At 40.4% G+C, this 245,890-nt stretch overlaps 1 protein-coding gene across 1 annotated transcript; it reads left to right on the plus strand.

The window, feature by feature from the left end:
* The first annotated feature begins 10,996 nt into the window (after positions 1–10,996).
* WDR55 (WD repeat domain 55) lies at positions 10,997–146,117 on the plus strand. Its single transcript, XM_053718602.1, is given in 11 exon segments — positions 10,997–11,798; positions 17,792–17,836; positions 25,426–25,583; positions 32,919–33,019; positions 35,295–35,382; positions 39,824–40,003; positions 72,262–72,361; positions 74,838–74,839; positions 112,696–112,744; positions 112,746–112,864; positions 144,573–146,117. Coding segments are annotated over 11 exon segments (1,260 nt in total). The 5' UTR covers positions 10,997–11,720; the 3' UTR covers positions 144,913–146,117.
* The last annotated feature ends 99,773 nt before the right edge of the window (positions 146,118–245,890 follow it).

Genomic DNA, 245,890 nt, shown 5'->3' on the forward strand with positions numbered 1-245,890 from the left:
ATCCAGCAGAGTAGTCAGGCAACATAGAGCAGGCTTTAGTATAAGGGTACTAAATACATACAGAGAGAAGAGCACTCACAGGAATGAACAACCAGCTCAATACCATTGTTAGCCTGTTCTATGGTGATTTGCCACCTGGGTGCAGCTTCTTTTTATCCCAGTAATGCATTTTACAGAGTAGAACTTTACTGTAGTATATCAGTCTGTTCCAGCCTATTACGGTCAGTCCAGAGCCAAAATACCAAGCAATTCCTCTCTGAATAAGGAACACAGCAACCCTAGACAATCCTAAAGGCCTTCATTGGGCCTCGTCAGTGAGGTGTAGTATAGGGGTATCCAGAAGAGTAGCCAGGCAGGTTACAGCGGGCTTTAGTATAGGGGTATCCAGCAGAGTAGTCAGGCAACTTACAGCATGCTTTAGTATTGGGTTATCCAGCAGAGTAGTCGGGCAACTTACAACAGGCTTTAGTATAGGGGTATCCAGCAGAGTAGTCAGGCAACTTACAGCAGGCCTTAGTATAGGGGTATCCATCAGAGTAGTCAGGCAGGTTACAGCAGGCTTTAGTATAGGGGTATCCAGCAGAGTAGTCAGGCAACTTACAGCAGGCCTTAGTATTGGGGTAAATGTAACATAAAAAAATGGACAAACCGGGGAGTTTTCTTTCAATAAAAATAGCCTTTATTTCGTCACGTTAAAATTGTGAGTATACTTCCTCCACTGAGTACCCGGATGTGTCGGCAGCGTCACAGGTCAGCTGACGCGGTTCGGCCAATGGCCTTAGTCCTAGCTGTGTGACCTGCCTATCCGGACTAAAACCTTTTACTGTGTTTCCTCCAATGTGATAGGTTAAAATAAATGACCCTGCCGACCCAGCCCCCTTATAGTATGCCATATTAATTAACTCAATCGGTGCTTAAACAAAAAGCTACATTATTTTAAACAAATTCATGATATTCAAGCACTTAAATTTCATTCAAAAAAAGAGCCAGTCTTCCAAGTTAATTCTAACATAGTAAGTAATTCATATAAAATACAAATTGTTGGTTGTTTTTTTTATGTGACATTTCTTTCTATATACACATCACAGACAGCAGAATAATAAAGTCAAAAAATGGGGCTGCAAAACAATAGATGAGAACAAGAAGCTCATTGAACCTTTATCCTTTTCAAATATAATTTTAAATATAATAGCCCCTAAGTTTGTTAGGATGTCCCTAGACTGCTAATGTTAACTTAAATGTACCTTGCACAGGTTTTAAACAACTTTTAATCTTATTGTAATAATGGTATCAAAATGTAAACGGTATCTGAACTAGTCTATTAAGCATAATCAGCTTCTCTATATTTTTCATCATAACATCAAGCAATAAAATGAGGCTTATTTCCATACTCAAACCTAATAATTGCTATAGGAGGCAAAATTTTGTACCTTACTTAATAATACAGGTAGGTCCCCAGATCAAAAAACATCCATTTACTTCAATCAGGTGACTAATGTCACTAGTCTAACCCTGTAATAAAATATAGAAACGGTGAAGAATCATTAGAAACATATTGGAAAATGATGGTGGTGAAATGATGATGGTGAACAGGTAATGGGACATAAAATACAATGACCTGAATGGCCAAAAATAAACTTTCGTAAAGAAATAGAATCGACCAAAAACCTCTTTTCATAATATATATATATATATATATATATACGCTGGTCTGTTCTCCAAACAGTAAATTTCTAAACTATGTCTAACAATAGGCCACTATCCATTGTTAAATATAGACAAAGAGTTGGTTTGACTCTTTCATAGGTGGGAGGGAGAGTGAGACAATGTAGATCTCTGTAAAACAATACAGGGAGTGCAGAATTATTAGGCAAGTTGTATTTTTGAGGATTAATTTTATTATTGAACAACAACCATGTTCTCAATGAACCCAAAAAACTCATTAATATCAAAGCTGAATAGTTTTGGAAGTAGTTTTTAGTTTGTTTTTAGTTATAGCTATTTTAGGGGGATATCTGTGTGTGCAGGTGACTTTTACTGTGCATAATTATTAGGCAACTTAACAAAAAACAAATATATACCCATTTCAATTATTTATTTTTACCAGTGAAACCAATATAACATCTAAACATTCACAAATATACATTTCTGACATTCAAAAACAAAACAAAAACAAACCAGTGACCAATATAGCCACCTTTTTTGCAAGGACACTCAAAAGCCTGCCATCCATGGATTCTGTCAGTGTTTTGATCTGTTCACCATCAACATTGCGTGCAGCAGCAACCACAGCCTCCCAGACACTGTTCAGAGAGGTGTACTGTTTTCCCTCCTTGTAAATCTCACATTTGATGATGGACCACAGGTTCTCAATGGGGTTCAGATCAGGTGAACAAGGAGGCCATGTCATTAGATTTTCTTCTTTTATACCCTTTCTTGCCAGCCACGCTGTGGAGTACTTGGACGCGTGTGATGGAGCATTGTCCTGCATGAAAATCATGTTTTTCTTGAAGGATGCAGACTTCTTCCTGTACCACTGCTTGAAGAAGGTGTCTTCCAGAAACTGGCAGTAGGACTGGGAGTTGAGCTTGACTCCATCCTCAACCCGAAAAGGCCCCACAAGCTCATCTTTGATGATACCAGCCCAAACCAGTACTCCACCTCCACCTTGCTGGCATCTGAGTCGGACTGGAGCTCTCTGCCCTTTACCAATCCAGCCACGGGCCCATCCATCTGGCCCATCAAGACTCACTCTCATTTCATCAGTCCATAAAACCTTAGAAAAATCAGTCTTGAGATATTTCTTGGCCCAGTCTTGACGTTTCAGCTTGTGTGTCTTGTTCAGTGGTGGTCGTCTTTCAGCCTTTCTTACCTTGGCCATGTCTCTGAGTATTGCACACCTTGTGCTTTTGGGCACTCCAGTGATGTTGCAGCTCTGAAATATGGCCAAACTGGTGGCAAGTGGCATCTTGGCAGCTGCACGCTTGACTTTTCTCAGTTCATGGGCAGTTATTTTGCACCTTGGTTTTTCCACACGCTTCTTGCGACCCTGTTGACTATTTTGAATGAAACGCTTGATTGTTCGATGATCACGCTTCAGAAGCTTTGCAATTTTAAGAGTGCTGCATCCCTCTGCAAGATATCTCACTATTTTTGACTTTTCTGAGCCTGTCAAGTCCTTCTTTTGACCCATTTTGCCAAAGGAAAGGAAGTTGCCTAATAATTATGCACACCGGATATAGGGTGTTGATGTCATTAGACCACACCCCTTCTCATTACAGAGATGCACATCACCTAATATGCTTAATTGGTAGTAGGCTTTCAAGCCTATACAGCTTGGAGTAAGACAACATGCATAAAGAGGATGACGTGGTCAAAATACTCATTTGCCTAATAATTCTGCACTCCCTGTATTTAATTCAATACCAGAAATTCACTATATCAAACTCAGAGTTTAACCCTTGTGGTTTTCTTGTGCCCAATTTAAAGATCCAGAAAACCTCTCTTTTCGAAAGGGCATATTCTCTTGGATCTTACTTTTTCAATTATTGTCCAGCTTAGTGTATCTGAAGAACCTGGATGCCTGTGCTTGAAATGTTGAATGAGCGGTGTGGTCAATTTACCTGCCTTAATGTTTCCTAAATGTTCTCAAATTCTTTCCCTGACTTCACGTGTTGTTAAACCTGTGTATTGAACATGACATTGTGTACAAGTCAGTAGATATATCACATTATAAGATCTACAGTTGAAGACCTCTTTATGTTCAAAAGTTCTACCTGTCGCCTCACTTTTGAAGTTTCTCCCTGGTGAGAGGAGCTCACACGCTTTACAAGTACGGTTGCTGCATTTAAATACACCCTTGTGTGTTAACTAGGACTCCACCTGTGTAGGTCTAATCGGGAGTTCAGTAGGTGATATTATATTGCCTATAGTTTTAGCTCTCCTGTTGGAAAATCTACAACCTTTAGTTATTACTTCTGCCAAGTCATCATCTGCCACCAATAAGGGGAGATGTTTTTTCACAATCTTGCAGATGGATTCAAACTGTTGGCTATAATTAGTTACGAATGAAATACCCTTAAATTCTTTCTTTTCTTTCTTACTTGTCATATCCTGTGTGGAATGAAAACTATCATAAAGCAGATCCCGTCTATCCACTCTTCTAATTTGTTCTCTTAAAGTGTGTACCATCTGTGTGTCATATCCTCTAGAAGTCAAACGGTCCGCTAAATTTTTAGAATGTGTCTCATATTTATCTGGGCCGGAGCAGTTTCTCCTGACCCTGATGATTTGACCCTTGACTACCGCACCAAACACTTTGCGGGAGTGGCAACTTTTCGCATGCAGTAAAGAATTCCCAGATATGGGTTTTCTATAAACTTCTGTTGTGATCTTACTAGTCCTTTGTCCAGTCAATCTTAAAAATAGTCAATTCTATCAGTAGAGATCTCATATGTAAGTTTTATTCCCAATTCATTGGTATTTAGAATGTCAACAAAATCTTTAGCCAATGCTTTGTCCCCCTTCCAGATAATTAACAAATCATCAATATATCGCCTAAAAAAGGGCTACATTGTTCTTATAGGTATTTCTATCTCCATAGATGTGGGACAGCTCCCACCAACCCATGAACAGGTTGGCGTACGAGGGGGCAAACTTAGCCCCCATTGCTGTCCCACATCTCTGGAGATAGAAATTGCCCTGGAAGGTAAAATAATTTTGGGATAAAAGAAAACGAGTCACTCTCCCTATAAAGTCACAGCATTGTCTATTCCAATTAGTGACTTTGGTCAAAAAATATTTTATTGCCTCCAGACCAAATTCATATCTAATTGAGGAATAAAGGGCTTATACATCTATGGTTAACCAAAAGAAATCATTCTCCCATTTGATCCCTTCAACAAGGATCAAAAGTTCTTTGGTGTCTCTCAGAGATGAGTACAAATTTTCCACCATTGGTCTCAAAATCTCATCTAGCCATTGGGAGAGTGGTTCTGTGAGTGAACCTATGCAACTTACAATTGGTCTTCCAGTTACATTTGTTAAACTTTTATGTACTTTTGGCAAATGGTTAAATATTGGCACTACTGGGTAATCAACCAACAGAAACTCAGCTGTTTTATGGTCAAACATGCCTAATTCTCTCCCTTCATCAATTAAATGACTCATTAATTTCTTGAAACCATTGGTTGGATCACTCGCTAGTGCCAGATATTGTGTATTATCCTCAAGTTGTCTCCTGGCTTCATTTATGAACCAAATCCGGTCCATAACCACAACTGAACCGCCTTTGTCCGCTGTTCTAATAGTTATGTCTTGATTAAGTTTTAGTCTGTCCAAAGCCTGTCTCTCTTTCCATGTTAAATTATTACTGAGACCCTCTTTGTTCTGATTGGAAAGTTCTGTCAAGTATTTTTCTACTCTTTTTTGAAATGTCATGAGTATGTTCCCCCTATCCTGTATGGGGTAAAATCTGGAAGGTTTTTTACGTTTAGGTAAAACTTGTGTGTGCATCCCATCCTCTATGAAGGAGGATCCTTCCATATGTAATTCCTCTAAATTGGCTAGATCACAAAATTCATCAAATTCTAAAGGAAAATTAACCTCACTTTCTTTGGTATGCCTTTCCTCTAATTCCTCCGACATGGGATTCCCTGCTCTTAATCTTGAAAAATGTTTTTTTAAAGTCAAAATTCCTAATTAAACCATTGATATCCAGCAATGTTTGAAATAGATCAAAAGAGGCAAAATTTAAACCTAAAGATAGTACCCTTTCTTCCACTTCTGAAAGTGTTGATAGATTTATAGCACTCATGGATAGTATTTTATCTGTCCTGAGCTCCTGCCTCTGCGTAGTCGATACATGTCCTGTGGGGGAATATATCTGTACCCCTCCCTCCCCTGCCTCTTCTCTGTGAGCCTCCCCCTCTTCTTCCTCCTCCCCTGAAACTCCTCTGTACCAAGGGAAAAACCTGTTCTAGGTCACCCTCATCTCTAATCCTTGGTGGGAGAGGTGGGATTTCCTTATTGTGATCCTCACTATATTCATCCTGATACCCCCTATCCATATACTTAATAATAGGGGTAATGTGTGTACTACCTTGTTTAGGTCTCACAGATTCCCAGGCTGAGGTGCGTGAGGGTCCCTCCCCACTAGTTGTTTCTGTGTATTCATCTTCCCCACCAGATACCATTTCCACACCTGGGGATTCAGCCTCACTCTCAGAGAAGGTTACTACTCTGTCCCTTTGATATTTATTTTTATTATTATTATTTATGGATTTTTTGTTAGATCTTCTATGGCCCCTAGCACCATCCCTCCAGTTCACCTGTTTGTTGGGATAGGACACTTTCTTATTCCAAATATAGACCATACCATTGTCATAATCAGTTTTCTCTCTAAGATATTTTCTATGTTTCATCTGCATTAACAAAGTTTTTGCCTCAGCTAAGGATTTCGATAAAATAGCATCAAACCTAGAATAATCCTGATGTTCCCTCCTTCTGTTTAATTCTTGTTGTATTAAATCAATCTGTACATTAATATTAGCTAAAACCACAGTTTTATAAGCAGTAATTAACTTAATCAATTTAAGTCAACAGTCTGTCAAAGTATCATTCCAGTCCTTGATGAATTCCTTATCCTCTGTAACAAATGTAGGGAATTTATTTACTCTTAATACCCTAGGAATCATTCCCATAGAGTGATACCATTACAAAAATCCAAATGTCTCAGTTATATTTCTTTTCTTTGATCATCAGAGTTTCCATCTCACTGAATAATTGCCCCAAAGATAGCTGTGATTTATCAAGTGAGAAAATACTTTCTAGGTCCTTAATGTTAGTGTCCTTTTCATCAAATGACTTTAATGAGTAATACACACATTCTACAGTACACCCATTGTCATTCTTTTTCTGTTTCTCCATGCTTAATTTAGCCTCGTCAGTGAGGTGTAGTATAGGGGTATCCAGAAGAGTATTCAGAAGAGTAGTCAGGCAACTTACAGCAGGCCTTAGTATCAGGGTATCCAGCAGAGTAGTGAGGCAACTTACAGCAGCCTTTAGTATAGAGGTATCCAACAGAGTAGTCAGGCAACTTACAGCAGGCTTTAGTATTGGGATATCCAGCAGAGTAGTGAGGCAACTTACAGCAGGCTTTAGTATAGAGGTATCCAGCAGAGTAGTCAGGCAACTTACAGCAGGCTTTAGTATAGGGGTATCCATCAGAGTAGTCAGGCAACTTACAGCAGGCTTTAGTATAGAGGTATCCAGCAGAGTAGTCAGGCAGGTTACAGCAGGCTTTAGTATAGAGGTATCCAGCAGAGTAGTCAGGCAGGTTACAGCAGGCTTTAATATAGAGGTATCCAGCACCAGCAGAGTAGTCAGGCAACTTACAGCAGGCTTTAGTATAGGGGTAGCCAGCAGAGTATTCAGGCAGGTTACAGCAGGCTTTAGTATAGGAGTATCCAGCAGAGTAGTCAGGCAACTTACAGCAGGCTTTAGTATAGCGGTTTCCAGCAGAGTAGTCAGGCAGGTTACATCAGGCTTTAGAATAGGGGTTCCAAGCAGAGTAGTCAGGCAACTTAGAGCAGGCTTTAGTATAGGGGTATCCAGCAGAGTAGTCAGGCAACTTACAGCGGGCTTTAGTATAGGGGTATCCAGCAGAGTAGTCAGGCAACTTATAGCGGGCTTTAGTATAGGGGTATCCAGCAGAGTAGTCAGGCAACTTATAGCGGGCTTTAGTATAGGGGTATCCAGCAGAGTAGTCAGGCAGGTTACAGCAGGCTTAAGTATAGTGGTATCCAGCAGAGTAGTCAGGCAGGTTACAGCAGGCTTTAGTATAGGGGTATCCAGCAGAGTAGTCCGGCAGGTTACAGCAGGCTTTAGTATAGGGGTATCCAGCAGAGTAGTCAGGCAACTTACAGCAGGCCTTAGTATAGGGGTATCCAGCAGAGTAGTCAGGCAACTTACAGGAGACTTTAGTATAGGGGTATCCAGCAGAGTAGTCAGGCAACTTACAGCAGGCTTTAGTATAGGGATATCCAGCAGAGTAGTCAGGCAACTTACAGCAGGCTTTAGTATAGGGGTATTCAGCAGAGTAGTCAGGCAACATAGAGCAGGCTTTTATTTACTCTTAATACCCTAGGAATCATTCCCATAGAGTGATACCGTTCCAAAATCCAAATGTCTCAGTTATATTTCTTTTCTTTGATCATCAGAGTTTCCATCTCACTGAATAATTGCCCCAAAGATAGCTGTGATTTATCAAGTGAGAAAATACTTTCTAGGTCCTTAATGTTAGTGTCCCGTTCATCAAATGACTTTAATGAGTAATACACACATTCTACAGTACACCCATTGTCATTCTTTTTCTGTTTCTCCATGCTTCATTTAGCCTCGTCAGTGAGGTGTAGTATAGGGGTATCCAGAAGAGTATTCAGAAGAGTAGTCAGGCAACTTACAGCAGGCCTTAGTATCAGGGTATCCAGCAGAGTAGTGAGGCAACTTACAGCAGCCTTTAGTATAGAGGTATCCAACAGAGTAGTCAGGCAACTTACAGCAGGCTTTAGTATTAGGGTATCCAGCAGAGTAGTGAGGCAACTTACAGCAGGCTTTAGTATAGAGGTATCCAGCAGAGTAGTCAGGCAACTTACAGCAGGCTTTAGTATAGGGGTATCCATCAGAGTAGTCAGGCAACTTACAGCAGGCTTTAGTATAGAGGTATCCAGCAGAGTAGTCAGGCAGGTTACAGCAGGCTTTAGTATAGGGGTATCCAGCATGGTAGTCAGGCAGGTTACAGCAGGCTTTAGTATAGGGGTATCTAGCAGAGTAGTCAGGCAGGTTACAGCAGGCTTTAGTATAGAGGTATCCAGCAGAGTAGTCAGGCAGGTTACAGCAGGCTTTAGTATAGAGGTATCCAGCAGAGTAGTTAGGCAGGTTACAGCAGGCTTTAGTATAGAGGTATCCAGCAGAGTAGTCAGGCAGGTTACAGCAGGCTTTAATATAGAGGTATCCAGCACCAGCAGAGTAGTCAGGCAACTTACAGCAGGCTTTAGTATAGGGGTAGCCAGCAGAGTATTCAGGCAGGTTACAGCAGGCTTTAGTATAGGAGTATCCAGCAGAGTAGTCAGGCAACTTACAGCAGGCTTTAGTATAGGGGTTTCCAGCAGAGTAGTCAGGCAGGTTACAGCAGGGCTTTAGAATAGGGGTTTTCAGCAGAATAGTCAGGCAGGTTACAGCAGGCTTTAGAATAGGGGTTTCCAGCAGAGTAGTCAGGCAACTTACAGCAGGCTTTAGTATAGGGGTATCCAGCAGAGTAGTCAGGCAACTTACAGCGGGCTTTAGTATAGGGGAATCCAGCAGAGTAGTCAGGCAACTTACAGCGGGCTTTAGTATAGGGGAATCCAGCAGAGTAGTCAGGCAACTTACAGCGGGCTTTAGTATAGGGGTATCCAGCAGAGTAGTCAGGCAACTTACAGCGGGCTTTAGTATAGGGGTATCCAGCAGAGTAGTTAGGCAACTTAAAGCAGGCTTAAGTATAGAGGTATCCAGCAGAGTAGTCAGGCAGGTTACAGCAGGCTTTAGAATAGGGGTTTCCAGCAGAGTAGTCAGGCAACTTACAGCAGGCTTTAGTATAGGGGTATCCAGCAGAGTAGTCAGGAAACTTACAGCGGGCTTTAGTATAGGGGTATCCAGCAGAGTAGTCAGGCAGGTTACAGCAGGCTTAAGTATAGTGGTATCTAGCAGAGTAGTCAGGCAGGTTACAGCAGGCTTTAGAATAGGGGTATCCAGCAGGGTAGTCAGGCAGGTTACAGCAGGCTTTAGAATAGGGGTATCCAGCAGGGTAGTCAGGCAGGTTACAGCAGGCTTTAGTATAGGGGTATCCAGCAGAGTAGTCCGGCAACTTCCAGCAGGCTTTTTTTAATAGAGGTATCCAGCAGAGTAGTCAGGCAACTTACAGCAGGCTTTAGTATAGGGGTATTCAGCAGAGTAGTCAGGCAACATAGAGCAGGCTTTAGTATAGGGGTACTAAATACAAACAGAGAGAAGAGCACTCACAGGAACAAACAACCACAGAAGCCCGTCTGACATCATCACCTGCACTGAAGAAACCGCGTCACGTTGCTACGCAACGCTAAAAGATAGTTGCAGAAACAGATCTGGGAGTCTCATCTGCATGGTGATGATCGGTTCTTTGACAATAAGACAGTTTCTTTACCACTTGACATTAAAGGGATATAAAACAGTATGAACTAACATAAGATTCTAAATATATAATGCAGCCAAAGATTACCTGCAAACCGTTTGTTTTAAATCCCATTAAACCCTTGAATTCAGGCATAGTTGTGTTTGCAGCAAGCATCCCCCTGAGCATTTGCATATATGGAAGGTGCTATCCAGGCAATTGCTTCTGCAGCATGAACGTGCACGGTAGGGGGCAGGGTCACATGATATCTGACTAATGCAGTGCAGAGTATAATGCTGAAGCTTTCACAAAGCATGTGACATTATCCCCATGGAAACGAGCAAGCATCTTGGCAGCAAACAATAACAGTACCTGTTGTCCCTCCTCACCCCCCCCCCCCTTACTTGCATAATTATCCTCAAGTGCACACTTTGTTATGATACCTCAGGGTTTGGAGTAGGACACTGATAAGGGGGGGGGGGGGTTAGGCTACACTTGGCAACACTAAAGTGTAAGCAATTTTGCAGATTTTTGGAAATTTTATTAAAATATATTTTTTCCCCACACACTGTTTTACCTCAGTTCACCCTTTTATAATATGCACATAACTCAAAATGTTTTATGGCAGTTTAACTGAAGCAGTTTTCGGATCTTTTCCAGATAAGCCCCGCCACTAATGCACTTTATGAAAGGATCAGCCAGAGCCAGTATCGGGTTTCACAGTGCAGCGTGTGAGAAGAGTTACATTTTTAGCTCCGTGTCTTTATGAGCTAATTTATTACCGTGCCCGTGGTAACCAACAGTGCAGGGGGAAGTGTTCCCGGAGAACAGAGGCAGGCAGGGCTGTGTGCTAAAAAGCTATGGTTTAGCTCTGCTTTAAAATTGTATGTAGCATTATACTCAGGTGGCGGGGCTTAACTTTTTGGCGGGGCTTATCTGGAAAAGATCCAAATTTTGAATATGGGGGCTAACCCGGGTGAGGTGAAAAACATGCCCAATGATGAAACTTCTAAGCGATGTAAATTTAATATGAACTATAATTTTAACAGCTAAAAAATAATCAACGTATTATTATTTATGATAATATATGCTATAGGTGCCAACAGTTTTTCCCCCACAAAAAGATGCAACTTTACGTTTGTAACAATTACGCAAACAACTCAGTACATACTACGATACTCGTTTCACGTTTAGAAAATATTTGTTTCCATTAACAGTTCTCCTACAACACCATAAATTTAAAAATGACTATGTAATGCCTTATTAAAACTTTAGAACCCAGCAGAGTGAACATCTGCATCACAATATCTTTCCTAACAGTACGGTTACGGTAGTCCATATTTATTGCAAAAATCCACTATTATAGCCTTACTATATAAGGTCCTAGCAGCTACAAAAATACTCCCATCTCCCTAATTATAATAATCAATGCAAATCACAACTACATAGTTCAGAATTGAATTACATTACGGAATAGCTCTTTGTTTACCTGTATATATTGTAAAAACTAGAAAGGTCAGTTTTCGGCAGCTGTATGAGAATTGCTTTACCCACCAACCAGGACCTACAAATACAACAACAAGCTGTTTTCAAGATGGCGGCGCCCATGGAGGTAATCACGAGTGTTTGAAGCACTGCTTATTTGGTGCAATATAACTATAACTAGGCCGCTTTTATTATCACCACGATGTTACTATTTTGGTCGGTATTTCATCGCACTGTTGTGCAAATCTGATTGTCTGAGTTGCCTTCTCTTCATATAGAGTGTCTGATGCCTGTGCAGTTATCAGTGGCGATGCAGTGCATCATCTCTACCTATAATATTCACAATTAAAAACCAAAACAGTCCAATACATCGTTGTCACTAGACGTGAAGTTTGCTTTGAAAAAATGTATTTTAAAAAGAAGCATTGTAAGTTAAAATATATTAGTTTGGGCATTATGATAAATTTCTAAATAATATATGTAGGCATTCTCTTTTCTTTCTCTCCCAGCTCATGTAATATGGACTATAATGTTGTTGTTTTAGATAGCTTGTTTGACAAATAACAATAAATTGTACCAAATCTGTACAGTATACTAATAAATATATTAAGTATGTAAGTGAGGGATACTTATTGTGCTTCTAAACAGCACCATTCACCTGTCCAGGAAAACATGGTAGAGGTGCCAAGCCAAATTGTGTGCCATTAATAACTGTTCCTTTATAAATGTGCTGCATTTTGTATTTTGTATTTCAGGGATAGCCAATTGGAGGCTCAATGGCCTGCTTTAGTTTTTGTGGCCAAGGAAAAATGAGAATAAAGAATAGTCCATAGCTTTTGTGGCCCATTGAAAAAGCAGAACTAAAAATATGTGCATTGGGATTTATGTTAGGTGTGCAAACAAGATCGCCCCTTGGAGGGCAGAACAGCGGGTAGAGAGTTTTCTGTCCTGTGCCACTTGACATTTTTAGTAAATTTATTATTTGTATGTTTAACAGCCATAATTGTGCAAGTGGCTCCCATGTGTTATGATCATGGTGTTAATTTTACTCCTGTAAGGTTATGTTAAACCCCTTTACACCATTAGGACGTTCCATGCCGTCCTAACAGCTTTGGGCTTTAATGCTTGTAGCACTGCATGGAAGTTACGTACTACCATATAAGGCGTCCTGCAGCTTCCCCCATTGACGAAGTTAAGGATCGGTCTGGGGGCGTGTCTAGCAGTGTAGGCAGTCCCCCATGATCCGATCCCGGCCTTGAAATCACGCAATCACATCATCTATCACGTGATTTCCGTCACAAAGGGGTTATTCATCTCTAATTTCTCACTACTAGCCCTCATGTCTATTGCGATCCTCATGCTGTGACAAATTAGTATGTATATGTATTCTGGTAGAGAAACATGCATTTTATTTAGGGAGTATGAGGTTTATCACAATACTTTAAAGTGAAGGTCCATTTTGATGAATTAATGCCCGGGTTTTAATAATCCTATTAAAAACAAGGGCACTTTAATTCATCAAAGTTGATATTTCACTCGTTTTCTTCAAAAACTTACCTTTTAATCCTGGCAGCCGCTCCAGCACTTCCTCCGCCCGTCGCAAGCTGTCTTCGTGGGTTCAAAATGACGAATCCAGCTTCCTCTAATCACGGCGTTGCATCAGGCCAAGATTCCCCCGGATGGGAAAGCCATGATTGGAGGAAGCAGGATTCGTCATTTCTGACGTGTTTTTTTTTTTTTTTCTTTTTTAAATAAAGATAGCAAGAGAACGAAGAAAAAATGATAATAGGAGTAAATTAGAAAGTTGCTTAAAATTTCAAGGTTTATCTGAATCACAAAAGAAAAAAATTGGGTTCAGTATCCCTTTAAGTAAGCTCATCAAATGATGTATCTACAAAAAACAAACTATAGACTTGAATGGTGTTGTAGAAACATACCGTATTTGCTAGATTATAAGATTTTCAGAAAAGAAACTCTGAAAAACCGACATCGTCTTATAATCAAGGTCGTCTTACTTTCGAGCCTGAAACTGGACAAAATCGTAATTAATGTACACCAGCCCCTGTCTTTACTACAGTATAACAGGCAGTGAGACCGAGTTCAGTAGCAGCTAGATTTACCTTTGAGTGGCCCCTGTCATAGTTGCCAACAGTCCCTGATTTCCAGGGACAGTCCCTGGATTTTGTTGTATGTCCCAGGATTTTTTTTGTCCCTGGAAATGTCCCTGACAATCTCTTTTGCACAACATTTGTTGTTTGCATATATATATATATATATATACACACACACACACACACATATATACAGATAGATAGATGATAAATAGATATAGTGTATTATTTAAATATATTTCATTCCTAATGGAATATTATTATTATTATTGAATGGGTTCACATATTATTTGTCTTTCTAATTTTGATGCTGTGTTGTAAAAATAACCATATGCCCAGAATGTGTTCCAGAGACTGGGTAGGTGTAAGAGCTTGGTGCTGTAATCTGTATAATAAACTATGGATGAGTCTAAATTATACTATTACTATCAAATGGGTGTGTTTTGATTGCAGAACTGAGTGGGCAGAGCAGTTGAACAGTAGGCCGTCAATACTCCAGTAACCCGCTTGCTTGCTCTGCTACAAAGTGTCCCTGGAATTTTTTTTTAAATGTTGGCAACTATGCCCTGTCTCTTCCCTACAATAAAATTGAAACCAGGCAGACTGGGTAGTAGCAGCAGCAGCTAGGTTCCATGCAGCTAAAGGACCGACAAACTCAGTCACATCACAGGCAGAAGCCATGTGACTGCAGTGAGTGACATGATTGGTCCTTTAGCAAACTGGATCATTCTAGCTGCAGATTAGCTACTAGGTAATACTAGTAAATGAGAGGTGACAGCTTACTGGGATTTATGAAGAGGGGGAGCAGCTCAACTATGGGTGCAGCATAGAGAGGGGTTCAGAATTTAGAGGGTGAAGGTGAAGAGATGGGGCTATTTGTGAGGCAAAGTGGACTGAGAATTTTCATAGGTGCAAGAGGAGAAATGCAGCATAGTGCTTAGTTAAGCCTTCATGTCTCATTTTAAAGGGACATTGTACTACTACTAATAAAATGCTCTGATGTTGCACTGATAAAACAATGTTTTATGGCAAAAACTGTGTGTTCTTTTTTTTTGGCTGTCGGGTCGTCTTATAATTCAGAGCTTTACCCCCCCCCCCTAAAAAAAATATCAACATTTGGGGGGGTCGTCTTATAATCAGGGTTGTCTTATAATCGAGCAAATACGGGTAATTAGATAAACTTTTGTGATTGACCCTTTACAACAATGGCAGTATTCTATTTTGCTCATTAAATTAGGGTGGATAGTTATTATTTTAATTATACACACCAAATACCTTTTATTCAGAATTCAAGATTCAGTGCACGTTTAAAATTACTTCTAAAAAGTTTTGCTAAAAGAAAAAAAAAGAATTTAAACCTGTTTAAAAGTACCCTTTATTACGTTTGCCTTGTGTTATATAAAATAAGGGTAACATATTATATATAAATATATATATCCGTGGTTCCCAAACTGTGCGCCGCAGCACCCTTGTGCGCCGTAACTGGCCTACAGGGGTGCCGCAAAATATTCATCTTTTGCAACCGTAAAATTGCTCATAAATGATGTGCCACTGACAAGACCACTGATGAGACCGTAAGGTTTCGAGAATAAACCCGAATGTACTCACCCATATGCGGCATTCGTAGATGCGTACGATGCACAATGTTATCACATGAATATATGACTTGATCCGCGAGTACATAGTTATTATACGCTTAAAAATGGACAAGTTTTCCCCAGCTCGGGAGAACCCTGATATGGGCGCCGGGGGGGGTCCTGGGACCCCTTGCGGCCCCATACACGCTATCTGAAGCAGCATTCTATAACCTTGTCCACCAACATAGACTTAAAAGCCAAAGTGACCTTGCTGAGCTGAGACCCGACATATACACTTCTTGGTTCAGAGTAGCGCAGCTTTCGCATTTCTTTAACACGCATAAAGACAAATCAGACCTAACGAGAGACAGGACCCCATTTGAGGTACTATGCTCAATGAATCAAACTCCCAAACACCTAATTTCACAGCTTTACAGACTCCTCTTGACTGGCGGATCTGCTTCCCTACCAACCTTCGTGGAAGCTTGGCAAACTGAATTGGGCTTAGAAATTGACTTGAAGGATTGGACAAAAATTTTTGACAAAGCCAAGAGAGTGTCAGTTTCCATGCGCATCCAGGAAATGCACTACAAGTTCCTGAGCAGGTGGTACATGACGCCTCAACGACTTCATAAAATATATCCAAACGCAAATGGGGGGTGCTGGAGGGGTTGTGGCGAGGAAGGAACATATCTCCATATTTGGTGGACCTGTCCTCTTATCCGCCCGTTTTGGGAGGAGGTATTTGGGGAGATGGGTAGACTCCTCAAGATCATAATTCCGCCCAGACCATCTTATTTGATATATCACGATTTGCCCAAGATAATAGGTGAGGACAAGTACCTTTTGTTTCTGCTAATGCTAAATGGGGCAAAAGGTCTCATACCTGCATATTGGAAAAAACAAAGCACCCCTAGCCTCCAGGATTGGAGACACAGAGTAGGTGACCTGATTCAACTAGAAAGATACCATTACCTCAAAATTGGCACTCACGAAATGATGGCACTGACATGGGAGGGCAAAGAGATTTAAATTCCCCTAACATGCTTAGAAAACTAATACCGGGTTTCCTGCCCCCTCCCCACTCGCTAATTCCTTCTCGGGCCCCTCCACCCCCCACCCTTTTTTTTTTTTTTTTTTTTTTTCTTTTCTTCTCTCCTTCCTCTCTCCTCACCCCCTCCTACCCACCTCACTTATTAACCGTCCCCAAACATTCTCCTCTCCTCTTCCCTCTAGTCACCTCTTTAGTGACTGCTTCAGGGTTTGTAACCCCCACAACTGTGTGAGTAAAGTAAGTTGTGGAAATGTTATGCCTCTATCAGCAAACCTGAAGAAAACTACAAAAGCTTCTAAAATATAATAATGGACATACACTAGCTGCGGACTTTTGAATCCGCAACTGAGACCAACATCGTTAAAAGGAAAATAAAGAAAAAAGTGCACCTGTTTAACTTATGCAAGACAAGCGGTCATTGACAAAGAATGCAATGTATATATGTAACTGTAAACTACAAAATCAAAATGTTGCACTTACTTTTTGTTATATTGTATTGTATGACATTTTAATGCACTTGTCAAAATAAAGCTTTAAAAAAAAAAAATTATTTAATTTAATAAGCACACTAGGACAGAAAATGAAGAGGATGCACCACAAACTAGTGGCGAGTGTGTGAAGAAGCGGAAATATCGTAAATATGATGACAATTATTTGGATTTTGGCTTTACATCAACAAATTTCAATGGTAAAGAAAGACCGTAGTGTGTTTGAAGATTTTGGCCTCTATTTAACAAAGCTCAGAGCAGGCGGACAGGTTATGGAGCAGCGGTCTTTAGACCGCTGCTTCATAACTGGTGTTTCTGGCGAGCCTGCAGGCTCACCAGAAACACAGGGCCTCAAGCTCTATCCAGAGCTTGATAGATAGGCCCCTTTGGCTCCAGAATACGTGATTCCAAGTAAGCTAAAACACCATTTAGAAACCAATCATTCAAACATGGTTGGCAAATCTTGTGACTTCTTTACCAGAAAGGTAAAAATTAAAACAACAACCAGGTACTTTTTCTCAGCATTTGTCAATACCAAACAATGCTCTGCTAGCCTAATATAAGGTAATTTGTGTTTAATACTAATCGCACCAAGCCACCAACTGCGCACTGCAACTGTCAGGTATGTAAAATAGTTTCTAAAACTATGGTACCTTGAAAAAATCTTGAACCCTGTGAACCGATAAAGTTTGGGAACCACTGATATATATCATAACTGGTTGCCAAATTACCAAATATTATGTTCAAATAAATGCATAGCCTTGTAAACATTTCATAATGTAATGTGCCATCAAAGGAATATCAATTATAACAAAATAAACTTTATTTTTTTTGGTGCTGAGCAGTTGGTTTAATGGACAAATATCTTAGACTATGCTTTTCTGTTTCAGGCCGCACCTGTCAACAAAGAAGACACAGATGAAGACCAGCAGCAGGTTAGATGTTAAATATAAACATATTTTTTTCTCCTGACAGGAATATCAGTTTTGCAAAAAACTGTAAAAACTCTCACAGAATAATATTACTTTACATGAAAGGGACATTAAACTTATTTTTTCTTTCATGATTCAGACAGAGCAAACCATTTTAAGCAGCTTTCAAATTTACTTCTATTTTCAATTTTGCTTCATTCTCTTGGTATCCTTTACTGAAGAAGCATCAATGCACTACTTGGAACTTCGGTATGCCTATGAGAGGTATATATGTGCTGCCACCAATCAGCAGCTAGATCCCAGCTCCTGAGCCTACTTACATATGCTTTACTATGAAGGATGTCAAAAGTACTAAGCAAATTACATAACAGAAGTAACTAAATCATGAAATACATGTTTGTGGGTTTCATGTCCCTTTAAAGCACAAAAAAAGAAAATGCTATATTGTGTTAGAGCATTCTATTATACACTGTTGCTTGCTTATAACTTTGTGTTTAACCCCTGCAAAGTCTACTGGGGGCTAGCTGAACATATTTGGTGAGCCAATGACAAAAGGGATATATGTGTAGCTACCAATCGCCAGCTAAATCCCAGGAGTGCATTGCTGTTCCAGAGCCAAAAGAATAAAGTAAATTTAATCATGGAAGTAATTGAGAAGACTAAAAATGGCACACTCTTTCTGAACCATGAAAGTTCAAAGGAATAGTCCAGTCAAAATTAAACTTTCATGATTCAAATAGAGCAGCATTTTTAACTTTCTAATTTACTCCTATTATCACATTTTCTTCATTCTCTTGGTATCTTTATTTGAATGTAAGCTTAGTAGCCGGACCATTTTTGGTTCAGTACCTGAGTAGCGCTTGCTGATTGGTGGCTACATTGGCCGGCTCCTATGCTTACTTTCTTGCTTTTTCAAATAAAGATACAAAGAGAACGAAGCAAAATTGATGGTAATAGCAGTAAATTAGAAAGTTGATTAAAATTGCTTGCTCTATCCGAATCATGAACGTTTAATTTTGAGTAGACTATCCCTTTAATGTTGACTTTCATGTCCTTTTAAGGAACTTTAGGGTAACAACATATAGATTTTAAAGAGTAGTCATGCCTAACTGGTGTAATGTTGAAGCCGTGCCGCAATGTTTCCAGGGCTGTAGTGGTAATTTAGAATAAGCGTTTATGATGGATACGAATAGGGTAGTCTTGCTATAATGTACTTTCTAAATATAGATATGCAGCTGCATTTAAATTAAATGGGACATTGAACTCTATGCTTTTCTATTTGTCATCGAGAAGAGGTTGTTTCAAAATGCATAGCTTTTATTTTTTGCTTTTCAATACTGAATTTTCTGAAGTAAAACAAATACTTTTCATTTTGAAGCTTGCAGGACGTCACCAGATAGATTTGCGATTGTTTCAATATTTCAGTTCAGACAGCTTTAATTAAAAGGGGTTACACAACAGTCCAATGTGGAACAGCACTAAAGGATAGGAGTGCTCGTGCAGACAGGTGAACTGCCACTTCACCACATAAATGTAGAACAATGAAAGTGTCCACAGCTCTCCAATGCTTAAAAGTATCTTTATTAGGACAAATTAGCTATTACACAACAGTCCAATGTGGAACAGCACTAAAGGATAGGAGTTATTACACAACAGTCCAATGTGGAACAGCACTAAAGGATAGGAGTTATTACACAACAGTCCAATGTGGAACAGCACTAAAGGATAGGAGTTATTACACAACAGTCCAATGTGGAACAGCACTAAAGGATAGGAGTTATTACACAACAGTCCAATGTGGAACAGCACTAAAGGATAGGAGTTATTACACAACAGTCCAATGTGGAACAGCACTAAAGGATAGGAGTTATTACACAACAGTCCAATGTGGAACAGCACTAAAGGATAGGAGTTAATTACACAACAGTCCAATGTGAAACAGCACTAAAGGATAGGAGTTATTACACAACAGTCCAATGTGGAACTGCACTAAAGGATAGGAGTTATTACACAACAGTCCAATGTGGAACAGCACTAAAGGATAGGAGTTATTACACAACAGTCCAATGTGGAACAGCACTAAAGGATAGGAGTTATTACACAACAGTCCAATGTGGAACAGCACTAAAGGATAGGAGTTATTACACAACAGTCCAATGTGGAACTGCACTAAAGGATAGGAGTATATTACACAACAGTCCAATGTGGAACAGCACTAAAGGATAGGAGTTATTACACAACAGTCCAATGTGGAACTGCACTAAAGGATAGGAGTATATTACACAACAGTCCAATGTGGAACTGCACTAAAGGATAGGAGTATATTACACAACAGTCCAATGTGGAACTGCACTAAAGGATAGGAGTATATTACACAACAGTCCAATGTGGAACAGCACTAAAGGATAGGAGTTATTACACAACAGTCCAATGTGGAACTGCACTAAAGGATAGGAGTATATTACACAACAGTCCAATGTGGAACTGCACTAAAGGATAGGAGTATATTACACAACAGTCCATTGTGGAACTGCACTAAAGGATAGGAGTTATTACACAACAGTCCAATGTGGAACAGCACTAAAGGATAGGAGTTATTACACAACAGTCCAATGTGGAACAGCACTAAAGGATAGGAGTTATTACACAACAGTCCAATGTGGAACAGCACTAAAGGATAGGAGTATATTACACAACAGTCCAATGTGGAACAGCACTAAAGGATAGGAGTATATTACACAACAGTCCAATGTGGAACTGCACTAAAGGATAGGAGTATATTACACAACAGTCCAATGTGGAACAGCACTAAAGGATAGGAGTATATTACACAACAGTCCAATGTGGAACAGCACTAAAGGATAGGAGTTATTACACAACAGTCCAATGTGGAACAGCACTAAAGGATAGGAGTATATTACACAACAGTCCAATGTGGAACAGCACTAAAGGATAGGAGTTATTACACAACAGTCCAATGTGGAACAGCACTAAAGGATAGGAGTTATTACACAACAGTCCAATGTGGAACAGCACTAAAGGATAGGAGTTATTACACAACAGTCCAATGTGGAACAGCACTAAAGGATAGGAGTTATTACACAACAGTCCAATGTGGAACAGCACTAAAGGATAGGAGTTATTACACAACAGTCCAATGTGGAACAGCACTAAAGGATAGGAGTTATTACACAACAGTCCAATGTGGAACAGCACTAAAGGATAGGAGTTATTACACAACAGTCCAATGTGGAACAGCACTAAAGGATAGGAGTTATTACACAACAGTCCAATGTGGAACAGCACTAAAGGATAGGAGTTATTACACAACAGTCCAATGTGGAACAGCACTAAAGGATAGGAGTTATTACACAACAGTCCAATGTGGAACAGCACTAAAGGATAGGAGTTATTACACAACAGTCCAATGTGGAACAGCACTAAAGGATAGGAGTTATTACACAACAGTCCAATGTGGAACAGCACTAAAGGATAGGAGTTATTACACAACAGTCCAATGTGGAACAGCACTAAAGGATAGGAGTTATTACACAACAGTCCAATGTGGAACAGCACTAAAGGATAGGAGTTATTACACAACAGTCCAATGTGGAACAGCACTAAAGGATAGGAGTTATTACACAACAGTCCAATGTGGAACAGCACTAAAGGATAGGAGTTATTACACAACAGTCCAATGTGGAACAGCACTAAAGGATAGGAGTTATTACACAACAGTCCAATGTGGAACAGCACTAAAGGATAGGAGTTATTACACAACAGTCCAATGTGGAACAGCACTAAAGGATAGGAGTTATTACACAACAGTCCAATGTGGAACAGCACTAAAGGATAGGAGTTATTACACAACAGTCCAATGTGGAACAGCACTAAAAGATAGGAGTATATTACACAACAGTCCAATGTGGAACAGCACTAAAGGATAGGAGTTAATTAACCCCTTAATGACCACAGCACTTTTCCATTTTCTGTCCGTTTGGGACCAAGGCTATTTTTACATTTCTGCGGTGTTTGTGTTTAGCTGTAATTTTCCTCTTACTCATTTACTGTACCCACACATATTATATACCGTTTTTCTCGCCATTAAATGGACTTTCTAAAGATACCATTATTTTCATCATATCTTATCATTTACTATAAAAAAAAATATAAAATATGAGGAAAAAATCGAAAAAAACACATTTTTTCTAACTTTGACCCCCAAAATCTGTTACCCATCTACAACCACCAAAAAACACCCATGCTAAATAGTTTCAAAATTTTATCCTGAGTTTAGAAATACCAAATGTTTACATGTTCTTTGCTTTTTTTGTAACTTATAGGGCCATAAATACAAGTAGCACTTTGCTATTTCCAAACCATTTTTTTTCAAAATTAGTGCTAGTTACATTAGAACACTAATATCTTTCAGGAATCTCTGAATATCCATTGACATGTATATATTTTTTTTTAGTAGACAACCCAAAGTATTGATCTAGGCCCATTTTGGTATATTTCATGCCACCATTTTACCGCCAAATGCGATCAAATACAAAAAATCGTTCACTTTTTTACAAATTTTTTACAAACTTTTGGTTTCTCACTGAAATTATTTGCAAACCGCTTGTGCAATTATGGCATAAATGGTTGTAAATTCTTCTCTGGGATCCCCTTTGTTCAGAAATAGCAGACATATATGGCTTTAGCATTGCTTTTTGGTAATTAGAAGGCCGCTAAATGCCACTGCGCACCACACGTGTATTATGCCCAGCAATGAAGGGGTTAATTAGGGAGCACGTAGGGAGCATTTTGGGGTAATTTTAGCTTTAGTGTAGTGTAGTAGACAACCCCAACTATTGATCTAGGCCCATTTTGGTATATTTCATGCCACCATTTCACCGCCAAATGCAATCAAATAAAAAAAAAACGTTAACTTTTTCACAATTTTAGGTTTCTCACTGAAATCATTTACAAACAGCTTATGCAATTATGGCACAAATGGTTGTAAATGTTTCTCTGGGATCCCCTTTGTTCAGAAATAGCAGACATATATGGCTTTGGCGATGCTTTTTGGTAATTAGAAGGCCGCTAAATGCTGCTGCGCATCACGCGTGTATTATGTCTAGCAGTGAAGGGGTTAATTATGTAGCTTGTAGGGAACTTGCAGGGTTAATTTTAGCTTTAGTGTAGAGCTCAGCCTCCCACCTGAAACATCAGACCCCCTGATGCCTCCCAAATAGCTCTCTTCCCTCCCCCACCCCACAATTGTCCCCGCCATCTTAAGTACTGGCAGAAACTCTGCCAGTACTAAAATAAAAGGTATATTTGGGCTTTTTTGAGTTTTTTTTTTTAGCATATTTACATATGCTGCTGTGTAGGATCCCCCCTTAGCCCCCAACCTCACAGATCCCCCACCAAACAGCTCTCTAACCCTCCCCCTCTGCCTTAATGGGCGCCATCTTGGGTACTGGCAGCTGTCTGCCAGTACCCAGTTTAGAACAAAAATGTGCTTTTTTTTTAAGAAAAATCCCTTTTTCTGTAGTGTAGCTCCCCCCACACCCAAGAACAACCCCCCACCCCTCCAAGATCCATTTTACTAAAGTTTATTTGTTTTTTAATTTGTCCCTTTTCCCCCACAGTTACAATCTAATTTTCTGTAGTATAGCGGTTCCCACCCGCTCCCGCCCCGTGCACGCGCCCGCCCGCCACCCTCTGTGCACGCGCGCGCGCCCGTGCGCGCCCCCGTCAGCTCCGGCCCCGATCCCGCCCCCCTCCACCTTATACGGCCCATCGATGGCCGCCCACCCGCCTCCCAAGTCAGCTCCCACCCACCAACGTTACCGGCCACCGATGTCCGGTGCAGAGAGGGCCACAGAGTGGCTCTCTCTGCATCGGATGGCCATGCAGGGTTATTGCAGGATGCCTCCATATCGAGGCATCACTGCAATAACCGGAAAGCAGCTGGAAGCGAGCAGGATCGCTTCCAGCTGCTTTCCACACTGAGGACGTGCAGGGTACGTTCTCAGGCATTAACTGCCTTTTTTCTGAGGACGTACCCTGCACGTCCTCAGTCGTTAAGGGGTTAAAAGGGGCATAAAAGTGCAAAAAGAAAATGCAAATGTATTCAACTCAGCTCTATAGCAGCAATGCACTACTAGGAGTTAGCTGAACACATCTGGTGAGTCAATGACAAGATACTTTTTTTTGTGTAGCCACCAATCATCAGCTAGATCCCAGTACTGCATTGCTGCTGAGAATATTAACATATGCTTTACAATAAAGGATGCCATTTTTAGTGAACAACCTGGGTTGGGCTGATTGGTGGATACATTCACCCACCAATAAACAAGTGTTTTCCAGCATTTGAACCAAAAATAGCTTAGATGCCTTCTTTTTCAAATAAAGATAGCAAGAGAAGTAAGAAAAATTGATAATAGGGGTAAATTAGAAAGTTGCTTAAAATTGCATGCTCTATCTGAATCAAGAAAGAAAAAAATTGAGTTCAGTGTCCATTTAAATAGAAATAAATGTCCCTATTTTGTTGCACAAAAAAGCAAATCTATTTTACCCTTAAAGGGACAGTCTAGACAAAAATAAACTTTCTTGATTCAGATAGGGCATGTAATTTTAAACAACTTTCCAATGTACTTTTATCATCAAATTTTATTTGTTCCCTTGGTGGTATTTTTGAAAAGCTAAACCTAGGTAGACTCAAACTGATTTCTAAAACCGTTGAAAACCGCCTCTTAGCTCAGAGCATTTTGAAAGTTTTTCACAGTTAGACAGTACTAGTTCATGTGTGTCATATAGATAACATTGTGCTCACTCCCATGGAGTTATTTAGGAGTCTGCGATGATTGGCTAAACTGCATGTCTGTCAAAAGCACTGAGGTAAGGGGGCAGTCTGCAGAGGCTTAGATACAATGTAATCACAGAGGTAATATGTGTATAAATAGAACAGTGTTGGTTATGCAAAACTGGGGAATGGGTGATAAAGGGATTATCTATCTTTTTAAAGGATAACATTTCTGGAGTAGACTGTCCCTTTAAACACGGCAGTATTCCATTCCCTTAACCTCCTCAGGCAAGGTGGATTTGAGAATTGTATATCCAATATAAAGGTTGTTATATCTGATGTTGAGGATTCGGACATTGCAGCTAACGAGCAGAACACAGCCAGTGAGCCAATCGGGAGCGTCAGTTGCATGCAGTCACCAATTACCAGTGGCCTGTTTCAGAACTGCAAAGCTTTTGTGGGTCTTTACCTATGTGTTTTATCCTTTTTGTGGTTAAACACACAGCATTCTAGGATCAGTAATGCAGCAAATTACATTCTCTAACCATTTAGAGCAAGCACTTGTTTTTATTATAACATACCTTTAATTTCTGAACATACAGCATCTCATCTAATAAAGTGCACATGTTGGTAAAACGTGGTTTCCTTTTTTACTGTGCACGGTCACAAATTGTTGAAACCTAAAATATGTTACTAAGAACATTAAATAAAGCAACATTATGTAGTCAGGATAATTTTTATTGTTTTGAATGGGATTTTCTAACTGATGCATTTTTTTAATTTTTTTTTAATTAAGGCTGAATCTGATGAACTTGATGATACTCCAGGACCATCAGAGCCCAAACTGAGGGATACACCCGAGGATATCTGTTTTGAGGCTGCTGCAAACACCATTGCTTTCCATCCCAGTAAAGATATTATTGCTGTGGGGGATATAGATGGCGACGTGTTTGTGTAAGTTTCTATAAAAAAAAATTCTGTTAATAACAGTAAAAATAAATTTTAGATTTGTGAATTGAGAAATTTTTTAACCTTTAGATTCTGGTAGGACTTTCCATGCCGCTCTAACAGCACTGGGTTTTAACACCATTAGAATGGCATGGAAAGTCCTAACTTTTGTTTGGCGTCCTGCACCCTCCTCCTCTTAGTCAATGGGAAATCTGACTGGGGGGTGTGCCTAGCATCGTAGGCAGTCCCCCATGATCCGATCTCAGCCTTAAAATTGAAATGACTTTGTTTTGAAAGTAAACACTTGCCCCCGGCATGAAGGGGTTAATAAACTAGTGACTGATTTTACAAAGGATACACTTAAGCTAGAAACCTTAAAGAGACATAAAACAAGTTGGGATAGAGACAAAATAAAATAATATAATATGTACGTTAATTACTTTACCTGAAAATGTATACTGCAGTGCCTCACCATTAACTCTTTCTATTTAGTTTCTGAATTGTAAAGCTCTACCTCCCCCCACACAATTCCTTTTATGGCTGTATCTATGTTTATTGTTCTGTTGGTAAAATGCAAAAGTGGATTATCTTCTGGAGCATGCTTAGAAGCTGTGAACTGCTTCAGCCCTTTTAGGATATGCACAGATCTCAACCTGTTTTATGTCATTTTAAGAGGACATTTTTGTATTTATGCATTAAAAATGAATATATGTATTGTAAAAATATCTGCATGCATGTTCATTGTTTAGCAGTCACAGGACCATCTCTTGTAAAGCCTGTTGATAGTATTTACTTCCTTTCCTTTGGCCAATTAGGGTCAGATAAAAATAGCACCTGCACATATCAGCCAATCATTAATCAACAAGTTGCAGTGTCTGGGTTTTGCATTCCATTGAGTGAACTCCAGCAGGCAAAATAAATAATGAAAGTGCTTTGAAATCTTTTTTTAATTATGCATAATTAAACATTTCATGGGGAAGGAAACTTTGAATTAAATCAGATAATACAGTCTAATTCTGCACAAAAGTTTTAATTTTATATATGTTTAAGAAGATGACTTTTCTTCATTTCATTACTCTGTGCATCTGTGAGGACTGATATGCATGTTTTGGGCATCAGTTTCAAATAATAGATTTGATGGGATATAAAAAATAATAATAATAGGCCAACCTAGTACGTTTTTTATCTATGTAAAATCTTGAGTTCTAATAATCTCAATGTTAATTTTATGAGTGAGGCACATGTCTAATAGATAATAAATAAATATATATTTTATTTCTTCTGTTAAGTGTGATCAGTCCACGGGTCATCATTACTTGTGGGATATTAACTGCTCCCCTACAGGAAGTGCAAGAGGATTCACCCAGCAGAGTTGCTATATAGCTCCTCCCCTCTACGTCACCTCCAGTCATTCTCTTGCACCCAATGACTAGATAGGATGTGTGAGAGGACTATGGTGATATATTTAGTTTTTATATCTTCAATCAAAAGTTTGTTATTTTATAATAGCACCGGAGTGTGTTATTCCTTCTCTGGTAGAATTTGAAGAAGAATCTACCTGAGTTTTTCTATGATTTTAGCCGGAGTAGTTAAGATCATATTGCTGTTTCTCGGCCATCTGAGGAGTGAGGTAAACTTCAGATCAGGGGACAGCAGGCAGATTAATCTGCAAAGAGGTATGTAGCAGTTTATTATTTTCTGACATGGAATTGATGAGAAAATCCTGCCATACCGTTATAATGTAAACTCAGCCTTGAATGCAGTAGATGTAGCTGATATCAGGCTGTCATGTATGTATATTTTACACTTCAGTTTTCTGGGAAATGGTACTTCTCTGGCTTTTAAACTGTATACATAGACTTAACCTATTTTGCAGGGACTTGCAATAGGTTTTAAATGACAATTAATTATTGAGGTAAAATGTTTTTTTGCTGGCATGTAAAAACGTTTTTTTCTCTGAGGTACTGGGTGAAAAAATGTTTTGGGCACTTTTTTTCCACTTGGCAATAGTTTTGATTTAAATTAGAGCAGTTCACTGATCCCTCTCACTGTTATGTGTGTGGGGGAGGGGCCATTTTGGTGCTTTCACTATGCATCAGAAAAACTCAGTCAGAGGTTCATTTTCTTCCTGCATGATCCGGTTCATCTCTACAGAGTTCAGGGATCTCAAGAGTCTTTTTTGAGGGAAGTAATCATACAGCAGAGCTGTGCTGATTGTATTGACTGTGATATAAAAAACGTTTATTTGTGTATTTTTTTTCTGCTGCCTGGGTTAGTTATCATTTGCTGAGGGGAACAATCCTTTGCTAAAACTGTATATTCTGACAAAGATTGATGCTATAACTTAATTATTTTATCTGTTATAATATTTTTCTGTGCTTCTTAAAGGCACAGTTCGTTTTCATATTATTTGTAAATTACTTTGAAAAGTATTTCCAAGTTGCTGTTTATTTGCTAGTGTGTTAAACATGTCTGATTCAGAGGAAGATATCTGTGCTATATGTGTTAATGCCAAAGTGGAGCCCAATAGAAATTTATGTACTAAATGTATTGATGCTACTTTAAAAAATAGTCAATCTGTACAAATTGAACATATTTCACCAAACAACGAGGGGAGAGTTATGCCGACTAACTCGCCTCACGTGTCAGTACCTGCATCTCCCGCTCAGGAGGTGCGTGATATTGTAGCGCCGAGTGCATCTGGGCGGCCATTACAAATCACATTACAAGATATGGCTACTGTTATGACTGAAGTTTTGGCTAAACTACCAGAACTAAGAGGTAAACGTGATCACTCTGGGATGAGAACAGAGTGCGCTGATAATGCAAGGGCCATGTCTGATACTGCGTCACAGTTTGCAGAACATGAAGACGGAGAGCTTCATTCTGTGGGTGACGGTTCTGATCCAAATAAACTGGACTCAGACATTTCAAATTTTAAATTTAAGCTTGAGAACCTCCGTGTGTTACTAGGGGAGGTATTAGCGGCTCTGAATGATTGTAACACAGTTGCAATCCCAGAAAAAATGTGTAGGTTGGATAAATATTTTGCGGTACCGACGAGTACTGACGTTTTTCCTATACCTAAGAGACTTACTGACATTGTTACTAAGGAGTGGGATAGACCCGGTGTGCCTTTCTCACCCCCTCCTATATTCAGAAAAATGTTTCCAATAGATGCCGCCACACGGGACTTATGGCAAATGGTCCCTAAGGTGGAGGGAGCAGTTTCTACTTTAGCTAAGCGTACCACTATCCCAGTGGAGGATAGCTGTGCTTTTTCAGATCCAATGGATAAAAAATTAGAGGGTTACCTTAAGAAAATGTTTGTTCAACAAGGGTTTATATTGCAACCTCTTGCATGTATTGCGCCTGTCACGGCTGCAGCAGCATTTTGGTTTGAGTCTCTGGAAGAGACACTTCAATCATCCACACTAGATGACATCACACACAAACTTAAATTCCTTAAGTTAGCTAATTCATTTATTTCAGATGCCGTAGTACATTTAACTAAACTTGCGGCTAAAAATTCAGGATTCGCCATTCAGGCACGCAGAGCTCTGTGGCTAAAATCCTGGTCAGCTGATGTTACGTCTAAATCTAAATTGCTTAATATTCCTTTCAAAGGGCAGACCTTATTCGGGCCCGGCTTGAAAGAGATTATTGATGACATTACAGGAGGTAAAGGTCATGCCCTGCCTCAGGACAAGGCCAAAGCCAAGGCTAGACAGTCCAATTTTCGTTCCTTTCGTAATTTCAAAGAAGGACAAGCATCAACTTCCTCTGCACCAAAACAGGAAGGAGCTGTTGCTCGCTACAGACAAGGCTGGAAACCTAACCAGTCCTGGAACAGGGGCAAACAGGCCAGAAAACCTGCTGCTGCCCCTAAGACAGCATGAATTGAGGGCCCCCGATCCGGGACCGGATCTAGTGGGGGGCAGACTTTCCCTCTTCGCCCAGGCTTGGGCAAGAGATGTTCAGGATCCCTGGGCGTTAGAGATCATATCTCAGGGATACCTTCTGGACTTCAAATCCTCTCCCCCAAGAGGGAGATTTCATCTGTCAAGGTTGTCAACAAACCTAACAAAGAAGGAAGCGTTTCTACGCTGCGTACAAGATCTTTTATTAATGGGAGTGATCCATCCAGTTCCGCGGTTGGAACAAGGACAAGGGTTTTACTCAAATCTGTTTGTAGTTCCCAAAAAAGAGGGAACCTTCAGGCCAATCTTGGATTTAAAGATCCTAAACAAATTCCTAAGAGTTCCATCGTTCAAGATGGAAACTATTCGAACAATTTTGCCCATGATCCAAGAGGGTCAGTACTTGACCACAGTGGATTTAAAGGATGCTTACCTTCACATACCGATTCACAGAAGTCATTACCGGTATCTAAGGTTTGCCTTTTTAGACAGGCATTACCAGTTTGTAGCTCTTCCATTCGGACTGGCTACGGCTCCAAGAATCTTCACAAAGGTTCTGGGCACTCTTCTGGCGGTACTAAGACCGCGAGGAATTTCAGTAGCTCCGTACTTAGACGACATACTGATACAAGCTTCAAGCTTTCAAACTGCCAAATCTCATACAGAGATAGTATTGGCATTTCTAAGGTCGCATGGATGGAAAGTGAACGAAGAGAAAAGTTCTCTCTTTCCACTCACAAGAGTTCCCTTCCTGGGGACTCTGATAGATTCTGTAGAAATGAAGATTTACCTGACAGAGGACAGGTTAACAAAACTTCAAAGTGCATGCCGTGTCCTTCATTCCATTCAAGAGACCAGAAATTCTATTCTATGGTGGCTTTATCGGCCACATCTGTCCAGGGGAATGCCATTCAGCAGGCCAGACTGGTCAATTGTAACAACAGACGCCAGCCTACTAGGTTGGGGCGCTGTCTGGAATTCTCTGAAGGCTCAGGGACTATGGAATCAGGAGGAGAGTCTTCTTCCAATAAACATTCTGGAATTGAGAGCAGTCCTCAATGCTCTTCTGGCTTGGCCCCAGTTAGCAACTCGGGGGTTCATCAGGTTCCAGTCGGACAACATCACGACTGTAGCTTATATCAACCATCAGGGAGGGACAAGAAGCTCCCTAGCAATGATGGAAGTATCGAAGATAATTCGCTGGGCAGAGTCTCACTCTTGCCACCTGTCTGCAATCCACATCCCGGGAGTGGAGAACTGGGAGGCGGATTTCTTAAGTCGTCAGACTTTTCATCCGGGGGAGTGGGAACTTCATCCAGAGGTCTTTGCCCAAATACTTCGACGTTGGGGCAAACCAGAGATAGATCTCATGGCGTCTCGACAGAACGCCAAGCTTCCGTGCTACGGGTCCAGATCCAGGGATCCGGGAGCGGTCCTGATAGATGCCTTGACAGCACCATGGACCTTCAGGATGGCTCATGTGTTTCCACCTTTCCCGATGCTTCCTCGATTGATTGCCAGAATCAAACAGGAGAAAGCATCAGTGATTCTAATAGCGCCTGCATGGCCACGCAGGACTTGGTATACAGATCTGGTGGACATGTCATTCTGTCCACCTTGGTCGTTACCTCTGAAACAGGACCTTCTGATTCAGGGTCCTTTCAAACATCAAAATCTAACTTCTCTGAAGCTGACTGCTTGGAAATTGAACGCTTGATCTTATCAAAGCGTGGTTTTTCTGAGTCAGTTATTGATACCTTAATACAGGCTAGGAAGCCTGTTACCAGAAAGATTTACCATAAAATATGGCGTAAATACCTATATTGGTGCGAATCCAAAGGTTACTCTTGGAGTAAGGTTAGGATTCCTAGGATATTGTCTTTTCTACAAGAAGGTTTAGAAAAGGGGTTATCCGCTAGTTCCTTAAAGGGACAGATCTCAGCTCTGTCCATTCTGTTACACAAGCGTCTGTCAGAAGTTAAAGACGTTCAGGCTTTTTGTCAGGCTTTGGCCAGGATTAAACCTGTGTTTAAAGCTGTGGCTCCACCATGGAGTTTAAACCTTGTTCTTAACGTTTTACAGGGTGTTCCGTTTGAACCCCTTCATTCCATTGATATAAAGTTGTTATCTTGGAAAGTTCTATTTTTAATGGCTATTTCCTCGGCTCGAAGAGTCTCTGAGTTATCAGCCTTACATTGTGATTCTCCTTATTTGATTTTTCACTCGGATAAGGTAGTTCTGCGTACTAAGCCTGGGTTCTTACCTAAGGTAGTCACTAACAGGAATATCAATCAGGAGATTGTTGTTCCATCCTTGTGCCCAAATCCTTCTTCGAGGAAGGAACGTCTTTTGCACAATCTGGATGTAGTTCGTGCCCTTAAATTTTATTTACAGGCAACTAAAGATTTTCGACAAACGTCTTCCCTGTTTGTCGTTTACTCTGGTCAGAGGAGAGGTCAAAAAGCTTCTGCTACCTCTCTCTCTTTTTGGCTTCGTAGCATAATTCGTTTAGCTTATGAGACTGCTGGACAGCAGCCTCCTGAAAGAATTACAGCTCATTCCACTAGAGCTGTGGCTTCCACTTGGGCCTTTAAGAATGAGGCCTCTGTTGAACAGATTTGCAAGGCTGCAACTTGGTCTTCGCTTCATACTTTTTCCAAATTTTACAAATTTGACACTTTTGCTTCCTCGGAGGCTATTTTTGGGAGACAGGTTCTTCAGGCAGTGGTTCCTTCTGTATAAAGAGCCTGCCTATCCCTCCCGTCATCCGTGTACTTTTGCTTTGGTATTGGTATCCCACAAGTAATGATGACCCGTGGACTGATCACACTTAACAGAAGAAAACATAATTTATGCTTACCTGATAAATTCCTTTCTTCTGTAGTGTGATCAGTCCACGGCCCGCCCTGTTTTTTAAGGCAGGTAAATATTTTTTAAATTATACTCCAGTCACCACTACACCCTTGGCTTCTCCTTTCTCGTTGGTCCTTGGTCGAATGACTGGAGGTGACGTAGAGGGGAGGAGCTATATAGCAACTCTGCTGGGTGAATCCTCTTGCACTTCCTGTAGGGGAGCAGTTAATATCCCACAAGTAATGATGACCCGTGGACTGATCACACTACAGAAGAAAGGAATTTATCAGGTAAGCATAAATTATGTTTTTTTTTGCACTTTTATATCCCTTTAATGTTTGAAGAGCTAAAACGTAGTGTTTTAAAATGTGTAAATATAGATAGAGAATTACATAATCCTGTACAATTTTGAAGCCCAACCTGTGTTTACATTTAATTAAGATGAGATTTTGGAATACTGAGCCCCAAGTAATGGCGTTTTTACCGTTGCTTCCAGTGGTACAATGGTGAGATAATATAATGGTTTTCCTTCATTGGAAGAGCTAAACATAGATCTGCTTTGTTTCAGGTATTCTTACTCTTGTATGGAGGGAGAAAACAAAGAGCTTTGGTCCTCAGGTCACCATCTAAAATCTTGCAGAGACTCGGCTTTTTCCATTGATGGTCAACGTAAGATTATCTGTATTTCTTTATGCGTTAATAGAATAATTGTTCGATATTCACTCTGGTTATCCATTTGTTTGGCAATAGAGAATTCTTCTTTAGTAGCAGATTGCTGCAAGGTTTTTTTTAACATCTACTTGTAGAAGCTATAAAAGTAGTTTAATAATATTTTTTTTGGCCTTACAATATGTGTAATAAACACTGTTTACATTTCATGGGTAGACACAAGTAACACAGCTCTATTGGTAGAGAGGGACACACCTCTTTAAAGGGACATTATACACCAAAATTAATATAGGCGGTTTAAATAAAGCATTAAGTGAAGATAAACTGTGCAATTGATACGCATGACCTGCAGCTAACTCTCATAATAATGGGGAAAACCATGCATGGTGTTTCACTGACTATGTATACCTAATTACTATACTCTAATCACTGAGCTGTTGTTTTCCCCTCACTCCCTAACTAACTGCCTACAACCAGGAAGTCACTAACTGACATGCCTGGCTCAATGCAGCTGCACTAAGTTATATTAGTTCTGCTGAGAAACTGTTGTTAGGGAGTGAGTTGAAAACAATAGCTCAGTGATTAGAGTATAGTACGTGGGTATACATATTCATTGAAACACCCTGCATGGTTTTTCCAATTTTTAGGAGAGTTAGCTGCAAATTTTATCTATACTTAATGCTTTATTTAAATAGCCTATATCAATTTTGGTGTATGTCTCTTTGAGCCTAACAAGAAAATGTTTATTCGGGACAGGAACATACTACATATTGAAATGCCTTCTTAGTTAACGGGCCAAATGCCTTACCTTTCAAAATCTCATGATCTCAGGTACTAAAGTCCAAGCGTGTCCAACTCAGCCTTTCACCCTTATGAAATTGATAAACTGAGTGTCAATTAAGGGGCAGGGTTATAACATTTTATACTTTCAAGAGTTAGACAGAGCTTTCCGTTTAAAGTAAAATATTCTGTTATAAAATCTACCTCTTTCTCTTGGTATTCTTTTTTGAAACTTTGATTTTCAAGAGAACATACCAAGGTATTCTCAGGAGAATGCACTTATATGAGTACTATAGAAAGCATTCTCTCCAGGACTTTCTAATGGGCACACCACCCGGCTAATATAAACTTTAAGCTAAAATTAGCTAATATTAAAAATATGTTCAATTATTATTGCACAAATCATCATTAAATAAATGGGTTAAATTATGCCATTAATTTGTGCTTTGGAAAGCAGAACATTTTTCTAATATTAAAAAGTATTACATTGCCCCCACCTGGCTGGCAACATTTTCTGTGGAGAACACGGAGTATGGTAGCAGTGTTTGCAACATTCTATAACATTGATACAAGCGTTGTTGTAAACTCTCTGTCCTATAGTGCTCAAGGCACATGCACGCTCCTGAGCTACCTCCAGTATGTTCTCTTGGAAAGAGACTTCTATGTTCCTTTGAGCTGAGATAGCTGTTATTAATCAGCTGCCAATTATCGGTTAAGTCTGACATCTCTTTGCGTTCTTTTGGGAAGACAAATGTTAAATAAATACAGTTATTAATTCTGAGCATTATATAAACTAAAAGCGATAATTCAGAATATGCATTTTATTGTACGTCATATTTATTGAAAGTCTCAGTAACATCAGCGCAGCACTAGTCCTGGCATGATGTTTCACTAATTATTTATGATTTCTCTTTTTTTAATTTAAGAATAGAAACTCATGTATTCATTTGTGTATTCTTATGCTAGGTGTATGCCTAGATGTTTGTCATTTTGTATGCATGTGTTTGGTTAGTGTAAGGGGATAATAAATATGTATCTCTTTTTGGTATTTAATGTAACAATATTTCTAGCAAATTTGCCAGTCATTAAAATTATCAGTGACCCATAGTTTTAAAATCCTCCATAGCTCTCAGTTTTTAATTTCTTGACTCAAGGATTGGATGGCTGTAAGGCGGAGTCCCTGCAGCCAAGGTGTGGAGTTGGATGGTCCAGGGGTGAAGCTGGGTCAGTCAGGGGTATGGCTGGGCATTTCTGGGCAGGGTATAGATTGTCTTTGTGAAAAAGGAACACATAGAGAAAGCTAAAGAGAGCTCCCTCACTGACACCATCCTGCAAATGTAAAACAGCTGGGAGCTCTGTTATGTGTCCTCTATAAGTCTGTCTCTCCCAAACAAACAGCATCCTTGTTATACTTGTAGTTAGCTTTATGTTACATAGGTATTGATGCTTACAACACTGTCCTGGAGTTACTTTATCCATTTCTCCTCATTTCTAGAGCTATTCACTGTATCCAAAGACAAATCCGTTCACATCCTCAATGTGGAAGAAGGTAAACTGGTGAAGCGCATCTCCAAAGCTCACGAGTAAGGATGTCAAAGCCGAACTATAAACAAACCATGTTGTCAGACTTGCACTAATGACACCCAGTAACATGTTCATTGCATTCTATCAAAGATGAAGGAAAGAGCCAGTTGTAGAGAAGACTTTCTTTCAGCTATACCCATGTATAAGAGAGCCATGAGTAGGCATTGAGTGTAATTGTGTGTATTGTAAATGGTGAGAGGTAAAGTATTCCATAACCACCAGCTGCTTCATTATGATGTTACATAGCAATGTGCTTCATATAATCAGCCCAAAGAGCCACCCAGGCCCAAGTAAAACACCAATAAATGTCTTCTCCATTTAAATAGTTTTTTTTAATAGTACATTATGAAAGTGAGGTCAGATAAACAAACAGTGGAGGTCTCTATTGGGCCTGGGGTTAAGCAACCTTATTATACTGTAATGTGTCAACAGGATGTCCACTGCTTTGTATCAATTGTATCTGCAGCTTTTTTACATAAAAGTAAAAAAAAAACACATGACTTTGTTGTTGATAATGTATGATTCACAACATCATCCGTGATCTCACTCATAGCATCAAGTTCATTATAGGAACTTTGCATATAAAAGTATTAAAAATTAGTCTGCAGTTTTCCAATGGGTTAACATATCAGCAGAGTTTGAATGTTATTAGAATAGATTAAAGGGACAGTGTACAGTAAAATTGGTTTTCACTTAATGTGTTTCCAATTACAGGGAAATGAGCTCTTTTTATTTTATCACTTTATATACACACACATACTTCTTTATCTCAAAGCCCAATACTTAAAATGTTAATTTTCAATTTTTTTTTTTTATTACTTACACTTCCAGTGTGTGTGTGTGTGTGGGGGGGGGGGATTTCTTTGGCTGGTTATGTTTACATAGCTGGGGATACTACAGGCAAAAACAGCTATTTCAAAATAAAGCTAAAGGAACTTACACAATCTAGATAAATTAAATAATTGGAACAAATTAACGGGAAGAACATTTTACAGTACATTGTTCCTTTTAATACTTTTTGCTGCAACTGATTTTCAGTGGGCACACTGCACCAATTACTTTCCTTATTCGGAGGAGCCAGTCTGGAATTGAGTCTGTAGTTTGCCACTCTCATTGGGCCCAATTACCCTTGAGCGCAAATACTGCTGAAAAGTAAACTTGTGCGGGAAAAAAGTTAGCATGCAAGAGAAATTGTAGGACTTTTGAAATTGCGACATCACTAACCTCTCTTTCCTATAGACTTAAATGGAGAGCGCAACTTATCGATTGCAACACTTATTGATTGCACGCTAATCTGACATACACATATTTAGACACATATTTGTTTATATATATTATAGCCCTTTCCATTTAAACACGTTTTCATAGCTTTTAACTCTTAAAGCTTTTTTTAAATTAATATTTCTATGAATAATTTTTATTAGGTAGTTTATATGAGTGTAACACTTTATTTTAATGTATTTATTTTTTTAAAATATTTTTTTTTAATGATTCCAGCAAAAAGTGAGAAGCAAAATAAACATATGTCAGAATACATTTCAAAATAATAGCCCCAGCAGGCCTACATACATGGATTAGTACATTTGAGAAAGCAAAGTAAATGGTTCACAGTACAGTAGTTCAAACAAAATAATTACTAGTGTCTGACATTCATAACATCACTGGAGTTTTTTATTTTTTTTATTTTTTTAAATACTAACCAAACAATCAAACACAAAAAAAAAAAAAAAAAAAAAGAAAGACAGAAGGAAAGGAAAGAAAGAAAGGGGAAAAAAAAAAAAATGAAGATATATCTTTCTTTTCTTATCCCTCCTCCTCCGCCACCCAACATCACCATACGTAACCATCGACCTTAATATTTAATGTCTTGTCACTAACTACCTACCCATTCCCCTTCTCTCCCCTTCCCTTTCTCTCCAGAATAATCCAAATCCTATCTCATATAGTAATCTCCCTGTAACCGGATACCCATAGTGGTGGAAACAATCCTAATATAACCAATTCTAAGAAAGCTATCGTATTTAAGAAAGGCTGTAAAATACGCCTTTGAACCTGGAGCGGATAAGATATAATTAGCGGAAGCCAATCCATAAGGAAAACTCTGATTCTACTGTCCGTCAAGGATTTAGTGTGAAAGGATTCAAATAAAATTTGAAACTGAATTTCTTTAAGAAACTCTGAAACCCTGGGGGCTATATGGTATTTTAATGTATTTAGGTTGTGTTTGGTGAAACTTTTGATTTAGCCCTAACCCTTTACATAAGGTCTTCAGTCGCGCTCGTTCGATCCCAATTACTTTCAACTTGTAATATAATTGCAGGTTAGAGCGGGTGCAATATTGCGCCTGCGCTAACGATAGTGCACCACTTGTAATCTAGCCCATTGTGTTTACGATATCTCTATTGATTGGCCTCTGCAGAAAAGATAAGATTACAAAGGCAAATTATGGATATATAGGTAGCAAGGTCAGAATGGTAAATCCGGTCTTATGCTGTTTTTTTTTTGTTTGTTTGTATTCAGGACTGCAGATTTCAGATTTAAATTACGGGAAATGTAGGCAAAATAACTAATGAAAGTATAGTGCAAAATTGTTTTACTATGCACAACAAAGCATTTTATATTACAATCTCAAAGTGTTTACTGTCCCTATAAGTATTTGTATAATTCTTTTTCACAAAAAAGAGGACAGAACATGCATTGTATTCCAAGTAAGGAAGCTAAAATATATATAATGTTTGCATTAGTGGCCCTAGCTGACTACTCTCTACAAAGAAGTTAAACATATAGGTATTGTCCAATTTGGGATCCACAAGGATTGTAGCTTCTGAACAGAACACATTAGGGATGTTTTTGTTGTGCAACCTGTCTCCTGATTGGCACCCTTGTTTTGCTCTGCAGCTGTAATGATTGAGGCACCTGAACAGAACTTTACTTTTCAAGAATTCTACCACCTTTAGTTATGCCAAAACTTTAGCTTTCAAATAAAGTCATTTGTTAAATGGTTTTCAAGTCACTTTAAATTGGTATTATACCATACAAAATATACATTATAACAAAATGTATGCGTATCTCTACAATACATAACAAATGTATAGCTTGACAAATACCAGAAACTTTTATATCATTACTAGTTCTGGTTTCTAACAGAAATGTGTGTGTGGCTCCTAGGTGTCGGCCCTTGCAATACTGATATGAATTTGTGATCTCAGTCTTACACTAAGTGATTCACTCCATTGTTGTGTGGGGACAAAACAAACATTAAAGTAAATCTATATAAAATAATTCCCACAGGTATCTGCACCCTCACTGCTAAGTATTCAACGACCAGGGTGCTTAGTCAGAATTAAATTTTAAATAGTAAGCATATAGACTGCACTATGATATAATAAAATGTATTATTTTATCACAAACCCAGTGAGTGCAGTCTATATGCTTAATATATATATATATATATATATATATATATATATATATATATATATATATATATATATATACATATACACTGGTGTACTAATGGTTATCTAAAGTAAAGCAGCTCACTATTGCTTAAAGGGACAGTATACACCAATTTTCATATAACTGCATGTAATAGACACTACTATAAAGAATAATATGCACAGATACTAATATTTAAATCCAGTATAAAACCGTTTAAAAACTTCCTTAAAAGCTTCCAGTTTAGCTCTGTTTAAAAGGTTACTGGAACACCCACTGCAAGTGGGAAATATCAGACACTCCCCTCTTCCTCTGCATATGAATAGACTCGTTACACAAACAGAAGCAGGCTGTAGTAGGTATACATCAGTATTCTCCTAAAACTAGGAATTGGTTAGGAGTCTGAAAATCAGAGCAATGTTATCTAAAAATAAGCAAAACTATACATTTAAAAAAAAAAAAAAAAAACACAACTTCATGGGCTATATAAATGGATCATCTACAAAACATTTATGCAAAGAAAAAACGAGTGTATAATGTCCCTTTAAGCACTAGTGACTGGTTTGAAAATTTTCAGTGATTAAACACACCTGTTTAAATAGTAGATCTGCTCTCCCATCAGAAGCTGGCTAGAAAAAATAATTGTCCTGAACCAAGCTGCAGGGTTATCCATAACAAAATAATATTAGCATGATATTTAATATCAGCATAAATAGCAGGGCTGTTAATCCTTTGCATGATACAATCATTGAATGCTCGTTTCTACAGAGCTTTACCCCAGATTAAATTGAGTAATGCAAATGTTATCAGAGCCATCATAAACACATTCTTTTTATGGGTTCAGCTGCATTGCCATCCAAAACAAAGAAAGCAAGTTTACAATAATGTAGAAGCAGTGAGCCTATATCTTCCTATGGTTATACAAACCATTTGTATGCTGTGTGTTTTCATAATATTCTTGAGAATAATTTGTATTTAATAATTTGTCTTCTGTTTGTGCAGTTCTGCGATAAACAGCTTATTGCTGATAGATGAGAACATCTTTGCCACTGGAGATGATAGTGGCATGCTGAAGGTTTGGGATCTTCGGAGAGATGTGGCTTTTATGGAGATGAAGAACCATGAGGAATACATCAGTGATATGGCTATTGATCAGAACAAGAAGATGCTCCTAACGACCAGGTAATTCTCTAACAGTGTTATTCATTTTCAGCTAATTAGTATCCAGCTCTCTACTCTAGCAGTAAGAACATTTCAGTGATAATGTTACTATCTTTTTCATTATGACTGAATGTTTGCTATAGCTATCATTTTAAGCAAGCCCCTTTGCCTTTGTTGCAAATAGAAGAGCAGCTTTAAAATGTGCTGTTTTCTCTTGTAAGGTGTATCCAGTCCACGGATCATCCATTACTTGTGGGATATTCTCATTCCCAACAGGAAGTTGCAAGAGGACACCCACAGCAGAGCTGTTTATATAGCTACTCCCCTAACTGCCATATCCAGTCATTCTCTTGCAACTCTCAACAAACATGGAGGTAGTAAGAGAGAAGTGGTGAAATTTAGCTGTTATTTTACTTCAATCAAAAGTTTATTATTTTTAAATGGTACCGGAGTTGTACTATTTTGTTCCAGGCAGAAAAATAGAAGAATCTGCCTGTGATTTCTATGATCTTAGCAGGTTGTAACTAAGATCTATTGCTGTTCTCACACATGACTGAAGAGAGAGATAACTTCAGCGGGGAAATGGCGTGCAGGTTATCCTGCTATGAGGTATGTGCAGTTAAGATTTTTCTAGAAGATGTGAATGCTAGAAAATGCTGCTGATGACAAATTTATGTAAGGTAAGCCTGAATACAGTGATTTAATAGCGACTGGTATCATGCTTACTTTCTGAGGTAATACTCTTTTATATTTACAATATAAAACGTTTGCTGGCATGTTTAAACGTTTTTATATATACTTTGGTGATAAAACTTTATTGGGGCCTAGTTTTTTCCACATGGCTGTCTTAAATTTGCCTAGAAACAGTTTCCTGAGGCTTTCCACTGTGTTACTATGAGCGGGAGGGGCCTAATTTAGCGCTTTTTTGCGCAGTAACTTTTACAGACTGAGACATCCAGCTTCCTCCAGGAGTCCCCTGAATGCTATAGGACATCTCTAAAGGGCTCTTAGGCTTTCCAAAATCGTTTGTTGGGGAAGGTAGGCCCACAGCAAGGCTGTGGCAGTTTGGTGTGACTGTTAAAAAACGTCTCTATCGTTTTTTTGATCCGTTTTTTTGAACTAAGGGGTTAATCATCCATTTGCAAGTGGGTGCAATGCTCTGTTAGCTTATTATACACACTGTAAAAATTTCGTTTGATTTACTGCCTTTTTTCACTGTTTTTCAAATTCTGACAAAATTTGTTTTACTTAAAGGCACAGTACCGTTTCTTATAATTGCTTGTTAACTTGATTTAAATTGTTTTCCAAGCTTGCTAGTCTGTACAAACATATCTGACATAGAGGAAACTCCTTGTTCATTATGTTTAAAAGCCATTGTGGAACCCCCTCTTAGAATGTGTACCAAATGCACTTATTTCACTTTAAGCAATAAAGATCATATTCTGTCTTTAAAAAATTTATCACCAGAGGAATCTGACGAGGGGGAAGTTATGCCGACTAACTCGCCCCACGTGTCAGACCCTTTGACTCCCGCTCAAGGGACTCGCGCTCAAATGGCGCCAAATACATCTAGGGCGCCCATAGCGTTTACTTTACAAGACATGGCGGCAGTCATGGATAATACACTGTCAGCGGTATTAGCCAGACTACCTGAATTTAGAGGAAAGCAAGATAGCTCTGGAGTTAGACGAAATACAGAGCATACTGACGCTTTAAGAGCTATGTCTGATACTGCCTCACAATATGCAGCTGAAGAAGGAGAGCTTCTTTCTGTGGGTGATGTTTCTGACTCAGGGAAGATGATGCAACCTGATTCTGATATCTCTACATTTAAATTTAAGCTTGAACACCTCCGCGTGTTACTCAGGGAGGTTTTAGCTGCTCTGAATGACTGTGATACAATTGCAGTGCCAAAGAAATTGTGTAGACTGGATAAATACTATGCAGTGCCGGTGTGCACTGATGTTTTTCCAATACCTAAAAGGTTTACAGAAATTATTACTAAGGAATGGGATAGACCAGGTGTGCCGTTCTCTCCCCCTCCTATTTTTAGAAAAATGTTTCCAATAGACGCCACCACACGGGACTTATGGCAGACAGTCCCTAAGGTGGAGGGAGCAGTTTCTACTCTAGCAAAGCGTACTACTATCCCTGTCGAGGACAGTTGTACTTTCTTAGATCCAATGGATAAAAAGTTAGAGGGTTACCTTAAGAAAATGTTTATTCAACAAGGTTTTATCCTACAGCCCCTTGCATGCATTGCTCCTGTCACTGCTACCGCAGCGTTCTGGTTTGAGTCTCTGGAAGAGGCTTTACAGGTAACGACTCCATTGGATGACATACTTGACAAGCTTAGAGCACTTAAGCTAGCCAATTCTTTTGTTTCTGATGCCATTGATCATTTGACTAAACTAACGGCTAAGAATTCTGGTTTTGCTATCCAGGCGCGTAGAGCGCTATGGCTTAAATCATGGTCAGCTGACGTTACTTCAAAGTCTAAGCTGCTTAACATTCCCTTCAAGGGGCAAACCCTATTCGGGTCTGGTTTGAAGGAGATTATTGCTGATATCACTGGAGGAAAAGGTCATGCCCTTCCTCAGGATAGGTCCAAATCAAGGGCCAAACAGTCTAATTTTCGAAACTTCAAGGCAAGTGCGGCATCAACTTCCTCTAATGCAAAACAAGAGGGAACTTTTGCTCAGTCCAAGACGGTCTGGAGACCTAACCAGACCTGGAACAAGGGTAAGCAGGCCAAAAAGCCTGCTTTTGCCTCTAAGACAGCATGAAGGAATGGCCCCCTATCCGGTCCAGATATCTTCTGGACTTCAAGGCTTCCCCCCCAAAAGGGAGATTTCACCTTTCACAATTATCTGCAAACCAGATAAAGAGAGAGGCATTCTTACACTGTGTACAAGACCTCCTAATTATGGGAGTGATCCATCCAGTTCCAAAGGAGGAACAGGGACAGGGATTTTACTCAAATCTGTTTGTGGTTCCCAAAAAAGAGGGAACCTTCAGACCAATTTTGGATCTAAAGATCTTAAACAAATTCCTCAGAGTTCCATCATTCAAGATGGAGACTATTCGTACCATCCTACCTATGATCCAGGAGGGTCAATACATGACTACAGTGGATTTAAAGGATGCTTATCTTCACATTCCGATACACAAAGATCATCATCGGTTTCTCAGGTTTGCCTTCCTAGACAGGCATTACCAGTTTGTAGCTCTTCCCTTTGGGTTAGCTACAGCCCCAAGAATTTTTACGAAGTTTCTGGGGTCGCTTCTGGCAGTCCTAAGGCCGCTGGGCATAGCAGTGGCCCCTTATTTAGATGACATCCTGATTCAGGCGTCAAACTTCCAAATTGCCAAGTCTCATACGGACATAGTGTTGGCATTTCTGAGGTCGCATGGGTGGAAGGTGAACGAGGAAAAGAGTTCTCTATCCCCCCTCACAAGAGTTTCCTTCCTAGGGACTCTGATAGATTCTGTAGAAATTAAAATTTACCTGACGGAGTCCAGGTTATCAAAACTTCTAAATTCCTGCCGTGTTTTTTATTCCATTCCTCGCCCTTCGGTGGCTCAGTGCATGGAAGTAATCGGCTTAATGGTAGCGGCAATGGACATAGTGCCATTTGCAAGCCTACATCTCAGACCGCTGCAACTCTGCATGCTCAGTCAGTGGAATGGGGATTACACAGATTTGTCCCCTCTACTAATTCTGGATCAAGAGACCAGGGATTCTCTTCTCTGGTGGCTATCTCGGGTCCATCTGTCCAAAGGTATGACCTTTCGCAGGCCAGATTGGACAATTGTAACAACAGATGCCAGCCTTCTAGGTTGGGGTGCAGTCTGGAACTCCCTGAAGGCTCAGGGATCGTGGACTCAGGAGGAGTCACTCCTTCCAATAAACATTCTGGAACTAAGAGCGATATTCAATGCTCTTCAGTCTTGGCCTCAGATAGCGACAATGAGGTTCATCAGATTTCAGTCGGACAACATCACGACTGTGGCTTACATCAACCATCAAGGGGGAATAAGGAGTTCCCTAGCGATGTTAGAAGTCTCAAAGATAATTCGCTGGGCAGAGATTCACTCTTGCCACCTATCAGCTATCCATATCCCAGGTGTAGAGAACTGGGAGGCGGATTTTCTAAGTAGACAGACTTTTCATCCGGGTGAGTGGGAACTCCATCCGGAGGTGTTTGCACAATTGGTTCATCGTTGGGGCAAACCAGAACTGGATCTCATGGCGTCTCGCCAGAACGCCAAGCTTCCTTGTTACGGATCCAGGTCCAGGGACCCCAAGGCAATGCTGATAGATGCTCTAGCAGCGCCTTGGTCCTTCAACCTGGCTTATGTGTTTCCACCGTTTCCTCTGCTCCCTCGTCTGATTGCCAAGATCAAGCAGGAGAGAGCATCGGTGATCTTGATAGCGCCTGCATGGCCACGCAGGACTTGGTATGCAGATCTAGTGGACATGTCATCTTTTCCACCATGGACTCTGCCGCTGAGACAGGACCTTCTACTTCAAGGTCCTTTCAACCATCCAAATCTAATTTCTCTGAGGCTGACTGCCTGGAGATTGAACGCTTGATTTTATCAAAGCGTGGTTTCTCCGAGTCAGTCATTGATACCTTAATTCAGGCACGAAAGCCTGTCACCAGGAAAATCTATCATAAGATATAGCGTAAATATCTTTATTGGTGTGAATCCAAGGGCTACTCATGGAGTAAGGTCAGGATTCCCAGGATATTATCTTTTCTCCAAGAAGGATTGGAGAAAGGATTGTCAGCTAGTTCCTTAAAGGGACAGATTTCTGCGCTATCTATTCTTTTGCACAAGCGTCTGGCGGATGTCCCAGACGTTCAGGCATTTTGTCAGGCTTTAGTTGGAATCAAGCCTGTGTTTAAACCTGTTGCTCCACCTTGGAGCTTAAATTTGGTTCTTAAAGTTCTTCAGGAGGTTCCGTTTGAACCTCTTCATTCCATAGATATCAAACTTTTATCTTGGAAAGTTCTTTTATTGGTAGCTATTTCCTCGGCTCATAGAGTTTCCGAGTTATCTGCCTTACAATGTGATTCTTCCATGCAGACAAGGTAGTTCTGCGTACCAAACCTGGGTTTTTACCTAAGGTGGTATCTAATAAGAATATCAATCAAGAGATTGTTGTTCCGTCTTTGTGTCCTAATCCTTCTTCAAAGAAGGAACGTCTATTACACAATCTGGACGTGGTTCGTGTTTTAAAGTTTTACTTACAAGCTACTAAAGATTTTCGTCAAACATCTGCTTTGTTTGTTGTCTACTCTGGACAGAGGAGAGGTCAAAAGGCTTCAGCAACCTCTTTCTTTTTGGCTAAGAAGCATAATCCGCTTAGCCTATGAGACTGCTGGCCAGCAGCCTCCAGAAAGGATTACAGCTCATTCTACTAGAGCTGTGGCTTCCACATGGGCCTTTAAAAATGAGGCTTCTGTTGAACAGATTTGCAAGGCGGCGACTTGGTCTTCGCTTCATACTTTTTCAAAATTCTACAAATTTTGATACTTTTGCTTCTTCGGAGGCTATTTTTGGGAGAAAGGTTTTACAGGCAGTGGTACCTTCCATTTAAGTACCTGCCTTGTCCCTCCCTTCATCCGTGTACTTTAGCTTTGGTATTGGTATCCCACAAGTAATGGATGATCCGTGGACTGGATACACCTTACAAGAGAAAACATAATTTATGCTTACCTGATAAATTTATTTCTCTTGTGGTGTATCCAGTCCACGGCCCGCCCTGTCATTTTAAGGCAGGTATTTTTTAATTTTTAAACTACAGTCACCACTGCACCCTATGGTTTCTCCTTTCTCTGTTTGTTTTCGGTCGAATGACTGGATATGGCAGTTAGGGGAGCAGCTATATAAACAGCTCTGCTGTGGGTGTCCTCTTGCAACTTCCTGTTGGGAATGAGAATATCCCACAAGTAATGGATGATCCGTGGACTGGATACACCACAAGAGAAATACATTTATCAGGTAAGCATAAATTATGTTTTTTTGTTTTTACACTTGTTAGAGGCATGTGCTTGCAAAAGTGAATCCAAAATTGATGTAGAAAATCTACCCTTCCTCGATTGGCTGTCCTCACCCACCAAGCTGTCTGATGGAGGGCTTGTTTGATGTAAATGGAAGAGAGAGCCGTACACCAATAAGTCTAGATATAGAGAAGGCCAAGGACCATCTTCTGCGTTGTCCTAATGAATATTCTAAAGGGTACAGGGGATAAGAGGGAACAGAAAATACATAAGCCATCTGAAAGTAGTGTAAAAGATAATGGGCTAATAACCTTCTGATTGAGATCTGAAGCTAGTAGTTGCATTGCTAAACACAGTGTTAGTAGATTAAAAATGATTATGTTGAGGCCCTATTTTCTAAAATGGTTTCATTGCATGCTTGCAGGATGTGAAGTGCTGAGATGTAGGAGCTGCTTTTCTTCCCGTTGCAAAAGCCGTATGGCTTAATGCGTCAATTGCATAGTTACTTCCCTTGAGCTTCATTTAGGACACTGCTGTCATATTGCCCAAGGAGACATTCTCTGCTGTATGTATTGGTAACATAGATTAGTCTGGGGCAAAGACCTGAATGCTGAATAAGCAAATCAATTGTGGTATTCACAAAGTAGACTTCAGTAGGGCTTATTTTCCAATTGTGCCTATTTTACCTGTGATTGAGGACAGTTTTTCAGTGAGACTGACAGATTTTTATAGATCTGATGTATTAAATAAGATGCATAATAGATGTCGGCTTTTTTTCTAAAAGTACCACCATGTCCACATTATTCAGAAATTCTGTGCCTGGCCAGGAAGGACATTATGCATAAGTAATATGTCTCTCTAGGTCACCTGACCAACACAGTGAGGCCTTCATAATATAAGACATTGCCAGTAGGAGGTGAAATATTTTTTACTGCGCTCCTAAGAAGTCGCCAAGACTTCATATTCTCATTGGTTTTGGTCACATTTTGTCTTGACAGAGTGAATAATCTATTATTTCTGATCACCATATGCTCTGTTCTTTAGATCAGGGGTCAGCAACCTTGGGTCCCCAGATGTTTTGGAACCACATTTCCCTAAAGAGTGTCTCAGCATCATGGGAAATGTAGTTCCAAAACATCTGGGGGCCCAAGGTTGCTGACCCCTGCTGCAGATTATGACTTTGAGGGTAACTTGTCATGACACATTGCTTTATTAGTTAAAGGGGATCCAGTGGTTGTTTTTCACATCGCTAAATTGTATAGTTTTAATGCTTTTGTGTCTGCTTAGGCAGCTATAGAATTATTATTTTTTACAGCCTGTTTCTCTTTAATTTCGTTATCTGTTTTCTTTTAGCGGTTATGCTGTACCATATGGTGATTCTTATTAGTTTGTTGCACACTCTGTTGTATAGAGTAATTTCCAGCCCCATGTGCTGTCACAGTGCACATGACATAAGATGGGATTTTGGGGCCTACCTATAATTATGTGACATCCCTTTTTGGTTTAGTTCCTAGGGTTGCAAAGTGTCCAGTATTCCAGCAGGCTGTACAGTAAATTATATACAAAAAGTATATGAATGCCAGCATTGAACATGTACAACATTGAACATGTACTTCATGATGTGATATTTGGGGGAAAAAATAATCTGTTATGTGTAGCCACACTAGGGTACTAGGGAGGTATAAAACCACTGCTTGGTGTGTGCTACTGGCAGTCAAAACGGTTCAAACGTTGCTGTGTTTATTACTTGCTGCCAAAAAGGTTCAAATAATTGATTTGTGAGCAATTGGCAGACAATGGGATAAAATTACTAGTCGGCAGTGAAAAATATAAATCTGGTAGGTTCAAGGGTGGGGCCCAGGTTGCAGCTTTGTAGAGGAATTATTTTGTGAACCCCACTTATTAACTGCACCCGGTTAACTACCAGTTTGTAAAGTATTTTATTGGACCACAGGTGGCAACCCTATTAGTTCCTCCTTTTTGTCTCTCTCTTCTGCCTTCTTTCTTAATTTATTCAGATTGTGAAACTGGCGAAAGGGAAAAGTGAGCTGAAAAGGAGGTGCTTCTTATGCAAAGGTTTCTACCTATTTCCAAGTGGATTGCTAACCCAGGTGTTCAGCATCATCTGCTTAACATTGAATGTGAATAAGTCCTATTTTTTGTACACGTTACAACTCCTTTAAAGGGCTATATAGCAGACATGTCAAAAAGTGTGTGTGGTCCAGCATAGATTGAAAAGCAATAAAAATCAATAAAATGAACAGAAATATTTTTAGCATAAAAGATAGATGGTGTATACAATATAAGTGTTTGTATTAAACTTTACATTTAACTGTACGTTATAAAATAAACTGTGTATGTAAATGTTTGATTATTTTGTTTCCTTTATAAATTGTCCTGACTATCTCGCCACTTTTTTGCCGGTTTTCAGAGAATACAGCAATACTATCATTGCTATGGGGCTGCCTTTAGCAAATTACATGAAAGGCTAGGGGAATAAAAGAAGGAAAAGAGAATGGAGAGTATTCTATTTAAGCTTTTTGTCGGACTTTCCATACATGGCCTGTCATTGACTGGGAAATTGCAAATACTGTATATTGTAAAGTTGCTGAAAACTGCAGCGATAAATGTGCAGCTTATAAAAAGGGAATTGTTAAATAGTTAGTTATTTTTAGGCAAAGTAAGAGGCACAAATCATCCTGACACAATACAAAAAATGTTATTAATAAAAGTAAACATTTAGGGCTAGATTACAAGTGGTGCGCCGTTTCATGCAAACAATATCGGCTTTTCTTTTTAAAGACACGATGAATCCACGGATTTCATCCTTACTTGTGGGATTACGCCTCCTGGTCAGCAGGAGGAGGCAAAGAGCACAACAGCAGAGCTGTATATATAGCTCCTCCCTTCCCTCCCACTCCAGTAATTCTCTTTGCCTACGTGATAGGAAGAGGTAAAGTGAGGTGTTAGATTAGATTCTTCAATCAAGAGTTTATTATTTTGAAAGTAGTACCAGAGAGTGCTGCTTTGTTCTAGGGTGTAGCCGTAGTCCATATCAGTCTCTACAGGAGAGCATTTGTTGGCTTTAAAGCAATGGGAACTTGTGGGACATAATTCTCACTGCGCCTCCCATATACTGTTGCTGCCCTATCCTGGAAAAAATCTGAGGGATATTACTCAGTGTTTTTCTTGTAATCCTCAGGTCCATGTGAGCAGTAGGACTTCACACACCTGGGAGCTGCCTTTGCTGTCGGCAGATTGTGAGGCAAGTGCCATTTTTTATTTTTGGGCTTGGAAGAAAAAGAAAGAAGAACTCAGAAGGAATTGGCCTCTCATGTTGTAAATGGGCAGCCCTTAGTGTAAGATATGGGCTCTTTATTCAGGTATGCATTCTCATTTAAGTTTGGGAGAATATACTAGACAGCATATGTACTTCACTTGTCACAGCACTCTCGGCGGTGGTATAATTCAAACATGCCGACCGGGAGTTTGCAATATTGACATTGTTCCTGTTGCAGCATACAGCAGCTGTTACAGAACAACGTGATGGTCACTCACATATGGGATAAACCTGTACACAATTCATTGGTTCAAATCTCAGCAGGAGACCACTGAGTATTTATGGGCTCTTTATTATAAACAAATGAGGCCTTATCTCCCGGCGGTTATATAAACAATCAAGCTGACCGGGAAATTTCTATTCTGACAGCGTTCCCTGTACTCACATCGCTCTCTTCCAGCGTAATTGGGCACTTGGTATTTTCCTCCGGTCTAGCGGTTGCAACTATAATGCTGACCAGGAGACATTTATTATTATTATTATTATTATTATTATTATGCTCAATTATTTAGTCAGTTTTCCCGGCATACATGGTTAACGCCCACGATGGGCGGTCCATAGGAAGACGGCCCTATTCATAGCGCGCCCTTTTTTCCCCTGCTCTTCCGGGGAGTTGTGAATTTTCACTGCGCATGAGAAAAAGCGCACAAAATAAAGCAGTTTTTCCGTTTATTAGGAAATCAGCAGTGCTATTTCTCTTTGAAGAATGTGTGAAATATGTTTTGTAAGACACTGTATACAAACACTCCTGTCCTGTCTGGGAATTAGGTCATGTTGCTAGAAACATGACATTCTAAGTATAAATTTAAATATGGAGTACTGATGGACCACCTCAGCAAAGTTTTTCTGAGAAGTCCGTAGTTACTCTGATACTTGTGTGCTGATCTATCTCTTTTTTGCACACGAAAATAAAAACTTAGTTTAAATTTTAAAGAAACAGTACCATTTTTATTTGTTTATTTTGTCCAAAGTTTTTCAGATATTTATTTGTTTATTCATCCATTATGACTTTGAATGGAACGAAAGCGCACAAAAAAACCAAAAACGTTCTTTTTGAAGTTTTAAAGAGACAGTACCGTTTTTTTGTGGGGTTCCTTTTAATTGATGCATCTCAGCTGGTTACTGTATAATTCAGCTTTGTACTTCAAATGGAACAAGTGCACACTTTAAATAAAGATTTTTTTCTGGCCCACAAGCGGTGCTCTGCGGTTCCTTGCAATTTTCATATCGAATTGTGAACACAAGACATGGTTGCTTTAATGTACATAGCAATGTCTATTTCCAGCAAGGTTAACATGTTAATTGGATATTTTCTGACAGAAATAAGAGAATTTAAAGTGACAGTAACGTTTTTATTGTGTGAATTTTTATTAAAACATTACACTTTTTTTTTTTTCTGAACCTTCTCCTTTTCTGGCGTTTGCTGTTTGGGAGTATGTTGACAATTATCACTTTATACCACAAACCTATAGTGTTCACAAAATGTTTGGGTACACATGCAGTGCCCTGCGCTTCCTCTTATACTCCGTCCGGAGTCTTTCTTTGCATATCATGCATTCTATGTTTTTCCCATGTGGAAACTAACTAGAGGAGTTAGTTACCTTTTAAACTCTTGCCTGTGGTCCCGACTCGCCCTATTTTTTATTTTTTGATTGCTGATTTATGCAGACTTGCAGAGGTCTGCGGGCGGTTAGCGGGAAGCTCTGTGAGTATTTGCTGTGTTGTAGGAGCGGATCGCCTAACTCACACCTGGTTGTGATTGGAAAGGAGGAGTTCAGTCACAGAGGACAGACCGTGACCGGGAGCTTGTGCAACGCTGGCATTAACCGGAGGATTGAGGTACTGTACCTATTTTGAACTGTGTTGTTTGGAATCCGGAATTATCTACAAGACTTTGTATCAGTCTAAGCATTGGTTTGAGCGCTATATCGGGACTTTTTCTTTGTTATATTGAGTTATTTTCACCTTGGCACTCTCCAGGTGTAATCTATCCTAGTGCGTCCTGTGAGTTATGCGGAATGGAAAAGTCTGCATTCCCTATACTTAAAGTGATGTTTCCCATAACCGACTTAGCTTCAGAGCAGACATTACCTAGGGTGAATGGAGTAGTTTCCAACTTAGTTAAGAACTGCTATTTTTCTTTAGAGAATAGCTAGATTCTAAAGGGTTATCTGGACAAAAATTGGGAAAGGGAAGTACACCAGGGCTTACAATGGCATCCAACGGTGTACTTTACTACCGTCTTTAGTGCGGCGGTATTTTGGTTTGATGCTTTTAAGTCAGAAACTCTCCTGAATAAAATCCAGGATAGGATAAAGCCTGTCAATTGGCTAGTTCCTTTATTTTAAATTTTTACCTTGAAGTTCTTAAAATGGGAGCGTAGGTTTCAGGTTTCTCTGTCCCAGCTCTCTGAGCCTTATGGTTAGAAAATTGTTGTACAGATTTATGCTCTAAGTCTAAATTTTTTAATGATTCATTACATAAAGCCTTGTCGGAACCTGACTTGATGGAGATGATCTCGTTTGAGATCCATTGTGGTTCTCTGCTTCTATAAATCACAGTCTTGGCTAAGAATCCGCAAAATGCCCCATTCCGTGAGGAAACACCTTAAGTCAAACCCTAAACCCAAGAAAACAGTATTTGATCATTTTGCGCACACCACCAAGGAGACCCCCCCTCTCCCGAGTGCTGAAATGAGGGAACCTGATTCACAGGATGAGGAGTCTCACTCCAGCTCGCACTCCATAGCTCCTTCGCAACATTTCATCACTGAGTCCTCTCTTAAGAAACTATTGGCTACTCAGACTAGGTCTATCACACAGGAGATCCAAAGAAGCTCAGCAGAACTAAAGGAGATTTCTGAAATTGGAGACAGAGTTGACGCGCTAGAGCGTAAGCAGGATGACCTATCTGTAGACCAATCTAACTTCTTGGTTTACTCTGAAAATCTTGCTGAACAGGTTTTACAATTGTAATCTAAATTAGCAGACGTGGAGGACAGATCGAGGCGCAATAATATAAGATTTCGAGGGGTCCCAGAATCTGTTGCTCCGCCAGACATACAAGGATATCTTCAGGCTCTCTTTCAAGAACTGATAGGCTCCCCAGATGGCCTAACCAGCACTATGGAAAGAGCCCATAGAGCCCTCCGCCCTAGGGCGGTGAGTTCGGATAAACCGAGAGACATTATAGCATGTTTTCACAGTTTTCTATGTAAAGATCGCCTGATGCAAGCCGCTTTAAAAAAAAAACAAGCCTAAGTGATAGGTTTGATGGGGTCCAGCTTCTACCCGATTTGTCCGCCCACACTCTCCAACAGCGACGTAATTATCAGCCTGTCACTTCTGCCCTACGCAAAGCCAGTATTAGGTACAGATGGGGGTTCCCCACCAGGCTTCTGGTAACCAAGGACAACCAGACACTGGTGATAACTACGCCCTCCCAGGGTCTGACACTCCTCACATCTTGGGACCTGCTTTTGGAACCTCCAAGCACACAGGCTCAATCTCAACCTAGCCTAAGAGCCTCAGCCCCGGAGTGGTCAGCCAAAGACCAGAGACCAAAACGCCCCAAGACACAACAATCAAGGGAACCTCATGGACACTCTGAGACCACCACATAAATACTGTTATGGGTCCTTTGGCCCTATAGGCATAAGTATTTGATACAGTAACTCAAATGAGCAGAAAAATACCACAATTCATGTTTGTTTCATAAGATGTATGTTATAATCTCTAGCTATGTTACCCACTGTTTATCTGATTTTCAAGGTTTAGCACCTAGAGTTAAGTTATTATTAATATTTGAGCGGGGCTGGCGTTGTAACTCCATTGCGCTAGCTCCTGAGCCTTAGGCTCCCCCTCACATTGAAGCCCACGACAGGGCTCTTTTGAGGTGGACTATTTCCACCACACTCGAGACACTATATAGTGCCTCTTATTACCTTCCCTCCCCTACTCCCACCCTACCTCCCATTTTGTACTCCAGACTGAGATACTTTGACTTTGTACATTTGACATCTAGACAATCCAACCCATGACCCGATCCACCTTAAGATTTCTCACTCACAATGTCAGAGGTCTTAACACCCCTTTCAAATGAAGCCTTTTACTGCGCTCACTGAAGCACCATTACCCCGATGTTGCGTTCCTCCAGGAGACGCACTGGATGGCGGATGAGCCACTCAGGCTATCTTCTAAGACGTATACACACATAGAATTTGCCCCCTTCACTAAAAAAGCCAGGGGCACTGCCATTCTCCTGCACAAGAGACTTGCTTTTACGATACCCTATGGGGTGCCGCAAAAGCGACCATTAGAGGGGTCATGATATCTAAGCAGGCATGTCTTCGAAAACAAGCTAGACTAACCCTATCACAGGCTCACATTAAGCTGAGAATACTAGAATCCCAAAACAGAGTTAAACCCTTACCCTCCCTAGCAGCACAGATATCTGACATCAAGAATCACATTTCCCAAATCGAACTCAAGAGATCCCAAAATAACCTAACCAAGTTAAAACAATTGTTCTATTACAAGAGCAATAAGGAAGACACCCTTCTGGCCAACAAAATCAGAACTAGAACATCACATATCCATAGCATCTCCACTTCAGACTCTCTCCTCAAAATCCCATCGCAGATTGGGGAGGCATTTGCTGAATACTACTCCAATCTATATAATATAGGTAATTCTGAAAGTCCCCAATCGTCCTCCCTAGTGAAAGTAGGTGAGTATTTAAAGTCCTTGAACCTCCCATCCCTATCACTTGACCAACGGGAGTCTCTGACTTCTCCGTTCTCCATCAGGGAAGTACAACAAGTAATTAAAAATTTGAAGTCCTTCGGGGGGGCGGAGCCGACCAGCAAGCCTAATGGTCGCACATCGTTTGAGCTCCGGCTAATGTTCTCTATAATGGGCATCCTGTAACTAATAGCTGACTATCAATGGGTCATTAATCACTGCCATAAGTCGTAAGAAGCTGGACGTCAACTTTAATACTGGCAAAAGGTGACACGTAGCTCCGAAGCAGCGAACGCAACGTAAGACCTAATAACGGCCCCCCGGAGAGAGAAAGGGTATGAGAAAAGACACAGCTCTGTGAGGCCTGAGACGACCGGACTACAACTGGATGTGAAGAGACCGGAACCCTCACCGCCTATAAACACACAGACTGATCGCTGCAAAACTGTTCTTAGTGCGGTGTGGGCTCACGGAAGAGGCGCGCATCGGGCCTACTGACCGGAGTGACGCAGGTACATAACCGGACCCGTCTAATAATCTGAGGAGGTGAGCCAAAATCATAACACGGCCATACAACTGAGATAGACTTTGAAACCGGACTATTCAACTGATCATAGGCTCCAGTTATCTTCTGGCCCGGTCCCATATAAACACATTACTTGTGATTCAGGACTCACCTCCATTTGCCCTCACAATCACATAGAAGGTCACTAGGCCTCCCAGGCTTATTAGTAGTTGGCGGAGCAGAGTCAATCAATGTTTTGTGTAACCCCTTAGAAAATACTGCACTACCATAACCTTTGATATAAACTTTCTAAGAACAAAACGAAAAAGGGGAAAATCTGGACATTAATTAGCAAACGGTAAAAGTACAAGAAAGACTCGCAGAATGACCTCTAAAAGTAAAAATAAGACAGACAAGACACTGAAGGGGAATATATCTGCAGGAGGCAAATTAAACTCTCTTTTTAAAAGCCAAGACGCACTCGCCACGAGTGAAATGAGGTTACAGGCCCCTGATTCACCAGATTCCATTCCTCAGACTGATACCGCAGCAATAGAGGATACAACACCAATTACACGTGCTGACCTTCAGACTCTGTCAACCAAAGCAGATCTTTCTGCTATTGTTCAGCAAGTTAGCAAAGCCATAAAAGATGGCCTAGCAGAAGTGAGGAGAGACATCAATGAACTGGGAGACAGGGTGCTGGAACTGGAGGAACAAGTAGAAGAAGTTAATAAAGCCGCAGACAATACCACACAAACCTTCCAGTATCAGCATGATGCTATAGAGCATTTACAGGTCCAAATGGAAGACCTTGATAACAGAGGAAGGAGACAGAACCTCAGGATCCGAGGCATTCCCGAGAAGATACTCCCGCAACAGCTTTCCTCCTACCTTCAGAACCTTTTCAAATCCCTACTTGACCCAGAGAAAGAACCCATCTCTCTAGACAGAGCCCACAGGGCCCTGAGGCCAAAACCTTCCGACAATTTACCTCCTAGGGACGTCATCCTATGCTGCCATAGATTTGCTGATAAAGAAAAGCTCCTGCAAGCGGCCAGAAGGAAGTCTCCAATTTACTTCGGAGAAGATGCCTTACAAATCTATCCTGACCTTAGCCCGATCACCCTGGCCAAGCGCAAGGAAGCTAGATATTTAACTCTTCACCTACAGGACTTAGGGATTGCCTACAGATGGGGATTCCCTTTTGCTATTAAGGTGCTGAAGGATGAGAAAACCTCTATCTACCGGGGCCCAGAGGATCTAGAGCTATTTTATAAACAGCTGAACATTACACTTCCTTCTCTACCAAGATCTCAGAAGCTACAAAAAGCGAAACCCAAGGAAGACCATCGTCACCTAAACCACAAAGAAGGAACTGGTCTACCAGGCCAACCAAGAGAAGAAACACCACAATGCTGGACCCCCTCATCCACTCTAAAGATCCACCGTGAGAAGATGTTTGATAGTAAAGGTTTTCTTCTCCACTTTTCCTCTTTTTTTTTCTCAACTCCTTTATCCTTAGATATTAATATAGTTTGGATACGGGACTTATCATTAAGACTGTAAAGCTTTATTCATACAGACCCAGTTGATTGAGACAGACATCATTTGATAATCTGATTATGCAAGTTTATCGCTGCCCATTAGTGAGTCGAAAGGCTAAACCACCAGCCTTAGTTTCCCCCCGCTCACCCATTATCTATTTATCTAGTTAAATGAGTAGTGATGGAAATGTTTCTATTGTGTTCTATTTGTTTGATTTTTGTGTTTATTTTTGTTTGTTTGTTATGCTGACTAATCGTACTGCCATGTTTGTCCTTATTAGATCTCCACTTCTAGGATTGTGTAGCTATGCCAATTCTGGCCATCCTTACTTCTATACAGCCATACTGTGCTGTGTTTTGAATATAGGGGGTCCCTCTCTACTCCACGCACCTCTCTTTACCAGGTAAGACAGACCCAACGAATGCTCATTACCCCTAAAACCCATGACGGCTCCTAAAATACAGATTATATCCCAAAACACAAAAGGCCTTAATTCACCTAGTAAACGCTCAGTCGCCCTTAAACATCTTGCTAAAACCTCCCATTCCATCATATTTCTACAGGAAACCCACTTCATAGCTGGTTCTGAACCTTCCCTGACATCTAGAGACTTCCCCATTAGTTACCATAACGCATACCACACTAAGAAACAGGGAGTTAGCATACTACTTCACAAACACTTGCAATTTCAGTTACATAATAAAGTGGTGGACACAGAAAGAAGGATTATCATTTTGGTAGGGCTCCTGTTTAACAACCCAATTACTTTGGTTAATATCTATGCCCCCTTTAGCCGCAGGAGAAGTTTTTTTCAAAAAGTGCTCTCCCTGGTTCTGGAACATAGAAGAGGCCCAATAGTAATGGGCGGAGATTTTAATACCACATTAGATCCAATCATGGATTCCTCCACAAAACACGGACAGACTAGAACCAGGGCGCCGAACACACTTCTTACCTGTATGGAAGAATTAGGTCTTATAGACGCGTGGAGGATACAACACCCGACACAACACAATTACACCTTTTACTCCCACCCGTGGGCAACCTACACCCGCATAGATTATCTGTTCATCGACCAGAATCACCTGACCCTATTAAAAGACTCCGACATTCAACCCACGGCCTGGTCTGACCACTCAGCCATAAGCCTAGTTCTGGAGTGGCCTGACACACCAACAACATCCTTTACTTGGAAAATAGATGACTCTCTCCTTCACTACCCCCCAATCCAAGAAAAGCTGCAAACAGCAATCTCTGAATACTTCCAATATAATAATACCGGTGACTCACACCCTAGCTTTGTTTGGGAGGCACACAAGGCCTTTATCCGAGGGGAATGTATAAAACAAAAAATTAAAATGAAAAAACGTCATCAGTCCTCCATAACATCCCTAACTACACAATTACACGACTTAGAATTACAACACAAACATGACCCGTCCAACACAACGCTTTTATCACAGGTCACGAAAACCAGACAAAATATTAATAGTATACTATCCAAAGAAGCACAGAGAAAAGCACTAGCGCTGAAGAAAATATATTTCTTCGAAAACAATAGAGCAGGACCTAGACTAGCTAGGTTATTGAACCAACAACATACGAAATCTCACATTAATAAATTGGTGACCCCGCTTGGTCGACAATTGATAGATAGTGGAGAAATAGCAGATCAGTTTAAAAGTTACTACTCAGAATTATATAATTTACGTACAGACAGTTCCTCGAACAGATTGACCACTCTACAGACCTATATCACAGAGGCTAACCTCCCAAAAATACAAACACAGCTGCGAGATGACTTTGAAACACCCATTTCCCTCCAAGAAATCCTCTCGGTGATTGCGAAATTGCCTTCCAGAAAGAGCCCAGGCCCGGATGGGTTTACTGGTACCTATTATAAAATATACAGATCTTCCCTCGCCCCACATCTTCTAAATCTATTTCACACAATAGATGAAGGACATGCGCTCCCTACAGAAATGCAACAAGCCCACATCTCAGTTATCTTAAAATCTGGCAAAACACCCACAGACCCTAAGAGTTATAGGCCCATCTCATTGTTAAATGTGGATCACAAGATTTTGGGCAAGATCCTAGCCAAGAGATTGAACAAGCTACTAGAAAATATCATTCACACCGACCAGGTCGGATTTATCCCCCACAGAGAGGCAAGGGATAATACCATAAGGGCTCTGACCCTTATGTCCTATTCCAAACATCATAACATACCGACGGTCTTCTTGGCAACAGATGCCGAGAAGGCCTTTGATAGGCTCAATTGGCAATTCCTTGGAGAAACCCTATTGGCTATCGGGTTGGGTCCCCATATGCTTCAGAGAATTTTTAGTTTATATGCATACCCCACTGCGAGAGTTAGGGCGAATGGTGTCCTCTCTCTCCCGTTCCAAATTAGGAATGGGACGAGACAGGGATGTCCACTGTCTCCCCTCTTGTTCGTACTAACTATGGAAGTGATGGCAGCGCATGTCCGTAATAATCACTCTATAAAGGGAGTGGAAATTGGCCCTCATAGTTTCAAAGTCGCCCTGTACGCGGATGACGTCCTCTTTACTATTACAGACCCAGCACAGTCCCTAACAGCCATAATGCATGAACTACACAGATTTGGAAACTTCTCGAATTTTGCCGTAAACATGACTAAATCAGAGTTACTTAATGTCTCCCTTAGGCGAGAAGATTTTATGAAACTAGCAGAAACCTGCCCACTAGCGCTTAGAACAGATTCCATAAAATATTTAGGCATCCACCTATCGCCAAACCCTACTACCCTTTTTAAAAAAAACTTTGAAGATCTCTTATCATCAACACAAAAAGACTTGAATTCCTGGGCGACGAAACCCCTGTCCTGGTGGGGGAAAATACAGTGCATAAAAATGACAACACTACCTAGAATATTATACATATTTCAAGCCCTTCCTATAGCATTACCTGGTTGGTTCCCATTGAGGCTCCAAAATTACATAAATAGGTTTGTCTGGGGCTCTAGCAAACCCCGAGTCAACAAAGCCACAATGTATAGACCTACTCTAGCAGGAGGACTGGGGCTACCAAATATTCGAGTATACCTAGATGCTATTGTACTTCAGAGGATATATGACTGGCACACTTCTTCAGAGCATAAGGCATGGATAGCACTAGATTCTCAGATTTTAAAGGTTCCCTCGTGGGTGCTCTTTGTTGGGTCCCTAAATCCTTGAGACCTCCAAGTTGCACGACACTCCCTATACACAAATACTTTTTTGAAACATGGGACACAATTAAGCATAAAAGACGAGATATCTCAGGGCTTAGATCCCCTCTCTTTCCTATCCCATTGAATGTGGAACTCATAGGAGGCCTAGACAAGAACTTTCAGAGGGGAGCGGAATGGGGATATACCACTCCACTAGTAGAGTTTGTAAGAGAAGGTAAACTTAGAAACAGAGAGGAGCTAAAAGAGGTGGCACAGGGTGCATATCACCCGTGGCTAAAATATATGCAACTCACACACTTTCTCCATACCACACCATTTAAGACAGACTTTTTGAGACCAATGACCACATTTGAGAAGCTTTGTTCAGCCAATATTCCAACACCCCATACACTCTCCAAAATACGTAGCATACTACAGATGTATATGAGGGACGAGCTTCCCTCATACACCACTAAATGGCACAGGGAACTGGGCGACACTCTAAATACTGAGGATTGGGGATTAATATTTCGTCACACTAAAAAATCATCAACCTCCCCAAAAATTCTAGAATTAAACTTTAAAGTACTAACACGCTGGTATTTAACCCCGACTAGACTACACTCTACCCAAGCTCCAGTGACTTATGTTGGAGAGGCTGTGGGAAAAAAGGCGGTTACCTCCACATGTGGTGGGAGTGTGATTTGGTAAAACCACTCTGGCAGTACGTTGAGGAACATTTCAGAAATAGCTTAATCACAGATCTCCGCCTCACACCCCAAGCAGCACTACTAAATAGACTGCCCCAAGTTCCATGCCAGCTTAGGAGACAATTACTTCAGGTTGGAATTAATAGCGCCAAGGTCCTGATAGCTTTTAGATGGAAATCACCTATTCCCCTGACTGGACAAATGTGGTTAGCCAAAATTGAAGAGTTGTTAAACCTAGAGGAATTCGGATACCTTAAAAGACTTAGACTAGAATATAATATAATACAATATGAGATTCCTATGGGAAGAATCACTGACAACGACTAGACCTCAGCCCAGCCGGACTTCAACATGTCATGACCCCGACTTAACATGATGCGTGGAGATGGGGACCCCCCCCCCTCTTTAGGAAGAGGACAACATATGAATATTAGATGCTATAGCTAACATTTTATCTGAAAGGAACTTAAACCCCTAGTCTATTCCGCGATTGGGAGTGCAGGAAAGAGGTGGAATGGTATACTCCCAAGTTTAATCTCACATGGTATATTCTACTCTCCCAAGTAATTGGGATCATAACACCGGTCAGCAATGTTCTGTTTTTTTTTTTTTCTGTTTTTTTTTTTTTTTAGTTTGTCGTTGTTTATTGTTCTTTTTATTTTTCTTCTCTTTACTCATATCTGTAATGTGTTATATTTAGTTATAAAAATCACCATCCTGGAACACCCTGTTATTGAAAGTACGTCTAACACATTGTATCTCTCTTACGGTAAGTGTACCGTTGTTTGTAACCTTTTTCTTATTTCGTACTTGCAATCAATAAAGATGGTAATTTAAAAAAAAAAAAAAAAAATTTGAAGTCCTTCAAATCCCCAGGCCCTGATGGTTTCCCTGTCCACTTCTATAAGATTTACTCCCAGGAACTCTCCCCTTTACTCCTCAGACTTTATAACCTAGCCTGGAAGGAGGGTGCGTTCAAGAAAGAATTTCTAGAAGCCACCATCATAACGATCCTAAAGCCTAATAAAGATCCTACCCTTTGCACCAGCTACAGACCGATTTCGTTAATAAATACTGATATAAAATTTTACTCAAAGCTCTTGGCTAATCGTGTTGCCAATATACTTCCTCACTTGATCAACCCTGATCAAGTGGGGTTTATCCCAAAAAGAGAGGGACCTGATAATACCAGAAGGCTGTTAAATATACTAAGCCTCTTGCCTAACAGATTAGAGCTGATCCCCGTATGGCGCACCCTTGAACGCACCCAGAAAGCTATACATTGCACTACCTAATTCGAGACCTATTATAAACTGCTAGCTCACTGGTGTCCCCACTAGGTTGACTAAAATATTCCCTAGCGCGTCCCCCCTTTGCTGGAGAGGTTATGGCCAGAGGGGTGACTCCTTACACATTTGGTGGGAATGCCCCAAACTTCGCCCCCTATGGAAAGGTGCTTCCGGGTTCTCCCCAAACTAGGCATATCTCTTAGCAGTTCTCCATTAATTGCCCTCCTACATATCGGTGTACATACTCTCCCTAAACATCACGCATTCATTAGCGTATATCTCTTTATGTCAATAAAACATTTAATAGCATGCGACTGGAAGAAAGAATCCCTGTCCAGTTGGGCCAGGGTTTGTTCTTACATGGCTTATCTGTACACCATGGAGAAAGATATTTTCTACAAATTGGGTAACTCTGACTTGTTTGAATTAACTTGGACTGACTGGAAAGGAATCTATGATACAATTTGGAAACCTAATGTAATATCCTCAGACTGACTAGACTCTTGAGACTTAAGGTTGAGACCTGAGTTCAACATACTTGGTACATTGTACAACCTAAACACCCCTCCCCTAATGATAACCCTCCTTCCCCCTTCCCTTCTAACCTATTCCTACACTTTTCCTTACTAGAACCTTCTGGGACCTTATAGTCCCTTTACTATTAGATGTTTGGTACTGCAGCTACTACTTGGTATCTATCATTCCCTTGGTTCATGGTACCTTTTAACTGTAGCTCTGCGTAGCTTATATTTTCTTTATGTTGAAGATGTAATGGGGGCAGATTGCCCCCCCCCCCCCTGTTAATAACTTATTCTTATGTAATTCAGTTATAACTTTAATAAAGCTTTTTGAAAAAAAGAAAAAAAAGAGATCCAATTAGCCTGCTGTTGAATCAAGGACAGCATGAAGAACATGTCCCCGATCTGGGAATCAGATTTTGTAGGGGGCAGACTTTCAGTTTTCATTCAGGCTTCGATTCGAGACGTTCAGAATCCCTGGATTATGGAAAATAGTGTTTCAGGGATTCACTGTGGACTGGTTTCTGCTTTCAAGATTCTCTGTAGTCTAGTTAAAGAGAGGTGTTCTTACATTGTGTAAGAGACCTCTCTTCCATGGGAGTACTTGGCCGGTTCCGATACAGGAACAGGGGCAGGATTTTTATTCAAATCTGTTTGTAGTTCCCAAAAAGGAGAGAACCTTCAGACCTATCTTAGACTTCTTGACTCTAAACTAGTTTCTCAGAGTTTTATCTTTCGGGATGGAAACTATTCGTTCTATCCTTCCATTGATCCAGGAGGGTCAATTTATGGTGTCAGTGGATCTAAAGGATCATATCCTCATGTTCTTATCCACAGAGATCTTCACAAGTTCCTGTGGTTTGCCTTTCTGGACAAACACTTTCAGTTCGTGGCTCTTCCTTTTGGTCTGGTCACAGCTCCCAGAATTTCCACAAAGGTTCTTGGGTCTCTGCTGACGGTTCTAAGACCGCAGGGCATTGTGGTGGCGTTTTGTCTGGACGACATTCTAATCCAGGCGTCATATTGTCGGCAAACAAGGTCCCGTACCGACATTTTGCTATCCTTCCTGAAAACTCTCGGGTGGAAGGTAGATTTGGAAAAGAGTTCTTTTCTTTCATGTAATTAACAAGAGTCCATGAGCTAGTGACGTATGGGATATACATTCCTACCAGGAGGGGCAAAGTTTCCCAAACCTTAAAATGCCTATAAATACACCCCTCACCACACCCACAAATCAGTTTTACAAACTTTGCCTCCAAGGGAGGTGGTGAAGTAAGTTTGTGCTAGATTCTACGTTGATATGCGCTCCGCAGCAAGTTGGAGCCCGGTTTTCCTCTCAGCGTGCAGTGAATGTCAGAGGGATGTGAGGAGAGTATTGCCTATTGAATGCAGTGATCTCCTTCTACGGGGTCTATTTTATAAGGTTCTCTGTTATCGGTCGTAGAGATTCATCTCTTACCTCCCTTTTCAGATCGACGATATACTCTTATATTTACCATTTCCTCTACTGATTCTCGTTTCAGTACTGGTTTGGCTTTCTACAAACATGTAGATGAGTGTCCTGGGGTAAGTAAGTCTTATTTTCTGTGACACTCTAAAGCTATGGTTGGGCACTTTATTTATAAAGTTCTAAATATATGTATTCAAACATTTATTTGCCTTGACTCAGAATGTTCAACTTTCCTTATTTCCAGACAGTCAGTTTCATATTTGGGATTATGCTTTAAATTATCATATTTTTTCTTACCTCAAAAATTTGACTTTTTTCCCTGTGGGCTGTTAGGCTCGCGGGGGCTGAAAATGCTTCATTTTATTGCGTCATTCTTGGCGCGGACTTTCTTGGCACAAAAATTCTTTTCCGTTTCCGGCGTCATACGTGTCGCCGGAAGTTGCGTCATTTTTGACGTTATTTTGCGCCAAAAATGTCGGCGTTCCGGATGTAGGCGTCATTTTTGGCGCCAAAAGCATTTAGGCGCCAAATAATGTGGGCGTCTTATTTGGCGCCAAAAAATATGGGCGTCGCTTTTGTCTCCACATTATTTCAGTCTCATTTTTCATTTGCTTCTGGTTGCTAGAAGCTTGATGTTTGGCATTTTTTTCCCATTCCTGAAACTGTCTTATAAGGAATTTGATCTATTTTGCTTTATATGTTGTTTTTTCTCTTACATATTGCAAGATGTCTCACGTTGCATCTGAGCCAGAAGATACTACAGGAAAACCACTGCCTGCTGGATCTACCAAAGCTAAGTGTATCTGCTGTAAACTTTTGGTAGCTATTCCTCCAGCTGTTGTTTGTAATAATTGTCATGACAAACTTGTTAATGCAGATAATATTTCCTTTAGTGATGTACCATTGCCTGTTGCAGTTCCCTCAACATCTAAGGTGCAGAATGTTCCTGATAACATAAGAGATTTTGTTTCTGAATCCATAAAGAAGGCTTTGTCTGTTATTTCTCCTTCTAGTAAACGTAAAAAGTCTTTTAAATCTTCTCTCTCTACAGATGAATTTTTAAATGAACACCATCATTCTGATTCTTTGGACTCTTCTGGTTCAGAGGATTCTGTCTCAGAGATTGATGCTGATAAATCTTCATATTTATTTAAGATGGAATTTATTCGCTCTTTACTTAAAGAAGTACTAATTGCTTTAGAAATAGAGGATTCTAGTCCTCTTGATACTAATTCTATACGTTTGGATAAGGTTTTTAAAGCTCCTGCGGTTATTCCAGAAGTCTTTCCTGTTCCTAATGCTATTTCTGCAGTAATTGCTAAGGAATGGGATAAATTGGGTAATTCATTTACTCCTTCTAAACGTTTTAAGCAATTATATCCTGTTCCACCTGACAGGTTAGAATTTTGGGACAAGATCCCTAAAGTTGATGGGGCTATTTCTACCCTTGCTAAACGTACTACCATTCCTACGTCAGATGGTACCTCGTTTAAGGATCCTTTAGATAGAAAAATTGAATCTTTTCTAAGAAAAGCTTATCTATGTTCAGGTAATCTTCTTAGACCTGCTATATCATTGGCTGATGTTGCTGCAGCTTCAACTTTTTGGTTGGAAACTCTAGCGCAACAAGTAACAAATCGTGATTCTCATGATATTATTATTCTTCTCCAGCATGCTAATAATTTCATCTGTGATGCCATTTTTGATATTATTAGAGTTGATGTTAGATTTATGTCTCTGGCTATCTTAGCCAGAAGAGCTTTATGGCTTAAGACTTGGAATGCTGATATGGCTTCTAAATCAACTCTACTTTCCATTTCTTTCCAGGGAAACAAATTATTTGGTTCTCAGTTGGATTCTATTATTTCAACTGTTACTGGTGGGAAAGGAACTTTTTTTACCACAGGATAAAAAGTCTAAAGGTAAAAACAGGGCTAACAATCGTTTTCGTTCCTTTCGTTTCAACAAAGAACAAAAGCCTGATCCTTCGTCCTCAGGAGCAGTTTCAGTTTGGAAACCATCTCCAGTCTGGAATAAATCCAAGCCTGCTAGAAAGGCAAAGCCTGCTTCTAAGTTCACATGAAGGTACGGCCCTCATTCCAGTTCAGCTGGTAGGGGGCAGGTTACGTTTTTTTCAAAGAAATTTGGATCAATTCTGTTCACAATCTTTGGATTCAGAACATTGTTTCAGAAGGGTACAGAATTGGTTTCAAGATGAGACCTCCTGCAAAGAGATTTTTTCTTTCCCATGTCCCAGTAAATCCAGTGAAAGCTCAAGCATTTCTGAATTGTGTTTCAGATCTAGAGTTGGCTGGAGTAATTATGCCAGTTCCAGTTCCGGAACAGGGGATGGGGTTTTATTCAAATCTCTTCATTGTACCAAAGAAGGAGAATTCCTTCAGACCAGTTCTGGATCTAAAATTATTGAATCGTTATGTAAGGATACCGACGTTCAAGATGGTAACTGTAAGGACTATATTGCCTTTTGTTCAGCAAGGGAATTATATGTCCACAATAGATTTACAGGATGCATATCTGCATATTCAGATTCATCCAGATCATTATCAGTTCCTGAGATTCTCTTTTCTAGACAAGCATTACCAATTTGTGGCTCTACCGTTTGGCCTTGCTACAGCTCCAAGAATTTTCACAAAGATTCTCGGTGCCCTTCTGTCTGTAATCAGAGAACAGGGTATTGTGGTATTTCCTTATTTGGACGATATCTTGGTACTTGCTCCGTCTTTACATTTAGCAGAGTCTCATACGAATCGACTTGTGTTGTTTCTTCAAGATCATGGTTGGAGGATCAATTTACCAAAAAGTTCTTTGATTCCTCAAACAAGGGTAACCTTTCTGGGTTTCCAGATAGATTCAGTGTCCATGACTTTGTCTTTAACAGACAAGAGACGTCTAAAATTGATTACAGCCTGTCGAAACCTTCAGTCTCAATCATTCCCTTCGGTAGCCTTATGCATGGAAATTCTAGGTCTTATGACTGCTGCATCGGACGCGATCCCCTTTGCTCGTTTTTACATGCGACCTCTTCAGCTCTGTATGCTGAACCAATGGTGCAGGGATTACACGAAGATATATCAATTAATATCTTTAAAACCGATTGTTCGGCACTCTCTAACGTGGTGGACAGATCACCATCGTTTAATTCAGGGGGCTTCTTTTGTTCTTCCGACCTGGACTGTAATTTCAACAGATGCAAGTCTCACAGGTTGGGGAGCTGTGTGGGGATCTCTGACGGCACAAGGAGTTTGGGAATCTCAGGAGGTGAGATTACCGATCAATATCTTGGAACTCCGTGCAGTTTTCAGAGCTCTTCAGTTTTGGCCTCTTCTGAAGAGAGAATCGTTCATTTGTTTTCAGACAGACAATGTCACAACTGTGGCATACATCAATCATCAAGGAGGGACTCACAGTCCTCTGGCTATGAAAGAAGTATCTCGAATTTTGGTTTGGGCGGAATCCAGCTCCTGTCTAATCTCTGCGGTTCATATCCCAGGTGTAGACAATTGGGAAGCGGATTATCTCAGTCGCCAAACGTTGCATCCGGGCGAATGGTCTCTTCACCCAGAGGTATTTCTTCAGATTGTTCAATTGTGGGGGCTCCCAGAGATAGATCTGATGGCCTCTCATCTAAACAAGAAACTTCCCAGGTATCTGTCCAGATCCCGGGATCCTCAGGCGGAGGCAGTGGATGCATTATCACTTCCTTGGAAGTATCATCCTGCCTATATCTTTCCGCCTCTAGTTCTTCTTCCAAGAGTAATCTCCAAGATTCTGAGGGAATGCTCGTTTGTTCTGCTAATAGCTCCGGCATGGCCTCACAGGTTTTGGTATGCGGATCTTGTCCGGATGGCATCTTGCCAGCCATGGACTCTTCCGTTAAGACCAGACCTTCTGTCACAAGGTCCTTTTTTCCATCCGGATCTGAAATCCTTAAATTTAAAGGTATGGAGATTGAACGCTTGATTCTTGGTCATAGAGGTTTCTCTGACTCCGTGATTAATACTATGTTACAGGCTCGTAAATCTGTATCTCGAGAGATATATTATAGAGTCTGGAAGACTTATATTTCTTGGTGTCTTTCTCATCATTTTTCTTGGCATTCTTTTAGAATACCGAGAATTTTACAGTTTCTTCAGGATGGTTTAGATAAGGGTTTGTCCGCAAGTTCTTTGAAAGGACAAATCTCCGCTCTTTCTGTTCTTTTTCACAGAAAGATTGCTATTCTTCCTGATATTCATTGTTTTGTACAAGCTTTGGTTCGTATAAAACCTGTCATTAAGTCAATTTCTCCTCCTTGGAGTTTGAATTTGGTTCTGGGAGCTCTTCAAGCTCCTCCGTTTGAACCTATGCATTCATTGGACATTAAATTACTTTCTTGGAAAGTTTTGTTCCTTTTGGCCATCTCTTCTGCTAGAAGAGTTTCTGAATTATCTGCTCTTTCGTGTGAGTCTCCTTTTCTGATTTTTCATCAGGATAAGGCGGTGTTGCGAACTTCTTTTGAATTTTTACCTAAAGTTGTGAATTCCAACAACATTAGTAGAGAAATTGTGGTTCCTTCATTATGTCCTAATCCTAAGAATTCTAAGGAGAAATCATTGCATTCTTTGGATGTTGTTAGAGCTTTGAAATATTATGTTGAAGCTACGAAATCTTTCCGTAAGACTTCTAGTCTATTTGTTATCTTTTCCGGTTCTAGGAAAGGCCAGAAGGCTTCTGCCATTTCTTTGGCATCTTGGTTGAAATCTTTAATTCATCTTGCCTATGTTGAGTCGGGTAAAATTCCGCCTCAAAGAATTACAGCTCATTCTACTAGGTCAGTATCTACTTCCTGGGCGTTTAGGAATGAAGCTTCGGTTGACCAGATCTGCAAAGCAGCAACTTGGTCCTCTTTGCATACTTTTACTAAATTCTACCATTTTGATGTATTTTCTTCTTCTGAAGCAGTTTTTGGTAGAAAAGTTCTTCAGGCAGCGGTTTCAGTTTGAATCTTCTGCTTATGTTTTTTGTTAAACTTTATTTTGGGTGTGGATTATTTTCAGCAGGAATTGGCTGTCTTTATTTTATCCCTCCCTCTCTAGTGACTCTTGTGTGGAAAGATCCACATCTTGGGTAGTCATTATCCCATACGTCACTAGCTCATGGACTCTTGTTAATTACATGAAAGAAAACATAATTTATGTAAGAACTTACCTGATAAATTCATTTCTTTCATATTAACAAGAGTCCATGAGGCCCACCCTTTTTTGTGGTGGTTATGATTTTTTTGTATAAAGCACAATTATTCCAATTCCTTATTTTATATGCTTCGCACTTTTTTTCTTATCACCCCACTTCTTGGCTATTCGTTAAACTGATTTGTGGGTGTGGTGAGGGGTGTATTTATAGGCATTTTAAGGTTTGGGAAACTTTGCCCCTCCTGGTAGGAATGTATATCCCATACGTCACTAGCTCATGGACTCTTGTTAATATGAAAGAAATGAATTTATCAGGTAAGTTCTTACATAAATTATGTTATTTCTGAAGATAAGGGTACCCTTCTTGGGAGGTCTAATCGACTCTATATCCATGAGAATTTTTCTGACAGAGGTCAGAAAGTCAAAGATTCTGAATACATATTGAGCACTTCAGTCCTCTCCTCAGCCGTCAGTGGTTCAGTGCCTGGAGGTAATCGGATTGATAGTGGCGGCAATTATCATCATACCATTGACTCGGTTTTAAGTCAGGCCTGTGCAGCTGAATATGCTCAGGCAGTGGAATGGAGATTATACTGATTTGTCTCCTCAAATAACCCTAGAACAAGAGACGTGGGACTCTCTTTAATGGTGGTTGTCTTTGGATCATCTATCCCAGGGGACATGCTTTTGCAGTCCTTCATGGGTAATTGTGACATTGGACGCCAGACTTTTAGGATGGGGAGCAGTCTGGGGCTCTTTAAAGGCTCTGGGAGTATGGACTCAGGCAGAGTCTCTCTCCTTCCCATCAACATTCTAGAGCTGACAGCGTTCTTCAAAGCGCTTCGGGCTTGGGAGATGTGGCCTAGTGGTTAGCTCCACCGCATCTGAAGCAGGAGGTTGTGGGTTTGAACCCAGGTAAAGCTTTCTCTGGTGTTTCGGCCCAATTCATCAGTTTCTAGTCTGACAACGTAACAATGGTGGCTTACATCAATCATCGGGGGGAACACAGGGTTCCTTAGCATTGACTGAGGTAGCCATGATAATCCGGAGAGCGGAGGCCCATTCTTGCCATCTGTCGGCGATCCACATACCAGAGGTTGACACCTGGGAGGCGGATTTTTTGAGCAAGCAAACCTTTCATCCAGGAGAGTGGGATCTCCATCCGGAAGTATTCTTCTACCTGATTTTCAAATGGGGTTGGACGGAGTTGGATCTCATGGCATCTCACCAGAATGCCGGGCTTCTGAGATATACGGGTCCAGGGCCGCAAAAGTCTGAGCTGATAGATACCTTGGCAGTTCCTTGGTCCTTCAGCCTCGAATATCTATTTCCCCCGTTTGCGTTTTCTTTCCCGGGTGATTGCTCGAATCACATAGGAGAAGGAATCGGTGATCCTCATCGCTTCTGCATGGCCTTGCAGGATTTGGTTGGCCGACCTGGTGGACATTTCATTCCTGCCACCTTGGAAGATTCCATTGAGGAAGGACCTTCTCATTCAGGGATCATTCCTTCACCCGAATCTAGTTTTCTCTGCAACTGACTGCTTGAAGATTGAACGCTTAATTTTATCCAAGCGGGGTTCTCTGATTTGGTCATGGATTCCTTGATTCAGGCATGTAAGCCTGTAACTTGGAAGACTTACCATATGGTGTGGCGCATATGTCTATTGGTGTGAATCCAAGGGCTACTCATGGAGTAGAGTTAGGATTCTCAGGATTTTGTCTCTTTTCCAAGAAGGATTGGAAGAGGGTTTATCAGCGAGTTCCCTTAGGGGTCAGATCTCTGCCTTATCTATTTTATTGCACAAGCGTCTGGCTGATGTACCAGATATTCAATCTTTTTGTCAGGCTTTGATTAGAATCGGGCTTGTGTTTTAACCATTTGTTCCTCCATGGAGTTTGACTTTAGTTTTCAAAGTTCTTCAAGGAGTTCTATTTTAACCTCTGCATTCCATAGATATTCATTTGTTATCTTAGAAGTTTTATTTCTTGTTGCCTTTTCTTCTGCTCGATGAGTGTCTGAGCTTTCAGCATTACCATATCATTCACCTTTCCTTATTTTTCATTCGGATAAGGTGGTTTTACGTCCTAATCTGGTTTTCTTCATAAGGTTTTTTTCAGACAAGAACATGAATCTAGGTTTGTTGTTCCTTCCTTGTGTCTTACTCCTTCTTATTAAGAAGGAACGTCTTCTGTAGATTCCTCATGGGCATTCAAAACTGATGCTTCTGTTGAACGGATTTGCAAGAGCAACTTGATCCTCTCTTCACATTTATTCTATATTTTTACAAATTTGATAACTTTGCTTCGGCTGAGGCTGTTTTGGGGAGAAAGGTTCTTCGAGCAGTGGTGCCTTCTGTTTAGGTTCCCTGTGTACTCTAGCTTTGGTATTGTATCCCACAAGTAAGGATGAAATCCGTGGACTCATCGTGTCTTTAAAAAGAAAAGAAAATGTATGCTTACCTGATAAATTTGTTTCTGTTTAGACACGATGAGACACCTCTGCACCTTGGCTTTTCCTTTCTCTTCCTAACTTCGGTCGAATGATTGAAGTGGGAGGGAAGGGAGGAGCTATATATACAGCTCTGCTGTGGTGCTCTTTGCCTCCTCCTGCTGACCAGGAGGCGTAATCCCACAAGTAAGGATGAAATCCGTGGACTCATCGTGTCTAAAATGAATCAAATTTATCAGGTAAGCATAAATTTTCTTTTTGCACACAACGGAAATAATGCTCATATTACAAGTTGAAAATAAACACAATCGTAAGAGTACAATGACATTTTACGCTCATTGGGCTACAACATAAATGCATTGACAATTACACTTACACTCCTATAAATATCTGATAAAAATTAGTCACATAAATATAAAAAAAAAGTTATATGGTAGGTATTTTTCTTCTGCGCTTTCCGTTGGAGTATATGGGGAGAATAAGTTAACGCAGTTGCAATATTTAAAGTCTTTTTGCTAGCGTTTGTCTGGCTTCACTTGTGCGCAAACTTTTTATTTTCAACTTGTAATACGCACGCTACCCTCTATGCGCAAAAAATGTACTTCTAGTGGGATCGCTAAATACTGCTCCATTTGTATTGTTTTAAAAGATAGATAATCCCTTTATTACCCATTGCCCAGTTTTGCATAACCAACACAGTTATAATAATATACTTTTAACCTCTGTGATTATCTCTGCAAACTGCCCCTTTTTTCAGTTCTTTTGACAGACTTGCAGTCTAGCCAATCAGTGCCTGCTCCCAGATAACTTCACGTGCACGAGCACAGTGTTATCTATATGAAATACGTGAACTAACACCCTCTAGTGGTGAAAAACTGTTAAAATGCAATCTGAAAAGAGGTGGGCTTCAAGGTCTAAGAAATTAGTATATGAACCTCCTAGGTTAAGCTTTCAACTAAGAATACCAAGAGAACAAAGCAAAATTGGTGATAAAAGTAAATTGGAAAAAATGTTTAAAATTACATGTTCTATCTGAATCATGAAAGTTTATTTTGGCCTAGACTGTCCCTTTAATGAGAAAAATAATTCTAAATATGTTCACTTAAGATCACTTAATAAGATCTGTTTTGTTTGAAAAATGTAAAAACGAAGTCAGAGATTATATTGAAACAAACCTTTTTTTTTTCTTCTGGTTATTCAAGTCTGTGTAGACTTTTCTTACTACCATATAATGGTGCTTACAACTACCATAGATCTAGTCCTGACGTTTTATTTACTGTGTTTTCATGATTTGTATGAATAAATTATTTTACTTTGCTTTATTTAGTGGTGACGGCACAATGGGGGTTTTCAATATAAAGAGACGGAGGTTTGAGCTGCTTTCAGAATTTCAAAATGGAGATTTGACTTCTGTAGCTATAATGAAGGTAAGTCACTTTAGACTATATTATAGACAGAAGGTTATGTGGTGTTAATCCCAAACTGCAAAACTGATGAGTTTTTGCTTGGGTACTGTGTGTGTATGTATATGTATATATATATATATATATATATATATATATATATATATATATATATATATATATATATATATATATATGCTCATAAATTTGCATACCCTGGCAGAATTTGATTTCTTGGACATTTTTCAGAGAATATGAATAACACAAAATCTTTTCTTTCACTCATGGTTAGTGTTTGGCTGAAGCCATTTATTATCAATCAACTGTGTTTACTCTTTTTAAATCATAATGACAACTACCCAAATGACCCTGATCAAAAGTTTACATACCCTGGTGATTTTGGCCTGATAACATGCACACAAGTTGACACAAAGGGGTTTGAATGGCTATTAAAGGTAACCATCCTCACCTGTGATCTGTTTGCTTGTAAGTAGTGTGCGTGTATAAAAGGTCAATGAGTTTCTGGACTCCTGACAGACCCTTGCATCTTTCATCCAGTGCTGCACTGACGATTCTGGATTCTGAGTCATGGGGAAAGCAAAAGAATTTTCAAAGGATCTGCGGGAAAAGGTAGTTGAAATGCATAAAACAGGAAAGGGATATAAAAAGATATCCAAGGAATTAAGAATGCAAATCAGCAGTGTTCAAACTCTAATAAAGCCAGGGGTTGATTTTGTGGTGCATAGGAGTTAGTTTAATTTCTCATAGAGCATGCAATTTTTGTCCGGTTTTCACCTCTTTCGGCCGAAATGGGATAGGCCCATTTTCGGCCAATCATTTTGGCGGCCGAAATGTCGGTGCATCCCTAATTAATTTAAAAAAAATAAATATATATATATATATATATATATATAGCGGGTAAAGTCAGATATTTGGTAATCCCCTGGTAAAACAGACGTTGTATTGTGCCGACCGAGCGGCGACTTAGTAAAAGGTGCTGTGATGTGCCGACCAAGTGGCGGGCGTGCAAAACAGGGAAAGCCGACTGGGCGATGTCTGTGGTGTGTCCGTGCACACTTCTGGATTGCGTAGGATGGTGACTGTAGGTCAGGGATTGAGTTATACCGACAAGCCCTCTGTGTCAGTCTTATGATTGATCCGTATGTTAACGGACTAAGGAGATCCAACTGGTGTATTAGAGATGGTCCGTATATGAACGGACTTATACGATCTGTTTGTTGAAAATGCCCTGTTATACAGGGAAAATGGGAGTGGTAATTCAAAACCAAATCCTTAGCCAATCCTCAGCAATCTTTTCCAATCTTTTAAGCCACAAATTGGGGGTTCTTGTGAGGTTGCTTTTGTGATGAGGTATATGTAGATAACAGCAGAACAGTGAACAGCAGTCTGAGTATATTCACATTCTTTCCCTGTTAGTGTTCTTTTTTCTATGTTTTTTTATGAAGTATCTTTTTAGAGTTAACTTGCAAACTTACTGGTTGATGTTAATTAGTGTTTCAAATTTCAGTTCAGTTTGCAGGATGAAGCGAACGATAGACCCTTATTGAGAACTTGTTCTTGTATCTAATTTATTGGGTATTGACTTAGATTAAAAATGCCTGTATTCGTTATTTCTGCCTTTTTGGAATTTGGTTTTGGGGGTCCTCCACCTCTAGCCTTCTTTTATTCCATAGGTTTCTTTGTGGTTTTTCTATTCCGTGATACATTAGGTTTTTTGATATGCCCTCTCTTAGGGGTGAGTTCCCTAAAAAAAACTTGTGTGGGGGTGTTATGGGAGACACTATTATGGGTGGGATCCTCATATTGTTCAAATTGGAGAGATTGAAATCTATTTCTAGTGGGTACCCTCCAATTTTGTTTGTATTTTCTTGTACTGTATGTGATTGTTGTTTGTCATAACTTCTATTATTGTATTCAGCTTGTAAAAAACATTGATTTCTAAAATGTCAGTTGTGATTAAATGTGTACTCTTCATTATTTTGTTGTCTCTGTCATTGGTAGAATTCTCTTCTAGGATGGGAATAATTTCTGGGCTTCCAGTTTTCATTATGTGTATACTTCTCATTTTTATGTAGTCTCCATTGTGATTTAACTGGACTAGCATGTGTATTTCAACTCTAAAATTCATATTAGTGTGAAAGGGTGAAACACTAAATAATTCATCCTTTCATATGAATCGAAATTCAAATGTCTATTTTCTGTCCTTTTTATGTGATAAGAACTATTATAGGGTCTGAATTGAGGTTTAAATTTAGTGGTTCTGTAGTTTTGATAGCTGCCTTTGCTAAAGATGGAAAGCAATACGCTCTCCTTATTCAGCATTGCACCAGCAGCTGCTGGTGCAACGTCACCTCCTGCAGACTCGTGGCCAATAGGCCGCCATCAGGGGGTGTCAATCAACCCGATCGTACTTGATCGGGTTGAATTCTGGCGATTCCTGTCCGCCTGCTCAGAGCAGGCAGACAGGGTTATGGAGCAGCGGTCTTTGTGACCGCTGCAGCATGACTTGTGTGAAACACGGGCCGTCAAGATCCATTCGGATTGATAGATAGGCCCCATGGGCTTTGTCTCTCCTATTGGGTGGAATATTAGTATCATCAGCTATAGTATGTTCTGTTTCTAAATCTTTACAGTCTTCTTCTTTAGAATAATCTCCTAAATCACGGTTATATTTAGAATTTTTACTTACCATTCTATTCTCTTTAAATTCACAGATTCTTATCATTATATCTTTTTGTTTATTTTTATATTCATCGTTATTTTCACATACTTTTAAATTGTTTTTATAAATTTCAATTTCTGCTTTAATTTAAAGGGACAGTCAAGTCCAAAAAAAACTTTCATTTTTCAAATAGTGCAGGTAATTTTAAACAACTTTCCAATTTACTTTCCAATTTTGCTTTGCTCTCTTGGTATTCTAGTTGAAAGCAAACCTAGGGAGGCACATATGATAATTTCTAAGCCCTTGAAGACTGCCTCTATTTTATTTACTTTTCACAGCAGGGTAGTGCAAGCTCATGTAGGCCATATAGATAGCATTGTGATCACGCCCATGGCTAGTGGCAGACACTGCACTAATTGGCTAAAATGCAAGTCAATAGATAATGACTAAAAGTCATGTGATTAGGGGCGGTCAGAAGATGCTTAGATACAAGTTAGTCACAGAAGTAAAAAGTGTATTAATATAACAGTGTTGGTTATGCAAAACTGGTGAATGGGTAATAAAGGGATTATCTATCTTTTTAAACAACAAAAATTCTGGTGTTGACTGTCCCTTTAAGTTAGGGAGAGGTTTCCTGATTTAACTATAATTTTCACATGACTTATAGAAGCTGTTTCTAGGACTTCAAACCATTCGTTTGATAATTCATGAAGTGGGAAAGTACAGTTTTTCTTCAGTCTAAGTCAGTTCGGGACCATATTATGAGCTATATATTTTTGTGTAAATTTTACCTCAATAGTGTGTTTTAGTTCCTTTAAAAGGTGATTTTCTAGTTCTCCACATAAATCTTGGAGATTTTTAGTTGAATTAAAGGGACACTGAACCCAATTTTTTCTTTCATGATTCATATAGAGCATAACATTTTAAACAACTTTCTAATTTTCTCCTATTATCAATTTTTCTTCGTTCTCTTGCTATCTTTATTTTAAAAGCAGGAATGTAAATCTTAGCAGCCAGCCCATTCTAGGTTCAGCACCATGGATAGCGCTTGCTTATTGGAGGATTACATTTACCCACCAATAAGCAAGCATAACCCAGGTTCTCAACCAAAAATGGGCCGGCTCCTATGCATCACATTCCTTCTTTTTAAATTAAGATAGCAAGAGAATAAAGAAAAGTTGATAATAGAAGTAAATTAGAAAGTTGCTTAAAATTGCATGCTCTATATGAATCATGAAAGAAAAAATTTGGATTTAGTGTCCCTTTAATGGTAGTAGTGGAATCAGTTCTATCATTTTGTGTAATATTTTGCAACATTAGATCCATCTGGGCAAATATATCCATAAGTTGATGGAGGATGGATTTATTATTAAAAATAGAAGTATATACAGTTGTATGCAAAAGTTTAGGCACCCCTGACAATCTCCATGATTTTCAATTATAAATAATTGGGTGTTTGGATCAGCAATTTCATTTATTCTACAAGATACGACGAGTCCACGGATTTCATCCTTGTGGGATTTATCCTCCTGCTAACAGGAAGTGGCAAAGAGCACCACAGCAGTGCTGTATATATAGCTCCTCCCTTCCCTCCACCTCCAGTCATTCTCTTTGCTTGTGTTAGTAATAGGAAGAGGTAAAGTGAGGTGTTAGTTTTAGATTCTTCAATCAAGAAGTTTTTTATTTTAAAATGTTACCGGTGAGTACTATTTTCCTCAGGGAGAAATGGAGAAGAAGAAATTTTTCTGCCCTGAGGTTGATGATCTTAGCAGACGTTACTAAGATCCATTCTGGTTCCCACAAGCTTCTGAAGGTAATGCAAGAGAAATCTTCAGTGTGGAGAACGGTGTCATGCTACAAGCAGCATTCAGGTATGTTCAGTCTTTTATTTCTGAGGAGACTTGTTATATCAGAACTGGCTGACGTTTTTCCCTGTAAGGGAAGGGGTAAGCAGTAGACCTATATGACTGAGGGTGTTGCTGAAATTCCTGTGTTTTATGTATATTGCTACTACGTTTTTGTATAGCTATATTGGGGCTTGACACTGGGAGAGGCAGCTTGACTCTTATATATTTAATATGGAAGGGGTCAGTAGGGCTGCAGTGATATGTAATATGCTTGTTAGGGGTACAGAATCCATATGGCTTATTTCTCTTGCAAGGTGTATCCAGTCCACGGATTCATCCTTTACTTGTGGGATATTCTCATTCCCTACAGGAAGTGGCAAAGAGAGCACACAGCAAAGCTGTCCATATAGCTCCCCCTCTAGCTCCACCCCCCAGTCATTCTCTTTGCCGGCTCTAAGCACTAGGGTCTCTCTACGGGAGGGTAAAGTGAATGTGGTGTTAGAAATGCAATCTTATTTAGGCTTTAGGTACATACTGTGAAAATTTCAGGAGAATTGCTGCATTTTTCACTGTTTTGTAAAATTGTGTGCTCTTTTTACTTCTTAAAGGCACAGTAACGTTTTTTTCAAATTGTGTTTTTTATTTGATTAAAGTGATTTCCAAGTCTGCTTGTATATATTACTATTAAACATGTCTGACACTAAGGAAAATCCTTGTTCAATGTGTTTAGAAGCCATGGTGGAACCCCCTCTCAGAATGTGTCCCACTTGTACTGATATGTCTATACACTTTAAAGATCATATTGTTGCACTTAAAAATGTGGCCCAAGATGATTCTCAGACTGAAGGTAACGAGGGTAGCCCGTCCGCCTCTCCCCAAGTGCCACAACCAGTTACGCCCGCGCAAGCGACGTCTAGTACCTCTAGTGCGTCTAACACTTTTACATTACAAGACTTAGCGGCAGTCATGGATAATTCTCTTACAGCCTTCTTATCTAAACTGCCCGTGTTACCCGCAAAGCGTGATAGCTCCGTTTTAGGAACAGATTATGAGCATTCTGACGCTTTGGTAGCCGTATCCGATATACCCTCACAACGCTCTGAAGTGGGAGCGAGGGATTTGATGTCTGAGGGAGAAGTCTCTAATTCAGGAAGGGTCCCTCCTCAGACAGATTCAGATACATTGGCTTTTAAATGTAAACTAGAATACCTCCGCGTTTTGCTTAGGGAGGTATTGGCTACTCTGGATGACTGCGACTCTTTTGTGATCCCAGAGAAATTGTGTAAAATGGACAAGTACCTAGAGGTCCCGGTTTACACGGATACGTTTCCGGTCCCTAAGAGGATTGCGGATATCGTTACTAGGGAGTGGGATAGACCAGGTGTTTTCTTTGCTCCCCCTCCTGTTTTTAAGAAAATGTTCCCCATACCTGACCCTGTGTGGGACTCGTGGCAGATGGTCCCTAAGGTGGAGGGGGCTATTTCTACACTTGCTAAACGCACAACCATACCAATTGAAGACAGTTGTGCTTTTAAAGACCCTATGGATAAGAAGTTAGAGGGTTTACTTAAGAAGATTTTTGTTCAACAAGGTTTTCTTCTCCAACCTATTGACTGCATTATTCCTGTAACTACTGCAGCTGCTTTCTGGTTTGAGGCGCTGGAAGACTTGCTCCAGACGGAGACCTCATATGAGGAAATTATGGATAGAATTAAGGCTCTAAAGCTAGCTAATTCTTTTATCACTGACGCCACTTTCCAAATAGCTAAGTTAGCGGCGAAAAATTCAGGTTTCGCCATTTTGGCATGCAGGGCGCTATGGCTAAAGTCCTGGTCGGCCGATGTGTTGTCTAAATCCAAGCTTTTGAACATCCCTTTCAAAGGAAAGACCCTCTTCGGGCCTGAATTGAAAGAGATTATTTCAGATATCACCGGGGGAAAAGGCCATGCTCTCCCTCAGGACAAGCCCTTTAAGACAAAGAACAAGGCTAATTTTCATTCCTTTCGCAATTTCAGGAACGGCCCGCTTCATCCTCTCCGGCTGCAAAGCAAGAGGGTAACGCTTCACAGCCCAAGGCAACCTGGAAACCTTACCAGGGCTGGAATAAGGGTAAACAGGCCAAAAAGCCTGCAGCTGCCACCAAGACAGCATGAAGGGGTAGCCCCTGATCCGGGACCGGATCTAGTAGGGGGCAGACTCTCTCTCTTCGCTCAGGCCTGGGCAAGAGATGTACACGATCCTTGGGCATTAGTGATTGTAGCCCAGGGATATCTTCTAGAATTCAAGGACTCTCCTCCAAGGGGAAGGTTCCACATTTCTCGTCTGTCTTCAGATCAGACAAAGAAAGAGGCGTTTTTACGCTGTGTAGAAGATCTACTTACAATGGGAGTGATCCACCCAGTTCCAATTGCAGAACAAGAACTGGGGTTTTACTCAAACCTGTTTGTGGTTCCCAAAAAAGAAGGAACTTTCAGACCAATCCTGGATCTCAAAATTCTAAACAAATTCCTCAGAGTCCTATCATTCAAGATGGAGACCATTCGGACAATCTTACCAATGATCCAGGAGGGTCAATATATGACTACCGTGGATCTAAGGGATGCGTATCTGCATATTCCTATCCACAAAGATAGTTTCTCAGGTTTGCCTTTCTGGACAAGCATTATCAGTTTGTGGCTCTTCCTTTTCGGGTTGGCCACTGCTCCCAGAATTTTCACAAAGGTGCTAGGGTCCCTCCTGGCGGTTCTAAGACCGCGGGGCATAGCAGTGGCGCCTTACTTAGACGACATCTTAATTCAGGCGTCGACTTTCCAAAGAACCAAATCTCACACGGAGATCGTATTGGCCTTTCTGAGGTCTCACGGGTGGTAGGTGAACGTAAAAAAGAGTTCTCTCTCCCCCTTCACAAGAGTTCCATTCCTAGGAACTCTGATAGACTCGGTAGAAATGAAAATATTTCTGACGGAGGTCAGAAAGTTAAAACTGTTAACTACTTGCCGAGCTCTTCATTCCATTCCTCGGCCATCTGTAGCTCAGTGCATGGAGACAATCGGACTAATGGTAGCGGCAATGGACATAGTGCCTTTTGCTCGGATACACCTCAGACCACTGCAACTATGCATGCTCAAACAGTGGAATGGGGATTATGCAGATTTGTCTCCTCAAATTCAGTTGGACCAGGAGACCAGAGATTCTCTTCTCTGGTGGTTGTCTCTGGATCCTAGATTCAATGTTTTCTTACAGCGCTTAAAGTGTGGACCTATAGCTCCTGTCTATAGTGGGTCCCCAGGTGCCCACTTTTAGAAAATATGTGTCAAAACGTGGTTTAGAAAGGAGCGCCAAATCTTGGCGAGGTCTGGTGCGGTATAGGTGTGAAAATATGGTATTCTGTCTGAGAAATTGTATAGCGCTATAGTTCAGCTACAATTATGGTAGTTGTGCTGTATAGATGTGTAGGTTTTGATATCTAGATATAAGATCTAAGAGTGGCACAGTTGATACATAAAAGCATTTAATACATATTAAACATATAAACAAGGGTGTCGTTTAAAATATATTTTAACAGAACGGCAAGAAATAATGTGTAAAAACACATAAACACATAAATATCTATAAAAACACGCGTGTTTTGCTTTTTAGCTGTATGTATAATGTCTCATAAAATTCGTCTCATATATAGTTGTGTTGGCATAAATCTGAAAATAATAAACAATAAAAAATAATAAAAAACAATGAAAAGTAAATAATGTCCAATAATCCCTTCTCAAAGTTAAGAGATATATAAAAAAAAGGTTAAGTAGTGTCCAAAAATCCCTTCTCAAAGTTAAGAGATATAAATAGATTTTCACATGTGTATCCAAAAAATAAACTGTCCAAATTTAAATGTTGTCCAAAAACGTGGTATAAATGAATAGTGCAAATCCAGCAGATTCAAAAGTTCTATTAAAAAAGCTTTGCAAAAAACATTTCAAAGAGACATTTAAAAAACATCAAAATGAAGGTAGAAAAAAAGGTCTATCAAAATATGGTGACAAAGAATAATCCGTGAAGTCAATCCAAAATAGTGATAAAAATAAGTCCAAAAAAGATGTAAAATATCCAAAAGATAAAAAAACAAAAAATAAATGATTAGTATGTGCACAAACTAGTGAGAGTGATCCCAAAAAGGGGGCTTATGTGGAGGGGTTATGTTTCCATGTAGAAAAATTATTTGCTGTATAAAAATAAAAAATAAAAAATAAAAATAAGCAAAAATACAAAAATATAAATAAAAATAATCCTAGGGAATCTTCAAACCCTGAAAATAAAAGATAATAACAATAGTGTAATACTGTATTATAATTCAACAATCAAGGAATAAATAGCTCACCATAGCTCTGTCAACGCGTTTCGGCCCTCAAGAGAGGCCTTTATCAAGACTATAGTATGGTGTGGGTGAGCTGAGGACTTTATACCTTTCTCTAACCAATCAAATTGCATTGAAATTGCGCCAAATTTTTGCGCCAAAATTTCGCGCCAAAATTTCGCGCCAAAAATGTGGTACCGGAAGTGTTGAGCCGGAAGTGCTCATCTGTATAAAAAAAAAAAAAAAAAAATAAATAAAAAAAAAAAAATAAAATAAAAAAAAAAGTTCACATTTGTCTCTGTATCATTTAGATAAGGCTTTTATTTAGAGTTTGTCTATGTCTATGTTTATTAAACATTGTCTATGTTGTTCCTAATGTGTTTATTCGTGTTATGTGCCTTAGTAGTTAGCTGTGGGGTCAAATGTTATGGTTTGCCGGTGTTTTTTTTAACCGGAAATGGCCGCTGAGATGTAAACATCCGGTTAAGCTATATCGGATGTTATGGGTGAGGCGGAAGTGGTATTTACTCTGTACCAATCAGATCCGGAGGGGCAGAAAGCAGTTATCCCACATGTAGAGCCAGTTTTACAACTTGGCATGAAATATATGACAAAATACCGGTACGTTTCTGAACCGGAAGTAGCCGGAAAAAGTAAGATACTTTAACATCCGGTAAGATTGAGCCGGATGTTGCACCTTACCGGTCATGGTTAAACCGGAAGTGGTGTGTATCCTAGCCTATTCAAATTCAAAGGGACAAAAAGTGTTAACCTTGGTATTTGTCTAGTGAACAAAATCAATGTAGGGATCACGGTACAGAGAGTGTATATTGTAAAATACACAGTTTATATATATTGGAAAATATATATATATATCGAAAAATACATAATCTAATAAATAGAGATCTAAAAACCTTAAAGGAACTTTTGGAAACTTTCTAAAAAACTTTTTAGGATAAAAATATAAAAGATATGTAGTATAAAGAAAAACTTTTTTACAATGCATCTATGATTGGTTAGAAAATCTATAGAAGGAGTACATTTGTATCAACCTGTATTCTCTTTTTGTCATGTGCAATATTGGGTATTGGAAGTCTTATTTTCTATCTAAATGTGCCTGGTATAAAAATTAGTTAACCATGTGCGCACTATGATAGGAGTTTTTTGAAATCTGATGTGGATATGAAGGAAACTTGTCTCATACAAGTATATGAATGTATTTATGTAGATTGTGAGATCAATCGGTACTTTTATCGATCTAATAGATTAGTTGTCTTTTGGGGAATTGTGAATTTAAATTTGTTATGAGGTGTAATCATGTTGTTGGTATTGGGATTATGTTACCTCTATACACATTTTAAATTGTGTTTATATTCTTATGAAGAGTCAGGCTTCGGTTACTTTCTAACTTATTCTGTTAGATATTTCCCAGATGGAGAGGTTGCTAAGTCAAGTGTCTCTTATGCTGTTGACATATTATGGGATCATATCTTGTTAATATTATTGGCATCTCATATGCTGTTGACATATTAGGGGATCATATCTTGTTAATGTTATTGGCATCTATATAGTCTCTCTGTATGTGTAATAAGGTTTGTTGGAACTCATCTTATGGCTATTTGAGTAGAGCAATAAAAATAAAGATGATTAGATTGGCTTTAGAGATCCTAATATAGATCTTTGTGTGGATCTATGCAGGACATCTTCATTAGATATATTTTGTTCTTGTCGTGTCATATATTGACCTCGTTATGTTTTCTTTATTGTTTTCCTTCTGTATGAGGGCAGCAGTGTTTTCCGAATAGATATTCAGAAGTCAAATTTATGTGTGTTTCAAGCTTAAAAGATGTGAGAGGTCTTCCTTGTTGTTCAGACCCTTCGGGTAGAGACAATCCAGCTCAAATATCCATCTGGATTCCGCGATTAGGAGCTTCTTTTCATAGTTGCCTCCCCTCCAATTAGGCTTTACTATCTGGATACCATAGAAGTTTAGATCCTTGATGTTTCCTTTGTGTTTAATAGAAAAGTGTCTATACAGTGCGGTGTCTGTGCTGCCATGTTCAATCTGTAGCACATGTTCCCGTATTCTGTCTTTTAGGCATCTCGAGGTTTGTCCGACGTATTGTAGTCCACATTTGCATAACTACTAAGGCACATAACACGAATAAACACATTAGGAACAACATAGACAATGTTTAATAAACATAGACATAGACAAACTCTAAATAAAAGCCTTATCTAAATGATACAGAGACAAATGTGAACTTTTTTTTTTTTTTTTTTTTTTTTTTTTTTTTTTTATACAGATGAGCACTTCCGGCTCAACACTTCCGGTACCACATTTTTGGCGCGAAATTTTGGCGCGAAATTTTGGCGCAAAAATTTGGCGCAATTTCAATGCAATTTGATTGGTTAGAGAAAGGTATAAAGTCCTCAGCTCACCCACACCATACTATAGTCTTGATAAAGGCCTCTCTTGAGGGCCGAAACGCGTTGACAGAGCTATGGTGAGCTATTTATTCCTTGATTGTTGAATTATAATACAGTATTACACTATTGTTATTATCTTTTATTTTCAGGGTTTGAAGATTCCCTAGGATTATTTTTATTTATATTTTTGTATTTTTGCTTATTTTTATTTTTTATTTTTATACAGCAAATAATTTTTCTACATGGAAACATAACCCCTCCACATAAGCCCCCTTTTTGGGATCACTCTCACTAGTTTGTGCACATACTAATCATTTATTTTTTGTTTTTTATCTTTTGGATATTTTACATCTTTTTTGGACTTATTTTTATCACTATTTTGGATTGACTTCACGGATTATTCTTTGTCACCATATTTTGATAGACCTTTTTTTCTACCTTCATTTTGATGTTTTTTAAATGTCTCTTTGAAATGTTTTTTGCAAAGCTTTTTTAATAGAACTTTTGAATCTGCTGGATTTGCACTATTCATTTATACCACGTTTTTGGACAACACTTAAATTTGGACAGTTTATTTTTTGGATACACATGTGAAAATCTATTTATATCTCTTAACTTTGAGAAGGGATTTTTGGACACTACTTAACCTTTTTTTTATATATCTCTTAACTTTGAGAAGGGATTATTGGACATTATTTACTTTTCATTGTTTTTTATTATTTTTTATTGTTTATTATTTTCAGATTTATGCCAACACAACTATATATGAGACGAATTTTATGAGACATTATACATACAGCTAAAAAGCAAAACACGCATGTTTTTATAGATATTTATGTGTTTTTACACATTATTTCTTGCCGTTCTGTTAAAATATATTTTAAACGACACCCTTGTTTATATGTTTAATATGTATTAAATGCTTTTATGTATCAACTGTGCCACTCTTAGATCTTATATCTAGATATCAAAACCTACACATCTATACTGCACAACTACCATAATTGTAGCTGAGCTATAGCGCTATACAATTTCTCAGACAGAATACCATATTTTCACACCTATACCGCACCAGACCTCGCCAAGATTTGGCGCTCCTTTCTAAACCACGTTTTGACACAGGTTGTCTCTGGATCACCTGTCTCAGGGAATATGTTTCCGCAGACCAGAGTGGATCATTGTAACGACCGACGCCAGTCTGTTAGGCTGGGGTGCGGTCTGGACTCCCTGAAAGCTCAGGGCTTATGGTCTCGGGAAGAAACTCTTCTCCCGATAAACATTCTGGAACTGAGGGCGATATTCAATGCTCTTCAGGCATGGCCTCAACTAGCTGCGGCCAAATTCATCAGATTTCAGTCGGACAACATCACGACTGTAGCTTACGTCAATCATCAGGGGGGAACAAAGAGTTCCCTAGCAATGACGGAAGTAACCAAAATAATCAGGTGGGCAGAGGATCACTCCTGCCATCTCTCAGCAATTCACATCCCAGGAGTAGACAACTGGGAGGCGGATTTTCTAAGTCTTCAGACTTTTCACCCGGGGGAGTGGGAACTCCACCCGGAGGCATTTGCCCAGCTGACTCAGCTTTGGGACACTCCAGAGTTGGATCTGATGGCGTCCCATCAGAACACCAAACTTCCTCTCTACGGGTCCAGGTCCCGGGATTCCAAGGCGGTATTGATAGATGCTCTAGGAGCGCCTTGGTCCTTCAATCTGGCTTATGTTTTTCCACCGTTTCCTCTCCTCCCGCGTCTGGTTGCCAGAATCAAGCAGGAGAAGGCTTCGGTGATTCTGATAGCGCCTGCGTGGCCACGCAGGACTTGGTATGCAGACCTAGTGGACATGTCATCTGTCCCACCATGGACATTGCCAATGAGGCAGGATCTTCTGATACAGGGTCTGTTCAAGCATCCAAATTTAGTTTCTCTACGTCTGACTGCTTGGAGATTGAATGCTTAATTCTATCAAAGCGTGGTTTCTCTGAGTCAGTTATAGATACTCTGATTCAGGCTAGAAAGCCTGTCACCAGGAAAATCTACCATAAGATATGGCGGAAATATCTTTGTTGGTGTGAATCCAAGGGTTACTCATGGAGTAAGATTAGGATTCCCAGGATATTGTCTTTTCTCCAAAAAGGATTGGAGAAAGGATTGTCAGCTAGTTCCTTAAAAGGACAAATATCTGCTTTGTCTATCCTGTTACACAAGCGTCTGGCAGAGGTACCAAACGTTCAAGCGTTTGTTCAGGCTTTAGTCAGAAACAATAAATAAAAAAAATAAAAAGAGAGAAGCGCTCAACCTGGAAACGAACAATAGCATAATAGCTTGTTCTATGGCTAGTTACCACCCAAGAAGCAACCTCTTTTTGCTCAACATGTGTCTTTGACAGAGAAAAACATTCCTGAAGCATATCAGTCTGATCCTGACTTCACAGTACAGTCCAGCCCCGAAATACCAGGCAATTCTTCTCTGAACGAGAGAAACAGCAAAACCCCAGACGTACGTTTCGGCCTATTGTGGGCCTTGTCAGTGAGGTGCAGCCATATCCCTCTAGGCACACTGAGCTACGGGTCCACGTCTGGATTCCCGCATCACACTTAGGGAGACTTCCCAAAATGTCATAATTTGCATAAATAAAAAGAGAGAAGCGCTCAACCTGGAAACGAACAATAGCATAATAGCTTGTTCTATGGCTAGTTACCACCCAAGAAGCAGCCTCTTTTTGCTCAATATGTGCCTTTCACAGAGAAAAACTTTCCTGAAGCATATCAGTCTGATCCTGACTTCACAGTACAGTCCAGCCCCGAAATACCAGGCAATTCTTCTCTGAACGAGAGAAACAGCAAAACCCCAGACGTACGTTTCGGCCTATTGTGGGCCTCATCAGTGAGGTGCAGCCATATCCCTCTAGGCACACTGAGCAACGGGTCCACGTCTGGATTCCCGCATCACACTTAGGGAGACTTCCCAAAATGTCATAATTTGCATAAATAAAAAGAGAGAAGCGCTCAACCTGGAAACGAACAATAGCATAATAGCTTGTTCTATGGCTAGTTACCACCCAAGAAGCAGCCTCTTTTTGCTCAACATGTGCCTTTCACAGAGAAAAACTTTCCTGAAGCATATCAGTCTGATCCTGACTTCACAGTACAGTCCAGCCCCGAAAATACCAGGCAATTCTTCTCTGAACGAGAGAAACAGCAAAACCCCAGACGTACGTTTCGGCCTATTGTGGGCCTCGTCAGTGAGGTGCAGCCATATCCCTCTAGGCACACTGAGCAACGGGTCCACGTCTGGATTCCCGCATCACACTTAGGGAGACTTCCCAAAATGTCATAATTTGCATAAATAAAAAGAGAGAAGCGCTCAACCTGGAAACGAACAATAGCATAATAGCTTGTTCTATGGCTAGTTACCACCCAAGAAGCAGCCTCTTTTTGCTCAATATGTGCCTTTCACAGAGAAAAACTTTCCTGAAGCATATCAGTCTGATCCTGACTTCACAGTACAGTCCAGCCCCGAAATACCAGGCAATTCTTCTCTGAACGAGAGAAACAGCAAAACCCCAGACGTACGTTTCGGCCTATTGTGGGCCTCATCAGTGAGGTGCAGCCATATCCCTCTAGGCACACTGAGCAACGGGTCCACGTCTGGATTCCCGCATCACACTTAGGGAGACTTCCCAAAATGTCATAATTTGCATAAATAAAAAGAGAGAAGCGCTCAACCTGGAAACGAACAATAGCATAATAGCTTGTTCTATGGCTAGTTACCACCCAAGAAGCAGCCTCTTTTTGCTCAACATGTGCCTTTCACAGAGAAAAACTTTCCTGAAGCATATCAGTCTGATCCTGACTTCACAGTACAGTCCAGCCCCGAAAATACCAGGCAATTCTTCTCTGAACGAGAGAAACAGCAAAACCCCAGACGTACGTTTCGGCCTATTGTGGGCCTCGTCAGTGAGGTGCAGCCATATCCCTCTAGGCACACTGAGCAACGGGTCCACGTCTGGATTCCCGCATCACACTTAGGGAGACTTCCCAAAATGTCATAATTTTGCATAAATAAAAAGAGAGAAGCGATCAACCTGGAAACGAACAATAGCATAATAGCTTGTTCTATGGCTAGTTACCACCCAAGAAGCAGCCTCTTTTTGCTCAATGGGGAAGTCTCCCTATGGGTGATGGGGGAAACCAGACGTGGACTCCTTGCCCAGTGTGCTTAGAGGAATGTGGCTGCACCTCACTGACGAGGCCCATAGGAGGCCGAAACAATCGTCTGGGGTTGTCATGTTCCTTGTTCAGAGGAGAATTGCCTGGTATTTTGGGGCTGGACTGACCTTGCTTGGCGGGATCAGACTGATATACTTCAGGAAAGTTTTCTTCTGTGAAAAGCACACTGGTCTAAAAGAGGCTGCTTCCGGGTGGTAAATCGCCATAGAACAAGCCACTGAGCTGTTGTTCGTTCCTGGTAGAGCGCTTCTCTCTTTGTATGCAAACTATTATGACCCTGGGGAAGTCTCCCTATGGGTGATGGGGGAAACCAGACGCGGACTCCTTGCCCAGTGTGCTTAGAGGAATGTGGCTGCACCTCACTGACGAGGCCCATAGGAGGCCGAAACGATCGTCTGGGGTTGTCCTGTTCCTTGTTCAGAGGAGAATTGCCTGGTATTTCGGGGCTGGACTGACCTTACTTGGCGGGATCAGACTGATATACTTCAGGAAAGTTTTCTTCTGTGAAAAGCACACTGATCTAAAAGAGGCTGCTTCCGGGTGGTAAATCGCCATAGAACAAGCCACTGAGCTGTTGTTCGTTCCTGGTATAGCGCTTCTCTCTTTGTATTTAGTCAGAATCAAGCCTGTCTATAAACCTGTGGCTCCGCCATGGAGTTTGAATCTAGTTCTTTCAGTTCTTCAAGGGGTTCCGTTTGAAGCTTTACATTCCATAGACATTAAGTTGTTATTTTGGAAAGTTTTGTTTTTGATAGCTATCTCTTCTGCTAGAAGAGTTTCAGAATTATCTGCCTTACAGTGTGATTCACCTTACCTGGTGTTCCACGCAGATAAGGTAGTTTTGCGTACCAAGCCTGGTTTTCTTCCTAAAGTTGTTTCTAACAAGAATATTAACCAGGAAATAGTTGTTCCTTCTCTGTGTCCTAATCCATCTTCGAAGAAGGAACATCTATTACACAATCTTGATGTAGTTTGTGCTTTAAAGTTCTATTTACAAGCAACTATGGATTTCAGACAAACATCTTTGTTTGTTATCTATTCTGGTAAGAGGAGAGGTCAGAAAGCGACTGCTACCTCTCTTTCCTTTTGGCTGAAAAGCATCATCCGTTTGGCCTATGAGACTGCTGGCCAGCAGCCTCCTGAAAGAATTACTGCTCATTCTACCAGAGCAGTGGCTTCCACATGGGCTTTCAAAAATGAGGCTTCTGTTGAACAGATTTGTAAGGCAGCAACTTGGTCTTCACTGCATACTTTTGCCAAATTTTGCAAATTCAATACTTTTGCTTCTTCGGAGGCTATTTTTGGGAGAAAGGTTTTGCAAGCAGTGGTGCCTTCCGTTTAAGGTACCTGTCTTGTTCCCTCCCTTCTTCCGTGTCCTAAAGCTTTGGTATTGGTATCCCACAAGTAAAGGATGAATCCGTGGACTGGATACACCTTGCAAGAGAAAACAGAATTCATGCTTACCTGATAAATTACTTTCTCTTGCGGTGTATCCAGTCCACGGCCCGCCCTGGCATTTAAGTCAGGTAAAAAATTTTTTGTTTAAACTACAGTCACCACTGCACCCTATGGTTTCTCCTTTTTCTTCCTAACCTTTGGTCGAATGACTGGGGGGTGGAGCTAGAGGGGGAACTATATGGACAGCTTTGCTGTGTGCTCTCTTTGCCACTTCCTGTAGGGAATGAGAATATCCCGCAAGTAAAGGATGAATCTGTGGACTGGATACACCGCAATAGAAAGTAATTTATCAGGTAAGCATAAATTCTGTTTTTCAAACCACTTCCCATGCGGTTAGGCAGACTGTTGATGCGACGTCCATGATGGACGGGGCCTATTTCGCGTGCTTAGACGCGCAGTTTCTTCCTTCTAGAATGCAGCAGGCACTTGCTCCGGTGGGACCTAAGGTTCAATATCAGTCACCGGATCGTTATTGAGTCAATCTTGTGTTCCCAGGGGGCAGGTAGGCGCCACAGCAGAGCTGTGGTGAGGTGCAGGGGCTGTTATCGTTATTTAAAGTTATTTTCAAGAATAAAAAGACTCCTTAAAAAATGATTTAGCTTCTTATCAGGTGCTGCAATAATTTTTGGCAAATTTGAACTACTCTGTGTATTTTTTTTTAGTGCTAAAAAAACTCGTTTTGGTGCAGTTCAGTAAAATTGTTGCTCTTTTATTATTTAAAGGTGCAGTACATTTTTTCAAAAAATTCTTTGACTCTATAAATAGGGTTAAAAATGACTATTGTGGCTATTGCTAGTCTGTTTAACATGTCTGACACTGAGGAAACTTATTGTTCTATGTGTTTAGAGGCCATTGTGGAACCCCTCCTTATTTTGTGTACCTCTTGTACTGAAAGGGCCTTACAATGTAAAAAGCATATTTTATGTAAAGAAAGTGTGCCTAAGGATGATTCTCAGTCTGAAGAGAATCAGGTAATGCCGCCTAATTCTCCCCTAGTGTCACAACCTTTAACGCCCACCCAAGCGACGCCGAGTTCCTCAACAGCGTCTACTTCTTTTACTCTGCAGGATATGGCTGCAGTTATGTCAACTACCCTTACAGAGGTATTATCTAAGTTGCCAGTGTTACAGGGTAAACGCAGTAGGACAGGAATCAATGTAAATACTGAGTCCTCTGATGCTTTGTTGGCTATTTCCGATGTACCCTCAAAGGGATTGAGCTGGGGGTCAGGGAACTTTTGTCTGAGGGAAAACTTATGGAATGGGGAAGTGTGTTACCTCAGACAGATTTGGACGTCATGTCCTTTAAATTTAAGCTGGAACACCTCCGCCTGTTACTTAGGGAGGTTTTAGCGACTCTGGATGACTGTGACCCTATTATGGTACCACCAGAGAAATTGTTTAAAATGGACAAATATCTGGAAGTTCCTGCTTACACTGATGTTTTTCCGGTTCCCAAGAGGATCTCGGAGATTATAAAGAAGGAGTGGGACAGACCGGGTATACCGTTCTCTCCGCCTCCTAATTTTATGAAAATGTATCCCATATCAGACACCATTCGGGACTCTTGGCAATCTGTCCCTAAGGTGGAGGGAGCTATATCTACCCTGGCTAAGCGTACAACTATTCCTATTGAGGACAGTTGTGCTTTCAAAGACCCTATGGATAAGAAATTAGAGGGTCTTCTAAAGAAATTATTTTTCTCTTGCAAGGTGTATCCAGTCCACGGATTCATCCTTTACTTGTGGATATTCTCCTTCTTTACAGGAAGTGGCAAAGAGAGCACACAGCAGAGCTGTCCATATAGCTCCCCCTCTAGCTCCACTCCCCAGTCATTCTCTTTGCCGGCTCTAAGCACTAGGGTCTCTCTCGGGAGGGTAAAGTGAATTTGGTGTTAGAATTGTAGTTTTTATTATCTTCAATCAAAAGTTTATTTTAAATGGTACCGGTTTGTTGTAACTAAAATCCACTGCTGTTCCCACACAGGACTGAGGAGTACCAGAAAACTTCAGTTGGGGGGGAACAGTTTGCAGGGTGAACTGCAATAAGGTATGTTCAGTCATTTATTTCTAGACAAGACTGAGATAATGCTAGAAGAGACTGACAATATCCCCATGAGGGGAGGGTAAGCTATGTTCACAGACTTAGTAAGGAATTGAATGCTTACATAACAGGGCTAATTATGCTGGTTGACACTTATTCAGGGCAATCGATTGTTTAGCTAAGGAAAATATCGTTTGCAAGAGACTTTGAAAGCCCTTTTGGGTTCTTTCTGGGGTTATTACCCACATGGCTAATTTTTATTCACTTAGGAGTGATTTCTTAGGCCTCACAGCTCCGGTATAGAGTGGGAGGAGCCTAATTTCGCACCTCAGATGCGCAGTTAGAATTGCAGAGAAGTTCATGCTGCTTCACATGGAGGGTCCTGCTGCTGTTTGAGGGCCTTAAAGAAGCTATATTCCCCCAAATCTGATCCCTAAGGGCAGGTAGGGCCACAGCAAGGCTGTGGCAAGGTGCTGTAGTAATTTTAACCGGGTGTTGGCTTTAGGCTGCTCCGGCTTGGGCATTAAGGGGTTAATCGTTTTGCAACATACGGTGAAAATTTCAAAAGGATTGCTGCATTTTTCACTGTTTTGTAAAATTGTGTGCTCTTTTTATCTCTTAAAGGCACAGTAACGTTTTTTCAAATTGTGTTTTTTATTTGATTAAAGTGATTTCCAAGCCTGCTTGTGTATACTACTAGTCTGTTAAACATGTCTGACACTAAGGAAAATCCTTGTTCAATGTGTTTAGAAGCCATGGTGGAACCCCCTCTCAGAATGTGCCCCACTTGTACTGATATGTCTATACACTTTAAAGATCATATTGTTGCACTTAAGAATGTGGCCCAAGATGATTCTCAGACTGAAGGTAACGAGGGTAGCCCGTCTGCCTCTCCCCAAGTGTCACAACCAGTTACACCCGCGCAAGCGACACCTAGTACCTCTAGTGCGTCTAACCCTTTTACATTACAAGACTTAGCGTCAGTCATGGATAATTCTCTTACAGCCTTCTTATCTAAACTGCCTGTGTTACCTGCAAAGCGTGATAGCTCCGTTTTAAGAACAGATTATGAGCATTCTGACGCTTTGGTAGCCGTATCCGATATACCCTCACAACGCTCTGAAGTGGGAGCGAGGGATTTGATGTCTGAGGGAGAAGTCTCTGATTCAGGAAGGGTTCCTCCTCAGACAGATTCAGATACATTGGCTTTTAAATTTAAACTAGAACACCTCCGCGTTTTGCTTAGGGAGGTATTAGCTACTCTGGATAACTGCGACCCTTTGGTGATCCCAGAGAAATTGTGTAAAATGGACAAGTACCTAGAGGTCCCTGTTTACACGGATGCGTTTCCGGTCCCTAAGAGGACTGCGGATATCGTTACTATGAGTGGGATAGACCAGGTGCTCCCTTTGTTTCCCCTCCTGTTTTTAAGAAAATGTTCCCCATATCTGACCCTGTGCCGGACTCGTGGCAGACGGTCCCTAAGGTGGAGGGGGCTGTTTCTTCACTTGCTAAACGCACAACCATACCAATTGAAGACAGTTGGGCTTTTAAAGACCCTATGGATAAGAAGTTAGAGGGTTTACTAAAGAAAATGTTTGTTCAACAAGGTTTTCTTCTCCAGCATATTGCCTGCATTATTCCTGTAACTACTGCAGCCGCTTTCTGGTTTGAGGCGCTGGAAGACTCGCTCCAGACGGAGACCTCATATGAGGAAATTATGGATAGAATTAAGGCTCTAAAGCTAGCTAATTCTTTTATCACTGACGCCCGCTTTCCAAATAGCTAAGTTAGCGGAAAAAAATTCAGGTTGCGCCATTTTGGCGCGCAGGGCGCTATGGCTAAAGTCCTGGTCGGCCGATGTGTGATCTAAATCCAAGCTTTTGAACATCCCTTTCAAAGGAAAGACCCTCTTCGGGCCTGAATTGAAAGAGATTATTTCAGAAATCACCGGGGGAAAAGGCCATGCTCTCCCTCAGGACAAGCCCTTTAAGACAAAGAACAAAGCTAATTTTCGTTCCTTTCGTAATTTCAGGAACGGCCCCGCTTCATCCTCTCCGGCTGCAAAGCAAGAGGGTAACGCTTCACAGCCCAATTAGAAACTAATCAGTTATTAAGAATTGATTTAATCAAATATTTATTTTTGTTGGGTATGTTCAATACCCGGCACTAATTTTGCAACATTATGATATATTATTTTTGAGCAATTCATATTTATAAATAAAAATTAGGAGTGTAGTGTATATAACACATCTTGAGTTCTTGGATAAGAAGGAGTTAATTTTTCTATTTCTTTTGTGTTCACATTTTTACTACATATCCCCCATATGCACGCCCATAATAGTGTTAAATAGATTTAATTGGTAGAATAAGGAAGGGTGTGTTTTTCTAACTCCTTTAAATTAACAGGCATTATGGGAAATCAGGTATGGTCACTGATGAAGTTGATATTACCTATATGAAACGCGTTTGACTGACCCACAAGTTGTTGCCTGTCTGTTACCTGTACTAATGCCAAATCTTTGATTGAAATATACGAGCACAAACAAAGTAAGCCTGAGTCTTGTCCTTTTTTCAACGTTTGCTGAAATACAGCTGCCGGGTGCTTGGGACGTTGCTTTTCTATTTGTTTCAAAGCGGTGGTAGATCACTTTACTCTTAGCACCGGCAAAGCTGTTTACTTCGAGGCACGTCATTGTGACGTCAAAGAGGGGGTGTGTCGCCTACGTGAAGCACGCAACACAGTAATCGTCCACACACAGTGAGAGTCTGAGCGCTCCCTTGATGCTACATTCAACCTGGAAACCTTACCAGGGCTGGAATAAGGGTAAACAGGCCAAAAAGCCTGCAGCTGCCACCAAGACAGCATGAAGGGGTAGCCCCCGATCCGGGACCGGATCTAGTAGGGGGGCAGACTCTCTCTCTTCGCTCAGGCCTGGGCAAGAGATGTACACGATCCTTGGGCGTTAGATATTGTATCCCAGGGATATCTTCTAGAATTCAAGGGTTCTCCTCCAAGGGGTAGGTTCCACATTTCTCGTCTGTCTACAGATCAGACAAAGAAAGAGGTGTTTTTACGCTGTGTAGAAGATCTACATACATTGGGAGTGATCCACCCAGTTCCAATGGCGGAACAAGGGTTGGGTTTTTACTCAAACCTGTTTGTGGTTCCCAAAAAAGAGGGAACTTTCAGACCCATCCTGGATCTAAAAATTCTAAACAGATTCCTCAGAGTCCCATCATTCAAAATGGAGACCATTCGGACAATCTTACCAATGATCCAGGAAGGTCAATATATAACTACCGTGGATCTAAAGGATGCATACCTACACATTCCTATCCACAAAGATCAACACCAGTTTCTCAGGTTCGCTTTTCTGGACAAGCATTACCAGTTTGTGGCTCTTCCTTTCGGCTTAGCCACTGCTCCCAGAATTTTCACAAAGGTGCTAGGGTCCCTCCTGGCGGTTCTAAGACCGCGGGGCATAGCAGTGGCGCCTTACCTAGACGACATCTTAATTCAGGCGCCGTCTTTCCAAAGAGCCAAGTCTCACACGGAGATTGTATTGGCCTTTCTGAGGTCTCACGGGTGGAAGGTGAACATCAAAAAGAGTTCTCTTTCCCCTCTCACAAGGGTTCCCTTCCTAGGGACTCTAATAGGTAGAAATGAAAATATTTCAGAAAATTAAAACTCTTAACTACTTGCCGAGTTCTTCATTCCATTCCCCGGCCATCTGTGGCTCAGTGCATGGAGACAATCGGATTAATGGTAGCGGCAATGGACATACACCTCAGACCACTGCAACTATGCATGCTCAAACAGTGGAATGGGGATTATGCAGATTTGTCTCCTCAAATTCAGTTGGACCAGGAGACCAGAGATTCTCTTCTCTGGTGGTTGTCTCAGGATCACCTGTCTCAGGGAATATGTTTCCGCAGACCAGAGTGGATCAATGTAATGACCGACGCCAGTCTGTTAGGCTGGGGTGCGGTCTGGGACTCCCTGAAAGCTCACAGCTTATGGTCTCGGGGAAGAAAAGCTTCTCCCGATAAACATTCTGGAACTGAGGGCGATATTCAACGCTCTTCAGGCATGGCCTCAACTAGCTGCGGCCAAATTCATCAGATTTCAGTCGGACAACATCACGACTGTAGCTTACGTCAATCATCAGGGGGGAACAAAGAGTTCCCTAGCGATGACGGAAGTAACCAAAATAATAAGGTGGGCGGAGGATCACTCCTGCCAGCTCTCAGCAATTCACATACCAGGAGTAGACAACTGGGAGGCGGATTTCCTAAGTCGTCAGACTTTTCACCCGGGGAGTGGGAACTCCACCCGGAGGGCATTTTCCCAGCTGACTCAGCTTTGGGACAATCCAGAGTTGGATCTGATGGCGTCCCGTCAGAACACCAAACTTCCTCTCTACGGGTCCAGGTCCCGGGACCCCAAGGTGGTATTGATAGATGCTCTAGCAGCGCCTTGGTCCTTCAGTCTGGCTTCTGTTTTTCCACCGTTTCCTCTTCTCCCTCGTCTGGTCGCCAGAATCAAGCAGGAGAAGGCTTCGATGATTCTGATAGCGCCTGCGTGGCCATGCAGGGACTTGGTATGCAGACCTAGTGGACATGTCATCTATCCCACCATGGACACTGCCAATGAGGCAGGATCTTCTAATACAGGGTCCGTTCAAGCATCCAAATCTAGTTTCTCTACGTCTGACTGCTTGGAGATTGAACGCTTAATCTATCAAAGCGTGTGTTTCTCTGAGTCAGTTATAGATACTCTGATTCAGGCTAGAAAGCCTGTCACCAGGAAAATCTACCATAAGATATGGCGGAAATATCTGGGTTGGTGTGAATTCAAGGGTTACTCATGGAGTAAGATTAGGATTCCCAGGATATTGTCTTTCCTCCAAGAAGGATTGGAGAAAGGATTGTCAGCTAGTTCTTTAAAGGGACAGATATCTGCTCTGTCTATCCTTTTACACAAGCGTCTGGCAGAGGTACCAGGCGTTCAAAGCGTTTGCTCAGGCTTTAGTCAGAATCAAGCCTGTCTATAAACCAGTGGCTCCGCCATGGAGTCTAAATCTAGTTCTTTCAGTTCTTCAAGGGGTTCCGTTTGAACCTTTACATTCCATAGATATTAAGTTGTTATCTTGGAAAGTTTTTTTGTTTTTGGTAGCTATCTCTTCTGCTCGAAGAGTTTCAGAATTATCTGCCTTACAGTGTGATTCACCTTACCTGGTGTTCCACGCAGATAAGGTAGTTTTGCCTACCAAGCCTGGTTTTCTTCCTAAAGTTGTTTCTAACAAGAATATATACACAAGGAAATAGTTGTTCCTTCTCTGTGTCCTAATCCTTCTTCGAAGAAGGAACGTCTGTTACACAATCTTGATGTAGTTCATGCTTTAAAGTTCTATTTATAAGCAACTAAGGATTTCAGACAAACATCCTCCTTGTTTGTTATCTATTCTGGTAAGAGGAGAGGTCAGAAAGCGACTGATACCTCTGTTTCCTTTTGTCTGAAAAGCATCATCCGTTTGGCCTATGAGACTGCTGGCCAGCAGCCTCCTGAAACAATTACTGCTCATTCTACTAGAGCAGTGGCTTCCACATGGGCTTTCAAAAATGAGGCTTCTGTTTAACAGATTTATAAGGCAGCGACATGGTCTTCACTGCATACTTTTTCCAAATTTTACAAATTCGATACTTTTGCTTCTTCAGAGGCTATTTTTGGGAGAAAGGTTTGCAAGCAGTGGTGCCTTCCTTTTAAGGTACCTGTCTTGTTCCCTCCCTTCATCCGTGTCCTAAAGCTTTGGTATTGGTATCCCACAAGTAAAGGATGAATCCGTGGACTGGATACACCTTGCAAGAGAAAACAGAATTTATGCTTACCTGATAAATTACTTTCTCTTGCGGTGTATCCAGTCCACGGCCCGCCCTGGCATTTAAGTCAGGTAAAAAAATTTTGTTTAAACTACAGTCACCACTGCACCCTATGGTTTCTCCTTTTTCTTCCTAACCTTTGGTTGAATGACTGGGGGGTGGAGCTAGAGGGGGAGCTATATGGACAGCTCTGCTGTGTGCTCTCTTTGCCAATTCCTGTAGGGAAGGAGAATATCCCACAAGTAAAGGATGAATCCGTGGACTGGATACACCGCAAGAGAAAGTAATTCATCAGGTAAGCATAAATTCTGTTATTCATCAGGGTTTCCTTTTACAACCGACAGCCTGCATTGTTCCAGTTACTACTGCAACGGCTTTCTGGTTTGATGCCTTAGAAGAGTCTCTTAAAATTGAGACTCCTTTAGAGGATATTTTAGATAGAATTAGGGCGCTCAAGCTAGCTAATTCTTTTATCACAGATGCCGCCTTTCAAATTGCTAAGTTGTGGCTAAAAATGCAGGATTTGCCATTTTTAGCGCGTAGAGCGTTGTGGTTAAAATCGTGGTCTGCTGATGTGTCATCTAAGTCAAAGCTTTTGGCTATTCCTTTCAAGGGTAAGACCCTTTTCGGGCCTGATTTGAAGGAAATAATTTTTGACATTACTGGAGGTAAAGGTCATGCTCTACCTCAGGATAAGTCTGTTAAGATGAGGGGTAAACAAAATAATTTTCGATCCTTTCGGAACTTTAAAGGAGTACCCTCTTCTTCCTCCACAAAGCAGGAAGGGAATTTTGCTCAGGCAAAGTCCGTCTGGAGACCCAACCAGGCTTGGAACAAGGGTAAACAACCCAAGAAGCCTGCTGCTGCTACAAAGACAGCATGAAGGGCGGCCCCCGATCCTGGACCGGATCTAGTAGGGGCAGACTTTCTTTCTTTGCTCAGGCTTGGACAAGAGATGTTCAGGACCCCTGGGCACTGGAAATCGTGACCCACGGGTATCAAATAGAATTTAAAAAAATTCTCCCAAGAGGGAGATTTCTTCTTTCACGATTATCTGTAGACCAGATAAAAAGAGAGGCGTTCTTACGTTGTGTAAAAGATCTCTCTACTATGGGAGTAATTTGTCCCATTCCAAGACTAGAACAAGGACAGGGGTTTTACTTAAATCTTTTTGTGGTTCCCAAAAAAGAGGGGAACGTTCAGACCTATTTTAGATCTCAAGAGTCTAAACAAGTTTCTCAGAGTCCCATCTTTTAAGATGGAGACCATCCGATCAATTTTACCTCTGATCCAGGAGGGTGAATATATGACTACCGTGGACTTGAAGGACGCATACCTTCATATTCCTATCTACAAGGATAATCATCTGTTCCTAAGGTTTGCCTTCCTGGACAAACATTTTCAATTCATGGCTCTTCCCTTCGGGTTGGCCACAGCACCCAGGATCTTCACGAAGGTTCTAGGATCCCTTCTGGTGGTTCTCAGGCCGCTGGGCATAGCAGTGGCGCCTTATCTGGACGATATTTTGATTCAGGCTTCAACTTATCATCTAACAAAGTCTCATACAGGACACAGTGGTGTCCTTTCTGAGAACTCACGGGTGGAAGGTGAATCTAGAAAAGAGTTCACTAATTCCACAGACAAGGGTTCCCTTATTGGGAACTCTGATAGATTCTATAGACATGAAGATATTTCTGACGGAGGTCAGAAAGTCAAAGATTCTAAGTTCATGCTGAGCCCTTCAGTCCAACCCTCTCTCTGCCTCCATGGAAACTTCCAGTGAGACAGGACTTTCTCATTCAAGGTCCTTTCCAACATCCAAATCTAATTTCTCTACAGCTGACTGCTTGGAGATTGAACGTTTGATTTTTGTCTAAGCGGGTATTCTCTGATTCGGTCATCGATACTTTGATTCAGGCACGTAAGCCTGTCACTAGAAAGATCTATCATAATATATGGCGTAAATATCTTTTTTGGTGTGAATCCAAGGGCTACTCATGGAGTAAAGTTAGGATTCCCAGGATTCTGTCTTTTCTCCAAGAAGGATTGGAGAAAGGGTTATCAGCGAGTTCCTTAAAGGGACAAATTTTCTGCTTTGTCAATTTTGCTACACAAACGTTTGGCAGATGTTCAGTCTTTTTGTCAGGCTCTAACCAGAATTAAGCCTGTGTTTAGACCAATTGCTCCACCCCTGGAGTTTGAATTTAGTTCTTAATGTTCTTCAAGGGGTTCCGTTTGAACCTATGCATTCCATAGATATTAAGTTGTTATCTTGGAAAGTTTTGTTTTTGGTTGCTATTTCTTCTGCTCGAAGAGTTTCAGAGCTTTCAGCATTACAATGTGATTCGCCTTATATTCCATTCTGATAAGGTTGTTTTACTGTACCAAACCTGGTTTCCTTCCTAAGGTGGTTTCTGATAGGAATATTAATCAGGAAGATTCGTTGTTCCTTCATTATGTCCTAACCCTTCTTCTAAGAAGGAGCGTATGTTGCATAACCTGGACGTGGTCCGTGCCCCTGAAGTTTTACTTGCAGGCGACTAAGGATTTCCGTCAATCATCTTCATTATTCATTGTTTTTTCTGGAAAGCGTAGGGGTCAGAAAGCTACGGCTACCTCTCTTTCTTTATGCTGAAGAGTATCATCCATCTAGTGTATGAGACTGCTAGACAGCAGCCTCCTGAAAGAATTACGGCTCATTCTACTAGGGCTGTGGCTTCTTCATGGGCATTTAAAAAACGATGCTTCTGTTGAACATAATTTGCAAGGCTGCGACTAGTTGTCTCTTCAACAACTTTTTCCAAATTTGATAGTTTTGCTTCTTCTGGAGGCTGGTTTTGGGAGAAAAGTTCTTCAAGCAGTGGTGCCTTCTGTTTATGTCTCTGTCTTGTCCCTCCCGTTTCATCTGTGTCCTGTAGCTTTGGTATTGTATCCCACAAGTAAGGATGAAATCCGTGGACTTGTCGTATCTTGTAGAAGGAAAAGTAAATTTATGCTTACCCTGATAAATTGATTTCTTCTACGATACGACAAGTCCACGGCCCACCCTGTCATTTTTAAGACAGATTTACATTATATTTTTTATAAACTTCAGTCACCTCTGCACCTTTGGCTTTTCAAAGCTCTTCCTAACTTCGGTCGAATGACTGGAGGTGGAGGGAAGGGAGGAGCTATATATACAGCTCTGCTGTGGTGCTCTTTGCCACTTCCTGTTAGCAGGAGGATAAATACCACAAGTAAGGATGAAATCCGTGAACTCGTCATATCGTAGAAGAAATCAATTTATCAGGTAAGCATAAATTTACTTTTTGATCTATCAAATAACTGAAGGACACAGTAATATTTCAGTAGTGAAATTAGGTTTATGGATTAACAGAAAATGTGCTATTTGCATCCAAATGAAATTAGACAGGTGCATACATTTGGGCACCCTTGTCATTTTGTTGAATTGAATACCTGTAACTACCTAGCACTGATTAATTGAAGCACACACTTGGTTTGGTGAGGCCCATTAAAGCCTTGAACTTCATAGACAGGGTGCATCCAATCATGAGAAAAGGTATTTAAGGTGGCCCAATTTCAAGTTGTTGTTCTCTTTGACTCTCCTCCAAAGAATGGCAACATGAGAGCCTCAAAACAACTGTCAAATGACCTGAAAACAATGATTGTTCAACATTATGGTTTAGGGGAAGGCTACAAAAATCTATCGCAGAGATTTAAGCTGTCAGTGTCCACTGTGAGGAACATAGTGAGGAAATGGAAGACCACAGGCACAGTTCTTGTTAAGGCCAGACGTGGCAGGCCAAGTAAAATATCGGAGAGGGCAAAGGATGGTGAGAAGGGTCAAAAACAGTCCACAGACCACCTCCAAAGACCTACAACATCAATCTTGCTGCAGATGGTGTCACTGTGCATCGTTCAACAATTCATCGCACTTTGCACAAGGAGAAGCTGTATGGGAGAATGATGCAGAAGAAGCCTTTTCTGCACACACGCCACAATTGAGTCGCTTGAGGTATGCAAACGCACATTTGGACAAGCCAGCTTCATTTTGGAAGAAGGTGCTTTGGACTGATGAACAAAGATTGAGTTATTTGGTCATAACAAAGGACGTTATGCATGGCAGCAAAAGAAAACAGCGTTCCAAGACAAACACTTTCTACCCACAGTAAAATTTGGTAGATATTCCATCATGCTGTGGGGCCAGTGCTGGTACTGGGAATCTTGTTATAGTTGAGGGGTCGCATCGATTCCACTCAATATCAGCAGACAACGACCCAAAACACTGCTCAAAATCTACTCTGGCATTTATGCAGAGGAACAAGTACAATGTTCTGGAATGGCCATCCCAGTCCCCAGACCTGAATATCATTGAAAATCTGTGGGGTATTTGAAGCGGGCTGTCCATGCTCGACAACCATCAAACCTAACAACTGGAGATGTTTTGCAAGGAGGAATGGTCCAAAATACCTTCATCCAGAATCCAGACACTCATTACAGGCTATAGGAAGATTTCTGCTAAAGGAGGCTCTACTAAATATTGATGCGATATTTCTGTTGGGGTGCCCAAATTTATGCACCTGTCTAATTTTGTTTTGGATGCATATTGCACATTTCTGTTAATCCAATAAATCTCACTTCACTACTGAAATATTACTGTGTCCTTCAGTTATTTGTTAGATCGAAATGAAATTGCTGATCCAAACACCCAATTATTTATAAATGAAAATCATGGAAATTGTCAGGGATGCTTAAACTTTTGGCATTGCGATTGTGTATGTATATCTATCTATCTATCTATATCTATATATATATATATATATATATATATATTATATATATATATATATACAGGGTAGTGCAGAATTATTAGGCAAGTTGTATTTTTGAGGATTAATTTTATTATTGAACAACCATGTTCTCAATGAACCCAAAAAACTAATTAATATCAAAGCTGAATATTTTTGGAAGTAGTTTTTAGTTTGTTTTTAGTTTTAGCTATTTTAGGGGGGATATCTGTGTGTGCAGGTGACTATTACTGTGCATAATTATTAGTCAACTTAACAAAAAAACAAATATATACCCATTTCAATTATTTATTTTTTACCAGTTAAACCAATATAAACAACACAACATTCACAAATATACATTTCTGACATTCAAAACAAAACAAAAACAAATCAGTGACCAATATAGCCACCTTTCTTTGCAAGGACACTCAAAAGCCTGCCATCCATGGATTCTGTCAGTGTTTTGATCTGTTCACCATCAACATTGCGTGCAGCAGCAACCACAGCCTCCCAGACACTGTTCAGAGAGGTGTTACTGTTTTCCCTCCTTGTAAATCTCACATTTTATGATGGACCAACAGGTTCTCAATGGGGTTCAGATCAGGTGAACAAGGAGGCCATGTCATTAGATTTTCTCCTTTTTATACCCTTTCTTGCCAGCCACGCTGTGGAGTACTTGGACGCGTGTGATGGAGCATTGTCCTGCATGAAAATCATGTTTTTCTTGAAGGATGCAGACTTCTTCCTGTACCCCTGCTTGAAGAAGGTGTCTTCCAGAAACTGGCAGTAGGACTGGGAGTTGAGCTTGACTCCATCCTCAACCCGAAAAGGCCCCACAAGCTCATCTTTGATGATACCAGCCCAAACCAGTACTCCACCTCCACCTTGCTGGCGTCTGAGTCGGACTGGAGCGCTCTGCCCTTTACCAATCCAGCCATGGGCCCATCCATCTGGCCCATCAAGACTCACTCTCATTTCATCAGTCCATAAAACCTTCGAAAAATCAGTCTTGAGATATTTCTTGGCCCAGTCTTGACATTTCAGCTTGTGTGTCTTGTTCAGTGGTGGTCGTCTTTCAGCCTTTCTTACCTTGGCCATGTCTCTGAGTATTGCACACCTTGTGCTTTTGGGCACTCCAGTGATGTTGCAGCTCTGAAATATGGCCAAACTGGTGGCAAGTGGCATCTTGGCAGCTGCACGCTTGACTTTTCTCAGTTCATAGGGCAGTTATTTTGCGCCTTGGTTTTTCCACACGCTTCTTGCGACCCTGTTGACTATTTTGAATGAAACGCTTGATTGTTCGATGATCACGCTTCAGAAGCTTTGCAATTTTAAGAGTGCTGCATCCCTCTGCAAGATATCTCACTATTTTTGACTTTTCTGAGCCTGTCAAGTCCTTCTTTTGACCCATTTTGCCAAAGGAAAGGAAGTTGCCTAATAATTATGCACACCTGATATAGGGTGTTGATGTCATTAGACCACACCCCTTCTCATTACAGAGATGCACATCACCTAATATGCTTAATTGGTAGTAGGCTTCGAGCCTATACAGCTGTGGAGTAAGACAACATGCATAAAGAGGATGATGTGGTCAAAATACTCATTTGCCTAATAATTCTGCACTCCCTGTATATATCTGTATTAAATATCTGTGTATACGTGAATATATTCATTTGTACGTGAAAAAAGGAGTATATAATACTCTAAAGAGGAGTGATTAAAAAGTGATACAAAACAGGTAAGAGAAATACACTCCTAGATGTTCTCAATCTGGCTGCTCCCTAAAAATAACAATTGCTCCTCAACAAATGTTAAAGAGACTAAAAAACAACAAAGGGAGAGCGCTAAATCAATAGCTGATTTTCCTATAATTCTTGCATCATCAGTGTCATGTTTCTAGATAGCTGTGGAAGGGAAAGTGTAGCTAAGTGAGAATCACTCACTTCATACTGGACTGGACTGCAGGCAATACTGAAATAGAGGTATCAAACAATGCAGTAGTTCTTGCGGGATCTAGGCAAAGTATCATAAATACTGAATATCAAATATTCATCTTAATACATGGCGGAATGTAATTATTCCAATGCTCAACTGCCAGTATTGCGACCTATCATGGCCGCCGCCCTGACACGCCCCAGAGGATATTTGTTTAACCTAACTTTTTAGTAGTTCATCTATAAATATGGCTACAGGTTGGTTTAATGAGTCCGTGCCTGGTGGAGCTTGTAAGGATATATGGGTTTGGACAACATATAAACACAGGTGTTTTTGAGACATTTGGTACACATTGCATTACTTTGTCCCTCTGTTATCCAATTATTTTGTAATCCCAGTGACAAAATATTATCTAAGTCTTTCTCATAGGTGTGATTCCTATCAAATAATATATAATTATATAGAACATACAATTTAAAACAATGTGCATATTCTTTTTCAACAAAGGATATCAAAAGAACAAAGCACATTTGAAACTAGAAGTGAATTTAAGTGTCTTAAAATTACATGCTCTATCTGAATCCTGCAAATTTAATTTTGACTTTCCTATGGGATTGGAATTAATCTGTTGAGTATCAGCATGTTCTTTTTGACATTTCAATCAGCTAAACATTTATCTTTCAAACAACGGACTATGGTTTGGTTTAGACTTTAGTGGAACGAGAAGCTGGAGGCAGTTAATTTTTGGACCCAGGCAGCACAATGTTTTCATCTAGCACTGGTTGATATTAAATCAGATGAAATACAAAAATTCAGTATAATGTCCTTTTACTTCTTAATATAAGGAGAGTCCACTGCATCATTCCTTACTGTTGGGGAAATACTGAACCTGGCCACCAGGACAAGGCAAAGACACCCCAACCAAAGGCATAAATACTCCTCACCACTTTCTCACACTCCAGTCATTCTTTGCCTTTCGTCACAGGAGGCTGGCAGAGAAGTGTCAGAAGATTTCAGAGTAGTTCCTTAGGAAGGGCATCTGCCCTTCGTTATGGGACTGGAGTTTGTTTGTTGTTGTTTTTCTTTTTAATTTCAAAAAAGCTTTATTGAAATCAGATGAGGATACATATCATAATACTAGGATATACATGGTATATAACAAGATTGTTGCATTAGGGTATATCACAAAGGTGAGCAAATAATAGTTAGAAGACATGTTTCATAAATTATATTAAAGGCAATATTCACTAGTTTAATGTACCTCAATCTTTTCCCCATCAATAACTAATAAGACCTCTTGGATCTTTAGATAGGTCAAATATGGACTGTATTAGAGTTATGTGGAAGAAAAATACAATTAATAAGAGAGATAGACAAAATAAGGAAAATAAAGCTTATCATTTCTAAGTGATGTGAATCTTTAAAGCTTATAACCAAAATTGAAACCGATTATATTTCTGAATTACTTTTTATAGCACTTTATACCTGTGGCAATCTATTTACCAATTGTCAAAAGAGAGGATTGTACAAATAGTTACAAGGGGGGTGAGCTGTATTTTGCAGTTGTGTAATGGTGATACCCTGTTTACACATCCAATTGGCTCTTAGTTAAAACATTGCTAAATGGGATGACGATATTGCCATCTATTGAACAAGGGTTAGAACATCTTTAATCTGGGATTTGGATGTTGAGCTGTTTAGGGATTTTAAATAAACAACTATTTAGTTTATTGTTTATAGCTAGGACTATCCCTATATATTTTTTCGTCTGGGTTGGTGTAACTGACTAATTACGCGCCACATAAGCATCAGCTCTTTCTTCAGATATGGACTGACTGTATACCGTCAAACTCCAGACCTCTATGAGCTACTCATATCATTAAATAAACTTATATTTAAGGTTGTGATATTTTTATTTTGACACCCTCATGGAACCCTGCTGTAGTCCAAAGAGGAGAGGCACTTATTATATCGGTTCTGCATTCCCCAATAATGGAAAGGAAACCATGATAGCTTCCTATACTTAAACATTGTAAAGATTTATCCCACCAAGTGCCCCCACATACCCCCGGATTAAGTGGGTATACAAAAGATGTACATAATGATATATTTAGGTAGCATAGGGTATATTGCATTCTTCCTTCACAAAGTATAGTAGGTTAATAGCTATAACATCTGTATCATAAACAGTGGGTGAAAGTTACCCCACCCCCCCTCAAACCCTCAGGAGAAGTACTAAAACAAAGGTGTTCACAGATTTTCATCATGTGTAACATGGTATTGAAAGTTATTCCAGATATATAATATAACTAGTGAAAAGATAAAAAAGCAAATGCTACTATACTGTATCTTAATTGTGTGCGGTGAAAAACATTTAACACTTAAGTTAGCTAGCTATTACAGCATTAGGTTCTAGTTTCTTGATAAACATGTATTTTGATCTGGCGTAATCAGTACACACAAAACCTCTGTCTAATAAAGCTTTGGATCTAGTTGCTGGTGAACTTATAAATTTTATCCAGGTGTAACTAGTGGTTGGACAATTGTTCCTATTTTTTCACCTGAAGTACGTTGAACTCCCCAGATTATATTTTAAAGATTAACTCCCAGTGCTCTAATATCGTTACTAACCCTTTAAGCTAGGAGAGGTATATATTTGTAGAAGCGTAATACTAATGCAATAGAGCCGCAGTATAATTGCTCTTTCCATAGATATTAACATGTGTGCAATAAAACATAGCACCATTAAAGGGACACTCAATAAATAAATAAATACTTCCATTAACAAAATGTGCATCAGTCTTTTTATATTTTAACTTTTTGAGTCACCAGCTCCTACTGAGCATGTGCAAGAATAAGTGTGTATGCATTTGTGAATGGCTGATGGCTGTCACATGGTACAGGGGGAGTGGAAAAAGGCATAAGTTTTAAAATAGTCTTAAAAGAAAAGTCTACTACTCATTTGAAGTTCAGACTAATTGCTATTACATTGTCTTGTTATCTTACATTTGCTGATTATGCAAATCTACAGTGTTGACTGGTCCTTTAAAGATAACTTGCTAAACATATAAGTAAGAAAACAGCTTTATAGTATGCAAAACAGATTGAGGTGCAAACATTGGATTTACCATGATCCACCGAGCATGGTTGCGATATTAATGAGAGTCTTTTTAATTAACCCCCCGTTTTTGTTTTTGTTTCCTCCGGATTTTCCAGTCTTTATGAGCTTTGAAAAGTCCTCTTGTAAGGTGCAAGGAAAGCTTGTTGCAAGATCTGGCAGGGCTTACTTGAATTCCTGTTTGTGGGCCAAATGGTGCCGCGTTTGTCAAGAGGGCCCTTATCCAAGGCACTGATGTCATTTTCCATATTAGACTTTGGCAAGGGGCTTGTCAGTCTAGCGGTTGTGGTCCCTTGGGAACCCCCCTAAGTTCCCTCGGAGTGCACTTAGCGCCAGATACTGGTCCTGCTTGCAATGCTCGGCTCTATGTTGTGAGAGGCTGCAATTTTAGCGGGGTATGTCCCTCTTCAATGCGCCCCAATATCCATGTGTACTAAATTTGAGCCGGCATCATTGGCTAGTATGTGTTAGGCTTGGTCTTGTATTGGTGGTGGTCTGATGCAATTCAGAGTTATTGAAGGTGCTTTGCGCCTGCTTCGGCTCCCCTTGTTCGTCGGTGTCTACTGGCTTAGTGCAGCCGGCGCCATCTTGGATGAGAATAAGCTGATGACTTTTCTGAAGTTAGATCTATAAGACCATTAGCATATATTTTATTAATCGAAAGTCATATGGTGCTTTATCGAGTAGTGCCATTAAGGGTTCTCTCAATGCTTCTTGAAGTGCATATCAAATAGTTGTTGCTGCACCTATGTTTCACTTCACCTATGTGGGCCATTTTCATTTTACTCCTCTCTCCTGAAATCCCGCTTCTTTTTGTACAGGTTATGCTTTAATATGTAAAAGTGAGGTGCCAGGGGTGGGTAGCGCCGGCCTACGTGTCAGCCGCCGCTGTAGGCCTTCTTATTCGATTCCGAGCCCCAGTGTCAGGAAACACAGATTATTCTTTAAGGGCTGTAGCGCAGCAATACTGTGCTACACTGAAGTTTTTAAGTAGTCTTGTCAGCCTCTCAGCGAGAGGCATTGACAAAAGTTAGAGTCTAGAGATGCAGAGAGAGTCTTTCTGTGAACCTATCCAGACTGCTTACTAACCGCTCCTATGCAATCAGTGTTGACGCAGATTTCACTGCCTGCTTGTTCTCACTCAAGGTCCATGTCAGGAGCGATGCTACAAGACTGTCACACTTGAGAGGCTGTGTTTCTGTTCCTCAGCATGGATTCCGGTAAGATTGTTTCAATTTTTATATATATGAAAACGCTAGAAGACAGGGGTCACAGCTGTGGCTCTTTTATCGTAATGGAATCATGGGTTAATATCTCCTGAGGGGGATTATTGAACAGTGGGGTTTAATCATTTGTTATACTTTTATGCTGCTTTATGTGTGAGATGTATTGGGCTCATAGGCTGATGTTGGAGCGTATAGGTTTTCACTTTCACTTTGAGCGTTGCGCAGCTTATAGCTTGACGCACCTTTTTTCTTGTAGCAGCAAGAAGCCCGCTGAGACTAATATTGGCATAAAGGGTCGGCCCCTGATCCGGTTCTGGATCGCGTAGGGGGCAGACTGTCGCTCTTTGCATGTTCTTGCCCTCCCGGATCGGCCTTGAGGCACTCTGTGGTCCAGCATGGACATCATTCCCTTGCCAAGTTTCATCTCGGGCCGTTACAACTGGTGCATGCTGAGGCATTGGAACGGTGATCATTCAGATCTGTCTCAACAGATTTCTCTGGACAGACCGGTCAAGAAGAATCGCTCTCCTGGTGGCTCTGTCCAGATCATCTGTCGCGAGGGGACATCCGTCTTTAAGACCATCCTGGAGATTGTGACTACAGGCGCAAGTCTCAGGATGGGGAGCTGTTTGGGGTGCAGAAGGCACAAGGTCTGTGGAATCAGGAGGAACACTCCTTCCCCGGATCAACATTCTAGAACTTCGCGCAATCTTCAGTGCTCTGAAGGCTTGGCCCCTTCTGGTTCGTCCCAGTTTATCAGATTCCAATCAGACCAATATAACCTCGGCGGCTTACAGTCAACCATCAGTGATGAACGAGAAGCTCCCTAGCAATGAGAGGAAGTATCTCTGATTCTGGAGTGGGGCGGGAGGGCCCACAGCTGTTCGCTTGTCATCGATCCACGTTCCGAGTGTGGACAACTGGGAGGCGGATTTCCTCAGCACCAGATCATTTCATCCGGGGGAATGGTCTCTCCATCCCGAGGTGTTTGCGGAGATTTGCAACAGGTGGGGGGACGCCAGAGATAGATCTCATGGCGTCCCGTCTCAATACCAAGCTACCCAGATATGGGTCGAGGTCCAGGATCCTCAGGCGGAGCTAATAGATGCATTAGCAGTGCTTGGAGGTTCAGTCTAATTTTACCTTTTCCCGCCATTACCACTCCTTCCTCATGTAGTGGCCCGCATCAAGCAGGGAGCAGGCGTCAGTAATACTGATTGCTTCATCAGTATGTGGTTCGCGGATCTGGTGGGGATGTCATCTTCTCCGTGGAAGTTACCTTGTTGCAGGTTCTGCTGAAACAAGGTCCTTTAGTTCATCAAAATCTAGATTCTTCTGAGGCTGACTGCTGTGGAAATTAAACGCTTAGTCTTAGCCAAGAGAGGTTTTTTGAGAGAGTTATTGATACTCTCATTCAACCTTGTAAACCTGTTACTCGTCGCATCTATCATGGTGCGGAGAACCTACTTATTCTGGTGTGAAGAGCGTGGTTTACCCTGGCATAAAGTTAAGGCTGCCAGGATCCTTTGGTTTCTCCAGGATAGTCTGGAGAAGGGCCTTTCGGCCAGTTTCCTGAGGGGACTGATTTCGTCCCTGTCTGTTTTAATGCACAAGAGGCTCGCAGAGCTTTCAGATGTACAGTCTTTTGTTAAGGCTCTGATTAGGATCAGACCTGTGTTTAGATCTAATGCTCCTCCTTGGAGTTTAAATCTTGTTCTTAAAGTTTTGCAACAGGCTCTGTTTGAGCCTATGCATGCAGTTAATATTAAATTGTTGTCCTGGAAGGTTCTTTTTCTACTGGCTATTGCCTCTGCGTGCAGAGTATTTGAGATTGCTACCTTGCAATGTGAGCCTCCTTATCTGGTGTTCCATTCTGATAAGGCTGTCCTACGTACCAGCTAAGGTTTTCTTCCTAAGGTGTGTCTGGACCGCAACATCAATCAGGAGATTGTGGGTCCTTCCTTGTGTCCCAATCCTTCTTCAAAGGAACATTTGCTTCATAATTTGGGACGTGGTTCGAGCCTTGAAGTTCTATCTTCAGGCTACTAGGATTTTAGACAGACTGGTTTGTTATCTATTCTGGGAAGTGTAAGGGCCAGAAGGGCTTCTTCGACTTCCTTATCTTTTTGGTTAAGGAGTGTTATCCGCTTAGCTTATGAGACAGCGGGACATAGACCACCTCAGAGGATTACGGCTTATTCCACTAGAGCAATGGCTTCCTCTAGGGCCTTTAAGAACGAGGGCCTCTATGGATCAGATTTGTAAGGCGCCTACCTGGTCCTCCTTACATACTTTTTCTAAATTTTACAAGTTTGATGTTTTTGCTTCGGCTGAAGCAGGTTTCGGGAGAAAGGTGTTGGGGCATGGCTGTGGTGGGGCTCTCAGATTATGGTCCGCCTCTCTTTTTTGTCCCTCCTGTTATCATTCAGTGTCCTCTAGAGCTTGGTTATAGTTTTCCCTACAGTAAGGAATGATGCTGTGGACTCTCCTTATATTAAGAAGAAAACATAAGTTATGCTTACCAAGATAATTTTCCTTTCCTTCCTGTATAAGGAGAGTCCACGGCCCCCACCCGTGTGCTCGATGGGTGGCCCTAAATTATGGTTTCTCTTCTGGCAACCATTTATACCTGCTGATATTTCTCCTTCTGTTCCTTGTTCCCTTGGCAGAATGACTGGGGTGTGAGGGAAGTGGGAGGAATATTTATGCCCTTGGCTGGGGTGTCTTTTGCCACCCTCCTGGTGGCCAGGTTCAGTATTTCCCAACAGTAAGGAATGATGCAGTGGACACTCCTCCTTATACACGAAGGAAAGGAAATAATCTGGTAAGCATAATTTATGGGGGGGGGTTAAAAAAAGTAAAACAATATTTTAAACATGTTGAGCTGTTGTTTTTAATATGCGCAATTGATTTTTTTTCCTATGTCCATTTAACCTCTTGTGCCTAGTAGATATAGGTATTACGTCACAGAGTACTTCGCTCAGGCCATACCCTGTTAACGTAGTATCTACGTTCAACCCTTCTTCCTCATGCTGCGGTCCCAGCGTCAGCTCGGACAGCTAAGGACTGTAGCCAGAGGCAGAAGGCATCTGCCTTCATATGGTAGGGAGCGCTGATCAGCTCCCATTACCATATAAAGCAGATCGCCGATCTTCATGTCACTGTTCGCGTCAGCTAGTGGTGCTGCCATGGGTGGTGTGGGAGAGAAGGAGGGAGGCGTGTGTATCACAGGAATGGGGAGAAAGTGGGGGGGTGGATTCCTTAGGCTACAGAGAAGAAAATGTTTAGTGGGGGAGGAATGGTTTCCCTACACCATGGAAAGGGGTAAGGGAGGGGATAAAGGTGGTCCTACATACAATCTGTTTAGTGGAGGGGCTACACTAAAGAAATAGCTGGGTACTGGCAGATAGCTGCCAATAGCTAAGATGGCAGCACTTGGTGAGAGAGGGGAGGGTTAGAGAGTTGTTTAGGGGGTATTAGTGATGTGGATGGGTGAGAAAGGTTCCCTACACTACAGAAATGGGTAAAAAAAGGATATTGCAGGATGCCTCATATCAAGGCATCACTGCAATACCCTGAAAGGGCTTCCAGCCCTTGAAAACATTGAGGACGTGCAGGGTACTTCCTTGGTCATTAAAGAGACAGTCTAGTCCAAAATAAACTTTCATGATTCAGATAGAGAATGTCATTTTAAACCATTTCCAAATGTACTTTATCACCAATTTTTGCTTTGTTTTCTTGGTATTCTTAGTTGGAAGCTAAACCTAGGTTGTTTATATGCTAATTTCTAAAGCCCTTAAAGGCCGCCTCTTCTCTCTGGGCATTTTGGACCGTTTTTCACCACTAGAGGGTGTTAGTTCATGTATGTCAGGGGTGTCCAAACCTTTGCTCTCCAGAGGTTTTGGAACTACATTTCCGATGATGCTCAGCCAGCATTTATCTAGCTGAGCATCATGGAAATGTAGTTCCAAAACCTCTGGAGAGCAAAGTTTGGACACCCCTGATGTATGTCATATAGATAACACCATGCCTTACGCATGTGGAGTTCAGGTGAGCCAGCCCTGATTAGCTAAAATGGATGTCTGTCAAAAGAACTGAATAAGGGGACAGTTTTGCAGAGGATTAGATACAAGGTAATCACAGAGGTAAAAAGTGTATATAACTGTGTTGGTTGTGCAAAACTAGGTAATGAGTAATAAAGGGATTATCGATATTTTAAAACAATTAAAAGTCTGGTGTAGACTGTTCCTTTATCGTCCGTTTTTTTGTATGACGTACCCTGCACGTCCTTGGTCGTTAAGGGGTTAAGGTAGTAACTGCATTATACAGGATGATTTATTGCACTTCTTTGCTTTTTTTTTCAGAAGAGGAAAAAAAGTAGTATGTGGCTCTAGTGAAGGGTCTGTCTACCTGTTTAAACTGGAATGGCTTTGGTGCAACGAGTGATCGATTTGCAGTAAAAGCGGAGTCTATTGATTGCATGATTCCCATTACTGACAATATTGTATGCACAGGATCCACAGATGGCATCATCAGGTCAGTGTCATAGAGATTGTGTGAAACTGCATATGACAAACGTCACTACCTGGTCTTTAGATTTGTCAAATGGTGGAGCCCACAGGAGACTGGCACCCGGGGGGGACTGCAGAGGGGCTTAGATTAAATGTTGAAGTTCTTATGTTGTTGTTTTAACGTGCTTTGATTATTTCTTTCATATTAAATGTAAAGCTAGAAGACAACCTGGTCTAGTTTATATCTTTCCTTTAACATTAACTAAGGACCCATTACACAAGAAGTTGAACAGATTATATCTAAAAAAAAAAATCACTCTCATTGTGCTCTGCACTTTCACAGTACAACAGAGGATCAAATAACACTAGAAATAGATGAAAACTGAATAAAACATCTACAGTCACCCCGCCACTTTATTAGGTACACCTCCTCAATTGCTTGGTAACACAAATTTCTAATCAGCCAATCACATGGCAGCAATTCAGTGCATTTAGGCATCTAAATATGGTGAAGACGACTTGCTGAAGTTCAAACCGAGCATCAGAATGAGTACTACAAACAGTCCAATATCCAGCACTATAAACCCATAGGCGTGTGCACGCTGTCAAAGGATTACTGCAAGAATCCCACAAAGTAATGTAGCACAAAAATGCAGCAGCACCTCTTGTAATCTTCAAAGAAATCTTTATTCCCACATGGTGGGAGCAGGGTAACAGGAACAACGTTTCGGGTTATGCACCCTTAGTCGTGTTCATACAATGTGTGTACACCTATGCCTCTTTAATTAACACTTTAACACTTTAATTACATTCATTTTCTTATCCATACTGACCTCTAGTGGGTCTATACCTACAAAAAATACAAAGCTATAAAATTTAAAACACAGCAACACAGATGTTGTCAGCAAAGATCTAACTTCCAGAATAACAAAGATAATGTCTAAGGAAAGACCTTAAATCACAACCCTCAAATTAATATTTAATATTAATTTTTACTATTTACATAATATACTTAAATATCCAGTTCCTTATTCATTCCTTTAGGAATTAAGGCATCTAATTTATGAATCCAAAAAGGCTCAGTTTTTTGAGGAGCAATTCTCTATTCCCACCAAGCCTAAGTACTGGTATAAATCTGTCATTGGTTCTATATTTAATTTTTGAGAATAATTCTGTCCCTGACCCTCTGGGTCGGCTCGCCAATATAAATTATACCACACGGACACTTAATGAGATAAATTACAAGTTGGCATTGCAATTATAATATCCCTTAATCCTGAATTTCTGTCCTGTGAGGGAATGGATAAATAAATCTCCTTTAATCATGTTGTTACAATTAGTACTCTGAATAAACACCATCCTGTCACGGTCATTTTTCTCTGCAAACTCTCATTATTAACCCTTCTCTTTGGTGATTTCATACTTTCTCAATCACTTCTTGAATCATTGCACGGGGATAACCTCGCTCCACAAATCAAGTCCCCATCTCTTTAATCTCCTAATAGCCAGAGTATCATCTTTTACAATTCGTCCACTTCTAAGCATCTGGTTTAATGGTAATGATTAATGGGGGGGGGGGGGCACTTTGTTTTATTAAATAACAGAAAAATGAAGCAGTTATTTTTTCGTTTTAAAAATTTAAAGACACAGTAACAATTTTTTTTTTGGGGGGGGGGGGCTATTTTCTAAATAAAATATCAGTTTGTTTTCCTGTTTGTCTGTTTATTGGTGAATTAAGATGGACCAAGAACCCTGCAAGATGTTACATGTTTTCTATGTTTGATGCTAATGTAGAACCACCAATCCCTTTCTGTTCCTCATGTATTGAGAGAACTTACATTACAGCGATAGATTTTTTTCCTGAGCCAACATTGTCTAAGGCGGATACTGTTCAGGGAGTCTCTGACAATGTTAAAGGATATGCTGCTGCTTCTCTCAAGCGTCCCAAAATTTAGCGTCCATACAGCCAGTGCCCTGCGCGTCCTCTATTACTCCACTGGAGTTACCTAGCAAGACATTGCTTCCCTAATGTCATCAGCGGTATCTGATGCGTTGTCTGCTTTTTCCATGCTGCAGGAAAGTGCAAGAGGAAATGTAATCAATCAGTGAATAAGGTTGCTGACACAGTAGTGGCTATTCCGAATGTTCCTTCCCAGAAACCTGAAGAGGAAGATACGTTCGTAGCATCTGAGGGTGAAATCTCAAGACTCAGACAGTGTAATACCTTTAGCTGATACTGAAGTTGTTTTTTTCAGGTTTAAGCTTGAAACACCTCCGTTGTTACTTAAGGAGTTGTTTAGCTACCCTGACGACTCTGACACTACCCGTCGTAGTCAATTTTAAGAAGTCTAAGTAAAATAAACAAGTATTTTGACGTGCCTTTCATGGTGGAGGTATTTCCTGTACAGATAGGGCTACAGAGATTATTGCTAAGGAATGGGAGAGACTGGGTATTTCTTTTTCTCCATCCCCTATATTTAAAAAGATGTTCCTATAGCAGACTATATCAAGGAGTCTTGGCAGACGTACCCAAGGTGGAAGGGGGGCAATTTCCACGCTAGCCAAGAGAACAACTATTCCCATAGAGGATAGTTGTTCCTTTAAGGATCCTATGATAAGAAGTTAGAGGGGTTACTCAAAAAAATGTAGTGTACACCAGGGTTTACAATTGCAACCTGCAGTTTGTATTGCTCCAGTCATCTAGTGCGGCAGCATACTGGTTTGATGCGTGTCTGATTCTATTCGGACAGACACTCCCCTGTAAGAAATCCAGGATAGGATCAAGGCTCTTAAGTTGCCAACTCCTTTATCACTGGATGCTTCCCTACAGGTTATTAAACTGGGAGCAAAGATTTCCGGTTTTGCCGTTCTGGCGCGCAGAAGCTTTATGGTTAAAATCATTGGGATGTGTCATCTAAGTCTAAACTTTTGGGCGATTCCTTACAAGGGGAAAGACCTTTTTTGGGCCGGGTTTGACTAAAATTTCTGATATTATGGGAGGAAAGGGCATTTCCTCCCTCAGGATAAGAGAAATAAGCAGAAGGGAACGCAGAAGTAATTTTTGTTCCTTTCGAAATTTCAAGGGAAAGCCTTCCTCTCCTCTCTTCCAAGCAGGATCAGTCCAAGCCTTCCTAGAGGCCCAACCAGTCTTGGAACAAGGGAAAACAAGACAAAAAGCCTGCTATTGAATCAAAAACAGCATGAAGGGAACCTTCAGACCAATTTTTTATCTCAAAAGTCTAAGCAAATTCCTCAAGAGTACCGTCCTTCAAGATGGGAAACTATTCGTTCCATTCTTCCCTTGTTCAAGAGGGTCAATTTAATACAATGGTAGATTTAAAGGACGCTTACCTGCATGGTTTCCATCCACAGGGATGATCACAAGTTTCTGAGGTTCATGTTTCTAGACAAACACTTCCAGTTTGTGCTCTTCCATTTGGCCTACTAGCCACAGCTCTCAAAATTTTATCAAAGATTCTTGGATCCCTGTTGGCGGTGCTCAGATTGCGGGGCAGTTGCAGTGGCGCCTATCTGGACGACATTCTGGTTCAGGTGCCATCCTTTCAACAAGCAAAATCGCACATGGAAATGTTGTTATCCTTCCTCCGATCTCACGGATGGAAGGTGAATTTGGAAAAGAGTTCCTTCATTCCAACTACAAGGGTAGTTTTCCTTGGGACCATAATAGATTCATTATCAATTAAGTCATTTTTGATTCTTGCCTAGCGCTTCAGTCCTCTCCTCGCCATCGATGGCTCAGGTGCTTGGAGGTAATCGGTCCTGATGGTACCGGGCAATGGACATCATCCCATTTGCCCGTTTACCCGTCAGACCTCAGCGTTAACCATGCTCAGACAGTGGATCGGAGATTATGCAGATCTGTCTCTGCGATTACAGCTGGAACAGGAGACAAGGGATTCTCTTCTTTGGTGGTTGTCTCGGGATCACCTCTCCCAGGGAACCTGCTTCCGTAGACACTCTTAGGTGATTGTGACAACAGACGCCAGCCTACTGGGTTGGGGAGCAGTCTGGGGCTCTCTAAGGGCTCAGGGAACATGGACTTGGTCGGAGTCTGTTCTACCCATAAACATTCTGGAGCTGAGAGCAATCTTCAATGCTCTTCTAGCCTGGCCTCCGTTAGCTTCGGCTCGGTTTATCAGGTTCCAATAGGACAACATAACTTCAGTGGCTTATATCAACCATCAGGGGGGAACTCGGAGTTCCTTAGCCATGACAGAGGTAGCCAAGATAATTCAGTGGGCGGAGACCCACAACTGCTGCCTGTCGGCGATCCACATCCCAGGAGTGGACAACTGGGAGGCAGATTTTCTGAGCAGACAGACCTTTCACCCGGGGAGTGGGAACTCCATCCGGAAGTGTTTTCCAGCCTGATTCTCAAATGGGGACACTGCCGAACTGACCTCATGGCATCTCGGCATAATGCCAAACTCCCGAGGTACGGTCGAGGGGCAAGAGACCCTCAGGTGTTCTGATAGACGCTGTGGTGGTACCCTGGAATTTCAGTCTTGCATACCTATTTCCCTCGTTCGCCTCTTCTACCTCGGGTTATTGCTCGAAACAAACAAGAGAGGGCGTTGTAGTGTGTTTATATATCCAGGTGATTTAGAAATATATCTTACACAGGAGACCATTTATACAGCAACTATCTCTACACACATTATTACCTGGTTCCTCACTCTAACAACACTGTCCACTGCTTCTTTGCAACAATTATATACATTTACAAGTCAAAGCACAAACTAGGAAGAAAGCATTATATATTATAATAGTCACAGACAGACACCATATCTCTCCCTTACTTTAGATTAGAAATATTACAATTAAACATAAATATAACTATATCTATACTATGCATAATATCTAGAAGTAAGACCAACTATATTTCACATAAAGAGTTGCATGATGACATTATAATACATTACATGAAAACACATTTTCTCCAACATTGGTGTGTCCGGTCCACGGTGTCATCCATTACTTGTGGGGATATTCTCCTCCCCCACAGGGAAAGGCAAGGAGAGCACACAGCAAGAGCTGTCCATATAGTCCTCCCAGGCTCCGCCCCCCTCAGTCATTCTCCTTGCCGCTCTGAACGAATCCAGTTTCAAAGAAGAACGCTTGTTACACAATTTAGATGTAGTCCGTGCTTTAAAGTTCTATTTAGAAAGCAACAAAGGATTTCAGACAAAACGTCTTCTCTGTTTGTAGTTTATTCTGGCAAGAGGGAGAGGTCAAAAAAGCTGCTGCTACCTCTCTTTCCTTTTTGCTGAAAAGCATCATACGATTGGCTTACGAGACTGCCGGGACGGCAGCCTCCTGAACAGATCACAGCTCACTCTACTAGGGCTGTGGCATCCCACATGGGCCTTCAAGAACGAGGCTTCTGTTTGATCAGATATGTAAGGGCAGCGACCTGGTCTTCTCTGCACACTTTGTCCAAATTCTACAAATTTTGATACTTTGCTTCTCGGGAGGCTATTTTTGGGAGAAAGGTTTTGCAAGCCGTGGTGCCTCTGTTTAGGTAACCTGATTTGCTCCCTCCCTTCATCCGTGTCCTAAAGCTTTGGTATTGGTTTCCCACAAGTAATGGATGACACCGTGGACCGGACACACCAATGTTGGAGAAAACAGAATTTATGCTTACCTGATAATTACTTTTCTCCAACGGTGTGTCCGGTCCACGGCCCGCCCTGGTTTTTTAATCAGGTTTGAAGAATTTCTTTCTCTATACACTACAGTCACCACGGCACACGATAGTTTCTCCTTTTTTTCTCCTAACCGTCGGTCGAATGACTGGGGGGGCGGAGCCTGGGAGGGACTATATGGACAGCTCTTGCTGTGTGGCTCTCCTTGCCTTTCCCTGTGGGGAGGAGAATATCCCACAAGTAATGGATGACACAACCGTGGACCGACACACCGATGGAGAAAGTAATTTATCAGGTAAGCATAAATTCTGTTTTTTTCATAGTCCTTTAAGGTATTCAGGGAGGGTCTTCTGTTTTCTCTGAGAGGGTATTTTTGATAGTATCTAAGGACTGATCATGTGCTATGTTTTCTTCCCCTCACTGCTCTCTTGTGTTATCCATATTATTCATCATGTTCTTGAAATAATTTGGGTATATCAGAATCATAAATGTCATATACTTTTCTATAGCTTAAATGAAGCAGTAAAGCCTTTTTCTGTTTGCATCAGTAACATCTAAAGCAATAAGGTAATTTTCAAATCTCTGAATCCATTTTAGCCATCTTGGGCCTACAGAGCTAAGTTCTGCATCAGAGTCAAACACAGGGAAGTTGTATTCATTACATGCAAGCCATTCTTGTGGGTATTGCAGCAGGTTACTCACTGTTTGATAAGACAAAGCAATAGGGTTCAAACATAATCCTCGTCGGCCAAAAATGTAGTGTTTGTAAATCCAGGTGATTTAGAAATATATCTGACACAGAGTCCATTATTACAGCAAACTAACTATACAGGCGTCGGTGATCCTCATTGCACCGGCTGTGGCCTCGCCAGGATTTGGTATGCAGACCTGGTGGAAATGTCATCTCTTCCACCTGGAGACTTCCGTGAGAAAGGACCTTCTACTTCAAGGGCCCTTCATTCATTCAAATCTATTTCTGTGAAGCTGACTGCTTGGAAATTGAACGCTTAATTTATCTAAGCGTGGATTTTCAAAATCGGTTTATGAGACCATGATTCAGGCTCGTAGCCTGTGACTAGGATTTAGTCATAAGATATGGCGTAAATATCTGTATTGGTGTGAATCCAAAGGCTCTTTTGGAGTGGAGCTCGGATTCCTAGAATTTGTCTTTTCTCCAAGAGGGTTTGGAGAAGGGTTTATCGACAACGCCCTAAAGGGTCAAATATCTGCCTTGTCTTTTTTGTTACATAAACTCTGGTGGTATGTCCCAGATGTGCAATCGTTTTGTCAGACCTTGGTCAGGATCAGGCCTGTGTTTAAGGCCGGTTACTCCTCCCTGGAGTCTTAACCTAGTTCTTAAAATCTTCAACAGGCTCCATGTGAGCCGATGCATTCCTTAGGATATAAGTTGTTTATCTTGGAAACTTTGTTTCTTGTTGCTATTTCATCTGCTCGAAGAGTTTCAGAGCTCTCGCATTACAGTATGAGTTGACTTACCTTATTTTTCATGTGGATAAGGTAGTTTGCATACTAAGGTTAGGGTTTCTCTCCCTAAAGTGGTTTCAGATCGGGGAAAATTAATCAGGAGTTTGTTATTCCTTCCTTGTGGTCCTAAACCTTCTTCTCAGAAAGAATTCGTCTGCTACACAATCTAGACGTAGTGCGGCATTGAAATTCTATTTACAGGCAACTAAGGATTTTCGTCAGTCTTCTGCTCTCTTTGTGGTTTCTCGGGGAAACTAGTAAGGGGCAGAAAGCTATGGCTACTTCTCTTTCTTTGTGGCTGAAGAGTATCATTTTCTTTGCCTATGAACTGCTGGACAGCAGTCTCCTGAGAGAGTTATAGGCTCATTCTACGAGGGCTGTTTTCTCTTCCTGGGCATCTCAAAAATGAAGCTTCCATGGAACAGATTTGCAAGGCTTCTTTTGGGAGAAAGGTTCTTCAAGGCAGTGGTGCCTTCCGTTTAGGTTCCCTGTCTTGTCCATCCCCTTATCATCTGTGTACTCTAGCTTGGGTATTGATTCCCAATAGTAATTAGATGATGCGTGGACTCACCGTGTCATTAGATAAAAAAACAAAATTTATGCTTAGCTGATAAATTTATTTCTTGACACAGTCCGCCTGTTTGCTAAAGGGACAGTCTAGGCCAAAATAAACTTTCATGATTCAGATAGGGCATGTCATTTTAAACAATTTTCCAATTTACTTTTATCACCAATTTTGCTTTGTTCTCTTGGTATTCTTAGTTGAAAGCATAACCTAGGAGGTTCATATGCTAATTCTTAGACCTTGAAGGCCACCTCTTTTCAGAATGCATTTAACAGTTTTTCACCACTAGAGGTGTTTTATTTCATATAGATAACACTGTTCTCGTGCACGTGGAGTTATCTGGGAGCAGGCACTGATTGCTAAACTCCAAGTCTGTCAAAATAACTGAAATAAAGGGGCAGTTTACAGAGGCTGTAGATACAAGATAATCACAGAGGTAAAAAGTATATAAAATAGAACTTGTGTTGGTTATGCAAAACTGGGGAATGGGGTAATAAAGGGATTATCTATCTTTTTAAAACAATAAAAAATTCTGGTGTAGACTGTCCCTTTAAGACAGGTTTTGTGGTTATGTTATAAACTTCAGACACCTCTGGCACCTTGTTGCTTCCTTTCTCTCCTTATGCTTCGGGTCGAATGACTGGGGTTTGGGAGGGAAGGGAGGTGATATTTAACAGCTTGCTGTGGTGCTCTTTGCCGCCTCCTGCTGGGGTAGGAGTGATATTCCCAATAGTAATTCGATGATCCGTGGACTCACCGTATCAAGAAAGAAAGTACATTTATCAGGTAAGCATACATTTTGTTATTTTAGAGTACAATGCCTGTAGTCCAAAAGTACAAAAGTTAGTAAAGAAGCATTGGCATATCCTAAGGGAATGCAATCCAGAGGTGCGTAGCATTTCATCAGCCCCCATGCCAGCCTATACTAGACTCCCTAGTTTAAGGGATAGGATTATTAAAGCAGATGTGGGCATTAGAAAGAATGTAAACAAGGGTTTATTACCTCAGAGAATAATGGTTGTTTCCCTTGGCCTTAATTGTTCTATTTGTAACAACATGATTAAAGGAGATTTATTTATCTATCCCCTCACAGGACATATATTCAGGATTAATGGATAATATAATTGCAATGCAACTTTGTAATTTATCTCATTAAGTGTCCGTGTGGTATAATTTATATTGGGCGAGACGACCCAGAGTGTCAGGGACAGAATTATTCATCATAAATCAAATATTAGAACCAATTACTTAAATGCCCCGGTAGCCTTTCACATTTTGAATATGGGCCACACCATCTCTCAATTGAGATTTCAGGTAATAGATTATATACCAGTACCTAGGCTTGGTGGGAATAGAGAATTGCTCCTCAAAAAAATGTGAGGCTTTTGGATTAATAAATTAGATGCATTAATTCCTAAAGGAATTAATAGGGAACTGGATTTAAATATATTTAGTAAATAGTAAAAATTAATATTAAATATTAATTTGAGGGTTGTGATTTAAGGTCTTTCCTTAGACATTATCTTTGTTATTCTAGAGGTTAGATCTTTGCTGACAACATCTGTGTTGCTGTGTTTTAAATTTTATAGCTTTGTATTTTTGTAGGTATAGACCACTAGAGGTCAGTATGGATAAGAAATTGAATGTAATTAAAGTGTTAATTAAAGAGGCATAGGTGTACACACATTGTATGAACACGACTAAGGGTGCATAACCCGAAACGTTGTTCCTGTTACCTGCTCCCACCATGTGGAAATAAAGATTTCTTTGAAGATTATAAGTGGTGCTGCTGCATTTTTGTGCTACATCAGAATGAGTACGCTATTGCTATGAGTACTGTAATCGCTGAAATGCGTAAGCAGGAACGCTACCCTTGAACTTTATGATTTGATGTTGCAAATGGATTTTAGCATTGTTGTGATACAAGCTGCTGTTAGCTTAAAATAAATGCTAAGTTTTATTTATCTACTACGAGTGCCTGGTGCTCCTTATCTGTATGTGCATTTTATCAGAAGTGGGGGAAGAAAGGGGATTTAAGTGACTTAGAACGTGGCATGTTGTTGGTGCCAGACGGGGCTGGTCTGAGTATTTCAAAACTACTGATCTACTTAGATTTCATGCAGAACCATCTCTAGGGTTTACAGAGAATTGTCTGAAAAATAGAAAATATCCAGTGAGTGGCAGGTTGTGTGGACAAAAATGCCTTGTTGATGTCGGAGGAGAATGGGCAGACTGGTTTGAGATGATAGAAGGCAACAGTAACTCAAATAACCACTCGTTACAACCAAGGTATGCAGAATACCATCTCTGAATGCACAACACGTCGAACCTTGAAGTAGATGGGCTACAGCAGTAGAAGACCACACTGGGTGCCACTCTTGTCAGCTAAGAACAGGAAACTGAGACTACAATTCAAACAAGCTCACCAAAATTGGACAATAGAAGATTGGAAAAACGTGGCCTGGTCTGATGAGTCTCGATTTCAGCTGAGACATTCAGATGGTAGGGTCAGAATTTGGTGTAAACAACATGAAAGCATGGATCCATCCTGCATTGTATCAACGGTTCAGGCTGGTGGTGGTGGTGTAATGATGTGGGGGGATATTTTCTTGGCACACTTTGGGCCCCTTAGTACAAATTGAGCATCTTTTAAACGCCAATGGCCTACCGGAGTATTTGTTGCTGATCATGTCCATCCCTTTATGACTACAGTGTACCAATCTTCTGAAGGCTACTTCCAGCAGGATAATGTACCATGTCACAAAGCTCAAGTGATCTCAAACTGGTTCTTGAACATGACAATGAGTTTGCTGTACTCCATTGGCCTCCACAGTCACCAGATCTAAATCCAATAGAGCACCTTTGAGATGTGGGTTGAACGGGAGATTCGCATCATGGATGTGCAGGCCGACAAATTCAGATGGTAGGGTCAGAATTTGGCGTAAACAACATGAAAGCATGGATCCATCCTGCCTTGTATCAACGGTTCAGGCTGGTGGTGGTGGTGTAATGATGTGGGGGATATTTCTTGGCACACTTTGGGGCTCCTTAGTACAAAATGAGCATCTTTTAAACGCCATGGCCTTACCGGAGTATTGTTGCTGATCATGTCCATCCCCTTTATGACTACAGTGTACCAATCTTCTGATGGCTACTTCCAGCATTATAATGCACCATGTCACATAAGCTCAGATGATCTCAAACTGGTTTCTTGAACATGACAATGAGTTTGCTGTACCCTTTTATTTTTAAGGGTTTTTTTAATTCTAATTTTCTTTCATGATGATGAGAGTCCATAGGGATCCTTAACATGTGGGATGTGGGAACCCACACAAGAGCTTTAATCCCTCCTACCTCTCCTCAGTTTGGTTTTGGCCTCCCAGGAGTTATGTTGAAGATAAAGGTGTTCTAGCTACTTGCTTATGGATTGTTTTATGGAGCTCAGACCAATGTGAGACCCATTATCTTTGAGAGGTATAATTTAAAGAGTATTCAAGCAAAGGACTGCAAGCACTCTGAATAATACAGGGACATAGTGGGCACATAACATAGTGTTCCTATCTCCCTATGGGATATCAGCCATAACTACCCTCAGGTGTCGCAGGGACGTGTCTCTTAGCCTCCTCCTGGTGGATTGAAGGTATTTCCTCTTAAGATCATCTGCTGTACTGGTACATCACTGGATGAGTTCTCTAATGGATTCAGCTACAGACATCTGGCTGGTAAACTCAATAGACAGATACTTCATTCAGGTAAGTAATTCCACAGTACTCACATAGCCCACAGGGCTATTAGTAGGTACTTGTTTGACCTGTTATAGCATAGCCAGGGGACTTAGCCTGTCTGTTAACATAGAGAAAGAGAAGAGAAGAGAAGCATCCCCAAAGCACTCAAAAAAATAACCATCAATGTCTCATACCCAACATATTCCATAGGAGAATAATCATTAAAGATATAGATGGAGGCAAAACTTATTAATCTCTCACGGCCTAGGGTCTAAATAAACTAAAGATTTGCTCAAATATCTTCTGTTTGCTTTTCCTACTGTTTTCCTGCAATCTTTGCTCAAAAGGTAGTTGGATTTCCAAACCCACTGGGAGGCTAATTTGCATTAGGCCATCATGGTGGGCATCCTGGGTTCGGCAGTCTATGTAATCCATTTAAAACTCCCACTCTGGCGTTCTGAATTTCTAATTATTTTGCTTAAGTTGTAATACGATTTGGAGATATTTCCTGGCATTACAATGTTAGCAGCCACACCACTGCAGTGTCTTCTGAGCAGGACCGGAACTGCAGCATCAGCAACATTGCAGAAGAGGGAGAGAGGCATCTTATCTACGGTATCACCTCTAGATAAACGAGCATTAAATATTTCATATTAATTATTAGGTTAAATAAAAATCACAAGTACAAGTTTGTGAGACACTTGAAACAGCTGCACATCCATTGGGGGTGCTCACCAGATTGATTTAAATATGTAAATATGAAGACACTCTTGGACAGTGGGCTGTCTTTTGCAACGTCATCATGGAAAATAAAAAATAAAATGTAAACACCTTAGAGGTAGAGGCTTCGCTTTGAACAAAGAGTAAGTGGGAACTGTCTGTATTATATATAGCTGCATAACAGGTGTGTTTAAAAAAACTAATTTTAAAACTGTGTTTTAAAATCCTTTAAAATATAACTTTTATTGGAAACAATGTAAAATGCTAAAAGGGGAACTACATTTTATAAATTTAGAAATATATAAATTGGTGAGTCCATAGCCTGTTATCAGACATCAAATAAATCAAGTCCTATACAATTTTGTAAGAAAGAGAAAAGCACAATATGATAATTATCCCAAATGCAGTGGGTGACATAAGTAAAAAGATCCCTAATTAATGGCTATAACATAGTAACATAGTAAATCAGGTTAAAAAAAGACAGAAGTCCCATCGTGTTCAACCTATACAAATCTTAATATACTTACAAAAAGGTTCCAGTTTAGTTTAAATTAATCCATTAAAAAGGCGAGCCATGTCATATCACAGAATTCTGTTTCTAGCTAGAAATGTATCTAAACCATTTTTAAATGTATCTAAGGTATTGTCATTACTACCTTTTCAGGCAATGAGTTCCACAATTTGATTGCTTTTACAGTGAAAAAAACATTTACGTTGCTGAGATTAAATTTCCTTTCCTCCAGTGTTAAAATGTGACCTTGTTATCAAACAATTTTCTAGAAATAAACAGAGCTTCTGCAATCTCTGTATTTAAGCCTTGATATATTTTTTATAAAGTAATCATCTCACCTCTCGAGCTCCTTTTTACTAGAGAAAACAGACCCATTTGGCTATAATCTCTCCTCATAGCTTAAATTCTCCATTCCCCTTATTAGCTCTGTGACCCTTCTATGAACTTTTTCTAAGTCTGCAATGTCTTTTTTTTTTTTTAACAAAAAACAATGTATTAGTGCAAAAAGGATATGTCCAAAAATGTCAATTGGAGACTAAATCCCAACTCCAAATGTGCCTAAGTGATCCCAGGGATTACTTCTCAGTGGAAATGAATGCTGCAGTCAAACTCCAAGGGTTAACCTCAAATAAAACAGATCAATGCTGCCAATGGTGAAGTCCTGTGAGACTACAGAGTTCATTCACATGTAAGTTGTATTCTCACATATTCCAGAGCTTCACATCAAGCTCTAGATATAAAAGCAATGGGAGACTCAGCAGGAGCAGATAGAAGTGAACTTATATGAATGTTTAATTTTTTTTCTAAAACGTGTTAAAATGACAGGGGTTTTACAGAGAACAACCACAGCTAGAACATCTGTATATTACACAGACTGTATATTGTAAACATGTCTATGATTATGGTTTGCAGTTCAGAAGGTTGGTCTCCGCACAAATCCAACGATCGTTTCACCAAATAGTCGCTTGGCTTTTTCAAGGGTCCTTGAAAAGACACGCGACTATTTGGTGAAACGATCGTTGGATTTGAGCGTAATGTGAATTAACCCTGTAGTCTCACAGGACCTCACCATTGGCAGCATTGATCTGTTTTATTTGAGGTTAACTCTTGGAGTTCGACTGAAGCATTCATTTCCACTAAGAAGTAATCCCTGGGATCATTTATGCACATTTGGAGTTGGAATTTAGTCTCCAATTGACTTTTTTGGACATATCCTTTTTGCACTAACACATTGTTTTTTGTTTGATTTATTATTGTTTGTGTTTAAACAGGTTAATAATATTCTTTTTGTGTATTAATGTCTTTTTTTTTTAAAAATCGGTCCCCAGAACTGCACTCCATACTCAAGGTGAGGTCTTACCAAGGATTTATGTAGTACAGATGCCTCTTTTAATACATGCTAGTATCTTATTAGCCTTAGAAGCTGCTGCCCTGCATTGTGTGCCCATCTTTAGCTTGTTATCTATTACTAGTCCGATTTAAATAATAGATTCCCTGCTTATTTTTACTTGCATTTTCCAGTATTAAATCTCATTTCTCCAACATAGGTGTGTCCGGTCCACGGCGTCATCCTTACTTGTGGGATATTCTCCTCCCCAACAGGAAATGGCAAAGAGCCCAGCAAAGCTGGTCACATGATCCCTCCTAGGCTCCGCCTTCCCCAGTCATTCTCTTTGCCGTTGTACAGGCAACATCTCCACGGAGATGGCTTAGAGTTTTTTGGTGTTTAACTGTAGTTTTTATTATTCAATCAAGAGTTTGTTATTTTAAAATAGTGCTGGTATGTACTATTTACTCTGAAACAGAAAAGAGATGAAGAATTCTGTTTGTAAGAGGAAAATGATTTTAGCAACCGTTACTAAAATCGACGGCTGTTTCCACACAGGACTGTTGAGAGGAATTAACTTCAGTTGGGGGAAACAGTGTGCAGACTTTTGCTGCTTGAGGTATGACACATTTCTAACAAGACGATGTAATGCTGGAAGCTGTCATTTTCCCTATGGATCCGGTAAGCCATTTTTATTACATAAAGAAAAAAAAGGGCTTCACAAGGGCTTTTAAGACTGTAGACATTTTCTGGGCTAAAACGATTTATATATAAGCATATTTTATACTTCATAGCCTTGAGGAATTATTTTAATCTTGGGAATTATGTAAAATAACCGGCAGGCACTGTATTGGACACCTTATTCTCTAGGGGCTTTCCCTAATCATAGGCAGAGTCTCATTTTCGCGCCTCTATTGCGCACTTGTTTTTTGGGAAGCATGACATGCAGATGCATGTGTGAGGAGCTCTGATACATAGAAAAGACTTTCTGAAGGCGTCATTTGGTATCGTATTCCCCTTTGGGCTTGGTTGGGTCTCAGCAAAGCAGATACCAGGGACTGTAAAGGGGTTAAATATAATAACGGCTCCGGTTCCGTTATTTTAAGGGTTAAAGCTTTCAAATTTGGTGTGCAATACTTTTAAGGCTTTAAGACAATTTTGGTGAATTTTGAACAATTCCTTCATACTTTTTCACATTTGCAGTAATAAAGTGTGTTCAGTTTAAAATTTAAAGTGACAGTAACGGTTTTATTTTAAAACGTTTTTTGTACTTTGTTATCAAGTTTTATGCCTGTTTAACATGTCTGAACTACCAGATAGACTGTGTTCTGTATGTGGGGAAGCCAAGGTTCCTTCTCATTTAAATAGATGTGATTTATGTGACACAAAATTTAGAGAAAATGATGCCCAAGATGATTCCTCAAGTGAGGGGAGTAAGCATGGTACTGCATCATCCCCTCCTTCGTCTACACCAGTCTTGCCCACTCAGGAGGCCCCTAGTACATCTAGTGCGCCAATACTCCTTACTATGCAACAATTAACGGCTGTAATGGATAATTCTATCAAAAACATTTTAGCCAAAATGCCCACTTATCAGCGAAAGCGCGACTGCTCTGTTTTAGAAAATACTGAAGAGCATGAGGACGCTGATGATATTGGTTCTGAAGTGCCCCTACACCAGTCTGAGGGGGCCAGGGAGGTTTTGTCTGAGGGAGAAATTTCAGATTCAGGAAAAATTTCTCAACAAGCTGAACCTGATGTGATTACATTTAAATTTAAATTGGAACATCTCCGCGCTCTGCTTAAGGAGGTGTTATCTACTCTGGATGATTGTGAGAATTTGGTCATTCCAGAGAAATTATGTAAAATGGACAAGTTCCTAGAGGTCCCGGGGCCCCACGAAGCTTTTCCTATACCCAAGCGGGTGGCGGACATTGTAAATAAAGAATGGGAAAGGCCCGGTATACCTTTCGTCCCTCCCCCTATATTTAAGAAATTGTTTCCTATGGTCGACCCCAGAAAGGACTTATGGCAGACAGACCCCAAGGTCGAGGGGGGCGGTTTCTACTCTAAACAAACGCACCACTATACCCATAGAAGATAGTTGTGCTTTCAAAGATCCTATGGATAAAAAATTAGAGGGTTTGCTTAAAAAGATGTTTGTTCAGCAAGGTTACCTTCTACAACCAATTTCATGCATTGTTCCTGTCACTACAGCAGCGTGTTTTCTGGTTCGATGAACTAGAAAAGGCGCTCAATAAAGATTCTTCTTATGAGGAGATTATGGACAGAATTCATGCTCTCAAATTGGCTAACTCTTTCACCCTAGACGTCACTTTGCAATTGGCTAGGTTAGCGGCGAAAAATTCTGGTTTTGCTATTGTGGCGCGCAGAGCGCTTTGGCTAAAATCTTGGTCAGCGGATGCGTCTTCCAAGAACAAATTGCTTAACATTCCTTTCAAGGGGAAAACGCTGTTTGGCCCTGACTTGAAAGAGATTATTTCCGATATCACTGGGGGCAAGGGCCACGCCCTTCCTCAGGATAGGTCTTTCAAGGCCAAAAATAAACCTAATTTTCGTCCCTTTCGCAGAAACGGACCAGCCCCAAGTGCTACATCCTCTAAGCAAGAGGGTAATACTTCTCAAGCCAAGCCAGCCTGGAGGCCAATGCATGGCTGGAACAAAGGTAAGCAGCCAAGAAACCTGCCACTGCTACCAAGACAGCATGAGATGTTGGCCCCCGATCCGGGACCGGATCTGGTGGGGGGCAGACTCTCTCTCTTCGCTCAGGCTTGGGCAAGAGATGTTCTGGATCCTTGGGCGCTAGAAATAGTCTCCCAAGGTTATCTTCTGGAATTCAAGGGGCTTCCCCCAAGGGGGAGGTTCCACAGGTCTCAATTGTCTTCAGACCACATAAAAAGACAGGCATTCTTACATTGTGTAGAAGACCTGTTAAAAATGGGAGTGATTCATCCTGTTCCATTAGGAGAACTAGGGATGGGGTTCTACTCCAATCTGTTCGTAGTTCCCAAAAAAGAGGGAACATTCAGACCAATCTTAGATCTCAAGATCCTAAACAAGTTTCTCAAGGTTCCATTGTTCAAAATGGAAACCATTCGAACAATTCTTCCTTCCATCCAGGAAGGCCAATTCATGACCACGGTGGATTTAAAGGATGCGTATCTACATATTCCTATCCACAAGGAACATCATCGGTTCCTAAGGTTCGCATTTCTGGACAAGCATTACCAGTTTGTGGCACTCCCGTTCGGATTAGCCACTGCTCCAAGAATTTTCACAAAGGTACTAGGGTCCCTTCTAGCGGTGCTAAGACCAAGGGGGCATTGCAGTAGTACCTTACTTGGACGACATACTGATTCAAGCGTCGTCCCTTCCACAAGCAAAGGCTCACACGGACATTGTCCTGGCCTTTCTCAGATCTCACGGGTGGAAAGTGAACGTAGAAAAAAGTTCTCTATCTCCGTCAACAAGGGTTCCCTTCTTGGGAACAATAATAGACTCCTTAGAAATGAGGATTTTTCTGACAGAGGCCAGAAAATCAAAACTTCTAAACTCTTGTCAAATACTTCATTCTGTTCCTCTTCCTTCCATAGCGCAGTGCATGGAAGTAATAGGTTTGATGGTAGCGGCAATGGACATAGTTCCTTTTGCGCGAATTCATCTAAGACCATTACAACTGTGCATGCTCAGTCAGTGGAATGGGGACTATACAGACTTGTCTCCGACGATACAAGTAGATCAGAGGACCAGAGATTCACTCAGTTGGTGGCTGTCCCTGGACAACCTGTCACAGGGGATGAGCTTCCGCAGACCAGAGTGGGTCATTGTCACGACCGACGCCAGTCTGGTGGGCTGGGGCGCGGTCTGGGGACCCCTGAAAGCGCAGGGTCTTTGGTCTCGGGAAGAATCTTTTCTCCCGATAAATATTCTGGAACTGAGAGCGATATTCAATGCTCTCAAGGCTTGGCCTCAGCTAGCAAAGACCAAGTTCATACGGTTTCAATCAGACAACATGACGACTGTTGCGTACATCAACCATCAGGGGGGAACAAGGAGTTCCCTGGCGATGGAAGAAGTGACCAAAATCATTCAATGGGCGGAGACTCACTCCTGCCACTTGTCTGCAATCCACATTCCAGGAGTGGAAAATTGGGAAGCGGATTTTCTGAGTCGTCAGACATTTCATCCGGGGGAGTGGGAACTCCATCCGGAAATCTTTGCCCAAATCACTCAATTGTGGGGCATTCCAGACATGGATCTGATGGCCTCTCGTCAGAACTTCAAGGTTCCTTGCTACGGGTCCAGATCCAGGGATCCCAAGGCGACTCTAGTAGATGCACTAGTAGCACCTTGGACCTTCAAACTAGCTTATGTATTCCCGCCGTTTCCTCTCATCCCCAGGCTGGTAGCCAGGATCAATCAGGAGAGGGCATCGGTGATCTTGATAGCTCCTGCGTGGCCACGCAGGACTTGGTATGCAGACCTGGTGAATATGTCATCGGCTCCACCATGGAAGCTACCTTTGAGACGAGACCTTCTTGTTCAAGGTCCGTTCGAACATCCGAATCTGGTCTCACTCCAACTGACTGCTTGGAGATTGAACGCTTGATCTTATCAAAGCGAGGGTTCTCAGATTCTGTCATTGATACTCTTGTTCAGGCCAGAAAGCCTGTAACTAGAAAAATCTACCACAAAATATGGAAAAAATATATCTGTTGGTGTGAATCTAAAGGATTCCCTTGGGACAAGATAAAAATTCCTAAGATTCTATCCTTTCTTCAAGAAGGTTTGGAGAAAGGATTATCGGCAAGTTCTTTGAAAGGACAGATTTCTGCCTTGTCTGTGTTACTTCACAAAAAGCTGGCAGCTGTGCCAGATGTTCAAGCCTTTGTTCAGGCTCTGGTTAGAATCAAGCCTGTTTACAAACCTTTGACTCCTCCTTGGAGTCTCAATTTAGTTCTTTCAGTTCTTCAGGGGGTTCCGTTTGAACCCTTACATTCCGTTGATATTAAGTTATTATCTTGGAAAGTTTTGTTTTTGGTTGCAATTTCTTCTGCTAGAAGAGTTTCAGAATTATCTGCTCTGCAGTGTTCTCCTCCTTATCTGGTGTTCCATGCAGATAAGGTGGTTCTGCGTACTAAACCTGGTTTTTCTTCCGAAAGTTGTTTCTAACAAAAACATTAACCAGGAGATAGTCGTGCCTTCTTTGTGTCCGAATCCAGTTTCAAAGAAGGAACGTTTGTTGCACAATTTGGATGTAGTTCGTGCTCTAAAATTCTATTTAGATGCTACAAAGGATTTTAGACAAACATCTTCCTTGTTTGTTGTTTATTCTGGTAAAAGGAGAGGTCAAAAAGCAACTTCTACCTCTCTCTCTTTTTGGATTAAAAGCATCATCAGATTGGCTTACGAGACTGCCGGACGGCAGCCTCCTGAAAGAATCACAGCTCATTCCACTAGGGCTGTGGCTTCCACATGGGCCTTCAAGAACGAGGCTTCTGTTGATCAGATATGTAAAGGCAGCGACTTGGTCTTCACTGCACACTTTTACTAAATTTTACAAATTTGATACTTTTGCTTCTTCTGAGGCTATTTTGGGAGAAAGGTTTTGCAAGCCGTGGTGCCTTCCATCTAGGTGACCTGATTTGCTCCCTCCCTTCATCCGTGTCCTAAAGCTTTGGTATTGGTTCCCACAAGTAAGGATGACGCCGTGGACCGGACACACCTATGTTGGAGAAAACAGAATTTATGTTTACCTGATAAATTACTTTCTCCAACGGTGTGTCCGGTCCACGGCCCGCCCTGGTTTTTTAATCAGGTCTGATAATTTATTTTCTTTAACTACAGTCACCACGGTATCATATGATTTCTCCTATGCAAATATTCCTCCTTTACGTCGGTCGAATGACTGGGGAAGGCGGAGCCTAGGAGGGATCATGTGACCAGCTTTGCTGGGCTCTTTGCCATTTCCTGTTGGGGAGGAGAATATCCCACAAGTAAGGATGACGCCGTGGACCGGACACACCGTTGGAGAAAGTAATTTATCAGGTAAACATAAATTCTGTTTTTCCATTTACCTGCCCATACTTCTAATTTTTGTAGGTCCCCTTGTAAAGCAGGTTCATTTTGCCCTGACCTAATGACCATCTGCAAAAATAGAGATATCGCTTTTTAATCATTTTTTTAAGTCATTAATAAAAATATTAAAAAGAACATGGCCCAGTACTGACCTTTGTCCAATCTGAGTATGATCCATTTACTACTACTCCTTGCTCCATGTCTTTTATCCAGTTATTTATCCAAGAGCTAACATTTTGGATAAATAACTATCTGTGGCTAGTAAATCTCCACAATTGAGCAAAAAGAATTGCCTACTCATGTCACCCCACTGTAATTATTTTAAAATAGCTGTGTATTCCCGTGGTATTCACAGAATGCAATATGATCAAATAAACACATATGCATTTACATCCATAAATAGCCCTGACAGGCAAAGGACTCACCAGAAAGGCCTGACACGCGTTTCGCAGCACGGCCAAGTGAAAGACAAAGTACAAGTGTCCTAGAATCCTTCAGTTTCTTTAGGATGGTCTGTCTTGACAAAGGATTGTCTGCTAGTACATTGAAGGGTCAAATTTCTGCCTAATCAGTTCTCTTTCACAAAACGTTAGCTAAGCTTCTGGATGTTCAGAAGTTTGTCCAAGCGTTGGTGAGAATTAGGCCAGTTGTGAAACCTATCTCTCCTCCTTTGATTCTCAATTTAGTTCTTTCAGTTCACCAAGGCCCTCCTTTTAAACCTATGTGCAGCATAGATATTAAGCTGTTATCCTGGAAGGTTCTTTTTCTTGTAGCCACTTTCTATGCTAGAAGAGTCTCTGAATTATCGATTTTATCTTGTGAGTCTCCTTTTTTTTCTTCATAAAGATAAGGCAGTTCTTCGTACTAAGTACAATTTTTACCTAAGGTTGACTCCTCAGAAAATATTAACCAGGAGGTTGTTGTTCCTTCGTTGTGTCTGGATCCTTCTATTTCTAAGGAATGGCTTCTTCATAATCTTGATGTTGATCGTCAAGCTAGTAAAGATTTCAGACAAAGTTCTAGTTTATTTGTTCACTATTTTGGTTCTCGTAAGGGTCAGAAGGCTACTGCTGTAGCCTTAGCTTCTTGGATCAAACAGGTAATTCACAAAGCTTACTTGGTAGCATGAAAATCTAAACTTATCACAGCTTAGTAACCTACGGGTTGCCTTATATTTTCTTTTATCCGGTTAGGATATCATTTATTTTTTGATTATATGTTTCCTTTGGGAACTTTCTCTGGGATCGATCCTCACTGTTTACTTCTGCGGAAGTTTGTTACTGGACATGTTAGTTCTATGTTTGTCTGTTATTCTCTTCCCCTCTGGGGGAGGATTTAGGCAGCTTGACAGTTATGACCCTGTCTGCAGGCTGGTCCTGCTTTGGTTCAGTTCTTCTGTCTCGTGGCTTGTTCAGACACGTAGTGCCTGTTCTGCCTGGATGGGCCGGTTGAGGTGCCGAGGGCTCACTTTATTATTTGTGTTTCAGCTAAACATTATAAAGAGGACTTGTGAGTCCGTGAGGCAGAAGAATGTTTCAGTCCTTATTTCGCCTTCAAGCTGGTTGACAGGGTCAGTGGAGTTCCGCTACGTCACTCTCTCTTACTTCCGATACTCTCTGGACCTAGAGTGTTCTTCCTCATGTAGGAGGATTGGGGTCTTAGCGCCCCCTTACTGCTGTTTGGGCGGCTTGGCCTTTCTGAGGTTTGGGGAAATTGTCCTTTTGGACTTGTTCCTTCCATGGTCCTTTTTGGAGACCCGGTTTTCCTTTCAGGAGATGATTGTTCATTTTTGAGGACATTGGGGTCTCCTTTTGAGCTCTGCTTAGGGTTCTTCCCCGGAGCTGGGGATGATCCGCATCCTTTTGTTCATGTGATCCTCTGACTTGTATTGGAGGTAATGTGGAGCTAGTCTTGCTCAAGTGACTTTGTCCTCGAGGTATCCCCTTGCTTTGGATGTCTTGTGGCGGTTCGTACGCTTATGGGCTCTGCTGTCTTGGTTCGAGATGCCTTAGCTCCTTTGGAGTGTTGGACTTCAGCAGGGGGGTGGTCTCTTCCTTGGGTTGGGATGTGTGAGGTGTTCTCATTATCCGGGTTATTCTGGATATTGCATTGATATCTCCCTATGGGTCAGTTTGTTATATCAGACGGAGTGTTTAAGTTTCTGGGATATTGTTTGTTCTTAAACAATTGGGGGGTCGGACCTGTCATCTCCCTGGTTCTTCCAGTTGCTGAGGCTTTCGGTCAGCGTTTTTCCTTTGTGGTTCCCATTGCGGGTTGTTACCGGCCTTTTCAGACTTTAGGGCGGCTTTGGGTTCTCCATTCCCAGGGAACTTGGGCTATGACCTTGGTCTGGCAAGTTGACCTGGTCTCGGTTGGCTAGGTTTTCTGAGTGCCGATGCTCATTGGGCTTGCCTTACGCCTATTGAACGGTTCCCTTGGACAGTTTGCTGAAGTAACCTGATGGCTTTGCGGTTCTGCAGGCGTAGGGTTTGCAGGGTATCCACTGGAGCTAATGCACGTTGTCTGTGTACTAACAGGCTAATTTCTAAGGGCTTTGCTTCCAAGTTCATCTGCGTTGGAGATTGATTTCTTATTCAGCCTGTGGCCTTGTGTCTTGTGGGCAGGTGCTCTGTATTAATGGCCCTTTTTTCCTAGGGGGACTTGTTCTCCTCCTTACGGAGGTGTGGTCCTTGTCTTAGGGCTTCTCCTGTATTCAGGAGGTGGAACAGAGGATTTAACCTATGTTGAAGAGAGGCACGCTCTCTGGGTTGTTCTGTTCTATCTGGAGTCTTGCTGGCTCTGCGTTGAGACTATGTCAGCCTTGTCGATTGTCTCTCAGGAGTTTTCGGGTGGGCACCCGAGGTCTGTTGGAATGGTTAAGGCCATTCTTCCGCTCTTTTGTGAGCTGGTGTTGGGGTTCTCTTGTTCCCCTGTTTTCAGACCTGCCAACGCTTGTGCTAGCACGGCTGGGAGTAGGTTTTGAGGTTGTTTGTTCCTTTTCGGGGGTGCAGTGGGCCTTGTTGAGGTTCTGTGCTTCTACCTTTTTGAGACCTAGTTGTCGGTCTGGCGGCTTTGATTGCCTGGAGCATGCTCTTTGTCTTGAAGTTTTTGCAATCTGATATCTTGTTTGGCTGCTTTTTTCCTTTTTTAGCAAGTATTTTCTTTCTGTGTCATCCTGATGATGACTGCGTGTTCTTGACTCAGGTGTTTACCTTGTCTGGGTCTGCTACACGTATTATGTGTTGTCTACTTCTGTATTCTAAGACGGAAATTTTCTCTGTTCTGATGCCCGGTCCTAAACCTTGTGGTTTTTGTCTGGTCTGGACGTTGCCTCCCCTTGTTTGCCAGGACCCATTTGGGTCTTTGTGAGCTGAGCTTGTTCTGGGAGTTCTTCCGTTTTTGGAATTTGTGGTGACCTTTCGGTTTCCCTTTAGTTCTTCCTTACCCTATCCCTTTGGGAGTTTTTGTGCTGGTGTTCCCTTCGCTAGTGGGGGTGATGGTTGGGGACCAACTGCTGGGTGACGGTGTCTCCTGGAGGACTGTTGGCTCAGTTGAGTATGATTTTGCGGTCTCTAGCTTGACTTCCGGGCTACCTGCTGGTCAGTGTCCTTGGGGCCTTCTTTTTTTCAATGTTTCTCATCTTCAGTCGAAGCAGGGTTTTGTTGGGTAGTGGTTTCAGGCCTGTTGCCTTCAGAATGGGCCGCCTTTTGTACCTTCCCATCTTGGCATTAAGTAATTAAGTCTTTGGCTGGGGTGTCTTTGCCTCCTCCTGGTAGCCAGGTTCTTAATTCCTAAAAGTAATGAATGCAGCTGTGGACTCTTTGCATCTGAAGAAAATAAAATCAGGTAAGTGGAGGGCCGAATTGTAACCGGTTCGTGGGCCGGAAATGGCCTGCGGGCCGGTACTTTGAGACCCCTGCTGTAGATGATAAGTTAATAATATTTACCTCCTCTGGTTGTTCCTGGACCACGTCCCCACGCCTCCTTCGCCTACCACCCCACCGGGTTTTGATCCTCCGTCTCCTGCGTCCATCTGACCTTTCGCTAAAAAAGTTGAGGTTGAGGGTGTTGCGAGTATGGCGCGACATCCCTCATCTAGGCGCCAAGTTGGTTTGCCTTCTACGTGGGCGGTTCCAACGATTCATGTTGCCACTGACCTAGTAATGCTCGTCACGCCTGAATTTTTATCTAGTTACGCTCTATCTCTCCCTTGAGCATGCATTGGAACTTATCCTCTCCCACTAACTCGCAGAGTCTTTGCTTCTGCTCTTCAATAGCTGTGGAGAGACTTCGTAGTTCCCTGTTGGCAAATTCGATGTTGAGAATAATCACATCCATCAAGCTTTTATTTAGAATCTGCTGATACTTGTAAAAAAAACTCGGCATTATCCGAAAAGCAGGTGGGTTGGAGAGGGGACCGCATCCCTCTAGGTATACGTTTAACATGGAAGAGTGGAGTGGAGGTTAATTTGTCGTTTGAGCAGTCTTTATAATTCTCTTTTTTGTAAGTCCTTGTCAGGGGCTGTTAAAAAATTCCTTGATCCCACAGTCAAAGTGGCTATGCGGGCTGCTTCCTCCTCTGAGTACGAGAATACGCCTGTTTTACTGGCCATGATTAAACAACAATAAAGGTTAATCCCTGTCTTACTGTGTCCAATAAATCATACGTAGAGTACTGTAATCCAAAGAGGGCAGTCAAATGTATACAAAGTAAAGGACCAACACCTCTCAAAGTCCACACAGGAGCAAAAGGCAAGAAGGTAGGTGTGCTATGCCTCAGGGATGCCCCTCAAAGAACCCCAAACGTCAGAATGCAAAAATTAGAAGTGAGGCAGCACACTCCATATAGGGAAACCTTTCATAAAGAGAGCAACGTTTCAGGGCTCCTGCACCTTTCTCAAGCTAACACAGAATGAAAACACACACACATATACACACAATAGCAGGAAGAGGTCCAATCAATGGGCAGGGGGCAATAACCTTTCAAATACATACATCACATCTGTTACATAATTAAATAGAAATTAACTCTATACATGCCTACCCTTTCCCTACATGAAAAAAATAAAAACAGAGAAGCAGACAAATAGACCAATTTGTGATATGACAATGAGATGGCCATAATCTATATAGATACATTCCTTATGGAGCAACTCCCTCATTCTATTTCCACCCCTAGGCTTTTTCTGAACACTATCTATGACCATAAATTTCAACTGACTAGCTTGGTGGCCTTTTTCCAGAAAGTGAGCTGGTACTGGGAGGTGGGCAGTATTTTCATTCCTAATGGTGAACATGTTGACATATACAGTCTTTAATTTTTTGGGTCGTTATGCATAATCAGTGTTTCTTCTGTTAAGTGTGATCAGTCCACGGGTCATCATTACTTCTGGGATATTACTCCTCCCCAACAGGAAGTGCAAGAGGATTCACCCAGCAGAGCTGCATATAGCTCCTCCCCTCTACGTCACTCCCAGTCATTCTCTTGCACCCAACGACTAGATAGGATGTGTGAGAGGACTATGGTGATTATACTTAGTTTTATATCTTCAATCAAAAGTTTGTTATTTTAAAATAGCACCGGAGTGTGTTATTACCTCTCTGGCAGAGTTTGAAGAAGAATCTACCAGAGTTTTTGCTATGATTTTAACCGGAGTAGTTAAGATCATATTGCTGTTTCTCGGGCATCTGAGGAGAGGTAAACTTCAGATCAGGGGACAGCGGGCAGATGAATCTGCATAGAGGTATGTAGCAGCTTTTATTTTCTGACAATGGAATTGATGAGAAAATCCTGCCATACCGATATAATGTCATGTATGTATACTTTACAATTCAGTATTCTGGGGAATGGTACTTCACTAGAATTACACTGTAAGAAGTACATAAAGCTGTTTAATAACTAGAAATTATGTTTAACGTTTTTGCTGGAATGTAAAATCGTTTTCATTTGCTGAGGTACTGAGTGAATAAATGTTTGGGCACTATTTTTCCACTTGGCAGTTGCTTAATCTTTTTTCTGACAGTTTCTGTTCTCTCTCACTGCTCTGTGTGAGGGGGAGGGGCCGTTTTTTGGCGCTTTTGCTACGCATCAGATATTTCAGTCAGCAGCTCATTGTATTTCCTGCATGATCCGGTTCATCTCTACAGAGCTCAGGGGTCTTCAAAACTTATTTTGAGGGAGGTAATTTCTCTCAGCAGAGCTGTGAGAATCATAGTTGACTGAGATAAAAAACGTTTATTCTGTAATTTGTTTCCTGCTTTCAGAATTTGTTATCTTTGCTAATGGGATTAAACCTTTGCTAAAGTTGTGTTGTTTATAAGGATTGAGGCTATAACTGTTTCAATTTATTAATTTTCAACTGTCATAGATCTTCTGTGCTTCTTAAAGGCACAGTACGTTTTTAATATTATTCTAATTGAATTGTATTCCAAGTTGCAAGTTTATTTGCTAGTGTGTTAAACATGTCTGATTCAGAGGAAGATACCTGTGTCATTTGTTGCAATGCCAAAGTGGAGCCCAATAGAAATTTATGTACTAACTGTATTGATGCTACTTTAAATAAAAGTCAATCTGTACAAATTGAACAAATTTCACCAAACAACGAGGGGAGAGTTATGCCGACTAACTCGCCTCACGTGTCAGTACCTGCATCTCCCGCTCGGGAGGTGCGTGATATTGTAGCGCCGAGTACATCTGGGCGGCCATTACAAATCACATTACAGGATATGGCTACTGTTATGACTGAAGTTTTGGCTAAATTACCAGAACTAAGAGGTAAGCGTGATCACTCTGGGGTGAGAACAGAGTGCGCTGATAATATTAGGGCCATGTCAGACACTGCGTCACAGGTGGCAGAACATGAGGACGGAGAACTTCATTCTGTGGGTGACGGTTCTGATCCAAACAGACTGGATTCAGATATTTCAAATTTTAAATTTAAACTGGAAAACCTCCGTGTATTACTAGGGGAGGTGTTAGCGGCTCTGAATGATTGTAACACAGTTGCAATACCAGAGAAAATGTGTAGGTTGGATAAATATTTTGCTGTACCGGCGAGTACTGAGGTTTTTCCTATACCTAAGAGACTTACTGAAATTGTTACTAAGGAGTGGGATAGACCCGGTGTGCTGTTCTCACCCCCTCCGATATTTAGAAAAATGTTTCCAATAGACGCCACCACACGGGACTTATGGCAAACGGTCCCTAAGGTGGAGGGAGCAGTTTCTACTTTAGCTAAGCGTACCACTATCCCGGTGGAGGATAGCTGTGCTTTTTCAGATCCAATGGATAAAAAATTAGAGGGTTACCTTAAGAAAATGTTTGTTCAACAAGGTTTTATATTGCAACCCCTTGCATGCATTGCGCCGATCACGGCTGCAGCGGCATTCTGGATTGAGTCTCTGGAAGAGAACATTAGTTCAGCTACTCTGGACGACATTACGGACAGGCTTAGAGTCCTTAAACTAGCTAATTCATTCATTTCGGAGGCCGTAGTACATCTTACTAAACTTACGGCGAAAAATTCAGGATTCGCCATTCAGGCACGCAGGGCGCTGTGGCTAAAATCCTGGTCAGCTGATGTTACTTCTAAGTCTAAATTGCTTAATATACCTTTCAAAGGGCAGACCTTATTCGGGCCCGGGTTGAAAGAGATTATCGCTGACATTACAGGAGGTAAAGGCCATGCCCTGCCTCAGGACAAAGCCAAAGCTAAGGCTAGACAGTCTAATTTTCGTTCCTTTCGTAATTTCAAAGCAGGAGCAGCATCAACTTCCTCTGCACCAAAACAGGAAGGAACTGTTGCTCGCTACAGACAAGGCTGGAAACCTAACCAGTCCTGGAACAAGGGCAAGCAGACCAGGAAACCTGCTGCTGCCCCTAAAACAGCATGAATTGAGGGCCCCCGATCCGGGATCGGATCTAGTGGGGGGCAGACTTTCTCTCTTCGCCCAGGCTTGGGCAAGAGATGTCCAGGATCCCTGGGCGCTAGAGATAATATCTCAGGGATACCTTCTGGACTTCAAATACTCTCCTCCAAGAGAGAGATTTCATCTGTCAAGGTTGTCAACAATCCAGACAAAGAAAGAGGCGTTTCTACGCTGCGTACAAGAGCTCTTGTTAATGGGAGTAATCCATCCAGTTCCACGATCGGAACAGGGACAGGGGTTTTACTCAAATCTGTTTGTGGTTCCCAAAAAAGAGGGAACTTTCAGACCAATCCTGGACTTAAAGATCCTAAACAAATTCCTAAGAGTTCCATCGTTCAAGATGGAGACTATTCGGACAATTTTACCTATGATCCAAGAGGGTCAGTACATGACCACTGTAGATTTAAAAGATGCTTACCTTCACATACCGATTCACAAAGATCATTACCGGTACCTAAGGTTTGCCTTCCTAGACAGGCATTACCAGTTTGTGGCTCTTCCATTCGGATTGGCTACAGCTCCAAGAATCTTCACAAAGGTTCTGGGCGCTCTTCTGGCGGTACTAAGACCGCGGGGAATCTCGGTAGCTCCATACCTAGACGACATTCTGATACAAGCTTCAAGCTTTCAAACTGCCAAGTCTCATACAGAGTTAGTACTGGCATTTCTAAGGTCACATGGATGGAAGGTGAACGAAAAGAAAAGTTCACTCGTTCCACTCACAAGAGTTCCCTTCCTGGGGACTCTTATAGATTCTGTAGAAATGAAGATTTACCTGACAGAGGACAGGCTAACAAGACTTCAAAGTGCTTGCCGCACCCTTCATTCCATTCAACACCCGTCAGTGGCTCAATGCATGGAGGTAATCGGCTTAATGGTAGCGGCAATGGACATAGTACCCTTTGCACGCTTACACCTCAGACCACTGCAACTGTGCATGCTAAGTCAGTGGAATGGGGATTACTCAGACTTATCCCCTTCTCTGAATCTGGATCAAGAGACCAGAAATTCTCTTCTATGGTGGCTTTCTCGGCCACATCTGTCCAGGGGGATGCCATTCAGCAGACCAGACTGGACAATTGTAACAACAGACGCCAGCCTTCTAGGTTGGGGTGCCGTCTGGAATTCTCTGAAGGCTCAGGGACAATGGAGTCAGGAGGAGAGTCTCCTGCCAATAAACATTCTGGAATTGAGAGCAGTTCTCAATGCCCTCCTGGCTTGGCCCCAGTTGACAACTCGGGGGTTCATCAGGTTTCAGTCGGACAACATCATGACTGTAGCTTACATCAACCATCAGGGAGGGACAAGAAGCTCCCTAGCTATGATGGAAGTATCAAAGATAATTCGCTGGGCAGAGTCTCACTCTTGCCACCTGTCAGCAATCCACATCCCGGGAGTGGAGAACTGGGAGGCGGATTTCTTAAGTCGTCAGACTTTTCATCCGGGGGAGTGGGAACTCCATCCGGAGGTCTTTGCCCAAATACTTCGACGTTGGGGCAAACCAGAGATAGATCTCATGGCGTCTCGACAGAACGCCAAGCTTCCTCGTTACGGGTCCAGATCCAGGGATCCAGGAGCAGTCCTGATAGATGCCCTGACAGCACCTTGGGACTTCAGGATGGCTTACGTGTTTCCACCCTTCCCGATGCTTCCTCGATTGATTACCAGAATCAAACAAGAGAGAGCATCAGTGATTCTAATAGCACCTGCGTGGCCACGCAGGACTTGGTATGCAGACCTGGTGGACATGTCATCCTGTCCACCTTGGTCTCTACCTCTGAAACAGGACCTTCTGATACAGGGTCCCTTCAAACATCCAAAATCTAACTTCTCTGAAGCTGACTGCTTGGAAATTGAACGCTTGATTTTATCAAGACGTGGGTTTTCTGAGTCAGTTATTGATACCTTAATACAGGCTAGGAAACCTGTTACCAGAAAGATTTACCATAAGATATGGCGTAAATACCTATATTGGTGTGAATCCAAAGGTTACTCTTGGAGTAAGGTTAGGATTCCTAGGATATTGTCTTTTCTACAAGAAGGTTTAGAAAAGGGGTTTATCTGCTAGTTCTTTAAAGGGACAGATCTCAGCTCTGTCCATTCTGTTACACAAACGTCTGTCAGAAGTTCCTGACGTCCAGGCTTTTTGTCAGGCTTTGGCCAGGATTAAGCCTGTGTTTAAAACTGTTGCTCCACCATGGAGTTTAAACCTTGTTCTTAATGTTTTACAGGGCGTTCCGTTTGAACCCCTTCATTCCATTGATATAAAGTTGTTATCTTGGAAAGTTCTATTTTTAATGGCTATTTCCTCGGCTCGAAGAGTCTCTGAATTATCAGCTTTACATTGTGATTCTCCTTATTTGATTTTTCATTCGGATAAGGTAGTTCTGCATACTAAACCTGGGTTCTTACCTAAGGTAGTTACTAACAGGAATATCAATCAAGAGATTGTTGTTCCTTCTTTGTGCCCAAATCCTTCTTCGAAGAAGGAACGTCTACTGCACAACCTGGATGTAGTCCGTGCTCTAAAATTTTACTTACAGGCAACTAAGGAATTTCGACAAACGTCTTCTCTGTTTGTCGTTTACTCTGGGCAGAAGAGAGGTCAAAAAGCTTCTGCTACCTCTCTTTCTTTTTGGCTTCGTAGCATAATTCGTTTAGCTTATGAGACTGCTGGACAGCAGCCTCCTGAAAGAATTACAGCTCATTCTACTAGAGCTGTGGCTTCCACTTGGGTCTTCAAGAATGAGGCCTCTGTTGAGCAGATTTGCAAGGCTGCAACTTGGTCTTCGCTTCATACTTTTTCCAAATTTTACAAATTTGACACTTTTGCTTCATCGGAGGCTATTTTTGGGAGAAAGGTTCTTCAGGCAGTGGTTCCTTCTGTATAAAGAGCCTGCCTATCCCTCCCGTCATCCGTGTACTTTTGCTTTGGTATTGGTATCCCAGAAGTAATGATGACCCGTGGACTGATCACACTTAACAGAAGAAAACATAATTTATGCTTACCTGATAAATTCCTTTCTTCTGTAGTGTGATCAGTCCACGGCCCGCCCTGTTTTTAAGGCAGGTAAATATTTTTTAATTTATACTCCAGTCACCACTTCACCCTTGGCTTTTCCTTTCTCGTTGGTCCTTGGTCGAATGACTGGGAGTGACGTAGAGGGGAGGAGCTATATGCAGCTCTGCTGGGTGAATCCTCTTGCACTTCCTGTTGGGGAGGAGTAATATCCCAGAAGTAATGATGACCCGTGGACTGATCACACTACAGAAGAAAGGAATTTATCAGGTAAGCATAAATTATGTTTTTCCACAGAAAATGTTGCCAGCCGGGTAGCATTATGAAGTAGCCGGGTGGGGTCAGTGTAATATTTTCCAATATTATATAATTTTCTTTTATGCTAAGCACAAATTAATTGCATAATTTAACAAATGTATTTAATGATGATTTGTGTAATAAAAATTTTAAATTTTTAGAATGAGCTAATTTTAGCTTAATATTGGCTAAATGTTTTGCCAGGTGGTCATTAAAATCAGCCATGTGGCGCACCCACTAAAAAGGTACTGAGCAGAACACTGATTATAAATATGCACTGCCTTTGCTTTTCATTTCATACTTTTTAATTATTACAAATACTTTTATTTTGATAGAGTTTTAGAATTGTAGATAAAAAGGATTTATAGTTTTATGTATTTATTTTCATAGGGCTATTAACATCTTACCCAATCGAGTGGTAGGAAGCGTGGGGCAGCATCCAGGAGAGCCTATAGAGCAGTTGGCAAAGTCCCGAGATGGCCGACTCTTGGCCAGCTGTGCACATGATCAGAAGGTGAAATTTTGGGACACATCCTCTCTCAGCTCCATCATAGTGGATGAGTACAAGAAAAGGAAAAAGAACAAGCAGCTACCTGCTTTAAGCCGTAAAGCTTTTGGCTGTGGAGAAGACTTTTTTGCAGATTTAAGAGAAGAAACATCTGAAAAGATAGAAAAGGGAGCCGAACAGGAAGGTGAAGATGAAGACAGTGACGACAGTGATAGTGACTGAACCGACATATATTTTATCAAAGAATAATTATAACAACTCGGCATACCATATGTAAGGGCACACATTTTGCAAACTAGGGGTTCTCATTGTAAATGTAATGTAAAAAATGCCATCTCTTGAAAAATGAATTGCATTTTTGACTGGAGAAACAATATCTAATAATTTTAATGATTCATAGAATATATACAACAGTATAGCCATTATTAAAAGGCCAGTAAATTCCTAACATTTAGATGCTGTATATGACAAAAAATAATACATATATAAAAAAATGGTTTACTGAATAAAAGAGTTTAAAGTTATATGAAACCCCCAAGAAATATTTTGTGATTCATTAACTACATACCATTTTTAAAAAGTTTCAAATTAATAATCAAATTTGCTTTGTTGAACTGATGTTCTATGTTGAAGAGATACCTAGGTAGGCATCAGGGGCACTATATGGCAGGAAATAGTGCTGCCTGCCATATAGTGCTCCTGCAAATGGATAACATTCTTGCAAAACTGCTGCCATATAAAGCTCCAGAAATTGTCCGGTTCCTACGCGTACATCCCTGCTTTTCAACAAACGATGCAAATAGAACAAAGAAAAATTGATAATAGAAGTAAATTAGAAAGTGGTTTAAAACCACATGCTCTATCATGAAAGAAAACATTTTGGGTTTCATATCCCTTTAACCTGAATTATTGTTGTTCCCAAGAAAATCACTGCAGTTGCACAATCCCACCAATCACAAGCTGTGTTCAGATTGGGAGCTCCAATGCTTGGGAATGGGACTTTTTCTTTTATTATTATCAGTTATTTGTAGAGCGCCAACAGATTCCACAGCGCTATATATTTAACCCCTTTCCAGGACTGTTCACAGACTGATCTGGACACACACATAATTCTATTGATTGACAGGCATTGGTATACAAACAAAAAGTTGTGCAGTCCCATCAATTGTCAAAAAGATAAAGAACATTTTAATTTTACTTTAACCGTTTATGTAACTGTTGTTTCATGTCCTCATTACAATGCTTTGGAAGCTGAAGCAATACCTTTGCTAATCCTGTTTAGTGTATTTTGTAAATGAAAATGTGTTCAATGTTTATTGTTGTGTTAAGAAACATGCAGATGAAATCTTTTAAAAATCAAATATGTATTTTGGATATGCTTCATAAAAGTTTTGTTTGTTTTTTAAATAAAAGTTTTTGCCCTTAAATATTTGTTTATTTAAGTCAATTAAACTGAGCAACTTTAAAGGGACATGAAACCCACAATTTTTCAACAAACACCACGCAGGGTGTTAAAATAAATCATATACCATCATACAGAGACATGTTTATCATGCTCATGAAAACACAGCAAAGCAGTACTCTTCTTAAATACATGGCTTTATATATCTAATGTGAAACTCAATGTTGAAGTTTTTCTATTATGAAAAATTAAAAGAAGGAAAAAAAAAATACAACGCTCCCATCTCCCTCTCCCAACTTAGATAATTTATCATTATTATTTTTAAGTCACCTCATTAATTAAACCTCTAAGACGCATATTTTGAACAGTAACGGAGAGCGCAAAAGGTCTAATATATTGTGAGACTGCTAATATAGCTACCCCATTTTAAGAAATAACCTTGGGGGCGGAGCTTGCAGCCGATCATGGAAGACGCACTTCAGCTCAGCTCCACACTCGTGGAGTCGTGACTCGTGGAAGGAGAGCAAACGGAGGAAACAGGTATGCCAGCCTGAAATCCCAAGGGACCGCCAGAGCATCTTTCAGAGCAGCCTGTGGATCCCTTGACATTGAACAGTACCTTGGAAGCTTGGCATTTTGCCGAAACGCAATCAGATCCAACTCTGCCATTTCCCATTTGAGGGTTAAGCTGGAGAACACCTCCGGATGGAGTTCCTACTCCCCGGGATGAAAAGTCTTCTCAGGAAATCCGCTTCCCAGTTGTCCACTCCTGTAATGTGAATGTGAGCTTCCGCCCACTGAACAATCCGAGTTACCTCCTTCATAGCTAAGGAACTCTGAGTTCCTCCCTGGTGGTTGATGTAAGCCACTGAGGTTATGTTGTCTGACTGAAACCTGATAAACTGTGCTAAGGACAGCTGATGCCAAGCCATCAGAGCATTGAAAATCGCTCTCAACTCCAAGATGTTTATGGGGAGAGCAGACTCCTCCCTCATCCAAAGTCCCTGCGCCTTTAACGAGTCCCAGACTGCTCCCCAGCCTAGCAGGCTGGCATCCATTGTCACAATCACCCAGGAAGGTCTCCGAAAGCATGTTCCCTGAGACAGATGTTCCTGAGAAAGCCACCAAGGGAGAGAGTCTCTTGTCGATTGATCTAGATCTATCCTCTGAGACAGATCCGCATGGTCCCTGTTCCATTGACTGAGCATGCATAACTGCAGAGCTCTCAAATGGAATCGAGCAAAGGGAATGATGTCCATGGAAGCAACCATCAGACCAATTACCTCTATACATTGAGCCACTGGTGGTCGAACAGTAGACTGTAGAGAGAGGCAAGAATTTTGGCTTTTCTGACCTCCGTCAAAAATATTTTCATCGAAAGGGAATCTATTATGGTCCCTAAGAAAACTACCCTTGTAGCTGGAAAAAGGGAACTCTCTTCCAGATTCACTTTCCATCTGTGAGAACGTAGAAAAGACAACAAGATTTCTGTGTGAGATTTTGCTTTTTGAAAAGTTGGTGCCTGAACCAGAATGTTGTCCAGATAGGGTGCCACTGCAATTCACTGAGACCGAATCACTGCCAAAAGAGCCCCCAGAACCTTTGAGAAAATTCTGGGAGCTGTGGCAAGGCAAAAACTGTGTGTGTCCAGAAAGGCAAATCTCAGAAATTTGTGATGATCAATGTGAATGGGAACATGAAGGTTCGCATCCTTCTTGTCTATGGTCGTCATGAACTGATCCTCTTGTACTAAAGGAAGAATGGAACGTATAGTCTCCATGTTGAAGGACGGTACTCTGAGAAACTTGTTTAGACACTTTAGATATAGAATAGGTCGGAAAGTTCCCTCTTTTTTTTGGGAACCACAAACAGATTGGAATAGAAACCTAGACCCTGTTCCTTTACTGGAACTGGAACTATCACTCCCAGGGAGGAAAGATCCTGTACACATTTCAAGAATGCCTCTCTTTTTATCTGGTCTGCAGATAATCTTGAGAGATGGAACCTGCCCCTGGGAGGAAAAGTCTTGCATTTCATTTTGTAACCCTGAGATACTATGTCCACAGCCCAGGGATCTGGGACGTCTCTTATCCATGCTTGATAAAATTGAGAAAGTCTGCCCCCCCCCCACTTGATCCGATCGGGGGTAAACTCTTCAAGCTGCTTTAGACTCAGCTGCGGGTTTCCTTAATTGATTCCCCTTGTTCCAAGACTGACTGGGTTTCCAAGAAGACTTGGACTGTTCCTGCTTGGAAGATGAAGGGGAAGACTTTCCTCTAAAGTTACGAAAGGAACAAAAATTACTCTGACATCCCTTAGGTCTATTCTTCTTGTCTTGTGGAAGAAAAGACCCTTTTCCACCCGTAATATCAGAATTTTTTTTGCCAGACCGGGTCCAAACAAGGACTTACCCTTGTAAGGAATCGCCAGAAGCTTGGACTTAGAGGAAACATCGGCTGACCAAGATTTTAGCCACAATGCTCTGCGCGCTAACACAGCAAAGCCAGATATTTTGGCTCACAATTTAATAACCTGCATGGAAGCATCGGTAATAAAGGAATTGGCTATCTTAAGAGCCTTAATCCTGTCTTGGATCTCCTCTAAGGGAGTCTCCACTTGAAGAGACTCAGACAAGGCGTCGAACCAATAGGCTGCCGCACTTGTCACAGTGGCAATACACACTGCAGGTTGCCATTGGAGACCTTGATGAACATACATCTTCAAATAAGCCTCCAGCTTTTTGTCCATTGGTTCCTTAAAGTAGCAACAAGTAGCAACTATCCTCAATAGGAATAGTAGTTCTCTTAGCCAGAGTAGAAATGGCCCCTTCTACCTTAGACAATGTTTGCCATGACTCTTTAATGGAGTCAGCGACGGGAAACATCTTTTTAAAGACAGGAGACGGGGAAAAAGGAATCCCTGGCTTCTCCCATTCCTGTGCTATAATCTCCGTAGCATGGTCTGGCACAGGAAACACCTCCACAGAGGAAGGAACATCAAAGTATTCATTAAGTTTACTAGATTTTTTGGGTTGACAGCGACAGGATTATCGGAGTCGTCCAATATAGCTAAAACCTCCTTCAACGGTACACAGATGGTGTTCAAGCTTAAATCTGAAGGATACAACTTCAGCATCAGAAGAAGGAATTATACTGTCCGAATCTGAGACTTCACCCTACCGAAGTATCCTCATCAGAATCATAAGGAAGGGCAACTTGGGTATCAGAAGCTAGATCAGAAACCTTATTTTTTTAATCTTTAATTTTCCTCTTGCATTTCCCCTGTAGCATGGGAAGGGCAGCTAGTGCCGCAGATACTACAGAGGATACCTGGGCAGCAATTTCTGCTTACAAATAAACTCCTCCAGGAGATTGAGAGGAACTGCAGGAAACTGCATGTGACACCATTAAGGCTTGGGACGGTTGAGGAGAAAACTGTGGCAAAGTCTGAACAGCATCGTCTTGGGAGTCATTTGGCTCTGAAAGAAAAAGTTTATCTTTATGTCTTAAAGTTCTTTCTATACATTTTGGCTTTCTAAACACAGCAGGCACCTGTCCGTATGAGCAGGATCCTGTTTGCCAAAAAAAGAACCAAGAAATAAATAATTTTTTATTTAGGTACTGTCCCTTTTAAAAATAAAAAATGCAGGATAGGCATAACTTAAGAGACTAAATTGCATCTACACCAAAATACAGGGTTAATGCACAGTCACTGCAAAGAAGACTTGTCTCCTAAACACACCTCAGTTTGTGACTGAGGTGCCTACCTGCCCCCTGGTAGCGATCGAGTGACAAGTTAGGTTGGATATCAGAAAAAAGTTGCAACCGCTCAGAACGCGTGCCACGCAAGAGCTATCAGAATTACTGATGCTCTCTCCTGTTTGACACGAGCAATAACCATAACATCTATCAGAATGGTCTGCGGATCACTAGATCTTGAACTGTATCTTGGAAGCTTGGCATTCTAGCGAAACGCCCTCATAAGCCCATTCCGGGAACCCCCATGTAAGCAAAATCTGTCTGTTCGGAAATCCGATTCCCAGTTGTCCACCCCTGGAAAGTGGATGATAAACAACAATCGTGAGCTCCCGCTCACAGACAATCCAAGTCACCTCCTATGACTAAGGAACTCTGAGTCCCTCTGTATTAAATAATATCCAAGCTCTGCATAGTTAACTGGATTCTGGAGTAGAGGGATCCGAGCCCACGCCTCCAAGGAGACTGTAGGTTTAATGCAGTGCTTTAGACAGTACGGCCACTGACGTAAGCCACTGAGGAGACCTAGTCCGACTGGAACGAAGTTAAAGACAACGGAGGCCAAGCCCTCAGAACAATGAGAATCTCTTTCAACTCCAAGATGTTAAAGAGGAATGCCTTAAATGACTGCTTCCCAGCCCAGTAGGCTGGCGTCCATGATCACATCACCCAGGAATGTCTCCAGAAGCACGCGCCCTGAGACATATACTCCTGAAAAACCACCACAAAAAAAATCTCTTGATGATTGATCTAGATCTATCTCCTGAGACAGATCCAAAAGATCTCCATTGTATGGAAAATAGCAAAAAGGGAGTGATGTCCATGGAAACCATCAGACCAATTCCCTCCATACATAGAGTCACTGAAAAGTGAAGGGAAAATCAACTGCAGCTAGATTCAAAATCTCAACCCTCTGATTGCAAGATGGTTAAGCTATCAACCGGATCATTAGAGCTTGCTGTTGACCGGACCAAAGACAGCAGAGGGAGGAAAAAGGAATAAATCCTTGATTAGCTGACCTCTGATAGAATCTTCTCCAAGAGAGAAACTATTAAGGTCCTCCAAAAAAAATCACCCTTGTGAATGGAACAAGGGAACTCTTTTCCAGATTCTTTTTTAAAATATATACAGGGAGTGCAGAATTATTAGGCAAGTTGTATTTTTGAGGATTAATTTTATTATTGAACAACAACCATGTTCTCAATGAACCCAAAAAACTCATTAATATCAAAGCTGAATAGTTTTGGAAGTAGTTTTTAGTTTGTTTTTAGTTATAGCTATTTTAGGGGGATATCTGTGTGTGCAGGTGACTATTACTGTGCATAATTATTAGGCAACTTAACAAAAAACAAATATATACCCATTTCAATTATTTATTTTTACCAGTGAAACCAATATAACATCTCAACATTCACAAATATACATTTCTGACATTCAAAAACAAAACAAAAACAAATCAGTGACCAATATAGCCACCTTTCTTTGCAAGGACACTCAAAAGCCTGCCATACATGGATTCTGTCAGTGTTTTGATCTCTTCACCATCAACATTGCGTGCAGCAGCAACCACAGCCTCCCAGACACTGTTCAGAGAGGTGTACTGTTTTCCCTCCTTGTAAATCTCACATTTGATGATGGACCACAGGTTCTCAATGGGGTTCAGATCAGGTGAACAAGGAGGCCATGTCATTAGATTTTCTTCTTTTATACCCTTTCTTGCCAGCCACGCTGTGGAGTACTTGGACGCGTGTGATGGAGCATTGTCCTGCATGAAAATCATGTTTTTCTTGAAGGATGCAGACTTCTTCCTGTACCACTGCTTGAAGAAGGTGTCTTCCAGAAACTGGCAGTAGGACTGGGAGTTGAGCTTGACTCCATCCTCAACCCGAAAAGGCCCCACAAGCTCATCTTTGATGATACCAGCCCAAACCAGTACTCCACCTCCACCTTGCTGGCGTCTGAGTCGGACTGGAGCTCTCTGCCCTTTACCAATCCAGCCACCGGCCCATCCATCTGGCCCATCAAGACTCACTCTCTTTTCATCAGTCCATAAAACCTTAGAAAATCAGTCTTGAGATATTTCTTGGCCCAGTCTTGACGTTTCAGCTTGTGTGTCTTGTTCAGTGGTGGTCGTCTTTCAGCCTTTCTTACCTTGGCCATGTCTCTGAGTATTGCACACCTTGTGCTTTTGGGCACTCCAGTGATGTTGCAGCTCTGAAATATGGCCAAACTGGTGGCAAGTGGCATCTTGGCAGCTGCACGCTTGACTTTTCTCAGTTCATGGGCAGTTATTTTGTGCCTTGGTTTTTCCACACGCTTCTTGCGACCCTGTTGACTATTTTGAATGAAACGCTTGATTGTTCGATGATCACGCTTCAGAAGCTTTGCAATTTTAAGAGTGCTGCATCCCTCTGCAAGATATCTCACTATTTTTTACTTTTCTGAGCCTGTCAAGTTCTTCTTTTGACCCATTTTGCCAAAGGAAAGGAAGTTGGAATTATGCACACCTGATATAGGGTGTTGATGTCATTAGACCACACCCCTTCTCATTACAGAGATGCACATCACCTAATATGCTTAATTGGTAGTAGGCTTTCGAGCCTATACAGCTTGGAGTAAGACAACATGCATAAAGAGGATGATGTGGTCAAAATACTCATTTGCCTAATAATTCTGCACTCCCTGTAGACAGTCACGTATGCAAAGCAAACATGCCGAGCCCGGTTCAAACTCACAACCTTCCATTCCAGAAGCTAACCACTAGGCCACACCAGTGTGCCCCATCTATGGAAAAAAGATTGGGCAAGATCTCTTGAAAGAGAGAATGCTTGAAGGAAGGAGAACATCTGAACCATATATTGTCCAGAGAAGCACCATTGCCATACCCCAAGACTCAAAGGTCTTTCTAGGATGATGACTCATAAACTTGGGAGCAATAAATACACATCCTTCAGTTCTATGTATGTTATGAACAGGCCCTCGATTCAAAGGATAAGGATACTGCTTTGAAGGTCAGACCCTGAAAAAATGAGGTAAAAACTTGGATCCCTTTCCCAGACTGGGACTGGAACTGGAACTAAGGAAAAATCTTAGATTGGATCAAGATTGGTTATCTTCCAAAAAACATGACTGACCTTGTAGAAAGAGGAAAAAGGAAAACTCTCATTTAGTCTTACTCTCTTGACGTGTGGGAGAAAAATATTCCCGAAAATTAAGAGGATAATTCAGTCAGACCAAATCCAAACAAGGTCTCATCCTTGAAAGGAAACATAAAATGAACTATAAAGCCTAGGCTTTACCACTAAGCCACAGGTAGGCTTCTCAGCTGACCAAGCTATCAGCCACAATGACCGGCGGGCTAGCATAGCAAGTCTAATAAGGCATTGCTCAGACAGAACAATTTATCATACCCATGGACCCGTAAAGGTCTAGGCAAGTAAAAACACTTCCTCATAGGAAGGAACATAGAAATGATAAAAATCACAAAGCTTTCAAAGGTTGATAACGACAGGGGTATCGATGTCCAAGTAACCAAAACCTCCTTTAACAGTACACAAGGTATTCTAGCATACATCTGAAGGAGATCACTTCAGCATCAAATAAAGGAATTATACTGTCCAAATCTGAGATTTCACCCTCAGAAACTACCAGCGAATCCTCCTCACCAAAACTTGGGAGAGAGAGTAACCTGGGTAGCAGAAAGTGGAGCAGAAACCTTACTATCTGAAACTTTAATGTCCTCTTGCATTTTCCCTGAAGGTAAGGAAAAACAGACAAAGCCGCAGGTATCACAGATGATACCTAACCTCCAAAATTTGTAAGCAAGCACACTCCTCCCTGAGATTGAGAAGTACTGCAGGGCACTGCATGTGACCCCATAGAGGCTTGGGACATTTAAGGAGAAGCTGTGGAATTGCCTGAACAGCATCATCCTGGGGGACATAAGGCAAAGATTTATCTGTACTCAATAGCTCTTGCTAAATAAGCGGCACAGACAAAAACAGACATTTTAATTTGTCTAAACCTATCCTTAGAGGCGAAAAATATCTTTATTTAAAAAGATATATTCAAATATGAGGGAAAGATGCTGAGTAAAAACTATTTGTTCCTCAAGCCAAAAAACATTTTATTCATAGGAGCAGACCACTGTTCCAACCCTGAACAATAAATGTTTTAATTAGTGAATACTGTCACCTTAAAAACAATTATATATACATAAAAAAACAGACCTCTGTTTCAAAAACTAGAACATAAGTCCCCAATCACTCATCTTAAGGAGGACGAAACACATCCTAGTCTGGATTAAATTCCAACCCCTTTAGGACAATTACCACTATACTGCGGTTGAGTGTTTTATTATTTTTAACACAATATAGCATATAGTAGAAAAAAACGGCTTAATTTATTAACCCTTTAATAAATATATATTAACATATAGGAGAATAACCAGAATGTCTAAATTCTCTTATATCCTCCTGTCCCAATTATAGGTTATCAAGTGAACTTTCGCAAGCTCTCTTAAAGACCAAACTGCTAAGCTGCAGTTCCGAACTCAGTCCGAGACACTGAAGAGGCGGGGTCACATGACCGGACCCAACGAGAGCCGCAAAATGGCGCGGCACTCCTTCACAAATCAAGAAAGGAGGCGGAGACACGGCATCGGCTGCAAATAAAGCGCAAAATTGCTAATATCACGCTTCATTCCAGTTGCCCAGAAAAGAGTTCTGATTACTCGAGTGAGTAATGGATATACATTAAGCAGATGGATTCTGCAGCCACGGAAACACTTACAGGGCAAGCTCAATAGAATTGCTCCGCAATATCTCTAATTCCCTCTGAGATAAGCGCGCTCCACAAAACAAGCCAAACATAATTTTGAAAGCTTATATACTGTATGCTGATAAAAGGTATTACGCTCTTCAAAACCCAAATGTATTACCCCTTTTAAAGTTCATTCCAAGGAGTTAAAAAACAATAAGCAATAATATATCAGAGATATTATTAACCCCTAAAGTGCCTCTAAACACATAAGCCAAATCTTCAGGGTATATTATCATACAGTATTAACCCCTAGTCTCCTGTCACAAAAGTGCCTGCATCCTGCCTACAATGTCCTTCTAAAGGATAAATATGTGTCCCAAATAATGTGCAGTGAAAGACTCATAAGTGCAAGTCCCCAATACTTAGAAGACAAAAGCACTTACCAGCATCTGGCCGTCTGGCAGGAGGACGGCTTACTAAGTTTGAGAGGATGCCGCTCCTCACAGATACCTGTAGAAAAAGAAAGAGTAAACCTACTCAGGCTTTCTGTAGCAGGGCAGCAACATGTTAGGAAAACGCAGCAAGGCCCACCTTACAAGTTCATAACTGCTTTAACGCCACCACTGCCATACTGAAGAGACTAACGTGGAGTACGGCTAGACCCCATCTTGAGAGGTAAGATCAGAACAAACCTACTCTGGCTTTCAAAATAATAAAATCTTGATTGAAGTGAAATAAATCCTTCTTCAGACACCAATAACCTCACCTCCTCCTTGCACCGAAGGCAAAGAGAATGACTGGGGGTTGTGGGAAGGGAAGTGATACTTAACAGCTTTGCTGTGGTGCTCTTTGCCTCCTCCTGCTGGCCAGGAGTGATATTCCCAGCAGTAATTGATGATTCCATGAACTCACCGTGTCTTAAGAAAGAAAATCCCTTTATTACCCATTTCCAGGTTTTGCATAACCAACACAGTTATATTAATGCACATTTTACCTCTGTGATTACCTTGTATCTAAGCCTCTGCAGACTGCCCCCTTATTTCAGTTCTTTTGACAGACTTGTATTTTAGCCAATTAGTGCCCTCTCATTAGGGTTGCACGATTAATTGCATGGTGCGATTAATCGCGATTTTAAATTGCAGGAGTATGCAATATTTTTGATTAAAAAAAAATTCTCCCATGTTGCTGACTGTACTGCATTGAGGATTTTTTTTGTAATAAAAAAAATTGCATACGGCCGCAATTTAAAATTTGCAATTAGGCTCATCATATGATTAATCGTGCAGCCATAGTACATACCCTAAGTTTCAGACTGCAGACGTCCCTAGGGGGAAGTGACTTTCCCTCCTCTTCACTCTCCTGCATGGGCTCTGCTTTTAGACATAGATTGATCAGCTGCTACTGAGATCACAAACAGAACACGTTTTTATATAAAAAAAAATTGCATACTCCCGCAATTTAATGCAATTAATCGTGCAGCCCTACCTCTCATAAGTAACTATGGCACAAATGAACTAATATCCTCTAGCAATGAAAAACTCAAATGCATTCAGGTAACAGGTGACCTTCAAGGGCTTAGGAATTAGCATATGGGACTACCTAGGTTTAGCTTTCAACTAAGAATAGCAAGAGAATATAGCAAATTTGATTAATAAGTCCATCTTGTAATGATTCACAGATCTTTATGTTGGGAGGTATGCAACAGACCCATAAATGTGATCAGTAGTGACACAGCATTGGGCTCTATTTTGCATGCCAAACTTTTACAGAAGCATGTTGAAAACAAAAGAGATTGGGGAATCCTTGTAAATATATATATATATATATATATATATATCAGGGACGTGCACTCATAGGAGGCAGGGGAGGCAGTGCCTACCCTCCCATATGTGACCAAAGCTTAATTAAATTTAAATTAAAACACACAAAAAAAAAAGTAAAAAAAAAATATTTTCCCCATGTAATGCTATATGGAGAGGCAGGTACAGGAACGCTTCTCTCCATTGCTGTACATGGGTCAAAGAAAAAGCTGTGCTGCAGCGCCACCTGTGTTCTGTCAATATATTAGCAGCAACAATTGGGACCAATAGGAGGCACCCCTCTTGATGCCTCCTAGCAAGTGAAGGATATATAGATTAATCAGAAGGAGGATGCAGTGAGCAGGGTCATGTAACACAACTGGAAGCTGAGGTAACCTAAGAACAGATGACACCAAGCAGAAGAGTAAAGTAGTTTTCTACATCTCTTGTGGTTCACAAATTGTGTTCAGATACAGCTCATTAACAGGTGGGACAGTAAGTGAGCATAACCAAGCAGAAGAGTAAAGTAGTTTTCTACATCTCTTGTGGTTCACAAATTGTGTTCAGATACAGCTCATTAACAGGGGGGGACAGTAAGTGAGCATAACCCAAGCAGAAGAGTAAAGTAGTATTCTACATCTCTTGTGATTCACAAATTGTGTTCAGATACAGCTCATTAACAGGGGGGGACAGTAAGTGAGCATAACCCAAGCAGAAGAGTAAAGTAGTATTCTACATCTCTTGTGATTCACAAATTGTGTTCAGATACAGCTCATTAACAGGGGGGACAGTAAGTGAGCATAACCCAAGCAGAAGAGTAAAGTAGTATTCTACATCTCTTGTGATTCACAAATTGTGTTCAGATACAGCTCAATAACAGGGGGACAGTAAGTGAGCATAACCCAAGCAGAAGAGTAAAGTAGTATTCTACATCTCTTGTGATTCACAAATTGTGTTCAGATACAGCTCATTAACAGGGGGGGGACAGTAAGTGAGCATAACCCAAGCAGAAGAGTAAAGTAGTATTCTACATCTCTTGTGATTCACACATTGTGTTCAGATACAGCTCATTAACAGGGGGGACAGTAAGTGAGCTTAACCCAAGCAGAAGAGTAAAGTAGTATTCTACATCTCTTGTGATTCACAAATTGTGTTCAGATACAGCTCATTAACAGGGGGACAGTAAGTGAGCATAACCCAAGCAGAAGAGTAAAGTAGTATTCTACATCTCTTGTGAGTCACACATTGTGTTCAGATACAGCTCATTAACAGGGGGACAGTAAGTGAGCATAACCCAAGCAGAAGAGTAAAGGAGTATTCTACATCTCTTGTGAGTCACACATTGTGTTCATATACAGCTCATTAACAGGGGGGGGGGCAGTAAGTGTGCATAACCCAAGCAGAAGAGTAAAGTAGTATTCTACATCTCTTGTGATTCACAAATTGTGTTCAGATACAGCTCATTAACAGGGGGGACAGTAAGTGAGCATAACCCAAGCAGAAGAGTAAAGTAGTTTTCTACATCTCTTGTGATTCATAAATTGTGTTCATATACAGCTCATTAACAGGGGGATAGTAAGTGAGCATAACCCAAGCAGAAGAGTAAAGTAGTATTCTACATCTCTTGTGATTCACAAATTGTGTTCAGATACAGCTCATTAACAGGGGGACAGTAAGTGAGCATAACCCAAGCAGAAGAGTAAAGTAGTATTCTACATCTCTTGTGATTCACAAATTGTGTTTAGATACAGTTCATTAACAGGGGGGGACAGTAAGTGAGCATAACCCAAGCAGAAGAGTAAAGTAGTATTCTACATCTCTTGTGATTCACAAATTGTGTTCAGATACAGTTCATTAACAGGGGGGGACAGTAAGTGAGCATAACCCAAGCAGAAGAGTAAAGTAGTATTCTACATCTCTTGTGATTCCCAAATTGTGTTCAGATACAGCTCATTAACAGGGGGGGGGGGGGGGGGGGGGCAGTAAGTGTGCATAACCCAAGCAGAAGAGTAAAGTAGTATTCTACATCTCTTGTGATTCACAAATTGTGTTCAGATACAGTTCATTAACAGGGGGGGACAGTAAGTGAGCATAACCCAAGCAGAAGAGTAAAGTAGTATTCTACATCTCTTGTGATTCACAAATTGTGTTCAGATACAGTCCATTAACAGGGGGGGGCAGTAACTGAGCATAACCCAATACTGACAGGAAGTCAAAGGGTCAATTCAAATTTAAATCCATAATTTAAAACCCAGAGTTTGAAGTTAAGTGTGCAGTGTCCACATTATTTAAATTAAAGTTTTTGACATTGAATATTGCTAAGCCTCCATTTTTCATGGTTATTTGATTTAATTAGGTACAAACTCCATATATGTTATGTCTGTTCAGTCAGAGGATGCAGTATCTATTTTTATTTTTCTCTGTGTCTCCATTTATTTAAAGACTTCTGTTAACTTGTAATTCACAAATCAATTGAAAGCTGTTGCATTGTGTTTTTAATATGTGCTGCTTTTATACAAGTTTATATTAATAAAAAGGAGATGAGTCATTTAAAAAATCTAGTTTTTGAAAGGAACATGATAGTCATAATTCCATTTCCATCATTCAGAAAGAAATTGCACAAAAAATAAATAAACTTTCTATTTTACTTGTATTATTATGTACTTCATTCTTTTGCTATCCATTGGTGACCTTTGTTGAAGAGCATACCTAAGTGGGATGTGCACGTGCGTGTCATGAATTACCGTTCATCGCCGTGTCGCCGCGGCTCCCGGATCTCTTCTGGGGTTCTACGTCACGTTGCTAGGCAACGTGACGCATTCTCTGACAACCCCTATGACGTGGCGGCCTCTCTCTGCCTTTAAAATCTCGGCGGGAGATTTTCTCGGTGCCCGTTTGTTTTATCTCTCTCTCTTCTGCCGGTTCCTGTCTGAGTGAGTACAATTTTGAAACCTGACCCTATCCTCCTCAACTTTGTTTTACCAATGCCTCTTGCTTCCAAATCTTTATTGCCTGCTAACCTGCCTAAAAGGACATTATCATTTGTTTGCTGACACCTGCTTAAAGGGACATTATCTTTGTTTGCTTTAATCTTGCCAATAAGGACATTATCATTTCTTTGCTGACAATCCTGCTTAAAAGGACATTATCATTTGTTTGCTGACACCTGCTTAAAGGGACATTATCTTTGTTTGCTTTAATCCTGCCAATAAGGACATTATCATTTCTTTGCTGACAATCCTGCTTAAAAGGACATTAACATTTGTTTGCGGACACCTGCTTAAAGGGACTTTATTTTTTGTTTGCTTTATTTCTGCTAAAAGGACATTATTATTTTTGTTTGCTATAAACCTGCTTAAAGGGACATTCTTAGTTTGTTGCAAACCTGCAAGAAAGAAGCTTATTCATTTATCCACTATCAACCTGCTTAAAGGGACATAAGCTTTGTTTGTTTCTATTTTCCTGAGAAAGGAACGCTATCTCCTGTAAAATAATTCTATCCTCAAGAAGATATTTTGAATTAATATTCTTTTGGGAAGTTCTGATACCCTGCTTATTTTGTTTCCTGAGTGGGTCACGTCCTGGATATTTCTCAGTGTGCTAGCGTGTGTTTTAATATCCACGCTAGCAGTTGGGTTAAATCCTGAACTGACCAAATACGGCTGACAGTGCGTTTCTTGAACACCATATTGCAGAAGCTGTGTTGGCAGTATTGATAACTTGTCCTTTGTGTAAAACTTGTATGGTAAATTATTTCTATTTTTACAATACAGTAGTGAGTAGAGAAGAGATTGTGTGTCATTCTAATTGCTTAGTAACTGGCACTGTGCCACAGAATTATATGAGTGTGTGTATGTGAGCAGAGTGTGTGTGGGTGTCAGTGAGCAGAGTATGTGTGCTTTATTCTCCAGGTAATCAATACATTTCCGATGAGCTGGTGCTTTAGTGCAGTGTTTCTCAACAATGGTCCTCAAGTACACCTAACAGGCCAGGTTTTCATTATAGCTGAATCAGTGCACAGGTGAAGTAATCAGCTGATCAGTAACTCAGTGGTTACTAACTTGCTCTCACCCATCACCTGATTATGTCACCTGTGCACTGGTTCAGCTATCATTTAAACCTGCCCTGTTGGGGATACTTGCGTCCCTCTGTACATGTGTTTCTCCGGCGTAACATATCTAGTGCCTCACCAGCCTCTGACCTCACTGCACGTCACTGATATATATATATATATATATATATATATATATATATATATATATATATATATATACAGTTGCAAGAAAAAGTATGTGAACCCTTTGGAATTATATGGATTTCTGCACAAATTGGTCATAAAATGTGATCTGATCATCATCTAAGTCACAACAATAGACAATCACAGTCTGCTTAAACTAATAACACACAAAGAATGAAATGTTGCCATGTTTTTATTGAACACACCATGTAAACATTCACAGTGCAGGTGGAAAAAGTAGTAGACTAATGACATCTCCAAGAGCTAATTGGAGTGAGATGTCAGCCAACTGGAGTCCAATCAATGAGATGAGATTGGAGGTGTTGGTTACAGCTGCCCTGCCCTATAAAAAATACACACCAGTTCTGGGTTTACTTTTCACAAGAAGCATTGCCTGATGTGAATGATGCCTCGCACAAAAGAGCTCTCAGAAGACCTACGATTAAGAATTGTTGACTTGCAAAAAGCTGGAAAGGGTTGTTCATCAGTCCACGGTAAGACAAATTGTCTATAAATGGAGAAAGTTCAGCACTGCTTCTACTCTCCCTAGAAGTGGCCGTCCTGTAAAGATGACTGCAAGAGCACAGCGCAGACTGCTCAATGAGGTGAAGAAGAATCCTAGAGTGTCAGCTAAAGTCACTGGCAAATGCTAACATCCTTGTTAGCGAATCTACAATACGTAAAACAGTAAACAGGAATGGATTTCATGGGAGGATACCACAGAGGAAGCCACTGCTGTCCAAACAAAACATTGCTGCACATTTACAGTTTGCACAAGAGCACCTGGATGTTCCACAGCAGTACTGGCAAAATATTCTGTGGACAGATGAAACCAAAGTTGAGTTGTTTGGAAGAAACACACAACACTATGTGTGGAGAAAAAGAGGCACAGCACACCAACATCAAAACCTCATCCCAACTGTGAAGTATGGTGGTGGGGGCATCATGGTTTGGGGCTGCTTTGCTGCGTCAGGGCCTGGACGGATTGCTATCATCGAAGGAAAAATGAATTCCCAAGTTTTTCAAGACATTTTGCAGGAGAACTTAAGGCCATCTGTCTACCAGCTGAAGCTCAACAGATGATGGGTGTTGCAACAGGACAATGACCCAAAGCATAGAAGTAAATCAACAACAGAATGGCTTAAACAGAAGAAAATACGCCTTCTGAAGTGGCCCAGTCAGAGTCCTGACCTCAACCCGATTTAGATGCTGTGGCATGACCTCAAGAAAGCGATTCACACCAGACATCCCAAGAATATTGCTGAACTGAAACAGTTCTGTAAAGAGGAATGGTCAAGAATTACTCCTGACCATTGTGCACGTCTGATCTGCAACTACAGGAAACGTTTGGTTGAAGTTATTGCTGCCAAAGGAGGTTCAACCAGTTATTAAATCCAAGGGTTCACATACTTTTTCCACCTGCACTGTGAATGTTTACATGGTGTGTTCAATAAAAACATGGCAACATTTCATTCTTTGTGTGTTATTAGTTTAAGCAGACTGTGATTGTCTATTGTTGTGACTTAGATGATGATCAGATCACATTTCTCTTACATGGTGTATCCAGTCCACGGATTCATCCTTACTTGTGGGATATTCTCATTCCCTACAGGAAGTGCAAAGAGAGCACACAGCAGAGCTGTCCATATAGCTCCCCCTCAGGCTCCGCCCCCCAGTCATTCTTTTTGCCGCTCTAACAAGTAGCATCTCCACGGGAGTGTAAAGGGAATGTGGTGTTAGCGTTTAAATTTAAGCTAGAACACCTCCGCGTACTGCTTAAGGAGGTTTTAGCTACGCTAGATGATTGTGACCCCATGGTGGTCCCAGAAAAATTGTGTAAAATGGACAAGTTTCTAGAAGTCACTGTATACACTGATGCGTTTACGATCCTGAAGAGGGTGGCGGATATTGTGACTAGGGAGTGGGAGAGACCAGGTGTACCTTTTGTTCCCCCCCCCTATCTTTAAGAAAATGTTCCCCATAACCGACCCCAGACGGGACGCGTGGCAGACGGTCCCTAAGGTAGAGGGAGCAGTTTCAACACTAGCTAAGCGCACAACCATACCAATAGAAGACAGTTGTGCTTTCAAAGATCCTATGGATAAAAAATTAGAAGGTTTACTAAAGAAAATATTTGTTCAACAAGGTTTCCTTCTTCAACCGATTGCCTGCATTATTCCTGTAACTACTGCAGCGGCTTTTTGGTTTGAGGCGCTGGAGGAGTCGCTCCAGAGGGAGACTTCATATGACGAAGTCATGGATAGAATTCATGCTTTAAAGCTGGCTAATTCGTTCATCACAGATGCCGCTTTACAACTAGCTAAGTCAGCGGCGAAAAATTCTGGTTTTGCCATTATGGCGCGAAGAGCGCTTTGGCTCAAATCATGGTCGGCTGACGTGTCGTCCAAGACAAAATTACTAAACATTCCTTTCAAGGGAAAGACCCTATTCGGCCCCGAGTTGAAAGAAATTATTTCGGATATCACGGGGGGAAAGGGCCATGCCCTTCCGCAAGATAGACCGTTTAAGGCAAAAAACAAGGCTAATTTTCGCTCCTTTCGCAACTTCAGGAGCGGAACTGCTTCAACCTCTGCAGCCGCAAAGCAAGAGGATAGCGCTTCCCAGCCCAAAGCAACATGGAAGCCTTTGCAGGGCTGGAAAAAGGGTAAACAGGCCAAGAAGCCTGCTGCTGCTACCAAGACAGCATGAAGGGATAGCCCCTGATCCGGGACCGGATCTAGTAGGGGGCAGACTTTCTCTCTTTGCTCAGGCTTGGGCAAGAGATGTTCCAGATCCTTGGGCATTAGAAATTGTTGCTCAGGGGTATCTTCTAGAATGCAAGGACTCTCCTCCAAGGGGAAGGTTCCACATTTCTCGTTTGTCTTCAGACCAGACAAAGAAACAGGTCGTTCTTACGCTGTGTAGAAGATCTTCTAAAGATGGGAGTGATACACCCAGTTGTAATTGCAGATCAAGGACTGGGTTTTTACTCAAACCTGTTTGTAGTTCCCAAAAAGGAAGGAACTTTCAGGCCAATCCTGGATTTAAAAATTCTAAACAAATTCCTCAGAGTTCCATCATTCAAAATGGAAACCATTTGGACAATCTTACCGATGATCCAGGAAGGTCAATATATGACTACCGTGGATTTAAAGGATGCGTACCTTCATATTCCTATCCACAAAGATCACCATCAGTTCCTAAGGTTCGCCTTTCTGGACAAGCATTACCAGTTCGTGGCCCTTCCTTTCGGGTTGGCCACTGCTCCAAGAATTTTCACAAAGGTGCTAGGGTCCCTTTTGGCGGTACTAAGACCAAGGGGCATTGCAGTAGAACCTTATCTGGACGACATATTGATTCAGGCGTCGTCTTTTCAAAGAGCCAAGGCTCATACAGAAATAGTTCTGGCCTTTCTAAGGTCTCACGGGTGGAAGGTGAACGTCGAAAAAAGTTCTCTGTCCCCGCTCACAAGGGTTCCCTTCCTGGGAACACTAATAGACTCGGTAGAAATGAAAATATTTCTGACGGAGGTCAGAAAGTTAAAGCTTTTAACTACTTGCCGAGTCCTTCATTCCATTCCTCGGCCTTCTGTAGCTCAGTGTATGGAGGTAATCGGATTAATGGTTGCGGCAATGGACGTTGTCCCTTTTGCCCGAATTCATCTCAGACCACTGCAACTGTGCATGCTCAAACAGTGGAATGGGGACTATGCAGATTTGTCTCCTCAAATACTACTAGACCAGAAAACCAGAGATTCTCTTCTGTGGTGGTTGTCTCAGGATCACCTGTCTCAGGGAATGTGCTTCCGCAGACCGGAGTGGATCATTGTCACGACCGATGCCAGTCTGTTAGGCTGGGGTGCGGTCTGGGACTCCCTGAAAGCTCAGGGCCTATGGTCTCGGGAAGAGTCTCTTCTCCCGATAAACATTTTGGAACTGAGAGCGATATTCAACACGCTCCAGGCATGGCCTCAGCTAGCGGCGGCCAAATTCATCAGATTTCAGTCGGACAACATCACGACTGTAGCATACATCAATCATCAGGGGGGAACAAAGAGTTCCCTAGCGATGAAGGAAGTATCCAAGATCATCAAATGGGCGGAGGATCACTCCTGCCATCTATCTGCAATTCACATCCCAGGAGTAGACAACTGGGAGGCGGATTTTCTGAGTCGTCAGACCTTTCACCCGGGGGAGTGGGAGCTCCACCCGGAGGTTTTTGCTCAGCTGACCCAGCAATGGGGCATTCCAGAGTTGGATCTGATGGCGTCCCGTCAGAACACCAAGCTTCCTCTTTACGGATCCAGGTCCAGGGACCCCAAGGCGGCATTGATAGATGCTCTAGTAGCGCCTTGGTCCTTCAATCTGGCTTATGTCTTTCCACCGTTTCCCCTTCTCCCTCGTCTGGTAGCCAGAATCAAACAGGAGAAGGCTTCGGTAATTTTGATAGCGCCTGCGTGGCCACGCAGGACTTGGTATGCAGACCTAGTGGACATGTCATCTGTTCCACCATGGACATTGCCATTGAGGCAGGACCTTCTAATACAGGGTCCATTCAAACATCCAAATCTAGTTTCTCTGCAACTGACTGCTTGGAGATTGAACGCTTAATTTTATCTAAGCGTGGGTTCTCTGAATCAGTTATAGATACTTTGATCCAGGCTAGAAAGCCTGTCACCAGGAAAATTTACCATAAGATATGATGGAAATATCTTTGTTGGTGTGAATCCAAGGGTTACTCGTGGAGTAAGATCAGGATTCCCAGGATATTGTCTTTTCTCCAAGAAGGATTGGAGAAAGGATTGTCAGCTAGTTCCTTAAAGGGACAGATATCTGCTTTGTCTATCCTGTTACACAAGCGTCTGGCAGAAGTACCACACGTTCAAGCGTTTGCACAGGCTTTAGTCAGAATCAAGCCTGTCTATAAACCTGTGGCTCCTCCATGGAGTCTAAATTTAGTTCTTTCAGTTCTTCAAGGGGTTCCGTTTGAACCTTTACGTTCCATAGATATTAAGTTATTATCTTGGAAAGTTTTGTTTTTGGTAGCTATTTCTTCTGCTCGAAGAGTTTCAGAATTGTCTGCTTTGCAGTGTAATTCACCCTATCTGTTGTTCCATGCAGATAAGGTTGTTTTGCGTACCAAACCTGGTTTCCTTCCAAAAGTGGCTTCTAATAAGAATATTAACCAGGAAATCATTGTTCCTTCTCTGTGTCCTAATCCAGTTTCTAAGAAGGAATGTCTATTACACAATCTTGATGTGGTTCGTGCTTTAAAATTTTATTTAAAAGCAACTAAAGATTTCAGACAAACATCATCCTTGTTTGTTGTCTATTCTGGCAAGAGGAGAGGTCAAAAAGCGACTGCTACCTCTCTTTCCATCTGGCTGAAAAGCATCATCCGATTGGCATATGAGACTGCTGGACAGCAGCCTCCTGAACGAATTACAGCTCATTCCACCAGAGCTGTTGCTTCCACATGGGCTTTCAAGAATGAGGCTTCTGTAGAACAGATTTGTAAGGCAGCGACTTGGTCTTCACTGCATACTTTTGCCAAATTTTACAAATTCGATACTTTTGCTTCTTCGGAGGCTATTTTTGGGAGAAAGGTTTTGCAAGCAGTGGTGCCTTCCGTTTAGGTTACCTGACTTGTTCCCTCCCTTCATCCGTGTCCTAAAGCTTTGGTATTGGTATCCCACAAGTAAGGATGAATCCGTGGACTGGATACACCATGTAAGAGAAAACAGAATTTATGCTTACCTGATAAATTACTTTCTCTTACGGTGTATCCAGTCCAGTCCATCTTGACAAAGGCTTTGAAGCCAAAACGCGTAGATACCAGAGCACCAATACACGGATTTGAGAGACACGAGAGGAGCGCTTCTAACTACTTATCAAAAAAACTGTATTTTCAGCTAAATCCATCTGAAACTACAAGTATCAATTTGGCGGCGTATATTTAACCGCACTAAACATCAAACGGTTACAGTGGTAACTTCTTCAACACCTTTATAGCTGCACACTTTGAAACTACAGCAGCCAGATCGGTCACTGACCGACAAAGAAGAAACAAAGACAAAGAACAGCCTACCGAACATCAAACGGTTACAGTGGTAACTTCTTCAACACCTTTATAGCTGCACACTTTGAAACTACAGCAGCCAGATCGGTCACTGACCGACAAAGAAGAAACAAAGACACAGAACAGCCTACCGAAGCGGCATAGGATTCCTCATCTGACGGTTGAAATATAACCGCACTAAAGATAACATCAGGAGCCTTCAACCCTTAAGGAGTTCGGTCGGTCACTGACCGACAAAAGAAAAAGAAACAGAGCGGTCACGGGAACCGCACAAGCATTTACTTCAAGGTCAAGCCCAAAACCAAGAAGAAAATACCAACCTATATTCTTTTCAGAAGGCAAACCATCAATCACAGAAAGGATCATCCAGCGGCTAATATTAAACCGCCTGTGCGATCCAACACTGGAGGGAAAAAAATTCCATAGCGACTAAAAAAGAGTGAAGTCATTGAAGGAATCCCAACAGCGGCATTTATTTAACCGCACTATCCTTCAACTAATAAAGTGTTATCAATCAGATACACTTTAAGGTACTATTTTCGCACACATTCATTTAGTGTGACAAATATTGCATATACCTTGCCCAATTGTATGGTAAATTAAGCCTAAGCAAGAAACCAGAAATTACAAATCTGAACTATATACAAAGTATCGTTTATACAAATGCATCAGAGATAATGTTAAAAACATAACCTGTGATAATTAAGATTTTAATGTATTTTATCTATTTTTTATAAGTATTTTAATAATTATCAATAGACACCGGTGTCAATTTAATATTATGCCAATATATATATATATATATATTTTTATGATCTAATAAAATTGTATTAATTATATCCAGTATTTGGTCGTTTTTAAATAAGGAGTATTCCATTACATATAGCGATACAAAAGAGCATTTACAAAAACATAATTTCTAAAATTAAGATATAGCGATACGCTTAACTTAATATATTTGAACTAACACAACACATTACACATTGAAGAATAACATCCATTTGCGCCATATAGCATCCACAGTGATACTCGCTAAACTTACCAAATTTAATTTATAAAACTGAATCACCAGTAACAACAAAACAGAACCAACACAAAACATTATACATAGGGAAATAGCATTCATTTGCGCCACCTATTCTCACAATATCAAATTACTTTCTCTTACGGTGTATCCAGTCCACGGCCCGCCCTGGCAATTAAGTCAGGTTCAAATTTATTTTTGTAAAACTACAGTCACCACTGCACCCTATAGTTTCTCCTTTTCTCCAACACTGGTGTGTCCGGTCCATGGCGTCATCCATTACTTGTGGGAAATGTTCTCCCCCACAGGGAAAGGCAAGGAGAGCACACAGCAAGAGCTGTCCATATAGCTCCCGCTCTGGCTCCGCCCCCCAGTCATTCTCCTTGTCGCTCTGAACAAGTAGCATCTACCACGGGGATGGCGAGGAGTTTGTGGTGTTAGTTGTAGTTTTTTATTCTTCTATCAAGAGTTTGTTATTTTAAAATAGTGCTGGCTTGTACTATTTACTCTATAACAGAAAAGTGATGAAGATTTCTGTTTAAGAGGGCTATGATTTTAGCACAAGTAACTAAAATCCATTACTGTTACCACGCAGGACTGTTGAAACAAGAGAACTTCAGTTGGGGGTAACAGTTTACAGACTCATCTGCTTCAGGTATGACTAGTCTCCTTCTAACAACACAGGCTAATGCTAGATGACAGTCATTTTTCCCCTCAGGGGAAACGGTAAGCCATTTTTCTTTCACCTCAGCAAAAAAGATAACAGGCTTCCCCTTTTTGTTTTTTATGCTGGTAGACACTGTTAGGGACTAAATCGATTGGTTTTTATTACAATATTATACCATTTGAAATATTTTATAAGCTCACATACACTTGGGAACGTTTTTTATTGATCTGGCTTGTTTTAGACACCTAAATCTAGTCAGGAAGGCCCCTTCACTCTAGTGTGCTGAGGGAGGAAGCCTCATTTTGGTACTTCAGCTGTGCAGTTGAATTTCAAGGCAGTGCATGCAGATTCATGTGAGAGGGTCCTGTGGTTCAGAAAGTGACTCCAAAAGGCTTTTTTCTGTGAATGGTGACCCCTAAGGAAGGTAAAAAGCTGCAGCAAGGCTGTAGCTGGGATTGTGGTGTGTAAAAACGGTTAAATCCAACAATTAGCTCCGGTTTGCTTGTTTTAAGAGCTAGAGTCTCCATATTTGCTGTGCAATACTTTCTAAGCATTAAGACACTGGGGTCCAAATTTCAGAAAAATCGGATATTGCCTTCATAGTTTTTTGAACATTCAGAAATAAATGTGTCATTTTATTATTTAAAGAGACAGTAACGTTTTTGTTTAAAATCGTTTTTATTGCATTGTTTGCCTGCCTAAATCTGTTTTACATGTCTGTTCCATCAGATAACCTATGTTCTGTGTGTATAGAGACAAATGTGGTTCCCCCTTCGAGTGTTTGTGATAATTGCGCCATAGTGTTCAAACAAAATCAGGACAGCTCTGTTATTTTTCATAATGTTGCCCAAGATGATTTATCTAATGAAGGTAGTGGGGATAGCTCTACATCCTCTCCTTCTGTGTCTACACCAGCTTTGCCCGCGCAGGCGACACCTAGCGCGCCAGTGCTTATTTCTATGCAACAATTATCAGCAGTAGTGGATAATTCTATAGCAAATCTTTTATCCAAACTGCCAGTTTTTCAGAGAAAGCGTGATTGTTCAGTTTTAAATACAGATAAAAAGGATGAACAATCAGACGCTGACGATGCCTTATCTATTTTACCCTCACATCAATCGGAATTGGCTGTGAGGGAAGGGCTGTCTGAGGGTGAAATTTCAGACTCAGGAAAAATTTCTCAACAGGCAGAACCTGATCTAGTGGCATTTAAGTTTAAGCTAGAACATCTCCGCGCTTTGCTTAAGGAGGTATTAGCTACTCTGGATGACTGTGATTCCATGGTAGTACCAGAGAAGTTGTGCAAATTGGACAAATTTTTAGAGGTCCCAGTGCACGACGACGCTTTTCCAATACCTAAGAGGGTAGCGAACATAGTGGAAAAGGAGTGGGAGAAGCCAGGTGTACCCTTTGCCCCACCTCCTATATTTAAGAAAATGTTTCCCATAGTAGACCCTAGAAGGGACGCATGGCAAACGGTCCCGAAGGTTGAGGGAGCTGTTTCAACACTAGCGAAGCGCACAACTATTCCTATAGAGGACAGCTGCACTTTCAAAGATCCTATGGATAAAAAATTGGAAGGATTGCTTAAAAAGATTTTTGTTCAGCAAGGGTTCATCCTTCAACCAGCTACGTGTGTTATTACTGTCACTTCAGCGGCGTCCTTTTGGTTCGAAGAACTAGAAAGGTCGCTCCAGAAAGAGACTTCCTATGAAGAAGTCATGGACAGAATTCACGCATTAAAGTTAGCTAATTCCTTTATATTGGATGCCGCCTTTCAAATAACGAAATTGGCGGCGAAAAACTCAGGTTTTGCTATAGTAGCGCGGAGGGCGCTTTGGCTAAAATCCTGGTCGGCAGACGTGTCGTCCAAGACTAAGTTACTGAATATTCCTTTCAAGGGGTAAGGAAATTATTTCAGACATCACTGGGGGTAAGGGCCATGCCCTCCCACAGGATAGGCCTTTTAAGGCTAAGAACAAGTCTAATTTTCGTTCCTTTTGCAATTTCAGGAACGGACCGGCTAATAACTCCACTGCCGCTAGACAAGAAGGTAACGCGGCCCAGCCCAAACCCGCTTGGAAGCCCATGCAAGGCTGGAACAAGGATAAACAAACCAAGAAACCTGCTGCTGCTACCAAGACAGCATGAAGGAGTAGCCTCCGATCCGGGACCGGATCTGGTAGGGGGCAGACTATCTCTCTTCGCTCAGGCTTGGGCAAGAGATGTTCTGGATCCCTGGGCACTAGAGATAGTTTCCAAGGGATACCTGTTAGAATTCAAGGGACTTCCTCCAAAGGGAAGGTTCCACCTGTCTCGCTTATCTTCAGACCAGATAAAGAAACAGGCATTCTTACATTGTGTAAGAGGCCTATCAAAGATGGGAGTGATAAACCCAGTCCCCTCCGGGGAACAAGGTCTAGGGTTTTACTCAAACCTGTTTGTGGTTCCCAAAAAAGAGGGAACTTTCAGGCCAATTCTGGATTTAAAGATATTAAACAAGTTCCTCAGAGTTCCATCCTTCAAGATGGAAACCATTCGGACAATCTTACCAACAATCCAGCAGGGTCAATTTTTGACTACCGTGGATCTGAAGGATGCGTATCTGCATATCCCAATCCACAAATCTCATCATCAGTTCCTGAGGTTCGCCTTTCTGGACAAACATTACCAGTTTGTGGCTCTTCCATTCGGTTTAGCCACCGCTCCCAGAATTTTCACAAAGGTGCTAGGGTCCCTTCTAGCGGTTCTAAGACCGAGGGGCATCGCTGTAGCACCTTATCTAGACGACATCCTAATCCAAGCGTCGTCTCTTTCCAAAGCGAGGGCTCATAAGACATTGTGTTGGCTTTTCTCAGATCTCACGGGTGGAAAGTGAACATAGAAAAAAGTTCACTGTCACCGTCCACAAGGGTTCCTTTTCTGGGAACAATAATAGATTCTGTGGAAATGAAGATCTTTCTCACAGACGTCAGAAAGACAAAGCTTCTAAAAGCTTGTCGAGTTCTTCACTCTATTCCTCAACCCTCCATAGCTCAATGCATGGAAGTAATAGGACTAATGGTCGCAGCAATGGATGTGGTTCCTTTTGCTCTAATTCATCTAAGACCATTAGAGCTGTGCATGCTCAATCAGTGGAATGGGGACTATACAGACTTGTCTCCCCAAATTCAAGTAGACCAGGTAACCAGGGACTCACTTCTCTGGTGGTTGACCCAGGATCACCTGTCTCAGGGAATGAGTTTCCGCAGACCGGAGTGGGTCATCGTCACGACCGACGCCAGCCTCTTGGGGTGGGGCGCGGTCTGGGACTCTCTGAAAGCTCAGGGCCTATGGTCGCGGGAAGAGTCGCTTCTCCCGATAAACATTTTGGAAGCGGAAGCCAGGTTCATAAGATTTCAGTCGGACAACATAACGACTGTTGCGTACATCAATCATCAGGGGGGAACAAAGAGTTCCCTAGCGATGAAGGAAGTAACCAAGATAATCCAATGGGCAGAGAATCACTCCTGCCATCTATCTGCTATTCACATCCCAGGAGTAGACAACTGGGAGGCGGACTATTTGAGTCATCAGACTTTCCATCCGGGGGAGTGGGAACTCCATCCGGAGGTCTTTGCTCAGTTAACCCAATTATGGGGCATTCCAGACATGGATCTAATGGCGTCCCGTCAGAACTTCAAGATTCCTTGCTACGGGTCCAGATCCAGGGATCCCAAGGCGACTCTAGTGGATGCATTAGTGGTGCCTTGGTCGTTCAACCTAGCATATATGTTTCCACCGTTTCCTCTCCTCCCCAGGCTCATAGCCAGGATCAAACAGGAGAAGGCCTCTGTGATTCTGATAGCTCCTGCGTGGCCACGCAGGACTTGGTATGCAGACCTGGTGAATATGTCATCGGCTCCACCATGGAAGCTACCTTTGAGACAGGACCTTCTAGTACAAGGTCCATTCGAACATCCCAATCTAGTTTCTCTGCAGCTGACTGCTTGGAAATTGAACGCTTGATTTTATCCAAGCGTGGGTTTTCAAATTCTGTGATTGATACACTGGTCCAAGCCAGAAAACCTGTGACTAGAAGGATTTACCATAAAATATGGAAAAAATATATCTGTTGGTGTGAATCCAAAGGATTCTCCTGGAGTAAGATTAAAATTCCAAAGATTCTCTCCTTTCTCCAAGAAGGTTTGGATAAAGGATTGTCAGCTAGTTCTCTAAAAGGACAGATTTCTGCATTATCCGTCTTGTTGCACAAACGACTGGCAGCTTTGCCAGATGTACAAGCTTTTGTTCAGGATTTGGTTAGAATCAAGCCTGTTTACAGACCCATGACTCCTCCTTGGAGTCTAAATTTAGGTGTTCCTTCTTTGTGTCCGAATCCAGTTTCAAAGAAGGAACATTTATTACACAATTTAGATGTTGTTCGTGCTTTAAAGTTCTATTTAGAAGCAACAAAAGATTTTAGACAAACCTCATCCTTGTTTGTCGTTTACTCTGGTAAGAGGAGAGGTCAAAAAGCTACTGCTACCTCTCTCTCTTTCTGGCTGAAAAGCATTATCCGCTTGGCTTATGAGACTGCCGGACGGCAGCCTCCTGACCGTATCACAGCTCACTCTACTAGGGCTGTGGCTTCCACATGGGCCTATAAGAACGAGGCTTCTGTTGACCAGATATGTAAGGCAGCGACTTGGTCTTCTCTGCACACTTTTGCCAAATTCTACAAATTTGATATTTTTGCTTCTTCGGAGGCTGTTTTTGGGAGAAAGGTTTTGCAAGCCGTGGTGCCTTCTGTTTAGGTAACCTGATTTGCTCCCTCCCTTCATCCGTGTCCTAAAGCTTTGGTATTGGTTCCCACAAGTAATGGATGACGCCGTGGACCGGACACACCAATGTTGGAGAAAACAGAATTTATGCTTACCTGATAAATTACTTTCTCCAACGGTGTGTCCGGTCCACGGCCCGTCCTGGTTTTTTTAATCAGGTTGAAAAAAATTTTCTTTATACACTACAGTCACCACGGCACCCTATAGTTTCTCCTTTTTCTCCTAACCGTCGGTCGAATGACTGGGGGGGCGGAGCCAGAGGGGGAGCTATATGGACAGCTCTTGCTGTGTGCTCTCCTTGCCTTTCCCTGTGGGGGAGAACATTTCCCACAAGTAATGGATGACGCCGTGGACCGGACACACCGTTGGAGAAAGTAATTTATCAGGTAAGCATAAATTCTGTTTTTCTCCTAACCGTCGGTCGAATGACTGGGGGGGCAGAGCCTGAGGGGGAGCTATATGGACAGCTCTGCTGTGTGCTCTCTTTGCACTTCCTGTAGAGAATGAGAATATCCCACAAGTAAGGATGAATCCGTGGACTGGATACACTGTAAGAGAAAGTAATTTATCAGGTAAGCATAAATTCTGTTTTTATGACCAATTTGTGCAGAAATCCATATCATTCCAAAGGGTTCACATACTTTTTCTTGCAACTGTATATATGGATAAAATGAAGAACATATACAGCGCTAAGTGGAATAAATTAGTCCAAATCTCTATGGATCTTTATTAAGGCTGTCACGTGATGCTGCCCAAAAAAACTGACAAATAACCAATAGGGTCCCCACCACTAAAGGGAATATGTCAAGGGAAAGGAATTGATTAGAAGAATGGTTTATAGGAGCAGGACTAGACTAGCCCTAATTCTCTAGTATTAAATTGATTAGTGTGTGCAGATAACGATTATCCAAAAATTCATAAACAGTATTCGACTCTTATTTGTTGTCATCAAAAATCAAAAGAAAAAAGGTAAAATGGTTATAGTTCTCTAATTAAAAAGAACCCAAAGAAATCAAATATTTCTAATTTGTAATAACAAACATGTATATATTGCAATCTTATCGATATAATAAGTCCACAAATTGGTTAGATTTCTTGTAGAGAAGATAAAGAAAGTCCCAACAGGTGAATTATAATAAAGCAGTATAGATAATTCGATTCCAAATTAAAGGTTAGTTGGTGTGCCCGACGATCGTTTCAGCCTTCTGTGGGCCTCGTGACGGAGGTGCACTCTGGTCTTTTTCAAAATTAATCTTTTACTGTAAAAAGTAGTGACGTTTCGGGTACTTAGGGTGGGGATACTTTGTCTCCGAAACATCACTACTTTTCACAGTAAAAGATTAATTTTGAAAAAGACTAGAGAGTGCAAGTATATATATATATATATATATATATATATATACTAGTTTTTTGCTATACTCATTCTGCACTAGCACCCTGGCAGTTGTTGTGTAAAGTGAGAGTGCTCTCCATTGATACTCATTCATATATATATATATATACAGTATATATATATATATATATATATATATATATATATATATATAAATATATAGATATATATATAGATATATAAATATATAGATATTTATATAGATATATATATATAGAGATATATATATAGATATAGATATATATATATATATATATATATATATATAGATATAGATATATATATATAGATATATACATACATACACACACAAACACACACATAGAGGCTGAAGCTCCTTTCATCAGTAGTCAGAACAGAATAAAAAAAAAATCTTAAGTGGCAGAAATTATTATTTCACCCACATGAAAAGCTATGATTTTACTCTTTGGCTTTTTTTTTATATTGCATTTACTTAAAGGTTCAGTCTTCATGTTAGCCAGGAAAATGGTTGGCCAGTGAAAGACAAGATAATGTAATCAATGAGTCATTGATTTCATTATCCTGACTAACATGAAGACTGGACCTTTAAGTAAGTGCAAGTCAGATAAAAAAAGTCAAAGAGTAAAATTATTATTTTTTTATTCTGACCTGACTCATGAAAGGATATAAAGCCTCCATATATATATTTTTTTATTTACAACTATTCCCCAATTTCTTTTGCTTTGGCAGGTATACATCTCTAAAAAATATTTTATTTTTAATTAAGTAGTAAAGGTGAACAGCCAACAACTTTACTACAGCCTAAGCCTTAAAACAATGCTTACCTTCTTCCTTCATATAAGCTCCTACACTCTTCCACTTTGCAGTGCTTGTACGCTGTCCTGCTGAGCTCAATGCTTCTACAGCACCACAGCATGACATGGGGCATGCAAAGTCCCACCAACCTGCAGCTCGCTAAAAATGGCCCATCACGTGTGTAATGACCTGTAATGATATATTCATATGCTCGCTAATGATTTAGTAAGTTCCGTGAACTCATCTCCCTGTCTGGCAGCAGATTTGTGTCTGATCTCACAATGTGCCGGCCCGGACACAGGTGACAGTGTTGCTCTGAGCTCTCCACCCTTTCCAGCAGCATGTGTCTGATCAGGACGTGGCCAAACAGCTTGGCGTATACAGCAGTAGTGGGATGCGTGATGGTATCCCTGCAGCTGCATCACTGCTTCCCAGGAGATGTTCTGACCGCAGCCTTGGTTGGACTCTGTCCTCCTGATTTAGGCAAGTGGCAACCAACATCCCTCATCTTGAAACCTGTCAGTGCTACAACACTTCCGCAACTTCTATCACTTCACCTCAGTCCCTCAGGCTCACCTGGGCTGGCCCTCTGCTATGAATGTCTGCATGCTCCGGAGTCCTCACTTATTGTTGGGTCACTCACTGTAGTCACAGTCTCAGATGCTTTCCCTCACTGAGCCGCTCCAAGTACTCTCCAATAAGATATGACAACCTCACATGGAAACAGCATCAGTGTCGTGCAGCCGTGTGCCGGGGGGGTGTCTCAACTACTCAGTGAGTTCAACCTTAGATTAATTATCATTTGGCTAATAGGCTAGGCTTGCAGTGAAACATAATAATAAACCTTTATTAATTATAATTACACATAGTATACATATAAAAAAAAAATCTCAGTCAGTTCTCATTTTTTTTATAAATGCAGAACCTGGAAATGGCCCTTAGTTGCCAAATTGAAAGCACTCAGTATGTGCTTTAATAGTGGGCGGGGCAAGGTAACCGGCGCCTGCTCAGTTGCATATTGTACAATCTTTATGCATTTACTGCTCTTTGCCGTGATATAAAAGTGAATATATTGCTCATTTGTAAGATATACCAGGTTGATGCATTTACTGCACATTTGCATGAACCACTATAGCTTAATGGAGGGCATTAAAATGCACCTTCACCTGTGTACACAAAAATCCTTGCACCGGCCCTGAAAGTATCCTCATACTAGGGATACTCTACTTTCCACTTCCACTAGTGCAGATATATTCAAAACTACATAGTACTTTACTTTATTTTTATTGATTTACAAAGATCATGTCTGAGGCTAGAAAACCTGAGCACTCACAGTGCTGATTAGATCACTTTTAAAACTTTGATACAGAATTGACCTTTGCAATTACTAACTTCTAACATGGGTTGAGTGCATTGCTCAAGATAAGCCGTTATTTATTCAGGAGTATTTGTCATTGTTGTCTCTCCCTAGTCATGTATGATTAGACATTGAACTACAGAGTTGTATATTTTAATATAACATTCTTTATAATTTAGCAAATTTCCGCTCTATGTCAATTGTTTTTATGCAGTAGAGATTATTGGTGATGAGTTCCTCTTGAATGCATTGACTGACTAATATGGTTAATTTACACACTGGTGACAGATTGTGTCAGAATATTTATAAGGAAATAAAGCAAAATTTATCAACCTCCTTCCTTAGGAAGGTGCCTCTATTGCAGCGGTCGCCAACCAGTGGTCCATGAGAAGATGTTGGTGGTCCATGACACCATCAAGCAGGGATTAATCTCCTCTGATGGTGTCACCTCCGTTGCGCCACAACTCCCTACAGTGACTGGCTGGACATCAGTGAAAACCGATGGAGGAGGAGTTAAATTACAAACTTGCGTAGCTAGATCGTATTTTTAGCTCCTCCCGCCCAGCGTGCTGCTCAGAGAAATATGCTTCCATTCTAAAGCCAGCGGAGGTTGGTATAGTCTTGGCTTGAAATAGTGGAATTAAAGTATATAAAAAAAGAAAAATCTTTTTAAAAAAATTCTCTTATATTTCATTTATTTTCTTCCCTTTACCTGTCTCTTTGTAGTAGTTTTCCTAATTCCTTCAGATGAAACTTATATCACTGTTTGTCTTCCTCCCTTCTATTATTTTTTTTTTAAATTAAATATGAATTATTTTTCATTCTAATAATTTTCCAGCGCACAAAGCCATTCCAGTAATTGCCATCCAGCAGATCAGCCATATCCCACCAGTATTATAGTAATTGCCAGTAACATCAGACGTGGTTAGCTCACATCCATATTGAGAGCTTTCTGATATAAACATTGTCAGGGTATAAGAATATCATAAAATAATATACACATGTATACTTATAATAATATGTCTGTGTACACCAAATAATTCATTTTGTTTATGGGAACCAAAAGGGAAAATGTATGTAAACCAGCCCCCTCTCTCACTCATCAAATAAATTACCATTGAGTCATTTCAAAGAAGGACAAATTGTCTCAAAAGATAATATTAGCTATATGCTCAGTATATGACATCAGATAGGAGACACTTTTTCCTGATTAACATAGCTTTTGAAGCTTACAGCCCTGTAGGGGGTAACAACCAAATTAGCAAACAAGGACCGATGGTCAAACACATCCTGGAATGTATGGAGACGATATTCTGAGCATAAACTAGATAAGCAGGTCAAATTTTGACTACATAGTGATTAACATAGACTTGTTAATTAGTCCCTCCCTGTGTATTGAGGCAGTAAAAATTTGACCAGCCAAAAACACGTTCTAAATTATACTCTTAAACCCACTGTTAAAAGACAGCATAGAAATGAATACATGTATATATATATATATATATATGTACATGTACATATATTCAGACAAAATATTTAATATATATACCTTAGACTGTATTACATGTCTATAATGCAATTCAGATTGAAGTGAATTAGATGAATAGCTGCATTAGTAGATATAAAATGTTTAAGTTATTCCAAAATAAATACAATTTATCTGTGTTCCAGGAAGCCAATGGAAAATGACAGGAAGAATATGAATATGGATATCTGTGGACCTAAAAAGCAATGATTAATAACACTATTATTTTTATTTCAGATCTACATAGACAAGATTCAAGATTTATTAGAATTATGAAATATATTATTCATGTTGGGATACAGTGCAGTACTGAATATAATACATGCTGTATTTTTATGAATATATATATCAGGATTTTAAATGCTATTAATTTTGGAATAGTTAGCAATATAAATTACTTTAATATAATATGATATCAAAAAGAATTTGATGTTTCATATTAAAATAATCAAGAAATTGACATGATGCTACCCTGTCTGGAATTTAGGTTGTAAGTGATTGATATAAAAAGTTATGGTCTGATAAACGATCACTTTATAAAAATGTATTAAATTATTAAAATTTTTAGAAATGGTTAAATTAATCAGTTTGTTTGTCTGCTGCCCCCCCCCCCCCCCGATGGCCAAAATCTGGTATTACAGCCAAAAAACTTGACTATTAAAAGATACTTCCCAGATGAACCAATCCATGTTCAGTTTCAAAGGGCCAATCCGAGACAAGCTTCCGTTGGGCGTTTCCAATCTCACCAATGATGGTACTGATCAAAAAAGGGGAGGGGTGAGATCAGATAATTTAACCCCAAGCATAGAGAGAGAAAGGAGGCTGCTGGCTAACTCTTGCTAACTTTGGCTGGTAAACTGTTTTTACTGAAAACCTGGAGGAATAACTGCTGCAGTTATTATAAGCAAACAGCTACTTTTATTCTCCATATGCGACAATACTCCAATTTTTGGTATTCTGAGGTGAGATTGAACCTGTTGAGAAATATTGGATATCGATTTGTTTTATCTGGGTAAAGTATACAAAGGTTATTGGTAAGATCATAGTCAAATTGTAAGTAATAGATTAAAGAGAGCAGTTTGTATTTTATCTTATATTCATAGCCTGTGTATTTTAAACTAATCCTAAATTTTAAGTTGTTTATCTTTGCAATATATATATATATATATATATATATATATATATATATATATATATATATATATCTTAGAATTGGTTTTAATTATAAGTAAATAAGAATTTATTTCAGCTAGATTAGGACATTTAAAGTGACTGTTTACATTAAGAATATATGTACTTTTAGTGTCCTAATTAGAATTGTATTAGAACAAATTGTATCTAAATAGCTAATTGTATTTCTTGAATGTTAGCAGCTAAATATCTTGGAATCTCATGGTGTTAATTGAATGAAATTCAATTGTGAATAAGGCTAGTTTTAAGGGTAAACTTTTATGAACTTTGCATAGCATATTTTAATAGTTTTAAATGTGTATAATATTGACTCATACTCTGGTCCCTACAAATATATTTCAATGTGTTTATAGATATCAACTAATAAAAAAGAATTTAGGAATTTATATTAATTTTATTGTCTTAGTATATGCATATTTGATTGTGGGTTTATTTTAAAGAATAATTATTAAATATATTGTGTTATAACCCTGCCATATACATAATAACGTAATTTATGACTACAATGTCTGTCCATGATCATAAGTAGTTTTGAATAATTCCTAACTGGGGAGGTAACTTGGAAGTCTTGTGGTGTTTTTAAACATAATTCTTTTTTCCCCACTTTCTGCCCCTCTGTTTCAAGCTCAAACATTAGGACTCACCCTTCATTAGTCGTTTGGAAGTATTCTCAAAGTTCTGTCATTCAGTTAGTTAATTCCAAAAATAATTCTTAATAATGTATAAAATATATGCATAATGTAAACTTTGCTATGGTTATACTAGTTATATACAGTATGTTTGTGTGTGTGTGTGTGTATATATATATATATATATATATACACACACACATTATAGAGGTTTGTACCTCTTAAAAAAAAATCATGTTAGTGGTCCACGGTATTCAAAATTGTGAGTTTAGTGGTCCCTGAGGTCCGAAAGGTTGGCGAACCCCTGCTCTATTGCACCTGTTTGGTAACAAACACAGTTTTCCATAATGGAAGGATAATCATGTTCCCCTGGGGCTCATCAAGAGTCTCTCATAGGGTGCCAAAGATTTAGCTTGTAGTTCAAATTTGCCTTGTCTCTGTCCATTAAAAACTGTTGCATCAATTTTTGGAAAGGAATATAATTTATATATATATTGTTCCCAGATCAAAAGTATATAGGGGTCATCAACAATTTTCTAATAGATTTCTTGACACAAACTAGATTATGAAACTATCTATTAACCCCAAAAAATTCACACATCAGTGTCTGTGTGCAGGGTAATTCACACAGCAAACTTGCAGACATTCTATCTCACACTAATGGCAGTTTGCAGGAAAATTCACATAGCAGAACCAGTGGCGTATTTAGGTTTTGTGCTGCCCTAGGAACACAAAATTCTGCTGCCCCCCCTCCCCAAAGATTTTAGGTCTTTTTTCCCCTTAATATTCTTTTGGGTCAGTGTGTAAAAAAATGTTTTTCTTAACAATTCAAAAGAAATTGGGCTAGCAAAACACTTGCATACAGGTGGGTTGTGAACTGCAAGGAAAGAAAGAATGGCGGGAGAGAGAGAGATAAGAGAAAAGGGGAGGGAGCAAGGGAGGGAGTTGAGAGAAAGAATGGAGGGAAAGAAAGAAAGGAGGGAGTTTGCGAGAAGGAACAACATACAGTAATTAGCATAATTCAAGTAATAAAACTTTTTAAGTGTCCGTTTTACTATTTACTCTGCAGGTTCTTGAATGCAGAGAAAGCTAGCTATTAGTAGCTAACATACATTAGCACTGAGAGTTTATGATTAGACATCACAAGCTGATCTAAGCAGTGCACAGACGCATCCAGTCTGTTAGTTACTAAGACCTGCAATAAGCACTGCGCTCGCAGACCCACCACAGTTGACAAAGGGAGGCAGCATATCGGCACAAGGTCTTCTCCTCCAGCCTCACCTTGTAAGCCTATCCCTGGGCAAGTTTCTCACCAAAAACTCAAATGCAAAAATGCCGGAGGCTCTAAATGAAGCAATGGTTTAAAGGAGCACTGCCTGTGAAGGGTGACCTTAATCATTGCATATGCCTTGTCTTCTCTGTAGCCTGCACTTTATCACTCAGTGTACTGTGGGCTGGCTTTTAAAGAGAGGATAGGGCAGATGTGCTGCCCCTCCAAAATCTGCCGCCCTAGGCACCATCCTTGTTAGCCTAGGCCATAATACTCCCCTGAGCAGAACTGTTACTTCTGGTTGGAATTTATTTACTTGCTGGTCCTAGATCTTACAAGAAGCTGGAAAGCCTCCTTATGATATTAGCTAGAATCTGTATAAGGATAATAGACTTGAAATCCATTAGGAATAGTGTAATCCTCTGGAAAAAGGAGAGCCTGTTCAGGTTTAACTAGCATAAGCTTTGATTTCAATACTCAAGCAGTGCTGAACTTTTCAGGTGTTTGTTAAATAGCATAGCTAGAGGTAAGTACACTTCCACTGATCTCTTAAAGGTACAGTACATCATGACAATAGTTTAAAAATATAGATAATCCATTTATTACTCATTCCCCAGTTTTGCATAACTATCATGGTTATACTAATATACATTTTACCTCTGTGATTACCTTGTATCTAAGCCTCTGCAGACTGCCCCCTTTTTTCAGTTCTTTTGACAAATTTGCGTTTTAGCCAATCAGTGCCCTCTCATAAGTAACTCCATGGGTGTGAGTACAATGTTATCTATATGGAACAAATGAACTAACCCCCTCTAGCTGTGAAAAACTGTCAAATGCATTAAAATAAGAGGCGGCCTTCAAGGGCTTAGAAATTAGCATATGAGCCTACTTAGGTTGAGCTGTCAACTAAGAATACCAAGAGAACAAAGCACATTTGCTGATAAAAGTAAATGGGAAAGTTGTTTAAAATGATATGCCCTATAGGTTTCATGACATTTTAATTTTGACTAGACTGTCCCTTTAATGAATCAATTAGTGGGTTGATTTTTGTGGGAGGTTTTTAAAGATTGTAAGAGAGAGGTCAATTATGTCAATTCAATATTATAGGATTTCCACAAAAATGCTCTTTGTTTTATGCACTCTACACGCATCACAGTTTTATGAGCTTCCCATATAATCATTGAGGATGTGTTGGGATTAACATTATGTGAAAAGCACTCGTTTAATGTTTGTCAGTTTAGCTAATATTTCTGATTTATGTAGAAGTGAATTGTCAAGTTTATATAAAAACGGGTTGTAAAGAACTTCTGGCCAAACTAAATCAAGAGTTGTCGGGACTTGATATGACCATGATCTATATAATCTATATCTGTGTTAGACATCATATGTAAGCTATTCTGGTCTACAAAAAAAAAATCTATGCGTGAATATAAGGTCCAGGGGATAGAGAAGAATCTTGAACTCCGAAGTCTTCAAAACCTCTTAAGAGAAAACACAAATGCTCTATCTTGAATTGAAGTAATTTCCTCTGGTTCTCTCTCTGAATCAGAGGCAAAATCCTCAGCAGACACCAACCTTTGACACAGAAGTTAACCCCTATAATCAGAACCCAGGGACTTAACAGACTAAGTGCCAGGGGGCATGGTACTTTTGGTTACTGTAACAAGTTTTATTTTTCACTTGTGCACTTCAAACAAAATTAAATGCCTTATATATTAAATAATCACAACCCTCATATTCTTGTAAGTATATCCATTACTACCAATGTGTATGTACTGTCCATTAAGGTCATTATGAAGATGTACAGTTGCAAGAAAAAGTATGTGAACCCTTTGGAATGATATGGATTTCTGCACAAATTGGTCATAAAATGTGTTGTGATCATCATCTAAGTCACAACAATAGACAATCACAGTCTGCTTAAACTAATAACACACAAAGAATGAAATGTTGCCATGTTTTTATTGAACACACCATGTAAACATTCACAGTGCAGGTGGAAAAAGTATGTGGACCCCTAGACTAATGACATCTCTAAGAGCTAATTTGAGTGAGATGTCAGCCAACTGGAGTCCAATCAATGAGATGAGATTGGAGGTGTTGGTTACAGCTGCCCTGCCCTATAAAAAACACACACCAGTTCTGGGTTTGCTTTTCACAAGAAGCATTGCCTGATGTGAATGATGCCTTGCACAAAAGAGCTCTCAGAAGACCTACGATTAAGAATTGTTGACTTGCATAAAGCTGGAAAGGGTTATAAAAGTATCTCCAAAAGCCTTGCTGTTCATCAGTCCATGGTAAGACAAATTGTCTATAAATGGAGAAAGTTCAGCACTGCTGCTACTCTCCCTAGACGTGGCCGTCCTGTAAAGATGACTGCAAGAGCACAGCGCAGACTGCTCAATGAGGTGAAGAAGAATCCTAGAGTGTCAGCTAAAGACTTACAAAAGTCACTGGCAAATGCTAACATCCCTGTTAGCGTATCTACAATACATAAAACACTAAACAAGAATGGATTTCATGGGAGGATACCACAGAGGAAGCCACTGCTGTCCAAACAAAACATTGCTGCACGTTTACAATTTGCACAAGAGCACCTGGATGTTCCACAGCAGTACTGGCAAAATATTCTGTGGACAGATGAAACCAAAGTTGAGTTGTTTGGAAGAAACACACAACACTATGTGTGGCAAAAAAGAGGCACAGCACACCAGCATCAAAACCTCATCCCAACTGTGAAGTATGGTGGTGGGGGCATCATGGTTTGGGGCTGCTTTGCTGCGTCAGGGCCTGGACGGATTGCTATCATCGAAGGAAAAATGAATTCCCAAGTTTTTCAAGACATTTTGCAGGAGAACTTAAGGCCATCTGTCTACCAGCTGAAGCTCAACAGAAGATGGGTGTTGCAACAGGACAATGACCCAAAGCATAGAAGTAAATCAACAACAGAATGGCTTAAACAGAAGAAAATATGCCTTCTGAAGTGGCCCAGTCAGAGTCCTGACCTCAACCCGATTGAGATGCTGTGGCATGACCTCAAGAAAGTGATTCACACCAGACATCCCAAGAATATTGCTGAACTGAAACAGTTCTGTAAAGAGGAATGGTCAAGAATTACTCCCGACCATTGTGCACGTCTGATCTGCAACTACAGGAAACGTTTGGTTGAAGTTATTGCTGCCAAAGGAGGTTTCACCAGTTATTAAATCCAAGGGTTCACATACTTTTTCCACCTGCACTGTGAATGTTTACATGGTGTGTTCAATAAAAACATGGCAACATTTCATTCTTTGTGTGTTATTAGTTTAAGCAGACTGTGATTGTCTATTGTTGTGACTTAGATGATGATCAGATCACATTTTATGACCAATTTGTGCAGAAATCCATATCATTCCAAAAGGTTCACATACTTTTTCTTGCAACTGTATATGTAAAAATCATGGAATTCACAATTCATATTTCATCCTCATAAAACAAGGGCAAATGTTCAATGTAGACAGATTACCATTAGAGACCATAAATACATGTAATAAATAAACAGATTACAGTATAAATATCATGGTTGATAACCGTAATAGATACATATGATAAATGAACCAGGGGTCAGTCCCCTGTCACATATTGTATTCACTTTACTTTCTCATAATGATTACATAAACTATTAATTAATTTTCTTCCCTATAGCTTCTAACTTAGAATAGGTCATCACCTAATTAAGTGATGAACGCCTGACTGTCAAGGTCTATGTTTAACCCTTTGGGACACAAACTTTCAAGTTCTTTGATCCAGAAAGTCTCCCTTTGTCTCAGTCATAGTAATCTGTTTGTGCCCAAATATTGTGTGCTATCCATTCTACTATTTTAATTTCCAAACCTTCGGGGCGCTATGATGTGCTACCCTGAAATGATCTGATACACTTTACCTACTAAAAGATTCCCATATATTTTTTTAGATCCTTTTATATTCTGTACTTAATATTTTTTTTTCTTTCAATATAAAATTAAATCACATTTGCACTTGATTTGATAAACTACATATTTATTATAACATGTAGATCTGTCTTTAAAAGTATACTGTTTAGTATCATCAAAATTGGTAAAATTGACGTTTTTAATTAAATTAATGTAAGAACATAAAAAATCTTTTTCCCTACATTTAAAAACATAATTTATGTAAGAACTTACCTGATAAATTAATTTCTTTCATATTGGCAAGAGTCCATGAGCTAGTGACGTATGGGATATACAATCCTACCAGGAGGGGCAAAGTTTCCCAAACCTCAAAATGTCTATAAATACACCCCTCATCACTCCCACAATTCAGTTTAATGAATAGCTAAGTAGTGGGGTGATAAAGAAAGGAGTAAAAAGCATCAACAAAGGAATTTGGAAATAACTGTGCTTTATACAAAAAATCATAACCACCATAAAAAGGGTGGGCCTCATGGACTCTTGCCAATATGAAAGAAATTCATTTATCAGGTAAGTTCTTACATAAATTATGTTTTCTTTCATGTAATTGGTAAGAGTCTATGAGCTAGTGACGTATGGGATAGCAATACCCAAGTTGTGGAACTCCACGCAAGAGTTACTAGAGAGGGAGGGATAAAATAAAAACAGCCATTTTTCGCTGAAAAAAAATTAATCCACAACCCAAGATATAAGTTTATTCTCATAAATGAAAAGAAAAACTTAAAACATAAGCAGAAGAATCAAACTGAAACAGCTGCCTGAAGAACTTTTCTACCAAAAACTGCTTCCGAAGAAGCAAATACATCAAAACGGTAGAATTTAGTAAATATGTGCAAAGAAGACTAAGTTGCTGCTTTGCAAAGCTGATCAACTGAAGCTTCATTCTTAAAAGCCCACAAAGTGGAGACTGATCTAGTAGAATGAGCTGTAATTCTCTGAGGCAGGGCTTGACCTGACTCCAAATAAGCTTGATCAATCAAAAGCTTTAAACACGATGCCAAAGAAACGACAGACGCCTTCTGACCTTTCCTAGAACCAGAAAAGATAACAAATAGACTAGAAGTCTTCCTGAAATCTTTAGTAGCTTCAACATAATATTTCAAAGCTCTTACCACATCCAAAGAATGTAAGGATCTCTCCAAAGAATTCATTGGATTAGGACACAAGGAAGGGACAACAATTTCTCTATTAATGTTATTAGAATTCACACCCTTAGGTAAGAATTTAAATGAAGTCCGCAAAACCGCCTTACCCTGATGAAAAATCAGAAAAGGAGATTCACATGAAAGAGCAGATAATTCAGAAAATCTTCTAGCAGAAGAAATGGCCAAAAGGAACAACACTTTCCAAGAAAGTAGTTTAATGTCCAAAGAATGCATAGGCTCAATAGGAGGAGCCTGTAAAGCCTTCAAAACCAAATTAAGACTCCAAGGAGGAGAGATTGATTTAATGACAGGCTTGATATGAACCAAAGTCTTTACAAAACAGTGAATATCATGAAGCTTAGCAATCTTTCTGTGAAATAAAACAGAAAGAGCAGAGATTTGTCCCTTCAAGGAACTTGTAGACAAACCCTTATCCAAACCATCCTGAAGAAACATAAATTCTCTTGGCATTCTTTCAGAATTCCTAGAATTTTACAGAGAAGAACACCATGATATATAAGTCTTCAAAACTCGATAATAAATATTTCTAGAAACAGATTTATGAGCCTGTAACATAGTATTAATCACTGAGTCAGAGAAACCTCTATGACTAAGCACTAGGCGTTACATTTCATACCTTCAAATTAAATTATTTGAGATCCTAATGGAAAATCAGACCTTAAGACAGAAGGTTCGGCCTTAATGGAAGTGGCCAAGGTTGGCAACTGGACATCCGAACAAGATCCGCATACCAAAACCTGTGAGGCCATGCTGGAGCCACCAGCAACACAAACGATTGCTCCATGATGATTTTGGAGATCACTCTTGGAAGAAGAACTAGAGGCGGGAAAATATAAGCAGGTTGATAACACCAAGGAAGTGTCAACGCATCCACTGCTTCCGCCTGAGGATCCCTGGACAGGTACCTGGGAAGTTTCTTGTTTAGATGAGAAGCCATCAGATCTATTTCTGGAAGACCCCACATCTGAACAACCTGAGAAAACACATCTGGATGGAGGGACCACTCCCCCGGATGTAAAGTCTGACGACTGAGATAATCCGCTTCCCAATTGTCTATACCTGGGATATGAACCACAGAAATTAGACAGGAGCTGGATTCCGCCCAAGCAAGTATCCGAGATACTTCTTTCATAGCTTGGGGACTGTGAGTCTCACCCTGAGGATTTACATATGCCACAGTTGTGATATTGTCTGTCTGAAAATAGTAACAGCTGAGGCCTTCTGCCCAATGTGCTTCCCAGTATACAGGATGAATAAGGAAGATACTCCTTAGTAGCGTGAAGGTAGAACTTCAGCACTCTGACCACATCCAAATTGTTCAACAATCTCTACTTAGAGAATGACAGATTAGGACAAAGTGAAGGAACCACCTTAGGTAGAAAGCCTGGTTGAGTCTTCAACGCAGCCTTATTATGATGGATCATCAGATACAGAGGATCACACATCAAAGTTGAAAGCTCTGATATGATGCAAGCAGAGGAAACAGCCAAAAGTAAGACCACTTTCTAAGTTAGTAACTTAATATCAAACTGAGCAACTGGTTTGAAAACAGGTCTAATTTGAACCAGAGCCTGAAGAAACTCCTGAACATCTGGCAGACTAGCCAGTATCTTCTAAAAATAAAACAGAAAGGGCAGAGATCTGACTCTTGATAGAACTGGCCAACAGGCCTTTCTCCAGACCTTTGAGAAATTGAATACATGGAGTCTTCACTCTACGCCAAGAAAAATCTTGCTGGTTTCACCAGTGTAGGTATGTCCTCCAGACCTTATAGTAGATGCACCACCCAGAGTGCTTATAAGTGTATTCTTTTCTAGAGTAAGTCTCTTCTTACTTTTATCAAACCTATAGTTGACCCAATACACTAGCATCTAGACCCAAAAAAGTGTTTGACAATGAAATTATTCTCTATTTTGAGATGGATCCTATGAAAGGGTGCTTAATAAAATTAGTAGTGCCATTGGTCCCTTTGCTAAAGAACTTATAGTAGATGCGTCTGTTAACAAACTTGAGAGCCTGAATAAGAGAATCAATCACGCTGTCAGAGAAGCTTCAACCACTCAATCTCCAGACAGTCAGCCTAAAAGTATCTAGCCAATCGGAATTAAGGTAGGAAAAATCTGATTGGTTGATTTAATCAGCCAATCGGATTGAAGTTCAATCCGATTGGCTGATTGGATCAGCCAATAGAATTGCTCCAGCAGATCCGTGCACCAAGGTAACGTCCATGGAGGAGATGAGGATATCCCTACCAGGTCCGTGAACCATATCCTTCGCGACCATGATGGAGCTATTAGAATCACTGATGCTTGCTCCTGCTTGATGCAGGCCACTACACGAGGGAGAAGTTGTAACGGTGGAAAAATGTAGATCGGACTGAACTTCCAAGGCACTGCTAATACATCTATTAGCTCTGCCTGAGGATCCCTGGACCGCGACCCATCACTGAGTAGCTTGGAATTGAGCCGGGACGCCATGAGATCTATCTCCGCCGTCCCCCATCCATTTCAAATCTCTGCAAACACCTGGGGACAAAGTATTGTCTGCTGAGGAAATCTGCTTGCCAGTTGTCCACACCCGGAATGTGGATTTCTGACAGCGAGCAGTAGTGGGCCTCCACCCATTCCAGAATCTGAGATACTTCCCTCATTGCTAGGAAGCTCCTCGTTCCCCTCTGATGATTGATGTAAGCCACCGAGGTTATGTTGTCCGATTGGAATCTGATAAACTGGGCCGAACCCAGAAGAGGCCAAGCCTTGAAGATCGCTCGAAGGCCCTGTGCCTTCATGGCACCCCAGACAGCTCCCCAACCTGTGAGACTCGCATCCATACTCACAATCTCCCAGGATGGTCTCAAGAAGGATGTCCCTTGGGACAGATGATCTGGACAGAGCCACCAGGGGAGCATTTTGATTGGTTGTCCAGAGAAATCCGTTGAGACAGATCTGAATGGTCGCCGTTCCACTGTCTCAGCATGCATAGCTGAAGAGGCCTGAGATGGAATCTGGCAAAAGGAATGATGTCCATGCAGGACACCATGAGACCAATTACCTCCAAACACCAAGCCACAGAGGGCCTTAAAGGGACAGTATACTCTCATTTTCATATAACTGCATGTAATAGACACTACTATAAAGAATAAGATGCACAGATACTGATATAAAAATCTAGTATAAAACTGTTTTAAAACTTACTTAGATGCTATCAGTTTAGCTCTGTTGAAAAAGTAGTTGGAAAGCCCACTGCAAGTGGGAAATAAAACACTCCCCCCCCCCGACTTCTTTTGCATATGAAAAGACCCTTTACACAAACACGAGCAAGCTGGAGAAGGTAGCGGACGGTATTCTCATAAAACTTTGGGGCTTGGTTAGGAGTCTGAAAATCAGAGCAATGTTATTTAAAAATAAGCAAAACTGGGGGGCTGAGAGGTCGCATTCTCTTAGAGCTCCAGCTGAGTACCTAATATACCGCCAATATTGGAGACATTTTACAGCTAATACTTGTCAAAATTGCTCTGTATCACAAAGATACTCAGAAGCCTCCTATCTATCAACTTATTTGCTGTATTTGTGACGCTGGTGTAATAAGATCGGACGATTGGGGCCTGGAGAGGCGGCTCATAGCAGGCGGCGTTACCCCCCTCGGGAAACCGAGGTAAATTGCCTGACCCAAGCACAATGGCAAGAACACTATAACCTTAATTAGCTGAACCTGACAACAATCGCAAAAGGGAAAATCTGCTGAACTAAGTGGGGTAAATAAAAAGAACTACTGCGTCGCTGCATATCAAAGATGGCGCCCAAACAAACCGAAGACCCGTGGGATCGTATCGATCACTATCTGGAGCGTCTTGAGAATTGTCTAATAAATCTCCTAAACAAAGCACCCTGGGACTATCTGACAAACTTACAATCCCTACATCACAAGGGGACAGACATAGTGGATTTGGTCCTGGTTTCTGAAGGTGGGGGAGCGGCGGTCAGGAGCGCTCCCGTCGTGCCTCTCTGCCGGAGAGAATCGCCGCTTGGAAAAACCTTTCTTGAAGGCCAAAACCACCCACGCTGTGAAGAGACACATCAGAGGAGTAAAGACATCTTTGCAGCCGTTACTTTCCAGGATGGCGATCACACCTTACCGCTTCAACAGCATGCCCGTGAAAACCTGAGATCATACGCAACTGCTGTGAAACCATATGTGATCATATCGTTACCTGTTCACTCTCCTGTGGACTATGGGATCTGGCCGACTGCTGAGGACTCTGCAGGTGCTGGGCCCCGGCGGGGACTTGGGGGGGGGCTCCCGCTGGGGTGAATACAACGGCACTGATCATATCCTGCTTGTCGAGATGCCTTGGGCCAGTCCTGAAGATCCCTACATGACTTACATGAACTTCTCCAGGAACACTGAGAGCCGAACACATGATATTCACTGGGGAGTTAAGGGTGGTTGGCCTCTGAGTCCAGACATACAGCAGCACGCACAGATGCCTGCCCCGGCTTCATTAAATCCCTTCTTTTTCCTTCATGTTTATGAAGGGTGGTCATGGAACTTTGTACAGACTTACTCAAAACCCACTGTTTTTATCCTCCCTACACTCGGGGAGGACTAACATTCTGTACATTTAGTAGGGATCGCAACACAATATTAGTGTGTAAAATTTCCAATTTAACTATTTTTGTTTTTGTCAGTTTGATGTGTGTTAAATCGTTCTCCTATGCTCACAGGTTCAGACCAACAATGTTAATAGACAGTAGTATCTGAGCTAATAAGTATTTGTATATCTCCCTGCATACAGCGATGTGACAAATGTGAGCTAATCAGTATATGTGTATCTCAGTATATATAGCAGTGTAATATTGAAGGGAAAAACTAATGTTTGTTTAATGTTTACAGACTTAGAAAAATAAGACAAGCCAATCGTCTACTGTAATGTCACATAGATGAGGGTCTTATAGTACATGATAATTTATAATGGATCAATGGGTACGGTCTATATTCTTTAGTGTTCATTGGAACGCTGTGTCTTAAATAAGATTCACAGTCGTGGCCCGCGGCCGGGGCCGCACTGGGGATTCGTAATCTGATAGTATCAGGGGTCCATATCTGTTCTAAACATCAGAATATAAATTTTTTAGATCACATGAATAATATGATGCAGATCACACAAGTTTAAGCTGCCTATGGCAGGCCTTTATGCCATGATCAGAATATCCCTTTAGTTTAAAATTAATATATGAACTTTTCCCTTCCTAGTGTACCATATATGTTTATTGAAAGCTGTTTGTGTTGTTGCCCTTAAAATAACTTAGATTAGTGCACTATAAATACGCTTGGTTCAGGCAGGTGTATCAAGTATATTAGAATGTTTAGCAAAATTAATAGTGATATATGCTTAGATGCACCTTTTTGTTTTTTGTATTCCTTGGTTGTTTCTTTTTCCTTTTAATGTTTATTTTCTTTTACGCTAAAAACACAACCCCTGTGGACTTTGATCTATGTTGCTACATAGGTCCAAAAGTGGCCTAGCATATGATAGAAGGGGAAGGAAAAATGAGGACTCCTACTGATTATCTAGACTAGATATGTATTGAGCTTTAATGTATCTTCTTTTTTTTGCTTTTTGACCTCAATAAAAATGTTATAAATAAAAAAAAATAAAAATAAAAAATAAGCAAAACTATACATTTTTCTAAAAAAAATTACTTTATGGGCTATATAAATAGATCATCTACAAAACATTTATGCAAAGAAAAAAATAAGTGTATAATGTCCCTTTAAGGAGGTCTAGAGGGCAAGACAATTGGAAATTAGCTTGCAACGTCTTTGGTCTGTAAGAAATATCCTCATGGATATGGAGTCTATTATCGTACCCAGAAATTCCACCCTGGTACTGGGAATAAGATAATTCTTTTCTAAGTTTATCTTCCATCCATAAGATCGAAGAAGAGAAAGAAGGGCCTTCGAATGGTAATCTGCCAGATGACATGATGGTGCCTGAACCAGAATATTGTCTAAGTATGGTGCCACTGCTATCACTCTAGTTCTGGCCACTGCAAGCAGAGCCCCTAGAACCTTCATAAAACCAAACGAAAGTGCAATAAACTGGAAGTGTTGGTCCAGGAATGCAAATCTTAGGAACTGTGTTCCTTGTATACAGGGACTTTAAGGTAGGCATCCTTCAGATCTATCATGGTCAGGAATTGTCCTTCCTGGACTAAAGGAAGGATGGACCCTATTGTCTCCATCTTGAACGAGGGGACAGATTGGAATTTGTTTAAACACTTTAGGTCCAGAATTGGACAAAATGTACCCTCCGTCTTTGGAACCACAAACAGATTGGAATTTGTTTAAACCACAAACAGGTTTGAGCAGTATACCAGACCTCTCTCTGCTGGAGGTACTGGCACAATGACCCCCAGGGTGGAGAGATCCCTCACACACCCTAGAAAAGCTTCTCTCTGGCCTTGAAGATAGGTTTGATAAGAGAAATCTGACCTTGGGAGGATGAGACTTGAAACCTATCCTGTATCCCTGAGCAATAACCTCCAGTACCGACATGTCTTGCACATCCCCAAACCAAGATTCTGGAAAGAGTGACAGTCTGCCCCCTACCAGATCCAAAGCCGGACCGGGGGTTGCCCCTTCATGCTGACTTTGACTCGACGGGCTTCTTATTCTACTTGGATTTATTCCAGGACTGAGGAGGTTTCCACTGCTGATGTTGGGATTTGTCCAAAAGAAAGGAACGAAAATTAGAACCTTGTCCCTTTTGTTTGTTTTTCTTATCCTGCGGTAAAAAGGCACCTTTGCCTCCAGTAACCATGGATATGATTAAATAAAGACCAGGTCCAAAACAAATCTTTCCCTTAAATGGGAGGGAAAGAAGTCTAGACTTTGAAGTCATATCCGCAGACCAAGACTTCAGCCAGAAAAGCCTGAAGCCTTGGCATTCAGGCGAATAATCTGCATATTTGCATCACAAATAAAAGAATTAGCTACCCTTAAGGCCTTAATTCTTTCCTGGATAAGGAGTCGCACTAGTAGGTAGGCGCTCCCGCAACCGCAGCAACAGCTGCTGCTGGTTGAAACAAATATCCCATATGCTGAAACATCTTAGAGTTTCCAGTTTCTTATCCATGGGCTCCTTAAACGACGAACTATCCTCAAGTGGAATAGTAGTGCGCTTAGCCAGTATGGAGATAGCACCATCCACATTAGGGACAGAACCCCACAACTCCAACTGAGAGCCCAGAACCGGGAACAATTTCTTAAAGGAAGAAGAAGGGGAAAAGGAAGAACCGAGTCTTTCCCATTCATTCTTTTTTTTATTTATTTAATTTTTTATTGGATTTTACATAATACAGAAAAAGAAAAATGACAAAGAAAAAACATAAATAAAAACAAGAACATAAAACAGTAGTATGACAGTCTGTTGTACATTGACATTTGGTTTGGTATTCACAATAGTATAAAATTGTTATCACTCTACATTTTACCTCTTTCTAAGAGGCCAGTAAAAGATTATACTGTAATTATCTGTTTCCTATTATTCCAACAAATATAATCATATCTTTTACTATGAACTCTTATCTCACGCCACTGCCCACCATCAGACAGAGCCCTAATAAAATAAATTCTTATTTTTAGTTAGATAGCGCCTTAATCGCGCCCATATATTCTTCCCACAAGAACCTTATAGAATGATATTCTTCAATGCGATTGGTTTGCTGATAGTGATATTTTTCTAGGGATACTAGCCTTAATACCTGCTCCCTCCACTCTTGGACTGTAGGGACCTTAGGGCTTTTCCATAACCTTGCTATTAATTGTTTAGCACTGCTTAACATAATATATAGTATTGTTATTCTCAGTTTACACTTTATTTTGGGTTCTTTATTAAATAAGAAGACAAGTGGGCTATTTCCTAATTGGATTGTTAGTATCTTTTCTATTTCTATCCTACTATTCTAATATTGTTCCAATAATGTCTTAGCAAGAGACAGTGCCACCATATATGTGAGAGAGTTCCTTCCTGACTACAGTCTCTCCAACAGAGTTTGTTAGTATTTGGAAAAATATTGGATAGTCTTTTGGGGTCAGATACCATCTGGTAAGTAGCTTCATATTGGTCTCTGCGATATTCATAGAAGAGGGTACTTTCCCCATTTGGTGGAAGATTATCTGCCACTCCTTTGGTGTCAAGGACAGTTGCAGTTCACTCTCCCACACTTTAGTATAGGATGGTAACTGCTGTGAGTGCATTGCCAATAACAGTTTATATGAGTGTGACAACCCTTTTTTCGAGGTATCTACATAGTAGCACAGGGACTCAAAGGGAGTGAGGGGTCTGACCAGGTCAGATTTATTTTTGTTATGACTAATAAAGTGTGAAAGTTGGAGGTATTCATACCAGTTTTGACAGGTGTATATATGCTTATCTGCTATTTCCGTCTTTGTCAATTTTCCTTTATCTAGGACCGAGTATATTGGTACCCCGCAATGTATAATCATACCCTCTACCTTAGCTATGTTGTGTCCCAGTGGGGAATCCGTGTTTCCTAATAAAGGAGTTAGAGGAGATGGAATGGATGAGATGTCCTTTTTGCTTTTTAATATTAGGTCCCAAACCTCTATTGTTTCTAGACCTGGAGATGATATGCAAAGTTTCCTCTGCGACATATGAAGCCAACATTGGCTGCCCAAACTTTTTGTTTCTGATAATTCATGCTCCAGCATCAACCATTCCTTATCATTAATATGTTTGCACCAATCTATAATTCTAGTTAATAAAGATGCTCATTTATAATATAGTAGATTTGGTACACTTAAACCACCATTATGTCTATCCCTATACAATGATATTGGCTGCCAATTTGTTGCAACAATTCCTCTGTCATTGCCACGCCCAGTACCTCCGATTTTGTTGTGTTCATTTTAAAATAGGAATTAGAGCTATATAAATCAAATTCTGTCTGTAATGCCTTTAGGGATTTTAAAGGATGAGTTAGTGTCAATAGAATATCATCTGCATATAGCGATAATTTACAGTGAGAGTCATGGATCTTAATACCTTTCGATATCAGTATTGTTACGGATTTTGGAAGCCAAAATCTCCATGGCGATGACAAATAATAAGGGGGAGAGGGGGCAGCCCTGTCTGGTACCGTTCCTAATGTTGATAGTATTATAACATTTACTTTTTACTTATGGTATACTTTTTACCTGTTTAAACGTGTACCAGTTCTTTTATCGTATGTCCGTTGATGTGTTCTGCTGATGCTGAGCCATTTTCTTATTTTGTGGAGGTGATGTTCTCATGGTGGGATGTTTCCCAACCGTAGGTAACTCTGTCCGCCATTTGTTAGAATCATCTTGTCGTTTTTTGTTTCGGTAGTGGTTGCGGGTCAGCGGCGGCCATTCCAGAGTGAGGTTCAAGATCAAGGCCTGAGCAGAACTCTGGTATCTCCGATATCTTGGTGCAGGAGAGTTTCCTATTTCCATGGAGAACGTATAGATGGAAGGGGAAGCCATATCTATACAGTATTTTTGAACTCCTTAAGAGACTCGTCAGTGGGGCCAGTTCTCTCTGTCTTTGTAATGTCCGTTGAGATAGATCAGTATAGAATTGGAGGATATTGTCTCTGAACTTGACCGGCTGGTTTCTGCGAGACAAGTTTAAAAGTTCCTCTTTTTCTCTGAATTGTTTAAACTTTATTATAATGTCCCTGGGTGGGGCTTCATCTGGCGGCCTAGGCCTTAAAGCCCTATGGGCCCTGTCCCAATTTATCCCCATGGAGTTTGTTTCACCTTTAAGATGGGCAAATAGTGCTGGTAAATAAGTTGGTAAATACTTCGGCAGTACTGACTCTGGTATTCCTCTGATGTGCAGTTTTTCCTGCGGCCTCTATTTTCGAGGTCTTCAATCTTGTCATGAAGGGCCTCTATCAGGTCTGCCTGTAATGCCTTTAGGGATTTTAAAGGATGAGTTAGTGTCAATAGAATATCATCTGCATATAGCGATAATTTATAGTGAGAGTCATGGATCTTAATACCCTCGCTATCAGTATTGTTATGGATTTTGGAAGCCAACACCTCCATAGCAAGGACAAATAATAAGGGAGAGAGGGGGCAGCCCTGTCTGGTACCGTTCCTAATGTTGATAGTATTTGAGAGAGAATCATTAAGTTTAACCTTGGCTGAGGGACAGGTGTATAGTGCAAAAATCCTATCAATCATTTGTGACCCAAACCCAAATTTGAGAAGGGTGTTACGCAAGAAAGACCAGTTGAGCCTATCAAAGGCCTTTTCAGCATCTATTCCGAAGAACATTGTGGGAATTTGTTTTGTTTGGGTATATTCCATGAGGTCCAGGGCCTTCACCGTGTTATCACGTGCTTCCCTAAGTGGTACAAATCCCACTTGATTAAAGTGAATTAAATTGGGTAAAAATGTATTAATTCTCGTTGCTATAATTTTTGCATACATTTTCATGTCTACATTCAACAAGGAGATGGGTCGAAAATTTGAGGGTACATCTGAAGGTTTCCCAGGTTTTGGGAGCACTGAGATGTGCGTCTCCAACATACTGGGCGGGAACTTTATTTTGTCTCTTATCTGATTAAAGATTGTGTGAAGATGCGGTACTAAAATAGAGGAGAACTTTTTATAACATTGCACGGAATAGCCATCTGGGCCAGGGCTCTTCCCTGAGTTCAGGTTAGTGATGGCTGCTGCTATTTCCCCAGTTGTTATTTGCTTTTCTAATTCTTCAACTTATTCTGTAGGTAAATGAGGCAATTTGCACTCTGCCAAATATGATATTATATCTAATTGTGTGGTTTTGTGGGTTTCCATACTTTCTATATTATATAACTTTGAATAATATGTTTCAAATTGGGATAAAATATCTGGTGTAGTCCTTACTTTACTTTTGGTAGGTGTGGTTAACTTGTGTATATATATTTTAAGCTTTAGCGCTCTCGCCAGTAGTTTCCCACTTCTATTGCTTTCATAATAAAAGCGCTGTTTGAGTTTTATCGACATTAAATTATACTCTTTGGCCAGAAGGTCTCGGAGGGATTCTCTAATATTTTGTAACTCTGAGTATATTTTTTTCATTTTGTGGATCTTGTTTATGTGCATATTCTATTTGGGATAGAGTATTTGAGAGATCTTTATATTGTTGCCTGGCATTTTTCTTCATATGTGATTTAAATTTGATAAACTCGCCCCTCATGAAGCATTTATGTGCTTCCCAGAGCACGAATGGGTCACTAACAGCTTGTGCATTAAATGTGAAGAATTCTTTCAGGAAATTTATCAATTTTTCTGCAAATACGATGTTTAGTATGGAATCATCTAGCTTCCATATATAGGGCTGTATTGGTGTTTTAGGCTAGTAGAATTGAGCTGTCACTGCTGAGTGGTCGGACCATGTGGTGTGTGATATTTGAGGACTGTTTGTGTGCTAGGCCGCATTGATTGGTCATAATATAGTCTATTCTACTATAGGAATGGTGTGACGATGAGAAAAATGTAGTCTTTTTTTTTTCTTCGAAAGTTTTTATTGATGTAAATTACAACCAGATACAGAAATCAAAATAAACGGAAATATATGGAGCACACAGGCTCATGCTTTTCAGGTATATAAACTATTCAACAAAAATAAACAAATAACGCTCATATTTGCACATGCTGTACAGAATAATAACAGTATAAGTAGTTTTGGAGTAAGTATAAGGAGAAGGGAGGAGGAAGGAAGGAGGGATGGGGTAGAGTGGGGGAAAAAGCCAGATGGGTCCCTCAGTACGGGCGATCAGACCATAGTTGTATGTCATGAATCTGTTGTGACATTAGGTGACCAGGTAGTGTCGTAGCGTGTATTCCAGTCTGCCCAGATATAAGTCTGAGTTGTTTAAGGTGTAGAATATACGTTTTTCCATAGTGTGGATGTAAGCCATCGAATTTAGTATGGTGGGCCAATTTGGGGGAGTCATACTTTTCCAGGATTTGGCTATTGCCGCTTTGGTTGCCGTTAGTAGGTATATACATAAATATGCCTGATGTTTAGGTAGAACATGAGTACCAATGTGGAGGAGAGCATTGGAGGGGGTTTTGGGGAGTGTTATACCCAGGCCGGATAATGTCCAAAAACAGGTATTTCATAAGGGTGTTAGTTTAGGGCATTCCCACCATATGTGCAGAGTGTCCCCTCTCTTCCCACAGTTACGCCAGCACAGAGGTGAGGTAGATCCATACATTTTATTAAGTCTAGTGGGGATGAGGTGTGTTAACAGCTTATAGTACGTTCCAAACAAAGTGACACAATGCAAGGCTTTCTTGGTGAGGGAAACTGTATGTTGCCATATCTGCGGGGAGATGGTCATGTTTAGATACGATTCCCATTTAAGTAGGTGAGGAAGCTTATTCTCACTGTCCGTGTTTCCTATTAGAGAGTAGTGTATAGAGAGGGGTCTATGTAATCTGTTTCCTTTTTGCCAGGTTTTTTCCCCATAATGTGCAGGGGCGACATAATTCAGGTTTAAAACCCCAACTGATTAGGAAGCTCCTCAGTCTAGTGTATTCAAATATCATGTGTCGGGGGAGTACAGATTCGGCCTTTAGTTCTTCTAGTGTTAAGAAGCGCGGGGTTGGGGAGGTAGACCAAAGGTCTGAGACCATTTGAACCTCTTGTTGTGCCCATCTCTGAGGATGGGAGTCAGGCAGACCTCGGAGTAGGCCCATTAGAGGTATGATAGGCGAGGAGTGTGGGGCAATATGTGGATAATGTCTGATCTTATCCCACATCGCGAGACATTCATGTATTATGGGGTTAGTAATGTTTGAGGTTCGACGTGAGTGGGGAGGAATCCAAATTGTCAGGTAAGTATGTGTGGTGTGGTAATGAAGCCTGTTCTATAGTTTTCCATTTGCTGGGAGATTGTGTGGCTCCCCACTGTGCGATTTGTGTGAGCATTGCGCCTTCATAGTAACAAAGGATCTAGGGGGAGGCTATCCCTCCACATTGCAGGGGGCTCTGAAGGATTTTGTGTGTTACTCTGGGAGGTTTGTGCTGCCAGATGTATTTTGTAAATTCGCTTTGGAATAGATGCCGAAGGTGACCTGGAACTGAATGGGAGGCACCTGAAAAGATACGTGATTTTGGGTAAAAATGACATTTTTAGGGCTGTTAACCTACCTCTCCATGATATGTAAGTGTAATCCCATTTGTCTTTCAATGTACGTAGCTCAGAGAGCAGAGGTAGATAGTTATCTTTTATCATTAATGATATGTTATTTGATATCTTAACTCCTAAGTGTGAGACAAATTTATTAACGCAATTAACTTTATATTGGGCCTTGAGGGAATCGGCTACTTCTTGAGGTAAGCCCCAGGTAAAGATTTTAGTTTTGTCTAAGTTTAATTTGTAAAGGGACATATGGCCAAAAAATTCAAGGGTATCCTTTAATCTAGGGATTGAAGATAGTGGGTCAGAGGAGAAGACTGTGATATCGTCAGCAAATAACGCTATTTTGTGATTTGTGCCATGTAGAGTAACTCCATCTATTTTCTTATCTAGTCTGATTTGTTCCGTGAGAGGTTCAATTGCGAGAACAAACAGCAGGGGTGATAGGGGACAACCCTGTCTGGTGCCGTTAGAAATTGGGAAGGAAAGTGAGTGGAATCCTAGTCCTTTAACCGTCGCCGTGGGGGTGGAGTATAATGCTTGGATAACCGTAATGTTTTTTTCCGGGAAACCAAAGGTCTTAAGGACCTCCCATAAGTAGCTCCATCTAATACGGTCAAAGGCCTTCTCTGCATCCAGTGAGATGACAGAGAATGGCCTATTCAGTCTAGTGGATTCAGTGCAGATGTTGAGCAAGCGCCTGGTGTTATCGGGACCTTAGCGGTGGGGTATAAACCCAACCTGGCCCAAGTCTATAAGATGTGGGAGTAGCTTGGATATGCGGTTAGCTAATAATTTGGCATAGATTTTAACATCTAAGTTAATCAAATAAATTGGTCTGTAACTGGAATAAAGAGATGGATCTTTTTGGGGTTTGGGGATGGTTATTATTGTGGCTTCTAGAAACTCCCTGGCAAATTTCCCCTCCTCTCCAGCCTGGTTAAAAAAACCTGAGGAGTAGAGGTGCTAGTTCATTTATATAAGTTTTATAGAAGGTCGCCGGGTATCCATCTGGGCCCGGTGTTTTAAAAGCTTTCATATGCTTGATGACATATTTAATTTCTTTAAGTGTAAAGTGGGCTGTAAGGGACTCCCGGTGTTCTATTGATAAGGAGGGGAGTTTCAGATGATCTAGGAACGTACAAATTTCTGGGGTAGTGGCTAACGAGTGACCAGGTACCTCTTTTAAGTTATATAATTTTGAGTAGAATTTTTCAAAACACGCACCTATCTCTGAAGGTATTCGATGAACCTGGTTCCCGGATTGAATATGGTGTATTCTAGATGTGCTCGCCCTATTTTTGAGTTTATTGGCCAACAAAGTATCAGCTTTATTGCTCTTATAATAGAAAAGTTGTTTTAACTTAAGCAAATTAGCTTGGGTGCGTTTTAATTCCAACTAATTTATGTGATTTCTAATTTTTGTGATTTGTTCTGTGGTAGTGTCTGAGGGTGTAGATCTGTTCAGGAGTTCTAATCGCCGTAGTTCAATATGGGATCAGGAGAGGGGTAGGCCCGAAAGTTTTTTTAGATAGGCTTGTCTCCTAATGATAAGGCCTCTAAAGGTGGCCTTTGCGGCACCCCAAAGTGTATCATCTCGGACTTGTTTGTTGTCATTGGATTGAGAGTAAAAAATGATATCTTTTCTAAGGTCTTCTTTAAAAGGGACATCTAGCAGGACTTGAGGTGGAAGGCGCCAGGAGAACCTTGTGTTGTTGCTTTCTATCGAACGGAGAGTTGCTATAACAGGATCATGGTCTGACCATGAGCAAAGGGATATGTTGGAACATTTAACTTGGTCTAGGGTTCCTGCTGAGCAGAAAACATAATCAAGTCTAGAGTACGTTTTGTGAGGGTGGGAAAAGTGGGTATAGTCCCTGTCTCTAGGGTGGAGTGATCTCCATATGTCGTAATAATTAAATTGAGCAATAATTTGCCGGAATTTGTTAGAGAGTTGTGTGGAGTGGGTAATCTGTTTTGTGTGTCCAATATTTTTTCTGTCAAGAACTGGGTCCCAGGTCATATTAAAGTCTCCCGCTAGCAAAACTCTGCCTATTTTCACCCGGTCAACTACAAGGAGGACTCGTTTAAGATATCTGGGTTGATGTGAGTTAAGGAGGTAGATGGAGACTAGAGTGTAACTGATGTGATCTAGTTTGCATGTTAAAATTAGGAATCTGGTGGGCGGAGCCAGCTATCAACGAAGCAAGACGCACATTTCAAGAGCTCCTGATAATTACAACGATCTCAATGGTTTTATTGCCTATTTTACCCACTTTTTACAACTATCTCAGCTACTTTTATGGAAATCTATCTGCTTACTGTCTGTGGGGTAACTATGTTCTGCTGAATAGTCATACAGCCCCAGTCCTCTAACTCCCGCTTGTGTGCTGAGCGTGTGGAAACATGGCCGCGCTCCTTCTCACCCAGATGAAGGAATTGCTCAATCACCACAACGCAGATCTCCTAGATGCAGTAGACAAAGCTTTCAAGCCTTCCACTGCTCAAACTATCTCTTCCTCTGCCCTAACTACTTATATGGAGCAACGGGTACAAGGTGCAATTGGCTCCCGCCAGCTGCCATCTTCAATACCAGCCTTGGAGCAGTCTCTTCTGTACTGCCACACACAAGAGCAAGTTGGGCAGGGTAACGGTGAAGACCTAGAAGTCACTACTGAGCGATATGACTTGGGAGCAAACAAGCTTGATACCAGCCCTCGAAAAGCACTACTGATTGATGTGCCGCAGTGCAATGGTGGGCGAATAAGGGTAGGAAACCTGCGCATCATCTCAGCCCTTCAGCCACTTTCCTGGAACTCCTATGAGACACACAGACTCTGTAGTGGAGACAACCCAGAGCCGTGCGCTCTGGAAGGTGATATGTTACAGCAGTGTGGGGCTCCTCAGAACTTACCCTCAGTCCTGGGCTGGTGGCCATTACTAAGGTCAGAAGTGGCATCAGCTAAACTGGACACAGTCTCCGCACCCATGCAGTGTCTGCTGCCAGATAGGGAGATCGCGATTCTCAGAGGCATTGGCTAAAGAAACCTATCGCTATTGCTACAGTTAATTCCAAACCCTATTCTCCATAGTCATCTGTCCAGCCTGTCTTTAGTTACAGCCTACAAGTTGAGAGACTCTGGTGACGTATTTGCCATGTTTGTTTTGTTTATGCTTTGCCATTTGTTTTCTTACAGATTACCAGTATGCGTGCTTGCTGCATGTTTTATTCTTTTTTCACAGGATTTAAAAGCTATTGTGGAACTGCATTTTTCTTATCACCGCATAAACTGGAGAACCATACGCTCCTAAAATGTGGAATTGGCTGACCCTGTTTAGAGAAATTTCTTTGCATCCATATATTGTAGGATGTTAATTACCATGCCCATTTGATTGCTGAGTCAATAGAGATATAGACATTACAGTTGGACACTACCAGACTTTACTACACCAGTTTTCTTTTCAACAGTATGCACTTACACAAATTAGCTCTACCATCTCATATATACCTTATTTTGGTATAATGTTTATGTTCCTTTCGGACTGGTTATATATATAATGTTTTCAAGTTAAAGCACAGTTTTTAGCTATATGTCTGCTCTAATACATTTGGCCCCTGGGCGCTAAGCACCTGTTTATAATTTATCTCAAGAGTTATATGCACCCACAAAACCAGTAACAACCAATATTAAAGGAAACTATTTACTTTTGGCAGTACTCTATGTTAAAACTCTCAACTGTTTTGTGACACTGCTAGATTATAAATTAGCTATATGGTGTTAGTATTAGAGACTCCCTTATGTAAGAGTATATGTTAAACTTAGATTTGCTTGAAGTCCCAGACACAGTATCTCTTAAACTATGATTGCCTATACATTAGACCGCTATAAATGGCGTTTATATGTTAACTAGATTGATTTGTGGGATGCTAACATTGTCTATATACAGTATTATGTTATGTCTACGGGTTCTTTGTTGTGTGCACTTATTACGAAATTAATAGAATTCTACCATTCCATTGCATAGTTTCTCCAAGGTTGCGGGCTCTCTTATTGTGTGTATACACATTGGGCCTAGGTGTAATTTATATACATGATTTCTTGCCGCCAGCGGCCGCGGCGGTGGGACGACTACATTTATTAAACAGATAGTCCCATGGCATAGCCTTGGATATAGCCTTGCAACACAGCTCCTCCTACAGCGCATAAGCATTGTTTCAGCCCCCTATTGTGCACTGGGATTATAGGTTTGCTCCCTATATTCTTCCTACAGTTGCTATATGACCTTGACAAACTCAGATGTTTCTAATATTGTTTATTCTAGGGTATACATTTGGGCGCACTTTAACCATTCTGATAGCTTAACCTTCTCTATGCTCTGAACCCAGTTATCTCAAGATGTCCCTCCCTCTAGCGCAGGCTGGACCTGCATTTATATCTAGTTCCATAATTTCTTGCCTCTATATTTATTACGGGTACTGTATGGCTCTTGTGACCAGCTCCATATTAAACTCCTAGGTTTTAGCATGTGGAATATGGTTTTTATCCATACTTAACCAGTCCTCCCCATAAGCATAAAGCTCTGCTCTATAGCAGATTATATACCCCTCACCACGATGCAGCGATTTATCCCATTCCTTTTGATACTATGCAAACCCTTGTTTTACCTAGTTGGGTTCCCTTTAATTCCTACCTCCTCCCCCCCACTCTCCCACTTAAGATACCTCCTATAGGAGGGTTCAATGCGTGGTTTTTCTAACTTGTACCGCACCTTAAATATTACCTTTATATGTTAATCTTGCAATACACCATGAGATCGACCGTAGTTCCCCCTTAAGGTTTAGCAAGTGTGTTTTCACACCTTGTCAATATCAAAATCTAAACTACCTTCTTTATGAGTATATCTTTCAATATAATATTACAGCAATAATTTTCCCATAGATAAAGTGTTTAATGACAGCTAGGAGGGATTAAGCCTGGTTATTGCCTGTATATTTTTCGTTTGATATAGTCCCTAACAGTGTGTTAATATTAAAAATAACTTTAAAAATCTGAGGTAAACAGAATAAGATCCATGAGTGTTCTCCCATATAGCAGGTAGCCTCCTACTCTGGCAAAACTCTCACTTAGTCAGGGGTCCAAGAGTGGCCCTTTTAAGTAAGGTGGGAGGCTTAAATCTTCATTGGCATGACTGTATTGTGTTCCTATAAAACTTCTTTAACTTTATTTACCTTGTTAATTTGTTAGTTGATATTGCTGATAACACTTTGTAGCATACCTACTGTATGATGAACCTTGTACTATGTTGTTTGTGATGACGCTGGTGGAATGTTTTACATATCTTGTTTGTATGCCAAACTTTACCTCAATAAAAATATTTAAAAAAAAATAAAAAAATTAGGAATCTGGACTGAGGGTCTTTTAGGACCTGTATTTGTTCGTAAGCTATTCTTTTATGGATCAAAATTGTGGTACCTCTGGCCTTCTTTAAGAAGGGAGTATATTCTAGTACGGTATAGTCTTTAGATATCGTGTGGTGAGGGTTATCGAGTGACCAGTGCGTCTCTTGAAGAAAGACCACATCAGGATTGTGATGTTTGAGTGATCTAGCTAGGAGGCTATGTTTATGTGGGGAGTTTAAACCTCTGACATTGTGTGTCAATATTTTGAGGGAGGACATAGGGATCTGTGAAGGAGTGGTTGGGTCAGTAAGAGGAATTGGGTAGAAGGGAGGGAGGGATGGGGGAGATCAGGTATGAGGGGGAAAAAAGGACTTAGCGGAAATAGTCCGCCACAGTGGAACCCTAGTGTGGGCTACTGGTGGGGGGGAGATCAGCAGATGAGAGCAGAAGTCAACCAAATTAACCCCGCTCCGCAGATATAACTACACTTATCTTATAAAAGAAACTATGCAAAAGGCATAACAGGAGCTTAATAATACAAAAGACAAGTTCACATTAAGTGAGCCTGCTAGAGTGCATATAAACCTATATATTAACGAAAACCTTAATTATACATTGTCAGAAAAGGGTCAGATACCCAGATCTGCTATAGTCTTACAGAGAGAGACATAAGTGATAATATTCAAATATGGGTCTAAGGTGGATTAGTTTTAGTCCTCTTTGCTCTTTGATGGACCATTCAGGAGCCGAGGCTCTCCGTTTCGGGTTAGTAACCTGTGGTGTAGGCGGTAGACCCGAATGGAGACCCCAAGAGGTGAGGAGAGCCAAACCCTGAGGAAAAGTGGATATTACATGGCTTTGGTTATCTCTTGTAACCACCAGATTCATGGGGTGTCCCCAGCGAAATTAGCTTTCCTGAGGGATAAAGTGACCGGTTGGTAAGTTTTGCGGTATTGAGTGTGCCCTGATAAATCTGGTAAGAGCTGTATATCCTTGAATTTCTCTGATAAAGGCAGTTTCTTGAAAGCGGCCTACATCAGTTTATCTTTATAGACATAGCTATGAAAGCAGACAATTACGTCGCATGGTTTTTCTATGGGAACAGACCTAGATCTCAAAGCCCTGTGAGCTCTTTCCATTGTGTCTGTTAGGCCTTCTGGGGAGCCCACCAGCTCCATAAATAGTTCTCTTAAGAAGGTCTGTAGATCGAAGGTCTCGACACCCTCTGGGATACCTCTAAACCGTATGTTGTTTCTACGGGATCTGTCCTCAATGTCAGTCATTTTGAATTCAAGCTGGGTCAGTTGATCCGCCAGGTTTTCAGTGTAAGCTAGTAAGTTAGTCTGATCCACCACTAAGTCATCTTGCTTCCGCTCAAGCGCTTTTACTCTGTCACCAATCTCGGAGATCTCTTTTTTCAATTCTGCAGAAGAACGCTGGATTTCTTGTGTAATAGAGCGTGTCTGATTGGCCATCATCTTTTGTAAAGTGGACTTTGTGATGTAATGATGTGACGGTGTCTCTGAGCGCATGCTCAATTAAGATTCTGCATCTAGTGATTCAGGGTCACTTAGCTCTGTGTTTGGGTCTATGATAGGCTCTTTTCCGGATTGAGTGAAGCGGTCACATACTGTCTTTTTAGTAATAGTAGGGGTCTTCCCTTGTCTCCTGGATGTATGAGGCATGTTAACAATATTTTGAAGTTGAGCTGTCAATCGAAAGTATAGTCTCTTGTCAGAGGAGTGTACAAACCTCCACACATCATATAGATTATAGTCTCATTAATTTCCCCAGGTATTTGGACACGTTTCAATGGTTTAGGTGTAGCATTTGAACTATCCATGCAGGGATCCAACGCAATGTTTAGGTCTCCCCCCAGGAAGGTTACCCCTTTCAAAAAAAAGTCTATAATCTTATTAAAGGTTTTTTTTCATGAATGGGAGTTGCCTCGCATTGGGTGCATAGATATTTATCAAAGTTACAGGGCTCCCATATAGGAGTCCGAACACCCCTAGAAACCTACCCTTAGTATCTGAAGTGGACTGTATGAGCTTGAAAGGGATATCTTTATGTATTAAAATACTAACTCCACATTTTTTAGAGTCTGTTGAGCTATGGAAGTGTTGGGTATACCTTGTCCCGAAGTACCTAGGTTCTTTCCTTTTTCTAAAATGGGTCTCTTGAAGGAATATTATATCCCTCTTTTTTTTATATAGATCTATTAACGCTATCGACCTCTTTTGTGGGGAATTTAATTCCTTTGCGTTCTGAGAGATTATATTGATTGTTTTGCCCATGACGGTCATCCTAATATGTCATCTTTAGTAAGACAGGATACATGTATATCTTATATGAAGCACTATGAACCAAGTTTTCTCAACAGTACAACAGTGGCAATTTGATATCAAAGTCAAAACTATAAACAAAAGATTCAACAAAAAAAAAAAAAAAACAACAATAACCTTTTTAACAAAAGCTAGTAAATACTAACAGATTATATTTTGAAGTGCATATAATATTGCACGTACAAATATTTTTGGATCTTATAGTCAACTGTTAATCAAACCTTGAGGTATAAACCAATGTTTAACATATATTTTTAGAACATATAGCTTTGTATATTACTATTATCAAGTCAATAAAAAAACCTTTGGTGGGCATTGTCTTTTTTTTTTTTTAAACCATTTATGAGTCTCTATAATTAACTATAGCTAGCACATTTAATTTGGGTTGCATGATAAATCTGCCCATGAACTAGTGCATAGTCCTCTGCCAACTTGTGCATAACAGAGAGTCTTATAACATTTACTTTTTACCCGTTTAAACGTGTACCAGTTCTTTTATCGTTTGTCAGTTGATGTGTTCCGCTGATGCTGAGACATTTTCTTATTTTGTGGAGGTGATGTTCTCATGGCAGGATGTTTTTCAATGGTAAGTGACTCTGTCCGCCATTTGTTAGAATCATCTTGTCGTTTTTTCGTTTCGGTAGTGGTTGCGGGTCAGCGGCGGCCATTCCAGAGTGAGGTTCAAGATCAAGGCCTGAGCAGAACTCTGGTATCTCCGATATCTTGGTGCAGGAGAGTATCCTATTTCCATGGAGAGTGTATAGATGGAAGGGGAAGCCCCATCTATACAGTATTTTTTTACTCCTTAAGAGACTCGTCAGTGGGGCCAGTTCTCTCCTTCTTTGTAATGTTCGTTGAGATAGATCAGTATAGAAGAGGATATTGCCTCTGAACTTGACCAGCTGGTTTCTGCGAGACAAGTTTTTAGAGTTCCTCTTTTTCTCTGAATTGTTTAAACTTTATTATAATGTCCCTGGGTGGGGCTTTATCTGGTGGTGTAGGCCTTAAAGCCCTATGGGCCCTGTCCCAATTTATCTCCATGGAGTTTGTTTCACCTTTAAGATGGGCAAATAGTGCTGGTAAATAAGTTGGTAAATTCATCGGCAGTACTGACTCTGGTATTCCTCTGATGTGCAGGTTTTTCCTGCGGCCTCTATTTTCGAGGTCTTCAATCTTGTCATGAAGGGACTCTATCAGGTCTGCCTGTATCGTTGAAGTATCTTGTATTTGGTTCACTTCCTCTTGTATGTTATTTGTATACTCCTCCAGAGTTTCTATGTAGAATCCAATTGTATGCATTTCTTGCTTAAGGTCTGCCATCTCTTCTCTCATGCAGGTCCTCACTATTTCTGCAAGTCTTGTTTTGAGGCCAATGTGGATAATAAGGATGTAGGGATTTGTGAGTGTGCCTGTCGCTTTGTCAGGCCTATTGGGTGACTGAGGCTGGCAACATTGTTCCCATTGATTCCTGCTCCGTAATGATGGAGTGCTGACTTGCTGAATTAAAGAAGGATTCGACTGTGGTATCTTTAATATGAGCTGTTTTAGCAGGCTTAAAAGATTTTAATGGTTTCTTGGACGCCATTTTGGGCCACCCCAACTTATCCTGTATCTTCCTGTTTGCAGGGCTTACTTCCAATATATCTAGCCAGTTATGATGTCAGGCTTATTTTGAGGTTGCCTTTAGAACAGAATCCCTGAGACATAAATGCGCTGCAAAAGTGATCTCTGTGTGTCTCACGTTATACTGTCTCAATCTAGGCCTGTGTGAGATTACACCTTCACTGTTCCCTTAGTGTTCTGTATCGTTCTTTAAATTTATGCAGTGTGGTGTATCATTCCTTCTATCTAGTCCTTATTATCAGGGCTTTATGGTGTACGTATTTTCCTCCTATGTATGCAGCTTAAGTGAGTTTCACATCCGACACAGTCTCTGAGGGTTATGGTTTAATTATTGCTGCATCACAAGATATCTGATCAGGCATCCAGATCTCACAGGACCGTTCCGCTGCCTTAACACTCCCCTAGTTCGTTTTACTGGGTCTTAAGCATCAGGACAAGTCTTACATTAGGGTAGTCGCTTTATGTTTGTGCACATATTTTCTCTTAGTTACCGGGATCCCTGTCCCTTAATGGCGTCTCCTCTCTGCTCGTTTACAGGTTCTTTTTCAGCCCTCAGCATGGATGATTATTTCAGGGCTAGGAACCGCTCACTCTGGCATCCATGTACTGTCCTCAGGTGTGGTTAACTTTTTGCTATATGCTGTATATTATTTATTTAAACATATTAGCTTACGGAGCTATGAAATTATGCTGCAATCTTAGCAGCGGCCGGCTCCGCCCGCCCATTTATTCTTAATAATGTTCGCCATCTTTACATGAATTGGGAAAGTCAGTGGTACGTCCTCGTAGACCTTATCTAATTTAGGAATACAAGGTTTCTCAGGTAACTTAGGTTCTGAAACCTCTAACGTCTTAGAGTCCTCCATAGCTTGCGCTTATAAATAGGACAATCGACAAAGATAAATGGCACCTTTATACCCCCAATGGCTGGGACACTCACCACCTCCTATGAACCAGGCCCAAGAGAAACCACTTTGTCAAAACGGAAAAAAGTGCTGTGCTAGACTGTATACCCACTGCCTCTCCTAGGGGACCCCTCCACAGTGATAACCAAAATTTAAATATAGAACAGAAGAAAGGAGGACACTCTAGCGGCGTGTAATAGAGAAAACTTAAAGTAATGTGAGGCGTAAGCACAATATGTTTGAGTGTTATAATTGAGAATTGATAAAGAAAATATACTATTAGAGTGTATATAGTACTCAGTAGTGATTCTGCTATCAGAAACCGAAATTCTGTGTATATATAAATAGTTTTTTAATAGTTACAAGTAACATAGAAACATAAAATCTTAATGAAAGCTAATAATCTGAATTAGATAAACTGTTGCGTATAGATACTTCTAAGCATACTAGATATGGAATAAACTTGGTTACATATAGGTTGAGAAGACGCTAAATTGGACCATAGAAGGCCGGTAGCATGAAAATACTTTGTAACAGATATTATAGAAATATTTTCTAAGCATATCTGGAAGGAACTTTCGGTGAAGCTACAAAAATTGAATCTTAAAGAAATCAAACTCAGATATTGAACATAAAAAAGAGAATAAAATTTACAATTAAAATACATGCATAGACAACTTAAATATAATAAATTGTAGGACAATTGTCATCAAAAGTCCAAAATAATGAAAATGTCCAAAAGAGAGAAAATTCCAGAGACGTCTCCCAAAAGCGCCAAAAAACAAATACCGCCTTAAAAATACAACCTAAAAAATACTCTATTTAAAAAGATAGCCTTGAGAATAAAGCCAAAAGCTTTAGGGATAATATTATGTGTTCAAGCTGAAAAAAGGTGTTGATTATTGTCGATATCGCAGTTGATATTGAATCACCTCCTAAATATATGTGAATAGACAGCGTCCCTATACATGTTACTCCTGGTACACAAAACAGGTTACATGTGTGTATACTGTTCATAAAGATGAAAGCACTTTTGCAGTTGCATAAGTGGTTAGTGGTAACAACCCGTACTCACTATTCTGTGACAGATGGAAAGTCTCCTCCAGAAAAGATGATGCAAACCCGCATTTAGTGCAATATTGCATGCAGGTAGCCTGTCAGTTCTCGATTGGCTTATTACTTCTTAGCCGCCTCAGGCAGATGATATTACCGATTGGCGTTCAGGTCACAATGGGCGATGATCTCTGGATTCTAGATACGGTCCTGCACTTAGTGCTCTTTTTCTCTGAGGTGGATATTATTAATAAGTGACATACAAGTCACGAGTTTGGCCAAACTCTTATAACAAAGCTGCAACCTATGAAACCACTGTCTCCAGATAACCACACGGTAAGGAAGAAGGAAATCAATGCGACCACACCCGGTCATGTGGTGTGCCATGCAGGACCGCCCCTGCACCACTAAAAGCGCACCAAGCATAATAGGCTGCGCAGCTCCTAAAGTGAAAGTAAAACCTGTAAGTTCCAACATCTGCCTGAGCCTCATCTCACACATATCACAGTATAAACACACTATTTACAATATGTGATCAATCCCCCTTGTTCAATAATCCCCTTCCAGAGACATTAACCCTTGATTCTATTCAGATAAAAAGTGTCACACTATGACCCTGTCTTCTTGCGTTATATGCATATAAAAAAAATGAAACGATCTTACCGGAATCTATGCAGTGGAACAGGAACACGGCCTCTCAAGTTTGACAGTCTTGTAGCATCACTCCTGACATGGACATGAGTATTAAAAGCAGGCAGTGAAACTAGTCAACACTGATTGCTTAGGAGCTGTTAAAACGAGCATGGATGGGTTCGCAGAAAGACTCTTCCTGCATCTCCAGACCCTAACATTCGCCAATGATCTCACTAAGAGGCTGACAAGACTATTTAAAACTGTATACAAAGAATGTATTTGCTATGTCTCAAGTGCTTTCAGATGTTTTCCTGAACTATACACTCAAAAAATCCAATCAAACCTCTAGATTGGCGTTATTGAATAATATTAGAAAAATGGGTACTTTTGAGTGCGCCTTAACAGATTTGTTAAGTCTAAAAATTCAGATTTCAATAATAATTTTGTATATATTTGTTATCTCTGATAATATATTATTTTATGTTAGAAAATATATATTCTAAGATAATAAAAAATTCTTTAGTCAGAAAATTGTATCTCACAAATTGGGTTAAAAATAAAATTCTTTACTCGTATACATAAAAAGTTTATACCTCAAAATATACATTCTATTATCAGAGATAACGAATATATACAAAATTAATATTGAAATCTGAATTTTTAGACTTAACAAATCTGTTATGGCGCACTCAAAAGTACCCATTTTTCTAAGACTACTTAAAACGCCAGTCCCATTCCGAAGGATACTACCCTCCATAAGGAACTACTCCGTATCTTCTGAGGGGGAGGTATTTAAGCCTTTAGCTGGGGTGTCTTTGCCTCCTCCTGGTGGCCAGGTTCAGTATTTCCCACAAGTAAGGAATGATGCTGTGGACTCTCCGTATATTAAGAAGGAAATTTACCCTTGTGGTCGGCAAGAGGGAGCTCTTTCCCAGATTGACCTTTCAACCATGCACATGAAGACACAAGAGTAACTTCTACGTGTGGTCCTGAGCCACTGGTAAAGATGGAGCCTAACCAAAAAAATCCTTCAGGTATGGCACCACTGCAATCCCCAATAGCACCTTGGTGAACACTCTGGGTGCGTAGCCAGTCCGAATCGAAACGCAACTGAAAGTGCTTGTCTAGCAAAGCAGATGGTAGAAAACTGATGATCCTTGTGGATTGGGATGTGAAGGTACGCCTCCTTCAGGTCTAATGTGGACATGAACTGAACCTTCTGTACTAGGGGAAGGATGGGCCCTATTTTCATCTTGTAGGTGGAAATCCTTACAAATTTGTCGAGTCCCTTCAAGTCCAAATAGGGCAGAATGTGCATCCTCCTTGGGGGCACAAAGAGATTGGAGTAGAACCCTTTTCCTCTCTCTAATGGGGGAACTAGAACTACTACACCCATAGCGAGGTTGTCCACATAACTGAGCAGAGCTGCTCTCTTAACAAGGTTTCCTGAGACCCATGACAGTAAAAACAGTCCCTTCTGTACGCCAGGCAAATAAATGTCCAGCACCCAGGGTCCTGGACGGATTGACACTATCCCCTCTGAAACAGAGAAAGTCTGCACCACACATGTACTGGTCCCAGGTTGGTGGCGATCCCATCATGCTGTCTTGTTGTCCTGGGAGGACTTCTTGGGCTGCTAGTTTTTTCTTTTTATTGACAAACCAAAGGTACATTAATACCATATGATGAGGGAAAACAGAATGTAAAACGAATTGTCAGTCTCATAAAGGACAAAAATAAAATACAAAACACTTTATCATCAAGTGAGATCGACACAATATAATAAACATTTTTAAAGTAGTTGTATCAGATAAGAGACCAGATCAGAATTGGATTTTCAACTCTTACCCATCAAAGTCAATACTTCATATGTACCTGTTGAAATTTTTCATATTTTTAACAACAAAATATACCAAAAACAAAACAAAAAAAAGGACCCAATTATAATTAAACTAATATAATATAATATCTCTCCTCTTCTTCCCCTCCCCCCCTTTCATATTCCTCTTTAACTTAACATACATTTTTCCATGTCTCTGGGTACCAAGACGTTGTAAGAATACTATGAGTATCTCATGGGGTAAAGGGTTTGGAGTTGGAATTCTATGGGGTAAGACATAATCACTTTGTCCCATTTATTAAGATTTTTTTTTTAACTTTGTTCTCAGCAATACCCAGAGCATCATATTGCTCTACACCTATTTGAAATCTGACAAAGCAGTGAGAAACTAGGGCTAGTTTTATCCTTCCAGGTTTTGAGAATCAATTGTCTAGAGATAATGACTATGTTAATTAAATCCCTATTCTGTACATTTAAATCATTACACACAAAAAAGAAATAGTATTTATTGATTATAAATTTGGTGGTTAGAAATTTGTTTAGCCAGAAACCACAATATTTGGATCTTAGGGCACTGCCAAAAACAGTGCTATAAATCTGCCTCCCATGAGTTGCATCTGGAACAAGAAGTTCCCCTTTAGCGCTAAGGGTTTATCCTCAGAATGTTGCCCATAACTATCGGTCGTGGCCTCCGCAACAGGACTACATGTTGGGAGAGCAACCTGATGATACTTGTCTAGCATTTAGGACAGCAGATACAGCTGCCTGTAAAGTCATCAGGACTGTTCACCCTAGCCAGGGCTGAGCCACTTTCTGTGCCACGATCTGGGGCAGCAGAAGTGACATTTATGGGCTGTTGGACAGGGATGTCCACATCAGCCGAAGCCGTAGTAGAGCCTACTGGGGACCGTGCCTCCTGAATAAGACGTCAGTACATAACTTAGGCAACAACTGCAGAGTTGTGCCAGAGGGTTCACAGTAATTAGTTTGCATAACATGCATTTACTTTTGTCAATGGAATTAAACTAGGAAGATTCTTCCAGACTCTCTATTAATATTGAGTCATCCAAAATAAATAACTTAACAGCACAGCGGGTATCTGGGTCCCAAAGCACCAACATGACTTTTCCCCTTGTAAGCCCTGTTTAGGGCGTCTTACCCCTCTGGGCCGGCCGAGCCAGGTTGCTACCACTCTCCCACAGGACTACTGCACAGTGGATCTGAAGCGGAAATGGCACAAAAGCATTGCCTATGGTGGGAAACAGTGTCACCGACCACCTCTGTGGCCTGTATCAAAACATAGCCTGTGATCAAGATCACTAAGTTACCAGTTCCTAATAAACAACACTTCTTTGTGGAAAATACTTCATAATGTCAGCGAGCACTTTAAGTCTGATTGCATGTTGGCAGTTGCACCACAAATTCTTCTACTATAAGTACCGCTGAGAGGAGCAAACAAAGTCTCAGTGACACCGGGTCAGTAGTCAGTGGGTGGGATTATACATTTGGCAAAGGACCTTATGGGCTATATAAATTAATAAATGTATCTGAGTTGAAACGGTTAGATCTTGTGATTTAAAACTGTTTGTAAAGTGCGAGGTGAGGGGATTAAACATTACACAGACATCTCCAGCATGGGGGCTGCCTGTAAGCACTAGCTATGGAGTGTAGGAAAATAAAATGTATGCTTACCAGATAAATTTCTTTCTTTCCGGACATGGAGAGTCCACAACGTCATTACAATTACTAGTGGGATATTCACTACTGGCCAGCAAGAGGAGGCAAAGAGCACACCAGCAAAGCTGTTAAGTGTAATTTTCCTTACCCATAACCCCTAGTCATTCTGCCAAAGGGAAATGGAAAAAGAAGATAACACAAAGGTGTAGAGGTGCCTGAGGTTTAGTAAAAATACTGTCTAATCTTAAGGGTGGGGTCGTGGACTCTCCATGTCCGTAAAGAAAGAAATTTAGCAGGTAAGCATACATTTTATTTTCTAAGACATGGAGAGTCCACAACGTCATTCCAATTCCTAGTAGGAACCAATACCCAAGCTAGAAGACACGGAATGAACAGGGAGGGAGAACAAGACAAGCAGACCTAAACAGAAGGCACCACCGCTTGAAGAACCTTTCTCCCAAAAAGGCCTCAGCCGAGGAAAAATTATCAAAATTTGTAAAAAGTATGCAGAGAGGACCATGTTGCCGCCTTGCAAATCTTCCACATAAATTTCATTTTTTAAAGCCCAAGAAGAGGAGACAGCCCTAGTGGAGTGAGCTGTAATTCTCTCAGGAGGCTGCTGTTCAGCAGCCCCATTAGCAAAATGAATCATACTTCTCAACCAGAGGGAAAGAGAAGTAGAAGTGACCTTCTGACCCTTACGCTTTCCAGAGAAACAAACAAACAGGGCAGAATACTGGCAAAAAATTTTTAGTCGCTTGTAGGTAAAATTTGAGCGCACGCACAACATCCAGGTTATGACAGACGTTCCTTATGAGAATGATTAGGACAGAGAGAAGGAACAACAATTTCCTGATTAATATTCCTATCCGAAACTACCTTAGGGAGAAACCCCAAATTAGTACAAAGGACCGCCCTATCCGCATGAAAAATAAGGTAAGGTGAATCACACTGCAAAGCCGAGAGGTTTGGAAACTCTCCAAGCAGAAGAAATAGCGATAAGAAAAAAAAACTTCCAAGGTAACATATTAATATCTATGGAATGCATTAGCTCAAACGGAGCCTGCTGCAAAACTCTAAAAACTAGGTTAAGGCTCCGAGGAGGAGCAACAGGTTGAAACACAGGCCTGACCTGGGCCTGACAAAAGGATTGAACAAATAGTGTATATTTATATTTTTAACTGAGCGATTTCTCTCTATATTGCACAGTTTCAACAAAGTATCTTTAAAAAAAAAAATTACTTTGTAATGATTAAAACTAACAAGTTTACAAGCTAAAACAGCCACCGATGGTTACTATGCTCTCAAAAATTATTAATGGTTCATATAAAAAAACTTCTATGCTTGTATTGTACATACTATTTGTACAAATAATTTGAGTAAACAATAAAAGGACAAGTAAAAATACCATTCGGCTTCAGAGTGTATCAAGAAAAAAAGAGCCTTTTTGTTGCTATTAACGGCTTATGTAATCCATGTAATGGGAAGTTGCAGGTAATTGGTATCTCACTGCTTCAGTGTACTTTTGAAGACATAAAACAGTACCTTATATAGTTGAATTTCACTCAGCAATTAAGTCCAGTGTACTTCACCACTCTTACGGTATACGTTGTGGCAGCACTGTTTGCGCTCGTATTACCCGGCTGGTCTGCTATTCAATGCTGTGTCTCCAAATCCAGGCCAGTGAGCCAATCGGAAGCGGTTCCCTCGGCATCAAGTATAAACTTGAATAGTGAATCAGTTTTCTTTGTAAAATAGAAGAAACCAGTATATTCTTTTTAGAGCGCTCTGATACTTAAAGGGACACTGAACCTAATTTTTTTCTTTTGTGATTCAGATATAGCATGCAACTTTAAGCAACTATGTAATTTACTACAATTAACAATTTTTCTTCATTCTCGTGCTATCTTTATTTGAAAAAGGCACCCAAGCTTTTTTTTGTTTCAGACCTCTGGACAGCACTTTATTGTTGGATGAATTTATCCACCAATCAGCAAAAACAACCCCGTTTGTTCACCAAAAATGGGCCGGCTTCTAAACTTACATTCTTGCTTTTCAAATAAAGATACCAAGAGAATGAAGACAATTTGATAATAGGAGTAAATTAGAAAGTTGCTTAAAATTGCATGCTCTATCTGAATCACAAAAGAAAATTTGAGTTCAGTGTCCCTTTAATAACTGGCAGCAGTTCAAGAAGTGCATCTACGTGTTTCAGCCTTTGTATTGGCCTTTATCAAGATAGCTAGACTTCCTTAACGCTGTCCTTTTACACCCATATGCAGTGGTTATACTATTAATTATCTGTTTGTCCCGCCTCTTAAATGCTTAAACAGTGTTCTCTGAATTGCATCCATTTGTCATGCTTATTTAGCGATCTGTTTATGTTCACACAATTCGTGTAAGTTCTCAAATTATTTGTAAATATTGTTTATACAAAGTGTCTCTTAAAAGGAAAAAAAAATAAACAAAGATCACAACGAACTTTTAAAACAAAATAAAAACATTCATACAAATTCCAATTAGTTTATAGATTAATTAATCATTAGGTAACATTATGGTAAAACTTAACTAACATGAAAACTAGAGATTTATATAATTGTGAAATAGTGCAACATATTTATGGCACTTCGGTTGTGGCAATCTCTGAAATGTTTGGACAATAGATGTCCCTTAAACCCATTATTAATATTGCAAATGTGTTCCTTTATTCAATCTCTTGAAATACGCTGGGGGTCTGTCCTAAATATTTTCTGTGGCACGGGCATTCAATAAGATATATTATGCCCATATCTGAACATTTTATTGTTTCTTGTATAATGAATTCCCTTTTATTAGATGTCGAGGTTACATTATTTGTTTTGCTGCTAAATTTACATGCTATGCATTTATGGCATGGATAGTAGCCTTTAAAATCTTCTCCCTTTAAACTAATGTCCTTAAAATAAGTCTTCCTTTTCAATTCACTGAGAGCCAATTTGTTTTTCAGGTTGTCGGCCTTTCAAAATATTATTTCTGGATACTTTTTAACATGATCTCCCAATATATGGTCCTTCTTGACCAAATGCCAGTGTTTATTCAATATTTTCTTAATTGTGCTGTACTGTTCATGATAAGTAGTAATGAATGGTATTGTCAATTTATGTTCAGTTTTTTTTTCTCTATTCTCGGGGTAAGATTAAGTCTCTCTCTTTTTCTTATTTCTCTGATAGTTGAAAATATTTCTTCTGCTTCAAAACCCATTTCTAAAAATCTTTGTTTATGTTTAAATATTTTTATTGAGAATATAACATCATATAACATCACATCAATTTACCACCCATGTCACAAGCAGTCTAGTGGTATGGTCATTATACAGATAGCTGAAATGAAGCTAACAATCTTGTAGTTGATCAGGTGGAATTACAGTTTGCATTCTCAAAGTAGTTTTTTTTTTTTTTTTTCCTTTAAAAAACTTATAACATATGGATTTACTAACATGTCTAACTGTAACAGGGTAAAAACACGAAGACCCCAAGATATATTTTGAAAGTTTTCTCTGAATCACCTTGTATCAACCTTGGGTTAGGGATATTAAGGCCACAGTGAGCCCTAAATGGAAAGTAAGAAAAAGAAAAAAGAGAAAGAAAGGAAAAGAAAAAGAGAAAAAGATTTGTTTTAGTTGCCAAGAGTTATCTCCTTGTTTGTCCCCCCCCCGCGGGTCAGCAGTTATCCACACCATCTCCCAATCAGCAAGGGGAGAGCTGTGTTTAAGTTGTAGGTCTGTTATTTAGTGTCCAGTAAAACCAGATCTTCTCAAATTGTGCTTGTGTGTCCAGTACTTGTGATGCAGACTCATACATTCGATATGTAAGAGAAATTCTATTTAAAACCTCTTCCCAAGGGGGGGCCGAGACCTTCCAGTATTTTGCAATACTTACTCTGGTGACTGTGCAAATGATTTTGATGAATGTATTTATCTGTTTATTTAGTTTGGGAATAGGTATGTGTAACAATGCATGGGTTGGAGCCAGGCAGATAGTGTCTTCCAGGATTGTACTGAGTAGGTCAGAGGTTTTAGTCCAGATTTCCTGTATTTCCCTACATTCCCACCACATATGGTAGTAGGAGCCTATTTCTCCACATCCCCTATAGCAATATTTGCTATGACTAGCGGATATATGGGCCGTTTTAATTGGGGTCAGATACCATCTGAACATGGTCTTGATCGTGTTTTCTCTCAAATCGGTACTCAGTAGTCCTTTACAGGCTGAGTGGAACACGTCATCCCACCACCCCCTATCTTTGTAAATGTTTAGATCTGATTCCCAATTAATGAGTAGTTTAGACTTGTGTGGGTTTCCAAGTGTTTGTATTTGCATGTATAATTTGGAAATGGCCCCCTTAGGTCTGTGGGAGGATTTGAGTAGGCTTTCTAAAAAATCTTTGTTTAAAGGGTTAAAGCTTGAGCGTCAGTCTTCTACCAGTTTACAATTTTTTTCTCAACCTAATAAACTGACTTTTTGGGATGTTTTTAGTCCATTTTTCCAGATGGCAACTTTCCAGGCTATGAATACGGCGGTAAGCCGAAACGCGTAAGCCAGTTGTGCAGTGTTGGACACCATCAGTTTGGCTGTTTTTTCCTTTTCAATTTTTAATCTGCATTTGTTAATAAATATTACGTTTTAATATATTTTTTTGAGCTGAGTATACTTTTTCCTTTTGTCTGCAACTTTCCATATGGACGTAATTGTTTGCGTCTATAGGTTTGAAAAATGTTTTAGTGATAAGTTGGTTGTTGATTATATGTATATCAATGTCTAAAAAATAGATGTTCTCTTTACTATTCTTACTAGAAAAGGTTAGGCCTATATCATTTTCATTAAGTTCTTCTAAGAAGATTTCCAATAGTTCTTTATCTCCTCTCCATAGGATAAATATGTCATCAATAAATCTTTTATAGGATACAAAGTTCACGCTCCAGGGGCTGTTATTTATGGGTTGGTTTGAAGAACTTGTCGTAACTAAGTTAGCATAACTGGGCGCAAACTTGGTACCCATCGCCGTCCCTTTTTTCTGTAAATAGAAGATGTTATCAAAATGAAAATAATTATTCTTCAAAATGAAGTCAATACATTCTAAAATAAAGTGCTGCAGTGGAAAAACAGGAGACCGCGCAAATCCGATTCAAGGTAGTATTTTAATAAGCAGATATAGCCACACGCTAAAATATACAACTTACAAGAGACAAAGATGATATCAGCCCCAAACGTATAGTGTGATAATCCAATTGGTCACAGCAAACAGATGTCGGAACATTCGTAGACCAAACAGTCAAAATTTCAAAAGTTCCCGGCTTGTAGCCACCTGTATACGTCACAGGGAGATTTCCTCCTTCAACTACGGATCCTCTAGACGACCAAGAATAGCTCTACGCGTTTCGCCCGGTGACACCCCGTCTTTCTCAAGAGTACTTGGCCTGTGTTAGTGGTGTGTGTTAGTGATAGTCCTAACAAGTTAACCATTCAGTTAAAATTCACAAACATATCAAATTCATAGCGCAAATAAATAAAAAAATACAACCATAATAATCACATCAATACAAGAAAGAAACAATACATAATACAACTAAAAATGCAATTATAATTATAATTCAATAAATATATATTAAGAATGGCCTCATAGAAAAAAAGTAAATGTATGCTTACCTGATAAATTAATTTCTTTTACGATATGACAAGTCCACGGATTTCATCCTTACTTGTGGGATATTAACCTCCTGCTAACAGGAAGTGGCAAAGGGCACCACAGCAGAGCTGTATATATAGCCCCTCCCTTCCCCTCCACCCTCATTCGGCCGAAGGTATAGGAAGAGAAATGGAAAGGCTAAAAGGTGCAGAGGTGACAAGTTTACAAAAAATATAAAGAAAAACTGTCTTAAAAAGAACAGGGTGGGCCGTGGACTCGTCATATCATAAAAGAAATTAAATTTATCAGGTAAGCATAAATTTACTTTTCTTTTACAAAGATATGACAAGTCCACAGATTTCATCCTTACTTGTGGGAAACCAATACCAAAGCAAAAGGACACGGATGAAAGGGAGGGACAAGTCAGGAACCTAAACAGAAGGCACCACTGCTTAAAGAACCTTTCTCCCAAAAATAGCCTCAGAAGAAGCAAAAGTATCAAATTTGTAAAAAGTGTGAAGGGACGACCAAGTCGCAGCCTTACAAATCTGTTCAACAGATGCATTGTTTTTAAAGGCCCATGTGGAAGCCACAGCCCTAGTAGAATGAGCCGTAAATCTTTCAGGAGGCTGCTCCAGCAGTCTCATATGCCATGCGGATGATACTTCTCAGCCAAAAAGAAAGAGTTAGCCGTAGCTTTCTGACCCCTATGCTTTCCAGAATAAATAATGAATAATGAAGATGATTGACGGAAATCCTTAGTTGCCTGTAAGTAAAACTTTAAGGCACGGACCACATCCAAATTATGCAACATACGCTCCTTCTTTGAAGAAGGATTAGGACATAAGGAAGGAACTACAATTTCCTGATTAAAATTCTTATTTGAAACAACCTTAGGAAGGAATCCAGGTTTGGTACGTAACACCACCTTATCAGAATGAAAAATGAGATAAGGAGAATCACACTGTAGCGCTGAAAGCTCAGAAACTCTTTGAGCAGAAGAAATAGCAACTAGAAAACAGAACTTTCCAAGATAACAATTTGATATCCATGGAATGCATAGGTTCAAAAGGAACCCCTTGAAGAACTCGAATTACTAAATTCAAACTCCAGGGAGGAGTAATGGGTCTAAATACAGGCTTAATTCTAGATAGAGCCTGACAAAAAGACATTTGCCAAACGTTTGTGAAACAGAAATGACAAAGCTGAAATGTGTCCCTTTAAGGAACTTGCTGATAATCCTTTCTCCAATCCTTCTTGGAGAAAAGACAGAATCCTAGGAATCCTAACTTTACTCCATGAGTAACCCTTGGATTCACACCAATAAAGATATTTACGCCATATCTTATGATAGATTTTTCTAGTGACAGGCTTTCTAGCCTGTATCAAAGTACTGATAACCGAATCAGAGAATCCTTTCTTTGATAAAATCAAGCGTTCAATTTCTACGCAGTCAGCTGCAGAGAAATTAGATTTGGATGTTGGAAAGGACCTTGAATGAGAAGGTCCTGTCTCAATGGAAGTTTCCACGGTGGCAGAGAGGACATGTCCACTAGATCCGCATACCAAGTCCTGCGTGGCCACGCAGGCGCTATCAAGATCACTGAAGCTCTCTCCTGTTTGATTCGAGCAATCATGCGTGGAAGGAGAGGAAACAATGGAAACACATAAGCTAGGCTGAACAACCAAGGCACTGCCAAGGCATCTATCAGTTCGGCCTGAGGATCCCTTGACCGGGATCCGTATTTTGGAAGCTTGGCATTCTGTCGAGATGCCATCAGATCCAATTCTGGTCTGCCCCATCTGAGAATCAATGAGGCAAATACCTCTGGGTGAAGTTCCCACTCCCCCGGATGAAAAGTCTGTCAACTTAGAAAATCCGCTTCCCAGATCTCTACTCCTGAGATGTAGATTGCTGACAGATGACAAGAGTGGGCCTCCGCCCAACGGATTATCTTGGATACGTCTATCATCGATAAGGAACTCCTTGTTCCCCCCTGATGATTGATATATGCCACAGTCGTGATGTTGTCCGACTGGAATCTGATGAGTTTGTCCGAAGCCAACTGAGGCCACGCCTGAAGCGCATTGAATATTGCTCTCAGTTCCAGAATATTGATTGGAAGTAGAGACTCCACCTGAGTCCAAACACCCTGAGCCATCAGGGAGTTCCAAACTGCACCCCAGCCCAAAAGGCTGGCATCCGTTGTCACTATCACCCACGAGGGTCTGCAGAAACAAGTCCCCCGGGACAGATGATCCGATGACAACCACCAAAGAAGAGAGTTTCTGGTCTCTTGATCCAGATTTATCTGAGGAGATAAATCCGCATAACCCCCATTCCACTGTCCAATCATGCACAGTTGCAGTGGTCTGAGATGAAAGCGAGCAAACGGAACGATGTCCATTGCCGCTACCATTAATCCAATTACCTCCATACACTGAGCCACTGATGGCCGAGGAATGGACTGAAATGCTGGGCAAGTATTTAGAATCTTTGATTTTCTGACCTCTGTCAGAAATATTTTCATGGCTACCGAGTCTATCAGAGTTCCCAAGAAAAGAACCCTTGTCTGTGGAACAAGTGAACTCTTCTCTATGTTCACCTTCCAACCGTGAATTCTCAGAAAAGACAACACTATGTCCGTGTGAGATTTTGTCAGTTGATATGTTGACGCCTGAATTAGAATATTGTCCAGATAAGGCGCCATTGCTATGCCTCGCAGTCTGAGAACCGCCAAAAGAGACCCTAGAACCTTTGTAAAGATTCTGGGTGCTGTGGCCAACCCGAAGGGAAGAGCCACAAACTGATAATGTTTGTCCAGAAAGGCAAACCTTAGAAACTTATGATGATCCTTGTGGATAGGAATATGAAGGTAAGCATCCTTTAAGTCCACGGTAGTCATATATTGACCCTCCTGGATCATTGGTAAAATTGTTCGTATAGTCTCCATCTTGAACGATGGGACTCTGAGAAATTTGTTTAGACACTTGAGGTCTAAGATGGGCCTGAAAGTTCCCTCTTTTTTGGGAACCACAAATAGATTTGAGTAAAACCCCTGTCCTTGTTCTGATTTTGGAACTGGACAAATTACTCCCATGGTAACAAGGTGTTTTACACAGCATAAGAACACCTCTCTTTTTATCTGGTCTGCAGATAATCTTGAAAGATGAAACCTCCCTCTTGGGAGAAAATCCTTGAAATCCAACTGATAACCGTGGGTCACTATTTCTAGTGCCCAGGGGTCCTGAACATCTCTTACCCAAGCCTGGGCAAAGAAAGAAAGTCTGCCCCCTACTAGATCCGGTCCCGGATCGGGGGCCACCCCTTCATGCTGTCTTAGTAGCAGCAGCGGGCTTCTTAGATTGTTTACCTTTATTCCAATTTTGGTTGGGTCTCCAGACTAACTTAGATTGGGTAAAATTCCCTTCCTGCTTTGAGGAGAAAGAGGAAGTAGAAGGTCCTCCCTTAAAATTCCGAAAGGAACGAAAATTATTCTGTTTACCCCTCATCTTAACAGACTTATCCTGAGGTAGGGCATGGCCTTTTCCTCCTGTAATGTCAGAAATTATTTCCTTCAATTCTGGCCCGAAAAGGGTCTTACCTTTAAAGGGAATAGCTAAAAGTTTATGTTTTGATGACATATCAGCAGACCAAGATTTGAGCCACAACGCTCTACGTGCTAAAATAGCAAATCCTGCATTTTTCGACGCTAATTTAGCAATTTGAAAAACATAATTTATGCTTACCTGATAAATTCCTTTCTTCTGTAGTGTGATCAGTCCACGGGTCATCATTACTTGTGGGATATTAACTGCTCCCCTACAGGAAGTGCAAGAGGATTCACCCAGCAGAGTTGCTATATAGCTCCTCCCCTCTACGTCACCTCCAGTCATTCGACCAAGGACCAACGAGAAAGGAGAAGCCAAGGGTGTAGTGGTGACTGGAGTATAATTTAAAAAATATTTACCTGCCTTAAAAAACAGGGCGGGCCGTGGACTGATCACACTACAGAAGAAAGGAATTTATCAGGTAAGCATAAATTATGTTTTCTTCTGTTAAGTGTGATCAGTCCACGGGTCATCATTACTTGTGGGATACCAATACCAAAGCAAAAGTACACGGATGACGGGAGGGATAGGCAGGCTCTTTATACAGAAGGAACCACTGCCTGAAGAACCTTTCTCCCAAAAATAGCCTCCGAGGAAGCAAAAGTGTCAAATTTGTAAAATTTGGAAAAAGTATGAAGCGAAGACCAAGTTGCAGCCTTGCAAATCTGTTCAACAGAGGCCTCATTCTTAAAGGCCCAAGTGGAAGCCACAGCTCTAGTGGAATGAGCTGTAATTCTTTCAGGAGGCTGCTGTCCAGCAGTCTCATAAACTAAACGAATTATGCTACGAAGCCAAAAAGAGAGAGAGGTAGCAGAAGCTTTTTGACCTCTCCTCTGACCAGAGTAAACGACAAACAGGGAAGACGTTTGTCGAAAATCTTTAGTTGCCTGTAAATAAAATTTAAGGGCACGAACTACATCCAGATTGTGCAAAAGACGTTCCTTCCTCGAAGAAGGATTTGGGCACAAGGATGGAACAACAATCTCCTGATTGATATTCCTGTTAGTGACTACCTTAGGTAAGAACCCAGGCTTAGTACGCAGAACTACCTTATCCGAGTGAAAAATCAAATAAGGAGAATCACAATGTAAGGCTGATAACTCAGAGACTCTTCGAGCCGAGGAAATAGCCATTAAAAATAGAACTTTCCAAGATAACAACTTTATATCAATGGAATGAAGGGGTTCAAACGGAACACCCTGTAAAACGTTAAGAACAAGGTTTAAACTCCATGGTGGAGCCACAGCTTTAAACACAGGTTTAATCCTGGCCAAAGCCTGACAAAAAGCCTGAACGTCTGGAACTTCTGACAGACGCTTGTGTAACAGAATGGACAGAGCTGAGATCTGTCCCTTTAAGGAACTAGCGGATAACCCCTTTTCTAAACCTTCTTGTAGAAAAGACAATATCCTAGGAATCCTAACCTTACTCCAAGAGTAACCTTTGGATTCGCACCAATATAGGTATTTACGCCATATTTTATGGTAAATCTTTCTGGTGACAGGCTTCCTAGCCTGTATTAAGGTATCAATAACTGACTCAGAAAAACCACGCTTTGATAAGATCAAGCGTTCAATTTCCAAGCAGTCAGCTTCAGAGAAGTTAGATTTTGATGTTTGAAAGGACCCTGAATCAGAAGGTCCTGTTTCAGAGGTAACGACCAAGGTGGACAGAATGACATGTCCACCAGATCTGTATACCAAGTCCTGCGTGGCCATGCAGGCGCTATTAGAATCACTGATGCTTTCTCCTGTTTGATTCTGGCAATCAATCGAGGAAGCATCGGGAAAGGTGGAAACACATAAGCCATCCTGAAGGTCCATGGTGCTGTCAAGGCATCTATCAGGACCGCTCCCGGATCCCTGGATCTGGACCCGTAGCGCGGAAGCTTGGCGTTCTGTCGAGACGCCATGAGATCTATCTCTGGTTTGCCCCAACGTGGAAGTATTTGGGCAAAGACCTCTGGATGAAGTTCCCACTCCCCCGGATGAAAAGTCTGACGACTTAAGAAATCCGCCTCCCAGTTCTCCACTCCCGGGATGTGGATTGCAGACAGGTGGCAAGAGTGAGACTCTGCCCAGCGAATTATCTTCGATACTTCCATCATTGCTAGGGAGCTTCTTGTCCCTCCCTGATGGTTGATATAAGCTACAGTCGTGATGTTGTCCGACTGGAACCTGATGAACCCCCGAGTTGCTAACTGGGGCCAAGCCAGAAGAGCATTGAGGACTGCTCTCAATTCCAGAATGTTTATTGGAAGAAGACTCTCCTCCTGATTCCATAGTCCCTGAGCCTTCAGAGAATTCCAGACAGCGCCCCAACCTAGTAGGCTGGCGTCTGTTGTTACAATTGACCAGTCTGGCCTGCTGAATGGCATTCCCCTGGACAGATGTGGCCGATAAAGCCACCATAGAAGAGAATTTCTGGTCTCTTGAATGGAATGAAGGACACGGCATGCATTTTGAAGTTTTGTTAACCTGTCCTCTGTCAGGTAAATCTTCATTTCTACAGAATCTATCAGAGTCCCCAGGAAGGGAACTCTTGTGAGTGGAAAGAGAGAACTTTTCTCTTCGTTCACTTTCCATCCATGCGACCTTAGAAATGCCAGTACTATCTCTGTATGAGATTTGGCAGTTTGAAAGCTTGAAGCTTGTATCAGTATGTCGTCTAAGTACGGAGCTACTGAAATTCCTCGCGGTCTTAGTACCGCCAGAAGAGTGCCCAGAACCTTTGTGAAGATTCTTGGAGCCGTAGCCAGTCCGAATGGAAGAGCTACAAACTGGTAATGCCTGTCTAAAAAGGCAAACCTTAGATACCGGTAATGACTTCTGTGAATCGGTATGTGAAGGTAAGCATCCTTTAAATCCACTGTGGTCAAGTACTGACCCTCTTGGATCATGGGCAAAATTGTTCGAATAGTTTCCATCTTGAACGATGGAACTCTTAGGAATTTGTTTAGGATCTTTAAATCCAAGATTGGCCTGAAGGTTCCCTCTTTTTGGGAACTACAAACAGATTTGAGTAAAACCCTTGTCCTTGTTCCAACCGCGGAACTGGATGGATCACTCCCATTAATAAAAGATCTTGTACGCAGCGTAGAAACGCTTCCTTCTTTGTTAGGTTTGTTGACAACCTTGACAGATGAAATCTCCCTCTTGGGGGAGAGGATTTGAAGTCCAGAAGGTATCCCTGAGATATGATCTCTAACGCCCAGGGATCCTGAACATCTCTTGCCCAAGCCTGGGCGAAGAGGGAAAGTCTGCCCCCCACTAGATCCGGTCCCGGATCGGGGGCCCTAAATTCATGCTGTCTTAGGGGCAGCAGCAGGTTTTCTGGCCTGTTTGCCCCTGTTCCAGGACTGGTTAGGTTTCCAGCCTTGTCTGTAGCGAGCAACAGCTCCTTCCTGTTTTGGTGCAGAGGAAGTTGATGCTGCTCCTGCTTTGAAATTACGAAAGGAACGAAAATTGGACTGTCTAGCCTTGGCTTTGGCCTTGTCCTGAGGCAGGGCATGACCTTTACCTCCTGTAATGTCATCAATAATCTCTTTCAAGCCGGGCCCGAATAAGGTCTGCCCTTTGAAAGGAATATTAAGCAATTTAGATTTAGACGTAACATCAGCTGACCAGGATTTTAGCCACAGAGCTCTGCGTGCCTGAATGGCGAATCCTGAATTTTTAGCCGCAAGTTTAGTTAAATGTACTACGGCATCTGAAATAAATGAATTAGCTAACTTAAGGAATTTAAGTTTGTGTGTGATGTCATCTAGTGTGGATGATTGAAGTGTCTCTTCCAGAGACTCAAACCAAAATGCTGCTGCAGCCGTGACAGGCGCAATACATGCAAGAGGTTGCAATATAAACCCTTGTTGAACAAACATTTTCTTAAGGTAACCTTCTAATTTTTTATCCATTGGATCTGAAAAAGCACAGCTATCCTCCACTGGGATAGTGGTACGCTTAGCTAAAGTAGAAACTGCTCCCTCCACCTTAGGGACCATTTGCCATAAGTCCCGTGTGGCGGCGTCTATTGGAAACATTTTTCTGAATATAGGAGGGGGTGAGAAAGGCACACCGGGTCTATCCCACTCCTTAGTAACAATGTCAGTAAGTCTCTTAGGTATAGGAAAAACGTCAGTACTCGTCGGTACCGCAAAATATTTATCCAACCTACACATTTTTTCTGGGATTGCAACTGTGTTACAATCATTCAGAGCCGCTAATACATCCCCTAGTAACACACAGAGGTTCTCAAGCTTAAATTTAAAATTTGAAATGTCTGAGTCCAGTTTATTTGGATCAGAACCGTCACCCACAGAATGAAGCTCTCCGTCTTCACGTTCTGCAAACTGTGACGCAGTATCAGACATGGCCCTTGCATTATCAGCGCACTCTGTTCTCATCCCAGAGTGATCACGTTTACCTCTTAGTTCTGGTAGTTTAGCCAAAACTTCAGTCATAACAGTAGCCATATCTTGTAATGTGATTTGTAATGGCCGCCCAGATGCACTCGGCGCTACAATATCACGCACCTCCTGAGCGGGAGATGCAGGTACTGACACGTGAGGCGAGTTAGTCGGCATAACTCTCCCCTCGTTGTTTGGTGAAATATGTTCAATTTGTACAGATTGACTTTTATTTAAAGTAGCATCAATACAGTTAGTACATAAATTTCTATTGGGCTCCACTTTGGCATTAACACATATAGCACAGAGATATTCCTCTGAATCAGACATGTTTAACACACTAGCAAATAAACAGCAACTTGGAAATACTTTTCAAAGTAATTTACAAATAATATGAAAACGAACTGTGCCTTTAAGAAGCACAGAAAATATTATAACAGATAAAATAATTAAGTTATAGCATCAATCTTTGTCAGAATATACAGTTTTAGCAAAGGATTGTTCCCCTCAGCAAATGATAACTAACCCAGGCAGCAGAAAAAAATACACAAATAAACGTTTTTTATATCACAGTCAATACAATCAGCACAGCTCTGCTGTGAATGATTACTTCCCTCAAAAAAGACTCTTGAGATCCCTGAACTCTGTAGAGATGAACCGGATCATGCAGGAAGAAAATGAACCTCTGACTGAGTTTTTCTGATGCATAGTGAAAGCACCAAAATGGCCCCTCCCCCACACACATAACAGTGAGAGGGATCAGTGAACTGCTCTAATTTAAATCAAAACTATTGCCAAGTGGAAAAAAAGTGCCCAAAACATTTTTTCACCCAGTACCTCAGAGAAAAAAACGTTTTTACATGCCAGCAAAAAAACGTTTTACCTCAATAATTAATTGTCATTTAAAACCTATTGCAAGTCCCTGCAAAATAGGTTAAGTCTATGTATACAGTTTAAAAGCCAGAGAAGTACCATTTCCCAGAAAACTGAAGTGTAAAATATACATACATGACAGCCTGATATCAGCTACATCTACTGCATTCAAGGCTGAGTTTACATTATAACGGTATGGCAGGATTTTCTCATCAATTCCATGTCAGAAAATAATAAACTGCTACATACCTCTTTGCAGATTAATCTGCCTGCTGTCCCCTGATCTGAAGTTTACCTCTCCTCAGATGGCCGAGAAACAGCAATATGATCTTAACTACTCCGGCTAAAATCATAGAAAAACTCAGGTAGATTCTTCTTCAAATTCTACCAGAGAAGGAATAACACACTCCGGTGCTATTATAAAATAACAAACTTTTGATTGAAGATATAAAAACTAAATATATCACCATAGTCCTCTCACACATCCTATCTAGTCGTTGGGTGCAAGAGAATGACTGGAGGTGATGTAGAGGGGAGGAGCTATATAGCAACTCTGCTGGGTGAATCCTCTTGCACTTCCTGTAGGGGAGCAGTTAATATCCCACAAGTAATGATGACCCGTGGACTGATCACACTTAACAGAAGAAAGCGGCATCAGTAATAAAAGAATTAGCTAACTTGAGGGCCTTAATTCTATCCAAAATGTCATCTAACGGAGTCTCAACCTTCAGGGACTCTTCCAGAGCTTCAAACCAAAAAGCTGCTGCAGTAATTACTGGAACAATGCAAGCAGTAGGTTGTAAAAGAAAACCTTGATTAATAAACAATTTCTTTAAGAGACCCTCTAATTTTTTATCCATAGGGTCTTTGAAAGCACAACTGTCCTCAATGGGTATAGTTGTATGCTTAGCCAGGGTAGATATAGCTCCCTCCACCTTAGGGACCGTTTGCCACCAGTCCCGAATGGTGTCCGATATGGGAAACATTTTCTTAAAAGTAGGAGGGGGAGAAAATGGTATACCTGGTCTATCCCATTCCTTCTTAATAATTTCCGAAATTCTTTTAGGAACCGGAAAAACATCAGTATAAGTAGGCACTTCTAGATATTTGTCCATTTTACACAATTTCTCTGGTGGTATCATAACTGGATCACAATCATCCAGAGTCGCTAAGACCTCCCGAAGTAACAGACGGAGGTGTTCAAGCTTAAATTTAAAGAACATAACGTCCGAATCTGTCTGAGGTAACACATTCCCTGAGTCTGAAATTTCTCCCTCAAACAGCAATTCCCTGACCCCCAACTCAGAACACTGTGAGGGTACATTGGAAATAGCTAATAAAGTATCAGAGGATTCAGTATTTACATTAATACCTGACCTACTGCGTTTACCCTGCAACACTGGTAATTTAGATAATACCTCTGTAAGGGTAGTTGGCATAACTGTAGCCATCTCCTGCAGAGTAAAGGAATTAGACGCACTAGAGGTACTGGGCGTCGCTTGTGTGGGCGTTATGCCCTTATGTCAGAAATATATAATAATAACAGGGGACTCTAGTAATACCTTAAACTTAAATAAGAGAAGTCATAACTAATTAGAAAGTTATGAAAAAGAATGACAAGGCAGCACTCAGATATCTTCATAACAAGTGGTTTATTATTGCTTTCCCCAACATGTCAAAAGACATGAAAAAAAAACCCTAAATAATTGTGTGAATTAGAAGGAGATACATATATAAACAGGCCTGGTGAACAGAACAATTCCTTACATCAAAGAGTTATAATAACCAAATACAGAGAAGCGTAATATTGTGACAAAACCGCTTCCATATATAACATTATGTTAAGGATATACAAGGCAACACACCAACATTAGACACAATGTTGCAAATATCCAGAACCAACAGAGCACTTAGTGTGAATCACACGCTCGGTATAGCAAAAGGAATGATGCCAAAACAAAGTTCCAGCGTTACTGAATTTGAGCCAAACAGCATAACAAGAAAAGAGCAGCCTCACCACCATACGCGGTAGAAGTTCCTTATACACCTGTGTCGTTTCCTCTGTATGCAAGCTTCACAGAAAACGTGACAATTTCTCAAAAAAGCAACTGTGTATGATCCTCTTTTTCCATTCAGAGATAATCGCCTCCTTATAGATTTAAGACACGGGAACTCCCCAAACAAGGCTGCTGACTTGGTGCTGGTAACTGCAATTGCTCCTCAGTAATGCGGTAGTTCAAAACCGCTGCCAGGTAAGTATACTACAATTCGAAAGTTGCCGCTTCTCAGACGTCAGTCATGACGCGTTTCGCCCCTCCCCTTAGTGGGCTGACTTCAGGGCTTCGTCGGATGATTTCGTACGGCACTTGTGGTACTCTGGCTTCGTTATGTGGATGATATCCTTCTTCTCTGGAGTGGAAGCAAGGAATTGTTCGAAAATTTTCTTGGTATACTGAACACTGATAATGGATATAACATCTTCCTTACACATGAAATGAGTAAGGAGGAGGCTACATTCCTAGATTTATCTATTAAAAAGGAAGGTAGACGTCTAACTACTAAGGTACATCGCAAATCAACAGCCACTAACAGCCTTCTACTAGCCAGTAGTCATCACCCAGAAAGTTTAAAAACTGGGATACCAATAGGTCAGTTTCTTTGTTTAAGAAGAAACTGTTCTAACTCTGAGGATTTTGAGGAACAAGCAAAAGAAATGTCATATAGGTTCCTTGAGAGAGGTTACTCAAAAAGACAGATCAAAAAGGCTTGGACACGAGCTAGGAACAGCACTAGGACGGATCTATAATACAAACAAAATGTAGCTAAAGGGGACACAGACAAGGTACGTTTAATAACAAAGTTTAATTCACATTGGGGTAAATTGAGACATATAATGAAAAAATATTGGCATATGTTAACTATTGATGATGAACTAAGAGAATATGTAGGAGATTACCCTCTCCTCACAGCACGTAGAGCTAGTAGTCTTAAAGACAAGCTAGTTAGAAGTGAGTACATGAAGAAACCTACAACTACATGGCTCAGTGCAAGAGGCAGATGGCAGGGTTGCAGCCCATGTGGGCATTGTGTGTATTGCAGGTTTATACAAAAAAACAGCAAATTTGAAACCTCAACAGGTAAACAATACAACATTAAACAATGGATTACCTGCAACACCACAGGAGTGATCTATCTCTTGCACTGTTCATGTCCCCTATATTATATCGGAAAAACAAAGCGTGACTTGAAAGATAGAGTGAGGGAGCATAGGGATGACATCAAAAATAAGGAACAGGATAGTCCGGTGGCCAGACACTTTGAGCACTATCATAATTCAGATTTCACTATTATGAAAGTGACAGGCATACAACACATAAAACAACATCGCCGTGGAGGAGATGTGGATAATATGTTATTAAGGAGTGAATACCGCTGGATTTATTGTCTAGACACACTGGCACCTAATGGCCTTAATGAAAAGATAGATTTCTCATGCTTTCTTTAAGAACCCTTCATTTAGGGAAGTTGTATGGTCTATTATGTTCTGTAATATAATTATACCTATCTAGTTAACATAGAGATATATTGTTTCTGACCCAAAATAACAATGTGTCATAATGTTTTTCGCTATTCTGTGTTTGATATATGCCATTTGCCATTTTCAGTTTGAAACTGCCCCATGACTATCCTTGCACAAAGTGAAGCGGTTTTTATACTGCATGTGCAATCAAGTTGTGTGTTTTTTATTCTGTATATAAGTTTGCTGTGTTATATTTTAAATTGTCACAAGTTAAATATTTAAATGAGCATCCATGCTATAAATGGAGTACAAGTGCCGTACGAAATCATCCGACGAAGCCCTGAAGTCAGCCCACTAAGGGGAGGGGCGAAACGCGTCATGACTGACGTCTGAGAAGCGGCAACTTTCGAATTGGAGTATACTTACCTGGCAGCGGTTTTGAACTACCGCATTACTGAGGAGCAATTGCAGTTACCAGCACCAAGTCAGCAGCCTTGTTTGGGGAGTTCCGTGTCTTAAATCTATAAGGAGGCGATTATCTCTGAATGGAAAAAGAGGATCATGCACAGTTGCTTTTTTGAGAAATTGTCACGTTTTCTGTGAAGCTTGCATACAGAGGAAATGACACAGGTGTATAAGGAACTTCTACCGCGTATGGTGGTGAGGCTGCTCTTTTCTTGTTATGCTGTTTGGCTCAAATTCAGTAACGCTGGAACTTTGTTTTGGCATCATTCCTTTTGCTATACCGAGCGTGTGATTCACACTAAGTGCTCTGTTGGTTCTGGACATTTGCAACATTGTGTCTAATGTTGGTGTGTTGCCTTGTATATCCTTAACATAATGTTATATATGGAAGCGGTTTTGTCACAATATTACGCTTCTCTGTAATTGGTTATTATAACTCTTTGATGTAAGGAATTGTTCTGTTCACCAGGCCTGGTTATATATGTATCTCCTTCTAATTCACACAATTATTTAGGGTTTTTTTTTCATGTCTTTTGACATGTTGGGGAAAGCAATAATAAACCACTTGTTATGAAGATATCTGAGTGCTGCCTTGTCATTCTTTTTCATAACTTTCTAATTAGTTATGACTTCTCTTATTTAAGTTTAAGGTTAAATTAGTTATGACTGCATGCACCTGTCTCTTTAAGTTTTTGCAACACTAGTAGAGTGCACAACAACTTTTGTGTATATATAGGACTCTAGTAATACCCTTCTGTGAAACAGGTCTTACTGCTTACCCCATTCCCATATAGGGAAATAAATGCCAGCCAGTTCTGATATATCAAGTCTCTTCAGAAAATAAAAGGCTGCACATACCTTAAAGGGACACTGAACCCAACATTTTTATTTCATGATTCAGATAGAGCATGCAATTTTAAGCAACTTTCTAATTTACTCCTATTATCAATTTTTCTTCGTTCTCTTGCTATCTTTATATAAAAAAGAAGGCATCTAAGCTTTTTTCTTGGTTCAGAACTCTGCACAGCAGTTTTTGATTGGTGGATGAATTTATCCACCAATCTGCAAGAACAACCTAGGTTGTTCAACAAAAATGGGCCGGCTTCTTAACTTACATTCTTGCATTTCAAATAAAGATACCAAGAGAATAAAGAACATTTGAAAATAGGAGTAAATTAGAAAGTTGCTTAAAATGTCATGCTCTATCTGAATCACAAAAGAAAAAAATTTGGGTTCAGTGTCCCTTTAATGCTGCTTGTAGCATGAAACTGGTCTCCACACTGAAGATGTCTCATGTGTTACCTTCAGAAGTCTTGTGGGAACCAGCGTGGATCTTAGTTACAACTGCTAAGATCATTAACCTCAGGGCAGAAATCTCCTTCTATAACCCCCTGAGGAAAATAGTACTCACCGGTACCATTTAAAATAAAAAAACTTCTTGATTGAAGAAAATAAAACTAGCACCTCACTTTACCTCTTCCTAGTATAACACAGGCAAAGAGAATGACTGAGGGTGGAGGGGAAGGGAGGGGCTATATATACAGCGATGCTGTGGTGCTCTTTGACACTTCCTGATAGCAGGAGGTTAATATCCCACAAGTAAGGATGAAATCCGTGGACTCGTCATATCTTTGTAAAAGAAATATATTAAGCATAACAACCAGAACAAGTAATAGTAAAAAATGTAATTTAATATTTTTAAAAAAACTTTATCTAATGATGATAATAGGTAGTAAAAAACAGCAATATTAGATGTATTTAAAATCAACATAATTCATTAGATAAACACTTACAATATCTTTCCAAAAAGATAAAATATATAAAATACATCGATAATACATTAGAGAAACGCTTGCACGTCAAGGTCAATATTAAGTCCTAATTTTTTCCTGAGATGGAGTAATCTGTTATTTTTACCTGGAGGTACCCAATTAATAATTTGAATGTGTAAATCTCGTGTGTCACTGCCATGTACCGTCGAGAAATGGACAGGTACACTATGCTTCTCAAATTTGGTCCTTATGTTATACAAATGCTCACTAAATCTCTATTAAGTTTTTCTTTTAGTATGACCTATGTAAATCTGATCACATTTGCAGGAAAGAAGATACACTGTAAAGGTAGTTTGACAATTACATCTATGTCTCATATTAAAAGAATCAGCCTTCTTCACAAACGGACACATTAAACAATTAGGTTTATTACATCTGAAAGTGCCTCTGGGAGCAGACAACCAATTCTGTAAGCCCCCATTAAGTATACTTCTGGTAGAATCACTTTTTCTTAATTTGCTAGGGGCCAAATGATTCTTTAAATTCTTATTCTTTTTGAACGTAATTGTCGGTTTATCCCCTATAATATCACCTAAAATGGGGTCCGATTTAAAATACCCCAATGTCTGTTCAAAATTTTAGTTATAATGGAAGCCCCTTCATTGTAGTTAGTAATGAAACGTGTGGGATTCTTATTACTATTAATATTAAACTCAGGTGTAAAATTTCTATTACCCTTATTTAATAATAATTTATTTCTGTCACAATTAATAGCTTTAGTTTTAGCTTTTTCTAAAATTTCAGCACTATAGCCATTCTTAAGAAATGTATCATCTAGAATCATGGTTTCACTTACAAAATCTGACATATTCGTACAATTACGTCTAATACGAATATATTGACTTGAAGGAATATTATTTTTCCAGCTTTTAAGATGGGCACTCTTAGCATCCACAAAACTATTTTTATCTACTGCTTTTCTAAAGTTACGTACAGACACTCTGTTGGTTGAGCTATCAACAAACAGAACAATATCCAGAAATTCAATGCTACTCCTATAACTATTACCACTGAACTTCAAACTAAAATCATTTTTATTAATGTAGTTAGTAAATTCAGATAAAGATTCATCTGTGCCTTTCCACAGGATGATTACCTCATCAATATAGCGATGATATTTCTGGATATTGTCCCTAAAAGGATTATTATTCCAAATATATTTCTTTTCGAAGCTATCCATAAAAAGATTCACATATGCAGGGGCAAATGTTGTCCCCATAGCAGTCCCCTTTAACTGCAAATAATACTTACCATTAAACTCAAAAAAATTGTGTGATAATATGAATGCAATCGAATCCAATATAAATTGAAGATGGACCTCAGGGATATTATAGCCTTCAAAAGCCTGTTGGACAGCTTCTATCCCTTTATTATGGGGAATCACTGTATACAGTGAAGAAACACAAAAGGTAGCCCACCTTAGATCATCTCCCCAAATAAGACACTCAAAACATTTAATGGTCTCTGCAGTATCCTTAAGATAAGCTTTGGTTTTGACCACCAGAGGTTGTAAAAACTAAACAACATACTTCGACAAATTATGACATAAGGACCCTATGCCCGAAATAATAGGGCGTCCCGGAGGATTTTGTAAATCCTTATGAATCTTGAGGAAATGATAAAAGGTGGGCATCCTTGGATCTAGCTGTTTAATAAAATTGAGTTCATCCTGGTTCAGAATTCCCTTTGCTTTAGCTAACCCTATAAGAAGGTCTAATTCTTTAGAGAAGGAAATAGTGGGATTATAAGTAAGACATTTATATGTAGATGAATCCCCTAAGATATTGTATGCTTCTTTAACATAGTCCTCTCTATTTTGAATAACGAGGCCGCCGCCTTTGTTGGCCGCTCCAATTACTATTGATTCATTATTCTTTAAAAGTTTCAAAGCTTCCCTCTCTCTTTTATTAAGATTGTCATTGTACTGGTCTACTTTGCATTTAGAAAGTTCAATATTTAAGTCTCTACAGACTAGCTTATTGAACAGGGACAATTGTTCACCCTGCATATGTGCTGGGTAAAATCGTGATTGTCCTTTGAAGTTAGTATGTCTGACCTGAGGATCCTCTTCATAAAGAGAAAAGTCCATCAGATTGTTGGCATCTTCAAGCACAACAGGGGCAGGGGTAAAACAAACTGCTTCTGCTTCTAAACTTCTTAGAGTGCACAAGGTCTGAATATCTTTACCTTCCAAAAATCTATTATTCGGTTTTTCATAACTGTGACCATCTTTTAAGAAATACCTTTTTAGGGTCATCTTATGGAGGTATTTTTGTATGTCCATATAAACCTCAAACTTGTTGGGCTTAGATTTTGGTGCAAAGTTTAAACCCTTACCCAACAGCCTGATATCATCATTTGTTAATACTAAATCAGAAATATTAACAATGTTTTTCTTCATCTGTTCTAATTCAACCTTCTTTTGTTCCCTCCTCTTAATCCTCCTTCCTCCTCTTGTACCTCGTCGATTTATGCCATACGGGACCTTTAGCAGAAGAGGGTGTATTAGGCTTATTAGGGATAACAGATTTATTTTTTACCATTACTATTGTTATTTGAATGATATGAAACACCTCTATTGATATTAATATTATTATTGTTATAAGAATAGGTCCTTCCTGAATATGCCCTATAGTGATCATTGGTGGGAAAATGTAACAAACTGTTATGATGGCCCCTTTGTTTATAAGAGTCAGAATATGTTCTCCTATAATTAGATGAATTATTATTAAAGGGGGGGGGCAAGATAAATTATATTAGTTATTTTTTTAATCCTCCATTGAATAGTTCTGGATGTTGTCCTGTCTCCCTCTAAACGTTCCATTTTTATTTTTATTAGGGTAATTATTATAATTTCTAGTCCTAGGGGTCCTATTGTTTGTCAAATTACCCAAAATCCTATCACTTCCCCCAATCTTATTAATATTGGTCAAATGTGATCTTCATTGTTTGAATTACCAAATTCATCAGAAATCTCAGCAGGTACAGAGGTGGTATTAATAATAACTTTATTATAAGTATGGATTACCTCATTTTTGTAATCTTTAAAATCCCTAGCCAAGTTTCTTTTGTTTTTTTCAGTTTGAGTTCCCTGTCAAGTTTAGTAATCCTAGATTGGATATTGGTATTAAATGTCTTCCACTCTTCAATTTCGCTATATAGTTGAATTTTATCAACTGCTGATTTAATTTTATCCTCTAAATCTTTGAGTCTATGCTCTCTATACCTAATTAAGATCTTCAATAAAGTAAGGTAACAGCTGTGGAATGCTTTATCCCAATCTAGATTAAACTCCACTTCATCAAGTTTAAATAAAGAATTCTTATAAAATTGGGATTATCCTAAGTTATGAAGGTATAATCTAGATTTTATTAAAGACACAGAGACGATTATTTTGCATTCTCTTTCTTTACTATTAAAATGCAGTTATTCAAAGATAGATAAAATACAACAAACTGTCAAATTTAAAAAGTAGACAGTAAACAAATAAAGAAATCAGTGACCAATAAGGATAGAGAACTGATTAAACTAAAATCACATAACCAATCAGATTGCATATGAGTCCTATAAACTGTCCAAAATACATCAATATATCCTCTTTCTTTGAAACTGAAGAAGGAAACAGAAGATCCAAGATGAAGAAATAACTCCAAACGAACAGGAAGCAGAAAACCATGAAGAGAAGGAGCTTGACAAGAAAAATCATCCATGAAGAAAACTCCAACTTGTCCGGAAGGATGGAAAAACAACTGGAAAACTGTTGAAGATCTGGAAAACTTGATAGAAGATCTGACTTTTTCCGAAGATGTGAAGGAACAAAGTCTCTTAGGAGAAGATCCTTATTATTGGTTGATAACTGAAATAAATATACAAATCATGTTAAAATATATAATAAAACACAATAAGGGTGGGAATAATATATATCACAATATACAACAGAGGAGGGAAAATAATCGTCTCTGTGTCTTTAATAAAATCTAGATTATACCTTCATAACTTAGGATAATCCCAATTTTATTACAAGACCAGAGACTCATATTTTGCTAGTTTAAAGCAACTAACAAAATAAATTTAACGAGGCATGTTCAATGGGTTTAAAATAAAATTGTTTAAAAATAGAATCAGAAGACCAGTCAGCTGCATCCAAAATTTGTTGAAGGGTAGCAGCTTTCAAAAATGCTTTAGAAGCGGCTGATCCTCTAACAGAGTGAGCGGAAAAAGAAACATCAATACCTGCTTCACTCATAACCCATTTAACCCACCTGGCAATAGAAGTAGAGGAGACAGGATGATGAGGAGGAATAAAAGATAGCAACAGTTGATTAGAGGAAGAAGAACGAAAAGAAGAAGTTCTGCGTTCATACTCTTTGAGACATACAACCACACAAAGAAGAGGTTCTGAAGGTAAGTATGGATAGAAAATCGAAGTAGAAAAAGATTTAGTTCTTTTAGAGATAAAGAAAGTAACGCCTTCAGGAGTAAAACGTTTAGAATCAAAATCTAAAGCTCTAACATCAGAAACTCTACGAAAGGAAATCAAACACAAAAGGGTAGCCAATTTAGCAGTAAGTTGTTTTAAAGATAAAAATTCATTAGAAGGCCAGGATTTAAAAAGGGAAAATATAAGATCCACATCCCAAAAAGAAGAATATTTAGGAGTTGGAGGTCTTTTAAGTTTAATTGCTTTCATTAATTTACAAATTAAAGGATGTTGACCCACAGGGAAATTATTAATAAAAGAATGTTTAGCTGAAATTGCGGATCTAGAAACATTAATGGTTCTATAAGCTAATCCTGATTCGAAAAGAGAAGTGAGAAAATTAACTATAAAAGTTATATCCACTGAAAGGGGATCCAAACTTCTTTCCACGCACCAGCCAGACCATCTGGTCCATGCGGAAAAATAACATTTTTTGGTCCCGGGGGCCAAAGAGTCCCCGAGGAGATCTTGAGCTTGTTGTGATAAACCTTTGAAAGACGAAGATTGCCCGAAATTGACCAAGCTATAAGACGAAGCGATCCTTGGATGATAAGATCGTGAGGATATCCTTCTGGGTCTGATAACAGAAGAGGAAAAACAGGAAGAAGAAGAGGATGGTTGACAGACAATTCTAGAAGAGATGGGTACCACGGTTGAGACGGCCAAAGAGGAGTGATGAGAAGAATTGAAAGAAGATCTCGACGGACTATTGAAATGACTCTCTGAATCATAGAAAACGGAGGAAATGCATAAGCTGTCTGAAGAGGCCAAGGATGAAGAAATGCATCTATCGCCAAAGCCTCCGGATCTGGACGCCAACTGAAATAAGGACGAATCTGATGATTCAGTCTCGAAGCGAACAGATCCATCGAAAAGGGACCTCTGAGAGATTGCAGCGCCTGAAAAACTTGAAAATGAAGTTTCCAATCGCTGGAATCTGTCAGATATCGAGAACCCCAATCCGCCGCGACATTGGATAGACCTGGAATATATTCTGCTTTTACCGAAATATTTCTGTCCAAGCAAAGATGAATGAATTCTTTCGTAATAATGGACAAATCTCTCGATTTTGTACCACCTAAACGATTCAAATAACGTACTGCAGAAATATTGTCCATTCTGAGTAAAATGGACACAGGAAAAGAATCTTTTACAAAACTTTTGACTGCAAAAGAGCCTGCCAAAAGTTCTAAGCAATTGATGTGAAAATGTTTTTCTTCTGAAGACCATTTTCCTCCTGTGATCGAAGGACCACAACGAGCTCCCCAACCCGTAAGACTGGCATCGGATTCTATAATTAAATCCGGAGATTTCCCAAAAATGGCTCTCCCATTCCAGGCTTCTATATGAGAAAGCCACCATGAAAGTTCTTCTTTGGCTTCCGATGAAAGAGGAATGAGATGAGAATAAGATAAACCTTTCTGAAGGTGAAAAATTTTTAGACGTTGAAGTTCCCTGTAGTGAAGAGGGGCAGGAAAAATAGCCTGAATAGAGGATGAAAGTAACCCAACTATTCTGGCTATAGTCCTGATGGGAACTACAGACAAAGAAAGAGTTTTTGAAATCTCTTTCTTGATATTTACAATTTTTTCTCTGGGAAGGCTTAAGGTAGATTTCATTGTATCTATTAAAAAACCCAAAAAGGTTAGAGATTTGGTTGGAAAAAGGACAGATTTCTCTTTGTTGACTAGAAAACCTAAATTTTCTAAAATATAGATAGTAAGGTTGAGGTGAGAATTCAAAATAACTGAATTTTGATTCATAATCAGAATATCGTCTAAATAGATGATAAGTCGAACACCCCGAAGACGAAGCCAAGTAATTATAGGTTTCATTAATTTGGTGAAAATCCAAGGGGCTGAAGATAAACCGAAAGGCATGCAAGTAAATCTCCAGATTTTTCCCTCCCAATTGAAGGAGAGAAATTTCCTGTGACTTAGAGCTACCGGAACCGTGAGATAAGCATCTGTTAAGTCTAATCTGACTAAAAAATCGTTGTCTAGAAGACAATCTCTGAGAAGATGAATACCTTCCATTTTGAAATGTCGATAAACCACAAAGGCGTTTAGAGATCTTAAATTTATAACTGGGCGAAATTGACCATTTTTCTTTTTCACTAGAAAAAGATTGCTGAAAAAACAATTTTGAAGATCTGAAACTGGTTCTATTGCTTGTTTTTCTATTAAATTTAGAATTTCTTTTTGAACCAAAATGTTGTCTGAAACAGAAAATTTTATTGGAACTGGAAGAGATTTTTGAACTGGGGGAGAAATAAAATCTATAAAAAGACCTGAAACCGTCTGAAGGACCCATTGATCTGAAGTTATTAACTTCCAATTTTGAGCAAAAAGAGATAATCTGCCTCCTACTAAGTTTTGGAAAGAATTCTGAGAAGGAGGAAAATAAAAATTTACCTTGAGATGGGCGAGATCTTTGCCTCGAACGTTGGAGTCTAGGATTCCAAAATCTTCCTCTGGATGGGAAGAAATTTGAGGAAATTGGATTTTGAAATGGTCTTTGTAAATTAAATTGCTGGTTGGTAAATTGAGACCTGTTTGGATATGAGGCACGGCCGGGAAAGCGGCCTCTACCTTTCCCAGCCTGTTCAGAAAAACGTTCTTGGTGAAAAATCTTTTTCATAGATGTACGAACTTTATTCAGATTAGAGAAGGTATTTACATAACTATTAAGTTCTTTAATAAATGTGTCTCCAAATAAAAGGCCATTAGTATCTGTATGGATTTCATTTATTGCAAAATCACACACCTTGGGGTCGATACGTCTAAGAATGTTTCGTCTACGTTCAGAATACATGGCAGAGTTGGCGTTGCCCAGAAAGCTGAGTATCCTCTGAAGCCATTCTCTGACAATAACCGGATCAAGCAATGAGTTATCATATACAGCTTGTTCCGATAAATCAAAAAGCTTAGCTAAAGGACCAATAGTATCAAGCATTTTGTCTTGACAAATTTTCCAAGCACGGTCCATGCCTTTCTTTAACTTAAAACCTGGGGATCCTATGAATTTTAAAATTTTTGGATCTACTTCAGGTGTAATACCAGCGTTGTTAGGTAGAATAGGTCTGGGGCATTCTGCCCTCATCTTATTTCTAGAGTCCCTTTTTAAAGGTTGACGTAACTGGTAATCAATGAATTCTGCAATATCAGACGAAGGGCACCACTCCGCAGATCTAGGGTGATGCAGATCGTCTGCATTAAACCTAGGATTTCCTAAGCAATCAAAAAATTTTACTTTAGAAGAATCTAAATGTTTAGATTTTTTAAGAGCTTTTTTAAATTTTTTAATCTTCGGAGATGCCGAAGAATTATCTGAAGAGTTAGACAAATAATTTTCTGATTTATTAGAATTCATAGAGGAATCAGAATTAACTTCGGTATCAGAAATCTCAGATTCTTCATCATTGGCCAAAGCCTCTCCCATAAGTAACCTCTTGGGAGTAGAGGGAATTGCAGGTGTTTTCCTTCCTTTCCTGCCAGGAACAACCGAACCAGAGACAATCTGGCGAGATTTCTGTAGTAATTTTTTACTAGTTTTAATGCCACTTGAAACAGGCCTTTTCCTTTTTAAAGTCTTTTTATTTGATTTGTTAATTAATAAAGAAATCTTTTCAAGCATTGAATTCATTGATGTGTCAATCATCTTTTGAACACCCTCTGAACTAAGAGGGTTCAAATCTGAAGATTGAGACATAATTAAAATATATATAAAATTATCTAACTTAAAGTAAATTTAAAATAAACAGTCATAAAAATTTAAGAATAAAATTAAAAATTTTTTAAATAAATATAATGACCCCAAGAATGTGAACATACAAATAAGTGAAGGAAATAATCTTACAGAAATATAATATAAGTAATTATAATGATAAATAATAATAATGGCCAGAAGATGGAGACACAGTCCAACAATAAGAATAAAGTGATTCAAGAACCGGCTAGAAGAAAATACTGAGTAACGTAATTAATATTGCAACAATATAACCGCCATCCGACATAGAACAGCTGATTGTCGGAATGAGGGCGGAAGCAAGGAAAAAACTACTGCGCAATACCGAGGGGAAAACTGCGCATGCGCACTGAGACCGACACAGTCAAGATGGACGTCGGAACAGTGCTGCACAACGCAGCAGGGAAAAAACTGCATATAATCAAGAAGGGGTTAGAAATCGCCGAAACCAAAGCGCAATAAAACCGGAAAAGGGACATAACAAAAGTAAGTTAAAATTAAAACAAAAAACCAACGAAAATAAATAAACAAAAGTCAAATGAAAACAAAGTCAAATATGAAAATACAATGACAAAGGCATTCTACAATAATAAATTTTAATAAGCTTAAATAACGAAAAAACGTTAATAACATTTATAATACGAAAATATTATAAGCAATACTTATCCTTTCAGTTGCAGTAAAAGAAAGAGGATATATTGATGTATTTTGGACAGTTTATAGGACTCATATGCAATCTGATTGGTTATGTGATTTTAGTTTAATCAGTTCTCTATCCTTATTGGTCACTGATTTCTTTATTTGTTTACTGTCTACTTTTTAAATTTGACAGTTTGTTGTATTTTATCTATCTTTGAATAACTGCATTTTAATAGTAAAGAAAGAGAATGCAAAATATGAGTCTCTGGTCTTGTAATAAAATCTCAAACCTCTAGGTATAACATCGTGTAAGACATAATTATCAAGTAGTAACAAGTCTCTCTCAAGAAAACATAATTTATGTAAGAATTTACCTGATAAATTAATTTCTTTCATATTGGCAAGAGTCCATGAGCTAGTGACGTATGGGATATACAATCCTATCAAGAGGGGCAAAGTTTCCCAAACCTCAAAATGCCTATAAATACACCCCTCACCACACACACAATTCAGTTTAATGAATAGCCAAGTAGTGGGGTGATAAAGAAAGGAGTAAAAAGCATCAACAAAGGAATTTGGAAATAATTGTGCTTTATACAAAAAAACATAACCACCATAAAAAGGGTGTGCCTCATGGACTCTTGCCAATATGAAAGAAATTAATTTATCAGGTAAATTCTTACATAAATTATGTTTTCTTTCATGTAATTGGCAAGAGTCCATGAGCTAGTGACTTATGGGATAGCAATACCCAAGATGTGGAACTCCACGCAAGAGTCACTAGGGATAAAAATAAAAAAGGAAATTTATGCTTAACTGATAAATTGATTTCTTTTACGATATACCGAGTCCACGGTTTCATCCTTTACTTGTGGGATATATTCCTCCTGCTAACATGAAGTTGCAAAGAGCACCACAGCAGAGCTGCTATATAGCTCCTCCACTAACTCCTCCGCCCAGTAATTCGACCGAAGGTATAGGAAGAGAAAGGGAAAGAACCATAAAGGTGCAGAGGTGACTGAAGTTTATATAAAAGCAAATCCTGTCTCAAAATGACAGGGTGGGCCGTGGACTCGGTATATCATAAAAGAAATCAATTTATCAGGTAAGCATAAATTTCCTTTTCTTTTACAAGATATACTGAGTCCACGGTTTCATCCTTTACTTGTGGGATACCAATACCAAAGCTTTAGGACACGGATGAAAGGGAGGGACAAGACAGGATCCTAAAAGGAAGGCACCACTGCTTGAAGCACCTTTCTCCCAAAAATAGCCTCAGAAGAAGCAAAAGTATCAAATTTGGAAAATTTGGAAAAAGTATGAAGGGAGGACCAAGTCGCAGCCTTACAAATCTGTTCAACAGAAGCATCGTTTTTAAAAGCCCATGTGGAAGCCACAGCTCTAGTGGAATGAGCCGTAATCTTCTCAGGAGGCTGCTGTCCAGCAGTTTCGTATGCCAAACGTATGATGCTTTCCA

Source organism: Bombina bombina, chromosome 6 (genome assembly GCF_027579735.1).
Source record: "Bombina bombina isolate aBomBom1 chromosome 6, aBomBom1.pri, whole genome shotgun sequence".
NCBI classification, from domain to species: Eukaryota; Metazoa; Chordata; class Amphibia; order Anura; family Bombinatoridae; genus Bombina; species Bombina bombina.